The sequence below is a fragment of the Cyprinus carpio genome, chromosome B20 (assembly GCF_018340385.1).
Source record: "Cyprinus carpio isolate SPL01 chromosome B20, ASM1834038v1, whole genome shotgun sequence".
NCBI lineage: Eukaryota > Metazoa > Chordata > Actinopteri > Cypriniformes > Cyprinidae > Cyprinus > Cyprinus carpio.
In genome coordinates, this window is record NC_056616.1 from 18,759,528 (window position 1) to 19,047,885 (window position 288,358).

Sequence of the window (288,358 nt, forward strand, 5' to 3'; positions counted from 1 at the left end):
TTTTATTTTTTTGTCTTTCTTGGATCTTGGCATTTAAAATTACTTTGCACTTTCAGTGGATGTAAAATTGCCTATTCTACCCCAAGAAAGAAAATAATGATTGTTAATAACATTTAGATTTTAATGGAACCATTAATTAATAAATAACGAAAATATCGGTATTTAATTAAAAGAAAATTGTTCTTGTTTTACGTGCTCTGGGGCCACTGACAAACGTTGAGGCATGTCTTGTATTTGCCTTTCGCTGGCCCTTTAATCCCAGCGTGAGGTCGTTCTTCATGACACGCCCCCTGCTGCCAGCCTCGTTTTATTCAAACACATGACGTAATTCATAATCAAGAAATTTGCTCTGTCGTGGCGCTTCTCGAGTACGGCGACGTCTTATCAAAACACGAGCACACCTTTGTTCCTGCAGAGATGCGTATTTTCTCGTGCGCGGTGAAAGCGGCGATCTTTGTAAAGGAATGCGCTCTTCTTCCACCTGTACGTTACGACACATCGCATAAATCGAGATACAAGATTTCATTTATGCAGGTTCACAGTCAGAAATACCTGTAAAGAAAAACACACAGAACTAATATTACACAATTGCACGATTTGTGGTGCTATTCTGTGATGCTATTACATGGCCAACAAGTGTCACTGAAGACTGTTTTCTTATTCAGTCATTAAAGATGTAACATTATCATTGTTTGCTCCTCTATTCACTCCTTATCTTTTTAAAATCAGCCCTCCCCCTTTCGTCTCCCTTTCCTTTGTTCCTAACCCTGCATGGATGGAAAAGTCTGCAGGTGTCCTCTACAATAACCGTGTAGACACTAGGTCTTGTCAATGTCTAAAACTGTTCCTCAGTACCTGAAACACTACATTTGCAATGATGTCACTGTTGAATATATATATATAGTCACGTGGAAGCTGATAGGAGATATGATGTGTTGGTCCAAGGTCTCTTGTAAGACGTGTATTTATGATACTTGTTTTTCTTTAGCGTCTATGCGCATATGGTAATAGATGTATTGTTTGTAGGTTGCAGATTTGTTTGTAGGTGAGGTTGTCTAAGTCTAGTTCTCTCTGGGAGGAACAGATAGGGAGCTGCAGTATGCCTTGCTTGTGTCATGTAAAAACAATAACACAGAGCACGTGGGTGTGAATAAGCAACATAACCATCTTCTAAGGTACTGCCACCTTCAACCAGACACAAAATGAGAAATTACAGAAAATAGACCCCTTTAAATGTTAGGATTTTAAAGAAACTTGATTAATAACCGTTTTTGGAAGTTATGCTCATCATAGTTGATCAAAACAAAACAAATAAAAATAAAATACAAAAAGTAAAGTAAATTAAAATAAAGTAATAAGTCATAAAATAAAATGTGTTTGTTGAGATTCATTAACATTGCCACAACCATTACAACCAATGTTTAATGTTTTATCATAAACATTTTAATATTTAAGGAATGGAAGCCCAATTCCACCACATAAGAAAAAAACTGCTTTGGTAAATCTTGATAATTTATGATTTTAACTTTTATTTCATAATTATTACTTTCTATGTAAATTATTATATTGCTTTTTATAGCAATTATTACTCCTTAAATATGTAAATATGCTTTGATATTTAAGAAAGCATAACTGCATAAATTCACTTTAGACATCATTTATAAATATATTTTCCCTCTCCCACAGTAAGAGTGTATTTCAAAGTACATAATGTACTAAATACAACAGAATACACAATCCACTAGAGGGGGCTAGAAATCATCTTATTTTGCAACATATGCCTTGTCCTCCTGCAGTCCATGATATTTTGTTTTACATATTAATGGTGATGTGAGCATATGGACAGTTCCACTTGCTTTTAAAGTAATAAGATTAGGCTTAGAGTCTGTTTTTGCTAATGGAAATGTACCATCCCAAATGTTTTTGGAGGCGACAAAGACTCTCCTGTCGCCTCGATTAAGAAGCATTTGGTTACTGCAAGGGAGTTTCAGTTCATGTTCGACTCCGATCCCCACTTTTCCAGTACTGTTCTGTCTGCATCTCTGTGAGGCGGGATATTGTCCTCTGGAAGGCAAAGACCTCTTCATCTGCTGTGAACAATGTCAGCCTCTCACTGGCCTCCTAAGCAAAATAAATTAATGATTACAAATGTGTTTCTACAGGAATTAGCAAAGAACCAAGGCTCATTAAAATAAACCAGAAAGATTTTATCTATACATGACTAAGTATATTTATTTACATGCATGCAACATGAATGTGTGCTCTCAGTGTTTATGTATAGATTCAGAATTATAATGTAATGCCAATAGATGGCACTGTTAGGGTGTTGTCATTACATCGGTCAGGCCGAGTTCATCTATCATTAGGCGATCCCTTGCTTCCCCTCCAGTCATCGGTCCCTGATCAAGGAGGCGGTGTAATGGTGCATCAGCCAGTATCACCACTCTTACCTGAGAGTTTAAACACATAATTGAACCATGTCCATAGGTTGCTGGTGCTAACAGAGAATGGCAAAGTTATTATGAAACAAATGTATTTGAGGATTGCACATGAATAACAAGTGTTTTTGATTCTGCTGCAGATGGACATGTTTAAGGCCTGCATGAGCTTGAAGGATGTCAAAGTTACAGTAGTATGTGTTTTGAAGAGTCATTACCTTTTGGTCATAAAAGTTGTCAATGAGTGTGGTGAAGCGTCTAGCCTGGTCCTTCATTCCGACTCGAAAGTGAGGAACATTCCGTATGATGACCGTGTCAAACTGCCGTGCGATTTCTAAATAATCTCCTGCACCCAAAGGCTGCAATCAACAGATAAGCACATCAACACACTTGTAAAAATTTGGTAGCATTAATGATTAAACAGAGATGTTTAACCATATTAAGTGAGCTCTTCTGCTTAAAGGGATAGTTCATCAAAAAAAAAAAAACTACAGTTATCTTTATTCACTCATTCTCATGAGCTTTTGCTTAATTTTTGATTTCTATTCATTGTAGTTAAATGTTAAAAAAGACCACTACATTATTCAAAACAGAAGAATGAAAGTCATACAGATATGGAACGAAATGAGGGTGAGTAAATTATGATTTTAAAAAAGAAATGAATGCATGAAGGATGCATTAAATTTATCAGAAGTGACATTAAAGAGTGTATTACATTGTTACAAATAAAAAAATCTTTCAAATAAATGATGTTCTTATGAACTTATACTTTTCATCCTTGGAAGAAAAAAGTATCATGGTTTTTACAAAAATATTAAGCAGCACAGCTGTTTTAAAAACTGACATTACAATGAAGACTGGAGTAATGGCTGCTGAGAATTCAGCTTTGCATCACAGTAATAAATTAAATGATAAAATAGAAGTTATTTTAAATTTCAATAGATTTTCACAATTTTTACTGTATTTTTGATCAATTAAAATACAGCCTTGATGAGCATATGCTACTACTTTTAAAAACGTTAAAAACATCTTACCAACCCCAAACTTTTAAACAGTGTATATTATGTTTGAAAATATAATATAAAACACACATTCATCTGCTTTATCTTCAGGGGTCTCCCCACCATGACAGTGATTGAGAGGGAAACTTCACTGATGTCTCTGAAGCCTTAGCACATACCTTTTTATCCATCCATCTCTCATCTCATGTGCTTATTCCCTCTTGAATTTTTGTCTCTAATCTTCTATTTCATCCTATATCCTGTATCTTCTCTAGGCAGCATGTATCTCTGTGGTAACTAAGTGGAAAGGCACATTAACACATGCTGACATAGTCCCAACTGCATTAGCCTGACCATGAAGATGAAGAAGTTGAGGACTCTTCAGACAAATCCACACATGTACATGCACACCCACAAACGCACACACACTCGCTCGCCCTCTCAGTACACTGAAGTGAACAGCGCTCTCAAAAGCACTGAAGGACGCAGAGACAGTGTCTCGGCTCCATTAGAGAGCAGCATACCCATTCTTTCTTTCCTTCACAAACAAAAAAAGGGAGCATCATACTGGTAAACCAAGTCCAAGGCTACATACATAAACAAGCACACACACATACATACAAGCTGGCTTAGACTGGCCATACACAGGGCTGCAATGATGAATTAAATGTGTAGAGAGATGGATGGATGAAGTGGGATATGGTAGTGGTAGATGAACATGGAAAATAAAGAGGAAAATGCAGAGTGATACATAAGAGAGAATAAATCAGCAATCCTTAGCAGTAAGCAAAGGTTAAACAGGGATTTTGGTGGATTTTAAAAATGTGGTGATGATTTTGGAGCAAAGACAGGATTTCCTTTCCATCCCAAGAATAATAGCCTATGTTGAAATGCATGTGTGTTTGAGTAAGTTATTTTTTAAATAAATTAATTCTTTTATTCAGCAGTGATGCATTAAATTGATCAATAGTGGCAATAAATATACATTAATATTGTTGCAAAAAACTATTTTAAATGCTCTTCTTAAATTTTATTTTAGGTGTTTTATTAAATCAAAGAATCCTGAAAAAAGTGGTTTTCACAAAAATATTATTATATTATATTAAATATTACAACATTGTTAATACAAGAATGTTTCTTGAGCACCAAATCAGCATATTACAATAATGTAAAATTTATTGGAACTGAGAGTGGCCCACATTGGAAGATGGAAGTATAATGCTTAAATGCAATGAGCTTACTCCATTTATTCATTTTTTTTTTTTTACTAAGAGTGATTACACTGACTACATAAAGGTGGAATGGCAAGCTCCAAGATTTTAGTATTCCTTTCCTGAAGGTGCCAGAATGCTGTTCCTTTCCAGTTTAACCACTTCCCTCCTATATCTACATCTAAAATGTTTGGAAAAGACACCACAATCCAAATCCCAAACCAGAATTTTATGTCACACTCACTCGCTCACACAGCTCTTGGAAGGTGCAGTCTGCAATAGTTCCACAGGTTCTGCTCATGGTTACTTCTCTTCCTTGCATGTTCAGGACTCTTGGCCTGGTTACTATCAATGGTTAGAGGCAGAAATACAGTTATTGACTGCAATAGAAAGATCTAACACTTTAGCAATTAAACTATAAGGTCTACACATAAAATCAGCCAACACTACAAGATTAAACCTCACACACTAAGTCAAGAAACATCCACTCTTAACCTTAAAACCCCCATCTATGCAAAGGCAAATTAACTCGCTTACCATCATTTTGTCTGTACGCCAGTTCCTCAAACAGTGTATTGACAGCATTCTCTGCATCAGGCTCACTTGATCTATGGAAAGCGAGTGAAAGAGAAAGATAATTGAATATGAAATTAACCAGGTTTGAAGTGGTCACATCAAACAGTGCGTGCTGAAGGCTTGTGTTTGAATTTTCACAGTGCCTCAATAGAACAGGATGTTGGATTCAAAACGCAAACATTGAGAGAGTGTGAATAATAGGGAGCAGCAATCAGGTGTCAACAAACTCATGCATATTAACATCCTCTAAAAGAGCAGCTGTTGAGATAAAGGGTTTATAATAAGTCAGAAAAAGATGCTCAGTGTGTATTTATATTAATGTGCACTCATGATATGTAATTCTTTCCCTTGCGGTTTATTATCAGTTCTTTTTTCTCTTCTGAGTTGTTAGTTTTATTTTTGTCAGATTTATTACAACTGGCATCTTTTCATATGAGAAACATTTGTGTGGTAAAATAACTGTTCCATTACGTAAAGTAAGCATAAAATATATTATGTATAATTGTAATAAATACACTACCATTCAAAAGTTTAGGGTTAGTAAGAATTTTTAAATATTTTTGAAAGAGACTTATGCTCACTAAGCCTGCATATCAAAAGTTTAGGGTTAGTAATATATATATATATATATAATATATATATATATATAATATATATATATATATAAATAAATAAATACATACAGTAAAAAGCTGAATTTTCAAAAGCCATTACTACAGGTTCACACTCTATGTGCTCATTTGGTGCTCGGGAAACATTTTTTATTATTATCAATGTTGAGAACAGGTGTGTTGCTTAAAAATTTTTTTTTTTTTTTTTTTTTTTTTTGATGGATAGGATTGTTAAGAACAGAATTTATTTGAAATAGAAATCTTTATATTTTTTTTTTTTTTTTTCTTTTGACACTCTTTATTCAATGTGTTTCGACTCTTTATTCAATGTGCCCTTGAAAGTTTTAATTTCTTCAAACACTTTTGAAAGGTAGCGCATATGTATAATTTGTCAGGAATAATACAAGTTATATCTTATTATTATCAATATTAAAAGCAGTTCTGCTGATTAAAGCCATAAAGGTCTAAATACTGGACATCCAACAAACAAACAAATGTAGAAATAAATACTTCTAAAAATAAAAATTACAATTGCCCCAAATGACCTTGTAGCGGTTTAATTATTAATTTATTAATTAAATAAAAATAAATTATTAATTGAATGTTGCTAAATCACTCTTTCACAAAGAGAGAGAGTTGTCTTACATGTAGTATAGTTTTCCTGCTGCTTCCATTTCCCTTGTCCGGTAATCTATTCCAGTGTCAAGACTGACGGTATGACAGTGCTCCTGTACAGCAAAGGAGAAATGTGGTATAAGAGAATAGTTACAAATAAGAAGAGAGAAAGTGACAGCGTTTCATGAGCAAGTTTAAATGACAGTAGTTCTGTTTTGCCATGTAAATTTTGTATTGCAATACACAGCTCACCCCTAGGGGGTGACAATGCCACATGTACTGTGGGTTAATAAAACACGTTTTAATTGTTATAACAAAATAATACTGTGATCCATATTATCCTGTTGTAAGCCATATAATTAAGAAATACATTAAGTTTTACCTTTTCTAATGATTTTAATCTACTGTTAGCATCCAGGTATTCATAGTATTATCTATCTATCTAAAACAGTAAAAGATTGAGGGATAAACTTTATCAGGTTTCAAAATGCAAGTATAGAGAATTTATAATGGGATCTTTGCACTTGTTATTGTGTGATATGAAATTACTGCTAAAATAGCATCTGTGAAACAAAGTGATATGTAGTTACGGGTCAAATAAAATATGCGTATTAACTGTCAACACTGTTAAAGGTGTTAGTCGCTCACTTTTATGGAGTGTCTGTGTGGAACCACAGCATATCAAACTTATGTGCGAGTGAGAAAAAAACATTAAAAAGTAACAAAATGCTGGAGAAACGGTGACAAAAATGACTGATGAAAAGGAAGGGTGATTATTTTTAACAGGATGTGGATAATATGTGGTATTTAGGCGAGAGGCCTTTGCCTGAATCAGTCCTCAATGACAGCTCCAGCGAATTATGAAATCAGTGAATTTTCCGCCACCCTCCTCCTTGAACTAAAGATAATTAGCAATCACCACACAGAGCGAGAGAGGAGCGATCTATTCCTCTTCTTCCTGTATCCCTCGCCTCTTCCCCCCATTCTCCAGCACTGTCAACTTTTCTCTCTCGAGCGCAGAGTTCCACGTCCGAGCCAATTGGCTGAATCAGCCGTAATGACAGGCTGACAAACCACGAGCAGAAGAACACAAAAGGAAAAGTGTCACTTCATCAACCCCGCTCGACCTTGTCACCAGGCCGCCATGTAAACAGCCGCCACGGCCACGACAACCGCGCTTCCCCAGCAGCCATCAAAACGGGTTATTCCTCTGCGCACCCTATTCCATTTCTGCCTGTATATCTTAACGGTTGATGGGCCATCTCGCAGAAGAGTAATCGTGAGAAGGGAGAGGGGGAGAGAAATACAATCAGTAATGATTCCAGCACATGGTTCTTTATAATCAGTTGAAGACACGTCCTCTTGTGGATCATTGCATGATTATGGCCTTTGATGGGTTCATTAAGGACTCATAACTCCTCAAAGATCTTCATCGTCGGCTCTTCTCGACTCAGAATGCACACTGCCACGCAAATCTGATGCGCGTCCTCGGCCTTCAACAAGACCTGCCAGACCGCTCAAAATGTGCAGGATCTTCTAACTGACTGACCTTTTAATAAAAAACTAAAACCTGTTTCTATGAAATTAAAATGGCAACTAGAATGATATAATTTTAGGTTTAGCTCTAGCACTTGCTATTAGTAAGATTAATGGCTGTTGTTTAGTGGACAATTTCAGCCATGTTGATTACTTTTTTTATTTAGCCACTGAATTAGACCACCCCTACTTCAACAACACATCCTCTCTCTAAAATTTGCCCATGACCAATCCAACCCAAAGTTAGCAAAAGTTGTAAAATGATCCCTCTGTAAACAGCAAAAAAATAAATAAAAAATAAGTCAGATGAGCAGCCCACTATTTATTTATTTGTCTGTCTGTTTACAGAGGCAGGTATAATTTCTGAAGAAACCATTGATGCGTCAGGTCACATGGACATATATGCGTGGAAAAAAAGCAAAATAAATAAAATAAAAATATACAAATAAAATTGGATGAAGTTACCTGACAGACATTATAAAAAAAAAAAAAAAAAAAAAAAAAAAAATATAAACTTACTTTTTTCCTTCATCATCATCATCAATAATAATAATAATTTTAGTTTTTATTTATTATACGTGAATTAAAAATAATAAATGTTTTTTTCTTAATAATAATAATAGTATTTTTTTTTTTGTAATGCCCACCACGTCATTACAAAAAATAAAAATTTAAATAAATAAATACAAATAAAATAGATTATTTAGTTATCAATTTTAAAGTGAAAGTTTATTTTAAAGAGTTCTTATTGTTGCATGTGCTGGATGCCCACAGCTTCCCTGCACAACCATTTCGAATGAAACTGAAGTCTGTCTCTCTTTCTGTCCATCTTGCTCTTTCCCTCTCTCTTTCTATCTCTTCTCCACTCCTCAAAAAAGTTGCCTTTGAGTTTTTCAAAGCAAGGGTTGCCATTGAGCTCCAACAAAAGCCAAGGATAGCTGGCGATTGGACCCTGATGAGGTCCACTACCTCATTACTGACAGCCGAAAACATTTGATGCTTTTTTCCCTCCTGTTTGGGAGGAAGAGGGGTGGATTGACAGAGCCTGGCTTAAGGAGCGCGCGGTGGGAGAACTGAAAAAGAGAGGTGGCAGAGAGGGACAGGGGGGAAAGGTTGTAGTCCATTCATCTTTGTGTGTCTTACAGCCTCTGTGGGTAGGAGAAAAGAAAAGGGGGGGTGAAAGCGGGGGCGGGGTAAAAAGAGAACGAGAGACAGCTTAAAACACTGCCTTTATGCTTTTGAGTCCAGGACGACTCCTCTTACATCAAAGTGTTTTTACCACTGCGCTGTGTGATTTTGTCTCTCTCTATGTGTGTGTGTGTCTTGAGTGAATCTATTGAGAGATTAGGTGACTAGCGAGTGTGTGTGTGAGGGAGAGAAAGAGAGAGAGAGAGCTATGGGGGTGGTTAACGACGTGAACACACTAATTACGCCTAATGATCTATTCCCTTTACATGTAACCGGCTTTGTTAGTTAATCAGAACACTCTCAAAACATACTCAAAATGTTCTCACAACCTCTCCTTGCCCTGCCCAGGACTCTTAAAGAAACATCACACTTGGAACATCTGTCTCGCTTTGAAAGCGCAGACCCCCCAGACCTCCGCAGAGGCCACAGGCCATGGCCCTCATCCTCTCCATCACAATCACTCGCTCCTCAGTCTTTGCTAATCTGTGCCTGCTAAAAACATGACTGACCAACTTTAGTGGTGACTTGGCAAAACAACATCTTTTGAGTGACCGTTAACGAATGTCAAGGCACCTCAAATGTTGGTCTTACGGCTTATTCACACCAAAACCAGAAGTTCTGACAGAGGAAAAACATGACTAACATGATTTTAAGTCCAAAATATTGTAGTTATGGTCAATGTTTTGCTTAATTTAATAAACACTGCCATTCAGGTTTTATTATTTTCAGAGAACTTAGCAGTATAGTTAAAAAAAAAAAGAAAAAAGTTTTGTATTGGACTTGGTGTAAACAGGCTTTTAGACATCAGATCAAAAAAACAGCAGCAAGAAAAGAGAAAGCGACATTACTGACATACACATCTCTGTCCTTCCCTCTATGAATGGATTATGTTGTCTCGCATAGGTCTATCTTTATTAACTGCCTCTAATTATTCAGATCAAGGAGTCAGTCTGTCTAGTCAACTAACTACTTTAAGGTTTCCATTAAAGTTTGGATATTTTTATGATAAAATAGATCTGAAGGAAAGCAAAGATTAAAAAAAAAATATTAGAAATAGGAGGTTAACAAAAGGACAGTGGAACAATAGCAGCCATCCAACATAAATTGCCTCTTTTCATTTTTGCTCCATCTTCAAGTCATTCAATCATCATACACTCATCCTTACCCACCAGAGACCTTCACCATGAAAACACACACACACATAAGACCAAGACAACATAACCAAAGGAACACGGGGAACAGCAGAGAAAAACAATTAGCCAAAATGAAGACAGACATTTGAGCAAAAATAAGGCCATCACACCTCTATGATAATGTGTCTGTTGGAGCAAAAAAAAAAAGAAAAGAAAAAGAAAAGAACGCTAGGAACAAAAAAGATACTATGAAAGACAGATAAGTTACTTAAAACTTGAAAATCAATAGGGGTTCTGACCTTACTTAATATGTATAATTAGGGCTGCAAAATCAAAATTAATGAATCAGATTGATCACAAATATCAACATTCATTTAAAGACATTACATTAGACAAAAGCACTGAATAGACAACTTGTTTTAGAAAAAATATATTGTTTACATAAATATACATCACTGTTCAAAAGTTTGGAGTCCTTTTTTTTTTTGAAAGAAGTCTCTTGCTCATAAAGGCTGCATTTTATCTGATTAGAAATACAGTAAAACAGTATTAATATTATTAGAATGTGTAAGAAGTTTTTTTATTTTAATATATTTTTAAAATATATTTTGTTTATGCAATGGCAGTAAATTTCATCATATTATTATTAATAATGCTGAAAACATTTGCGCTGCTATATGTTTTTGTGGAAACCATGAAACCATTTTTTCAGGATTCTTTGATGAATAGAAAATAGATTTCATTTATATGAAATAGAAACATTTTGTAGCATTACTATAACTTTTGATCAATTTAATGAATCCTTGCTGAATAGATTTCTTAAAAAAAAACAAAAAAACAACGTAGCGTATAATTTAAAATAATTTTAATAGAAATATTTTTCAATATTATATTGTTTTTAAATCATTTTTACATGATTTACATGAACTGACAGCCCTAATAATAATAATAATAATAATAATAATTTGAATAATATTTTGTAGGCAAATAAACATTACCACCCTGAAGAGAGATTAAAATATATAGAAGGAGAACAGTCAAGAGCCAGTGAGTGCATTTCAGTGAGTCTGTCACACATTATTAGGGTTGACCAGGCATGAGAGGAGGCACTTGGGCCACCCTAGTTACCCTGAAGTGGGATCCTGGGTTGCCTCAAAACCAGATGGCCTAACAAAGAAGCTCAAACGTTAGAGGTGCAACGCAGGGCGAGATGTATTCAGCACTCTTACCAGGCAAGATTAACACAGGCCAGAATAGAGGGTGACTTTAAGGACCCCAGGGATTTGACAGAGATGGTCTGAACCAGAGTGACTGTGCTGGCCCACTGACCATAAAAGACCCAGGGGTCAAACTGAGAAAAATCACAACCTGAATGAAGCATCTAGCAGCTTTTATTTTTAGCACATTCTACAGAGGGGGGTCCTTTAACTATGAGGAATACTAGGATATAATGTGGATTAGAAAGACATTGTATTGCCAGTCATCAAAGCATCCTCCTATTATTTCGCTCTTCAAAATCACAGAGCGAAAAGAAACAAGTAAAGGATGACTGGTTTGTATTGCCATTAGCGCTCCCTGTACAACTGTGACCCAAAAAAGAAAATTTGCTGAAAATGTACTCAAACATCAGGCCATCCAAGATGTGGATGATTTTGTTTCTTCATTTGAACAGATTTGGATAAATTTAGCATTACATCACTTGCTAACCATTGGATCCTCTGCAGTGAATGGGTGCCGTCAGAATGAGAGTCTGAAAAACTGATAAAAACATCACAATAATCCACAAGCAAATTTAGACTTGTTTAGGCATTCTGACGGCACCCATTCATTGCAGAGAATCCATTGGTGAGCAAATTATGTAATGCTAAATTTATCCAAATCTGTTCTGATGAAGAAGAAGAAGAAAATTAATCGAGAGCGAGTACATTTTCAGCAAATTTTCTTTTTAGGGTAAACTATTTCTTGAACAGCATGCTCAATATTTAACTACAGAACAAGCCAATCAACGTTAAAAACACATTGAGCTCAGTGTGTTGATACCAATCAAATGTGCAAGAATGTGGCCTGCTGTAAAATGCCTGAAAATGATGGTCTGATTATTTATGATGGAAAGCTGTCGCAGGATGATGGTAATTAACCAGACAGCACACAGGATAATGCCAATACCTGCTTAAAATAATACAATTAACTTGCAAAGCAGATCAGAGCATTGCTGGCGTCCATGGCCGGGCGCACTTTGAAATGCAAGCAGCTTCACGCAATGCCGTCTCATTCCAGCCGACCCACGCCAGTCATTAAACGGCCTCCATGTCTGTCACACTCTCTCTCTGTCTGTTGCTCTCATCTCCAGGTATGATCAAAGCTGCCTTTTTTCTGTTTTGTGCGTTTTTGCAAACACATATGGGGTTGTGTATTTTTACCTGTGAATAAAATACATCAAAAACCAGACAGAGCAGAGGAGGAAACATGAAGAGAGAGAGAGAGAGAGAGAGAGAGAGAGATGGAGATAGAATGAAAGGATAAATAAATTAACTGAGAGAATGACTTTGTCTTTACCTTGAGTACGCCAATGAAAGGCACAAAAGCCGTCCTCTGAAGCCCGTTTTTGTACAGTTCTGAGAGAGAGAGAGCACGAGAGGGAGAGATGCTGGTTAGATTCACTCTTTAGCCTCCTAATAATGTCATTTTCCATCTATGATTGGCAAATAAAGTGTCTATTGATGAAGTGAGGGACGGGAAGGGAGGAGGGACAAAAGGGATGAGGAGAGGCAGAAATTGATTTCTGTGGGCAGCGCAGGAGAAAGGCAGTACATGAAATTCATTACATTCCCAAACAATGAGCTCAAGAGAAGAAGTCTCTCTCTTTCTGCACAGACAATAAACCTGCATCACGGTGAATGGAGACTTCAATTAGCCACACGGGCATGATAAACCACACACACACAGATGTAAAGAGACCATGATGAGTATATGCTTCTCTCTGTGCTGTAAAACTTGTTTAAAGCTGCCGCAAGCAAGAAAATATAAAGGAAACAGAACTGTCATAACAGAGGCATGTTGAGCTATAAACAGTCCAGTGAGACATGTTCAGCCAGTTCTCACCCAAGAAATGAAAGCATGCTATAAGGATCTTACTACGAAAGAACAGATAAAGCCTTTCCATAGGCATCTGGGTGGCCACTTATGAGAATCATACTGAGAGATATTTTAAAGGATCCTATATACTCTTTTTCCTTAACATCCACTTATAATATTTGTACCAAAACAGTAAGTCAACGTATAAGTGGTTTGTTTTTCATGGCCATCTTTGGTCGCTATTTTTATTTATTTTTATAAGGGCAATTTTTGCCCACTGTACATTTAGACTTAAATATACATGGTAATTGTTGGGCAGTCACTTAAGTGTCACTTATTAGACATCAGAAAGTAGCAAAAGTTCAAAACAATATTATCTTGCATCTTATTTTTAAATTAAAATTTTTTGAAAGTCTATATATATATATATATATATAAATTCTTTTACAATTGTTATTCTTAAGGTTTGTCCAGAAAATTATGAACAACTGGAAATATCGTGGAGTTTTTCCAATATTGGCCCTGAAATCAAAATGTTTAAGCACCACTAGTTTAAGATGAATCATTTTTATTTTCAAACATTTTACATTTTATTAAAATATTTCTAATTAAACTTTTCATAAGTTATATCTTTGATGATTCTCAATTATCTGCTGTAGGTCATTAAATAATCCATATACATTTATATTATTTAAAAAAAACCCAGACAGATACAGATTCTTCTGAATGAATTTGACACTTTTTTAAGCAGTTTAATAATTTTATCCTGGTGCATAACTACAAGGTCATTTAAAGATTAAGTTAGTGAAGTGCACCCTCTTTCACATTTGTCCATCCATTTCCCTTGCTTTACCTGAAGAAATGGTTTTGGGTGACGCCAAATATCTAAGTTCAAACACGCAAGCCTCTTTAGTGGCTCTTCAGTTCAGCATCTTTATATCAATAAGCGAGCAATCTCTTTCGATGCCATCTCTCTCCCTCCCATCTTTCATGTGTACCCGTCTATCCATTAGTCACCTAATTAAAATGGAATAAGATGGCTATTAAGTTTTACCGTAGGCTTTGTTCTCTGTGGCTGGTTAATGTTAGGAGAGGGTTTCTTTATGTAACTGGCGCTCACCGTTTTGTACTCGGCACACAAGGCCACTTCATACAACGAGACATTAGCAGCGCTCCAAGACAGAAACAGAGAAGAGAAAGGCAGAAGGAGTGTCTTATCTCTACCCTTATCACTCTCCCTCTCCAGTTTAATGTAACATCACAGCAATTGCAAAAAAATGGTGTCTGTTGAATCAACAATGAGGCAGAGGAAGAAAAGAGTGGGAACGGTGGAGAGAGATAAAAGACTAACTGCTCATGTTCAAGCGGGTATCAAATAAAGTTGCCTCGTTTTATGATGAACGGCGTATAGGCGAGAAATCTTTGATGGCGGCAAGGTTGAAGTTTCCAGATGATTTAAAGGGATAGTTCATCCAAATACGTCGCCCACATCATTTTAAACCTGTATGATTTTCTTACTTCTATGGAAAACAAATTGAGATATTTAAAAGAATGTCCAAGCTGCTTTTTTTCCTTTGATAGCTTTGGTCACCATTCACTTTCATTGTATGGAAAACAACAGCTTAGACATATTTCTAGATAACTGCCTTAGTGTTCCACAGAAGCAAAAAAAGTCATACAGGTAATTAATTAATGATCATTTTCATTTTGGGGTGAATCATTCCTCAAGCTACACCAAAAAGCACATAAGAAATGGTTTATTGAAGAACTAAGGGTTTAAAGTTCAGCTGGATGCAGTAATCATTGTATTTCAGGCCTAAATAACACTCTTCAGATTAGTTTCATGTAATCCACCACCACAGAGAAGCAGCCAATGGCAGGTGTTTAAGTGCATGCAAGAAAGGAAGGGAGCAATAAAAAGCAGAAAAGGAGTGAGAGACTTTACGCAGATTATCAATAGACCTCAAACATCATGGCATCAAAATACAGCGATTAACCAAAGAGTGACTTAAAGGGGAGGTGAACTTTAGAAAAGCGTGAAAAGGAAGAAATAAGATCCTGACACATGAGATGGTGCAGAACTGGATTAGAACACGAGACAGACGTGTAGTTTAGGAACATGTTTTACTTTCAGGCCACAGAAAAGAACGAGGAGAATGAGAAAGGTATGGTGGTCTATTGTTGGGAAGCTGGTAGCGAACAATACAAGGTGAAAATGTACAAGAGTCATGTGTGCTGTGTAGGTGACAGGTCAGGATCAGAAAGCACACACTTAACCCTGGAAATTGATGGAGGAAATGAAAGGAATAAATTGATTTAATTGTCAGATTTGTTTTTTTTTTTCCGCAAAAAGTGTAATAAATTATAAAAACCTAAATTTAAATATATATATTAACACGAATATTTACACCACAGTTTAAAACTTTTTAAAAATGTTTTTGAAGGACATCTCTTTCAAAGGGTGCATTTATTTGACCAAAATACAATAGAACGGTAATATTATGAAATATTACTACAATTTAAAAGAACTGATTTTTTTTTTTTTTTTTTTTTTGTTTGTGGTCAGATTTTTTGATTGTTTTGGTGATTTTTTAGGAATTTATTATTTTTTTTTTGTATTTTTTTTTTTATGTAATTTTGAGGATTTTTTTTTGTAACAATATAAAAGTATTCACTATCACTCTTGATCAGTTTAATGCATTCTTGCTGATTAAAAGTATTAATTCCTTTAAAAAACAAACAAAAAAATAATTTTTTTCTTTATGTTACAGATAAACTGTTGAACATTAGTGTTTCTTCTATTTTACAATTTTATAATTTGAATTTAATTAAAATAAATCAATTAATTAAAAGATTATTAATTTATTTAAATTTTAATTTTAAAAATTGAAAATATGAAGATTGTGTAGTAATGAAAGGCACATTTTTACTCAACTTTACTTAAAGTTTCAGTTTATTTCCAGGGTTAAATAATAAGATTGAAAAATCACAGATTTTCTGCATGGACCTGGACATTTAAACACCAGTTTCTGTTAATCACATAAATGGCTTCAACATTACCCAGACATCTCCCTACCTTCAGGTGGTCGATTTGAGGTTGCCACAACCACAACCCCACACTTGAACAAGCCCTCAAATAACTGCTTCAGGATCACAGCATCAGCTATATCCACCACCTGAAGAAAAAAAAGACTATTGTTAATCATTGTAATCTGACGAAAAATTTAATATAGCAACCCATATTCTGCATCAGCTATTTCCTTTTTCACGCACATGTAAAATACAGCATACCATCAGTTAATTTCATAGGAATAGATCAAATTCAACTGAATTTTTGGCAAACTGTAATGAAACAAATGAATGTGTATTAATGCATACAGGTTGGTTTTAATTTCATGTTGCCCATAAAGCAACCTTTAGCTTCCGTTGTTCCTGTTCTGTCCTCTAGGCAGGACAGTCAAGACACTATGGGAGCGAGCACAGGCGTATTAGCTAGAGATGAGTGAGGTACAACTCTCTCCCCTTTGGCCTTCCTCTGCCTTGAGCTAATTACCACAATTGTGTGCATGCATGTGCACTTGTGCATGCGTGTACATGTGAATGAATGAGCGAAAACCAGGTGTCGTTGCATTTTAAAACCAAAGCCTCGGCCAAGGTCCTTTGACATCACCCTCCCCAACACACTCACACACAGACGCAGCACAGACACAAAGCCACTCCACCTGACTGTAAAATGGCCACACAGAGCTGCGGCTTTCTGCTAGAGACAAGGACAAGTGGCCAAAGCGCTGAAAAAGGTAAATAATTGAATAAATAAATAAATAAATAGTAAAAATCAGTGGCACAATGAGAGCCAGATGGCCACACAGAGACAAATATGTATACACACACACACACAGATGCGCTCCCATTGTGCTCGAGGGCCTGGCATGGCTGTCCCTGAATCTCAGAAGCGAGAGGATGAGTGGTTCTTTCATTATTATCATTTTCATCATCATCATTCATTATTATCATTTAAACGTTGCCTTTTTCACAGCAGCGAGCTGTTGCCTCACACACATCTGCAGCAACGTTGGGGCTGCTGACCCTCCCCTGACAAAAGGAGCCCTTTAGTCAATAGTACACAATGAGATCAACCATGGTCCGCTCTCATCTTCTCCCACGTTTCTGCTACTTTTTCAGGGTTGAAATGCATTTAGTCAAAATGCATATAGAGTTTCAGCTTGCTTCGCATTAATACTTGATTAACCTTTGCATATCTGGCAACGAGGAGCCAAATAAGGGGCCGGAGATGTTTTTGTCATGTAGAAGATCTCCTCATTCACTGAGCTCTACTATTCTTAGAAGGACACACTTATGACTGCCATACCCCCAGCATATGTTGTTTTCTTATATTGAAGTGTTTCCCTTTTTTGCATATTAAACCTTCGGCCCCATCAAACCCAATTAGCGTCTTCTATAGCGGCCTTACGTGCGGCAAGGTGGAGGGTGTGCGTTTGTGTTGTCAGAAGGGTGGTCGGTTACAAAGATGAGGTGCTATGGCAGAAATTGGATCACATTTCCTTTAACCGTCCTCTTCTATTCTTCATTTCAAAGGAGTCATTTAATTATGACCTTTTCATCCGTCCTGTATTTGTTTTTTGTTTGTCGCACAGGCACTGCAACACTCATGCGTGAGTGTGTATACACACACACACACACACACACACACACACACTTTCAGTCTCTGGGTATTGATTGCCAGGTTGAGTGCAAGAAAGCCCTCTGTGTGGTGTTGTTGTGGACGACAGCGAAAACAACAGCACGGATATTCAAATGAGCATCCAATTACGCCAGCAAAGAGTCACTTTTGTGTGGCGCACACGGGTGCCAAATTGCACTCTTTTGATCTTAAACCTTTACTTACACAACTCTGTCGATGAGTAATTTCACCCGGCGACTGACAGGGGCCTGAGACAATGCCTCAAGCGGTTTCTACTCGCTCTTCCTCTTTCTATATCTCTCTTGGTCCTTCTCTCAATACCTTGCATTCATTAAGGGAGTGGAGAGGGACAAAAGGGGAAGGCTACAAATTACTGATAATGATGCCGGACTAATGAAGAGAATGGAGAAATTTCATTAGCATTTAAGAGGCATGGATGCATGCGACCCGCCATAGTCGCTCTCCATTACCCCTCACTCAAGGAAGCAAGAGGGGCTGACTGAAACTCGATGCCTCATTTGCATGCTTAAGTGGCAGTGGCTCCTGATTGGTAAGGGGCTGTCAGCTCCTCATTTATGCATCATAAACAAAATCTGTGTGCTTTCCATATAGCTGCGAGCAACAATTGGTGAGGTGAGCTTTCAGGGAATAATGAGAACCCATACTAAATAAATATATGAAAGCGATCAGGCCTAGGATAAACATTTCAATTTAAAAGCCATTAATAAAAAGAGCAGCCCTTCATCCTAAAGCAGTGATAGAATTAGCTCTTGATTATCAGAAATGAAGTCTACAGAGGTTATTTGAGTGCTGCATGTAATATTATTAAGATAACAGGACATTTTTAGAAATCAGTAAACACCACAATGATACTGAACCAGAGAACAAAAAACTAGATAATGATTAATAGATATCATTCCTTAAGGAAAATATTGATTATTAATTGAGAAATTTGCTGATTGATTGGTTTAAATCTGCAAACATGTATATGGCGTTTCATTTTTTATTCATCTTTTTTGGGTTTGAAAAGAATACAATTTTCGGTTTAATTCTAGCTTTTTTCTAATCTCGATTATCTGTGGCCTCAGCATGTTTTCAGATCTGTGTGAAGTTATCTGACTCCACTAGATGGCTCCAAAATGAACAAGGCTTATATCTCCTAAGAGCTATTCCACACTGTAGTCAGATGAACTACATCAATATAAACACATCATTAGCACATGCTGATTCTTACAATATTTCTGCAGCTTACATTATTCCCTTCACTCATGCACTCAGAAACACACAGCAAATATGCATCTTAGAAATCTTTCAACAATTTTACAAACTCTTCACCCTCCCAATTTCCCTACTCCTGCCCTCACCTGAAACTCATCAAAGCATAGGAGACAGGTTTCCTCTGCGATCTCCATGGCAACCGGAAAGATGGGGTCATACATTGTCATTTTACCGATCCGTCGCTTTGGCAGGCTCTGTTTCAGTTTGTGGATCCCTGAATGCAATGCACAAATTAAAGTCAATAGAAATAAATGAAAATGCTCTTAGAACCTAGACAAAATTAAATTTTGAACTGAGAGGAATCTATTCTACTTTATGCTGTTATTTTCCTTAATTGTTATTCATGCTTGATAAAAGGCATGTTTGTTTGCTATACTTGTACAAATACAAAATAATACTACCCTAAATTGATTAATATGGAATGAGGTAAATATACACTACTGTTATTAAAAAAAGTTTTGGATCAGTTTTTATTAATAATACTTTTATTTACCAAAGACATATTTAAGTTGATCACGTTAAAGACATTTATATATATTCATATTTATCTAAATTTAGCTTTGCTCTCAAAGGAATACATTACATGTTTAGCATATATTGAAAAACTTTTTCAATTGTAATGATATTTTAAAATATTACTCATATTACATATGGCCATTTATGTATCCACAATTACTCGAGAACAGGCTACCTTGGTTTATTTAGAACTTACTTCTATGTACGTCTAACATGAATGCATTGAAATGAACCCTCCTTTTTCTTCTGTTTTCCACAAATGAGTAAAAAAGATCCATCAGCATTGTTTTGCCAGTGCCTATTGATGATGAAACAAAACAAAACACAGAATAAGCATTAATTGGCCTCTCCAATGTAAAGTCCAGTCCAATCCCTCCAAACTCAAGATATGCATGCTTAAAATGATGAATCATTTTGCTGCCATAGCTAAAAAATTTTTTACTTAAGCTTACCAACATCACCATGGATATAGTAGCCGTGGGGAGGATGTGGCTTTGGGGACTCCTGTAAAATAAATTCAAACATTACCATCTTCTTGAACGCAGTAAAATGCTGGTTTGCTTCAGCACATTTTAGCCTATATGTAGCTTATATCATAAAGACATCTTATGGTTTGATTTTGTCACCAATATCCAGGAAACTCTTGGCATGCGATTAAGTGCCCCTGACTCAAAGTTTCAAATCAATGTCCACAACGCATTCAGCTTTCAGAGTACAAGGTGTTTGATGAGCCAGTCCAGAACTGTCTGTTGCTGCAGACAATTGATCATTCAGGAAAAGACAGAGCCGACATCCTTATGCCCTTATTTATCTTGTCAATGGGGTGAATGCTGTTTGAGCAGTGAGGCGCAGCGTTCTTGGATGACAGCGTGTGACTTCTCACTGACTTCCAGAACTCTCTGTAGCTCGTTATTGTGGCTGATGGCAGTGGTCCAGTCACGGTAGAGTGGACAAACACAGTGAAGAGACTGAGAGAGAGCGGACACAGGCCCTGTCAGGGACGGGTCCACAAGGTGGAGTCATGCTCTACACTTTCACAGGACGCAGCCAAGGGGAAAAAGTTCACATGCCAACACTCTTAGGCTCCGTTTTCCACTCTCTTTCACAAACGAACTGTTGTTTGCTCTGGTAATGCTTTAGATAAACAATGACTTTGGGATTTTAATACATTTTTTGGAAAGAATATCTTCTTTTTTTTGCTTATTATAATAAGTGATTCACTTTTAAATGAAAAGAATGCATTTATTAATTTACTCACTATACGCACAAAGTGTTTTGCTCTTTTTGCCCTAAATAATCAACAAAAGAACACGTCGCTATACATATTTCTGTTTATTTCCCCATATTAAAAGTGGAGCTGGGAATCTCTTTCCCAGACAATGGTGACCCCTCATTACTGAGGCGAGGGATAGGTGGGGTGTCCTGACTCAGTAGGGGGCCGTGCTGTGATCCAGCAAGTGCTTGGTCTGCTCTTTCCTCCCACTCTCCACCCCACAAACACAAACAGGCTGAAGCTGCTTTGACCTACAAACAACAGTCCCACAGCAAATTAGGCAATGGCACAGTGCAAGCACTGGGGTCTGACTGAAGGTTGTCCTGCTAAGCTTTTTCTTCCCTGTAAACATTCACAGACTGCTGCTCAGTTTGGCACATATAAACCCATACCTTTTGTATGTTGTCTACATCTCTGCCTTCTTTTTCATTCGACATCTTTTCTTCAGGACTGCAAAGGTTTACTTTACTTGTATTATTCTTCAGTTCTGGGGTGGGTTGCCTATGTAAACAGTCTTTAGGTTGAGGGAGAAGGATGGGGATGTTGGTATAGTCTGTCATCACTTTGTTTAACTGTTCTAACTGAAGAAGTGCAGCTCTTTGTTGATCATCCTCTTGCAGTGACCCGGAGCAGACAAGACTGTCATAGTGGCTGATGAGTCCGCCATGAGCAGCCCAAGGTGCTGACATAGATGCATGTCCTGAAAAAAATGATGAATACCATTAAGAAACAAGAACATGTTGTTAAACACATATTTGGAATCTATTTATTGAAGAAATTTTACAGTGCTTATATCACATAATACTTGATAATAATTCCTTAATATTTCACAAGACAATAATTGATGGATGAAGAATATTAGATCCACTAAACATCTATTAGATGTGACAACTTTTTTTCTTGATTATGAACAAATGTATATGTAAGAGATCCATTTTAACATGAGTAAATAATGACAATTTATATTTTACAGCTGTAAAAGATTGTTTAATATGAGACATTTAAACTTAAAAGAACTAAAAGTTGGGAAAGATTCAAGAAATGTCTTCCTATAAAATACTTATACAGCACAATAAAAAGTTAATCTTTTTAACAGCTTGGTTGCTAATATAAGAATACTTCTCTCTTTTATATATATATATATAATATAATAATAATATATATATATATATATCTATATATATATATATATATTATTATTTTTATTATATATATTTTTTTTTTTTTTTTCTCAATTTTTTTAAGTTTAAGCCTTAAAACTTGTTATTATTATTGTCATCAATTAGTTTAAGAGATTTAACAATAAGCAAAATCTCAGCAAGACAGACATCAAATCTAGGAAACATCTTGAGAAATCTGATTTTGTGAATAATTTATTATTATTATTTTTTTTTTCAAAAATACAATAAATTAACAACAAGATCAATAGCATGGTCACTGGCAGAAGTATACCTTACAGCGAAAGTTAAAAGAAGGCAAACTCCATCCAATAAAATTTTGGCCATAATTGTTTTTTCTCTCATTAAAGCAAAACTCCATCCAATAAACGCTTTTGATGTGTGTGTGTGTGTGTGTGTGTGTGTGTGTGTGTGTGTGTGTGTGTGTGTGTGTGTGTGTGTGTGTGTGTGTGTGTGTGTGTGTGACAAAGATGGATATAAAGAACTATGACGTAAGTGCTTTCCCGCAGTTATCACGTGTTATCAGCACTGACCATGACAGGAGAATATTCATGCTCACCTCTAACGGCCTTAAACAGTTCACACCAAACTCCTCTCGACAAACTTGTCTCTTTGAATGTAAGTCTTAAAAGACATCTCGTTGTCCACCACAACCTGTATGCCGCCATGTTGATTCAAAACCTAATAACTTTATTGAGCGCTGTACACTGACACCTTATATCCCTTAATGAAGACCAGACACTGCTCTGCATGTTGCTCTTTCACGTTTATACATGTCACAAACACGTTACAGTACATAAGAAAATAGCTTTTATAAACATAAACGGAGGCTAAATCAAAATCTCAGCTTATTCGTGAATAAATGCGAGATATTATTCTGCATATTATTCTAAACAATATTTGAGAAACTCATTTTTAACAATACAGATTTACAAAAAGTGCACTGTTCTTGCTTTGACAGAACTTATGTAATTACATTACAGAATGCGGTAGGAGGAATGCCAGAATGGAGCTTGAATAAATGACAAATTATACTCTACAACAGGTTCAGAATTTATAACCTGTAAAAGTTAAACATTACAGATGTCCAACAAAAAATGCACTTGCTTTGCTAGCATTTATCCAGCAGCTCAGAACAGTGGCACGTGACTGCATACACGCTAGTTACTACGGTTATAAATAGTCATTTATAGCCTATAACATTTTCGACTTTACATGTACACTGAAAAGTACACTCTAGTCACTATGACAGCTTTTATCCAATCAGAGCCCAGAGATATTACCACGTGACCCTGTTGGTATGTCACATGTCAGCTGTTCCTCAGCTGATCGGAAGTGCAATCGATACCTATTTGTTTGCTCAAACCTGTAACGGAAAGCCATGGCTGAGGCCATAGCAGACACGAGAAGGCTGTACACTAAACCACAAAACCTGAACGATGCGTATGGGCCACCGAGTAACTTTCTAGAGATTGATGTTTCAAACCCCGAGACGGTTGGCGTCGGTCGGAACAGGTTCACGACGTACGAGATCAGACTGAAGGTGAGCAGCCAGTGCTGGCCTGATCAGATATCATACTCTCGGACACACTGATCTGTCCTTACTGAAGCTTAAATACACTCTTAATGCGATTCAAACGAGTGCTAATAGTATGGTGTAGCCAAGCTCACGTTAGTTAATAATGCGTCCAGGTGTAACTTTGTAAAACTTGATGGCTTGCTAAATATTTCCATAACGGTGTCACTGTTCAGCTTTGTTTTGGTTTTGATTCAGCAACGCATTGAGCACACATTCATGTTTATCAAGCCCATATAACTTTCTTTCTTCAGTGGAACACAAAAGGAGATGTCACTGAAGCTGTCATTGTATGGAAATCAGATTCATTGAAAGGTGTTGTTAACATTCTGCCTAACATCTCCCTTCTTGTGTGTTGTCTTAATAAGAATGAATACAGGTTTGGAACAAAATGTGGAGGATGACAGATTAGAATGTTTTTGGTGAAATATCCCTTTAATTTTTCCTTTTGGTATTGACCTAAATATTAAGCGTGACTGTAATGGTCGACTAAAGTATGTTGTGCAGTCAAGAACACAGTTTAGTTGGTATGTGTCTAATTTGCATGAGAGAGTTTCAAGCTATTTCCATTTAGATCTCAAGCATGTAGTCTGTGTGACCACACCCCTTTGTGTAAGCCCAAGATAATGGTGCTTATAATGATAATGATGCACATCTTCTTTATCAAATGAGACCTTTTCAGTTTGCTAGTTAAAGTGCTTTATGTTAATTTTAATTTATATCCCTCGTTCTTGTCCTCATATGTACCCAAGTTAAGCAGAATTGATTTTACGCCTGTTTCAGTAAGTTGACTTATGATCAAATTCTTCTGAACTCGCTCTGTAGATTATGGTTATTGCATCAGTGAATTTCCCACACTTGCACACTCCTCATTCCTAAGACATGAGTCAGCTTTACCCATATTTGTGCTAACAAAATGCATACCCTCATGATTTGTTGGCAAAATTATTCTGAATGTTAGAGGAAGTTTTGAACAGTGAGACACACACGGCTGCCATCTGCTTTGCATATGTGTGTTTGTGCGCTGTTATGCATGGAATTGACCTTACATCTGATAAAATGACCGACAGGCCAAATAGCATGCAAACCTCCCAAATTCCCATGGTAAAAAGAAAAAGTCATGGTACATGTAATTAAGATTAGCTAGGTATCCAATGACAGCTAAACTTGCAAATGATGAATGTTTATTTGCCCCTCATTGAAATGAATGCAAAGACTACATACATGTCACCAAAGTTCACTTTATTAACCTTGTAAACCCTGACATAATAAACAATAATCCAAATATATATATATTTTGAAATGAAAAAGTTTATTTGTATGATAGTAGAACATGTACTAATAAAAGAGAAGATAGAGCTCATACTCAAGAAGGAAAAAAATGCCTCCTTTTTATTCAGATGCCCAGACTGAGCAATGATGCAATTGAATGCATTTGCTGATATTAATTAAGATGAAATTCGGATAGCGTTCAATGTCAAACAATGAGATTGCTATTAATGCTATAGCAAGCTACTTACAAGCTTCTAGATATATGGTTCAATTTAATGCATTTGCTGATATATTTATATATATAGACTTACCTCTTATTTTATATATATATATATCTTTATATATATATATATATATATATGCTATAGGACATTGGGACTGTTTTTAAAAATAAAAAACATGAACATTTCATAGAAACAAGAACATTTATTTTTTAAAATTTACATTTTTTAGTTAAATTCGCTTTCTGTTTTGCATTACTTCAATTTACTTGTATTATTTTTTTTCCCCTGAAAAGCAGTGGACATGGATACTTAATCTATTTTTTCTGGGATCAATGACTGAAAATTTTTAGTAGCACAAGCAGAAAATTTAGGGACACACCTTAAATCAGCCTGCAATGCAATTGTTCACATATTTTCTCCATTTTTTACTGTATTACTGACCAATGTTTTGATAAGACTTAACCTCTTAAACATTTTAGGAAAAAAATAGTATTTTTTCATGTCATTACATTGTATAGAGCATTAAAAAGATGATATTTCATTCATAAGTTATGCTACGTTCTTGGTAGAGGACATTGGGACTCAATTTTTTAAAAATAAAAAGACATGAACATTCATAGGCAAGAAAAATTTATTTTTTAAAATCCCCAATACATTTTTAGTTTTCAGGATTTTTTTTTTTTTTAACTAAACTTTGTATAAAGATAATTTTCTTTATGCAAAATGTGTGTAAAATGGCCATACACAGGTTTTCTCATTATATGTAATGTATCTATAAACTAAATCTAATTTGCATATTAATGTTTTTTTGGGGCAACATGTAATGAAAAAAGAAGTGTAATAATGGGAGTAATAATTGACAAGATTTTCATAATAATATATATTTCATAGGAATATTGAAATATAATTTCTTTCCCTGCTCATTTGTTGTGTCTCCCAAAATGCGTAATAAACATGCTTTTAGTCCCGGTGTCTTCATATGAGGACAACATGTATGAAATCAACGTCCTGTTTTGTAACAGAAAGTCATATTTTGTTTTCTTTATTTGCAGCCTTTTTGTGTGATGTTGATTTATTGTTTTGAGTTTAAAAAAAAATTGTCAGATTTAAATGATAATTACAAAATATTATCATATTTCCATAAGAATGTCTCTAAATTCAGTGGCATAGCGGAAAAACGCTGCGCCCCCCCGCACTACCTCAAGTCCTAGGACCCCTTTTCCAGGTAAATTTCTATAAATAAAAAAGATAAATAAATAAAGAAATATTTTTTGTTTTAAACCATGAATGTGAGCCCACAAGCAACATGCAATATTTGCGCAATATTATACAAGTCTTAACCTCAGTCAATTCACTATAGCCTAAAGAAAGTGAACGTAAAAAAATTGACGGAGATTTCTAACGCTGCATTAACGGCGCATATTCTCTCAGAGAGATGACAAAAGACTAATCTACTTCAATATATGCTGATAACAGTTGTATCATTGTATAAATTAATAGACCTGTTTTTAAAAAAACCTTTTAAAAAAACATTTTCAATTACCTAATCTTCTATTATCCTCACAGCACATCATGTGTGCTGTGAGGATAATACAGAATTATGCGGCACTATGAAATTATTGCAGTGTACATTAATTGTAATTTATTAATAGGCATAATAATAGGAAGAATGTGTAGGGCTAATTGGAAACACTAAATGAAATGCATCTTTAGGGATTTTATAATGAAAGAGTTTTTGTTTTTGATTTGAATTATTTAAGTTAAATTAAGTTTTCTATAGATATATTTAGCAAGTCAGTGAGGCAAGTATTCGCTGAGTTTTGGTTTATCAGAAGTACTCCTGCTCAAAATCGAAACTGCAGAAAGAATCCTGTTTTTTCTTCTTAATTTTATAAAAGCACACCATTTTGTTGATATTGTGAGTGCATACAAATAAAAGTAGACCCTTTACAGTTCTGAATGCTGTATTACTTTTACCTTTATGAGCAAAAATTATGGCGTATTTTAAAATGTTCCCAATGCAAGTGATTGCGCTGGCGCCTCCATGTCCTGTAAAGCGTGCTTCAGCTTCCACTCTCCGCACAAATGATTGGATATGCCTGAGCTGTTTTATATCTATAGATTTTGTTTTAGGCAAGTTGTGATGATTTGAGAAGGCTAAATTGATCAAATAGGATATGATCAACTCACTGTCTGCCGCTGGCGGCTTGTTTGATACTTTATAAAACAAAAACTTACATTTAATGAACAAAAATGTTCCAAATGTTTTTCTAAATGAACTTAATAAAATAATGAAACAAAATGTAATCACTTTGCCATTTCATACAAAACCGAACTATTTTAGTAGCTGAAACAGTATATAAGCTGTTTTGGCAGAAAGGGGAAAAAAAGACGGGCTCGGGTCAGACTCGGGCCGAGAATTCTGATGAGCTGTCGGACATGGGCCGGGATAGGGCCTAGATTGTGGCCCGTGTAGGGCTCTAATATCTCTGCCTTTCGTTGACACATGATATGACACAGATTAGCATGGGGAGGTTATCGCCGCAGTGTGTGCCCCGCGTGCCCGTCCGCTACACCACTGACTAAATTAACAAGGAAAGGGAGTGGTCATGTTGAAACATCCAAACATTTAGTATCTCTGAAAAGCCAGGAATATGCTCTGTACAGGACATTAAATCTGTGGCATGTATTGTCTCAGAGAAGTTCACTAAAATATAATGCCCTCATATGAGGATGCAGGGTCTCAGAGATTACAATGTGCAGTATTCTTTTAATTTCAGAGAGATATGACAAATATATATGATATGATTAAATTACTATTGTTTTGCATAAGTGCAGTTACTAATAATATTACATGTTAATTTCTTGTTTATTTCATGTTTATATACATTTAACAGTAAAGCACTAAGCTCGAGTTGGGAAACTTACAAAATGTATTTTATTAACAACAGTAACGTGTGCAAAATCACATTTTTATGTAGAAAAGATATATATTGTACTCTTATTAAATGTACAGTACCATTATTCTTTTATAGTCTAATGAAACTGACCAACAACTTGAGTGATTGTGTGATTTAGTCGCAAATTGAAGAAAAGTTTGTTTTTCAAAGCACTCTGACGTTTTTTACTTCATAAACAAAAAAAGAGCGAAACTGACAAAATCTGATATCTTCTTGATGATTCGATATTTTATAATAGTAATTTTATAATTTCAAAATATAAAGTAAAAAGTATAAATGAATAACTAATAGGCCAATAAGTGCTCCTCTGCTGCCATCTACAGGTTATAGTGGTAATTTGAGATTTTTTTTAATTTCACATAAGGGCCATTACATCGCTCCCTTTCATAGTCTAAACAGTGGACGCAAGTGTCACGGGCGATGCGTGTATGCAATACACCGCTCATGCAACAGGGGTAAGTAGAGTCGGGTCACGTGATATTCAGATCACAATGGCAACTGAAGAGGAGCGCATTCTATTGCTGATTTTACATCGGCGGCAACAAAGGCAGCGCAGAGATAGGCGATGGTATGTTATACTTATAAGCTCGCGTAAGTAACCTCTTCTTCTGTAAACATAATATACTTGAATTAATGTACAATACTTGCAATGTTGCCCCCACTGACAACGCATAGTGCATCGGCGCGTCACATATCAAAAACTAGGACGACACATTTGGCTACGCACCGACGCATAATGGCGGCCGAAGCGTAGCGATGCGTAGTCTTGGGGACACGTATGCGTACCGATGCCTTGACTATGAAACGGCCCTAAGTGTTGGTTCACCACAGTATATTTTGGTCATCCCATTGAAAATAAAATTCAAATTTGATCATTTAGGAGCTTTAAAGTGCTGGAAACAGTTGTGCGAAATGCTTGTAGTCATTGAAAATTGCTTGAATTTCTCTCTCAAAATGCTGCACAAACCCTGAAATGAATAATGTAATAACATTTGACTATTTCTGCCACAACACCATGATTACAGTTAGCGTTACTGCTTCTGGTTTTCTATGTCAGCGCTGTTTGATCTGTTTATAACTCAGAACTCTGTGCAGAATTCGAATGCTTCTCACTTGATCTCGTAGCGACCTTTATTCATTCTGATGTGAATTCAAACGCTTCTCACTGGATCTCGCAGCGCTGTGCAGTAACAGTGTCGTGAAATCAACTTTGGTTCCCGAGTAAAGCTGTTCTGAGCTCGGACTAGTTTGTTTGGGTCCCGGTCAAAGCTGTTAAACAGTCCGCGCTGTGCAGCTCAAACGAGAAGCGCTATTTTGTTATGCTTTTGTTTCATTTGCTGTTTGATGTTTCTCATGTGACAGAAATGGCAGCGTGACTTGAACAATGCGGTGGTCGCGCCAGTGCAACCGCACACAAAATTTACTTGCACCGGCAGAATTTGGTCGCAGTTTGGAGCCCTGCTTGTGTATGATTGGTTGGTGTAAGTTAATTCTTCCCTTTAGTTTTAGAAGATTTCTAGAACTAAGAAAAAAAATTGTTACAGCTCTCAGTTGTCCACAGTATTTGATTGGGACTCATATCTGTCCAGCCGCACTGTTGTTTTCGATCATGTTCTACTGATGTATCCAACTGTATCAGGAGCTGAATAACTCTCTGTACTTCCATTGGTAGTCACCACATTGCATTACTGCTTATTTGCGCGAAGTTGAGCTCATCTTTGAACTTATCGCAAATGATCGATGTTTCTCAAATTGCAGAAATCACTAGTTGCTGCAAATCAGTGTGAACGTCTCTGTAGCAAGAGTACATACATGGCCTAGATAGAGGTCATCTTAGTGGTTTAGGTTGGTAAACAAATTATTGCACTGACTATTGTACACTTGAGCAAGGTACTCGCTGTCCCTGCAGCTTAACATTGCAACATTACCTGAAAGTAGTGGAAACAAATTTCACAGTTGTTCTTTGGTCTGCAGTTCTATTCTGTTCTGTTCTATTCTATTCTATTCTTCTTGACACATTTGTAACAATACAGTCCCCTTTCCTTTAGAAGTTTTGATGAAAGACTAAATGTTCATCAGACTCAGGTTTTATTGTTGAAACTCTTTCCATCTAATTCACGTTTTCTTCCCTAAATAGCCCAAATTCTCCTTTGAAATTAAATAATTTTAAATTTAAAGTGCTCGCCTAAGGAGGCGGAGGCACAGATAAGACATTGTCAAAACCCCTTACTGTGTCCTAAGCAGTCATTTTCCACAACTGATGAGTTGTGACAGGTGCTGTTGTGTCTGCTAATAGGCCACTGTCTTCCCAGCTTTCCTATAGTATTTTTAGCTTTCTCCTGCCTACATAGTGAGCCACCGCCTGCCATTAGCCCAAATCTAAAGCTACTGTACTTGATCAGCGTATAATAATTAGCATATGCGTGTAATCAGTATTATTGTGTGTCTCGGAGTCGGCGGTGACCCTGCTTTGCATAAGGGAACACCCCACACATACCTCTCACGCTATCGCTCTCTTGCTCTAGCCCTCAAGACTGAGAGAAAGAGCAGAGCTGTCAACTTTTGATTTGCTTCTGAAGTAGCCCAATTGCAACAATGAGAGGAGATAAAGAGATTCTGTTTGTATTTGTCATAGTAACACTGCCTGTGTTGATTACATGCTTTTGCGTGCCAAGGGCAGCATCTTTCTTTGACGCTCTTCCGCACCATCCACGCACGCTTTCTCTCTTTTGCTCGGCGGCCAATCATTATCCTTTCCATCGTCATATCCCACATCCCATAGATGATCCTGGCATGGTAAGTGAGAGAAAGAAGCCAAGCCATATTTGTGTGTGTGTGTGTGTGTGTGTGTGTCTTGGAGAGGGAATGAGAAGCTTCTTAATCCCTTCTTTTAAAGTGGAACGTGTGAATGACTATGGGGGTGCAGACCTCGTCTTAACCCCCTGCCAAACCCACCCCCCACTGGATGGCACAAAACATGCCCATCCCCCACCACCTGCTCCTCTGGTCTCATCTTGGGACAAGCATATCTCTAGTGACGGATTCTTTTGTTCACCTGTAACTTAAAGGTAGAATTTATTTACACTCATGCCATTCCATACTGACAGAATGGAACAACAGGTGAATATTTTCAACATAATGAACTTGGAACATGGCATGTTCATGTGAGCAGAGTCCGATTTATGGACATACCTTGATGTGTGGGTACAATCTTTGTCATCAATCAATCAATTCAGTTCACAAAACCAAAACTGAGTGATTTGTTTGTGAACTGACTGACTCTCCAGTTGCAGAAGCTAGCTTAAATTTAGTCTGTTCTTATCAAGCTATCATATGACTTCAGAAGACATAAAAATGTACCACAAGAGTTGCATGCACCACGTTTATGATGCTTTCATTGTGCTTTTACATCCTCTTTGATGCCTGAAAGCCTCCGTTCCCATTCATTTTAGGTGTACTGGAAAATGCACAGTACATTTCTTCAGAATTCATTCTTTTGTGTTTTGCTAAAGAAAGAAAGTCAAACAGGATTGGATCGACATTAAGGTGAGTAAGTAATAACACAATATTTTTGGGGAGATTTGTCCCTTTAGTTTAAAGCAGGTATGCATCTGTTACTGTTCTCTAATCAGCTGTAAATTCCATCAGGTATGTGATTTCACATAGAGCAGCTGTTAATTCAGAGATATGTTGTTTGTTACTAAGCTGAGCTTATCAAAGCTGATAATGAATGTGGATTTGCGCAGCTTGTCAGTTAACAACAGCTCTGTGTAGTAACAGCTGCTCTATGTGAAATCACGCACCAGATGGAATTTACAGCTGATTAGAGAACCGGCTTTACTGACGTGATGCGCACTAATTATCGGCCGATATTTATAGTGCACCCCTATGTGAAACTGAAGACTGGAGTAAACAGTTATTTTTAAATTGAAATAATATTCCACAATATTATTTTTATTGCTTTTTTTCAAATAAAAGAAGCTTTGGTAAGCAATAGAGAAACCCAAAATTTGAAAAGGTAGTGTAGCTGTGCTGTTATGAATCAGTTTGGTTTCTGCCTGATTTTCCTATTGGTCATATTTTGCTCATGAGACAGTTCACTTGGAGAACAGATGCTTTAAATCATAAGTGGAAAGCAGGTTAAGTACGTAAGCAATAAGCAACTGCACTAATCTTTCATTTTATGGATTATGCAACTTTGTAACTCTGACACGTGGTCTTGGTCTTGAATAGGTCAGTTTTATTTGTCACAGATAGTTTGAACTCATATTCACATGACAGCAGAACATAAGCTTGTTGACTTCTGTTCATATAATTTAATATTATATACATATTGTGACAGTCTAACCATGGCATTAACTCTTGTTTTGTGGCCACCTTGTTTACAGTGTAAAAGTTGAGTGACATGAGACCACTGACTCTGCACAAAAGCCACCAGACGGAGGATTTGGGATTCAACGTTGTTTACAGACAGGAGAATCCTCAGCCCCCCTTCTGCGTTTTTGTATACAACACTCTCTTTCCCTACCCATCTTTCACTCCCTTTCTCCCCTGCTTACCTCCTCCTCCTCGTCATCCCCCTTTCATTCTCTTTTCCAATTTCCAAAAAGCGCTCTCTCTCGCTCTCCCTTTCTGCCATTACTAAAAATGGCTTGCTTGCCTGGTTGTCAGTCCCAGTCAAGTGTAATCCAAAGTCTACAGCATCCTCCCCGACAACTATTTTAATGGTAATGGGCAGCATATTGTATCAAGGCTACCATATCCTACTTGAGATGACAGTATCAAAAGTGGGAGTTGATGCTATGGGAACAAAGACAGGGGGCAGAGTGAGGGTGTTGGGCGGGTGTGTGAGAGAGCGACTTTGTGTGTAAAACGTGGAGGGGGATGATGGTGGGGTGCGAGTGCTCTCATTGTCCCTCTGTCCTCTTCTCTTTGGAGCTATGATGCGATGAGATGGCATTGTGGTTCCATTTTTGCTACTTTTATTTTGAAAAAGAGAGAGCAGGGCGGAGAGATGAAATGCTCGCTCTTAAACTTGACTTGATCCGACTCGCTAAAAGCTAATGCATAGCCAGCGCAGAGCCCTTACGCAGGGTGAGGTGACCTCTCTCGGCTGTTTTTTCACTGCCCTCTCTCTCCTCCTAATGAGGATACACTATTGTCCCCAGCACACACATGCATCTGAAAAAGAGAAGAGAGACCGGGATTCTGCCATCTCCTCATATCGGCATAAGCCATGTGGAAGCTTTTAACAGTGCGGAAGAGTGACTAAAAGAAAGAGCGCTTTTAGTGCAGCTTTCACACAATTGGCTATTTTTGGGTGTTGTGCATAAAATGGACCCGGTCTGTATAATGTCTCTCTACGACTTTTTCTTGTTCAGTCACTCTGTCCCATTCTTTTTGGGTGGTTTTGTTTTTGTGTTTGACATTTTTAGGGCGTTTTTGAACCTAGTTTCACTCGAGATGAATGTGCTGATAACATTGAGCCATATACCTGTTGAATCTTGAAGACAGAATCTCTGGGTCAACACGGCGCTGTAATTTCTGATCGAAACACACCTCTTCCTCTGGTTAATAGATATAATTCTGACCAGTGAAAGGACAGTTTGAAATTTTAAATTGAGCCAAACCGAGCCATGTTTCATGACAATTTAGTCCTGTTTATGTTGTTCTCATTTTATTTTAAACAGCCTTCTTGCTATGTTATGTCATAGACACAGAGCTCAAGATACTTTAATGCTTCACGAGTAACATTTATTATTATTATTATTAATGTTTACATATGTGTGTAAAATTTATCATTGTGATCCAGCCACAAGCTATTTGCCCGTTCACAATGAATGTGGAAATGCTGCATGATGTTTAATACAGCTATGTGCTGCTGTTTTTTTGGACCATAGAGGTTTCACTCTGGGCAGGGCTACGAAGTGCAACCAAATAGATACCAAGCGACCCACCAAATCTGTTTTCTCAGAGCAGCAACTGTCAAAAACATTGATTAACATGATTAACATCACATCACTCCTTGTTATCACAGTGTTATGCTTCATGTCAAGAAGGCTTTGTTTGTAGCAGGTCCTGTTAGTTGGTGTCTAGAGATAATTAAAAACAGACATCATTAAATATCCCACGGAGCTTATGGAATTAACATAAAAACCACCCAAGAGAGCATAGCTGACCATCAGAGAGTCTCTAAGCATTTGATCGTGTGACGCTGAGTCTCATTACCTGCCGGTTTAATCATGTCATACCATTCCCCTCTCACCAGTACGCTCACAGGTATTGATGGACCTCTTGAAAAGCCCCGTCTTAGCCGCAGCGCAAGGCTGCTGTCTTAATGAATTGGGCTGTTTTCATCTGCTCATTGAGTGTTTGATGTGTAAGGGCTTCCGTCTGTGTGGTTAACTTTGGTTGCCACGGTAATCAGGCCCTTTGTTGGGCTGTTTTGTTTGCTTGTCTCAGGTTTGATTGAGATCATTAGCAGTGAAGGGAGGACAGTCAAACTCTTCAGAGTTTACATCTGCAGCTGTATACAGTGGGACGCACCCCTCCTTTTCTCTTTATACGCGCACACACATCAGTACAACACTGCTCCCGTCACAGCATTTTTGTTGAAGTGTAATTAGTGGTGCTTGCAAGCATCACTATTACTATTGCTCATACTTAAGGTGAGGGATTTAAACAAAACCCTAAACCAAAGTAGTAAACCTCAGCTTTTCCTGTGGAGTTTGCACTACACACATGATTGATACCTCAGTCGTGCAGCTTGTTGTGGGATGTTACTTTGCTTAAAACAGACAAACAAATCACATTGACTTGCAATGAAACAGGGACTGGAGTTAGAACACCCTAGCAACTAAGCACAAGACCTTTCATCATGGTAGTGGTGACTTTTGAATGGCCAGCTACCACATTTTCTTCAGAAAATGTAAAATATTTGGTATTTGTCATTAATTTAAATTGTGCACTTCAAGTTCAAGTCTAGGGAACAGTAATTTTGTTTAAATGATTTTGAAAGAAGTCACAATATTAATCAAATTATTAGTCAAATTATCACAATTTTAAATGTATATTTTATAGCTGAATATGTAATTTATTACTGCGATTTCAAAGCTGAATTTTTAAGCAACCGTTATTCCAGTCTTCAGTGTTACATGATCCTTCATTCTTATGCTGTTTTTAGGTTTAAGAAATCTTTCTCATTATTATCATTTTTTTTATTGTTATTATCAAAGCAGTTGTGTTGCTTAATTATTTTAATGGAAACCATGATACATTTTTTTTGGTATTCTTTGATGAATAAAAAGTTCAAAAGAAAACCATTATTTCAAACTAAAGATTGTTGTAACAATGTAAAAGTGTTACATAAGGTACTTTTATTTATTTATTAAAAAATACTTTGTCCTAATCTTAATGTACAGACAGCTTTCTAAGTGATCTCCAAGTTAATTTTTTTTTATTTATTTATTTTTTATTTTTTTGGGCCCAACATGGCATCATTAATTTGACTAGTGGTATGAGCTGGTGGTGGAACTACCAGACAGGCAGCATTTTTAGGAAAGACTGTTCAGATACAATTATTATTTTTGCTGTTTTATTACTGGTACTGCTGGTACAGTGCCAAAGAAATGACACACTTTGGCCGGTGGCAGAATTGGCAAGCTTGTCCTTTGACCAAGTGCCACTGAAAAATGTAATATATAATAATAGTAATAATCATCATCATCCATGAGCTTTCTACTCTTGACCATTGATTTTCTGTTTTCATTGATGTCCCCTGCTCTGGCCTAAATGACTTCAAAATAGCCTCTATATTAGAAGGTGATGTAAAGCTGACAGGTTTTTTTTTTTTTGCAAATAAGAGAAGAGATCACTAACCAGCTTGGAGATAGATAGATATAGTAGGTCAGTAGGAAATATCAGTTTGCAAAGCTATCTGAAAAACTATGCACAAGTGCACCTAGGGCTAAAGCTGCTTTAAACGCTAAGGATGGTCACCCCAAATGTTATTTAATTTAGTTAATAGAAGTTAATCAATAAAGAAAATCTATTTATGCAATTATTTTTGACAGCATCCTCATTTTTCAGCATTTTTACACAAGTGCCTAAAACTTTTAACAGTACTTGAGCTTTGCAGGTAGGTTTCTTGAAGCATCTTGCATACGTTGCCAGAGTTCTTCTGGATTTAGTCTCTCACTTTGTTCTCTTTCTTTATGTGATTCCAGACAGACTGGATGATGATGAGATTAGATCTATGTGTGGAGCACTGGCTGTTGTCAGACTTCACAATTTTTTTCAATCTTGTCCCCTGCTTCACCTTGTAAACACATGACTGAAGACGTAGAGTGAAATAAGAAACAGAACCTGACCTGTTGACACTTTTGTAGGCCTTTATCATTTGTGTGTGTGTGTGTGTGTGTGTGTGTGTGTGTGTGTGTGTGTGTGTGTGTGTGTTTTAAGAAGTTTTCAATATAAATGGGCTTTCATCCTTGGCCTAAGAACTAATCCTGTTCAATAACTAACTAACTCTTCCTCCAGTGTGACCGTGTACCACATAATAGTCCTGAAACCATGATGTTATTGTCATGAGTGTGTGTATTAAATTACCTGTTACTGCGATCAATTGACATAGGGATTAACTTCTTTTGACCTCCTTACTTAGTGGGAACGTAAACCCAGTGGTTCAGCCATTCACAAAGTATTAGTCAGCACCTCTGCGAGGTTGCTACTAAACGCTTCCTCGGCACTAAAGTTACCCTGCTCTCAAAGCTATTGAGTTAATCCCCATCTTATATGACAGCGTGGGTTGAGGAAATGCCTAGATCAGAGTTTGCAGTTATAAAGATTGTAGTTGGTATTGCGGGATTAAAGTGGTAAAGTGGTGTGAGGAGGTTACGACAAAAAAAAAATTAATGTGAATGATTAGATTGGAAGTTATACAAAATATTCCTATGAATAATACACACACACACACACACACACACACATATATACATATATACATACATACATTTTTTTTTTTATTTGGGGGTCAAATATCTCTGAGTTTTGATAAATTTAAAAATTTACACTTCAAAAGTTTGGGGTCAGAAAGTCACTCTGATACTTTTTTTTTCAGGATTCTTTGATGAATAGAAAGTTAAAAGGAAAATTGTCATCATTTACTAACCATCATGCTGTTCCAAACCTGTATGAATTTTTTTTTCTTCTGTTGAACATAAAAGATTTTTTGACGAATGTGGGTAACCAAACATGCAGTTGCTGGTAGCCATTGACTTCAATAGTAAGGAAAAAAGTCAATGGCTACCGTCAACTATTTAATTCTACATGGACTGGGTCATCTTGTTGGGGTGGTCATTTTGAGATTGTATGACCAGCTGAATACTGCTCATATTATGTTGCTAACTTCTTTATTATTGGACATTTTCACTTCAGTCATTTAATTTATTAATTTAATACGTTAATATATATGGTTTACTGAGACATAAGAAGTAAAACAGAAATGAGTCAAGTTAATAGAGATGGGAAACAAGCAGAGTTGGATAAAGACTTAAAAAATAGAGGTGGGGGGAAGCTGAAGTGGTGGGTATTTCATCAATGTTCCTCATTGTGAGGAGAGATCTACACTTTCTGAAGAGACCCACTCAAGGCTAAAAACCTGACTTGGAGCAGCTGAAGAGATGGAGGGAGAGAATGAGCGATGGAAAAAGGAAGGGTCTTGGGGTAACTGAGGATCGATGAACATTTCAACTCTTCCTGTCCAATTAGGGCCCACATGAGACTTTGTCCCCAAAGCACATGTTCATTTATTCGTTTAACTTACAGTCTCTTCCACTGTGTATTCATCTGTTTGGACTCTGCGTTGAGTATTGATCTGTACTTTTATTCCCGTCTGTGTGTTTGTTACTTACGCTGCCTTTTGCCTCTTCAGCTTCTCCTTGAACGCTGTCATCAGGCTGTTCTTTTATTTCATAAACATCTGCCTCTCCAGTGCCCCTGTTGTAGTGTCTCTGTGGGCCTTTTTGTGGACTCTTCCTATTTATTTAATGCTTTACTCTAATACTGAACTTGGTTTTATTGAATTAATGATGCTGTTCAGCTACACCGTCAGTCTTAACGTGGTTTTCAAATTACTTTTACTTAAAAATGTGCATCTGTTTTGAAACGGTCTGCCTTAATCTAAGATGGACATGATGTTTCAGATGTTTAATTCTCACTCTTCGCAGACAAACCTCCCTATCTTCAAGCTGAAGGAGTCACGTGTCCGGAGGAGATACAGCGACTTTGAGTGGCTGAGAGGAGAGCTGGAGAGAGAAAGCAAGGTGAACTATTGGTGAAGAATAAAGTGTTGGTCCATTTCAACTAGAAACATTTAAGAGTAATGCTTTTTCAGTTATTGGATTGGAAATGATTCTGTAGTTCAGGTAATGATGTTTGAAGTGATTGTAAGAGACCAGTGATTGCATTCTGAGATGTATGTAACGTGAATGAAGTTTTTGCATTTCAAATAGGTGGTAGTTCCTCCTCTTCCTGGAAAGGCTCTGTTCAGGCAGCTCCCATTCCGTGGGGATGACGGTATATTTGACGACTCTTTTATCGAAGAACGGCGGCAAGGCCTAGAACAGTTCCTCAACAAGTGAGTCGCAAGTTCCTCCAGATACCTTGCATTTCTGTTCACCAGAAACATTAATCTTTGGTTTTTACCTTGAACCAAACGAGCAAATTTCACAAATAAGGACAGAATTAGCTCCAAATTTAACAATTAACGTATCTTTTTCCAAATTAAGTATTCTTTGTGAAGATTCTTTTATCCAAACTCAATTAGCACTGCATTACAGGTGTACATTTTATCAGTTCATGTATTTCTTGGCAGTCAAACTCATGACTTTGGAGTTGCTAGCGTCATGCTGTACTGTTTAAGTTGAAGGAAAATTACTGTGTTGCAGCATCTCTATGGCCAACATTCAGTTCACGATGCTAAATTAGTTTTCCACTAATATTCAGAACCTTAAAAAGCCAAAATATGAACAAAATAGCGTGTCAAAAAGAATATCTTTCCTGGTCATCCTAATAACTTTTCATTCAAAACTATGGAGGATGAGAAATTACTTAAGTATAAATAAATTAATGAATAAATACATAATTAAATGATAAAATAAAAAAATAAAAATAATTAATGAATTAAATAGTTGATTGCTGAAATAAATAAATATATGTAGAAATGCATAAATAAATAAATAAATAAATAAATGCTGATATGCATAAATGAATGAATAAATAAATCATTTTGTCAAAAGTGTCATTTTTAATTGTGCTATTTTTGTACCATTTGTGTTATACTACATTTATTTATTTTTACATTTATTTCTACATTTATTTATTTCTGTGTTCGTATGTTAATAAGGTAGGCAGTCCTAACCTCTCTCAATGCAGGATCGGTCAATTAGGCAAACCAGTCAGAACAGCCCAGAGCCGTTAAAAGAGAGAGAGTTGTGACAATGGAAATTCAAAATGCTTGATCATCACATGATTCACGTAGACTTCAAATAATTCCAGGATATTTATAGTGGGATATCCACTGCATTCCAGAAACGATAACGATCCTGTTTAACCAATTCTGCATTGAGAGAGGTTAGGACTGCCTACCTTATTAATGTAAAAATAAACAAATGTAGTATAACACACATGGTACAAAAATAACTATTAAAAATGACAATTTTGACAAAATTATGTGTATATATATATATATATAGACAGAGAGACAGAGAGAGAGAGACAGAGAGACACACACACAGTAGTCAACATCTGAAGTGGATCAGAAAAGTTCATCAAAGTTGTCCTAAGACAATAACACATTTTATATATAAATTGTATGATATGACAAAATGAACATAGTCCTCTACTGCGTGTCCTTTCTCTTAACTTCTTTAAGCCTTGGCACCTCTGAACTGTTTTTATAAAGAAGACTGAAGCGGTTATCATGATAAAGAATTACAATAGTTTTTCCTCTCTCTGTTAATTTTGAGTTTTTGGGTTAAGGTACTTCAGTAAAAGAGAAAAACAGACACTTGTCAGCCTTTTTGTCATTTGATGTCTTCCCTCACATTTATTTTTTCTTCTCTCATAATTACCTACAGAATGATCAAAACTGATGAGAGGCCGCAAGTGCACCAGCTTTACTTTTTACATTTGTTTTATTTTTGATGTGTAATTTATGATAATTGCGAGTGAAATTACAGGCGTGCATACCTTTTCCCTACAAGATGTTGTGTGCACTCCTGCTTATTTTTGATCCGAGGTACCGTTCCCCCGCCGACTGAGACAATAAAAGTTACAGTTCGATTGTAATTATTTGCTGTGATTGCACACTTTGCCATTATCTTTGTTTCATGTGCAAATGCGCCGGCTCTACCTGTTTGAATTTTAATACGAGACGAACAGCTTTTTTCTTTTACCAAAAATTCCTGAATTAAATGTCATTGTTCGCTACTAATAGCACCTGGAGAAGGGGGACGCATTCCCATCATACTTCTAGACTATGTGTGAGTGGATTTGTACAGCATGTCTTTACATTTGCCTGAATGATCCTCCGTCATCTTGACTTGTAACATCGTGAGCATCGTCTAATTTTAGAGGTGTGAGGGTCCTTTTTTTAATTCCACTGGAAGCTGGAATAGATTGAATGGTAAAATAATGAGTTTAATTAGCATGGCTCATTCTACTGTTTTTAAAGATATGCGTAATTAAATTTCGATATTATCACTCTGAAATTCATGCTGGATGATTTATGATCTGAAGAAGAATGCTGCAGAATGTCACAGCCTCCTAATAATATCTAAGAGTTGTATCTTGATTGGGGTCAAAGTTGATTCCGCCTCCTCTCCCTCTCTATCTCTCTCTCTCCCTCTCTCTCCCTTGCTTTACAGTGTGTGTCCTTGCATAATATTTTAATGGTGGCTAATATGCATTTTTTGGTCTGGTTTTTCCAGAGTGGCTGGTCATCCATTGGCCCAAAATGAGCGCTGCCTGCACATGTTTCTACAGGAGGAGTCAGTGGATAAAAACTACACCCCTTCCAAAATTAGACAAGCCTGAACCGGTCTGGACTCTACACACGCACACACACACACACAAACATGGCCCACAAGCAATAAGAAAGGTTTGAATCATTCTTAACAGCAACAGAATCTTAGCATGAACCATAGGGTGTCCAAAACATTTACAAAATAATTGAAAATGTTCTCTAGCGTTAGTTGTGTCCCTTCACTTCTCCAAAAGTACTTTTTTGATCTCTGCTTATAGATTGTTTCAGTCTTTCTGTTTTGATTCACAAATCCATAATGTTAATATTACCACTTTAAGTCAGATCAAATACGTTCTTATGTGTAATTCATTGTGGTTAATAATTATTTACGGTAGTTTTGTCTGAGAGCACCACTAACTACGATTAGTACAAGATCAAATGAAACAAACCAAATAACTATATCACAATTATGCAAGCACTATATTATCACACACATCGGCTTCCCTGTGTTATTGCTACAACCTACTTGTGTTGCTTTTAATGTTCAAGAACATGTACAGCAGCTCACCGTGCAGGATGCACTTAATTGGGAACCTCCTTTATACGTGGTGGTTAATCTTGTGCCGTGTGCCCCACTTAGCTGCAGACAAGTCTGTTTTTACTGTGTAATGGCGGAACACAGCGAGTGCTGCCTACAATGCATGTTTCCAGATTTGTATACTGCTGTGCCATTGTTTTGTTTATGAGAATTTTCCAATAAAATGGATCAAACACATGCATGTATGATGTGGTTTGCAAAACTAAAGCGTCTCTGTTTGCTTCCGCTGAAATATCTAAGAGACGATCCTAGCTTTAGTCGTTGTAGAAATTTAGTCTGCCTTAAAAGCTTTTTCTTCTTGACCATCAGGAGTTTAATTCAGAGGAAATCAGTTTTGTTAACTGGAGGGCAAGTATTAGTATTTTATGTGCAGGAATTATCAAAATTAATTTTGATAATTAAAAAGTGAAATTAATTATTCCCAGGTGTTGTTTATCCACAGCACATAAACAGTATTAAAAACTGTGTAAACTCATCTAGTTATCGCTCATTTGCTATCTGGTAGATGCTTTATTTAAGTGACTTTATTTAAATGTCATGCTACCAAGATAAGAAAATTAGGGTGATTTAATTTACTGATAAACAGACGCATCTAAATCAGAATGTATTTAGTCGGAGGGTTTTTATTGATCTGCTAAGTCTGAGGTAGGTGGCTCTGAAAGGGAGAAAATAGATTAATTAGGAATGGTTTCTCAGAATAGAAAAAGGACTGGAGGAAACAATATGAAGTCATAGGTCCTGGATGCTCAGATACAGAGGAATCTCAAAAAACACAGGCAATACTTGTTGTTAAGGTCAGTTCCTCCTCAAATGTCCTTCAGAAACAGTGGAGAAGAAGAAACTTTTTTTCGATGTAAGAATATTTTGGGGTCAAAATTGATTCGAAAATTAATTACAATAACTGGTTCTTCAAATAAGGGTCATTTGTTTTATGTGGGTATTTACAATGTATTTTTACTGAAACCAGGACAAAAGTGAGCACTCACTTAATTTATACTTCTTGGCAAGCATATATGAACTATATATTAAAAACATATAGGATGTGTTTGCTATTGGGAAACAGGTGTGTTTTTGTATTGTTTCTAAATTGCTATACAAGACACTGCAATTACAGGCCTACATGCAACCTTTTGTTATTAAGTCTAGCGTTGTCTCATATTTTTTGTTTGTTATTCTGTTTCCAGCATGACGGATCGTGCCTAAATTACTTTTGATGGAATTCAAATGTTGTTGAGTCAGTATGTGCAACAATGCTGTATATAAGGTAAAGAGAAGGGCACAGCCGCTTGGCTCATGTAACCTTGGAGTTCATTTCACGTCAGAGCAGCCCATTAAAAAGGAACTAGGATAAATTGGATTGAAAGTTGTCATCGCAATCATGTTTCTTTCTATTGTATCTTCTCTATCAAAAAATGAAGATAAAAAAAATGCAATTTGGGCAAAGCCCTTGATTTGTGAAAGAGTGCTTGAAACCCTGAGCCGTGCTAGGCACAGCAACTTCACTCAAGGTCTTAGGGTATTGTATCGGCAATGGTTCAATATGCACTTACGTGCAGACGTGAACCTCTCTGTCCCCGTTTATTACCCCGTTTAGGGTGCAATGGACCTTTTGCAGATTGTAGAAGGAAGCCTTAGAAACCCAGAAAGCAAAAGGAAACATGCATTTGACAGTCGTTGAAGGACCAGGTGATCAATATTCAATATTTATTCTAATATCTTAGAACAACTTTCACAAAAATTATCACTGTACAACGAGAAATGTATTTACAGACTACAAAAGCATATCCAAGTGCTGATCATGGTGACTCTTTTCCAGGGTTAGTAGCTAGTCAAACAAAGGTTTAAAATGGCGACCTCTGACATGGACCTCGGACTGAGCAGAAACAACTTTTTTAAACCTCAATAAAATTACATTTTCAGAGTGGGTGCGCAGAAAACTCACAATGCCGACAGATCTGTATCCAGAGGATTTCGAATGCCCTGCCTGTGAACCCTAATCCTCTGTTAAGGTCACAGGGTGTGGGTGCTGTGGCCTCCCAGTCACCTCAATGGGTAATTATGTGATGCATCAAGTCAGTAATGCTCAGTCCTGCTGCCTTCCTGCAGAGTTTAATTCCAACCTTTCAGCGTACATTTCAAGTAAACCTGATTAGCTGGTTCAAGTGTTTTGATTAAAGTTGGAGCTTCTGCTAGAAGGTAAAACAGGAATGAACTTGCTCTTCAGTTCTGACTCATGGGCCTTTGGTTTTCAGCACTATGTCAAAGGGACAGCGACCTACTTCCCTGCAACATACCTCATGGTTTCTTTTTTTTTTTTCTTTTTTGGTTTTCTTTAAAGTTCTTGTGGACAGCAAAACAGCATTGGTAGTATAAAGGTAGTTGGTCAATTGGACACAATAAAACATCCCGTTTTGAAATGAATGATTGTACATAACCTCACAGACACAAGACTATGAACTAAGATAATTTTGTATTTGAATCTTGATAGAACAGATTAAGCTTGTTAAGTTACTTCCATAAACGAACTTAAATAGATTAAAAGTAAATCAATTAGAAAATTACTGGTTAAACGTTCATTTTTCTTTCTAAGCAGTAAGCTCAACTTGTAGAGATTCAGTCTTTTGTTTGTTTTATAGTTTCCCTGCGTAATAATATCTTGACATTGGTAGAGCTTTGTTCTCCAAACAAGTGCGTGAAGTATCACGTTAGGGTATCTGGTATCATCCACAGCGTCCCAGCGTCCGTGCGAATGCCAAGTTCAAAGATACATCTTGATTTCTTTTCTCTGTCGCTCAGTAGCTCATATATCACTGGATTTGTACATGTCGGAGAGCAGTCGTGTAATGGGCACGTTTCCGATGGTCTTTTTGAAGAACACCTCTTCAATGGTGGATGGACCAACTGAACGTAGAGCAGGCAAGAGCAACAGCAGTTTCCCAAAGCGACACGGCTGAGTGGGGTACCTGGAACGCAACAATTCGTTTTTGTTTTTTAAATAAACCCCACACACACACACACAAAATTAAGTGTTCTAAATTTGCATAATACTCATTTAATGAGCTTTTATAGATTTACCCATGTTTCATTAAGTAATGGCTGTACCTGGTGTGGATGTAGCTGTTTAGAGTAAGCTGGGCTTCGTCCTGAAGCGCTGCAATGGCACTGGCGTTGCGAAAGCTCCTCAATTCCGAACCACTGTGCGTTGGAACTGCAAGGACGGAAAAAAGACCAGCATGTTTGTTCAGAGCTACCGTCTGGCCATGTAGAGAAGGTTTCTGTAGGCATCATTATTAATAATAGCTATATTTAGCTTTGATAGGTATGGTGTATTTTAATTTATTTTCTCGAACCCCACCTGCTTTAAAGGTGACGATGCACTTGAGGCACGCGAACTCCGTAGCGTCCAGTCTTAATTGTCTGAAGCGCGTCACGACCTCCTGCAGCGCCTGGATTTCTGCGATGATTTTGTTTAGCCTCTGGGAATCTGTGTTCTCGGTGTTCATTCCTATTCGCGAAAAACACAGAACATTTGACTTGTATGTTGGATGTTATTGTATTTTTACAAAACGTGGCGTCAAATACGTAAATCTTAGGAGTGGGTTACGTGTTGTATGGCCTAGGCTACCTGAAACAGCTAGGAGAGTGCTGGAGTCCACTGGAATGGCCCACTGCGCTATGCCCAACACGAACAGTTCCCTCCAAGCGTCTTCTAAAAGGATCAACTGCAAAAAAAAATGACTAATGAGTTAATGACTATAAATAAAACATCTAGCATTTCCGTTTGGTTTCATACTTAATGACATGTATATTTATCCTAATCTGTGTAAAATTAAACCTTATGATAATATTAACACTTGTTTACCTGGTCCGGTAGAGGGAGTGTGGAGAAGGCCGGAACACTCTTGGCCCATTTAATGCTCATGAAGAGCAGGCGCGCGGCTGATTCGCACACAGACTCAGTCGCCACTTCATACAGGAACATGGGATTGCCGCTAACTTCATGAGGATACTGAAAAGTGATTTACATTATCATAGAAAATAAGCGGGGTAATTCAGCGTATGTTTTAGTGAAGTTCATATAAATCTGCAATTCGTTCATTTAAACTAGGCTACACTGTTCTGAAGGAACATGTTTACCTTCGGTGTGGGTTGGGCGAGTCCCACGATGGCCTGTCGTTCCGGTGTGCTTGTGACCGTGTTTAACTCCAGATTGTGAGGTTCCAGCTGCGTGACTGTAGTGAAAAACGGCGGCCCAGGGATAGACGTGGATGGGAAATGTGTCGACGAACCGTTCACCTCTTTATGCCCTCGGAAATACAGTGCCACCTGCTTTCGAATGGTTGAAGTCCTCGGTCCTCTCTCGTGCTGCACGGCTGTAGTGATGTAAGGATCAGTGACGTGAGACATAAGCGTTCTCATATAAAGCAGAAATCGCTTAAAAATGTGTCTAGAAACGTGTCAAATTAATTATTTGTTCTCGTTGGATTCATACATTTTAGAAAAACGTTTGTAGCATTTTCTATATAGCATAATTTAATGATTTAATGAAACTGTAAATAATTTGGCTACTTGCATCTTGAAGACACAAAACACAAAAGTGCACAGCTACTATTTCTTTTCTACAAATATCTTGAATATAAATAAGCTACTTTAATTAGGATTAGCTACATTTGACCTTTTTTACAAAAAAAAGTTTTATTCAATGAAGTCTTGTGGTCCATGGGAATCTCTCTATCGTTCACTTTAAAATGTTAATAATATATATAGAGAGAGAGATAGAGAGAGCTTTAATCGTCTGCCTCTGTCAAAGGGGGTTATATGCATTGTAGAGGATAGAGACAAATATCTTTGTTATATCTAAAAAAAAAAAAATGTAAGTATAAAAACACAAATGTAGGCCTATTTACTACTTACCATCTTTATTCATATTCACTTCTAGACACTTTTTCAAGCGACAGGCGCGGCACTGATTTCTGTGTGTCTTGTCTACTGGACAGCCGCCCTGAGGAATAAAAAGAGGAAGGAATAAGGAAATGCAGTTCAGTTTCGTTTAGCTGCAATGGCAGAAAAACAGCGTCTTCTGCTATATGCTCCACTGGTCTCCACTCCACTGGTATGTGGGAATGGCAGAGTAATGACGGCTATTGACTCGCTCCCCCGCCGCACGGCCAATAGTCTCATTCCCGCCTACCGCTCTCCAAATCCACCCATTCCTGCCGGTGCGTTAGATTGGATTACACCTGTTACACTAGACGGGGCAAAGGGCCCTCAAAGGCACGGGAGGGGGCTCACTTCTGGGATAATCTTTCAATTATGAAAATCACTGGAGGTGTAATCTAGTCCTTAGACGCGCTTGCTTAGATCAAATTAGCTGAAGCTGTTATGGTTCACACACATCGCGGTAATTGATTAGTATAGCTCACCTGTGTGCCAGATTTGCAGACATACGTTCTGTTTCTCCTTATGCTCCTCTTGAAAAATCCCGAGCAGCCATCACACGCATAAACACCGTAGTGCTTCCCAGAACTTCGGTCTCCACACACTTTACATGGAATGTCCAGAATCCGACCTAACAGAGATAGAAAAAACAGAATTGATTTAAGGGGGAAAGCCACCCTGTTGGAGACTTCAGTTTTTTTTATATTAAATATTGACAAATGTTTTGTAAAATTAGATTATTCATAAGGTTTTGAAGATTTGTCTATGATAGGTTTTTTTTTATATAATATAATAGTTATGGTTTTAATATATAATATAGCTAAAAGTTTTTTTTATTAGGCTATTTGCAAAGGGTGGGAGCTGATCATCTTGATGGAAGGCTTGAACCTCCGAAAGGACGTCCGAACAAAAAGTTGGGGGATTTCAAATGTACTTAGTCTATTCTTTCCCTAATTTTGTATACGTTTAGTTAAGTTTATGATTACAAGTTAGGCCGAGCTCATATGTCCACCTGGCGATAAATAGACACTATAGCGAACAAAAATCGCTATGTGGAGGTAACCATGGCAACTGTAGACTTCTCGTGCGCTTTCGTTCAGGTTTAATTTCTTGCGGTTCACCAATAAAACAGAAGAAGACTACTTTTATTATTAATCATTTTACTTAACTGTGACCCGCAAAACGCATTCATTTTGTTTAAAACTATAATAGGACCCAAAATAAAAAAAATAGCGTAAGATGTACCCTAAAATTCCAACAGACTGCGCCTGGTAATTTTCTAGAGAAATTCCCGTGAAAGTCATTGTATAATTTGCACATTTGCCCTACAAATCGTGCTCAATGTTGTTAAAGGACACACCTTTAATGTGTCTGTCCATAGGAATGTGTAAACCATAGGCCTACGTTGAGAGCGCATTAGTGGGAAGCGTCATATCGCAGGTCCCGTAAAACAATGTTCAGTTGACGCGCACAATGGCGACATTAGGGAGAGTGTTAACTTAATGATTTCCCCATTGAGCCTCGTCTGACTGGCCTGGTCTCGACAAGCTGCCAACCCCGCTTCATAATGAAGCTCGACAACTGCTTTCTTCGCGCCGTCTATAGGCTCGCGGATTAGGGAGTGACACGGGAGAGGAGAATAATACGCACCAGCGCGTTTCAGCGACTCAAATGAAGTGTATGCAAATGAACTTGGAGTAAATGAAAATTGTGATTTTTCTTGTGTGTGCAGAACACTTTTTCTTCTGTATTTAAGTCTGTCAATAGAGGTATATTTGCATGTATATGAGGGAGTCGTTTAGAGAAACGGCTATGTAATTACACTGACATATGTCCACCTGCTCATTGATTTTCCAGTGACCCGTTAAAAAGGGTAGCATGGGAATTCGGATATAGACCGGTAACGACTGAGAAGGAAAACGACTTCATGCACTGTGACTTCTTAAAACAAGAAAAGGAAGAAAAAACGATGCTGCATTTTAATGTAAAAACACATTTCTGTTCTGTGCATGCCAGATGTTCCTCGTATAGGCTAGGTCCTTTCAGAAATTATAATGGTGTTTTGTTACAGGCTTTTGGTGTTGAAGATTTGCATGTGTGCGTAAATAGTCTTATTTTCAAATTTAAGAACAGTGCGAAACTTTCATTTAAAAGTCTTGACAACAGTGCAGATCAATTGAATATTTAATTTTTATATGCTTGTATTTTGCATGACTTAATAAAGAGAACATCTCTTGTGATAGAGGCAACTTGTTGCTTTTGTATCGGAGTCGTTTTGAAACTTGAAAAGTTCTCCACAATTACACTTTTTTTCCCCCCAGATGATAAAGTGCTTGAAGCTAGAACGCCTGCTTTTTCAAGTGCATTTACAAATTCTGTTTTGATTAAGAATTTTTGTTTCTGGGATTTTTATGCCTATTTATGTGGTTAATAAAGCCATTAAACCAGACAGCTTTTATTTCAATCATAGCATGATTTGACAACACTCACACTGGAACGCTGGTAAGAAACTCATATGAATTGAAGGCGGATTTGTTTTAGAGAAGGGAACACGTCTTTAACTTTCCACGGCGGGGGTCCCAGTCTGTTGCATTGTGCGCAGTAATTGTTTAAAGACATATGGCATATTTCATTACTGTAATCAGCATCAACCCTGGGACCTGCAGCACTGGATTACGTGCAGTTGTGAGAAAATCTAAACTTAATGGGCCTTCGACCACCCAAACAGTACCGCAATTTCACCCCTGTAAAACAAGAGAGTAAAACAAATATGTGTGTGTGTGTGTGTGTGTGTATAATACTCGTGTGAATATTAAATATTAACTGAGTTTTATTTTATTTTATTTTTTTTTTAGTTTACACCTGAGTCAAATAGTCTACATGTAAATTGTCGTCAAAAAGTTTTTTTGGGGTAGCCATTCAAAATAATGAACGAAAAGTTTAGGCCTCAACGGAATTAATTCACTTGTTCACCGGTGAAAATTTCATAGTTATAAAAAATTCATTATAAAATTCTAGGATAGATTTAAAAATTGTGTTAAATCTAAAAATGTTAATTTTTGTTATTTAGAAATCATTACTCAGTGTGCTTTAAAAACAGTGATTGGGTTACCTTATTTTCTTTGCCTTTCACTTGAATTAATTGTATTGCCTTTTTCACTTTTATTTGAAGTTACTTAAACTTTTAAAAACCTTTAACACTATTTGTGTTTTTCATTTTCAGTTAAGCCTAATGTAAAAAGTCTAATAGAGGCTCACTTTTTTTTTATCACCACAAGCGTATTACAGGCATATCACACTCAGTATTGCATATTTCAAGAAATGTTCCCAGTTAGACAATTCTGAGAATTTTATCTGCAAGTGTAAAATAACCAAATGACAGAAAACATTTATAATAGATGAATTTCAGGGCACTTACATTCTTGTTACCTTAAAATGAATTGAAAGTCAAAAGAATGCATAATAAGGAAAACTCAGCAGATCTGCTTTGATGACACATTATGGATAGTTAACGCATACCTTAGGACCACATTTTGATATTTTAGAACTGTACAGGCTTGTTTCTCATAATTATTATTCGATTTTTAGAGTCTCAATGTGCACGCACAACTTATTTGCAAAGCGTAAAGGGGGGATAAGGCTGTCAGAACATTCAGCCGCGTAACAGCATCACTAAATGCGAACTTATGTAAGATTTTATGCATTTATTTATTTTCTTGCATTTTCACAACTAAGATGTATACAAAGAATGATTTATAGAGTGTTTTGCCTTGTTTGTTTTGGGCTGTCTTGCTATCAGTCTAAGAGGTACAAGCAACAATTTGACAGCATGTAAACATTTCGATTTGCGTTTGACAGCTCTTTTGAGTTTACGTGATTTTTGTCATCTTAACCCACAGGCAATAATTTCACTTTCACTTATTTCGTAAACAAAAAGAGACTGCGTTTTTGCTTTGCCATCACGCTATTCTAACAACATGCATGTCTCGAAAGTAAAGAAAGACGATCTACTCACTGGATTTGACATTTAAAATATCCAGACAACCACTTGTTGAACCAGTAGGCTTGCTCATGTTGAAGACCTCTGCTCCAAGAAAACTGCGTTGAAAAGTTACACTTTTCAGGCCCAGGGGAGTCTTAACACTTTTGACGTGGTTTTAAAAATTACAAGCACGAATTTAACATCCGGTTTGCTGTGGACAACTGGTCCTCTGCTGTCTGTTGGAGTATTCTTTGGTTGAGTCCAAGTCGCTCCTCTTGTTTTTCAGCAAATAGAATCCAGATTTCCTTTGACTGTTGACTGATGCGATGGATGCAGCCCTACAGACAAAATATGCCCAAACCGGTCCCTGGTCTCTCAGCGCCACGGAAACTTGGTGCAACTAATGGAAACACCCTGGAGCTTAAGCCAGCACTGTACAACATGAGCTGGGAAATGTGTCTCAGCCCGGAGCCTTGGTGAGTGACTTTGTGATGTGTACCGTCAGATTAAAGGTTTGGTAATATGTATGAGATGTATTAGAGTAGGAGGGCGGGAGAGAGAGAGAGGGAGGAAGGGTAGGAGGAGAGCCCAACTTCCTTTGACCACTTAGCTTTTCCCTGCCTTCTGCTTCAACTCCTGCTCGCGCATGACGTCACGGGGACGGATGAAGTGATATTCCATACACAGTGAGTCAGACACTGTCACAGGCTAATGGTGCGCTCTATAGGAATTGATTAGGATCAGCAAGGCTGTTTAAATGGCCGAATCAAACGTTTGCCACTGATTAGAAACACATTTCCATCCTCAGAGAGTTCAGTGACCTAACTGCTCCCAGACCGAGAAAAACAGTTTAAAGCATTCTATTTAAATAACCCTTAGAAACATGATCACTTTTTCTTTTTGCAACGAACTAACTTTGTGTCGCGCTTCCCCGGATCCTTCCTTCGCGCGCGTGCACCTGTTGCTTTGGTAGAATGACTGCAGGAAAGAGATCGAGCCCAAAGTGTTTCACATCGCTCTCTCATCTTGCCAGGTTTTCACGCACGGCTTGAAAATTAGAGGATTTGTTTGTAAGTGTATATTTGTTGCATTTTAAGAGTGAATCAACAGGTAAATATGGCTTATGTTATGATTACTACTATATAAATGTTGCTGGCTTGTGATAAATGTGTATTTAACACTGTAATTTGTTCAAATGCACGTCGAAATCTAATTCAAAATCTAAATGTACACATCATCATTTGTTATATTTATAGATCTATACTTAAAATATTTATTTAGGTTTTAGATGGGCAACATTTTCTTTCTTTGTATAGCTTACTATTGTGTATGTAAAATAAAACTTTCAACTTTAGAAAAAAAAAATTAATTAGCCTTAAATGAATTGTATCTTTTGCACTGCTCATAATTTAAACAAACCTCTTGTATGCAACGTCTCTTTGTCGTGTGGGGCGCGAAGTTAATTTTTATTTATGAGACCCAGCCTAAATAAATAAACAGTTCTATAATGATTTTACGTCTATGTATTTAGATTTACCTATACTCTAATGAGCTCTATATGAAATATATATATATATATATATATATATATATATATATATATATATATATATATATATATATATATATATATATTGTACTAGCCTTAAATGCTGAATGCATTTCACCACAGACTCGGTTAAATAGCTTATAAGTGGAAACAAAACAGGAAAAAGCCGTAAAATCAAGTGCGCGCCGTGTTTTAGAGGGGACACATGCGTGCGATTTTCCCTCGTGGACTGGGAGAATCACAACTGTACCCCTTTGAGAGTGTGCGCAATGACATCTTGACCTTAACAGCGTGCCGTGTTGTGGCCGCCGCCAGCAGACACCCATATTTTAGGTTTAATTATGAACATTCCCACGGTAGCTCGGGGCCATATGAGCCCTAAATCTCGGTCTAAACGTGGCGAACGGGGGCGTATCTAATCGCAATTAGTGATTGTCATGTCCTCCTTTAAACGGTGTTCTCAGAGCACTGAAAAGAAATTAGGATTTTTGACAGGTGAATGACTGCACATTCAAATGTGCGTTTTTCAGGACCTTATGAGCCAGACTGAGAAAAACAGTGTCACAGTAAGACCTATATCTCTTTGGGCATCACCAGCAAACTCTAGGCCATGAGTGATTAAATCAAAATGATTCTGAGTGTAATAACTTTTAGATAGCCTATATGATATGTTAAGAGCATCATGTTCATTTTAAAAAATGCATGCATATGATTGTGGACAAATCAGACTTTTTTCTGTCCCGTCTCTCTTTTTCTTTCTCATTTCCCATTTTCTCTATCTGTGTGTTTATATGTGTGTGTATCTGTGTGTGTGTCTTAGGGGTGGGGTGGTCTGCTCGTAGTAATCTGCTTAACTCGCCCTAATCCTGTCATTCATAGATAGTCTTTACACAAACATAACCAACATCATGGTTGCCCCCGGCTGCTTGCTTTCACTTTTTGTGCTTGTGACTCTCCTCTCAATAACAGTCAATGAAAATCTCTGACAAAGAACCATCTGATTGTGTATCTAGTTGTTGGCTTGACAGAATCAGTATGCAACTGCTTACTTAGCCCTTAAAGTGGAGAGGGACAGCAACACCATCTCTTATCCTTAACCACTCCTGTAACAGCATGTTGGAGATGTTGCAAAAGACTTTTCTGTGTTGGCACTTTGGAGGAGGCAGAATCAAATCAGAAAAAAGTTGCGGATTGCTGATGACACTTTCAGTGCACTTCTGTTCCTGACTTATAGAGAAAGAAACTACTATCAAATGAAGATGGGAACATAAATTTTCAATTTTCAAAATTATGAATTAATATATTTTTTAAAAATGGAAGAAATAAATTGATATTACATACAAAAAAACACCTGAGTAGCCTCTTAGTCTCAACGACAACTTGTGTTTTCTTTCTAACCCTTAAATCACTGATGCAAATCGATCAAACCATACATTTCTTAATTCAAAACTGAAAATTAATTACTAAATTAAAGAATTAAAAACTGACCTCTTATTTTTGGGCCACTAAGAAAAAAGAAACAGTTTTATTTAATAATTTTAACTGAGGTATACACAAAACATGTTTTCTTAAAACCACGCATGTCCATCTATATGTGTATGGTCTATAGAATATTTGTTTCTGTACAAATCTTTTATTATTTTTTATTTATTTATTTATTTATTTATTTATTTATTTATTTATTTTTACCAGAAATCACTGATTGAATACTCAAAAAAAAAAAAATTATTTATAAATAGAAGAGGGTTTTTTTGTATTATTTTTAGATAATATCTGCAATTCAGATTTTTTTTAAAACTTTTTTTTTTTTCACTTTACAGCTAACAATCCATATCCATTAACTTTTCTAGAATTAGACAGCTAACGTTTCCCTGGTAATTGAATATATATCTTTAAATCTTTAAATGCTGAGTTTAGGATTGAATATAATAACATTAGCAATTTCAAAACTATTATTGCAGATTGGTATGCAATAATGTTTGTACAGAGAAATTCGGATTGGATAGTCCATATAGTATTTTAAGGAAAATTATATTTTAATAAATATAAATGTATATCTTCCCATAGCAAGTATGATGTATGGATAATCATCATCTTAATCATTTTCTTGTTCTTTCAGTTACTGTAAAATGAACCCCATATTTCACCCTTTGATAAACCTTTTGGATTCACATACACAGATGTTTTAATATTAAAGAGACCTGACAGCAAATTGAATTATATACATACAAACACACATTCCATGTGTTAGCGATAACCGTATTCATTTCATCTTGCACCTTACATGAGGTTAGACTGTCACACATACATTTCTCCACACACCTCTAGTATTTTCCCATTATGCTGCCTACATTTCCAAAATATAATAATAGTAATAAAGGCCGAATACAACCTTGCCCTGTCTAACTGGCAGGTCGATGGATGCTTTCTGACAAATCTATTTGGGGCAAATTGTCAGTGAGAAACTTCCGCCTGAGCTGGCCCGGACAAAACTGGCTGTTGGACGGACTAAATCCTACTGCAGGAGGGTCGGGACAATGGGCTCTGAATGTGTTGATGTGCTGGCAGTGGCTTGGGTCTGACAATGGCCGGATTAATTGGTCCCTTGGCTGACTGATTTGAGATGGCTTCACTCGGGTCCTCTCCATGGGGAGCCCCATTGTCCTTCTCCTGATTCCCACTTTTCACAAACTCCAAACAAAAGTCAATTTCTTTCTCAAGGGGGTTTGGGAGAAGAGGAGAAATATCGAGACCTCGTGGTTCGGCTTCGCGAGAGGTGACTTTAAAAGAGAGCTCCTTTCTCCCCTCATCGTCTAAGTTTTTAAATGGATGACTTAACTCATTCCGTTTCCCTTTCTGTCTGCCCTCCCTCTCTTTAAGACCCAGAGCTCCTCCCGAGACTTAGAGGTGTTATCGTCAGTGGGACAGGAGAGAGGCACCTGTTGCGAGTGCTAGCAGGCCGGGCTGAGGAGCTCGCTCTCATTAATATTAAAACGTCAGAGATGCCATCATGTTGCTGCGCTGAAATCGGTCTGATGTTGCCCCCCCCGACCCGGCTCCCTGGGGATCGACTCTCCGCTTCCACAGTCACTCATGAAGGGCACCCCCTCTACCCTCTCTCGCTGCCTGTCTCTTTTTTCTGTCCTCTCATTATCATTCTGCTTTTTTGAAAGGCCTCGTTAACAAATTATGACAGCTGGCTAAAGAGGCTTTAGCCGTTCACACCATTTCGGCAAACAGTTTAGGGGCACGAAATGACAAACATTATTCTGCTGTGACATCAACTTTCTTCTACTTGTTTGCGCTCTCTTATTTGTCTCTTCAGGTGACGGTTCATCAATGGCATATTTCATAGAAATGATTTGCTGCCAAAGCTCATCACATCAATTGATGGCTTTTATTTGATTTGATTTATTTTATATTTTTGACTTTTCTTTATATATTGATTTTGCTTTTTGTTGTCATATGTGCAGTAACAATGAAAGAATTGGTTATGCTTGTATGTTCCGTGTCCTGAATTCATTTTAATTGAAAAAAATTTAATAATACATTAAATTCTATAATATAAAATATATTATTAATATATTAAATAATATATTTTTAAATTGTTAAAATAATCCTCTGTCTCTCTCTCTCTCTCTCTCTCTCACTTACACACACACACACACAAACACACACACACTTTTTGTCACTTTTAATTCTGTAGTGATTTGTAGAATACAGATTGTGTCAATGCAGCCTGGTAACACTACAATAAGATCCCTATAGTTAATGTTAGTTAATGCATTAGCTAATGCAACTATGAATTAGCAATACATTTGTTATATTTACTATTCATATTTTTTAATATTAAATAAAAATACAGCTGTTCATTTTTTAGTTTAGCTTAATTAAATATGAACAAATGCAACTTTTTAATAAATTTTAATGAGTAAATCTTGTAATCATCTTTCAGAAATTTGTTTTTTTGTTAGATAATGTTAATGTAGTTAACCAATGCCGACAAATAAAACCTTATTGTAAGGTGTTACCAAAATCAAGTAAAAAGTATCTTTTTTTTCCTACTAACCATTATGTAAATATGTCCAGCAAAAATTATTTCATATAAAAAACAAATGAAATAAAAAATATTTTATAGACTTTGATCATTTGATACATTTGTCAAGCTCACTTGTGCACCTTTTGTTTTATTTTGACATACATGCAATACAGTAATTAGCTACTGAATGAATATAGAGAAGTAAAATAATAATTCAAAGGTAAATTCAGTTACAAAACATATGTATTTATCTATCTATTTTAAACTTTTAACTTGTCAAAACAAAATCATTATTAGCTGTCATAATCCTCTGGTCTTGTGAATTTCATATGTACATGTCCAATCAGTTATGGAAACGATTATTATGTAATAATACATTTTACAGACTTAACAACTAATTCAGTTAAAAATGTATTGAAGTAGCTTATTATTGTATTTTATTCATTTTAGACTAGCAAAGTTTGGTCTTTGGGCCACCCAATGACAGTAAAGGTCAGAGAGAGCTGAAATAGCTGATGTTTTGATGCTTAAGCTGTCCTCAGTGACTGTGGGAAGATCACACCCTACTCATTACAAGAGGAGGCTTGGATTTTGGGATCAGACAGAGGGTGTAGAGGGAGGGGAGGTGAGACGATATCGGAGCTGGAGCTGGGGTGGGGTGGAGGGGGGTCATTTTTAGGTGTAACTGATGGATTCATTGTTTTCCCAAAGAGTGATTTGTGTTGTTGTTTCTATTCATTCTCCACGATCAGCTTTATCTTCATTAAGCTCGATATTAATGTGTTACATTTACGTGAACTGCATCCTTCACCACGACTATCTCCATTGAAAGAGATAATAAAGCCAAATATGTCCATGTTTCAAACTTTGAATTTCTCGTCTTCCTAGTGAGAAATGCTAATCATACAGTTGCCAGACAGACCAGAAAGGTTTTTCCCCCAAACTCAGACTTTCTCAAAAGGTTCAAACACAAATGGTACACAGAAGACTGGCCCTTGCCCCTCACTCCTTAGACCCCAAACTATCATTCATAACCTTTCTGCGTCGCTCCGAAAAGGAAAAGAGGAGAGGAGAGAGGGAGGGGAGAGGAGGACTGTGGGGAGGACCATGAACGCTTATTTAAAAAGACTTCCTTTATTGGACCATGTGCAGGCAGTTCACTCACAAAGGCCTTAAATAGGATATTTTCTGTTCCCTATAGTTGCTTTCCCTTTTAAGTGCCGAGGCAAAAAAAAAAAGTAAGTTTACAACTCCTCTCACAATGAAGCTCTTCACTCCCAGGTTGCTGAGACCCGGGCTGACCTGGGAAAGTTAATTAGGAGGCCAACAATGAGCGAGCCCGAGCAAAATACCTCGCCTCTCCTCCAGCCAAAGATGTCATCCATTAATTAGGCAAATCTTTAAGGTGGGCTTATTGAATTTACAGAAAGGCCGCAGTTTGGGCGGGCCGCGCATGGCCGCAATCAGGCCCTCGCCCCAAACAATGCCTTCTCCTGGTTAAGGAAAAAGGGAGGGGATTGGTGGAAGCAGAGGAGGAAGAGAAAGAGAAGGAGGGGAAAAAGGAGAGGGAGAAAAAGAAACGTATGGCTTGCAGAGCCTCAATGGGAATAAGGACGGGGAGATTCACAGGGGCTTGGGGGGCATGCTTCAGCGATGATGTCATGCAAAGGCAACCTGGGGGCTTGGGAAGAGTGGGAAGGAGTGCGTTGGGGGGGCCACTCAAAGTTAACATGGCTGCATCTGGGCCAAAGCCTCCTCTCTAAAGGAGCAAAATGCATACGCACCCCTGCTGATCAGAGCCGGCTTTCACCTGGCATCTGCGTTCCACCACGGCTGGATTTGCCTCAATGCGTTACCGTGATCAATTCATGAGCGGTTATGCATTTCGTTTCAGATCAATATTAGTATCGGACTTTTTATTTGTGTATTGTTACATTCCAGAATGACTGTTGGCTTGGCAATCCATCATAGTTGAATAATTTCATCTATACTGGAATGGTTGCTCTGTTTACGCAATTATTTGTGACAATTGTCATGAAAATTTTAATATGCATTAAATATTAACGGAGACAGACTGTTTCCATTTGTCAAATATGTTTTCAGCAAATATTTTCAGTTGAAATAATTGCATAATATTACTCCTGATGCTTTTTTCTATTTTTACAGAAAAAGGCTAAAAATGCTACAGTAAAAACTGTGGTTAATATTTTCAGTGTAAATGGATTAACATTGCATTATATGTAATTACACTGTAAGATATTGTGAAAAGGACGCAACACATCACATGATTACGTTTTATATAAATAATTGGTAACACTTTAGGGACCAATTCTCACTATTAACTAATTGCTTATTAGCATGCTATTATTAACATACTGGTTGTTTATTAGTACTTATAAAGCACATAATCTTCATAACCATATTCGACATCCCTAATCCTACCAACTATACCTTACTAACTATTAATAAGCAGCAAATTAGGAGTTTATTGAGGCAAAAGTTATAGTTAATGGTTTGTTAATGGCAAAAATTAGAGCTTAAAATAAAGGCTGACAAAATAAATTAGTTTGCTCTCATTGTCATCAGTGTCGAAAAAAACATAAGTGTGTTTTGTGTTACATTTATATTATTCAGTTGTTTATTTTATTATTTTAGTATCATGTGTTACACCATCTATCTGTATTGGCCATTTTTATAAACCTCTATTATCCTGTTGGTTATAAGTACATTTTCAGGTAGGTCAAGTGCCTTGGTATATTAACATTACATAATTGAATGATTTATAAGATGTAGTAAATGCATCAATATGCCATTACATTATACACAAAACATACATTTTAACTGTGAATTTCTGGCAAACACAGCTGCCAATTTCTTTAGAGTGCTGTCATGCAGAAAATAATTTCTGTTGCAGAATTAGATAACAGTTGTCTAACAGTCTTTAAACTGTAAGTCAAGTCTTTGAGTGAAGGCTGAAAGTGCATTAGTAATTAGATCACTTAAGAAAACAGTAAGAATCTCACTAAGATTACACGTCACACAGAAGATAAATTCCATCAGGAACTATATTGTCCTGGCCACATAAAGCCAAGCTGCTCTTTTTATTTGATTAGGACTGATATAAATCACCAAGCAAAGCTTAACTTTGGATTTAATCTTTGTGGGATTTGGTCTGCGTGTTGAGATCTGGCTCTGTAGGAATTTCATTGATTCTGGAATTCCAGGCTTCTCAAACTGAGCCCTGGTGTGGTAAAAGCTAATGCTGACACTTGTACACAGACAAGCAGTATAGTGTGTATAAAGCTTGGTAGGGGGGAGGCTGGGTATCTTTCTGTCCTCCTCTTTGACATGACCGGTCTTTGAGAAAAAAACCCTTCCCTTGAAGGCCATACCCCTTCTCTCATAGTTCATGCTGCTTTAAGGGCACTGACTGGGCTGAGCACTACCTCCCTAAAATACACTCTCCCCCCGGCCGTCCTAATCGGAGGGGCAGATCTATGTGTTTTGTTGCTTGTCAAAAACAATCACTCTTCGGGCCATTACAGTTGCTGCACGTCCTCCTTTAATTGGTGTAACGCACGGAGGAATGAAAGAGAGGGCGGCCCACAAAAGCCGGCTAGTGAATAAGAACCAACTTGCACTGAACTGCTCTTCAGGGCAAAAAAAGTTCATAGTTGGCAACTAACAAGGAGTTGTGGGGGGGTCTTTCATTCAGCGATATCACTTGTAAAACTGCCAGCTCACCAAGCCTTAAAATGTTTTCATTTCTGTCAAGTGTAAATAAAAAATATGATAAATGATATTACATATTGCAGGGAAATTGACTAAGGCTCTTAAAGGTGCCCTTTTCCCTCTTTAAAGAAGTTTTACATAAAGAAATCCATTGCATTTGTAATCTTTATATGATTTATGTTTTTAAAGACTCTGTAAATGAGTAGCCTTATAAAAGCAGTTTTATTTTACATGAAGGGGGTCTCCTAATAGAGGTGGCCATTTTTAGATCACATGACCAGCTGAATGCCATTTGCTTCCATTATTGGACTCTTTGGCTTCATCAGGTAGGCACTTCTTTTGAATCAGTAATACTTTGTGACCATAAAAAAAGGATCCAGCATCAGTTGCCTCACTTCACAGTCATTCACGAATCCTTCCCTGAGGCCTCATGGTCACGGGATAGTAAAGTGTCCATCGGATGCACACCAAATGAATACTATGAATTCGGACATACTACTCTTTTCATATACTGTTTTTTTGCCTACAATATATAAGGGAAGTATGTGATTTCAGATTTCGGTTATAAAAACAATCATGGCTGACTTTTTTCGTTGGTGGACCCAGGCCTCTAGGTGTAACTATAAGCCCAAGATGATAACATAACACACAAAGTCCTAGTCGAAACAAAAAGTGACCTGTAAAATATTGTTAAAATGTTCATGCAGTTTAAGTCCACTTAGTAAACTCTAACTCTTTTTTTCCCAGAGAAAGCTAACTCTAACCACCCCCTTCTCCCTCTCTGATCGTCCTGTGCTGGAGGTTGTCAGCCGAGTTTTATGTCCAGTTCGCTGGAGCTGAAAGAAGTCAGCATCGTGTCTTGTTATGAAACAAGATGTCCTTGCCTTCCGTTCCGGGTGAACGATGCCTGGGGTGACTTGCGTGGAGCGATGGCCTCGCCGTGGCGCTCCACAGAGGCGACCAACAGTGAGGAAGTCAATGCGCCATTGTGTATCGAGTTCACCGGCTACATTTTTGGTAATTATCCCGACTGTTTGATGGAGACTTGGATCTGCAAGCCAAGCGGGCCGACAGTGGAGCACAACACCATCAACAAAGATTAACTTCTTCATGAATGGTCAACATGTCTAGTTGAGAGAGACAAGCTCAAGACATCATTGATTAGTGCTACCAATCAGTTCAAATGTGTATGTTTTCAATAGTAAAACAATTGATACAATCCACATTTTTTTCACAGGGTGAATAAAAACATCATAAGAGACTTGTGCATTTTGAGAAAACACCTATTTCTCTATTAGAGTAAGTTTAATAAAATCCACCAGCATATATGTAGTTGTAAAACTATATTTTTTGTAAAGGTCTAGCCAGAAGCAGAAGTTTAGCCTGTTAGCAGAAGTTGTTTTGCTAAAGCAGAACACAAACTTTCAGGATGTGTCAAACGGCTCTGACATATTATGTTCATTAATCACTATGCTTTTATCAGGTAACATGACATGGCATAATGTTCGGTACCCTTTCAAAAGGTATTAATAAGTACCATTTAGATATATGTCCATTTAAGGTATATGAACCCTTTAGGGGTAAATACGTAATTTGTTTTACTTTTAATGGGGCAACTGTACATCATCTCCCCTTTAAGAGTTGTCTCAGTTTTGTTCTGAATTTTATTGTATTTTATTATTATTATTTTATTTATATATATAATATATATATATATATATATATATATATATATATATATATATATATATATATATATATATATATATATATATATATATATATATAGGACCACCATTTATAGTATGCAAAATGGTGAGGTCCTGGGGCCTCGTGTTTAAAACTCTAGTAGATTTATAAAACCATGCGTAGCCTATGCCAGAACCTGCGCAAAAATCACTTTATAAATCCCAGTCAGCGGAAGATTGTGCGCACGTGCATCTCCACACTGTCTCCTCCCCGAAATAACCATATATGGAGCTTACAACCCCTCGTTTTACTATGCATAACCTCATCTGCATATCATTTCCATGCATATTCCCATTCCCGTGACACGTTTAACGTCAAAGGTACACGACTTAAAGGGATAGTAATCAAACAGTTGGTGGTTGCCATTGACTTCCATAGTAGGAAAAAAATACTATGGAAGTCAATGGGAACCACCAACTGTTTGATTACCAGCAATCTTCAAAATATCTTATTTTATGTTCAACATAAGAAATCAACTCATACAGGTTTGGAACGAGTTGAGGGTGAGTAAATGATGACAAAATTTTCATTTTTGGGTGAACTATCCCTTTAAGGACTAAATGCCATTTGTGCCACATTAATTTTTATTACCAAAATCATCCAGAATGTTTAAAAATATATCAAAATATCCATAAAAACAAAACTGTTTAGCTCTCAGATAAGCCTTTAGCTTACTTGACCTCATTCTTTTCCACTGGCCAAATAGTATTTCAATTGTTTTAAACAATTCAAATCAAATAAAATGTATGCAGTTTTGCGGAAAAGGTGAACATATTTTAGCTATTCTAGTGGAAACAGATAAGCCTATATGTATTGCAGTGTAAATAGGCCTACAATTGTATGACTTGACGCATCACTGACAAAGTATTTTACAAAGGAAACACGCAAATCTTACCGTTTTTTTTTTTTTTTTAGTTTTATCCTTCAAATAGGCTACAGTGTTTTTTCCCCATAATGTTGTGGAGATGCCTTCACACGGCATCAACACCTCCGTGCAGCTGCGGTTGTACTGTGGCTAGGCCTATTATTCGAACAGTACAATGGACCGTTCCACCGAACCCAGCAGTGTCCGCCATAATATTGAAGTGTGCATCATTGATCATTGTTCTCTCTAAAAAATGCAGTTTAGTTTAAATATGAATTATTATTATAGCACTCCTCGCTGTCATTAAAACATTACATGCCCCAGGAAAAAGTGATGAAGCAACAAATACCTATATGTCTAAATTAATATAGCCTAATTTTGGTTTATCTTCTGCGTAATGACTTTATGTAATTTCACTGCTTATCTCAATTAATGAGAGTGGAATATTTAATGTAAATGTGTATATCGAAATATGTTTATTTTTTATAAATCCAGATATGTGCGTGGAAAACAGCGTTTTAGCAACGTTTAGATATATATTAGGCCCCTGATATTCACGTTTTAACGAGAAAGTTAGGAGTGATTAATTAGGCTGCAGGGCTCTCTAAGCTATTTAGGGGCATCCGTTCATTGAACATTGAGAGCGCGTTTCTCCTGTCCAAGGGCTTTTCTCCTGTCCAGCTCTTCTCGGTTCACATTGCCTCTCAGAGGGCAGAATAGCCCAAGCCTTGATCCTCGTCAGTTGTCATCCCCAGTTCGGGCCACTTTGGCCGCTGCTAGTGGGGAAGTCAGGCCTAATCCCTGGAAGGAATCAGGGCAAAAGAAAAGCAACAATAACCAAGTCAAACGTAAAAAAATGAAAGCGAAATCTCTATTATCAGCCCCAGCATTTCCCAGCGATGCAGTGAAATCAGGCTGGTTTGTCATTCGAGTCAGACACCGGGGGGAGAATCTGGGGTCGCTCTGGGTTGGTAGACTCACACGACGTTTAGAGAGCAATATTTCGGCTAAAGGGGGCCTCGCATTTGCAAAATCCCCCTCACATCCCGCCATAAGCATTAAATGCAGTCTGACTTTATGTTGTATAGGCAGCGCAAAACAAGAAAAGAGGCACAGTTCTCACATAAAAGAACGCGGTTTTTGGGGATTAGGGACGTCCCAAAGGATGGAGAATAACTTCTGCATAACTTTACAGCTCCTCTCTCTCCAGGTTTAGATACGGCTTAAAGCGCACAGTCTTTAGTTAACCCTTAACTGGTCCCTATATAGTCAGAGTCATGAATTGCCAAGTCAAAGTTAAGGCACTGAGTGCGATACAGTCAAGCACTTGAGAAAAAAACGAGACCGAATCGCATTTATTTTTTTAATCTTAAAATTTTAATATGTAGCCTAGTATTTGTATTTTATCATACAGGTATATCAAAAAATTTATTAACTGTCAATCAATTTATTCACCGAGACAAACGATCAAAATAATCTACATTCAGTTGTGTAGCTGTTATTGGTATTTTAATCCAAAAGTTTTATTTGAAAGGCAGAATTTTGTTTTAAGATTTTAAACGCCTTAATTGGAAGCACAAAATAATTAATCTCGGGATAATGTCATCACGATCACATGCCTCATTTACCTCAGAAATCATTGTGAGGGTCAGATGACCCATGAAATCAATGTCTCTTGTAGTTCCTTGAAAACCTGCTTTTCGTTTTAAAAATTCATTAGGATAATCTTGAGCCACGCACATTGATAATTTTCAGAATTTAAGCCAAGTTATCCAGGCTCATCCCTTTGCTTAAGAGCTCTCCAGTCGATGAAGATACTTCACTTATGCAGCCTAATTAGTGATTTTTGTCCTTGTTCAATTGCCTCTGTCTGCGTTGTGCATTCAAATGAAGTCCTTAATGCACATGGTAATTGTAGGCCTACCTGTATAAAAACCTGACTAGTTTCACAATGATCAATAATCTTTATGTCTTCCAGGACATGCGAGGTAACGTAACACACACACACACACACACACACACACACACACACACACACACACACACACACACACACACACACACGTATGATTTTGTATACCTCGTTCATAAACTCCCTGCTTGCAAACCAATGAATTCAGCTGCCGGGGGGAGGAGTGGAGGGATGACTTGGATCATCCAATTTAAGGCTATCACAATAACAGAGCTGCAACACTGTAGTAGTGGAGAGCTAATGCCACAATCCACGACATAAAACCTGCGAATTTACCCTCAGACATCAGCGCACGCAGTAGAATAGCCCTTAATGCGAGGTATTCTCAGTCCCCCATTTCCATCAGGCTCTCATGACTGCAGAATTGCCGCGGACTGCAAGTTATCAAGAGGCACTAATTTCACATTAAAGACCATTGACTGCAGTGGCTTGATTCGAGGGTTTGCGACAATTAACACAATCAGAATCGGAGCCCAGATCGTTTACCTTGACTCCGTAATTATTTTTTGGCCGCGCGCTAGCCTACATTCGCAAAATTGCACGCGGTGTCAAAAACCGAGAAGAGAGAGGATGCAGCGCGTTTTCATAAAGACACTGTCTCCAAACACAAACAGAATAATAAAATACAAAAAGAATACAATGAGAAATATATTAGACTGCTTATCAATCCCGATTTTAAACGGTTTAAAATAGGTGTTTGCATTTATGTTGTACCTTTTAAATTTACATTGACTAATAGATTAATATTGATAGAGATAAATAAAATAAATAGACTATATTCTGTGTACATGATCAAAAACTAGAACGAAAATATACTAATTCTGCAACTTTTAAGAAGCTGTTAAATTTCTTATTAGACTAACTCCAATAAAACCATAACAGCACCATATATTTTCCTAACAAGTGAAAATTCATAACGTAATAAACTAGTAGTAAAATGTATATTTCATAAAAACAGGGCATCACATATATTTTACGTTAAATGGATGCCAGAGGCATCACTGACCCTATTTAGCTCTTTCTGTAATAATTCTGAGCAACATGCAGAAATACAACTCTGAAATAGAAACGTAGCCTAGTTAATTAAAGCAAAATAGTTTAAACAGTACATTGTATAGACACAAAACAACTGGAAATGGATGAAACGGGACTCAATATCCAGTTCTTTCAACTTCACTTTAGACATTACAGGTGCACCCATCAGTTGAAATCCCGTGCATCGCGAGATTACCCTAGTCATGTGACCGAGAAATAGGGAAAATAAAGAAAACTGGAAGCTGTGTAGAGTCACAAAACGCAGAGCGACAGCGTGTATGAGATATGGAATTGTTAACGAAATTTACATTTGTATCAGCATGCTTATGTGCAGAATGGGCTGTTACTTTCATTGCCGTTGCTAACTGCTCTATTTCCCCCTCAGAAATGAGTGGCGATAGTTCACTAAAGCTGCCATCAGCAGTCAGTACAGTCTGTCAGAACTGTTACACTGGCTTCAACAGTCTGGAGGACATTTATAAAAACATATCATTTGACAACGTAGGTGCTCATTCGAAGTCGAAATGACCATTTCTAATACCAAAGTGAAAAGTGATTTTGTGAGTTCACTGTGTTTCACCAAGCCCGACTCACATTGACTATGGAATATTTTAGAATGCTTAAACAGCTATTTTTAGTTATTTTAAAATAAACCAAGTCTATTAAAATAAAATAAAAAATAAAAAGCTAAAGATGTCAATATAGATACGCTGTTGTTATAAAATGTGACCCAGGACTACAAAACCAGTCATAAAGGTAAACTTTTTAAAATTGATATTTAGTATACGTAAAAAAAAAATAAAAAAAAAAGTTTTTTTCATTGATAAAAAAAAAAAAAAAAGTTTTTTTTTTATTTGGGTAAGATACAAAATATATATATATATATATATATATATATATATATATATATATATATATATATATATATATATATATAAAAAAAATCTAAATATTGAGAAAATCACCTTTAAAGTTTTCCAAATGAAGTTTTTAGCATTGCATATTACTAATCAAAAATTAAGTTTTGATATATTTAAGGTAGGAAATTTACAAAATATCTTAATGGAACATGATCTTAACTTAAAATCCTATTATTTTTGTCATAAAAGAAAAATAGATAATTTTGACCTGTACAATGTATTGTTTGCTATTGCTACAAATATACCCATGACTTAAGGCTGGTTTTGTGGTCCAGGGTCACAAATCAGTTATGGACTGCAGCTGTAGAAGTTAATTGCAAAATACTTTATGACTTGTGATTATGTGTAGTCTGGCCCTGGAAATGTCAGTTGCCATGACAGCCTGATGCGTTCTGATAGGTTGATGCTGCTCTATACCCTCTTCATCAAATTAGATGAGATCTGGACATCAGCAGAATGCAAGCGTAAGTAACATAGCCTGAAATTTTGTAGGTTCAATTAAAACTGGCATTAGACTGCATGATCCCTTAAGCATCTATTGTTCATTTTCACTCTTAACCACTTGTTGTAGTATGAAGAAATTGTATCTGTTTTATGATTTGTTTTTATTTAGTTATGATTATTTTGAGAATCATTCTAATCTTTTTTTGCTTGTTAGAATGTCTGATTGAAGATCAAGATGCTCTTTCCAATGATACTCTTTACTACGTGGCCACTCTGAATCAGTCCCTCTCCTGCTTTGAACAATATCTGGTAGAATCACATGGCTCAGATAGGTACAAGCTCAGTTAAAAGAGATTACTTGAATTTGAGAGTATCCTGTTCTCTTAATAGAGGAACCACACTGAACTGTGTAAAGGCTGCAAAACCTCATACAGAAGGTTGAACGAGGTCTATGGTACAATGGAGAGAAACCAAATGCTCTGCATTGATTTAGAAGATGCAGTGAGTATGCACTAATATACACAAACCCTGTTATTTGATTCAAACACAGTCCTAAGTTATTATCAAATTAAGTTTTAAAACAGCACTCTCTATAGTCCTACATCTGTGCAAACTAAAGGCTGGAATAAAGGATAAGACTTAAGACTGTAAAAAAATAAATAAATAATTGCTTCAGTTTGCCAGACAAGTTGACCATAGTTGCCAAAGTCAGAGCCAGTCTTCAGATTTTGGCCAGTGGAGTTATGAGGGGCATAACTTTTTTTAAGTCTTAGACTATGATTTTATCCAGATGGAGAATATCAGACATATTTTACAATCTGTTCTGATTTTAAATTGAGCAATGCATCGCTTTGCTCACCAGTGGATCCTCTTTAGTGAATGGGTGTCATCAGATGAGAGTTCAAACAGCTGATAAAACATCACAATAATCTACAAGAAATCCACATGACTCTGTCCTTCAATTAACTTCTCGTGACGCCAAAGGGTGCATGTCCATAATACATATTAACGCTTCCTCCAGTAAAAAAAAAGTCCATCCTTTGTTGTGCTCTTACATTAAAATCCAGCAACATATTTGTTTAGAACTGTTTATTATTATTATTATTATTATTATTATTATTATTATTATTATTATTATTATTATTATTTTTACTTGTGCTTGATTTGTGCATATTTCTCTTCAGATGAGATGACTTTTTCACTGGAGAAAGCAACATTATGGATAGAGGATTTATATTTTAGCCAGAAACAATAGTTTGAAGTTAATTAAGTCATGTTAGATGTGTTTCTTACAAAAATGCAGCTTTTCACAGGACATTAATTAGCGGGGCCTGGAGTCATGTGGATTTTTTGTGGTTAATAGTAATGCTTTTATTAGTTGTTATGACTCATTCTGACAGCACCCATTCACTGCTGAGGATCCACTGGTGATCAAGTGATGGCATTTATTTTTTATTTTTGGATGAACTATTCTATTAAAAGTGGTGTAGTGTATTCCAGACTTTACAGACAGTAGGAACACCACTTACTGGTTTTATTTCCAGGAAATGTATTATAATCCTTTATAAATTGTTTATCTAAAATGCATTTTCCTTTGGATAAAATCATAAAACCATCCGGTAAACATTGTTTTTTTATTTTGTTTGTTATTGTTGGTACAACATTTTAGATTATTTGTCCACTATTCATCTTAAATGGCTTATATAGCTTCTTGTTAATTGAATTACTTTTGTTATTTCTTCTGTTTTTGCTGGATGTTGGTGTTAAAATAAATAAATAAATAAATAAATAATTTTTGTTGGTATACAGTGTGAACCCGCCTTAATGGTAGCAGATTATGATAGAACTATCAGAATTGTGGTATCATTACCTTGCTTATTTTTCAGACAAATATGACACAGCCCCTGTGGAGTAAAAACTTTAGTTGCTTGTTACCTCGGGAGGAGACAGTGCCTGTCATCACAGTGTCCAGCTTCATGCTCTTCCTCCCCGTCATCTTTTACTTAAGCAGCTTCCTGCACTCAGAGCAAAAGAAGCACAAGTTTATACACCGTAAGTAAGTTGCCTAGCCTTGCAAATTGTCTCTTTATAAAGTTTAAGGAAAACGACAAAAGTGTTTGATAGTGTTAATCGTGCATGCTTGATCCTTACTGCTTTAGATTTCATGGTCAATCACTTTCAGACAGTATTTAACCAAGCGGTCTCAAAAACTACTAATTTTAGCATCTGTCAAAACATGTAGAAGACAAAGTGTGTTTTTAATGCTAAGCAAGTCTCTGACTTCAATGTTAAACTGTTCATTGAATATTCTGTTGCATCTCTTGCCAGTTTAGTTCTGATCTATTCTCTCATCCTGGTCCACAGCCAAAAGAGTCACGTCTAGCAGCAGCCTAATGAATATCCAAGACAAATTCAGCTGAGTGGAGATGAGGCAAGGAGGGGAAGAGAGGACAGTGAATCTTTGGTTCACCTCTCCTGCTAAACCAACAGGCACTTTCAGTATGGACGGGTAGGGTTCACATCTTCTTCTTCTGGTGATGATTTCAATAATTACACTGGATGCTAGTATTATATTATTGTATTTAAGGTATTAAGGAGATGTGATCCCGAAAGAGGGAAATTTATCTTGTACATTAGACTAGTTATGCTGCATTTTTACTGCACTAACAAACTATGTTACATATACATGTTCGCATTCTCTATTTTCCTGGGTGATAACAAATTCACAATCACACATAAATGCACACACACACACACACACACACACAGTACATGGCAATGGTACCACTTCTGGAAGCACTCCATGTGCATTAGAGAAAGATCTTGTAGCAAATACTTTATTCAGGGTCAAAGGTGTATGCAGTGAGTAGAGGAGAAAAGTAATGGTCCATGTGCCTGTTTACATCACTTTTTGTTTTACAATGGATTTGCCACAGTCTTCTCTCATTGTGTGGTTATATCCTAAACTGTCAGATATTTAATGAACACACCAATTACAGACATGGAATAGGAAAGCTTAATTAATAGTGATGCATCAGAGAGCTCTTTTTTTATTTTCTGTACTCAGAAGTTGACCATAGCATTAAGTAAAGTGTTATTTTGAATACTCTGAATGCTGTAAGGTTTATTCATAGGATATTTGCATACTTCTATAGTTGCAAAATAGTTTTCAATTCAAAAAGCTTCCTCATACCTCTATTTTAATTTTGCTTAACTCCTAAAGCCTTCCTTGGTGCGATTGACAGGCTTGTTGTTTTCAGGGTTACGTGGACTTTCCATGGATTCCAAAGCACCTGCTTCTCCAGTAATTAGCAGCTAATCTAAATGTAGGATAAAGTTACTTGGCCGATTAATCGTAACAACACATCCGTTAAGCTGCATTGGCTTTTTGGTCTTATGGAGCCAAGCCATTGCCTATCACACTGCCTGTTAAGCGCATTTCACTTGATTTATCCCATCATATGATCGTACAGGAAAATATGGGAAAAATAGCCTTTTCATTTGTGGCTCATGAGTGCAATGTCTAACAAGAATGACAGCTTTCATCCCTGCAATGCCAGATCTGTTGGTGAAAGTCATTACTCCTGACCTGACTGCCAAATTTAGCAACCAGGCTAATTTTATGGCCACGTGTTCGAGGAACTGATGCAAAATCTGAAATACTTTTTGAGATGTATGACCAAAGCCTTACTTTACCTGACAAGAACCTAAGAGAGGATGAGGGGGAACTGGTGGGGGATGTGAGATTATCCATCATCACGTTTTGCCTTAGTAAAATCGGAGCAGTGACTTTGGACCTTAAGCAGTGAGCCCATTATGAAATATCCCTGAGTCTGAAACTCAGCAGGGACTGATCCAAACAAACCTTCAAAGTGGGTGCTGCATTGTTTAAATGTTGCCATTGGGATTTTGGATGACTTGTTATTATAAATCATTTTTGTGTGTTGATTAATGATTTGTGCTTTGTGCTTTGTGCTCTTTTGGAAAAACTTACATACTAACAAAAGTCTGATTTTATTTTCACATTTTGTAAGGCTGTAATTTTATTATGAATGATAAACAGAACTAATTCTAAAAATGCTTCATTTTATTGTATTTTTTTTTATATATTATTATATATTATAAGTATTGTTTATTTAGTATATATTGTATATAGCATGTTTAGCAGTGAGTTCTAACCATGCTTTTTATAATAATCTCTCTGGTTTGTTTCCAAGCACCAAAATCTACCCAAAGGAGCTTTAATAGGAATTAACTAAGAAAATCATTGTTTATTTATTTACTTGGAAAATGTAATTTTGTAATTTGATTCAATGTCAGTCACCCTTTTTTAATATTGCTTGAATATTGTTTGTAAGGAAAAAATATAACATTGACAGTAGTATGTATAAGTCAGCATAAGTTTAGTTTCTTATGTGTTAAAATTAGTACAGGTTAGATAAATATTGCAAAACATGACATTTAATCCATCATATAAGATCAAGTAATATGTTGGGGGTAAAAAATCTCAAAGGACAAATAAACGTCTGATGTTTTAGACAGCAAAAAAAAAAAAGTATGCAGTGTTTGCCAACTAACTGGGATATAAATGAGATACTGTGAATTTATCACAACTCTCTCATTCATCCTTTCTTCCTTTATGTAATTTTTGTAATTTAAGGTTCCTCCATCTACTCTGTATAAATCTGCTCTGTCATCAATCACACATACTTTCTGCGTAACTTTGGTAGTTATGCAAACTTTTTAAAGCTGTCAATTAGCTAAAGTTGAATATGGTGCTTTGTTGAAGAAATATAGCTTTATAATTAGAGAGTTCTCACTTAAGAGCCAACATGTGTTGCTGAATGAAAGGGGCCATTATGATCTCATAAGGGTCAAAGTCTGAAGATCATGGGATTATGGTATTATGATTATAGAATCCCTCCATCACAGTGGTCACTTAGCACTGCTGATGGCTACAGAGCTCTCCATTCCAGCCTCTATTTGTTGCTGATCATTCGTAAATGTTCAACCCCATTACAAAGGTCGTATGAGAGGTCAGCTGGAGGAGACATCACAGATGCTGATTGGTGTGTCAGAAACCTAAGGTGGATGACTTCTGTGCTTCATTTAATAAGACAACAAGATCACAGTTGGCAAGGCTTACACAGACCCAGGGGGTCTAGCAGAATAAGAGCTTTTGAATAATGGGCCATGGCATAAGGGCAGAAACATCTGACCCTGTTGGGCACCCCTGCCCACTCATCTTTGAGTACAGTGCATAGCCCATCAGCTGGATAAGACGGCTATAAAGCCTCTTGAAGACAATAATAGAGAAGATTTGAGGTAGGCAATAGGTGGCCACTGTGGTGCTTCTGTCTTCATCAATGATGAGCTGCATTCAGGACTATTTCTAAAATTAGTTTGGCATCTGAATAGCTTATTACAAGAAAACAGAAAGCACTGGATAAAATAAACAATTTGCGTCACTAAAGGCCTATATATTAATGTCCATGATGTTACACATTCAACTCAAGATTCTAATATTTTTGACTCTCAATCGTTTACTAATGGTAATGTTTGTTTACTCTCTATTTCGTATTCATACTGAATAATTTTACAATTGTATATTATCTTAAACCATCAGGTAGCAAAGAAAATAAACAATATTACAGTAATATTAATACGTTTCATTCACCTGGACGAACGGTCTAACATCCAGCTTCGCCATGAAAGAAAATATTTGATCGCTTGACTCCGCGATCGACCAATCAGAATCAAGTATTCAGAGAGCCGCGTAATAAATTGCAAATATTCTACTTTTATATTTTAAAATGATTAGACTGCATGTCAAATGCATTATGACCATGAAAACAAATATTTCATATTTATGAAATTGACCTTTTTTGACAATTTCTATAACTGAATATCCACTGATAAGATGCTAACTGTAAGAGCAAGTTTTAAAATAACCATGTCACTCATTGTAAAAAGAACATTTACTTAATATATCTGAGCATGCAACAAAAGTAAATGTCACAGTCTTAATTTCCATGCATCTTGTTATAGTTGATTTTTAGATTTATGGCCTTATAGTGCATAACCTCCATGTAGTAATGTGTTAATTAAGATGAGGGGTTGTGACCTGCACAATTACTCACTGCATATTTAATTCTGTCTGATTAACGCAGGATGGTAAGAGCAGCTCTCAAGTCTGAAGTAAGCAGTCTCATCACTGTAGCTCTTATTTGTTATTTTGTGCTGCCATCATTCAGGTCAATGGGATTGAAGAGGAAACGATAAAGGTTATTGAGGAGGGTTTGAGCATGATCACTTTCTCTCATTTTAAGCAAATACACTTGATGTTTTCTCTCTCTTCTGTAAATGATATGGAATTTATTAACAGTTGATCCATTGATACTAGTATCTACATGGAGATAAAGCATACATGCGTCCCTGGTATTGCTCTGGCGCCATCTATCGATGGACCATGATTTTAAGCCACACTTTGCTTAATGAGTGAATAATAGACAGACCAGGGGGGTATTCCAGAAAGCAGGTTATGTGATATACCCGGGTATGTTTAAGAGTAAGTAAGTGGATAACCTCAACTTTCGGTTCCAAAAATGGAGGTAACTTTCAGGGTATGTTAGTAGTCATAGCAACTCACTCTCTGAACTTAACCTTCTCCGGAGCAGGTTATGTTCCAGGGTTAGTTCACTTCAGCGAGCCTTCAGTGGGCTTGACAGATAGCACACAACATTATATAATATTACAATATGTAATATAGCCTATTATATATATATATATATATAATATATATATATATATATATATATATATTTTTTTTTTTTTTTTTTTTGATATGTTAATGAGGAAGCACTAATATAAGTAATAAATAAGGTAACATTATTCTAATATGATTATTTCTTTTATTGCCATATATAAGAGTTATCTGTATAAATTATAAAACACTATGACAAGGTAATGTTTAACTTATAAATATTTATTTATTTTATTTATTACATGTTATATTATCTCACACATGGATTTTCTATAATGTCTAAATTCTAAATCAAAATACATATCTGATATGACTTAATATATAATTAGAATAAAACAAAAAATATAATTCATATTCTCAAGGATTAAAGATTACATGGAAAAAAAATCACGGTCATCAATTAGGTGGCGATATGCACTAAGCATGTAAACAACTAATGAATAAAAGAAGAAGAAAGAAACAGCTTGGCGCGCTTTTTCTTAGCGTCCGTTTCCATAGTGACTCGTCGATTCGTCGCTCTGTTGAGAATGTCTTGAGTCTTAACCTCGTCGCTCTGTTGAGTTGAATGAACTTACTCCCGGACGCATTTTTGGAACATACCTCGAGTAAGCAAGGTTTGGGGTTAATCAACCGAGAGTTCAGGGTTTAGTTCACGGTAAGTTAACCCTGCTTTCTGGAATACACCCCAGGTCACGCTGGGAGACCAGGATTATGACCAGCTAAACTAGTAGAATACCTGCTTGGCCAGAGACCAGCTAAAACCAGATAGGACCACCTAACTATCGTAGTTTGAAGATATGTTCTGCCTAAATTTGCCTGGTTTTAAAACAAGTTCCCAAACAATATATCCACTGAAGAAAATCAACCACATTTAGTGGGGAACTCCATCACATGTTATAAGATGGATTTGCCATAAGAGGGCGACATTGCAACAGTCTGAATCCGAAAAGCATGGCGCTGCAAACATGTATCGCGTTTTTGTTAGCAGACAGCTATGATGTTGAAGATTTCTTATTTTTCAAGAAAAATGCAACTCGCAAACGTCGGAAAGTAAGGTGAAGAAAACTGTATTCTATTCGTATCTAATGTTGCTTCATTTGGTAAACAAACAACACGGCGCCTCTTTTTAATGCGCCGTTTATTTACTACAGCTTGCAACTGTTTGGCTATTGAAAATATTCCGTCAGTTGTCCAGCCTGTTGAAAATCCATCTTAAACTGGTGATATTTTGAAACGTGGTTGCTGGTTGACTACCTACAATGTACCAAAAACAGCTCGATTAAATAAGTTACAGTAGCTATTAACTGAAGATCACAGCTAGCTAGAAACCAGCAATCAAAAAGCAGTTTTTATTTTCAGCTGTGAAAACCCAATAATGCAACTAATTCTTCTTTCTAAATCAATAGAATGAAGTTGAAAACTGAACCAAGTGATGATCTGCAAAGGTAAGATGATCCACATAGTATTTTATATAAGAAAGATGCTGTTTATAATGCACATTGGATATATGCTTTAACATTATTTTGTTTCACACATCAGAGAGGATGAAAAAAGAGATATTTTCAATGCCGTGCTGCAAAGCTTGACAATAAGTGATTTTAAGAGTCACTTCCAGCTGACGACATCTCAAACTGAGGTACTTTAGTTCATGCTGGTCCTATTTTCTGCTAATCTCGTTAGTGTTTTGTAAAAGAAAATTGTTCTTTTTGTGTTTGTAGGAGCTGGTACGGCTGTTGGCACCTTGTAAATGGACTGCTATTAGGCAAGAGGGATGGACAGTGTGGCATGCAGTGCTTGCTAGTCTGTGGGCTCTTTCTACCCAAGAGGCTTACCACAGTGTGGCAAACCGTTTCCACATCACAGAGTCACTCATTTGTGTTCAGCTGGATGAGTTCTGTACTTTTGTTACCAGTAACTTGGCTAATGAAATTCACTGGCCGCATGGGGAGGAAGCAGAAATGTCTGTGGTGGGGTTCCTTTCTACTGTGGGGTTACCAGATACCCTCTGTGTAGTAGGAACATGTTTCATTCCTGTTGAGAAGCCTACAGATGTGCCAGATCCAGAGGTATATAGAGACACAGAGGGGTCGTACTCTATTAAACTCATGGCTTTTTGCAACCACAAGGGTCGCTTTACCTACGTGTCTGCAGAGCACCCTAGAAATTGGCATAACTCAAGAGTCCTGTCCGCCACGGAGGTTGGCAAGGCATTGCGAGAAAACCCTGTGGCTCTGCTACATGGCAAACACATTATTGGCAATTCCACCTTTCCACTTTCAGAGCACTTCCTGACTCCATTCCCTGACTATGCAACACTAGGACAGAAAAAAGTATGTTATAACCAGAAAGTGCAGTCATCTCTTGCAGTGGCACAAGGCTCCATCCATACTCTGCGATCTTGTTTTCAGAGGCTCAGATGTCTGCAGAAGCATTCCGTTTGCCAAACCAGTTTAGCTGTGAAGACCTGCTGTATTTTATACAACATGTTCCTAGAGACGTATAATGTTCTAGTGGACTGCATTGGGGACGATGTAACCCAAAAGCCTTTCCATGAACTACGCTATGGACACTCTGGAAGTCTTGGTGGAATATCTAAAAGACAAGACATTGCAGCCTCACTTGGGCGAACCACTAAAAAAAGAAAATATATGTACAGTTAGTGTTGAAAAGTAATGTTGCGTATGATAATGAATACATGTTGACAAAATGTTCTAGTTTAATTTATAAGGTGACTGTTTTGTTAATCACTGTAGTATGTAAATGTTATGTACACTTATTTTGTCATAATGCAATGCAAAAGTGTTTGTATAATAAAACAATATCCTCCATAAGGATCTAAAGTTTTCACCTGCGAATGATTTAAAACCAGGGTTTTTCAGTTAGGGGTCTGTGAACCTGTAACCTGTAAGAAAAAAAAAAAAGGATTTTCTACTATGTTTTCTATGCATTATTAATGCAGCATGGAATCTATGTTAATTAAAGTTATAAATAACACAAGTGCTATTTTAAAAAGCTATATTGGAGTCCTTGGGTTGGCTAAGAGTCTGTGTGAGTGGTCCCTAAATCTGTAGAGGCTAAAAACCCCTCTTTATTTGGAAAAGAAATAAAAACTGCATCTTAAAGTACGAGTTGTGTGAAAACACGTACTCCAGAAGAGCGCATGCGTAGAACACGTACACTGCATGGCGCACAGATTTTTCGTATTTCAGAACTTCGACAGCAAGCGGTGAGGCGTTATTAACACGCCATAATAAAAGCCCAAGTCATGGTGAACTTGGAAATCCACTCATTTTTTTATACTATTGGCAACTTGATTGCAGTACAATAAAATAACATGCGTTTTTAAAAATACCCACCGATTTTTAAACGGCCAGGTTTGCCTTAATAAAATAATACGAAAAGCTTTTATTTTGAAAACAATCGCTATCGTGCCAGAAAGCGTGGATGCTGGCTTCCTTCTCCAACATATGTGCCTAGTCCTACTACAGTGGAGCGACTGATTGGGCGGCAAGGCGGCAGAAAAAAATCGGGGTTTAGAGCCGCTGCGAAATGGCTGGACAGCAGTTTCAGTACGATGACAGTGGCAACACCTTTTTCTATTTCCTCACGTCTTTTGTGGGACTAATAGTCATCCCAGCCACCTATTACCTCTGGCCCCGGGATCAGAATGCGGGTAAGGCCCCATATGCTAATACACTAACTTACCAGCTAAGCAGTTAACGTACATGTCGCTTGATGATCAGCACTTATAACCAGATTGCCACCTATGAGAGGAATGTTTTCTGACATTGCAGTAACGTTATTTAATAAAACGAACACCGAAGGTAACGTTAAATCTATTAATGGCATTAAGCGCTCGCCTGATTGTGGATACGTAGCATTAGCAGCTGACCCCTGCTCAGCTTAACTAAAACTAGGGCTATATTCGATATTTTTTAAATGTCTGTTATGGATCATAATACCAGTACTTATAAAGAATAAATGTAGGCTATATTTGATAATTGCTAGCATCAAACGCATGATACCTACGTTAAATGTACCGGTTAATATAAGCTTTTTTCGTATGTTTTCGTTTGTTTAGATTGACAAAAATATTGTTTTAAGATCAGCTAATCTGATCATATAATGGTCTTCATAGATAATTAATGTCTTTTCTGTCTTCATGGCATGCCACTCCCACTAATTTTTCAGCACGTGTTGTGAAATGTTGCAAAGTATCTGTTTATGTAGCTGCTCATGGTGGTATGTTCTCCTTGTTGTGAATTACACTCCCATGAACTGCACTTTTACATGCTGTTTGCATGCACTAGAACAACATGCTATTCAATTTTAACTCAATCGAAGTTGATCGAATAATATCACTATAAATAATGAACCCATATTTGCAGACAATGATTTCTAGATTCTGCAGGCTACAATAGAACAAAATGACAAATTTACTAATTTCATATCGACACAATACAAATGTTGCATTAAAATAAAACACTTAAGGAGAAATACAATATGTAAATAAATTAATATTGTATATAAAATGCAAATGTCTGTATTAGACAGTGCAGATTTGTGCAAAAAATATGCAGTGTGGGCAATAACACATTCACAAGAAAGGTTAATAGGTTCTTGGTTATAATATGCCTTTATGGAAAAACATAAAAGTAAAAACAAAATTGCATATATATATAAATTTGGTTGCACCAAATCCATGTCTTCTGTTTATTCTGTTATATAACAATAACATTTTGGCATACTTTGAGGCAGCTTTCGTAATCTAGCTCACAATGTAAGAGGGTCACATTCAGATAAAAATAAAAAGGTTTCCAGCACCTCACTAACTAAAAAGTAACAGTACTTCCATGCTTTTTATACATGTTAATGTTATTGCTTTGTATAATTTACTATCAAAAACTTTCTCTATACAGTGGTACAGTACTGTTTTGGCAGAATTTGTATGTTTTCATGGTGGTTGTGAATTAGATTTTTTTTTTTCTTATTGTCTGTAATGCAAATTAATTCACAGAGCAATTAAGGTTGAAGAGTTTACGACGAGTTCATGGAAGATGTCTGTGGTATCGCCTTCGGCTTATGAAATCACAGCAGAGCATTGTTCCAACACTTAAGTAAGTGATTATGTTTGTGCGTAATTAGTAAAAGGCGGTTTAGGGGAATAAACCTCATTTAGCTCATTGCACCTAATGTTATTATGACAAACTGCACTTGTGTTCTGTCAGTTTGCTGTTTGTGAGCATTTAGTTTTTAACATGAATAAATCGTTGTAATTTCAATAGGTTTCTGGAGTTGTGTGAACTGTATACAGTGAGCACTGTGGAACAAAATTAACTCCCACAGTCGTCGAAATTTATGAAATTATTAATTATTTCGGATGACACTGACTTCAGACACTTGTCAAATCTCTGCTCCAACTATTTAAAGAACAAAGCTTGCCTCAGATGTGTGAGGATTCAGAAATACCTTGTCTTTCATGGCTTAAATTTGCTCTTTTTGCTGTTTAGTCACCATGACATATAGCAGCTTCTGTCTATTTTAATGTAAATGTTGGTTACAAACTAAAAATGTACTTCTCTGTCATCTTAGAAAAGCAGCCCTGTTGTTTGGGTGGGCAGTATTTCTTTTCCTGGCCTATAAGGTGTCTAAATTAGATCGAGAGTACCAGGAGTATAACCCCTATGAGGTCCTCAAGTTGGAAGCAGTAAGGACGTCTTTCTTACTACTTTTTTGAGAATCTTGTTCTTTCTCATTTTAATCTTGAATCTGCTTCTTCTCAAGATTAAAATATCCATTATGTTTTTGTTTAGGGAGCATCTATTGCTGAGATTAAGAAGCAGTACAGAGTACTGTCTCTGAAACACCATCCTGATAAAGGCGGAGATGAGGCCATGTTCATGAAGCTTGCTAAAGCTTACTCGGCGTAAGACTGTTTCCACCACCCAACTCATTTATTGTTGCCTTTTACATTTAATCTTTTGTTATTTATAGCAGTTGCCAACTAATTTTTATGTGTGTGGGTTGGTGTTGGTATTGCAGTGTGTAATCATAGGTGCAGCACAATACAATTCGTAAAAGCTTTTTATAAAAATGTCATCCACTGTGCCAGAATTAAACACTTAATCTTCTTAAAATACCCATGCAGCACCTCTCTGTTACTTGTCAATATTGCACCACATATATATTCACCCGGGTTTTAAAATTGTTGTCCTCATGCTTTCTCACAGTTTAACTAATGAGGAATCACGGAACAACTGGGAGATGTATGGCAACCCTGATGGCCCAAGAGGTGACAGTTTCTTTAACTTGTTAACTTATTTCCAAAGAAGTGTTCTGCCTTATACTGAAAATTCATCATTATTCCTTATTTCTCTGTGTTTTATTTTACTCTTGATCAGTGACGAGTTTTGGAATCGCTCTTCCTGCATGGATTGTTGACCAGAAGAATTCCATGCTGGTATGTTCACCTACTCATTTTTTTCCAGCTGTCAGTTAAGTTTAGACCACATTTAAGTGTCAACTAATAATTACATAAATGCCCCAAGAATGCAATAACTTGCAAAACCTGTTGAATTGTGCTCTTCACAGGTGCTGCTGGTCTATGGGTTGGCTTTTATGGTTATTCTTCCTGTGGTTGTGGTAAGCTTGTCTTCTAATCAATAATTTTGACATTAAATATAATTAAAAACACGTTTGGGGTCAGTAAGATTTTTTTTTCAATGTTTTTGAACGTAGTCTCTTATGCTGACCCAGATAATTTTTCCAAAATACAGTAAAATAGTAAAATTGTGAAGTATTATTACAGATGAAAATGACTTGATATTCTGATAAACCCAATAGTAATGTGCATTTTTGTTTAGGGCACATGGTGGTACCGCTCCATCCGTTACAGTGGTGATCAGATCCTTATCAACACCACACAGCTTTTCATGCACTTTATGTATAAAACCCCTACAATGAACATGAAACGTAAGTTGAAGAAAAATATGCTATGACCCTTTGGATCCTTTAGATTCTGCAGACTAAGTCTCTTCTCTGTTTGACAGGATTGGTGATGGTGTTGACGGCAGCATTTGAATTTGATCCTCGTAGTAACAAAGAGGCCATAATAAGACCAACAGACAACATAGAAGTTCCCCAGGTAAAATGTTCGAACATATGTATTTTTGTGCCAAAGGTTTAGAGTGCTTAATGAAGTGGCTAGCGAATTATGATTCAAATTTAATGCTTGTGTTGTGTTCCTTTGTGCAGTTGATTCGGGAGCTGGGGAACATTAACGTGAAGAAGAAGGAGCCTCCATTCTGCTATCCCTATAGCCTGAAGGCTCGAGTCTTATTACTTACGCACCTTGCCAGGATGGATGTTTCTGAGAACGTAGAGGAGGGTATGCATTCACACATACCTTTCAAGTGTCAGTTCTGTAAGATAATAACACTCCAACTACCTGTCTAATGCAATTCATTACAATTCTGCATTTAGCAGACGGATTTATCCAAAAGCTTTCAAGCTGTACCTTGTAAGTGTGCGTGATCCCTGGGAATTAAATCCATGACATTGGTGCTGCTAATGCAATGCTCTGCCAGTTGAGCTACCCGAACACAATATTCATGATATTAATGTGAATTAATTTGCTGTTTTGTATCTTCTGCAGATCAAAGGTTTGTGATGAAGAAGTGCCCTGCTTTACTACAGGAAATAATCAATGTTGGCTGTCAACTTACTATGATGGCAACCAGTAGAGGAGGTAATTCATATAATTGTGTTATTAATAGAATTATTATGTTTTCATTACCGTTCAAAGGTTAGATTGGTATGATTTTTTCAATAATGAAATTGCATTGAGAATGCATTGAAACGGGCAAAAGTGACACTAAAGACTAAAAAAACAACAACAAATAAATGCTCTTCTTTTGAACTTACTATTTTTCAAAGAATTCTAAAAAAAAATAAAAATGCATCCCCAGAAATATTAAGCAGCACAACTGTTTTAAACATTGATAATAAGAAATATGTCTTGAGCACCAAATCAACATATGTGACCCTGGAGCACAAAACCAGTCACAAGTCGCACAAGTATATTTGAAGCAATAGCCAATAATACATGTATGGGTCCAAATTATTGATTTTTCTTATATGCCAAAAAAACTTTATGATATTAAAGATATTTTGTCAACTTCTTACAGTAATTATTATCAAAACTTAAGTTTTGATTAGTAATATGTATTGCTTAGCACTTAATTTGGACAGCTTTAAATATTCTCAATATTTTGATTATTTTTCAACCCTCAGATTGCAGATTTCCAAATAGTTATATCTCTGCTAAATATTGTCCTAACAAACAATACATCAATGGAAAGCTGATTTATTCAGCTTTCAGGTGATTTATAAATCTCAATTTAAAAAAAATGACCATTATGACCATTTTATGGTCCAATGTCATGTATTAGAATGATTGCTGAAAATTCAGCTTTTTCATCACTGGGAAAAATTCAATTTTATAATATATTAAAATGGAACAGTTATTTGAACTTGTAGTAATTAATTAGGGCTGTGTATTGGCAAGTATCTGGTGATATGATACACATCACGATACAGGGGTTGTGATGTGATATGTTGCAATTCTTTAAGCAAGGTGATATATTGGAATATTTATTTTAGGAATAGGATATATTTTTAGGAAATCTGTCATTAAGAACACACCACCATATGCAAAAAATAAATAAATAAATAAATAATTAAATAAATAAATAAAAATTATTTAACCACAACACAGTGGGATCTGCATTTGCAATAATCAGTCCCTGTAACATTCAACGTTATTGAAACACTTTTTGTGCAGTACGAGTAAAGGGGGAAAAATTTAAGAGCTTTAGTTAAAGTTAAAGTGCCCCTATTATGGGTTATGAAATGTTCATATTTTGGTTTTGGGAGTCCCCAACAACAGGTTGATATGCATGCAAGGTCAAAAACACTTTCATTGTCTTACAATATCCATTTATGTTTTCCTTCCCAAACGGTTTGCTCAACGATAAATTTTTCCAAACCCCTCCTTTGCGTGACGCTAAACTGCGGTGATTGGTCTGATGACCCAGTCTGTTGTGATTGGTCTACTGCTTGCAGAGCATGTCAGTAACAGAACGCCCATCACCATTACTTAGCCCACAGCTGGGTGACCCTTTTTCTGTTAGTAAACATTATGATGTTTTTCTATGGTTGGAGCTTATGTGGAGGTAGAAAGATTCCGCTGACCGCTTCACTAACGCTAGCTATAAAGTTTGTTAGCTAGCCGACACTACAAGCTAACTCAAAGCATGGATGATCTGACAGGATTACCTCCTTTTGCGGACGAAACCAGATAGGCTGAACTTATGATGTATCATTATATTGAAGATATGATAGGATTTGTATGTTTAGTTATGAAGATGCATATATATATATATATATTTTAATTTCAGCAGGCAACTATTTTTACAGCTACATTAAAGTGAACTGGGCCAAAATACAAAAAAAATTTAAACATTCAATGTGATTGATATATTATCTGATGATGTATGTGTCATGTAATGATACAAATAGTTAAAGTATATACCTCCTGTAAATTATGTAAGCTTACAGTGACATTATATACCTTTACTTTACATACAGTACATTTAAATTAAGATGTGAATATTTTCTAGAAATAAAAATTCCAGAAACTAATTTAGTACTTTCTGTATTTGATTATTTTTTTTTACCAAGTTCTTAAAAATTCCAGCAACAATCAATCACAAAAATGTATATACAATTTTTGATCATTAAGCATATTAATCATCAGTTTGTTGTTTTACACACATATACACAGACTTTATTTCATACGCGACATAGTCGTGAGATGCGTAAAAAAAATCTTGAGATGCGTAACACAAATCATAATACATAACAAAAGACAATACTTTATTTAACCTTTTCTCACAAGAAGTGTGCACTGCAAACGCAAGCATTTTTGACACGCTTCTGTCCAGTCCGCTCGTTTTATTGCATTTAACTTCAGGTTATGTTATGCTTATGTAGCTGAATCTGCACTGGTTGGAATTGGCCGGCTCCAGTTTCCCCTTTGTTTTGCCTCCAGCTAGCGCGGTGACGTAACTGTGACGTTGGCCCTAATAGAGTCTATATGCGTTAGCCCATTGCAGAAACGTATTGATAAAGCACTGCAGTTTGTACACCAACGTATTGCTCTATTCTTTATCAGAACTCCAAGTAATAACAACGACAAACATTCACTATTCATCAACACATTTCTAGACAATTGCGAGTGAACAGATATTGCTGTTAGCCGGTTAGACGGAGAACTAAAAGATGCGTGGTGTATGTGTTAGCTGTAGACCTACAAGCTGCGCGGAGCGAACACAACACACAGCTAAATACGTATTTTGCATAATAGAGTTAATAGTATTTCAGAATATAAATTTCCTGATAATTTACTCACCCCCATGTCATCCATGATGTTCATGTCTCTCTTTCTTCAGTCGCAAAAAAAAAAAAAAGGTTTTTGAGAAACACATTCCAGTATTTTTCTCCATATAGTGGACTTTAGTGGTGCACAATGGATTGAAAGTTAAAACGATCGGCCATTTTCTTAAAAACAAATATTTATACACTTTTTAACCACAAATGCTCATCTTGTCTAGTTCTGCGAGGCGCATGCGTACTGTGTTTGTGTACAATGGTTCAAGTCAGGGTATGTCTGAAAACTCCCAACACTTTTCTCCTCCAGCTTCAAAATCGTCCTACATCGTTGATTTACTTTTTTTTTTTTTTTTTTTTTTTTTTTTGTGTGTGAAGGGTATTTGACCCTCCTTGCACATTTACTTTGTAAACACTGGGTCGGTGCTTCTGCAGCGATGTAGGATGATTTTGAAGTTGGAGGAGAAAATGAGTTTTTCTACATACCCTAACTATGGTGGCCAAGAAAAGCAAAACAAATCATAATTCTGAAAACAAAATAACTTACAAACGCAAATGAAAATCTAAAAAACAAAATAACAATTCAGAAAACACAACGACAAATCCAAATATAGGTCTCTGTGGACCAAAAAGGGGGCGTTTCTCAAACATTCAATGTCATTTTCATCTCATCTAAATTATAATGCCTGAATACTGCTTGATAAAGTAGTGGTTTTGTGTACAAACTGTTCCAAAAGTGCCTTCTACTGGCAGAGAATCAATTTGCATGTTCAATAAGACCATTATCTACTTTTGAACTTTGTCTTAATGCTGTTGGATATAACTCAATTCATTTAAGTTTTCTAATAAAAAGACTGTTCAACTCTTAATATTTTGTATTTATATTCTCCCCTTTAAATTCTCTCCACCCCACATAAAAAAGTCCTAATTTATCACACCTCTGCCTGTTTTTTTTTGTTTGTTTTTTTTGCATTCCTATTTGCTCAAATAGCAAAAGAAAATCCCACGATAGTGTTTTCACAACTTATAAAAATAAGAAAAAAAATAAGAGAGATGCTGATAATGGCAGTCAGAAGAGAGAATTATATAGTTTACTTCACAACCAGACGCTATATTAGAAACACCCTCGCAATAGCGTTAACTAGTTTTTTGTATTCTGATTCAAAGGTAATACAATACAGAGTACAGTGTTGTAAATGCTTGCATATTTTTTTTATTCCATAGTAAAGGCAATTCATACAATACATTTAAACTGAGCTACTTTAATACCATCTCCAAACTTTCTACCGCTAGTCTGCTGTTCTTCCTGTATACCTTGAATGACAGATGTCTCGTCCAGTCAGCGGTAAGAAATCCATTCTCAAACCAATGGCGCTGTCTCAAACTATACCTACCACTTCCAGTTTTTCTATGATTTGCATTTGCGTTTGTAATTTGTTATTTTGTTTTCAGAATTGTGATTTGTTTTGCACTTCTCGGCCACCATACTGTACCCTAACGGATTTACCCTCACAGTACAGAGCACAGTGTCGTCTTCACAGGAATCCGCTACGGTGTTTGAGGGAGGGGAGGTTCAAGTTTTCCCGGGTCTGCGCGAGCAACAAGTGGGCGGGCATAAATATGCTAATGTTTCATGTTGACGTCAGCTTGAAACAGCTTAAGATTTGTTTTAAAAACGACTCGTTATCATGACTCGGAGTTGACTCTTTCTTTTGAAAGACAATAACTTTATACACAGTGCACTTTTAGATTTAAAACTTTGCAGGGTGTTTTCATTCACTTAGAGGTGTGTTACACACTGCATGAAAGGTCATTTAAAAAAATCCATAATAGGGACACTTTAAATGTATAACATGTTCCAAATGTATTTTATAAAAAGACCATATTTATTTTTAGACCCAGCTTTAAAAGTTCACAGTTTAAGTTTACAATTGTAACATACAATGTCATAATACATAACACAAAAGTATGACATCTGCTTAATAGTGCTTGCAGGATTCCTAAAGAAAACAAAACAATTTCAAAACAATAAAATAAATACAGATGTTGAACATTCTCAGAACCTTTCATCTTGGGTTTTACAGGTTTTTCAGTTTGTATTTCTGTTCCGCGTGGAATCACAAAGACAGCGACGCGAGCACCGTCCCAACTGCACAAAACGCTTGCGCCATGGTCCTGGGGCGGACCTTACCACAAAAGTCCAATTGAGGCCACACTTCAGCTTTATACACTGAAATGGGAACTGGAACAATTCTTTCATCCTCCATTACTAGCAGCGGACTAATAATTGACACTAACATAAGTGGTGTGCTCTAATGCTAGTATTTCCTGTCACTGTTTAAGTTCAGAGATGAACTCAAAACGAAACAACTGCCATGAATCTTGTATGATTTTTTTTTTTTTTTTTTACGTCGATATTCCATTTTTGAGAATCGATACAGTATCTCTGAATAAAAAAAATCACCATACTTGCATATATCGATATTTTCTTACACCCCTATTCTTAGTGTATTGTTCATCATGCGTCCTTGGTGAGCATAAGTGACTAATTTCAAAAACATTAAGAATCATTTGAGGGGTAGTATATATTATATTACACATGATTAAAAAATATTTTTGCTGATGTTGGATTGTGTAGGGCTTCGGGCTCCCAGGCTGTCGTCTATAGAGAACTGCATGAAGTTGTCTCAGATGGTGGTTCAAGGACTGCAGGAGGCCAAATCTCCTCTGCTGCAGCTGCCCCATTTTGAAGAGGAGCACCTCCGATATTGTATCTCTAAAAAGGTACATCTTTCTGAAAGGCGTTGCAGCACACAGAAGGATCCATTAAAACAATTGTGTTTGATACCCCAGTTATGTTTTCAAATCTTCTAAAAATGGCCCATCTCTCTTCAGTATAAGGTACGGACATTGCAGGATCTGGTCAGTCTGAAGGACTCTGACAGGAGAAATATGCTGAGATTCCTTGGGGAGGAGAAGTATGAGGAGGTCTTGGCAGTCCTCGGGAGCTTTCCTTATATCAACATGGAAACCAAACTTCAAGGTGAGATTGTTCAGCAGAGCTTGAACACTCATACATTCAATAAAAATCACATTACATGTGATTTTAAACTCTGTGTATGTTTCATTGCTCCATAGTGTTGGATGATGAAGATAGCAATAACATCACGGCAGGATCCATTGTCACAGTTACAGTCACCTTGACAAGGAAGAGAATGTCTGTAAGTAGTACATTTGTGAGAATATCTCATGAGTCTATCCAGATGTTTAGTTGAGGGGTGAGGGTGTAATGCTATTTTCAAATACAGCAGTTGATTTGTAAATAATGTATATATTATGCAAAGTAATCATAGTCATGGAATGGCGCATCTTGCAGTTGCAGCAGGCATCCACAAGAGGTCAATGCTGAGCTTCTTTGTTTTTTAGGATTAGATTTTCATTTCAGCAACAATGCATTGTGAAAACAGTCTGTATAATTTGACTTCGTTTTAATGCACAACAACATTGAACTAAATTGTGTTTGTGTTTAGGAGATGTTTGAGAAAGAGGAGGATGCACCACCATCTACTGAGGAAACTAATGCAGAGGAGGTAGTAATGCTTTTAAGCTACATGTTCATCAGAAGTAATTTTATAGGGATTTAAAAATGCGCATTTACATCTTGTTATTTGCTCATTATAATGTCTAAAAGTTTATGAATATTATTTTGTAATTTGCAGCAAGGAGATGCCAAAACAAACAAAACAAAAGTTTGGCAAAATAAGAATAAAGGAGCTAAAAAAGCTGCCAAGTCCAAAAAGAAGAAACTGACTAAGAAGAAACCAGTCACCCAACAGCAAGCAAAGGGAGACAAGGCCAAACAAGCCAACGGCAATGTGGCAGGAAATGTAAGGATTCTAGAACTGTATCTTCAGTGTTATACTTGTAAAGAAACAGCCTTCAATTTTATTCGATATACACTACCATTCAAAAAAATAGGTCAAAAAGTTTTTTTTTTTTTTTTTTTTTTTGAAAGAAATGAATACATTTATTCAGCAAGAATGCATCAAAAGTGTTAACGACATTTAAAATGTTTTTATAAATTGCCATTTCAAATAAATCCTGTTCTTTGGAACTTTGGGGAAAAAAAGTGTCAGTTTCCACGAAAATATGGAGCAACACAACTCATTTCAACTTTTTTTTTTTTCTTGATCACTAAATCAGCATATTAGAATGATTTCTGAAAAATCATGTGACACTGAAGACTGGAGTAATGGCTGCTGAAAAATTGTCTATTGGCTAATATTTTAAAATAGAAAACAGTTATTTTAAGTTTAAAAGATATTTCACAGTATTACTGTTTTACTCTATTTTTGATCGAATTCATGCATATAAAACAGAACAGAAGTGAATATTTCATATTCATTAATTTTAGTCAGTTTAACTTTGATGCACAATCTAAACCAAAAAATCTTTTGTCCAACTCCATGTGCTTTTATTTTCATTCACAGGACGTTGCTGCTGCATCAAAAGCGGAAGAGGACGATCTCTCTGATAAAGGCAGTGAATCAGACGAGGCAGAGGGAAATAAGGACTCACCCAGCGAGAGGGATGAGGAGAGTGACAAGCAGAGTGACACTGAGGTGGACGAGATTGCTGGAGATGACGAGGAGGTTTGTGTCTTATCTCTTGGATGACTGACTGCTGATTGTAGCCATTGCAATGCAGCTTTCCATAACCAGCATGTCTCTTCTGTAGGAATGGGAGGCACTACAACAGAGCATTCAGCGTCGCGAAAGGGCACTATTGGAGACCAAGTCTAAGGTCACACATCCTGTCTACAGCTTGTACTTCCCAGAGGAGAAGCAGGAGTGGTGGTGGCTCTACATTGCAGATAGGAAGGAACAGACGCTGGTGTCTATGCCCAACCATGTGTGCACACTCAAAGACACAGAGGAGGTGAGGCCACAACCACTTGTTTGTGCGGGAAAGTTAAAAGAGGGAATAGAAAGGGTGAAATTGTGTTACTCAGTGGTGTGAAATTTTAGTTTTTACAAGATTTCTGGGCCTAAAAGTGTCTTTTTATGCAAAAGTTGCTTAATATTTTTATTGGATATATAACCTTTTGTGTAAAGTAAATTGTGCTTGCAAATCAAAGTGATATTTAATTAGATTTTTTTTTATTTGCTATTACAGTTTTTTTTTTTATTAATGTTTTAATTTTTATATATATATATATATATATATATATATATATATATATATATATATATATATATATATATATATATATATATATATATATATATATATATATATAGTGTGTGTGTGTGTGTGTATACAGGTCCTTCTCAAAAAATTAGCATATTGTGAAAAAGTTCATTATTTTCCATAATGTAATGATAAAAATTTAACTTTCATATATTTTAGATTCATTGCACACCAACTGAAATATTTCAGGTCTTTTATTGTTTTAATACTGATGATTTTGGCATTCAGCTCATGAAAACCCAAAATTCCTATCTCGAAAAATTAGCATATTATGAAAAGGTTCTCTAAACGAGCTATTAACCTAATCATCTGAATCAACTAATTAACTCTAAACACCTGCAAAAGATTCCTGAGGCTTTTAAAAAAACTCCCAGCCTGGTTCATTACTCAAAACCGCAATCATGGGTAAGACTGCCGACCTGACTGCTGTCCAGAAGGCCATCATTGACACCCTCAAGCGAGAGGGTAAGACACAGAAAGAAATTTCTGAACGAATACGCTGTTCCCAGAGTGCTGTATCAAGGCACCTCAGTGGGAAGTCTGTGGTGTGGAAAAAGTGTGGCAAAAAATGCTGCACAACGAGAAGAGGTGACCGGACCCTGAGGAAGATTGTGGAGAAGGACCGATTCCAGACCTTGGGGGACCTGCGGAAGCAGTGGACTGAGTCTGGAGTAGAAACATCCAGAGCCACCGTGCACAGGCGTGTGCTTTTGAACCAGAAACAGCGGCAGAAGCGCCTGACCTGGGCTACAGAGAAGCAGCACTGGACTGTTGCTCAGTGGTCCAAAGTACTTTTTTCGGATGAAAGCAAATTTTGCATGTCATTCGGAAATCAAGGTGCCAGAGTCTAGAGGAAGACTGGGGAGAAGGAAATGCCAAAATGCCTGAAGTCCAGTGTCAAGTACCCACAGTCAGTGATGGTCTGGGGTGCCATGTCAGCTGCTGGTGTTGGTCCACTGTGTTTTATCAAGGGCAGGGTCAATGCAGCTAGCTATCAGGAGATTTTGAAAACACTTCATGCTTCCATCTGCTGAAAAGTTTTATGGAGATGAAGATTTAGTTTTTCAGCACGACCTGGCACCTGCTCACAGTGCCAAAACCACTGGTAAATGGTTTACTGACCATGGTATTACTGTGCTCAATTGGCCTTCCAACTCTCCTGACCTGAACCCCATAGAGAATCTGTGGGATATTGTGAAGAGAAAGTTGAGAGACGCAAGACCCAACACTCTGGATGAGCTTAAGGCCGCTATCGAAGCATCCTGGGCCTCCATAACACCTCAGCAGTGCCACAGGCTGATTGCCTCCATGCCACGCCGCATTGAAGCAGTCATTTCTGCAAAAGGATTCCCGACCAAGTATTGAGTGCATAACTGAACATAATTATTTTAAGGTTGACTTTTTTTGTATTAAAAACACTTTTCTTTTATTGGTCGGATGAAATATGCTAATTTTTTGAGATAGGAATTTTGGGTTTTCATGAGCTGTATGCCAAAATCATCAGTATTAAAACAATAAAAGACCTGAAATATTTCAGTTGGTGTGCAATGAATCTAAAATATATGAAAGTTAAATTTTTATCATTACATTATGGAAAATAATGAACTTTTTCACAATATGCTAATTTTTTGAGAAGGACCTGTATATATATATATATATATATATATATATATATATATATATATATATATATATATATATATATATATATATATATATATATATATATATATGTATATATGTATGTGTGTGTATATATTATTACTGTTTAGGTTTAATTTATCTAATTTTTAGTTTTAGATTTTTTCTTGAATTTCAGTTAGTAATTTTACTGCTTCAACTTAGACTTATTTCAGTTACTTGCCAAGGCAACCTTTCTAATTTTTATTTAATTTAAGTTTTAATTTAAGTTTTAGTTTTAGTATACCAATTTGTGAGTGATTTGAATATCAAATTGGTTCACAAAATATTAATTAGTAAATCGATTTGAATCAAGAAATATTTTCCAGTTATCATAAATGACTGGTCATGGTAAATAATAATTTTATTAATGTTTTGAATCTGCTTTTATTTTTATTTTTATATTTTCAGTTATCATTTTTATTATGAGTTTGTTTTTTAATACTATTATTTAGGTTTAATTTACTTTTATTTCACTTTTAATTTTAGCTTTCGGCTTATTTAGTTATTAATTTTTATTTACTAATTTTTTACGTAGTTTCAAATGCAGTCTTTGTAAGTTTTTCATGTTATATGTATTTTATTTAATTTCTGATTTATTTCAAATAGCCAAACAACCAAATGTTTTATAGTTGTGGTTAACAATTTGTGAATCAAATAATGAATTGAATTGAAATCAAATTAAAATCAAACTGGTTCAATCAGTCTGAATCAGAATGATAATCACAAATGACTGGTTATTAAAAATTATTAGTGAAAAGGAGTGGGAGCCCAAAGATCTCTTTATTGTTCTTATTAGTTCATATAATCACGACTGTAGTTTGTGCCATTGCAGGAATGGGAGTGTACATTTCTATTTGGAGAAATTTTCAGTCAATTAATTTGGTGTTTTTTTTTTTTTTGCTTTTTTTTTTTGGAAGTCTTACAAGAGAAATACCAAGGCATTTAGAACTCAAATACATAATGACAAACAAATTACTAGAATTAATTGCAATATGGTGTGCTGTCATTAAAATGTAGTAAATGGAAAGATAATAGAATGAGTGAGTGTTTTACTGTGTGTGTGTGTGTGTGTGCGAGACTGGCTGAATGGTACTAGCTACACAGTCTCCTGCGCAGCAGTTTTCCCCATAGCCTGTTGCCAGGCAACCTCCATACTGCAGTCTCTGTCTGGTTACAGAGCAGCCAGACGCCTGTCATAATTCTGTCTGACACAGTGAGTGCTTCCTCTCTGTGAGGAGCATGAGAATGCAAGGAGGTAAACAAAAGGGTCATAAATCACCCCATATCTCCCAATTACTCCTCCGTATTAGGTTTTGCTGAGTTGTGTAAAGTGATTAATGATTATCTAAACTTCCTGTTTGCTTCAGGTTGAACTGAAATTCCCCGCTCCATCCAAAACCGGAAACTATCAATATTCTGTGATTCTCAGATCAGATTCATTCATGGGATTAGATCAGATCAAGCCACTCAAGGTCAGTTTTTTTTTTTTTTTGGAAATGTTTTTTTTTTTTTTTCTGTGTCATATATTTATAAAATATTTATGGAGTATTTATGAAGTTTTTTTTTTAATAAAATATTGATTTTATTAAGTATTTATACATTTTTATAAAATATTTTAAGATGATGATGGTTAAAGGTTTGGAGTTGATTAGATTTTTTTTAAAAGAAGTCTCTTATGCAAATCAAGGCTGCATTTATTTGATAACAAATACAGTAAATTGTAATATTGTGAAATATTACAATTTAAAATAACTTTTCTATTTGAATGCATTTTCAAGTCTAATTTATTCCTGTGATGGAAACTGATTTTTCATCAGCCATTACTCTTCAGTTTCGCATGAGAAATTCTTGATTTGGTGATCAAGAAACAGTGCTGATATCTTTATAAAATAACGAAAAATGTGTATATTGGATACATCATATACATATATAATATTTGAATATAAATTTATTTACTGTAATCTTTTGTGTTTCAGCTGGAGGTTCATGAAGCGAAGGCCTTGATGGATAACCACCCTCAGTGGGATATCCCAGAAACCGAGGAAGAGGAGGATGACCAGGAGGATAGTGATGGCATTGAGGAATCCGAGGAAGATGAAGAAGATAACGACTAAACCAGTCATTTCATGCAGACTTGAGCACAGCTCATACACCCATGTGCCCACTCATGCACACACACACACACACAGCCACATAGCCCCAGACTATTGCCGTCTTCTGGGCCGCCACACACCGGAGGCAAACAGGAGGCAAGGACGTTGACGCCCCATGTTCCTGTTCAAAACACTCATTATTTCGCCAATCAAAGTAAGACTTAAGGAACTGTTGGTTATCTTTCCCTGTGTTCGTTATCAGTGGGCTGTCACAGTGGTTATTTGTGGGGTCCAGCAGTGTTTCAGATTCCTCTTCACTTGGTGAAAAAGATGTCTGACCAACCAATGCGTCGGAAAAATAAAAACCAGAGTACCACTGAAAAATCACACACCTCATGACTGTCATTTTTTAATGTCACTGTTTATGCTTCAAGGGTTCTTTCTACCTTATCATTTTGTAGTTTTATGTAGTTTATTAGATATCAAATTTACCAGGTGTTTCCACTTTTTACAAGGCTGTGTGACGTGTAATCTGGAGTGAGCATGAACCACAAGGACGTGGATGTGTGTTCTAAGCTTGAGCAGGACTGACGGGGTGAAGGGTGTACTGCACCGCACTGGGTTGCATCTCAATTTGTCTCCATGGTCATGAAGTGGAAGTCCAATACATATATAAATCTAACAACTTTCAGCTTCTCATCACAAGCGCAGGTTGTCTCAGCCTCACAAAAAAAAAGACTGCAGACATTCCAAAGCCAGGTCTATGGTTTAGTCCTGATTTAACTCCTAATGTCGCTGCTGTTCAACAAATAAGCAGGTCAATATCAGACTGATTTCTTGGCGCTATGTAATAACATGGCCCATATTTATTGAAACCCTAGGACAATTCAAGTTTTTTTTTTCTTTTTTCTTTTTCCTCCCTGATTTATTCATCCCACTGACTTTTTAAACTGTAAACTGGAAATTTCCCCATCGTTGCTGAGTACAGTTGTTACAAGGAGACCATGTTTATAGCCTGAACATGCACCAGTGCAAGCCTTTTCCAATCAGTTACACTAATCTGTTCTGCAAAACACAGTTGGGTTTTTTTAACCTAAAAATTATCAAACTTATCAAAACTTCACTTTAGGATAATGTTTTTTATCTGGTTTCTTTTGGAACTGAATGCCTCAATTGTATATCATAGTTTAGCCTGATTTTTTTGTTTTTGTTTTGTTTTTTGTATTTATATATAATTTTGTCTTACATTCCACTCTCATCAAATATGAACGCCTTATTCGATGTACAGATTTCCTTGTGGCCACAAATATTGCAAATGGTTTGATACTTTGAGTGATGGGAATAATTGAGGGTCAGTGTTTATTTCTGAAGGTTTTTCTTATGTTGGTTTTATGCAAGGAGGGATGACAACAAGGCTCAAAATTAAGGGTCGATTTTTTTTTTTTTTTTGTGGATCTGATTATTTTCGTCCCATTTAAATGTTATTTTGCACCAGTGGAAGGTCTGACAGCGTATTGGAAGTGCTGATTTAGTGGTTGTGAAAATATTAGTCTGTTCTGTTCATTTGTCAATTAGTGGGAGAGGTTAAGCTGACTGATATGAAATTATTTGAAATGTAGAAATGCATATGAAATGTAATCTCTGCATTTATGGTTAATTTTCTTCTTTTTTTTTTCTTTCTTTTTTTCCATCTTGAATTTATGACAGGAAATCAGATTTTCTTGTTTGTTCCCAATAGCTAATGTATGTATTTTATAGATACATTTTGAAAAACTGCAAATGTCATTCAAAATCTTTTACTTATTTTCCCCCCTTCTGTTCATTAGCATAAACACAATGCAATCTTTACTCACAGAGGGAAAGTGTCATTTTCTGGCTGCATGTAACACACATTCATTCACAACCAAGTTTATCAAAATTATTCATCAATTTTATCTAAGAGTTTTACAGATAAATAGACATTTTAGTATTATAGTTACAAAAAGATTGTAGCCACATAATTCATGCTGTGTACAGAAAGCTGTGACTGAAGTGCACAGATTATGAGAAATCATGTCTCGACATAAACACAGAGAAACTCACCGGCCAGAAAAAGTGTGAATTGCCTAGTAAACAGTACCTGCCACTTTTGTTTACAAGAAAACTGTCATTGTAAATGGAAAATATATATTATTTGTATTTAAATAATTTTAAATAAAATAACTTTTTAAAAGATTTTCTTTTTGATTACATGAATATTTCCCCCTGAAACTCCATTTTCTTTGCTAAATGCATGGTTTAATAGACCAAGAACTTACTAGACTATAAGCTTTCTTCTTCTGAAGGTACTCAGGTTCCCTTTAGAGTTTTTTTTACCCATGACATTTTCATAAACTATTTAAAGGAATATTTGCTAATGGCCTATTAAGTATTATACAAAGGAAAATTATCATTATGGCAAAGTGCTACAGAGAACTTCCTGACTTCTATAGTGAGGGTCCCTGGTTTATAAAATCTCAATTTTGCTTCTTGCATGTTTACTGTCAAACAACCTAGCTTCTGTCAGGGTAATATCTAATAGAAAGGTTTTTTTTTGTTTGTTTTTTTTTTTTTTTTTTTTTTTTGCGCAATTTGGACTTGAGTGATTTGATTTAAATAGGAATACCAAATGTTCCAAAAATATCAAAATGTTGTTGACAAGCTCTAAAAGCGTCTTATAATGTAGAATATTTTTCGTCCTCAGAGTTAATATGTTCCTGATTAATTCATATTCATCCACATTTTTTGCCACTTATAATTGTTGCCGTTATAAGGAAATTAATGTATTAAACCAACAAGTTAGAGTCAAGTCAAGTTAGAACACCACGCGACACGTCAATATGTTAAAAAGTGCAAAATAACTTCGATGTAGTTTAGATCAGATTTAGCCTATACAATAACTAGATTCGTTCCTTGATATGAAACTGATTTCGTGACAATATAGACTTTATGTGTGTCCATTTTAGCACATAACGCATTTACTGCAGGCTATGACGGACACGCTTTAGTGTATTTCTGTAGGGCGAAACCAATATCAGTTTTCGTCCCACTGACCTTGTGTGGCGTCCCGAACAGGTTGCGATACATATTCAACACCCAAATCCAACATATGCGAATCTTTCTCTTTTTTTCCCCACTTGTGATTTTCAATAGCTTTGAGGACATGACCACAAGGAAAGGTGACATATGTTTTCAAATAACTCAATAAATAAATCAAGACTTATTAATCATCTCAATGCATGAAACGACAAGAAAGGGAACGCTTTTTCATTTTAAAGAATCTATGTAAAATTCTTTAATCTGGAGAAAAAATAAAATAAAAATAAATCAGATAAAGGCTAACATTCAGCTTAACCAAATCATCGTGAATTTAGGTCTTAAACATACTGAGATCTTTTTGTTTGTTTGTTTGTTTTACAAAAAGACGGACTAATTAATTTAATTAATTTTTAATTCATATAGGCTATACGCACCTGTAGCTACAGCTGAAGACAACTGGTTGGTAAAATTTACAATAAAATTTGCATTGAATTTCATAAACAAGATCTATCTAGTAGCCTTTATTTAAAAAAAACTAAAAAGATGAGCCTATTTCTAGTGTCCTTGTTTTATGCAATGGGTTCTTACGAGTGTTAGAATAACACTGGGTCTTCTGTATTTTATTAGGCTACTTATGAGTCTGTGGACAATATAAAACAACAGTTTAAAATCCTAAATCCAGAAACGATGCACACTACTTTATTAGCGAGTATATAGCCGGTGTTTTGTCGATTTGTCGGATCGGAAACACTGTTTTAAATAGCCCGCAATCCTCCACGGAATATCACAAACAAGCTTTATTTGGCCTCAAGTAGGTTTGTTTTAAAACCCAAGAACCGAAGAGAGATTTCCCGCACCGTATACACACACGCAGTAGGCTATTTATGCAATAGATTTTTGGGATTCAGTCGGATATCCTGTGTGGGTGTTTTACTCTAACCTACATCGTTTTGCATACCTAGGCGAAATATATAAACGTTTCACCATACGCCCCCGTGGTTTGGCATTTAATTAGATCCCCGGGGTGCGGATCAGTTTGGCACCGTGTCTGCGTGCAAGCGAACCCGGCTGTTTTTTTGCTCCCGGAGCCCTGGCCGCGGTCCTCGGGCGACTTCACTTCTGCACCGGCGGCACGGGAGGAAAATCGAGCCCGCAGTCCAGCTGCTGCAGCTTGGCTAAACTGTTCTGCACGACTCCGACAGGCGACAATCTAAGCGCCGTAGCCGTCGAAAAGCAGAGGTAAATCATTTTGGCATTTGCTGCTTTTTCCAGGTGCATCTTTGCTGATGTCAGAGACGTCACGTTCGTCGATGCAAATATGAAATGTGGCCACTGCGATATTGTCTGACTGGTGATTAATCAACAGATATGCTGTATTAATTGTGATAACTTACTGTTCAGTACTCGTCTGTCTATTTTTAGACGATCTTGAGAAGAGATTTGCACTTCTTGATATCACTCTGAGATCTACGTTGGTGCACGTCTTTAATTAAAAAACAGATGATTTGAATGACATCTTCGAATTTTTTTTTTTTGGTACTTTTAGACACTGTGCAGCGTAGCTTGCGTATTTATGTATTTATTTATAGTACAGTTTCCTAATTTTATGAAATATTGTATTCATACAACATATTTTAGCTTAACGGATTATTTTAATGACATTACTTTGTTTTATACTTTTAAATACTCTGCAGCGTAGCTTGCTTAGGCTATTTATTTATTTATTTATGTCAGTACAGTTTCCTAATTTTATTGAATATTGTATCGTTAATTCTTATATTTTATCTGAAGATCAGTTTTTGATTACACCCACAGGAAATAAAAATCACAGATGGCTTATTTTTTAGGTCTAAATTGTTTACCCGAGACAGCAATGAGATTAAATGGCAAAAACACCTTATATCTCCTGCTTGGCCCCAGCAATCTCACATGTGAGATCTTAGCATTGTCTCTGATTTGCAGAGATTTTAATATGAATGCAAAGATTTATGATCAAATTATCTGAGCCATGTATCCACATGAATTTTAATGCTTTGTACTAAAAGTTGTACAATTTGTGACTATTTGTATTTCTTCTAATGATTTTTGGGAAAACTTTAAAGGCAAAGTTGATACTTGAAACATTGTTCTTATCTTCATTATGTAAGAATTCAGATTTATGAAGAATCAACCTCTGATCAATAAACATTTCTTATGGGTAGGGCTGTTTAGTCCGCTGGGACAACCTATCCGCCCCACCTGTGCTTGCTTTGTTTTGCTTGCAATTTCCCTTAAATACTAAAGGTCTGCAGTTCAGCCTGGGGGCGATAGTGATATTTGTGAATAAGAGAGCTGATAATAATTTTGCTTTATTGCTTTCAGCTAAGCAAACAGCTTTTTGCAGACACAAAAATATTCTCAGGGCCGTTTATGGGCCATAATTTCTAATTCTCCATTGCACTTTACATTACATGAAACTTGCGGTCCTGATTTCTAATAGCCATAATTATTAATCCTTAAGAAATGTTTTTGGAAAAGAACAACTTCAGGGATTAAGGATGCTTGAAATAACTCCTGTGAAGGTCCCTTCCCCTCTTGACACCTACACACACACACGCACAATAAAGTGTTGTGTGTGTATTAACAGACCCCCAGGCACTGTGTCAGAGTGAATAAGTGGATACACACATTCTTTATTATTGAACCAAATAAGCCACTAGAGATGGACTGTGTGGAAGTGTGTCTGGTTACAAGGTTAGAAAAACACTGCAGTCACAAAGCACTTCAGGGTCATGCAAAAACGGCCCTGCCCTTTTACAGTTTGTGGTGTGGTTCGTGTAAGGAAATACCGCTGAACGATAGATAAATAATTTTCTGTTGACCTTGTGCATAGGCATCAGAGATATCAGCAGGATGTTGTAGAGTGCCACACATGGTACATTAAAATTCACACTCGTTCCTGGTCTGAAAATGGGCCTGAAATAAGACTTGATTGTGGAGTAATTGGCCCAGAAGTGGCTAATCTTTTTTTATTTTTTGCCTTTCCAAGTGCCGATATGAGCTCTGCAATTTTCTGAAGTGTTTCTTGAGAACATGATTACGACTGAGATTTGGCTGGGTGAAACTTCATTGAACCTGAAGGTTATTTTGATGATCCTCATCATGAACTCCCCTGTTTCCATGTCTTTTAACAAGACCTTTCTCACCTGACCTCACCATTCACTATTCACACACCCTCCCTGTTTTTGATTGTGCTACTTTGAAAAAACATGAAATCGCCTCTAAGTGGCACTTTCTATCTTGCCGTTTACCCTTTGGCTCCACCTCTTACTTTTAACTGAGATATTCATATGTCTCCTGTTGTTGAAATACTACAGTAAAGCTATATTGTATCTGAATATCTCTCACTGAATGTCATCCAGAATGAAATTCAGTCTTCTTGTTTTGCTGACTCAACCTAGCACAGTGACATTGATAGGCAGAGCTCTGTGTTAGGTAAAGTTTTTTATACTAGATATAATGGGTTTTGTTAAATTAATCATAAGCTGTTTTTACTTTTTTTTTTCTTCTTTTTTTTGGTATTTTGTATTGAGCTCTTTGTAAATTTTGTTTATGTATAGATTGCACAAAACTTTGGGGTTGGAAATATTTTTATTTATATTGTTAAAATATATATTTTATGCTCCCCAATGCTGCATTGAATTAATCAGTAAAAACAGTAATATTGTGAAATATTGTGAAATATTTTTATAATTAAAAAACTGATCTATTTGAATATTTTTTACATTTATTCTAGTGATGGCCAAGCTGATAATTCTTTTTCTAAATAAATAAAAAATTTAATCTTCAAAACTAAAATCAATAATCTGTAAATACTATACATGAATTTATGAATCACAGCATTATAATTTACAGTATTAAAAATGGATGACATTTTTATGATTTGATTAAAATTACAATCAATGTTGTTATTAAATTAAGACATTTAAGTTTTTAAAAATCAACTTTAAGTTAACATATTGCATATTGGCATCTTAACCTTGATTACGTGACCCCTCAGTGTAAAATAAAATTGTTTTATTAGGCCATTGATAGAGTCTTCATCCTATGTCATGATTGTAAACAAATATTAACTAATAAAAAATAACTGAGTGCACTTTTATTCATTTCACCTTTCCAGAAAATGTATGTGTGTGTATAGTGAATGTGAACCAAGAGAGTCAGTTTGCATTTGTCTTGGGCACAAATGAATTTTAATGTTTAAATTCTGAATGTGTCTGTGTCTCCAATTCTGTCTTTTGCTTCTGAAGTAATTTCTCAAGGGAAGCCTAAGCCTCTCTGCGCCTACAGAGCACAAGGGCAAATACGAATAAATATGATAAAATATGGATGAATGCTAATAAAGCACTGGCCAAGTGTGGCCCTCACTAAAAGGATTATCTGGAAGGGCAGACATTATTACAGGGGCAGCTGCCGGTCTGCTGTGAGAGCAAAGCACACAAACTTCTGCATCCAGACTGCTCATCTCAGTTTTATTTATTATGTAATAACTAAAAAGAAGGAGGGTCCAGGTTTGATTTTGTGATACTAGTGAAACACAGCTCTCTTTTGCACAGATTTGTTGTGCTAAAGGCTAAGGAAGTTCAATTGTAAACTGGCTCTCAGGGTGTGATATGACTGGCTCATATCAGCTGGGTCCAATTACTCTCATTAAACTACAATGGTTCAGTTTTAGGGAGTACTCAAACCCCCTGGTGAAATGATTTCCATAGATCACTGTTTACAACCCTTTGTTAGACTACTACACAGTGTTTTCCTGGAGTTTACATTCAAAGACTAGCAGCCATTGATTCAGTTGAACTATCAAACATATATATATAGTAGGACTGTTTTGCAGTGCACTCTATATACATACTGTTAACTACTTTAAACATGCCTGACAGTGTAATGCTCTATCAAATGCTGCAGTACTTTTGAAATACCATACAAAATTAGCAGCAATTTGACTTTTTCCGTTAAGATGCACATTCTAATATTGAATGTTTCTCTGAGCAGGAAATCAGAACACTTTAAAGTGTAATTAAAACCATATCAGTGAGCTTTAGAAAAGGGCTAGGTAGTGAACTAGCTTGGAGTATGGTTCACTTTAAACTACATTTGGATGGAAAAAAGTTGTGCCGTGAAATTAAATGATTGAAATGCTTAGACTTCCTCTGAAGACTGTAAAGAAATGGCTTTAAGGATGCTTGAATTAGGATAGTTATTAAAAGAAAAGACTTTTTGTCTCGTGTGGTGAAAAGTCATCTATTCTCATCCCGTTCAATTTTCCTAACAATACCTCTACTGTTTGGCACACTAATTTGCATCTAATTTTTTATTATTAATTTTCTTTTGGTCAGTCAAATTCATTGCTTTTTTAAAACCAAAATTCAACATCCGATTTTCATGCTGCATATTTTTTTTTGCTGAAAGGAATGGAAATGGTTATTTGTGGTTAAAAGACTTAAATCTGAGAGACCTTAATATGCAGATTAGAAATAGTCAACAATAGTTTATAAACCTCTACAGGAAGTTTTTTGTAAAATAAGTGCAGATGATACAACAAGAGGTTGTTGCTACATTTGTGTATAGTAAAATTACAAACTTGAATTTAATGAAGGTTTCTTGTACTAAATTACTAGATTTCTAAATTGACTTCATTCCACAGGGACACATTTGCAGTGGAGAAAGTCATTTACATTAAATGTTTGGTTTGATAATTTTGAAATCAACAGTTGCCTGTAGTGGTGGTGTGTATGTGTGTGTGTGATGTCCTGACCACTTTGGGTCATCTTTACTTTGAAGATGCATTGCATCAACACTCGGCTGAATAACAAACATGCCTACCCAGTGGTTGGGTCAGGAATGGCTGCCAAGACGTATTCCTTTGCCAAATAAAGCATTGGTCTGATTGTTTATTGTGCTGACAAAGATGCCTGAGAAACTCTAATTCAGTAAATCCTTCAATAACCTGATTTAGGGTTAATGAAATCATCCCTTACACTTCAAAAGGTACTTGTAGTTGCTTTTATGTTTGAAACTGGAATTCTGGTGGGTATTTAAAGCTGCTGGAATTTGTTACCCAAGTCCAAATGTGGCTCAGATAAAGCTGTGTTACCCTACCTTACACATATGTCTATATGGATTATTTTAACTAGAAACACAAAGAATAATCAGTCCTAGACTGAATAGCTATTAAATTTTACAATTCTTGTGATAGCCATTGTTATAACATCCATTCAGGCCACTGTCCTAGCCACCTTGATGTATCTCTTGAAGCTTGATGTTGAACATTTCTTGGCATTATTTAGTATCATTGATAAATTATTTTGTTCATTTTAAATGAGATTTTAATATTTTTTTTTTCCATTTTAATTTTAGTTGAAGTTTAGTAATGTTGTTTTGTTAAGAAGTTTAGTAACTTTAAACAAAAATTAGAAATGTTGCTAAAATAAAAAAAAAATATTATTAAAAAACTGTGTGTGTATGTGTACATGCATGCATATATATTATATGCAACCCTCCCAATTTTTGCCCCCAAAGTATAAATGCATAATAAAATAATAATTTACATTTTGTCATCATAATAGAATATATAATAATTTACATTTTGTCATCATAATATATATATTTCTCAGAAACCACCTACAGTACTTTCTGGTTGAAAATATTTAGAATGTTTTATATCCATTAAAAAAATAGTTAGAATAGTAAGAATGTAATGATTCAACTGCAAATCTTGAAAGATTTGTGAATATAGATCCCTTTAAATTCCCAGTCCTAGTATTATAAATTTTAAAATTGATGATGACAATAAGAATCTGCAGTCTGTTTTTTCCACTTTTCTACTCAGGAAGTGGTGGAATTGAACATTCATTGGTAATTTTGTTTTAATCTGTTGTGAGACATCTTGTTACCTTAAAGAAATCATGTATGTCCCTCAGCGATGTAGTTGAGAATTGTATGATGCACACTGTTCTAATGTTCTCAATATGTGTGTGTTTGTGTCTCCCAGTGTAATGTTTTGGTCGATGTGTGAGTTGCTGTGGGAATGAGACTGCGTGGCAGGGATTTGGAGGATTCCACTGTCTCCTGGATACCAAGCGTCCTGGGTGTGCAGAGCGTCAGGCTCCGCCTTCGTCTCAATCGCCGTGACGACAGGGGGAGGGGCCTTTGGCAACTGGTTGACCTGGAAGAGGAAGCGCAGAGTGGGCGTCGGATACGAGACAGGACACCTCCTACTTGTTCTCAAAGTAAGACATAAATTCATAATAACTGCAATTCAACAGCTGAGTTCACAGAAATAAAATCCATGATTGCTCCTAAATTGCCAAAATGTTGTTTGATATTCTAAGAGCTTTATGTGGATGGCTAATAGTGTTGGGCGATTTGCTCCATAGTCCTATTGTCAGCCTATGAGATTGCGATACACGATATTATCATGCTATCATGCCCATTATAACCAGTGACGCTGTCTCTTATATTTACATTACACGTAGCCTACATCTGCACTTTTTTTATGAGGAGAGAATTCGCGAGAGAGCAGAATCCAGTCAGCGAGGCCCGCACTCAACAACAAAACACCTAATCTGAACGCCTGCAGGAACTCAACGGAATCCTGTGTGATTGATTATTTCCTTCCAGTTTTTTGCTTTTTGGGGGGAAATAGTATATAGCACTATAATGGTCTTACACATACATATACTAATTTTTGGTGCTATTTTTCATATTTTGATCACATGGTCTTTAGTATCAGGGTTCCCTTGTCTGTTGCTATGGCAACGTGCCATGTATGTAGTAAATAAATTCTTGCTGTTGTTTGTGAGGGGAAACACATAAATTTTTTTTCTTTCTTCACAAAACCCCTCCTCTATGCTAGGCGTTGGCTGGAGTTGCTTGCTTTTTTTTTCTTTTGTTATTTTGGTTTGAGTTAGTAGATATGTGTGTGTGGGTGCACATTGTATTGCATGTTTTGTGCATGTGTGCAATCAGTGGAAATGTTTTAGGTATAATTTCCACTCAGTGGCTGCAGGCAATTCCGGGCATGTGACTTTGAAACCAGAAAATTGATGATGGTTCTCTGTTTAGTTCACCTAGAGCTTTTGTTCCAGTCAAAGCAGCATTTTGTCAACATGTCAGATTGGTAGTTTAACATTAGTGTGTGTGAAGTGTGAACATTATAAAATGCTTGTTAAACAATTAGCTTTGAATCCAGTTATGCTTTAAATCTGAATGCAGTGAGGTATTTAGATTACTGTATGCTGTTCTTGTCAGAAAATAGTGACAATAATGATAGATACTGAAAATAATGATAGAAAATCGTTTACTTGACTCAACATGCCATTTTTTTTCTTGGTGAATTGAAAAATAAAAATCCAAAATGTTTTAAACTAAGGTAATGTAACATGTTTCAGGCTTTTGTCCATCTTCCTCTCTTTCTCATTCATTTACATAGACACATACATGAACACACACACACACACACACACACACACACACACACACACACACACACACACACACACACACACACACACACACACACACACACACACACACACACACAGTAGTTGTCCCTCATCTGCAGTGTTAATGGGTTTGAGATGATTGAGTTGCCACTAAAGATGAATCCATGACTTTAATTAACTTTTGATTTATTGGCTTCTGTATTCCAGGCATAATTAGAAATTAAATATAGCAATCAGCTGGATGGGTGAATGGTGGCCAGCTCTGCGTCAGACTGTCTAAATGTATTTCACAGAGTGCAGTGTCCAGGGAGACAGTATATTTCACTGGTTCACAGCTGATAGGTCATGTTCTATGCTTTTGTATTCTAAACCGTTTTGATGCTATGTTAGGTCACCACTTGGTTCTAGTGTTAAATCTGGGTCCTGAAGCTAAACTTGTAGAAGTGATTTGTATAGAGGCTTTGGTTTGGTGAATACTTGTGTCAGGCTAGCTGGGTTTCCATGAGTTTGCTCTTTGTTTGTGGTTTGTGTCCTCTTAGTGGCCAGCTCCCTAGAAACCACTGTCTCTCAGCCATGGGAGCGGATGTGATTTCTGTGATAGCAGCTAGTGCTCTGCCAGCAAGATTCTTCACAAGTCCCAAAGATAATAACCTTTCTTTCTTTCTTTCTTTCTTTCTTTCTTTTCTTTCTTTCTTTCTTTCTTCTTTCTTTCTTTCTTTTCTTTCTTTCTCTTCTTTCTTTCTTTCTTTCTTTCTTTCTTTCTTTCTTTCTTTCTTTCTTTCTTTCTTTCTTTCTTTCTATGCTGGCTTTTATTTCTGCATTGGCAAGTGCTGTTGTCATAGCAACCCATGTTGATTATTGATCTTGCTGATGACCCATTTGATTTTGTGTATGTTTGATGTAGTTTGAACTTTGCTTGTGCTTTGTGATTGTGGGTAAACAATTATGTGTCTCTGTGTGTGTGTGTATATATATATATATATATATATATATATATAATATTATATATATATATATATATATATATATATATACTATATATATATATATGTATATATATGTATATATATATACTGTACATATATGTATGTATGTATATGTACTGTGATTTTTGCATGTTTATTTATATAGAACATTTTATGCAATTTTGTGTATGTATGTATATGTTCTGTGATTTTTGCATGTTTATTTATATAGAAGATTTTATGCAATTTTGTATATTGTATATTTTGTATATATATATATATATATATATATATATATATATATATATATATATATAATATATATATATATATATATATTATATATATATATATTTTTTTTTTTTTTTTTTTTTTTTTCTACACATATAATTTATATAATATAATTTTTTTTGCAAATTATGGCATGATGATCCTGAAATTGAATCCTTTTGTTCCAGTTCTGTTTATTTGTATATATGAAGACATGCATTTATGTGTGTGTGTGTGTGTGTGTGTGTGGTTAGACTTGAAAGACAATTGGCTTGACCTTCAGTTGACCTGGAAGCAGTTTATCAGATGCAAGTATCCATGTGGGAGGTCAAGGACAGGTCCGTTTGATAGACGGTGTGTGTTTGTGTGTGTGAGGTGGGGGGAGGGGGGGGTCCTGGAATTCCTTGTGTTATGGGGACCAAATGTCCCCACAAGGTTATACCAGTACATTTTAACCTTGTGGGAACATTTTTTGCTCCCCATGAGGAAACAGGCTTATAAATCATTCAGAAGAATCTTTTTTGAAAATCTAAAATAGCAGAAAGTTTTGTGTAAGGGGTAGATTTAGGGGTAGGGTTAAGGATAGAAAATGTATAGAAAATACAGTTTGTACAGTATAAAAATCATTGCATCCATGGAATGTCCCCATAAAACATGGAAACATTGTGTGCATGCTTTGTGATGGTACTTTTATAGTACTTGGCTTAACCTTTTCATACAAAGACTTTTTCTGAATCTTATTTCACTGTCCAGCTTACATAGTGGTTAATCTTTCGCTTGTGTATCTAACAACATTATCCTGGACAGAGCAAGTCAGCAGATACATGACACTGTCTGTACACTCGCCAGCATGTGATAGTGTGTGAGTGTGGGTGGTACACGAGCCAGACCCCCGCCCCCCCCCAACACACACACCACCGACTCAGGGAGTGCTACACATTCCCAGCGTTCTTCTGAGAGGGGTCGGAAGGGAAGGAGGAAGCTTCTTTCACTCTGTACAGTGCTAGGACTCTTTCAGAGCAATGTTGAGATTATCCTGTAGTTCAATGAAAAGACCAAGAATGGGAGCTTTACTGCACCTTTTGAAATCATCTAGTTCTTTAGTTTGCCTTGAATGCATGTGACCTTCTCAGTGACCATATGACAAGTGACTAGCACCACCACTGATGAGTTATTGTTATAGCAAAGTGAAAACTGAAAACTGGCTTAGTGTTCAGAAGCATTTAAGCAGTGCTGATATGTGCTGATGGTTGAGTGTTTGTGTTGTTGAGAATAGATGAGTTCAATATTGAGTTCAATATGTGGCCTGTATGAGTTTTTGGACATGTGATCTTTCATTTGGTTGATTTCTTGGATTTTATTGTGCTGTTTGTAGCATTAAAATCACAGTGTTCCTGTTATTTAATCTATATGACATAGGTGTGTCAGTGCACATTAAACACTTTGTGATTGATTTAATAGTATTCTACTTACTAAAACATAAAGTGGTGGTGGACTTTCTATGATTCACAATAAAGCACCTGAATTTTAATAAAAAAGCGCATAATATATAGCTCGATAATACCCCAATTATTCAGAGATATTCTTAATGTTACACACATCAGTTAAACTATTGTTCTCCAAGTTTCTAGTTTCAGACAATGTGATTACATGCAAGCTAGGGTGTTTAAATATGGAGAGGTCCTTTTTATAAAATTTACCTAAATGAGAATAGTGTTTTCAAGAGCTGGGGACAGGCATTTATTTATATATTTATTTATGTGCTCTTAAAAAATTAATATTTTACATTATTAGTTGTTAATTACTACCCGTCAAGTGTCATTAAATTATATAACAACACCCTGTTTAAAACAAATGTTTTTTGTAAAAATTAAATATGTTAAATATGTCAATAATTATAAGGTATAATTCATACTTCTGTTTCGTTTTACAATATTTTACAGTACAATTACATGTTATCTTTTAAAAAAAAATTGTTTGTTTACGTTATATAAATGCAGTCTATACCAGTTTGTTTGTTTATTTATTTATTTAGCGGTGTAGTTGTCTGCAGTATTTGTTTACATTAATTAAACACAGAGAAAGAACTCGAAATCGAAAAAAAATCAAATAATGCTACAATACAATGTTTTTGTTTCTTTTTAAATACAATTTATTATTTATTAAATTTACAGTTTATTAATTATTACATGTCCAAAAAGGAAATCGAATAAAATGTGTCATAGAAAAACTGTTTACATCATGAGTAGTAGCCTATTTTTCAAATCAAGTAACTTAGCCTTAACAAAATTCAGCCCATTATCTTTAGGCAGTGGGCATAGCGTTTTGGGAGTCTCGGCTGGTCTAAACGCTGCTGTAGTGTAAATTATTCCGCAGGCTCTGCATCAGTTTATGACTATGGCAAAGGGAGGATGTTAGGCGCCTAGTTGCCATGACGACAGAAAGGGGACGAAGTAGCGGCTGCGGAGCGCGCGGTGGTATCGCGAGCGGCAGAAGCGGCCGGTCTGTGAGGCGACAGAGGCACGGAAGCGAGTTTGATACGCTATTCTTGACATTGCTGAAAACGATTCCGCTCCAGCGCTGAGAGCTCGGTGAGTGTTCATACATTTAAAATGTGTTTACGTGCCGCTGATTTTGCAGTGAGATTAGGAGATAAGGAAGGAAGAGCTCGCGCAATGCAACACTGCTCGTAAACATGAACACGCGCATGTGGAACGGTGCTCTATTTTTGACGCTCTATTTTTAATGGCGCGCTCTCTCTCAGGCTGCTTTCTGGACGTTTTGCTGGGCACTGGTTTTCTGTCATTGGAAGTAGGATAAAATCGTGTAGCTGTAGGAAAAACCATTGTGCGTGAGAAATAGATTAATGTAATTACGCATGGCCTGGCTGATGCATGGGATAGAGAGAGAGAGAGCGCGCGCAGGTGAGCGGAAATAATCTGATGTTTAGAAAGTGCATATGAATATAATTTGAAATTGGGGTCATCCCTGTTTATCTTGTAAACAAATAATAATACCTAAAATAGACAATTCCTTTATATTTCGTTTATAATATATTACATGGCATGTGACTTGATGTTTTGTGCAGATAACTTTTTGTATTCTTACTATTTGTCATTTAGTCTCATGAATGTTTATCTGGAAAATCAGAAAAGTAGATTCATGTAATTTTATTATCTCTGCTTGCACAGCTGAGCTTGAAAGTGTCTATTGTCTGTACAGACTATGCACAGCGAATGCACTTCCCATATTGCATGGCATATTCATTACCCACCCTTTAAAAATGAATATGAAAGTAGCGTATTCTGTGTATTTAGTCACAGAATCAATACAAATAATTAGAAGGTAGCAAAATAATAAAAATGATCAATAATTATCCCAATTTTATTATTGTTATTATTATTATTGTAACTGTAGTTATGAGAAGTAATTCATAATATGTATTACTAATTTCTTTGTCCAAGAAACATAATTAAATAATTATATCCTAAAATTCCACCTTAAAAGGTCCGAGTTCATCAGAGTCCCAGGCAATATTTATTTAAAGAGGAAGGATGAGAGAGGAGGAGAGCAGGGGAAGCCGTCTGTCAGGGCCGATCTTGAGGCCAGGCGCCACAGCTGGAGGGGGAGGGGATGAGAGTGAATGAGGACTGGGGGAGGGGGACTGACTGAGAGAGAGAGAGAGAGAGAGAGAGAGAGAGCTGGAAGAGCGGAGGATAGTGAAGATGCTTTTATGTGGCTCAGTGTCTGTTTCTTCCACAGTCTGCACAGTGTAGGCCACCTCACAGCTCCACCATCAAGCTTTTGTTCTTAAAATAATTCATACCAGTGAAGTTAGTGTTAGTGAAGGATGTTTTTCTGGTATTTACACAATAAATATGATTGTAATATGTAATTATGGATGCTCTGTATGTTATATTTTTTGTGCATTGTTTCTATTTTTTAACCGGACAGCATTGCTGTTGTACTACTAAGTACTCTTACCTTGTTTGTTTCACTGTGATGTTTCCAGGAACAGCTGCTAGTTTGCAGGTTGCATCAGTTGCAGTGTTGGAGCTGTGGTCATGTGTTTGAGTTGAAATCTCAGAATGAATATGTTAAAGCATTGACTTCAAACTGTTTTGGTTTTGATTAGGTTTGATGTTTGTTTTCTGTGAATTAAGGGAAAGGGAAATTCCAGGGTTCCCACTGTCATAGAAAACCTGGAAATATCAGGGAATCTTAAAACTGTGATTTCTAGGCCTGGAAAAGACATGGAAATGAAAATCCTAATAAATAAAATGCAAAATATAATTGAAAATTCAATAGATACTATCTTCCTTTCTAGTTAAGTTAATTTTTTTAATTATTTTATCAGCTACTATGTTATATATATATATATATATATATATATATATATATATATATATATATATATATATATATATATATATATATATATATATATATATATATATATATATATATATATATATAGAATAAATAAATAAATAAATAATATATATTACCCTTGACCACAAAACCGGTCTTTAAGTGATAGTTCACCCAAAAATGAAAATTTGATGCTTATCTGCTTACCCATCTTGGATGCCCTGGGGGTAAGCAGATAAACATCAAATTTTCATTTTTGGGTGAACTATCCCTTTAAGTAGCACGGGTATATTTGTAGCAATAGCCAACAATACATTGTATGGGTCAAAATGATAAATTTTTCTTTCATGCCAAAAATTATTAGGATATTAGGTAAAGTATGTTCCATTAAGATATTTTGTAAATATATCAAAACTTAATTTTTGATTAGTGATATGCATTTCAAAGGACTTAATCTGGACCACTTTAAAGGCGATTTTTTTATTATTTTTTTTTTTTTTTTTTGCACTCTGATTTTCCAGACATTCAAATAGTTGTATCTCCGGAATATTATTATATTATCATAAAAAAATACATCAATGGAAAGCTTATTTATGATGTATAAATCTCTCTCTCTCTCTCTCTCTCTCTTTTTTTTTTAAATGACCCTTATGACTGGTTTTGTGATCCAGGGTCATATATTTATATAAAATCTTTTCTTATACACTATTCTTATTTAATCATTTCTATACTTATGCTCAGTTATACATTTTCATCAGCTAAAATTGGTGTATTGTTTATTTATTTTTTTATTTTTTTCTTTCAGATTACTAAAATTATCCAGTAATCACGAATGACTGACGAATGAAAAATCATGGAAATTCATTGGTCTAAAGGTGTGGGAACCCAAAATTTCATACTTGACTACATATATTTCTGTGTATGCGTGTTTTGGTTGGTGGTGTGTTGAAAAGCCTTATGATGAATTAATGGTTGGATATTAAAAAGTTGTGGTTTTTGCCTTGGCTTTTGTCTATAACTTATAATTATCCAATTAATAGACGTGTACTCCTTATACAATTCAATGTATTTGTAAAGTAAAATCTCCAACACATGATGTAGAATGACAATTTTTACTATAAATAAAAAAAAACATGCTACCTAATGTATTAAAATGATTAAATATCAATGTTAATACAGTTTAACATTCTGTCATTGTGTTTTTCTCTCTCAGGTCTGATGAGTATTCCTGCTGCTGCATCAGTTCAGTCAGGGGGTGGAGAGATGCAATCACCTGGGGCCATTAGCCCCTCCTTCCTCCCGCCCCAAAGTGGAAAAGTTCCAGGTCGCAAGAGGGGTCGCCCACCCCTAAAGAGGCACCCGGAATATCAGAGTCGCTACCCAGAATCCCTCCCACCCATTAAAGTGCCTAAGAAGAGAGGGAGGAAGCCTGGCTTTAAGGTCAGTAAATAGAGTGTTTATGTGTCTGTTTAAATATGTGCATGCATGCGTAGGCCACAAAAAAGATAAGGCCTTTTCACTGTTCAAACATGTCTACCAAATGCATAAATGTCATCAAGTGGTGCATTTATGATGCTTTAGCTAGAGGAACAGAGTAATGCTTTGTAGGTTGGCCCATCTGATGTTGACTGTACAAGAGAAGGAGGTGATAAGGTGGTTGTTCTTTGACTGATGTATCTGCAGTCTACTGCTGCGGAGTTATTTTTAGCCGTGTGCCTGAGCACAGGCCTCATAATGTCGCTGCTGCTGATTTAAAGAGAAACACGCTACCACAATGTGTGTGCATGTTAGCAGATTTGCAGTAGACACAGTGCAACTACATTCTTGCATAACCTAAACCTGATGGTTATTGCTTTCTATAGCAATGTTAGGGACAGTTTATCTTCCAAAACATATTTTACATCCTTTTAAGGTTACTTAATAAGGTTATTTCCTGTCTATCAGGAAATTGTTAACACATTCTGTGTAAAAAGGGTTAAATAGGGCTTTTGGACATGGGGAACCCCAAAATTTGGTGCACTAGGCAAGATGTGGTCCAGTCTCATGTATTTTGCTTTTAAAGTGAGTCGTCCCGAGTTCAAAAACTTTTAAATAAACCAAGCAAATTTGCTACTTGACGTATAGTCAAACCAAAATTTATTCAGACACCTTCAACACTTCTCACATTATTACAGTTTATTTGCTATTGTTTAGAAAATGGTGATAAAATATGACAAGAACTCAGAATTAAACTGTGAGAACAAATTCATCTTGACAATGTCAGATAACATTGATAGAAAGGTATATAATGAATTAGGTTGAAAAGCTGTCAGCTGTTAAATTTAAGTACACAGTTAGATAATACCAATTTAGGTCAACCAATTACCAAGCAATGCTTAATTTTGTTCAGTCTATGGTGTAAAAGGATCACTCTAGCAATTAAAGAAAAAACACTTCAGCAAATCATGATCAGGTCAAAGTGTCTGAATAATTTTTGGCCCCAAATTTTTATCAATTTTACTGGTAGTCCACTGTATGAAGAATTTTTGTGTATAATATGTAACAGTTTAATTTATTTTGCTATCCTCATGAACTATTAATTAACTATAGTGTCCTGCAACCAAAAATAAAAAATTATATCAGGTGTATGAATAATTTTTGGTTTGACTGTATAGCAGAAACGGTGGTATTTGGCTGCACTTTAATTTGTGATTTTATTGTATTGTAGTGTTACTCACTAAATAGAGAGCAAATAGAGACGTCCGTCTGGATTGTTCCTGCTCAGTTTAACATAGCATGTCATTTTTAAAAAGGAAACATTAATATCTAGATATCTGAGGCTTGTGTTCTTTAACTCATAAAAGTATTTTGTGTGTTGCTTTAGATTTTGTATATTATGATTAGGACAATACATGTTTAAAAAATTTTTTACTACCTTTAAAGAAGTATTGTTGTATATTACTGTAATAATAATAACAATAATATGATATTAAATATACACTGGAATGTTTTTTATTATAATATAAAAATCTCAAAATATATTTTACATTTATGCTTTATAAATATCTAAATATTATCATATAAAATTTTATTATGAATAACAATAATAATAAATATGATGTGTGTGTGTGTGTGTTTTAACTGAAGTCTCGCTTGATGACACCCCTAGCCATCTCTCCTCCCAGCAGCACCCCGGAGCCAGACATGAGTTCAATTCCCCAAGACGCTGCTACTATCCCCCACTCAGCCACCCCACAGGTCCTCACAGGTAACAAACACACACAAATGTCCACAGACTGCCAGTTTTACTATTTTCAGTGTTGTTGTGCCAATCCCCGAAACTAGTTGCCTGCTCTTACTATTAAGGGAGTAATAAAATGTGAGCATTAGAGGAATCACTGTCCTCAGAGGAGTCACTTTATGACTCTGTGCCAATCTCATTCTCTTCTTCGGGGCCAGTAGGAACTGTAACTCTACCCATATATCGGAGAGAAGACCATCGTCTTAATAACATTCAGCCTAGATTTTTCCTTATTTGTAATTTAGGACAACAGTATCTATGAGGATGTATTGCCTCTTTTGTTTAATTTGTATTAATTGTCTGACCTAATCTAATTTTATAGAAAGTTCTTTACAATAAGCCACTCCCTTTGAATTTATTGTTGTAATGTATTTCCATAGTATACACTAATGGTCAAATCTTGTAAGAGGTTTGTAAGATTTTTTAATATTTTTGAAAGAGGTCTCTTATGCTTACCAAAGCTCAATTTTTTGATTGAAAACTATAAAAACAGCAATATTGTGAAATATTATTACAATTCAATAACTGATTTCTAATTTAAAATGTAATTTATTTAGGCAAAGCTAAATTTCCAGCTATTTCTCAAGTTTCCAGTGTCACATGACCCTTCAGAAATCATTTTAGTATGCTCATTTGATGCTCAAGAAACATTTTTTCATGATTCTTTGAAAAGTTCAAAAGAGCAGTATTTATTTGAATTAGAAATCTTTTGTAACAATTCAGCTTCTGTCATTTTTGATTAATTTAAAGCTGCAGTCTGTAACTTTTTTGTGTGCAAAATTTACAAAATGTATATAATAATCGAGTACACCATGAATCCATTTTTCAAACCATGTTTTTGGCTTGTCCTGAATCAATACGGTATAGTAGTGTAGTGTTTATCACACCTATAGTAGTGTTTATATTTGGATATATTTTAGACAGGTTCGGGGAAGGTACTGCTGCGGAGTAGCCCAGTACCTGTGTGATTCATCATAGACATAAACAGAGAGAAGTAGCTCCGGCTACAATGTTCTTCCGCAAGACGCACGCAGTTCTGTTTAAGTTACAGACTGCAGCTTTAATGAAAATATTGTGACCTGAAAATTGTGAACAGTAATGCATGTTTAATTAATTGTATAGTCCACTTAAGCTGTTGATCCATGCACCTGAATATTAGACATTCAGATATTGTTGAGACTTCAGTCCATTGGTCTGTCAATCCAAACTCAGTCTGTGTGAATGTAGCCAGTAATGATTTCATGGCACAGACACACTCAATCTTTGAGGTCAGGACCCAGTAGTCTACACGGGCTGCCCATCCAATTGGCAATAACATCCATCACTAGAAGGAGAGGGGACAGAGACAAAAGAGTAGTTACATCTCTTATTTTAAAGGTTAATAGATGTGAGAGTCTCAAGGGACATTATTGAGGGACCTGACTGCTCTTGCCTTGGAGGCATTATCATCCAATTTATCTCTTTATTAGGGTGGAGAGATCAATTCTGTTATGCTACATTGTTTTTATAGTGGAACAAAAAATCTTAGTATTTAAATAATAAAAGCTTAGAATAAATTCACATCCTAACTACAGCTTGTGTGATTTAAATTCTGCCTTTCAAAATGAGTGGAGGCTGCATCTCAATGCACCTGTCTGGTTCTCCATTAGGTCTACTTTAAACATGAGAAGATGTGACGGTACAGCTGAACTCAATCCTGAGTTCTCAAAGCTTAATCCCTTTGCTGAAGGGAGCAGTTGCCAAACAAGAGGCTTTTGTCTGCCCACCAGGTTTCTAGACTTTAATTCTTTGTACAGCGGAAGAGTCACGCTCTCTTTTAGTCCCTTTAGTATATTTCAAAAACCATGATCATTTTGTCCAGATTCATGCTGATGCTTTCATATGTTTGACATCAGCATATTGCCTTCAATTCTTTGCAGACAGAAATTTGACAAAACATCTCAATGCTCAGAAACCTGTGTTCCAGTATGTGTGTAAACTGTTGGACTGCTGTGGGGGTTGCCAAGGGACTTGTTGCAGCTGCTGATGGAGGTTATGACCTTGATGACCTGAGGTCATTGTTAATAGGTTTTGAGCTTGAAAACGTGTTTGCTTGTGCTTGTTAAATTATATTGCCTTTCCTATGTGAGCTACATTTTCAGTGTCTGTAAGTCTACTGTACATGTCTGGCATGTCAGTAATCTTGCTATCAGTTTTAAGGCTTTGTGTGTCATATCTGTCCTCCCACACTCAATGTTCATTGACTTTATCATGTTACACATTCTTAAACACACACACAGGCTACTTTTTGCGATTATTTTAGCCCATGTGTGGCCCGGGGAGTGTATGTGTGTGTGTGTGTGTGTGTGTGTGTGTGTGTCTGACTCCTGGTCATGGCGCTTCTAGATGACAGACGACGGAGGAAATCCCTCAGCATGGCAATCTGTCAGATTAAAGCATCCGCATGCTGCAGACGAGCGAGGGAAGTCAGTGGGGACAGATTGTGTGGGAGGATTTGGGAGGGGGGCAAGTGATTGGTGGATTCCTACACAGGCTGCTTTCTCTCTTTTTCTGGCTCTCTTTTTATTTCTGTGGTAATGCATACAGAACCTCTTGTTTTTTGTTAAGATTACTCGCTCATGCTTGTATTTTTCCTCAGTTGTAAGTCACTTGAGAGATAAATGAATACATGGAAATGGTTCCTATTGGTGGGGGGGGGGGGTTATTTAGGGTAATCAAAATGTATTGCTTGCGGTTGGCTCATAAAACCAAAGATGATTTTTGGGTATGATTTACAGTATGTGATATAGTTTAAAGACATTACCTCAAGAAGAGCAGCAAGATTTATTTGTATTATGCTTTGTATTTCTAAGTGTGCGAATTTAGTATTTTAATTGAATGGATTATTCCTTTTTCAGGTAAACAACTATTTAAATACACAGGATAAAACACTGTTCATGATACAAGAAACCTAAGCTGTCACAAGAGCTGAGATTTTATTTTCATGTCTTTTCTCCTTTGCCTCCCACCCTTTCTTTTATTGCTTGTCTCTTGGGTCCCATGATAAGGACGCGATATCTTCTTGTATATGAAATGCAGTTCTCCTTTCCTGACCTCTGGAAACGATCTATAAATATGGTCTCAAATATTTGAAGATTCCTTGATAAATGTTTGAGGCAAAGGATTTAAAAGTAAAATGACATGCACTGTGTATGTGTGTTGCACAATTACATAGGCATTGTCTATATACCTCATTAATTAATTTTGGATTATTGTGGTGACATGTTATTTATTTGTGCTATTCATTTACTGTGCTTTTAAAGTTACTTATTGCTACAATTACACAAACACTTAAGGATACATCACCAGCTAACCAAATGAACTAATTTTCAAAACTCTCAAAAGCAAGATCAAAGCTAATTACCCTGCATAGCATTGCAATTAACTGTGGTGTTTAACTTAGCTTTTTTTGTAATCAGATAATGGCTTGAATGTGAACTGATAAAAATATATGCCTTTACAGCAGTTTTATATCATGCTTATTCCAATTATAAATGCAGATATGAATAATTCTACAGAGTTACTATAAGAAATATCTTTCTTTCTGTTCATCTCTCTCTCTTTCTCCATCTCTAAAATCTCATCTTATCACAGTGTGCATCTATGTGAATAAGCATGTGAACACGGGTCCTAACCTGGACAGGCAGAAGGTGCTGCAACTGCCCGATCACCTGGGTCCTGCCAGGCCCTCTGTGGTGCTGCAGCAGGCGGTACAGGGCTGCATTGACAGTGCGTTTCAGCAGAAAGCCGTCTTCACCCTGCTTACTGAAGGCTACGGGGGAGAAAAGATCTCAGGTTCATTTGCATGCCAACACAAATGCTTGTCTCTATTCTGATTATCATTATGCATTCTGATGTTCTGTTCAAAAGCTTGAGGCTGGTAAGATAAAAAATAAAACAAAATTAATACTTTTATTCCACTAGGATGCATTAAATTGATCGAAAGTGATGGTAAAGACATTTTATAATGTTACAAAAGATTTCTATTTCAAATAAATTTGGTTAATTTGAACTTTCTAACCTGAAAAAATGTATCACAATTTCTACTAAAATATTGATCAGCACAAGAGTTTCCTACAACATTTCAACAATATTGAATTATATCAATTGATAATATCAAGAAATGTTTCTTGAGCATAAAATCCACATATTAGAATTATAATTGATTATGTGACACTGAAGTCTGGAGTAATGGAAAAATCAGCTTTGCCATCATAAGAATAAATTACTTTATTAAAATATGTTGTTTGCTTTTTTTTGTTTGTTTGTTTACTATATTTGTATCAAATAAATTGAGCCTTGGTGAGCATAGGATATTTATTTCAAAAACATTTTGTAACAAATTAATAATGTGATTGATAGGTATATTGTCCAGAGCAGATTAATCTGTCAGTGTTTGATAATAGCTACACCCACTTAAACGATTATCAGATAATATTACCATTATCTATATTAACTGATAATGCACAATTTCTGTTTTCATGCTTCAGAGTAAATATCTATAAATGTATTTGTATTTTATATTAAATTCAAAATGTAACAAACTTTCAGTATTACAAATCAATTTAAACAACTGTAGTACATGTTTAAAATGTTGCATATATTAAAAGATATTTGCATTTGCATCGGCCACTCTGATGTAATACTGAATGTAACGTCTAATATGTATAATGGAGACTCTGTGAAATAAAGTGGTGCTGCTTAAGTATTAACACAATTTCCAACAATGCGCAATTTACTTGAATTTAAACACTCTTGGTTCTCTTCCTCAGCCACCTTTGATGGTAAGCAGCATTTGTTGAGTTTGCCAGTGGTCAACAGCGTGGGCTACGTCCTACGCTTCCTCAAGAAGTTGTGCCGAAGCCTATTGTGTGAGAACCTCTTCAGTGACCAGCCCATCGCCCCTTCATCGTCTCCCTCCTCCTCTTCTTCATTCCATGCTGAAAAGCACTCAGATGGACAGCCCAAGTCAAGTGCGTGCTCATCAAGCTTTTACGTGACCTCTGTTCTTCTACCCTTTAATAGAGCTGTTTTTACATCCGTCCCCATACAATCGACACAGCATACATTTTATATTCTATATATTAGACTGTTTTTTAGTCTTTTTGGTTTTGGATGTTTTGTAATTTGGCCATTTTATTGCATTTGCACTCTTTTCTGTTGCTGTCAAATTTGCCCTTCTGAAAATGCAGAGGAGGCCTTTAGTGCAAGCTGAGCTTTTTAAGTGGCAGTGAAAGGTTGAGTGCCTCTGTGAGTGGCCTGTGGTTTGAGTGTTTAAATTCTGTTGGCTCCATCTCTCTCTTGTTGTTTGCATTCTGTTTGTTTCCTCTATTTCTTTTTTCCTGCCTGAATCTGCTTTTGGAGCTCTAGAGATTAGACTGTTAACTTCAGTATAACACACTGAATCTTGCCACACAGCTACACAGGCAAAGATTCTGTCATGACTCAATCCCATGTCAATGGTTAACGTGGTTAAGAGAGGAAAACCTACTCTCGAAGGTGCCTATATACACTATGTATATCAGTGATTACTGCAGACAGCTGTATTTGCACCAACTACCCCATAATTTGACCTACATAAACTACATAAAAATACTATTTTGGTTATATAGTAATTCTTTCTTTTATTTACTTTTTCATTTAATTGATTTTATATATTTGTTGAACACCCTGTCATTAATGATATTTATTGTTTTTAAAATGTTTGCTTTTGAGTGAAAAAAGAAATTGAAAAATGTGTTTTCTTAGCATTCATTGTGCATGCATGTATAAAATTTGGTTGCAGGGCAGTCTGCACTCAAGTAAGCAATAATTAGCCTTAGCCAAATAATGCCTTTGCATGCATTATTTTCCTAAATTGTATTTCTTTTTGTGCAGCAGACTCAATGGTGGACGATTACCATGGTGATTCAATGGACCCCAAGCGCTATTCGGTTGACCCCAGTGACTCTGCTTATGGTGCAATGTCCTCACCATACACAGCGAGTAAACCTGTGTATGGTTTTCGTTCTGGCACTGGCTACTCTGGAGGTGTGTGCAGGCAGGCAGCCAGTCCCAGCACATTCCAGGAAGGAAACAGAAGTGGTAAGAGAGGAAATGTCCACTTATTCAGAGAAGCAGCAATAGTGTTTACACACTACTTTAAAGCTATGTTTTTAGATGAGAAGATGCTCACTATATGTGAGAAGACATCAAGAAAGACTCAAAACACTGAAATCTAAATGGTATGTATAGACCCTATGATTTTGGTTCTTACAACAACCCATCAAAATAAAAGTTAGGTTTAAACTGTGACAGAAATATATTACAATAATGCAATGATACTAATACTACTACTACTAATATAATGCTTAAAACATTATTTTTAAGGAATATTTACCAGAAAAAATGCAAATACACAACAGAGTATTTCTGAAAAAAAAAATTTATGATATTTATTTTTCTTATTTAATTTTAATTTAAAATTTAATATGGAATAATTAATGTTAATGATAAACACAGAATTTGGCAAAAATGAAACTACATTTCAGAAAAAAATAAAACGTATTTCATAGGGCTTCAAAAATGTAATTTCTGTTAAACTTTTAATAAATTGCTGTTAAATTGTGTAAGTTTCATGATTTAAATTAATTAGACATGCTTTTTGATTAATAAAATTTAATTTAACCATTAAAACAGAGTCTAGAAAAAATTTAATGGAAAAAAACAGAACCCAGACAAATTAAAAACGGAATTTGGAAAAAATAAAATTGGAATTTATAAAAAAATACGGATTTCATAGGGCCCTATATATACACTGTACCAGTGGTTCTCAACCAATGATACTACTGGGAAACCTCAGCAAACTTCCAAGGGGAATTTTGTTTTTGCTCCAAATTCTGTGTTTAAAGATGACTTAAGAAAATATCAGATTTTTAGTGGTTTTATATAACCTAGTTATGGGGTCTTCCGTGGTGGACAATGGAGGGCCTTGGATTCAATACGGTTGGGAACCACTGGTATATTCAGATTAACAACTAACTAATCAGTATTTTTATCCTCTCAGCTTGGACATGAATTTGCCAAAGTTAGATGGCGACCAAGAATAAAATCCTTGCCATCTCTGAACCTGATTTCTCTTTGTTTAGCCTATAGTCCATCCCCAGAGGGAGGGGAGGCAAAGCCCCCACCCAGTAAGGATCCCTCCAGGTGGAGCGTGGATGAGGTGGTGTGGTTTATCAAGGATGCAGACCCTCAAGCGCTGGGCCCTCACGTGGATCTCTTCAGAAAACATGTGAGTTTGATTGACATTTATTTACTAGTGGCAAACAAACACCATGTGTTTAACATTTCGTCAGATAAGAAATCCCTGTGTGGGTAACATTAGTTCAGGTTCGAGTTAGACAACCCTGGATATGATCAACTGTGTGTTTTCACAACTCACGCTTTCAGAAGCAATTCAAGTTCACATCATTGTTAAAATAACCACCTGAGCTGAATGTTACATGAGACTTCTTTGCACATTGCTTATTTAGATTTAAACAAAAGCAAAGTACAATTTAACACTAACAAAATTGAATTCACTCTTCCATCCAGGGCTGCACACTTAGCCAAATTGAAATTGGAATCGTGTGCATTATTAAAGTGCAAAAGCCTGTGATTTAATTAAATGTGGAAATGAGTCCATCTCAGTAGGTGCTCTGAGTATGGTGGTTATGTGTGAATTGTAATTGGAAAGCACTGCAGCTTCACATTTATGTAATTCGCCACATCTTTGCTACAAGTGAAGAAATAGAGGGAGAGATGATTGTTATTATCCAGGTTGAATGTGCAGTTTACGTTGGATTATAAATATTGTAATAAGAATGTTGGCTTGACAGAGTAAATTGTCCTAGAGCTTTCAAGCCATGACCACCGCACTTAGATCAGATGCAACATGCTATCATTGTGCTAAATATGCTAGCCTTCAAGCGTTTAAAAGTTATTTTAAACTTTCAGACAAGGCTTTTTCAAGTCAGCATTAAAATTGGTCTTCAAACTTTACTTATCTAGTTAATATTTGCTATCAGCAAAGTTCTTTGCCAAGTTGTTTTTAAGCTCTGCTTCTACTCTCCACCGCTCACATAATTTAGTTTCTATTATCACAGTATTTGTTTTTTTGGACCAGATTTTTATGACATCTTCGCTAGCAGTATTGTAAAACATTCTGTTGTGCACATTGTGATTGCTTCTTCAGGAGATTGATGGGGATGCTCTTCTTCTCCTGAAGAGTGACATGATCATGAAGTACCTGGGACTCAAACTGGGCCCGGCTCTCAAGCTCTGCTACCACATCGACAAGCTAAAACAGAGCAAGTTCTGACCTGTCTCTGCACCCTACAAACACACAGATGGATTCACTCACAGTATTTACTGTCACTCTTATTTGTTGTAGTACAGGATTTTGCCCCCTCCTCCCTCCCTCCCCACTCCCTCCCCACTCTGGTCATTTAAGGACAAGTACCAGACCATTTTTTTTTACTTGCGTGGTTTGTCTGCCTGTATATTGGGGCATTTTACTGACCAGAACATTTCCTTGTTCTAATTTTAAGTGCACAAGCATTTTACTGATTACTTGATACTGAACACTGCTCTAATCAAATGGCAAGTCAGCTGCTATCTTGGATTTGAGTTATTTGCCTCAAGCGAGGTTATGCAGATGAGTTATAAGTGTAAATCATGCTTATTCAAATGGGCGTCATTACAAACATATTAAGTCACAGACAAACCAGCTCCAATTTTTTCAGAGCCATGGACTCTGTCTAAATCCCTGTGAACTTCAGTCACCTGCTGGTGAAGTGAAGTCACTGCAACTCACATATTTGCTACCATTGTAACCAGGAACCAATCAGCTTTTTTTTTTTTTTTTTTTTTTTTTTTTTTTTTTTGAGAGCTACTTCAAAGGCCGCTAACCTGGGAGATCAGTAACAAACAGAATTCAGCATTGTGCTTTTGACTGAACAGATACAGTACGCAGGCTACAACTATGAACAGTTCCACTTTGCAACCAGCAAACAACAGGCACAAATGCAACTTTACTCAATGGACCATTCACGTCATCTTTGGAAAACCTCCTTGGCAGCCTAAATCAGAACTAAACAGGATACACTACTAGGCAGTTAAAAATGGTGCATTACAAACATAGTAATGAATACCAGGTGCTGTTTCTCAACAAGCAAGTCAAGTTAATTAAAACAACTATACTGGTACAGTACATTTCTTACTGTGGACCAAATAGAGGTCTAATTAGTCCCTAATTTTCTTGTTTTTCCCTCTTTTTGTAGCAGATTGAAAAGCTGCTCTGATTCTACACAAATGTCAGCTTATGATTTTCTTAGAAAATGCGAAGCACTTTACAATAATGTTCAGTTCATTCAATGCATTGGGTATCATGAACTAACAATTAGATATACTTTTACAGCATTTATTAATCTAGGTTAATGATAATTACTACATACACTACTGTTTATATGTTTGGGGTCCTTTTTTTTTTCCGGCAAGGATGCATTTAATTGATCAAAACTAGCAGTAAAGACATGGTTTCCACAAAAATACTAAGTAGCACAACTTTTTCCTGCACTGATACAGAATCTTAATCATCATACTAAATTGATTTCTGAAGGATCATGTGACACTGAAGACAAATAATGATGCTGAAAATTCAGTTTTAACATCACAAGAATAATTTTAAAATGTATTAAAACAAAGCAGTTATTTAAAATTTTAATAATATTTCACAATATAACTGTTTTTACTGTATTTTTGATCAGATAAATGCAGCCTTGCTCAGCATGAGACTTTCAAAAACATTTAAAAATCTCACTCTTTAACGGCAACTTTTCAATAGTAGTTTACACTTTTTTTTTTATTTCAAGTTGCATGAATTAGTATTACTGTGTTATAAACAAATATAAATTAACAATGCACAATAGCATATTTATAAATTGCCATTAGCCCAGATTAATAAATGCTGTACAAATGTTAGTTTTCATATCTAATGAATTAACAAATGTAAACAAATTGAACTTTACTGTAGTGTTGCAACAAAATGTACAACGTTTCAACCCATTTTTTACATTTAACATTTTGACTTTGATGTGGGTAAGACATTAATTTTCTTTCATAAATGTACAGTGTATATGTGAACGGAAGCCGAGGAGCTTCTCTGACCATATGTTGCTGTCAAACCCCATGGAAATGTGCAAAAGAGTCATCCTTCAGGTAATAATTGTTATTATTATTTGTATTATTAGTATTTTTTTTTGAGCAAAAATGGCATTCAGAATCACTGTATTCCTATTCAGACAGGTGAACTTAAGGGATCGTTCATGCAAAATGAACATTTTGTCATTATTTATTAACCCTCATGTCGTTCCAAGACTTATAGTGAAATTCAGTTTTGTTCAACAGGAAAGCGTATGAATGATGTGAGGGTGAATAAATGATGACTGATTTGCCATTTTTAGGTGAACTAACCCTTTAAGTCGGCCTTGATGATGTCATACATATCCGAAAATGGATTACACCGAAGTGTACAACTTTTCTGTATCCGCAATCATGTGTAAATAGGATAATTTATGTGATAATCACAGATGAAATCTACCATTTCTTAAGTTAAAAAATGAATTTAATACAATTTAGATCCAATCATCCGATGAACACATCCAGCTTTAACATGTAATCAGCTTTGCTGTGCTAGACTTCATTGTTGAACAATCTGCCTCTTAAAGCCACTGCTATGCTAAACTGAGCATTTGTACAGAATCATTGTTTATAATTTTGCAACAGGGAGGCTTTTGAGTTGCTTTTTTCCCTTTTCATGTAGCATCAGCTGTCCTGGGTAATAGCTTTCTCAATGAAAAATTTAGGCACCAGTAAGAAATAAAGGGAAATAATCAGTGAGCTCTTAAATCTGGTGCCAAGAGGTCAGGGTTCTTTAGGAGTAAATCTACTGATTTGAAAAGTAGTGTTCATTTTTTCATAAACAGTCTTTGGAAAAAGTTGGAAGAATTAAAGCCCATGTTTTGGGCTTTAATCGTGATGTTTTTAACATAGAAATGAATTACCCATGTGTGATGTTCAAACTTGTATTAGCTTTAAAAGCATTTTTTTTTCCACTCATGTACTCAAACAGTGGGAATATCTTGTTAGTTTTAAAATACCTTTAACTGAGTAATAGCAGCACTGAGCTTTTAAATATGTTTCTAAGCACTTAAATATGTTTCTAACAATCTTAAATAATTTTTTTTTTTTTTTGTGCCGTTTATGACCTCACGCAAATATTCTGCTGACATTGACTGGCTTTGATGTTCCTGGCTAGGTATTGCCAACATTTGTGACAGGAATATGAGTGGGCTTTTAGGGATAATCTTTTCTTCAGTTCATCATTTTGTGTGTGCATATGTCAGGTTTGCGTTCGCCTCCGCACCATGTCATTCCTTGTCATTTTTTTATATAATGAAAAAATTAAGTGTACATTTATGAATGCTGCTCTTGATGATAGTCCCTTGTAAGGTTGTTTAAATTTGTCAGCTCACAAAAGAGTTTTAATGGAAGAAGGGGGACTACAACACGGACCATTCATGTTGGTGCTATAAAATGACTGTGTATTTAACAAATAATGATTTTATGCATCTGATTTTACGGTTGGTTTGCTTTATTTCTTCAGATAGGCTTCAGTCTTGTGAACTCTCGTGACTGACGACAGGCTCTGCATTGCGTGTCTGTTTGTGAGGTTAATATAGAGCATTATGAAAGAGTCAGAATAAAGCATTATGAACACCCTATACTGAACTCTAACTGTATTTGTAGTTCTATATATGGCTATATCACTATATCGCTGTTTGTATTTCCTGTATTTCAGCTCTTGTGCAGACAGACGCAACTCATTGCAAACCAGAACATGCATACAAAAGTTGCACCATGTTCACGGCCATTCTTCAACTTTTCAAATAAAGTATTTTCTGCACTTGTGAGAATGTAGAATGTTCTAACAACTCCCAAACTTCTGACTTCTAGTCTTGTTTTGCAGAATAGCATGGCTGTTGTGCCGATTTTACAAAAAAGTAATTCAATACAAGTGTAAAATAATAAATTCACCAATCAGACATGCATAAATAGATGTTTATAACTGTATGTATTTATTTTAATAATTGTTTTAAATATCTTTAAATAGATGTTGTAAAAATAGATATTGACATTGAAAACAAAAAGTTTAAAAAATTATCAATCAAACTGGTGTAAATTGATATTCAAAATGGTATAATTTGAAAAAGTATATTTATTGAATACACTGTGGCACTCCTAGTCCTGCATATGAAGACACTTAAGTTAAAAAATTGGGAATATACTGGGAAAAAAATTGGGAACCCTTTAAAATTGGGAATATTTATACTTTCTGTCTTGAGTTGTACTGACTGTCTTCTACATACAGGTGGCACTGTTGTGTCTTAAATGCGCTGCATGTAAAAACAGCCCCAACACAATATGGGCTAATAAATCATACTTCACTCTCTCGCCTCCATGTATAAATCAGCGAGTTAGACAAAACACCCCTGGTCTATTTAAAAACGAAACTTGTTACTAAAAAAAGTATCAGCCCATTGGTTAATATGAGTGGTGAACTGCAATTATTTTGCATTGAATTTAATTCCATTCAAACCTGATGATAAGCTTTCAGCCACATTGATTCATTGATTCATTGATTGAAAGGACAGTATATAGTAGATGGGACAGTTGATATTCAGCACTTGCTTTCATGGCAGGGAGTGGTTAACCTGAGTGCCAGTAATATAGAGGATGCACATCATGAGCGTGCTCTTGTTGTTATGTTTTCACTTTATTTTTTATTATTGTCTGTTTATTTTGAGGCTGTTATTTTGATGGCATCAAAGAACACCCATGCACATGAAAAAGATTAAGAAAAATCAGACAGGTTAGGCTCATGCTATTCCTTTTGAAACTGGAGTGTTCTCAGAATACAGATGCAACTGAAATGAATAGTGTATCGTGCTGAAGGGGAAGCACACAAAAGCATCTCTAGACTGAAGCAGCCCATTGAAGAGAACGTGCAACAGTAGAACACCACACAACATTATTGCGCCCCCCCAAAAAAAAAAAAAAACAACGCCTCTGGCCAAGTGTTTCTTAACAGAAAGACAAATATAGAGTCTGCAGATTCTGGAGAAGCTCTTAAATGAATGTTGAAATGATACAATATGTTACCCGAAGGCATGGAGGAAAATCCATTTTTATAGAAAAATGCAGGAAGAGTATATTGTAGAATATTGTGGAAATTATAAATATTCCCTCACATACAATAAAGTTCTGTGATGTCAAAATCTGGAATTGATGGAAATCTCATATATTAGTTATACGCCTGTTTGTGTACATAATAAGAAATAGTAATAGAAGGACTATGTGTGTTAAAGCTCTATCTATCTATCTATCTATCTATCTATCTGTCTGTCTGTCTATAAACATTCTGTCAATAGTTTTTATTCTATCAATAGTTTTGTCATTGTCAATCTATCATTCTGTCTGTCTACAAACTTTTCTAGTTAAAAGTTGGTTGAACTTTGAACATTATTTTAATTCCACTTAACATTCAAATTCAAACTCAAGTTCTGTTTCCTGTTTGGTGTCAAATTAAAAAAAAAAAAAAAAGATTTTATAAAGTGACCTCAATTCATTTCTGAATGCCAATCAGCATTTTATAAAGTCTAAACTTTAGACCATACGCATATTGCATCATCTTTTTTATAAATTATTATTTATGTCTTTCCTTTTTTGTCATTATTTTTTTCCCACCAAATTACATTGTCAGCATTGTTGAAGTTGAACACTAAAATGGGTGTGAATATCACAATTTGTTAACAAATTAACATTTCATCATTCATATTTTTTCGAAATCCTGGAAATGTTCTTTCCAGGTTTAAATACATTTTGAAATCCATATCTTCAATGTAGTCTCTCCACTGTATATCATAAGAAATGAAAGAAAGGCTTTAGGAGAACATGCTTACAGCAGTGCAGGCTTCTTTAGAAGAGTGCGCTAGTCTTATCTGTCGACTCAAATGAGCTCATCTCAGTGATGGCAGAGTGTCAGAAGACTGACTGAAGACAAGCCTCTCATGTACATACAGCTTATCGCTCTAGGACGAGAGAGATAAGATGTACTTTGGCACAAATATGTCACATAAAGATATTAAAACATCTCCGTCTGCCTTGAATACCATAACTCACTCTCATCTGCCTCCATCTCCCCCTGCACCATCCGTTTGGAGTTCATGTGGAATGCGTCTGGAGATGTTTTTAAATGAGGGGACAGCAGCAGATGAGAGAAGAGGAAGTAGCTTATTGGATTTAACAGACGGAGAGTGGGATATGTCGTGCCCTCCCTGTGGGTTTTCTTCTAAATCCTATTTGAGTAATCATTTTATTCTGAAATAGTTTGTAAGGCATCCCCTTTGCCTCAGGAAATAAAGATGAATAGATCACTTTTATTTGCTGCTGCTTCATCATGTCTCTCTATTTCTCTCTGATTTACTTTCTCTTGTGACAATTGCAAAAGGACATGCAACAATGTGACATGAAAAAAAGAAAGGTTCTGGGCGGAGGAATAAAGCTGAGATGTAAAAAAACAATGGTTGCGATTTGCCTAATTGCTTAGAGATCAGTCTGTATGTATGCACACACGTTTCCTCTCACCAGAGCTTGGCTTTTTGTTTTGGTGATTTCATGCATCAAGGAACAAATGACAGAAACATAACTGTATCGAGACGTGATTACAGAGAAGATGACAGGCGAGGCGAGTGAGGAGGGGGCAGGAGAACTTCTGTGTGTCAGTTCCTTCAGATTTGGCATGAAACTGTGCTGTCTGTTGGGCTGAAGTGAAGATGTTTTAGGGTTTGACTGGCAGACTGACGGCCGCATGGTTTGCGTCTTGAACGTTAACATTACATTACAGCTGCTTCAGGCCTGTCGGATGCATCAACTCCCACACATGCACATGTCTAGTCTGGTTGAGCATGAGAGCAAAATCTCTCACCGTTGGTACATATGACCAAAGAGCTGTGTCTGTTTTAGAAGGATAACATGGATATTTGATAGTGTTAAAGATACGTATGGCTTGATAAGGTACACTTTCAGAAAAAAGGGCTAAAAATGTATAGCTTGTCACTAGGGATGTATTCTCAAAGATAAACTTTGTACCAAATCTGCCACTAAAGGGTACATATGAATATCTAATGCACAACCTTAAATGGATAGTTCACCCATAAATTTTTAATTCTTCATTCTCATGTCATCCAAAACCTGTATTATTTTCCTTCTGCTTCTGTGGAAAGAATATAGTTCAAGTTTGTTATTAAACATTTACAGCTTTGCTAAGTGTCCAATTAAGGCAAACCCATTTCCTCCTGCATTTGTACTCGATCAGACTAGTCAAATACTAAGATAACTTTACAGCATACCTCAAAAATAATTTTTTAATCAGTATTTTTTTTTATTATTTTTTTGGTTTACCAGTAAAATATCTAAACATCCTTTAAAAAAGATAAATTTACTTTGTAGAAAGTTATAGAAATATATTCTTATATATCTAATATATTCTATATATCTAGTATATTTTATCCCTTATATTTTATGATTTATAACCCTTACTATATTTTGATAGATTGGCTTGAAATTTGCCAACCTTTTTAAAAGTTATAAAGATTTATTTTATTTTTTGTTTTGTTTTATTTTATTTCAAGTCTTAGTTTATTGTGCAACTTTGCCTCTCAAGTAAATGCATCTTTTTCTAAGAATTTTAATATGTTTTTTACTGGTAAGGCAAAAATAAGGATTAATGATTATGGCGCTTATAAAGGTTTCTGAAATTAAATTATGGTTGTAATTCCTGGCAATTTATTAATCATTACAAATTGTTAAATAGGATGTTTCACAGGGTTCAGTACAGACTGGACGGGCCCCGGTGCCTCTGGTCATCAGAGGTCTCCAAGTGGAAAAAAAGCCATTGCAGATGTAAAACATAATACAAATATTTAAAAAGTACTTTAAAGTTGGTGTTTAGAAATTATTGTAAAGGCAATAGAGGTATTTTGCTTTGTCACCAAGATTATTATACTGATAACACTCATAAATGCATGTTATAGTTTGGATAAGAATGTTTCAAATGTATTTGTATACAGAAGATATTGGCTACAATACGTTACGAAGATCATAGCAGTGTCTCACTAGCTGCAATGGGACTGAATCCATGTCTACCAGAGCAACAGTCATTAACATATGATTCAATTCAATTCAAGTTTATTTGTATAGCGCTTTTTACGATACAAATCGTTGCAAAGCAACTTTACAAAAAATTAAGTTTCTACAATATTTAGTAGTAGCTAATCAGTGGTGACTGTCAGTTTATGTACATATGGCAGAATTGACGGAAAAATCAATTTAAGATGTAATCAAACAGATGATGAACACTATATTAACAGCAATTATTATATGATGCAATCAAACTTATAGCAAAATTTGGTAGTTCTGTATGTTGTTTCAGGGTTGGCATCATTTGAAGTCCTCTGAGGTTTTGGCATCATCTCTTCTCATGTGTTCTGGATCCAGATAGAAGCTTGTGTTGATCCCGTGATGTTAATCCCGTGTCAAAAACAGAAACAAATAGAGACATAATTAGCGTAGCTGCTGTTCCAACCAAGTAAAATTTATTTGTTTAACCCAAGCTAAAGAGTAATAATGTGCATTTGATCAGATATAACTGCAGTACAAGATTATGAGATGCATTATTTGAATGCTTGGCCAAAGAGATGTGTCTTTATTCTAGATTTAAACAGAGAGAGTGTGTCTGAACCCTGAACTTTATCAGGAAGGCTATTCCAGAGTCTAGGAGCCAAATGCCAAAAAAACTCTACCTCCTTTAGTGGACTTTACTATCCTAGGTACTACCAAAAGTCCAGAATTTTCCAACCTTAGGGAGCGTGATGGATTGTAGCGTGGTAGGAGACTAGTAATGTATGCAGGAGCTAAACCATTAAGGGTCTTGTAGGTAAGTAATAATATTTTGTAACTGATATGGAACTTAATAGGTAGCCAGTGCAGAGACTGTTTGGTTGGTGTGATCATATTTTCTTGACCTGGTAAGGACTCTAGCCGCTGCATTTTGGACTACCTGTAGCTTGTTTATTGAAGGTGCAGGACAACCACCTAGCAGAGCATTACAATAGTCCAGTCTAGAGGTCATGAATGCATGAACTAGCTTCTGTGCATCAGAAACAGGTAACGTTTCATAACTTGGCAATGTTTCTAAGATGGAAGAATGCTGTTTTTGTAACATGGTAAATATGATTTCCAAAAGACAAGTTGCTGTCTAATATAACTGTAACTGACTGTAGAGGAAATAACAGTACATCCGTCTAGTTGCAAATTGTAATCCAAAGGATTCTGTGTACTGTTTTTTGGTCCAATAAGTAATATTGCTGTCTTATCCGTTTTAATAGGAGAAAATAATTGGTCATCCAATCACTTACATTTTTAACACACTCTGTTAGTTTAGATAATTTAGAAGTTTCATCTGGTCTTGTTGAGATATATAGATGAGTATCATCAGCATAACAGTGGAAGCTGATCCCATATTTTGTAATAATATTACCAAGAAGCAACATGCATATTGAAAATAACAGAGGACCTAGGACAGATCCTTGTGGCACTCCATATTTTACAGGTGATAATTGGGATGACTCCCCAATAAACAAAGTGGAAGTGATCGGACAGGTAGAATCTAAACCATCTTAAAGCCTGCCCTTGAATACTTGTATAGTTTTGTAATGGATCTATGAGCATGTCATGATCTATGATGTCGAACGCAGGACTAAGATCAAGCAAAACTAGCAATGAGATGCAGCCTTGGTCTGATGCAAGAAGCAAGTCATTTGTAATTTTAACAAGTGCCGTTTCTGTGCTATGGTGGGGCCTGAAACCTGTCTGAAATTCTTCATAGAGATCATTTTTGCAGGAAGGAGCACAATTGAACAGACACAACTTTTTCTAAAATTTAACACATAAATAAAAGATTTGAAATGCGTCTGTGATTTGCCAATACACTAGGACAGGGATCCTCAAATCTGGCCCACTAGATCCACTTTCCTGCAGAGTTTAGCTGTAACCCTAATCAAACACACCTGAGCATGCTAATCAATGTCTTCAGGATCATTAGAAAATCACAGGTAGGTGAGTTTGATCAGGGTTGGAGCTAAACACTGCAGTGCATTGGCCCTCCAGGGTAAGATTTGAGGAACCCTGAACTAGGATCTAGTTGTTGTTTCTTCATAAGATGCTTAATAACCGCCAGCTTGAATGGTTTTAGGTTGTGACCTGCGACAAGTTAATAATATTGAAAAGTGGTTCTTCTACAGGTAACAACTCTTTCAGTAATTTAGTGTGTACAGGATCTAACAGGCATGTTGTTGATTTAGATGCAGTGATAAGTTTATTTAGCTCTTCCTGTCCTATATATGACATTTTAATACCATCTCTATAGAGGGGAAAGATTCAGCTGTGGGTTGTCATTATGTAAACACTCAGACTGTAAGCCACAGAGCAGCAGTTCAATAATGAAGTCTGCTGAGGAATGTCCTACTACAGAGTGATAGTGCTGAAATCCTCCTGGAGACCGAGCAATGATCACACCGACAGCTTAGGTGAGATTCCCCATCTCCAGCTTAATTGAAATGCCAAAAAAAAGAGCTGTTCTACATGTGTGAGAATGACAGGTACAATTTTTCAGCCACCAATTCTTGCCTCTGCGCCTGTGGGAGCGATGCTCAGTGGTGGTGTGGCTGAGGTAGGCCTCGCTTTATTCCCAACAGCCGATCCCTGGTCTGGGAGTTTGGGATCTACGGATGAAATAACCCTTCTGAATTTCCAAGTCAAAGAATTAGTATTCTTGCTCTGTGGTCTGGGAGTTACTTAAAGGAAATTTAAATTTGAGCTTAAAACACTGTGTTGGCTGTCAGCTTTTCAGCTTCAGATTTACATATGAAAAAGAGGACATAATCAGAAAGGATGGTATGCACTGCTGGGAAATTGTGTTAGATGTGTGGTGCAGGGTAGTTTTCAGAAAGGTTGAGCCTGTCAGATTATTAGATAAATTGTGAATTAATCTGCATGTTACTTGGAGTTTAGTACAAAGATTTTGTGTGAATCTAGACTGGTTGTTCCTTGCACCACTGTCAGACGGTTTCGTTATTTATTTATTTTTTTTACATGGAATTATAAAATGTAAAGTCCTGATCTTGGATGCTTATTCCAGATGTGTTCGAATCCATTCCACAATGAAATCATTTGGGTCTTTTCATAGACATCTCAAGGTTACATTGTATTCTAAGTAATGCCAATATTTCAGCTAGACATTCATTTTATACCATCTTTCCTACTGCTCTTATATTTGTTCAACACAAAGTTTAAATAAAATATCAGACTTGACAAATAACAACATAAGAATCTTACAGTATACACTGCAAAAATATTTTTAATCAGTATTACTCTCATGTTTTCCAATAAAATAGTGAAACATTTACTTTGTGATAAATATTTTAGAATACATTGAATCTTTAATTTAAGGTTTATTTTTTATGAAAACAAGTCTTATTATCTTATGTAATTTTCCTTCTCAAGTAAATGTATTTTTTTCTAAGGATGTTAATATAAATTGATTGGAAATTGAGGCATTGATAATTACAATACGAAAGCTTCTTCATAATTAAATTATGAGTGTAATTCCTGCCTATTTATATTATTGATAAAATGATTACACAAATATTTAAAAAATTTAATTTCAGTTTGATTTACTTTACCCTTGTTTAAAAATTATGACACACACACACACACACACACACACACACACAACACACACATTGTATGCCAAGACCTCAACATCCTACTAGTTTGATATAAAACACACAATGAAAGTTAATTTCAAGTCTTTGACTTAAATGGTCTAACTTGTGCAAGTAGTTTCCAGATACACACTTTACCTTAATCAGAATTACAAGAAATATGATCCTATTGTTGAAAATCTCTCTGACTCCCGCACTGAGAGGCGGCAGGTTGGTGTGGGATTGCTCATAGCTCCCCAGCTCAGCCGTCGTGTGTTGGAGTTTACCCTGGTGAACGAATGGGTCGCTTCACCTGCGCCTTCGGGTCGGGGATAGGTCTCTCACTGTCATTTGTGCTTACGGGCCAAATGGCAATGTAGAGTACCATTGCTGGAAAGTGCTCCGACCGGGGACTCCGTCGTTCTACTGAGGGACTTCAAAACTCATGTGGGCAGTGACAGTGACACCTGGAGGGGCGTGATTGGGAGGAACGGCCCCCCTGATCTGAACCCGAGTGGTGGCTGAAATGAGCTTTCTCCGTAGGGTGGCTGGGTGCTCCCTTAGAGATAGGGTGAGGAGCTTGGCCACTCAGGTAGAGCTCAGAGTAGAGCCGCTGCTCCTCCACATCGAGAGGAGCCAGCTGAGGTGGCTCGGGCATCTGTTCTGGATGCCTTTCTGGGGAGGTGTTCCGGGCGCGTCCCACTGGGAGGAAGCCCTGGGGAAGACCAAGGACACGCTGGAGGGACTATGTCTCTCGGCTGACCTGGTAATGCCTCAGTATTCCCCCGGAAGAGCTGGAGAAAGTGTCTAGAGAGAGGGAAGTCTGGGCATCTCTGCTTAGACTGGATTAGCGGAAGAAGATGGATGGAATGATCCCATTGACCAAGTGATTTCCATTTTATGCATAATAAAACTTAAAAGGACAGTTTAGCCAATAACGGCCCTGTTTTTCAATTTAAGAGGTAAATGGTTTCCTAAAGTTCTAGCACTTTAATGCCAAGAGTCTTGTAACTTTATTCCATTTGTCTGTATGAAGAGGAAATTTGAAAAAATGTTATGAGGTGTAAAATAGGTTGGCATGGGAGAAAGTTACACTGCTGCTAGAGAACAAAATAATTGAACATTAATTTCCATTAATATAATTGATAATTTATGTTTGTACCCTTACAGAAACACTCTCCTGAGTAAACAACCATAAGCTGAGATGGAAATTGTAATATACTGCAATACATAGCCAAAAGAATGTAGACACCTGAATACCATACCCATATTTGCTTTTTGAATATTAAATGTCAAAACCATGGGCATGAAGAAGAAAGTTTGTCCTCCATTTGTTGCTATAATTGCTTCCGGTTTCACATGGCTTGGCATTTACTTCATTTCAGACACAATAGCATCTCTAAAGTCGGGCATTGTTCATTGATGGGGTCTGGTTCACAGTCACTGCTCAGTGAGGTTGTTCAGTGAGGTTTAGATGTGGTCTCCACCCCAGACCCAGTAAACCAGAGGTCGGCAACCTTTTCAGCCTGACGTGCCATTATTAATTTTTCTGGTTAACCACTGTGCCAAACACCACTGTGCTAAACTCGGCTTCATATTTTTGTAGAGAGAGACAGATGCAGACAATTTACACATCTCTTTCTCGCTCTCAAAATGGGCATATTTGAGAAAAAAAAATAGAGTAGTTTGCGCCACTGGATATAGCTGTCAGTCATTTAACATTTCTATCGTAAACGTATCTTTAAAAGTTGACTAATATTAAATGATTTGCAGCTTCATCTTACCTCACTAAACTGATGCTTCGTGCACTGCTTCTGTCAAAAGCAAACCCCGCCTACTTTGATTTGATTGACCATCTCAGTCAATTTGACATTGACGAGCACTGTTAGACCACTGAGGCTTTGATCTGAAGCTCCTAGTATGTGCAGCGGTCGAGCGCGCATCCGTAGACTAGCGCAAGTTAATTCTCACACTTTAATTTATATTTACTTTGTATTTATAGCTCCTATCAGGCTGTGTGACTATTAGAAGTTATTACCTCAAAATGTACATCAGTATGCAGTTTTCCTTATTGCACGCATGCCAGTGATTATCCCTCTGCGTGCCACTGTTGCCGACCCCTGCAGTAAACTATTTCTTTATGACCCCCGCTTTGTGCACAGAAAAATAGTAAAGGTCCCCATTCTACTATAAATGTTCAGCTGCATGGCTGTATGCCTGAATTTTTTTGCACCTGTTAGAGCAAAAAAGTGCCAAACCCATTAATTAGAAGGGGTGACCACTTTTGGACTTGTTGTGTATCTCATATCTTCTAAAGCCTGGTTTCATTTGAATAATGTGATGCTGATTGTTTGTGTGTGTGTGTGGATGCATGTGCAGCCAAGTCCATGAATTGCCGCAGTGTCTTGCCATGGCCCATTCACTCCAGCATCTCACGATTGGCTGCCAAGTGTCTCTCTTGAGCACCATTCCCTTTTACATATGACCCTGCTAAATATCTTCACCTCCTTCTAACACATCTTTCACAAAAATACATGACACTTCAAAAGAATGCACACACACACACCCAGTTGCTTGCAAGTGTGTTCGCACACACCTGAGAGGATCTGAGTAATCCCATGCTACCAAATAGCCATTTGATGAGAAAATGTCTGGAGGAAGAAAGAATGCAGGTATATTTGGCTGCTTGTGAAGTGTGCGCTTTTGTGTGCTTGAGAGAGAAGCCATAGGGCCAATAGGGCTTGTTTAAATGTATTTTAGCACAGTGGACGGTGGCATTCAGCCTTTCTGCAGATTTGTGCTGCTGGACAGAAAAAGTGCCTTGACAGCTTAAAAGGCCCTTGATACGCAAGCAGTGAAAAATGTGCTAGGCTGGCATACAGCGGCTAGTAATGTGTGTTGTCTAGTATGAGCACTCACCATAACATAACACCTTTCCCATTGCAGTGAGTCTAACCCTAAAGCTTTATTTAGCTATGAATGATAGTGGTATCATTTTTAAGACTGAAGCATTTAGAACAGACTGGTAAAACCGTTTAGAGCTAAAAACCAGTTTGGTCTAAAAGTGCAGGCCTTTAACTTCAGTTCAAAAGTTTGGGGTCTGTAAGATTTTTTTTTTCATTTTTTTTGAAAAAAGTCTTCCTTGCTCAACAAGGCTACTTCAAAAATAGAGTAAAAACAGTAATGATTAAAATAACTTTTCTATTTGAATACTTTTTTATTATTCCTGTGATATCAAAGCTGAAGTTTCAGCAGCCTCTACCTTCAGAAATCATTCTAATACGCTGCTGATTTGGTGTAGAATGTCTTAATATTATTTTTGTGGAAATCATGATACATTTTGTTCTGGATAATTTGATGAACAGAAAGTTTGTATTATGTTGAATATGTTGTAAAAATATATAAACCACTTTGCAGACTGCAGAATCTTTATTCATTCTTACCAATAATAAGATAAAAAACCTTCTTTTCTATTCAATGGTTGGACTTTCCTGTTGTTAAATGAAAAGGTTTCTCTTCATTTGTATTTGTTAAATCCTAGTGAAGACTTGGTGTGCCAAAACACATTGATTTAGTTTAAATCTAATCCCCCCAGCAACAAGTGTTGATCGATTTACCTTCTTCAAAAGTTTCTTACCTTTATCATTCACCTTGTTTGTTAGGTTGAACCTGAGTTATCAGTCCTGTTTCGCAGTCTGTATTGGCCTTTGCACACTGCAAATAACTGTGCTGGGCCTCTATCTCCTCAAACCCTGTCTGTTTGAGTCATATCAGCCCACCCAGCCCATTACAGATCAACATTCAGCTTGAAACAACTGCACTTCATCTAAGCAAGCATCAAACATTCTCTATCAACTGCCTAAAATCCATCCTGCTCAGCCACCTCTCGTAGACACTCATTCATCAACATCCTGCCTGACAGCCACATCTTATGAACACCAGTTAGCTCTCATCGCCCTCCCCAAATGGCCTATCTAACAGCGTCTCAGCTGTTAGACCCTCCAAACAGAGCAACTGCATTCTCATATCACATCTCTCCACACACCCACACATGCACGCAGTCTGTGTAATGGGCTTGAGGAAACATACTGGGAACACTATCAGTGTGTTTGGAGACAAAGAGAGATGACAGCTCTGATAGAAAGAGAGAGAGAGAGGACATGATGATGATGCAGAGCAAGGAAAAAGAATACGCAGAGCCAGAAAACAGCATGGAAAATTCAAATTAAGAGAGGTGGCGTGGTGTAGTGGGGAGATGGATAGCAACAAAGTGGTTGGGAGGAACGATATGAAAATGATAAATACAATTTCACAAAAGAGAGAGGGAGAAACGGCATGAGTCCAGGGCTAAGCAACATGCCAGCAGTGAGGTGTTTTTCAGATTGATTACCATGGGACACACAGAGCTCGCTTTCACACTGTGAAATGGCTGATTGGGCCTAATTGGAAGAGATTCATTGTTAACAAAAAAAACTAGCTTCAAATTGTACTAAACTCCTTCCCGGAACATTTTACATGGGGCAAAGGGACGTGCCACAGTGTGCTTTTGCACTGTGAGCCAAGCCAATCAGACTCATGAAGCTTTGCGAGCTGCGAGTGTCTAAAGGACCAAATAAGTCAGGCAGGGATATTCTACTTTAATCTGAGTGCTCTCACACAAATGTTTGCACTATTCACATCATGTGAGTCCAAAACAGCTATCAACCTTGGTTTTTCAGATAAAGCTTTGCTTTTTGGGCAGAGTCCTAATTAGAAACGGGCACTTCAGCCTAAGAGTGCATTAGATTAATAATCATTTACATATATTTTTTTATGAGTAATTAAATTCGCAAACAAATTCTCTGGATCAGGAGCATTAATTAGGATGCTCTGCATAGCAGAAAAACAACGTTTAATAAGAGAGGCTGGGGCGAAAGTGTATCTGCAACCAAATAAAGATCCAAGGAGAGGGAGAGTACGTCCTCTGTGAGGGGCGATTGATTTCAGGTCTTTATTGGAACAGGAGCGGATACTAAATCACTGCTAATTAATATGCTAAAACTTCCCTCTAGCACTTATCTCTCACCACAGCAGCTTGGGCTTAATTATTTAATTACTGAAAGGAAAAACCCACTCTGACGGGCATAGTCGAAAGAAAGACAAAATAACCTTTAAAGCAGAGTGACATATTTTAACACATACATATATCACCTCTCTTACTGATTAATTTAAACTTTTTAAGAGTTTTTGAGCATGTATGTATGTTTGTGTGTTGGAACTGTCAGAAAAATCTTTCTAGGTTCCTTGAAATCTGGTGCAAAATCAACTGGCAGTTGACTGTATTGACTCTACAATAGACAAAGATTGTTGTATTAACCTGATAACAGAGTATGTTTCATTGCGTCTACATTATTTACGTTTACTTCTTTTCTGAAAAAATTTACTGCATGCCTTCTGCTTACTTTTAGATGATCTATCTATGCTATTCGGGAAATAGGAGTTTTTTAAAATAATAAATTTTAACTCATTTAATTACATAATTACATTAAAAAGTCTGGTCATTCAGGTCACGCAGGTTAATGTGCAACTCTAAGGTATAGCGAATAATTGTCATGGACTATTCAGAAAACCTGTTTGAAAATAATCATTATTTTTGCAATTCAGTTTGGTCATACAAGTGATGTCATTGCACATTTTACCTTTACAACTTCCTGGACTAAAGATTGTGTTCATATGTAGGATGTTATTACCTGAAATTATGATGCAATATGTTGGAATACGATTGGTTTTGAGGTAATGTTTAGGTTTTTCTACAGTTCTTGCTCTTTATCGAGACCTCACATTCATGTTTCTGCATTCGCTTCATGCGAATGCTAAACATTTAATATGAACGCCCATGTTCAACAGGATGAAAGAAAGGAGGAACAACCTTCAGGGCACCTTTTAAAAGTGCTTTTCATATTGCTCTAGCACCATGCCAATCGCCTTATCTAACTGCAGCAGTAGCTAGAGAAAGCAAAATCTACAACTCAACCTTCAAGCATCTTAAACACCTCAGAACATCAGGCCTCTTTTCTCAGCCCATATCCGAATAAGTCCAAATAAATAAATAAATAATGTAAACCCTGAACACGCCTGTTTGTCTGTCAATGTCATTTGCACTTCAAAGTGTGAGGAATGAAACCGGAGAGCAGGCGTCTCGTTGTCAAACATGTCTGGGCGAATCGTTTGTTTGCCCTGCGGTTGTCTCGCTTTGGTTTGCATCTGGCTGTGGTTAAACCTGTAGCATTGATGCTGGCTTATCTCTGCCACTCAGAGACTCCACACACACTCTCTCTCTCTCCAGAGATTGCCCTAGAGGAGGATGTGGAAGGCACATGAAACTGACAGAATGTACGTCTCAAAGAAGGAGAGAGGGATGAAAAAAGAATCATCCTAGAAATATTGGAAAACAAACTTGTTGGAGGCCAAGAAAGGGCACTGAGATCTCACCTGTGATAGTAGTATGTGTAATAAGTCTGAGGTTTATGTTTTTAACTCTTCCAGTACTTAATGAACACAAAATACTGGGACCGTGTGCAGATTTTCTAAAAGGATAGTAAAAACCTTATTATGTTATTATATACTCTTTCATGCCATTTCATATGACTTTATTTATTTTACTGTGGAACACATTTTGAAGAATGTCTTGGTTGCTCTTTCCCATGATTATTTTGCATCCTTTTCGAAGCTTGAAAGCTCCACTACCCATTCATTGTAGTTACATGGAAAAAAAGTCTTCTAATTAAATGAAAACTTGACCCAATGTGAAAATTTAACTATTTTACCATGTGGGCGTTTCATAGGAATTCATATGCTGCCATTTGTACAAAAAGGCATGATTTTTAGACAAGAAGTATGAAGGTCTAACCCTAAACATAACCATCTCTATGTAAGCAGATCGGACGAAAAGGTTTCATATAATTTAGCCAACATTTCACCAAAACATGAAATAGTTAGGAATTGCTATGAGACTGTGTCAGAAAACAGAGACTGGTGCTATTCTTTAAAATGCCTCCATTTTTTATTGCACTGAAAAAAATAAAATAAAAAGCTATGCATTTCGAATGGCATGAGAGTGAATAATTATTGCTAACATGTCCACTTTTGGATTTGAAGGGATAGTTCACTCAAAAATTAAAATGCTGTCATCATTTACTCACCCTCAATTTATTCTATGCCTGTATGAAATTCTCTCTTTTGCTGAACAAACACAAAATAAGATATTTTAAGTAAGCAAAAAGTTGATGGTCTCCTGAGATCCATAATATGAGAAAAAAATAAACAACAATAACAACTGGTCCCCACTGAGTTTTCATTTTTGGGTGAACTATCCCTTTAACATCTCTTTATTTGGAAATCTTTCTACATTTTGGTTTCTGGATATTCTCAACAATCCTTTGATTATCCTCATTTTGTTGTTGTTTGACATTAATAATATGCGTCCTGTCACTTTACATCACATCATCCCTGGCTCCATTTTTGCATCATCTACTGTCATATTCTCATTTTTCTCTCCTCTCCATCTTCCCTCGGCTTGTGCCGTGTTGCCTCAATCCCAGTTGGTGCTGGCATTCCCTATTGAAACACATCCAACTCAGTTGGCAAACTCCTTCACTCTTCTACCAGCTCCACGCTTTCCTTTTCTTGGTCTGTCTCTTCTTGTCTCCTGCTACATTAGTGTGAAATGTTACTGTTACTGTTACGATGATAATAAATGTATTAATGTGTTTAACTGTTGCATATTTGTGGACAGCTGCACATCCTCAATACATTTGGAGTGCTATAATCCCAGGTCAGTTCACAATGTGTCTCCCTGGCCTCAGACCTCTTCTTTGTGTTATTTAGGGTATAATGTGAGAAGCAGTGATGGGTGAAGAAGGAAGATGGCTTAGAGAAAGAGAGAAAGAGATGAACAAGATAGTTTGCTGTCCATTATTCTGGCCTTTATGTCCTAAAAGATGAATCTCATTATTTCAAGGCTGCGCCTAATAAGCACTAATCCTGCATGCAGTTAGAGACACATACAGAAACACTGACAGATTCTCTCCCTCTTGTTGACAGTGAGAGGAGGCTTGGATTAGTATGAGATGAATTAATTTTTTCTTGTATTTGGGAAGATAATAAAGAAAAAATGTATATGTTGTTGGCATACACACTCTTAAAAACGACACTGAAGAACCATTTTTTTGGTTCTCCAAAGAACCTTTCAGGGAACAGCTCCCTTTCAGTCGGTCACTCTCAACGTCACGTTAGTGATCGACGAATTGGGATCTTGCTTTGAGAGACCAATCTACTTTGAGTGTAACTAAATGAACCAATGGACATTGGCATGCGATGATTGCTTTCAGATGCCGCTGATCACGGCATGAGCATAAAAAGGCAACAGGTGCAGTGCACACCAGCTTTTTGCTTCGGAGCCGAGCAACAACATTGTTCTACTCCTACCAGTCTTCATGTGTCTACGAGTTCAATGTGCTCTTGGAAGCTTTCTGTGTTGGCGGACAGTGCTTCAGCGGTGGTCATTCCTGTGTCGAGTGGGTAACGCAATTCAGGCTGCACTACCCCCTGTTGTGCTGCAAGCAGCCATCTCCCCTGTGTGCCTCAGCACATAAAAGAGCATTTCCCTGAAAGAGCCAATTTTCTCTAAAAGAGCTCACACGGCTGCGTCTTTGTAAAGACAATGGATCGTCTTTTTAAAGATGCCGTTTTACCTGTGCGTTTCTGGATGTGGTCATTATCTGACACTGGGTGATGGTTACAATCGCCGCCTCAAGTGTCTGGGCATTAAACACGCTGAGGTGGCTTTCGTGGATGAGTCATGTTTCCATTGCTGGAAGATGACCATCTTGGAGCTGCGGACCAGGCTTTGTTATCTCCAGAGGTGCGGAGCTACGTTGCCTCTGCCGCGATCTAGAGTTCGTCCTGGAGGCTGCCAGGCAAGGACTACTTCTGGCAGTAGCACGGCCGGTTTGAGGGTTACAGTGGTGGCAAACCCTTCAGGGAACCAACCTTCGATGACCGGATGTCGATCACTGCATCAGAGGGAGAGCTCTCTGGAGACGAGGATTCGGCTATGAAGGTCACCACGAGTTCACTGGGTTGTGCAGTATCCACGCTTGTGGTCCAGGAGCGCCATCTCTGGCTGTGTCTGGCTGACATGAGGAATGCTGACAAGGTACGGTTCCTCAGCTGCTCTCCGAGGCTGGCCCCCGGCGTCCACCCCCGCTCCTGCGCCACATCCACAGCAGCCTCCTGCCAAGCTCAGCCCTTTGAGCTGTCCCTGTCTCCCCATGTCTTCACAAAAGTTGTGGAGGGGGCTCTTGTTCCTATCTCGATGATTGGCTTATACTAGTCTCGGGATCAGTTGTGCAAACACAGGGACCTGGTGCTCCAGCACCTCAGCCAGTTGGGTCTTCGGGTCAACTGGGAAAAGAGCAAACTCTCCCCGACACAAAGGATCTTTTTTCTTGGTATGGAGTTAGATTCGTTTGAACAGACAGCACGCCTAACAGAGGAACATGCGCAGTCGGTGCTGAACTGCTTGAATTCATTCAAGGGCAGGATAGTTGTCCCACTGAAACTATTTCAGAGGCTCCTGGGGCATATGGCAGCTGCAGGGGCAGTTACGCCACTGAGGCTGCTTCATATGAGACCGCTTCAGCACTAGCTTCATGGCCGAGTCCCGAGGTGGGCGTGGCAGCGTGGCACTCACCGGGTCCAAGTTACACCGGCCTGTCACCTAACCTTCACCCCGTGGTCAGACCTTATGTTCCTCTGGGCAGGAGTGCCCCTAGAACAGGTTTCCAGGCATGCTGTGGCTTACACGGATGCCTCCACCACCGACTGGGGGGCCACTTACAATGGGTATGCAGTGTTGGGGGTGTGGACATGCCCCCAACAGCACTGGCATATCAATTGCCTAGAGTTATTAACGGTGCGCTTTGCCTTGCCTTTTGTCTTAATGTGAAGAACATTTTAATAATCTAAAGAACCTACTGTATTGTATATAGAAACTTTTGTGCAATAAAAAGTTTCCATTGGTGTTTAAAATGCTTATGGAACAATAGATGCCAATAAAGAACCTTTATTTTTTAAGAGTGTACAGTCAAAAACTTGTTTTATTATACTTTGAGGATTTTTATCAAACCTTTATGGGATAAGAGCCATAGATTAATTACTTTAAATGTCCATTTAAACAGACCCTGAGGGGGGAAGTCTGTAAATATTTTCTTCTTTTTTTTTTTTTTTTTTTTTTCTAAAAGAACAGTCCTATCGACCTTCAACTCAATGGAGGGATCAAACTTGAGTTACTGTAATTGAACTAAAACAGAAATAAAAGTATTTTTCACAACAATGCCGCTAGGTCGGTGTTGTTTCAATTAAATGAATCAAGAAATCCACTGTGTCTCTTTTCAGAAGAAAAAAAAGAAAATGAAGGGAAAGTGTAATATGAGAGGAAAAGAAAGAGATGGCTCATTTGATCAATATCTCCCTGCCTCGAATTCAATCAGCGGGGATAAAAAGCAATTCTCCATATCACCCAAAATAATACATCTCCATTACTCCACACGAACTCCCATCATATCTGACCCTTCATTCTATCCACACCTCAGATACTCACTTTTTTTCATCTTTTTAATCTGTGCAGAGATACTGGAGAGGAGGGGTAGAGATGATGGTTGATTGAGTCATGATAAATCAATCATCCCAAAATAACCAACATGCATTTCATTTTTCTGACCTCAGAGCTATTTGAGAGGATATCTGTTTGATAACGTTGCTTCAGAGTTACAAGAATTTTTATGGTAAAATATTAGATTAGATTAGATTCAACTTTATTGTCATTGCATATGTAAGGTACAAGGCAACGAAATGCAGTTTTGTTAAAATATGAAGGAAAGGATGTCATATTTCATTAAAATATGAAGGAAAGGATGTGCATCCAAACATGTGCTTGGTGATGTCTGTCTTATTGTTTCCCAAATGGAAGTTGCAGCAGTTGTCCATGACTCAAATGCATAATCAAGAAACCAACTGCAATAACAGCATGACATGTACAGTATTCCCTGCAGAGCGTGTCTCTGTCAAGAAACTCCCATGATTCACATACTCTCAAATACTGAATCATGTTGCAGAAACTTGCAGAAAATAACTGTGGGATATGAAAGCCCTGGGGGAGGGTTTCCTTATCTCTGCTTGTTTATAATTCATTCCATCCCAACACAAATTTGTAGCATTATCTGTTTTTCTTGCCTTTGGAGCCATTTTGATATGCATTAAAATTAGAACTTTGCACACTGCTGGTGTTAGAGGGCAACAGGACAGGTATACGTAAAAGCTGGCTATACTTGCATAATGGCTCAGCTTTGCCAAATGAATAATAATCAGGAAGTAATGTTCTTCAAATAGGGACCTAAGACTAAGAAGTAAAAACACCCTTCGGCATTTACATTAACAAGTACCAGGGAATAACTATCAAACGTAACTAATTTAACTCATGTGACGCTTGTATCAGCTGCTTTTACAACAATGTAGCTTTTCCAGTAACAGGCTGCTTCCCCAAGTGCAATTTTTCAAGAGTTTATTGTTACGTTGTATTGTGCATGCATCTTCACTTACTTCTCAAACTTCTGTGCTCTTTCTCTTATTTGTATCACTGCCAATATGTCAGATTCTTTCTAGTGAATCAATTCGTCCTAAACAGTTCTCTTTCATATGAAGCGCTGATTCATTCTAGTGAATGTAGGCAAGTCTGTTTCATTCTTGTGAATCAGTTCATCATCATCTTTGTCTAAAATAGGTTTCTTGCTCATTATGTAGCATTTGAAATATTTTAGTGAAACAATGTCTTTTAAAATCTTTTTACAGCAGTTAATTTCGTTTATCACAATGTCTGAATTAATTACAGCTACAAAGTAGTTGTAGTTATTGCATATATATATATATCTTATTGCATTGCAGTGTTGTATATATATATAACTGGATAGGTATGTTTTTAAAAACATAACTTGCGTAGTTAAAAAAAAGGGGGTTAACCTTGAACGTAGCATCCCCAACACTGCATTTAAGCCATATGGTAAGTGCTTTCCAAGAGATATACAAAAAGTTATAGTTATGCTTAAGTTATATTTTCATATACGGATTAAAAACAATCTCAACACCAATCAACCAGCGTGATATGATATCAGTAATATTCCATTTCAATTTCAAAGTGATTCATCTTGTATGGGTACAAAAGGCGCTAGCCTAGCATAGTCTCTAGATATCACATTTATCACTCACTGACAGATCTCTGGGATGTTGCAGAACAGCATTTTTTTTTTCTCACTGGTTCTTTTCCATCTGTCATGTTTATGTCTGGATATTACAAGAAATAAAGCTCTAAGTATGTCAGACCACCTTAGAAGCTTGTATTTAGATGAAGTATGTGATTTCATACTTTAGCGAAACTTAAAATAAAACATAGCATGTTTGCTTGTCAGTGTTGATTAAAATAATAACTCAGTGCTACTGGGCTATACGATAGTGCTATTTCTTTTTTTTTTCTTTTTTTTTTAAATGTATAATAACTGAACTGAAATTATTCATTTTCAGATGCATTTTACTCCTTAACAACTGCTCTAAAACAATTACCCTGCCCATGATACAGATGATGGCTCTCCAACTCCCACTAGCACTCCACGCTTATGAACAGAGGGGTGTGACAAACCCTTTTAATTAGATTCCCAACCCCAATCCTCCAATGCTTAGCTGAAGACAGGGAAAACAGACCATAATCTGACAGGCGTCTGGAGGCAGATGGAGAAATCCAGTCTTCCCTTTAGAGAAGCAGTGAGATGTGGTGCATTTCCCCTCTCTTCACACCCTATTACCCCTCTATCCCATCCAAATCTCCCTGATGAGAATGGAGAGGAATCCAGGACAGAATGAGACTTGTGGATACGCGTACTCCTGGTGGTCCACGAGCAGCAAGGCAAAACCACAGTGCGCTGAGAAGGTTCTAACTCAACAGGCAGGAGACAGGACAAAATATATACCTCCTGTCCACCTCACAAGGAAATGCCACATTTGGAATTCAATATAAACTCACATAACACTCACATCTATACTTATTAATAAAACATACAAATATATCCAGTTGGGTCCGACCTGTCGGAGAAAGTTTTTAAGGCACTTTGTCTGGGGGGTTGATAGGCTGTGCTTGAGGGGGTTCCTGCCATCTGGTGCTTGGGTATGTGAGCAATTGCTATAATGCACTCACTCCTTTACCTTGCCACAGTGGACAAACTGGTAATGGGTTTCTTAAAGGTAACCCCTCCTTCTTTACCCCTTACCTGCGAACTAAATCGAAAACAGTTAGTGTCTCTGACATTAGTAATTCAGATTCAGCCCATTCGTACTTTTCAGAAGGGCCGTCCTTAGAATAATAATAAAAGTTTTTTTGGTTAGTGTGACTTATTCTTCAGTGTATTGCTCTTTTTTCTTGTCTTAAAACTCACTAAATATTGCAGTGTGTTGTTCATGCTTAGAAAAATCCCTAAAAAATAAATAATTGAATAAATATTTATTGAAAACAAATCTTATGCAATATTGCTTCTCCAGTAAAAATTTTTTAATTCAGACATTTTACTTTTTTTTACATTTAAATAAAGAAAACTAATGACAACAAAATATGCATTTCTTTTTGTGAAAACATTTTCTCTTGTTTGTTTCTGTCACTTGTTGTTAAATGTTTAAATATCAGAGCATTTCTCACTGTCTTCTCTTTTTTTTTTGTTCCAGAATCTCTTGGATTTTTCTGTATCTCAAAGACTTTCAAGAGAATATCAAAAGTAGGAACACTAGGACCATTATATCTTTGTTCACACCTTTTCTTCTATATGCCAGCAAAGAATTCATTAATTCTTATCCAGTCTGGCTAGACATTCTGGCTTTTTATATTCTTTCTCTGAATGTCTTTATTATAAAGAAATGAAATCACTAATAGCTCCTATAAAGTCATATTTCTTCCTTTTATGCAAAAACGCTCTACACTGATAGCAAAATTAATATCTAAATTAAAAAGCAATGTAGCAATTATCATCCCTTTATATTTTTTTAGCATAAAACAGGTTTAGTTTTACTTGCAGAAATAGGATTGTGCATGTTTTGAAGTTACACTACTAAGTTTTTCCAGGATTCATCTCTAATTTAGCAGCAACTAAAATGAATGACCCTTAAACTCATGGTGAACAATTTAAATGAATTCCCTAAAAGTAGAACAGTGCCAACTCTTTCTGCAGTAATGAGCCTAATGGAAGTAATTAGAGTGTCAAACAATAAAATGCCATTGTAACAATTAACCACAAAGAGAAATTTAAAACTCAATATTCTACAAGTAATAAAAAGATTTATTAAAATTTGGCATGATAAACAGAGAACTAAGAAGAACTGTGTATTAGGAAATCACAGATATAGGGGTGCAGAGTGCACATTTTGCCTAGCAGATATGAATCCTGATTAAAATCTAATGGAACATTATTTTGAATAGAATCGTGTGATGTGGGTCAAGTTATTTTGCTGTCAAGTCTCAAGCCTTAACCTTCAAGATTTATTAATAAAATATAAATAATTCATTTTTTTTAAACTTTATAAAATGCTTTGGTCCACAAACATTTTGTTTCTCTAAGGTCAACCAAGTGAGATTCAGTATAGTGTGGTTTCCAGGATTGGATGTTGTGACACTGGAAAGCCTGTGGTATGCTGACTACAGCCAAACTGGAACAAACAAAAACACTAATTTTAGCTTTGAAGTGGAAAATTATTTTTTATAGCAGCAGGTGTAAGGTTTATGATTCACTGAGACAGGGTGCTATTCTCTTATCATCACTGGCAAGCACTTCTTTAAACGTTGTTAGATACTGAGTGTATAGTATATGTGAGGTGTGCTTTTGATCAAACGAAACATATTTAAATGATTTTCTTACTGATAGCATATCCGAGTTTCAATCAATGCTGATATTTTATGCTTTTGTTGTAAAATAGCTAAACAAGTTCACAGTTAAATCACAAATGTTAACACAATTTGTATACAGATACAATAGCATTGCAAAACCCAGCAATATTTTTAACAATAAAAGCATGCAGATGGAAGATTTTCCACTATAACTGTAAACCGATCTCTGCTTGATATCAGGGGGAAAAGAATTGAATGCATATTGACAACAAAAGGTCACATCTTATTTCTAGTCAGTTTCATTGTTTCCTTTGCAGGATAACACTTACTTTGATATTGCTATCAATTTGCCAAAAGTCTATTCATCTTCTTGTGTTGCACTGCAAATGTAAGATTTCAAGCTTGACGTCAAAGAGATATGAGTCATTTGACAAATAGTATTTCTCAGTGCAGTCAGCTATCATATAATCAACCAATGGGCTGAGTTTCCTGAAGCACTTTACCTATTATTATTATTATTATTATTATTATTGTTATTTAATTTTTTCAACAAATGGTCCTTGAAAGGAAGATTAAATAAACATGCAAATTAAATTTTATAATTTTTTTTTTTTTTAGCAAATACATTTTTATAATTAAAATAAATAAGTGCTGCATATTTAGCTTAAATTAGAAGGTGCTAACCTCTTCATATTCAATATAATCCATAAATAGTAGTATCTGGGAAACCTGGGGACCTCTGCTGACGACAGGAGAAACCACAGGGACTGACATTTAAAAAAAAAGTAAGTTATTTGTGGTTCTAGTTGATATAAGAGGTGCTCAAGGAAAAAAATGACAGTGTTGTTATTCATTTCCACTTGGATAGACAGATGAATTAACAGATAGAGGAGCAATTCCAGCACAAAAAAACCCAGATGTACCAAACATGAAGTGCAACAAATGCCACTATGCATCCAACATAAAAAAAATAAATAAAAATGACACAGCATTTGTGCAAAATACAAATGCATCTGAATTACAATTTAATGCAGAATGTGAATGCATTAGCTTGTAATGCCACTGTGTCCTGGAATGAGAACAGCTGTCAACGCAGTGCCATGTTATCACTCCTCATGGGGGTTTCTGTCAAGCATAATGTGTGGCCAAGGACTTTGGGGAGAGGAGGAGACAGGGTTGTATTGTCTGATAACAGCAGGCAGGAAGGATCACCAGTGGTGCTTCTTACAGCATAATGGTAGAATAAGCTGGTGGCTAAAGGTGTTCCAAGATTATTATAGTGCTCGTTATAGAGGTTGTGCAGACTTGTTCATTATGGACTCCAGTGTTGCCACCATCCTCTTCTCTGCCTCCGCCTCCAGTGGGTTCTGGGTAAAGCTAACGGAGTACAACCTTGCTGATCAATTAGTTCAGGCATTCTTAGATACTTGGAGTTGCCTCATCTGATATTGCAAGAAAAACAAACTGGACACATGGTGAAATACAATTCAGAAGCTACAGCTTCTTTTTCTGTTGAGTGTGGAGTTCAGAAATATATCAATGTAGATAAAAGCAGGGAATACATTTAGTGATAAAATATGTGTGCTGAATGTACTGTAAGTTGGTTTTGAGTGGCTGTCAAATGAATAAATGTAAAGGTAAGTAACACACTGTTTCTATTATAAGCATTGGAGAAAGCCATTTGTCTAGTGTAAAATGAGAATGATAAGGTGAGGACTCAATTACCTGCCAATGAGCCAATGAGGTCAAATACAAGGCAATCAATGAGCCAACACTAAGATCAGTGACAAGGTCATCACTGAGATAACTCATGAAGTCATTACTGAGAGTCTCACGGGGCTAAATACATGAGCCTGTGCTATTTGCAGAAATGTGATGATATGTTAATCAACAGAGCTTTCTGATTACATAAATGTAGTTGTAAATGCTGATTTTTGTGACCGCTAACCTTTTACATTTATGGAACCGTAAAATGTCAGAACATGTAAGAATGTTTTTTTATATAAAAAAGATTTGACAGTAAGAATAATATTTGAACATATTAAAATACACCAAGAGAGTTACATCACTTGCATTTGTTTGCATCAATTTAAGTAACAAAAAGTTTATTCTAAAATGTTTTTTTATAAAAAAGTTTCCTCCAATGAAAAACTATTTCTCTTTTGATTCAGATAAGATGGCTTTTTCACTGGCAAAAGTAATTATGGATAGATCCATATTTTAGCTGGAAGCAATGGTTTGAAGTTAAAATGACTTAGTGATGAACTTGTTTATTACAAACACACAGCGTTTTTGCTTCAAAGGACATTAACAGATGGACTGGGGTCATGTGAGTTACTTGTGGATCATTGTGATGCTTTTATCAGCCGTTTGGACTCTGCTTCTGACGGCATCCATTCACTGCAGAAGATCTACTGGCGAGCAAGTGATTTAATGCTAAATTTCTCCAAATCTGTTCCAATCATCTAGATCTCACATAGCCTGAGGCTGAGTAAATTTTCAGCAAATGAATGAAGCTTGCCAATGAAGTTAACAACTCATGCCAACATTTTGAAGACAACCTATAAGTTATACACCCTTGCTATGATCATACTGACTGACAATAGCAATATATCTTTACAGTACTGAGTGCTTTGAGACTTGCTTGAGAAAGAAAACCAATATACTATTGTAAAGCAGAGTCCTCTGCAAGGAGTCCTCAGTGGCTCCATTATTCTCCTTTGCCCTTTGATGACCCTTGCTCTCTGGGCTGGATTGACAGACAAGTCTCTCAGCTCACACCTTCTCTATTTCTAGGGGTCACATAGCTGCGGTTAACCCTCAGCTTATAAAGTCATATTGCAATGGGCCAAACATGCTCTGTATTTCAAAGCTGACATATTGGATGGATAGATCTAAATGGACAGTCTAATAAAAAAGAAAAATAATAAATCAAGGAAGACAAATACAACACATTCCCATATTATAAATTGTGTACAGCCTCTGGGTGACATTAGGCATGTGCTTCAGGATGTGTACAATCTTTTATTGGTTTTGTTCTTTTACTGTGGAACATGGATGGATCTCTGTATTATGAATTAAAAGGATATGGTGTTTGTCAGGTTGTACATACTGACCTTGGAGTATCACAGTGTTTCTATGGTTTTAAAACGATATTCTGCTAATGTGTATGTGTGGGGAAGATTCTAGTAATCCTTGAGACTCTCTTCAATGGACACGAAGTTCAAAAACATGCTTTTTCAAGTGTCACATTGATTGCTACATTATATTCTGTGCAAGACATCTTTCTTTGTTCCAGCATCTGTTATTTTGCTCTCTTTTATTACAGTGGAAATAATCCCTTTGTGTGTGTGTGTGTGTGTGTGTGTGTGTGTGTGTGTGTGTGTGTGTGTGTGTGTGTGTGTGTGCATGTTTGTGTTTTGCCTCATTTTGTTCTTTTAGATGATCCTGCTTGAATTCTATTTTGTGGTATTTGGAGAAAAAATGCAAGACAGTTTTACCCTTTGAAACCATGGGTGAAACTGCACAGATGAGTTATTGTAGCTAAACATTACAGTTAAAGGGCAGATCACAGAATAGAAATTAAACTTTTTTTTGAGTAGGTCAGTGGTTGAATGATGTGACAGGAACCACCTTAACAGCTTGTCTCATTTTCAAATGACTGTATTTTTTGTTGCATTAACACAAAATATTAATTTCAGGAAATTTTGCTCAGTTTCACTGAATAGTAAATAGCTATAGACAACTGAGAGAATTGCTTCCTTATATATGGAATATTAAAGAAATATATTTGCATGCCAGTGGTTATTGTGGTCTATATAACCTAAATTTAGGACATTTTCCTTCACATAATTATTCATAAAATGTACTGGAACTGCTCTCTTCAAGTTCACAGATCAAACAGATGGCAAACCCAGAACTGCTGAGAGCAGAAAATAAAAGTGACAAATATTAGACATTTCTGTTTGCATCTATAAATAAAAAATGTGCTGGTATCACAGTAACCACATCAAATTCTGTAAATTTTTTCCACTATTTCATAAGCGTCTGTATATGGTATTCCCATTAAAGGCACTACGTAAACAGTTAATTCAAATTTTAAATTTTGTTAATTTCATCCTTACTCAGATCCAGTATTTTTTGCATTAATGTAATGATATTTACTGTACCCTACCTTTAAACCTAACCATCTGACATTATTTGACTGAGCAAAACATTATTTGCTCAGTTCATAAGCATTCAAATAGTGAGGACCATGTCCTCACAAAGTTGTTTTTGACGTTTTAATATTTGTGAGGACGTTTTCAAAAATCTGGCCTTCAGAACTATAGCTAACCTGAACACACACAAGGTCCATAAGCAGGCTTATTCCTGAAGCTTTCTACAGTCACCATTACCCAGCACCCACTTCCTCTCCACTATACAGTATGGTCAAAAAGTTTGAATGCTGTTAGGCTCTTTGTTCAGTCCTTGGTGTGAGTCGTGTCCATGGCGAGTGAAGCACAGAGAAAGTGCTCTCATGGTTGCTGAATATTAGTCCATTTTTATAGAATAGAGCAGGCATCACACAGTGAAAAAGGTCCTGCAGAGGGCCACTTAAAAGTTCCAACTGTCATTTAGGAACTTTGGCCTCCTTTTTTAAAGCATTGAACTCTTACTCAGACTGTCTCATTTTTGCTCACATAATGTTCATTTCTCAGACAGGTAATGCTAAATTAATTCTCTCAGTAATATCAAGGACCTTTGGAGGAGCTGTGTAGAGATAGATCAATGGAACAAGAAAAAGAGTAGGGTTCTTTTGAATTTGTAGTGTCCCTGAAAAACAGAGAGCCCTCAAAATGAAATGTGGTCCTGAAAGGACAATAAAATGTTTTTTTTTTATGAATAAATCTAACTATTAATTGCTATGATTTATGATTTTTATTAGAGACATATTTTGTCACAAAACACCTGGCACAAACACAATGAGAGATTTTTGAAAAGGTACATTTATACTAAATACAGCAAAAACACTTTCATTTTGAAAGTCGAAAACATAGATTCAACACAGATTTGAGGAATCATTTCTTTCTAACACTACATTTAAAGAGATAGTTCACACAAAAATGAAAATTCTGTCATCATTGCTCACCCTGAAGCTGTTCCCAACCTGTAAGAGTTTATTTTTTCTTTAAAAAAAATAAAAAAAATAATATATATATATATATATATATATATATATATATATATATATATATATATATATATATATATATATATATATATATATATATATATATATTGAAGAATGCAAGTAACCATGCAGTTGACGGTAGCCACTGACTTCCATATTAAGAAAAAAATATATTAATAATAATAATAATACTCTGGCAGTCTATGGCTACCGTCAACTGTAGAAACAGAAGAAATTCATACAAGTTTGGAACAGCATGATAGTGAGTCAATGATGACAGAATTTTCATTTTTTGTGAACTATCCCTATAAATGAGAACTGTTTAGGACAAGCTGATTCTTTAGAAATTTGAGTTTCGGAATGTTTTTAATTTTAGCCTCTGTTAAGACATTAAAAACTCATTGTAGCACCAGCGACCTGTGTTTCCCAACCACTTCGTAAGCCTGTTGGCCCCAATAGGTTCTACCACCTACATATAGGTTTTTAACTACTGTAGTTGACCTGGAAGTGAATTTCCACATGAAATGCAAGCTGACATTTAAAAACAGTGATGCATTGTTATTCAGTGGAAAAAGTGTAGCTTGTTATTGTAAAAATATTACTGAACTAGTGTGAATCTACTTAAAATGCAGTTAAGTTAGAAACTTTGTAGCCTTTTAGCTAGTTATTCTCAGCACGAGTATGTAAATGCTTGGGAGTGTAAATGCATACAGTATATATTAAACCAGCGTAGATAGTCTGTGATGTGCCGCATCAAAATATTGAATCTAGAGCACAGTAACCACCGCCTTTCAAGTGTCTTTGGTCAGCCAGGCACACAAACTCAATTTAGAGGTAATGATTACTTTATTGACAAGCCTGTGGCTTGCTCACTGTGGTATTGGAAACCAAGCCTCTCTGCAGCTCCAGCTACAAAAGAAGAAGTTAAAGACAGGCAGAGATGAGTAGAAAGTGGAAAATAAATCATAGCACTATGGTGAATACAGACATAGCATTTGTCACTCATTTGTTTACAAAAAGCTATTTCTTGCATGTGCATGAGTGTCAGAACACACATTAAATAATAGCTACATCATGATTCATTACAGTGATTCATTATAAATGAGTGTAGAGTTGTATTTGAAAATTTACAAATAAAATTTTGGCAACACAGCACATATTTGGTAGGATTTGCAATAAAACAAACTGTACATTTGATAGAAAAATTAGTATGATAGCCAGTGAGGAACTTTAATAGTTGTTTCTGGTAGTGTATTGCTATTTAAATTATAACAATTATAATGTCTTTAGAGTATGAGGTATGAAGTGTATATACTTATGTGTGCAATATGAAAAGAAAAAAAAAAAAAACATTTAAAGTCTGTCAAGTTGAATTAGATGATCTATAATTCTTTATGTTTTTTTAGAGCGTGCAGAAGTAATTATTTAAGATTTATCATCAGCAATTCTCTAATGTTTATCTTTTGCATTGCTGTGCAGTCTGTCTATATTATTCATCCTCTCATGAAAATGAAATTGCTGACTACTGTTAGACATTCCACACATTAGACTCTTTTTTAATTCCTTCTGCTTATTCTCACTCCTTTCTTCTCTTTTATTTTTTCCTTGTCCCTTTGCTGGAGCAAGAGATCTGCCGAAGCATCCCAATGAAGATAATTACTAATTCTTCATTCTCAAGCTTTTGAGATTGCACTTTTTTAGCTTTGTTGTGTTTGCTTGACACCTTAGCAGCTGTAAATCCCAGATCAGTCTGGAGACAAAGAGAAAATTATTCACACCAAGGTCTTAGGAGAACCATATCTGAGCCTTAACAGAGAGCGTGAGAACATTAAATATAGAATACTGTGCATTTTTTAAACTTTTGTAAATGTCTAATGTATCTCTAGATTCATGGCATTTCACTCAAAGGGATAATTCAACCAAACTGTTGTTTGGACCCCAGCATTTTCTTTCAAATATCTTCTTTTGTGTTGCACAGAAGCCCATATAGAATTTGAATGGTGTGAGGGTGAGAAAAAGATGACAGAATTAGCCGATACCAAAAGAAAAAATTTTCCTTGCTGGAAAAAACTACAACCAGCCTAATGTGCTTTTACTGGTCAGGTTTAGTCAGTCTAACGATCTAATCCATATAAAAACACACCAATCTTACCTGACATGAGTGGCATGACCTAAGCTGGTTTAAGTCAATTTTTAGCATTGTTGATCAGTATTTTACAAGGCTATTGGAAAATAAGCCAAACCGTATAATTTGTCTTAATAATCAATTTATATTTTACAAATATCAACAAACTGAGGTAGATGATTTTGTGTAGCTGTCAAACAATGGCTTTAACACCTATTGAAGGTCAAAGGACCTTTTCCCACTCAGTAGCCACATTATCTCAGCATGCCAAAGCAAAGCAACATGCTAATGCTAATCAGGTGAAGCAGTGGGATCGATCCTGCCACAATGAATCTCAAATGAAAGAAAGATGAAAAACGACAAAGGCAAATAGAGGGAGGAGAGGGGAAAGTAAATGATGTTGTGTTCCCTCTTTGATAACATCTGTTTGTTGCATTTAAGTATGCTGTAGCTATTGTTCTCCTAGTCTAATCAGTATTGTAGGCGTCACAGGAAGGTAATTGTGATTGAGAGAGTCTGAGTGGGTTTGTGTCAGTAGGCTGCTCAGAGCTACATGGGCCGCTCACATCTGATTTGCATAACTGTGTTTTAATCAAGTTTATAATTGTCAGCTGCTTTTGCCCCCTGAACTGCAAAATAAATGCGATCTCTTGGAGAGCGACGGAGGGATATTTTTGGGGAGGGAAGGGAAATGGAGGGTAAAGTGTGTCATTGTGTGTTTGTAAATTTGTCTACATTTACTACACATTGTTTGGCACCGCAGGTAATGCAGGCAGCACACCTGTCTAAATGGAATAATAATGATGTGCATGATTGTGTGCTAAATGCAGCCACAGCTCCCACAAGGGCAGTAACAGGGAGGAAAAGATGACTGACGGCAGCCATGGTGGAGTTCTGCCTGCATTTTAACTGTCTTAGTTAAGGATTAGAGCACCACCCAAGGGCTGCCGCTACCTGATTAAGCTGGCAGAAAACAAAATAATCTTAAAATAGCTTGGTGAGAACATGGAATGAGATTTAGCATTAGTGTGTATGTTTTTCCAATCCTGGGTTGCCTTGAAGAATAAACTGTTCTGCCTTAATGTGTGTGCGAGTTCACATAAAGAGATATAAAGTAGTTAATCCATAATTTACAGGCATTAACATTATCTAATTTCATCAGCAGGCTTCATAGGGCTCAGAAAAGAAATTCAATTTTCGTATATACACTACCGTTCAGAATTTTGGGGGTGGTAATATTTAGTCTTGTATGCTCACCAAGGCTGCATTTTTGATCAAAATACAATAAAAATAGTGATAGAGTGAAATGTAATTACAATTTAAAATGACTGTTTTCTATTTTAATATACAAACCCGATTCCAAAAAAGTTGGGACACTGAACAAACGGTGAATAAAAACAGAATGCAATGATGTGGAAGTTTCAAATTTCAATATTTTATTCAGAATACAACATAGATGACATATCAAATGTATAAACTGAGAAAATGTATAATTTTAAGGGAAAAATAAGTTGATTTTAAATTTCATGGCATCAACACATCTCAAAAAAGTTGGGAGAAGGGCATGTTTACCACTGTGTGGCATCCCCTCTTCTTTTTATAACAGTCTGCAAACGTCTGGGGACTGAGGAGACAAGTTGCTCAAGTTTAGGAATAGGGATGTTGTCCCATTCTTGTCTAATACAGGCTTCTAGCTGCTCAACTGTCTTAGGTCTTCTTTGTCGCATCTTCCTCTTTATGATGCGCCAAATGTTTTCTATGGGTGAAAGATCTGGACTGCAGGCTGGCCATTTCAGTACCCGGATCCTTCTTCTATGCAGCCAAGATGTTGTAATTGATGCAGTATGTGGTCTGGCATTGTCATGTTGGAAAATGCAAGGTCTTGCCCGAAAGAGACGACGTCTGGATGGGAGCATATGTTGTTCTGGAACTTGGATATACCTTTCAGCATTGATGGTGCCTTTCCAGATGTGTAAGCCGACCATGCCACACGCACTCATGCAACCCCATACCATCAGAGATGCAGGCTTCTAAACTGAGCGCTGATAACAACTTGGGTTGTCCTTGTCCTCTTTAGTCCGGATGACATGGCATCCCAGTTTTCCAAAAAGAACTTCAAATTTTGATTCATCTGACCACAGATAAGTTTTCCATTTTGCCACAGTCCATTTTAAATGAGCCTTTGCCCAGAGAAATGCCTGCGCCTCTGGATCATGTTTAGATATGGCTTCTTTTTTGACCTATAGAGTTTTAGCCGGCAACGGCGAATGGTACGGTGGATTGTGTTCACCAGCAATGTTTTCTGGAAGTATTCCTGAGCCCATGTTGTGATTTCCATTACAGTAGCATTCCTGTATGTGATGCAGTGCCGTCTAAGGGCCCGAAGATCACGGGCATCCAGTATGGTTTTCTGGCCTTGACCCTTACGCACAGAGATTGTTCCAGATTCTCTGAATCTTTGGATGATATTTTGCACTGTAGATAATGATAACTTCAAACTTGCAATTTTTCTCTGAGAAACTCCTTTCTGATATTGCTTCACTATTTTTCGCCGCAGCATTGGGGGAATTGGTGATCCTCTGCCCATCTTGACTTCTGAGAGACACTGCCACTCTGAGAGGCTCTTTTTATACCCAATCATGTTGCCAATTGACCTAATAAGTTGCAAATTGGTCCTCTAGCTGTTCCTTTTATGTACATTTAACTTTTCCAGCCTCTTATTGCTACCTGTCCCAACTTTTTTGGAATGTGTAGCTCTCATGAAATCCAAAATGAGCCAATATTTGGTATGACATTTCAAAATGTCTCACTTTCATCATTTGATATGTTATCTATATTCTATTGTGAATAAAATATAAGTTTATGAGATTTGTAAATTATTCCATTCCTTTTTTACTCACAATTTGTACAGTGTCCCAACTTTTTTGGAATCGGGTTTGTATATTAAACTGTAAAGAGCAGCCTTGAGTGTCACATGATCCTTTAGATATAATTCTGATATGTTGATTTGGTGCTCGAGAAACATTTCTTATTTTCTGTTTTGTTTTGTTGAGACTGTGATACATTTTCAGGAATCGTCAATGAATGGAATGTTTAGAAGAACAACATTAAAAAAGATTAACACTATAAATGTTAAAACTCCCTTGCTTTTTTTGGAACATTCATTAAATCATACTTTTGAGTTGGTCCAGTTCAGCAAACCAGTCTCAATGATTTGTTCCCTTACTGACTCATCATGACTGTTAATGGCTCACTAGAGGGGATGATTATCAGTGAATAATGACTTAAATTTCAGTATGTTTCTCTCACACAACTAATGACTTCATAAAAGTTGAATGAACTACCTTTGTTATGTTCTTTTTGAAGCTTAAAAATTCCAGTCTCTGTTCATTGCAAATGCTTGGACAACACTGACAAGTACAAGATTCAAAATCCATTTGTATTCCACGGAGGAAAAGAAAGTTTTGGAACAACAGTTTGAGTGAATGGTGAAAGAATTTTCATTTCATTTTCATTTGAACTATCTGTCTTGCTGTACAGAGACGTTTGGCTTCAGGAAATGGTCAAATCCCACAAACATTAGCTTTGTGTGTCTGTGTAGATGCTGATGATAAATTCAGGGTCCATCTCCTGAAGAATTCTCTGAGCATGCTCTCTGTGATAGAATAAGCACCCCACAGCTTAAGCCCTGACCTTGTGATAACACAGACAATATATCTCTTTGCTCCTGTGTCTTTCTAAATTCATCTAAGCTTCCCATCATTTGTCATTAGCTCTCTGCCTTTTTATATCATTCTCTGTCTCTTTCTCACTCTGTTTTTCTATCTTACATGCTGTGTGCTTGCTGTTTCTCCTCTCTTTCCCATGTGAACTCGAAGCCAAGGCCTTGGTCAGACCTCTGCGCACAGCTATCTCTCTCTGACTGAACACATCACACGCTCGACAACCTCTCTAAGCTACTTTTTCATTCTGCAGCCCTGCTACATTTTAACTCATGTATGATATTAGCTATAAAGACCTAAAGGAAATGCAATTTTTATAATCATTGTGGGGCAGTGTTTTGCAGTGAACCCTACAATGTTTTGCTGGTGGGGTCAAAACTCTTTTAAGTGGAACAGACTGCAGCAAACTTCTGAACAGAATGTTTGAGCTGAATTTTAATCAGTATCATCCCACTGAAGGGCAGAGAACAATATAGACTCTTCGCTGTCCTAAGCCCGCTTCACATTGTACAATTTTTCAGTCTTTTAAAATGGTTGCTTTTCTGATTGAAGAGTTCGAGTAGAAGCCATGGCAAGACTGTGGCATATATGTCAGATTGTATGATATACAGGTTAGTAGAGACCTTAGTCACGATTGGTAGTGCTGACTGGGCATTTTACATCATCATATGCGTCACTTTGACCCTGAATAGTACAGCGCAAACCCAAGCATGCCCTTTGTCGAAGGCTATATTCACAAGGCAATTAAATGCCACTGTCGATTTTGACCTACAATGAAATCTTTTACAATTCCATTATTTTCAGGTGGAAAATGACTCATCCAGTGCAACACTAGTGAAAAATAGTGGATGAATCTCTAATCAGGGTAGGTCAATGCCACTGAAAAACAGCTAAATAAAGGGACGTAAACGATAAAATTATGTGACACGGTATTATTAATAGTCACACTATTATTTAGTCAGAAAAAATAAAAGGTAAGCAAAACTTAATTTCATGTTTCCTGATTTTTATATAAAGTCTATTTTAAAATATGAGATTCAAACAATGAATATTATTTTGATGCTCTTTAAAGTGATACGACACATTATGTTGTTGAGTACTCGTAAATCATCTCTTCATCTTTATGACTAAAACACGAAAAAACATTAATGAACATCAGAGGGTATGTTGAATGATATGGTAAAGCTTACTGAAATGTATCATCTCTCACTTAATTTCTGCAGCTTATTAGTCAGTTTAAAAAAAAGAACCCCAGCATCGCTAAAATTTCAAATATACTGTATACCATATAAATTCATTAACCTGTTATTCGTGTCTTAATTTTGTTATAATAAATCTCCAAATTCTGTCAACAATGCCTGGAAATGTATTTAAATTTTTAGAGAAAGTTTAATAAGTTGTTAGGCCAAATGCATGATGTTTATGATTAAGTTATTTTACTTAATTCAGATAGAAAATACTTGGTGATATTTTCAGTTTGCGACATTAATCAAAGTTGAAACATGTTTTCTATTTTGTCTAAGTTTCAGAGAACAAAGGCACTGAGAATATTCTCAAGGAGCACTCAAAGCATTGCACAATTGTTTAATGTCTCCAGGCACCAGATATAGAGAAGCAGCCAATGGAACAAAAAACAGGCAGTCCAATGACATTTCAGAGCATGACGAGGCACAGAATGTGCCAAAAGCACAAATAGCAGATGTCACGTCACTGATTTTTTAATGTGGCCAAGAAATATGCAACAAAGCCATACACATGCAAGCACAACCTGGCAACACAGGATATGAGACATCCCTCCTTATGCAGACCTGACACACAGGATGATGAGGCTCATCTTTTTTCATTTCGATTTTGTTTTTAGCTTCATAAATTGCAATAGACACCGCATTTCTCAGTACAGTGCGCTGCTCTTATTAATGACTCAAGCCAAGAGCAGGGACGCTGTCTTCTGATTCGCTGTGTCTCCTCGAGGCACGACGCCCAAAGAGCAGGCAAAGCAAATTAATTGGATGAGCAGAAATGCAGACAGTGGAAAATTGGAGCTCTCGATCTCGTAATGCATTCATCATTTCTTTTTCTTGTTTTTGTGCTCACTGTTTTTAAAAAGTACGCTCACTGCATTCTGCTCACAATTGCATTTCAATTCATCTTCATTTGGAGGTTGTTGCTTTTACATTCAAGATAGCCTTTAAACTATTGATGACAAAAGCACCCCACAGATATAAAACAGATAGCACTCATTTCAAGTATTCAGTAATGTGTAAAATACATATATACAGTTGTTTTGTGTAAATGCTTCTGTCTCTCAAAACTAAAAGATGCACAAAGCATATCAAAGTTTATCAAGAAAATGTAGTAATATTTAAATTATCTTTATAACATACAATAAAATATAAATGATACAAATTATTTTAATCATGAATTAATTTTTATTTTTGAATTTTTTATAATTTACCTCAGTAAAGTCAAAGAATGTTTATACTGTAGATACGTAGCAAGAAAATATGTCTTTGTTTGGATGATGATGTGCATGAAGATGCACATATGAATTATTCTTTTAAAATAATTAATTATTTGATATATTATAAATTATATATTTTTATTTAAAATAATTGTTATTATTTCACAATGAGAATGTTAATTTTTATCCTCAAGCTTTACTTTAGTAAGTTGTGCCATTTTGTATCTCTTTTTTCAGGTGCTCAGAATTCTTACGTAACATATCAAAGATTTTCATGAAAATATCTAATAATATTTAAATCATATTTAAAAATACAATAATAATATTAATAATGAAAATACACATATTAGAATAGTTATTTTAATTATTAATTTAATATTTTAAGGGATTTACATTTACATTAAAAATGTCTTCATTCACATGATGATATGAATTCATATGAATTATTATTTTTAAATATTTAATAGTTTTATTTGTTAAACATCTATTTAATTTTTAAATAATTGTAGTTATTATTTCACTATAATAATGTTATCTTTAATCCTTTAAGTTTTACTTTAGTCAGCTGCGTTTATATTTGTACCTGTGTCTGTGTGAAGGACTAAGTCTAAGCATCAGACAGAGTCTCTACTCTTCTACTACTCCTCATAAGATCATCAGGTTCTTGTACCAGCTGTGTACGGTTGTGTGTTATAACAACAGCACACCTGGGGCCTAATGGGGCAAATTATGTTTGGGATTCCAATAATGTGCAGTAACTCACTTCTGGCATTCTCCTTTAAGTTCTGCCACAGACATAGGTCATCTGTATCCAGCATGAGAACAGAGAACATTTAAAACACACTTGTGCTTGCCAGAGTATGATGGCAGATAAATGTGCCTACAGAGATAGTCAGAGGCTGCGGAGAAGTTTTGAATAGATTGAGCTGAAAATCACTGTGAGAAGAATAATGTGTGATTCTGCAGGTATATATGTTATCATCTTTTTGCTGGATAGCATGTAGCCACTGCATTTCTATTTTGGTGTAAAAATACAGATTTGCACTTGTTTTATTTGAAGTGCTAACACTCACATTGAATGTTAGGATTTTGTTCTTTCTAAAAATCCCCTATTGGAAAACTGCATTTGTTATCCTCAAAAAAAAAATAAAAAATAAAAAATGAATAGGGAACTTTGGTAAGTTGATTTTGTTTACCACTACACCGTAAAAAAAACACATCTGTTTGCCAGATTAATTCTGTTAAAGTGCAGCAAAAATATAAACATTTTATATTATACACTATATATTTTATATATACAAATTTATTTTACAAAAATTTTAAACCTTAAATCCAACAGTCCTTTTCTGCTCAGTTATGAAGACCACACTTCTACTAAAATCTGTTTTGTACCTTTAACATATACGTACTGACATATACGTACAGATGATGAATCAAACTCCATCATGGTGAGACGTGACACAAAAATTGTGCAATAAACATGAATAAAACAACTTGAGTTGTAACATAAAACCTAATATATATTACCTATATAACAAAAAAATCAAGAAACACATGTCACTAAAATAATGCTATAAACATGAATTAAACAACATGAGTTGTAACATTAAATCCTAATATACATAACAGATATATCAAAAAAATATCAAGAAACACACAACACTAAAACAATGCGATGAACATGAATTAAACAACATGGGTTGTAATATAAATCCCTAATATATCCATCAATACCATCAAATGTGAGCTGTCACACAAGGAATTCTGGCAATGTCAGTTTACATTTTTTCATGGTAAATTATAAGATAACATTCATTTTCACTTCCACAAACTGAACATCTAACATTATTTTACTTAAAAATGCATGAAATGATGTAAGGTTAAAACTATTAGTTTTTCACATTTTTCACAGTGTACACTAAACCACACCAGTATATGACACACACTGCTGAGTGTATCTGTCGTTTGCATCATCCGGCTTGACACACGCTTTTAGTAACTTGTCATGTCAACCGATGAGTTAGCAGAAGACTAATGATGCTCTTCCAGTAGCACTGCATTGCTCATGGTCTTTTTACCCTGCTTATGACAGATGCGTCCATCATGAACTATTATAATAGGTCTTTCTCCAGATCAGAAAACGAGACCAGCAGCAACAGTCTCCGTTGAAGCGCTGCAGATATCATTAGGCTACTTCAGTGTAATCATATAACCGCTAGAATTGAATCTCCTCTTTGATAGATACTATAGCTTAACAAGCTAAGCCTGATGGAGAACACAGCAATACAAATATAGAAATGCAAATTCATAACCCAATACAAATAAAGCAAATCTGCTAAATGAAATCAGTAAAGGGGAAGCGATCTGATCATTATCATTGGTAAATAAAGGGAACGTGAATGGCTGTGCATCTGAATAGCGAACAAGAGACAGATTGTGCCTCTATTTGAGTTGTTGTCAGGATAATTACAAACTTCCTTTTGCCCACTGAGGCTTAGCACAAGTTCTCCTGACGTGCATTTCTTTCTCCCCGTGCCTCTCTATGATCTCATCTCTCATTCTGTTTTCATTCTGCCCGCCCTCTTTTTCATCAGCAGCATCAATTTATTATCAGATAAACAAAAACAATCATTGCATTCCAAACCAGGATCTGCTGGGAGGATCATTCAATTGAAAGTTTAAATATTAATGTAATCAATGGCAATTCATTGAGGGATAATATAATCAAAAGCATTTTGAGAAGACAAGCAAAATTATTGTATTTACACGTTCTTTGTTCTTTCAGCAAATCACACAGCAGAGAGGAAAACGCCACTCCATGCTGCTTTTCTTGATTGATCAACACACACGCACACACATGGTAAGTTCAATTACACACTTTGACAAAGTTGGCAAGCTTACAACTGAAATTTTATGTTGCTTGGAAAGGCTCATCATCATATTAATGGTTGAACAGATAAAATGTGCCATATTCTTCTGGGGCCCAAATTCCCACTACTGAGTATTCAAACAGACAGAGAAAACAATCTCAAAGAAACAATCTCAGTTTTTCATTACATGTTTTTTTTCGGATTCTTTTCAAATTCACTATTCACTCCTCTCTTCTCCTGACACTCAGTAATATATCCAAGGCAAGTGCTGAATATAAATCAAGTGTTTCTTCGGTGAAATATGATAATCTGTAAATTAGTAATAATTGGAAGTGAGAAAATGTGGGCTGCTAAATGCCTTGTCTAAACCATATGTGCATTAACAGAGCGAAGCACATTGACTTCACCTTAACCCCACATGCACACACACATAAGGCCCATCTGTACAACAGTTAGGGTATTAAAAAATGAACATCTGCCAGAATATTTCATTTAGATATTTTAGGCATGCCTTAAAAATGAAGGAGATCCCATTCTTCCACTCTTGACTTAAAAGCAGAAGCCTTGCGTTAATATAATACAGTATGCTGTCTTAAATTCTGATGGACTTGGTATGCTTTTGCATTTTACGTGGGCTAAACTGTAAGCACTCTAACCAGAATAGGCAGTTCCTTCACATATATACACACACACGCTTTCTTTCTGTGCACTGTGACTGGTGATGAAAATCAGCACTTGCCTATTATCAGGACACTGTGCCATTTATGCATGAAATCTTCAGGATTTTTGAATCATTTCATATGAAAAGGTTACTGCTGAACTTCCAAGAAATGTTTTTTTTTTCCCACCTGAAGTCTAAAGTACCAGGACCGTAACAGCATATACATAGTGCGCTGTCATAACAAAACAAACCCTTAAAGGTAAAAAAAAAACTGGCCCTTACCCCTAAAAGTTGCATATTAGTACTTTATTAATATGGAACCTTAAGGTGCTAATCGTTCAGGGCTAAGGCACAAAGTAGGTTTTTTAATGTGCTGCTGCAGTGATAATGTCACAGTCATGGACTTCGATTCTTCTGTTTCTTTTGAGTTTTCCTTATTTGGTCATATTCCTTTTCTTGTTTAGTTAATTGATTACTCTCCACCTGTTTCTGTTCTCCTGATTACTTCCTTTGTGTTTATAAGCCCGGTCTGTTTAGTTCTAGTTGTCTCAGTCCTTAAAGTATCACAGCGTAAAGCAAAGTTGAGTTTTGTATGTGTTTGTTTTTCACCATTATCATCATTAAAACCTCCCTCTTTGGATTTTCATCTGATACATTTCATCTAATGATACGCACTTGTTACAGATACGATTTTGTGCCACTAAAAGTTTAATTTTTGCTCATTTTTGAGTGTATTGGAGGACCACCAAAGTTTTACTATATATTTTTAAAGATTGTTTTTTTTTCAAATATGTTTTTTGTTTTTTCTGTTTTTTTAGTGATGTTTGATTGAATGTCAAAGGCTGAAAGCATTGCAAAAAAAGGCTAATTAGCAAATCATTATATCAAGTCTTCTGTTTGAAGTCCGTATTTAAAAAAAATAAAAATCTTGGAGGTGCAAACTATTCTTATAGTAAAATGTCACAATAGATGATTCAGATGAATTTCAGAATTATTATTCTACAAAATTCATTAACATGTAATGGTGATGAATGGTGACATGCTGACAGTCAAATCAAATTATCTTTTGATTTTAACATTTCTTTTACATTTCATACTAAATCAGTTCAGAGTTAAATTTATCCAATAATGTGATTACTTTCACTAGACGTGATTTCTCCTGTTTAATATCTGAGTAGCATTGTTTCTATAAAATTAATGAAATAGCCTACTCCTACACTTTTTGAAAATATTAAATCTGACTGGAAATGTTACTAGTACTATTGTACGGAAATAAGAAAAAAAAAATTCTAGCTGACATAAAAGTGGTAATGATTACATGAAAAAAAGCACAACAGTTGTCCATGCAGGCATTTTAAATAGACTTTGTATTATAGTCACCTGTCCAGGGTGCTTCAGTTTCTTTGGCCCGAGAGACATATTGAGATGGGTTCCATCCCTTCCCTTCCGTGACCCTAAAAATAAAGCAAATTTAGAGAAGGATGGATGAGTGTATTATATTTTCATATGCTCATGCAAATGTTACAATACGTATCTCATACTCACTCAGGAGAAGCTAAACAAATGTTTGAATAATAAAGCTTTATGAGCAGTATAATGCAGTACTTTATGCTACAAATAATACAGCAGAAACATATTATCAAGCATCAGCTCAATATAAATTTTTGTTGCCAACATATAATTTAATATCAATTCATTCAAAGCAATATTCTGCTCATATAATCTTAAAATGATCAAATATGAGTTCCCATCTGAAACAGTGAGCTAATTTTACTAAACTGTAATCTTAGATTCATTCTGATAAATATCTCTTGCACTCAGCATGCAGTTGCAAGGCAGCTATAGATAGTTTTTTGACGGGCATCTTTTTGCAATTACAGAAATAGCTTCAATACCTGAGGCAACATATTCTTTGAAAAGGACTGATTAAATGTCAGCAATTTGAGTTAGCCATTTAACTGCATTGCTTTGTCTGTTTTGTCCCAGTTAATCATGTTTTCCATCCCAGAATGCACTACTAGCCTGCTTTAATACATAGGCTTATGAGTTACTGAGAAATAAGAATGGAAAAGGAATCAGAAAATATTTAAATGAAAATGTCCCTCTGCTATCGAGGGTTCAACAGGGCCATATCCAAACAAAGATGTTTTAATTACTATGACGTTTTAGTCTGTTATTGTTTTTCATGTTCCATCTCACAATGACTATAGTAGTGCTTTAGTGAATTAGAAGTTAAGAAATATGTGATTTCTGTTATCAGTAGATGTTCAAAGAGGATACTGGAGGAAAGTTACAGTATTTATTGACTGAGTGCATCAAATTTGCAAAACGCTTTGATTTGATTTGAACATGTGGAGTAGTGCTGGCATTGTGGATTAAGACTTAAAACTAAAGCTTGATTTAACTTCATGTTGTTCTCTTAATTAGAGCAGCATGTCACTGAACTGAAGCAGCTCCTTGCATTTAAGCAAAAAAAAAACTTAATTAAATTTTCATAAACAAACTGTGACACTAATTTGTGTTGCAGAGATTGTTCTTGTGATTTGTATTGTTCTGCATCACACATTAACTCAATAAAAGTGTGCTGAATGTTATCACACTTGGCATTCCAAGTCAATATGTTTTCTTCTTAATTAGTCATGTTTTAAAATCTGATTACAGTATTTAATTAATTGTGAGTGTGTCATCATACATACACTAGGAGACTTATTGAGGAATTCTTTTAGTTTGGAAAGCAGTGAAAACTGTTTTGTCATCTGTGATTATTGTAACAAGTTGTGGTGTGGGAACTGTATAGCTACGCTCAAGTGGTTTATCATTCACTGGCTATTCACTCTAAGGGTTTGCATTGCCTCTGTCTGTCAGGAGAACTTTGTGTGGTGCTGGGAAATTCATTTATTTTCTGATGTTTGAAAGTCATAAAGCATTCATTTTACATGTAGGCATATAAAGGGATTCTTCGTTTTCTTCACCACACTCAGTTTCAGATGAGGCACTTAAAGGGATACTCCATCCCAAAATGAAAATTTTGTCATTATTCACTTACCCCCATGTCGTTCCAAACCCGTAAAAGCTTTGTTCATCTTCGGAACAGAATTTAAGATATTTTGGATAAAAACAGGGAGGCTTGAGACTGTCCCATAGACTGCTGAATAAATAACAGTGTCAAGGTCCAGGAAAGTATGAAAAGCATCGTCAGAATAGTCCATCTGCCATCAGTGATTCAACCGTAATGTTATGAAGCTACGACAATACTTTTTGTACATGAAGAACACAAAAATAACAACTTTTTTCAACAATTCCTCTCCTCTGTCTCTCCCCAAATCAGCGTAGCGCCATTTTGACAAATCTCACTAGTACGCAAGCGGCTTATGCTCTTCTGTGTCAGCTGCGCCACAAGGATATGTTTTTTAGGTGTATTTACGCTTTGGTTTGAAAGTAAACAGCGCATCGACACAGCGCAGCTGACACAGAAGAGCGTACGCCATCTGCGTACTGCTCAGATTTGCCAAAATGGTGCTACACTGATTTGGGGAGAGACAGAGGAGAGGAATTATAGAATAAAGTTGTTATTTTTTTTTCTTCGTAAACAAAAAGTATTCTCGTCGCTTCATAACGTTACGGTCGAATCACTGATGGCAGATGGACTATTCTGATTATGCTTTTCATACTTTCCTGGACCTTGACACTGTTATTTATTTGGCAGTCTATGGGACAGTCTCAAGCCTCCCTGTTTTCATCCAAAATATCTTAAATTGTGTTCCGAAGACGAAAACAAAGCTTTTACGGTTTTGGAACGACATGGGGATAAGTGAATAATATCAGTTAATGTATTGTGAAATGAAAAGCTGCATGTTTGTAATAGACAAGCAAACCCATCATTAAGATTTTTAACTTCAAACCATTGTTTCCGGGTCCTCTATCCATAATATTACCTTCTTATGTCGAACTGTTGAACTGACGCAGTTTGGATCCTGCTGAATCTCTGTATTTATGTTCATTAATCAACATCATTATTCCATGTCATATATGAATGAAGAGCAGATTTCCCCTGGCAATTGTATGTTAATATATTAACTAAAAAGTGCTGAATGTATAACTTTTGCCAGCTGTCATGCATGCAGCTGGAGCTCTCTCTCCAACATACAAAGACCCTAATTTCCCTTCAAAACACGTTTACGAGAAATTAAACTGTTAATTTGCCGGCTCCACGGGAGGAAAAAAGCTGATTTCCTTTTCCAGGCCTGAACTTGCAGGATAGGGTATGAATTAACAGCACGACGACAAGCGGAATATGTTATGAGCCAACTTTAATGGGAATATGGGGTTACGGCGCTGTGAAATTGCGTAAGCTTCCAGTTTATAAAAATGTTCTCTGACTGGTAAAACCTTGCCAGAATTCAAAATAACATATTGGAGATTAACTGCTTTTAGAGACTGTGGACATTTTGACACATTATCCACTCTGGTGATAGTAGAAAATGCAGCATGACTAGATCAGATGTTTAAATTCATGTCTTGCCCAAAGTTGCTCAAGTCAGAGGCAAGACTTCTTGTCTCTTTTCAGAGACAGCAGATAACAATGTGAGTTTGAAATTTATAGTGAAAGCCTGGAGGTGAACCATGGGTTCAGTTTGTCTAATCTAATTTCCTGTCACACCAGAAAAGCATCTAAAGAGAAACAAAAAGTCTGAAAATCACAGTCTGAGAAATAGGGATGGAAAAATGTGATTATGAAGATGTGTTACTGTAAAAATGCCTGCAACTGAACTTGCTGGCACAACTGAAGGTTTTTTTTTTTTTTTTTTTAAGTTATTTACGCCTATGGAGCAGTGCTCATGTTCAAGAAAACTTTCCAAGTTTCCAGATTTTCCCTTGAGTATGATGTGCAGGGCTTACAAGGTAAACCTATAGTCCTACCTGCAATCTGTTTGCAAAGCTTTACTGCAACCCACTTTAATGCTCCTCTTCTATAGGTTCACCTGAATATTTTAAATTACAGTTTAATATTACATGCCACATGTACAAGAAATTGATCACACAGTAAACATTCAGAGTTTTTATAAAAGATAATGACAACTGCTATTTAAACTAAAGGCACCTTTATTCTGAGCCTGTGAATTTTATTTGTACAGCTCTGACGCTGCTTACATTCCCCTGGATCCCAGACAGCGTGACAACAACATACAAAAAAAACAACAGAGGCAAATGCTTTCTTTGGATGGAGAGAGTGTCAAAGCAACCAAAATACACTTTAACTGGTTAGTACTAACCTTTCCTTTTACCTACGCATACATTTTTTTAAAATCGCAGACTTTCTGATATTCAGTTCAACAGTACGATTGTGATTCAGATTTTATATACATGTAGCAGTTGCTACTGAGTAACATTTTTAACACAACTGCCAGAAAATTGTTTTAAACAAAGTCATTGCATTTGACATCTTCCACTCAGCTGCAGTTTTCTAACACAGCACAAGAAAATGCAGTAGTTGTAGATAATACCAACATTTGATCCTGTTTTGACTACTTTTTGAATTATTTTACTGACAGACCAAAAGTCAACAAAATACCTGACAAAAAAGTTTGAAATGTCAGCATTGATTGCCGTTACCTCAGTATCCACTTCACACTCATCAAACATGACAGAAGATTAGCAGTTTATTGAATATGCCTTAGCAATTTGGTTACACATCTGCAAATAGCCTGAGGCAGCATTTTAAAAAGGTCACAGTGGGTTACAGGTACATGTGTTTTCACATCATTTTTAACACTGTATGTTCAACACCATTGACTGTAGTACTAAGTGCATTCTTATGCATTTTACTTTCTGAATTTTTTAAGCTCTTCTTCTCATTTTTTGTCTCCAACCTTTCATTGTATCCTTCAACTTAAATAGTGCCATACCAAGTAAGCTTGCAAATGTTTAAATCTACTTTAAAAGGAAAATTAGCAAAGAGCGTGGTTCAACACTACAAGGAAAGAAGTACACTCTCAGAAAAAGAACAGCAAACTGTCACTGGGACACTATCCTTTCAAAAGATACTAATATGTATGTACACTTTAGGTACTAAGAAGTACCATTTAGGGGTAAATAAGGTTGAAAGATGTACCTTTTAGCTTTTGTACCTTACAGTACTAGCCCAGTGACAGCTTTGCACCTTTTTTTCTGAGAGTGTATGGGGACGCCTGGACGTGTCTGAAAATGAATAAGGATCTAGGAAACTACTGTGTTTCTCCTTTATTTCATATTTTGTCTGATTAAATGATGGTCCCTGAAGAAGGACTGCTCTCTTTCCTGGAGATATCTTGGCAGTCATGTTTGCAAACCCTTTTGAGGATTTTAAAGGTGTAAGCGAAGGGCAATTAGTGGTAATGTATAACAAATGCTTGACAACTAATACGCTCTCCCGTCCGTGTGGACTGGTCATATGATTTCAAACACAGATTTTATTATTATTATTTTTTTTACCACCTTTAATTGATAAATGATAATGGAACCATTGTGGACTTTAGGCTAGCCGAGGATGTACCGCATGAATTGTGATCTAGCATATAATGCCTCTGAGTTTTGTGGGCTATTTAATATAAGACTTAAATCATTTTCCCTTCTTTTGACACCATCATGCACTATCTGACAAAGAACAGACAAGCGTTTTATCCTTAGAGGTGACTGATTCATAAAAGAAATATTGTTTCCCTGCAGCTCCTGGTTCCTGTTTCAGCACTTAGCCAGTGGAGAAGTGAAAAGTCTTAAGTGTCCTACTGGCACTTTTATGAAATTATGAAAAAGTCAAATTATAGGGGTGAGATTAGCTTTAAATAAATAATTGGATTCTCAATTTGCAGAAGATGATGTTTAAATTTAAATGAAAAGATTCTTTATTCCCTTGGGGAGGGTATGGAATTCATTTGACATTTTCTTCACTGACAGAAAGACAGAAGTACCCTGCACAGTACATACTGCTGGTGTGACTCTTCTGCAGTGTAGTTTTTATGTGGTCAATCAGCCTTACAGGGACATTGAAAAAAGAAAAAAGACAAAAAAAAGTGTGTGTGTGTGTGGGGGGGGGGGGGGGGGGATTAATGAAAAATGCTGTTATTATTTTGTCAGCTGTATGTCATTCCAAACTCAAATCAGAGGTTGTCAAGCTCCAAAATTGACAAAAATACTATAAAATCAGTCTATATGACTCATGCGATATTCCAAGCCTCCTGAAACTTTGTTTGACAAACAGACAGATATTCCTGCACAAGGATTCTGTTTGATGCACTAAAAAACCTGACCTAAATCAACACTAATTTAAGTTTTGAAATCAACATCCCAGTTGCAATTTATTATATATAGCTTAATACTATTAGAAGCTGAACCAAAGATTGAACCAGCTTGCAATATGACAAAGCTGCATATAATAAGCAGCACAAAAGGCTGAAAAAGACCACAATTTAATGTGCTGATGGTGAGATAGCTGCCTGATACTGAGGGCTGAGGACAACCAACATGACACTCTCTCTGATTCAGCTTTAGTCATGTGGAAAATTAAACAAAGAAAGGAGCGGCAGTCAATGCAAATGCCGCTTGGGGATATTTCAACTTTAGAGGAGGCAGAATCATATTCTCATTTACTGCAGCATATTAATTCCACTGCACACTTTCTCCCATTTGATCTGGTTCGTCCTCACTTTTATCTTTCATAAATTTTGAAAAATAAATAAATCAATAAATAAAATAAATAAATAATGTATTTATGTTACTGGTACATTTGCACGTATATCGCATGGTTATTCAACCAAAGAAATACATAAACATGAAATATTCATCTGACTTCAAATTACTTTATAATTGTATCTCTATATTATCTTACAGCTTCTGCTAAGAAAAAAAAATCGTCCATTACAATATATGAAACTATCAGCATAGCAACAAGACAAACACTGCAACATTATTAATACAGAAGTCCTCCCTACAGCCCCTAACCAATCATAGGAAAATTTAACTATTTTATGAGATGGTAAAAACTTAAAGGGATGCTTCACCCAAAAATGAAAATTCTGTCATTAATTAATCACCCTCCTGTCGTTCCAAACCCTTAAGACCTTCGTTCATCTTTGGAACACAAATTAAGATTCTGTTGATGAAATCCGAGAGCTTTCTGATTAATGACATAATTTTCATTTTTGGGTGAACTATCTCTTTAAAGTTTTTAGAAAAAAAGCAGGAAGGCCTTCCTTTTAACCCATACTTATTTATTATTGTTATTTTAAATAGCCATGTTTATTCTGGGAAGAAATTTTATTACCCATGATTTTGCAAAGAAATCTCCACCAATAAAAGAATCAAAACAAGCAAATAGCCCAAGATCTATATAAAGATCAATATTTAATATATATCAGTCATTTATTGTCAGTTTCAATGCTTCATGGGATTGTGGTTACTTACCTCCTGAAAGCAAACAATGTACATACACAAGATTGTGTAATCTTGTATCATTGTCTTTTTATCCATTTTCCATACTTTTTAGCATTAAATCAAAGGTTATAAGGCTGTGATTCCCCTCATAGCTGGTTGGTTTAGTTCATGGCATAAAACTCTTAAACTAAGTCTTTTTAAAAAAATCCCTGTGTGAAAAATACTTCCAGAACCAAGGCAAAAAAAGGAAGAAGTGGATAGGTAATGTTGGACTATTTCAGGTTTCATTAAAGGATGCTTGGATTAAAAAGTTAGTATGTAAATACCAATGATATGAGAGACAGTCCTAAACTTGGACTCATTAATGCAGTCTTAAGTTATGTAAAAATAGGACAAGCGTTCCGGGAATGTAATGAGATGACGTCAGACAGGATGTGAATCTGCATACATGTATAAATACATATAAAACACACAGTCACTCACATGCTTAAGGGGCAACATGTAACATCTTCAAAGTGTCAAGCTATCAGTTTCTTTTTGTGTCCAATGTTCTCTTTCGTGCGATTAAGTGAAACCCTATAAAGTATGGATGCGGAGTGGGAGCTGATGGGTTTGTGTAATGATGCTGTATATGCTCATGTCTGCGTGTTTGTGAGTATGTCTGCAAGCGAGAGTCTGTGTTAAAGTTGTAGTAGTTGTTTGGATGCTCATTGGTCTGCATTTTCCCTGTCAGTGTGTGTGTGTGTGTGTGTGTGTGTGTGTGTAATGATGCTTCTCTTTAAATGGTCTTTTATGAGGAGAAGTAAAGCCTGCGCTGCACTGCTGCTTGGCATTCTGGGTAAATGAGGGGTTAAGGCCGGTAATGGTGGGGACACTCAGCATGGAGGCCAGAGCTCTGATGACAATCCTCCTCTTGTTTTTAAGCTCCACTTTCTCATAAGTCTTGTCATCCTTGGAAAACAATCTTTGTTGTTGACTGCTGTTGACTCACACTACAAAACAGTAGTTAAACAAGTGCATTTATATATTTTATACAGGCATCAGAATCCAGTCTAGTTAGAGAGTCATTTTAAATAATTATGTTTTGCATGTGTGAATGTGCTTAGCTGTGTGCTTAAAGGACAAAATCTATTTAAATAGCTTTATATTAAGGCAATAGAAGTCCTTTAGATAGACAAGTATGCGTGTGTGTGAAATGAAAGGGTATGAAATTATAAATTTAAAGCAGCTATTTAAAGGCCATTGACTTGTTTTACTGCTCAGATTCAATCACCAATACCAACCCAATACCACCATTACTAATATGTGTGTGTGCACACATATACCTCAACAGCAGCTAAAAGACAAATTCATTTCCCCACTGAATTGGGGCTGTGCAAAGTGCTAACTCTGCAAAACACAGTGAAGTGTAGGTATAGATGCTATAAATTAAACCGTAGGCATGGAAATCTCGTTTAAAACCAATTGGCTTTCCAACCACAGACATGCACACACACACACACACACACACAAACACACACACACACACACACACAAACACACACACACACCCTACACAAACTATCACACAAATCTTAACGTCTCTTGCACTTGTGCATTACACATACAGTAATCATCCAATCTCTGGTCAACAGTTTTGGCATAAGGCACAGGCCCACATGAGACACACAGTCCTAGCTATCTAAATTAAAACTTCAATCTCCATTAACTTCTACTGTTTTTAATCTAATTATAATTGCTATACATTAATCCTGACACTACAAAAAAAAAAAAAGAAAACTTTTGGTACAACTTTTCTTTTAATAAACCAATTTTCCTTTTGAGCAAATCCCTTAAAATAGGTTTTTAGCTATCTTCTGGAGATGTTTTGTCAGCAATTTTGTCTCCAGAAGTTTAGGATGGTGAGGAGAAAAGTGCATATATTCACTACCATTCAAAAGTTTGGGGTCAGTATGATTTATTTATTTATTTATTGAAAGAAAGTAATACTTGTATTCTAAAGGATGCTTTAAATTGATCAAAAGTGACAATAAAGACACTTATATTGTTACAAATGATGTATTTTTCAAATAAATAGTTATTTTGAACTTTCTTATCATCAAAACATTCTTAAATAATCATGATGTAACTTAAATATCAAGCAACACAACAGTTTTCAACAGTGGCAATAATAAGAAATGTGTTTTTAACAGAAAATAATGATTTCTGAATCATTTAAAAACATTTAACATCTTTTAAAAAATTTTTTTTTTTAAAACTCACCAACCCTGAAACATTTGAATAGTGTATATATGTAGGCAGTGAAGCAGCTCACCAGGATTTAGTAACAGAGCTACTGTATTTTGTCAGTTCAACAAGACTTCAATACATGAATGTATGCCTTTACAGTAGCCTGAAGATACACTGAACAGATTATAAATTATTTCGTGGTGTTTTTGACATTTTTTTTTTAACATATAAAATAATTTATGTAAGCATACACTGAGAACTGTACTTTTATTTATAACATGGTTTTATTTGTTTGTTGTCACTCTCAAAGCTTTAGAAAAACCTATCTGGTAGTTTCTATATACACAGTGGATGTCAGCAGTCCTCATACTATTCTCTAAGAAAATTCCAGCCATTAAAAAAAAATCCATCAAATATTGATTTTCTGCCTTTACAATACAGTTTTAAAAGGGTTATAAGTAAATCTGTATTAAGCTGTATTCAATTACACCATGTTATTAAGCCAGAGAGCAAAGCAATTGGCCTCTATAGGTAAACACACTATTCCGCAATGCATACCTAAAGAGTATTTTATCTGGCACAGTTTTGTTACAGTATCTATCCATCCATTTCTTTGCCTATATGCATCCAGATCCCATCAATCCATCAAATGCCAGCACGTGATTTCTGTCAGCAGACCTTTGATTACAGAACTCTCCCTCTTTTCTCCCCCTGCCTCTTTCTTCTCTTTCTACAGCACACAGTGGATTTATGTCATTGAAAATGCATTGGGTGAAGCAGAATCTGTTTCTGCATGTCTGCAGTCGCCTGAAGGAACGTGTGTTGCTTAGAGAAAGCAGAGAGATGCACAGACACACACACATGCATACTGCAAGAAGGATTCGAATCTGTAATCATACGTATAAGAAACTCACATACAGAGTATTGCAGTGGCAGAGCTTGCAGTAAATAGCTGGAATTGGACAACAGTATGATAGATTTTATAGAGGGCATGTCTGGTAACAGCCTTCATGCTCTAATGAAAAAGGCATACAGTGTGCCTTTATTTAGGTCTTGTAAAGGTTAAACTTTTGTACTCAATGCATTGAATCACACAGAATAAAACTAGTGGTGAAGGCCATTTAATCATCCAAACAGACTTGCTTTAGTTGCATCAAAACATGTCAGAAGGTTAAGTTTGGAACACAAGAAGTCAGTTTTATTATAAGTTTTATTATAATCTAGAACAGACTTTTTATTTCATTTTGATTAAAAAAAATTGAATTGGGGTTTTTGGCATTCCTGTGTTTTGCCTTGTTTTCTCCCAATGCATTGCTTTAGCCAGCTTATTAGCTAACTTGGCTGGCTAAATTGGTTTGATGCAAAGTACAATCAAAATAAATCAGTTGCAAAAAGCAATATTATTTATGCAAAAAACAATATTATTTTATGCTCCGTCATGATGTTTTTTTTTTTTTATTGTTTTCAACAGCAAGTGAATTAAAACTCTTTACTGGACATGTAAATATAATTTTTTATTCAAATAATGCATTTATTAAAAGGACTTTTTTATATATGTAATTAAATTACATCTATTTTTTTCATAGTGACAAACCTACATAATCAGAAATATAGGGTTTTTTTATGGCTCTTTCTAAAAGTGCATTATTTTGTTCTATTAATTTATTTTTGGTGGCTTAATGCAAAAACATTTCACATATGTGTTGCCACATGGAGTTGTGGGAAAAACTTTACACATTCTAGATACATTTGGAGCTCATTTGCAGCTTGGCAATGATTCATTTTGGATTTAATTTGGTTTTGGACTACATTTTTGGACTAATTTTGGTTAAAGTGTTTCTAATCTGTTACAAGTTGATCATTTCAATGGCTATAACGGCCTAGTGGACAAAATCTCAGTGCCAAAATCAGCAGTGAATGAAGACCTTGCTACATTGCATCAGATTGCACTTGTATGTTTTTATTCATCTTTATATTCTGCCTACAAAGGTATTTGTCCACTGAACGATTCTGCAAGTCACAAAAACTTTGAAATGTGTTCTGGGTTAGATGGTAAAACTGTCAGTCATTGATACAACAGTGTGATGTTATTAAGTTGCAAAGAAAATATACCAATTTGTACCCAAGTACAAATGGGTATATTTTTGTACAATTTTATTTTTTGTACAATTTTGTACAATTTTATTATCCATGGAAATGAAAATTAAAAGATTTTGTCAAAGACTGTATCATCTGTTTCACATAAAACCACCACTAATCAACATGTAAAAACAACACTTTCCATTCGGTCAAATGGTCTCTTCTTTTTCTAAGTAGGTGGTTCTTGGCGAGAACAAACTGCAATGATTAGTCTGGCTAGAAGAGACTTGCTGAAGACTTTGGTCTTTACCGGGACCTGCCACCAGCCCACAGTGATCCAGTCACACAGGAACATGCATCTGTTTGAAGCTTGGCAGCCAGTCAAACTGCTATCTATCCATCCTAAACCTAGTATGATTTTATGACTGAAAAAGTACTTCCTCTTCCCTTATGAGAGGAAGAGAAACAGAGACAGAGAGGGTGCAACACTAGCTTGGGGCAAATGAGATGTTGAGTCGTTTCCTGGCTAATTAAATCATTCTAATAAAATACCTCTGGACACAACACAAGAGAGGAGGCATTATTAAATCATAGCCCATGGTGTCAGCATGGAAACTTAAAAAGCAATGTCCTGCGGCTGGGATGAAGTTAGATTTCCAATATAACTAATATGAAAAATTAATTATGGCTTCAGTGTTATTGGTATCTCCTATTAAAATGTGAGCGGTGTCTTAAAAAGGGAAGCTCAAACTACCCTTATCATAGCCCAGCCTCACATGATCAATCAATCTGTGTTAAAAGCAACACTAATCATTACAAACCAGTTGTGTGGCCTCCACCAGTGTAAAAGGTCTGGAGGGCAAAGGGACACATTATGCTTTGCTAATCATAAAACTTCAGACCAAGTCAAACTATTTTCTGATAGACAGCCTTTTTTCATATGCATATTTATAAAGCATTACAGAAAGCAGTTTTGTTATTGATATCACATCCAGAGATGAATAAGATGAATTATGAGTAGCAGTGTTTTGTATCCTAATACTGGAGGGACACTCCAGCCAATATATTGGTACCATTGGTTGTCAGCCACTATTAGAGAATTACTGATTTTATTTGTATTATATATATATATATATATATATATATATATATATATATATATATATATATATATATATATATATATATAAAATGTAGTAATTTTAGTAATATAGTCATTTTGTCATTATCATAAATATGAGATATTAGAAAAATTAAACAAATTGAGAAATGTTGTCTTGGCAATTACATTAAAAATGAAGTACTAAAATTACTAAAACTAAAACTGAAATAATAATAATAAATTAAAGCTAAATAGAAATAATAATGAAAAACTAAAAATGACAAAATAACAAAATTACTAAAATTAAAAATGAAAACTTAATAAAAGCTAATTCAAAATATTAATAAATATTTTAACAGTATTCGGATAATCAGTGATTTAATTGTGCAGGCTCATTTTCTCTTTTTTACATTTAAATTACCTCAGGAGTCATCTAACTTGAAGTTAAAAACAATAATTTAATAAGACTGTTAAGTGCAATTTAAAATGTAATTTAATTTAATTAAAATAAAAAAAGTAATATTTTTTTTAAATTAATTTTCACACTGTACAATATTATAATGTTGTGATGCCTAAATAAATGAACAATCTCATGTTTGATTTATCTACAAGTGCTGAGTGCTTTTATAGACCTATTTTTCATTGTAGATCTGTAAGTTCTTGACTTCAAGGACAGCCTCGTGTTTATAATAGCTTGTCGATGGGCGCCTCAGCTTAGAATTATGTGCTCACAAAGTCCTTCTGCAGAGAAGCATTGCACCATCAGCAGTGATTTTCCCTACAATCTTCTGCTGCTGTGACCTCCCTTCCACACGAGGACAGAAAACGATCCCTATAACGACTATGTTTGACATCCACCTTTAACACACCCTGTACTTGTAATGTCCCTGTGCTACAGAGATTTCTTTCTTTTGTTTTACAGCTGTCTTTAATTATTTTGTTTCTTCGTGTCAAAGCAAATTCAGCATGAAGTGTGAACATATAGTGGGCAGACTGAGAGAGAGAGAGAGAGAGAGAGAGAGAGAGAGAGAGAGAGAGAGAGAGAGAGAGAGAGAGAGAGAGAGAGAGAGAGAGAGAGAGCACAAAGTCCCCAGATTCCCTTTCAGCTTCAGGCTTTGGCACACAGTGACAGACTCAACAAAGCAAAGGCTTGGAATGTGAAGATAAACCAGAGTCACTCTGCGATGTCCCCAAGAAAAACGAGACAGGAGGGGAGAGAAGAGGCGAGTGAGGGCAGAGCTGAGGAGGTGAGCGCTCGACTCGAGCTTAAGAAAGAAGGTGCTACACTTCCAAGAATTCAGCGCTGTTCGCTGAATGCAGCCTTAATGGCTTTTCAGTGTTGAGATATGAAAACAAGCTCTGTGTCTTTCCCTGAATATACATGGCAACACTACAGTGTTGGACCTGCAATAATTAGCACAACAAAAAGACCAGGATGCTACTAATGGAAAACCCTTTGCATGATCCTTCACATATCAGACAGTAATTAAAACCACTCTGTGTATTCTGTGGAGTCCTGAGATGGTACTGTATTGATCTGGGATTAAACATAATGCATGTCCTAATGAAACACCTACATTACTGTCATCAGCGCTATGATGGCTCATTAATATACTAATATCTGTCCTTCCGAGAGGTGTGAGGTTGTATATGAGAAAGAGAGAGACAGGGAGGGAATCAGACACTCCTCACAGGCCATTAATGCAGAACAATGGTAAAATACATTTCATATTCTGGGAGAGTAATTTCCATATGCTTCCTCATTTTATGTCTCACAGAGCATGAGGGAATTCTGCTGTACTTACAATGCACATGAAAATCACTGTTTTTTGTTTGTTTGTTGTTGTTTTTTTTTAGATTTATTTTATTTATTTGTTTTTATTAATTTTTCTTCTTCTCAGACTGTTAAATTATTGATAAGATGTCTATTGTTCCTCCTTTCCTGATTGTTTAAATTATGTTATCTTGTTATATCAGATTAAACAGATTAAAAAGTTAATTTAATTTAACATGGCATTCGTCAACTTTAGACTAGAAACTCTGGTTAATTCATCTATTGTCTGCAAACCGGGACACAGAATGATTAACAAGCAGAGAATGTTTCTGATTGGTTAATGGGTTATCAGCTTTTATTTAGCTGGTTATCAGTTATATATTCCAATTTCAATGTTAATTTTGTTTTAATAATTTTATGAGCTTTTGTCATTATCAGTTTTTTTTATATATTTTATTTTATTTTTATATCAGTTCTAGTTTTAGTAAGTTAAGCAACTTCTTTAAGTTAGATTCCAAGGCAGCCAGGTTTTTCAAATAATTATTTATGTTTTACATTGTTTCATCTTTATATCAATTAGTATAAACAAATTACCTAAAATAGTTTTAGGTTTAGTTAAGAATAACAACACTGTTGATGCCTATTAAAAGTTACTGTATACATGCTGTCTGATAAAGTCATATTTTATACATATAGCCTATATGTCAGAGATGTCATTATATTACAGTAGATGATGTACTGAAGTGCTCAATTTTTTTTTTATGAGTTCTTGAAAGTGTGAAATTATATCTATCAGGTATTAGGGATATTATAGGAACTTATATTATGCACAATTTAACACACACACACACACACACACACACACACACACACACACACACACACACACACACACACACACACACACACACACACACACACACACACACACACACACACACACACACAAATGACTGTCATTATGTACCTATTAGGATTAAGCCTTTTGTTTGCCCATGTTTTTCTTTCATTAAGATCATAAGCAGTGTTTAATGTGAGTTCTAAAGGAGTCCCATCACATCTCAAGCAAGGACTCTTAAGGAATCAATCAGCATGCGAGCAACATCACCATAACTGCACTATTACAACAAAATGATCAATGCTAATTGGTCTCTTTGGAAGGCGTTACATTCTAAAATGAGATGCGAGTCATCACAGAGCAGTAATGAAGAATTCATGCTGCGTCTTTGTGGCAAAAGGTCAGCTGCTAATGTTTGCGGCCACTCTCGCTCTCCTCCATTACCTCTGCCTGGGCTGGAACTGGGTTTTCCTCCATCTCTCATAAATACTTAACCTGCCCCCTCCCTGGATAGCTCAGCGCAGGACAGAGGCCTCGGATGGATGATGGCCATAAAGCCAGAGGACTTGGGGTCTGAATCTAAAATCTCTCTAGATGCAGGAGACAGTGTATATTTTAGTGTTAATTCACCTTTTGCGTCATCCAAGGCAGCTGCTCTGCAACACTAGAGCAGAGATAGCAAACTTAGCCTTGATCCGAGCCATCTTAGAGTAAAATGAATGTACTATTTCTGCATTCAAGTCAACTAGAACAAGGGCACTTATTTTGGATGCATCTTTAAAGGACAGAGAATGCCACAGAAAGCATTCAAGAGAAGCAATGACTCATGTGCTGCACATTAATACCTCAAATTGTTGGTAGCTAAGTGTTTTGGGGACCAAAAAAAAAAAGCACTTATAAGAGACTAGCACAAAGAGCGTGGTAGAATAACTCATCTCTCCCCCCAGAGACAAATGGATTTGCATTAAAGAACTCCCTTTGGAGATGGGAATGAAAATAGCAGACATTGAGCATTTTACAACCTTGAACCCAAAATGAAAATGTGAAGTAGGGTTGAAAAAGTTGCAATATTTGTTGAGCCTCTCTGGGGGGTTATTTGCAACACCAATTATTACAATGTATCCATTTTTCAATTTATCCATTTTGTTTATTAGTGCATTTTAAAATGGAACAATCTTAAATAGATGTAATGATTTTTTTTTTTTATTGATTAAAATATATTAATTATTATTTTATAAAATATTACTATTTTATATATTATAATACAAAACTGTACTTTACTGAAAACATTACACTGCTCACCCGAATATTAAAGAAAGTTGTGCCTCAAAATCTTGCAATATTTCTTGAGGCTTTCTGAGGGGTTATTGACAACACTAAATATTAAAATGTATAATTTTTTAAAAAAAATGTTATGAGATTTATTATATTAAAAATTCAAAAAATCTTTAAAAAATTTAATTACTTTAATTTTTTTTGCATTTAAATTGTATTTATTTATATTTTAATAAATACAAAATATTGCTGTTTTATCATTTAAATATTTCATATTGAATAACTGAAACAACATTAACATTTTTATATATACTGCAAAACTTTATTTGACAGAAAATATTACATTGTAGTAATATTAACATAACTGCATCTATGTCAAACAGTTTCATGCAGTAGCAGTCTTGGTCATTTAATCAAACTAACAGTGGGAAATATTATTAAGCAATAATTAAAAATATTATTAAGAAACTATTTTCCATTATATATATATATATATATATATATATATATATATATATATATATATATATATATATATTTGCCAAACTGAGAATGTAGTATTTTAAATATGCATTTATGTGTAATAAATAAATTTTCACCAGACCCCTGAACCCTATTGCCTCTTTCCTTATGCAGAGTAAACAAACAAACCAGAGCTATAGTACCTAAAGCAACTGAATAATGCAAAGAAAGATGTGTGTGCTCTCACTGTGGCATCATTCAAGATTTAGTTACTGTATGCTTAAAATAAGAAAAAAAAAAATTCTCACTCTGAACTTATATAAAACTACTTAGAATGTAGCTAAATCCAAACCATGTTTTGATAAACATATAAGGGTAAAACATAGTCATTTGAATTCATGAGGAATGTTGTACTTCAGGACACAATCAGTCACAGACATTTTGTAGATGATACTTGTGCCAGCTTCCTTGCACTTTCAGCTTCCAGCTCAATCATGTTCAAAAAGGTCATGAAAAGTATGAGGTAAAGTGAAATACTATCATATAGCGGGAAACTGAAGTAGTGTTGTACTCAGGGGTCCTAAGTGTGCTGTGTGTGCTTTTTGAAGACATCAGTCCGTTCCTTCATAATTATTTGTTGAAAAAAAATCAAATGAAATAACATTCCATCTCCCCAACAAAACTGCATCTGGGAATAACCTAAAAAAAACAGCCTTTGGATGCTTGACTGTGTGCTCTCTGTGAATTTGTTTATTTGGAACATTGCAATTGCGTCAGGAGTTGTTATTCATTAAAACTGATTTGATTCAGTAGTGATACAGTGAAGGGACATTGTTTTCTGAATGGGTGTTCAGAAAAAAAAAAGTGTTCATTTATTTTTTTCCATCCACCTATTTTTATGCGCATTTTGGATTATCGCATAAAAAAACGCTGAATGAAACGCAAGATGCGCATAAATTCAAAGAATTTGCATAAAAAACTTATGTGCACAACTGAGTAGGATAAACTTTTTATCGGATAAGATAAATTGTGTATATGTTATTTTGGAAAAAGTATGCGAGAATATGTTTCAGATTGAGGACTGAAAAAGTCATGTGACTTTGCCCTATGAGACGGGATAACTTGACTAACCAGCGGACCGATCTCGTTCACAGCATCTATATGTTGTTTTGGTCGTTCTGAAATGCCTGAGGAAAGTCTATCATCAATGTATTTCTGTATAATTACTGTCTTACGTGACTGCGTTCCCAAACAGCAGGCATCCACCTCCAAAAGCAATGACCACATATATTGTGTTACGTCTGCTCTATCTGAAACGCAAGTAATTTATTACATATGAAAATTATTATATTCAGTGGGTTCTATTAGTTTTCTTAGAGATATTTAGTGCAAGTTTATCAGGAAGTGAGAATTTTGTTCTCTTTGACTCGTTGGATGGAAACAGTGCTTTATTCGCAAATGTTTTATGTTATATTCCAGCTTGGCGCATAAGTTAAATTCTGATTTTGGATGGAAACACAGCAAACTGACTAATTTCAGGAAGCTGAGGAACACTCAGAGACAATGAGAAAGAGAGAGAAAACATTATACCAACCCCCCTTCCCCTGAGAATTTCTCGGACATACCGCTGCTCTCTATAAATCTTTCTCTCTCCCTATTTTCCTCTCCATCATTCTCCTTCTGTAAGCCACTGTTTCTGCCTCTTCATCTGTGAGTAATGAGTGAACACTCTTCCACACTACACCTCACTCATAATTAGTGCTAATAGGCTAACTCTGGCCAAATGAAAAAACTCTTTTTCTCTGATTAAGAGTGGTAAAGTGGAAAAACGAAGACCAGTTGGAGAAAACCAGAGTGTCAGACTGGAAATTACAGGGCTTTATGGTGATTTTAGGATTTCTTAAGGGAGGGCAATTAAGGAGAGGTTAAAAAGAGGCTTATTACAAACAGAAGCACTCCAGATGAATTTCCAACATAGAGTTTGATTAGATGTACAAACTTTAACATCAATAACAAAACATATGGGAAGTATTTTCTCCTGATTTAAAAGTTGATAATACTATATATTTTGCTGTCCTAACTACAATATGCGATACTATAACTAACTTCATTACTGCTGTCCTAAATACAATATGATTATATAGTTGCATTTATTATTTAGAGGTAGCATTGTTGATCCATGCAGTCTATGACCTTTTCAGAACAGGCCTACAACCCACTTTTGGTTCAAACTCAGGTAAAGCTAAATTAAATATTATAGATTTTAATGGATGAATGTGTAAAAACTGACAAATAAATAAATAAATAAAGGAAAATATTCCAGACTCTGAACTGTCTTCATGTTGTACATAACATGTTCAATAATGACATGGTGTACATAAGTAAAAAACAAACAAACAAAAAAGTTTTTTTTTATCCTAATTTTTACAATTTACTTTTTATGCATGCACATTTTTTTTATTATACATTTTTTATTAATTATTTAGAATATAAATCCTTTGTTACATGTAAATGTCTTTACTTTGACATTTGATCAGCCTTTTTTTGCTTTTTCTTTCCTTGCTAAATATACCTAGATACATACATACATACATACATGTACATACATACTGTATATATATGTGTGTGTGTGTGTGTGTGTGTGTGTGTGTGTGTGTGTTTAAAGAACAGCATTTAGAATATAAATCTTATATCTAAGATAGATAGATAGATAGATAGATAGTGTACTGCATAATTATTACATTAGCCTAATAAAAAAATAGATAAACGGATCTCAAAAAGAGTTTTAGAGGTTGAACTCACTTTGGAAACAATAATGGGATGAGAAAACAGGAGAGGAAAGACAGCAGGAAAAGATGTTGAATTTCCAATCCGAATCACCAACTCTCATATGACAAATTTCCTGTCAATGCAGAACATTGGATTGAAATGGATTACTAGAATACCTGCAAATCCCTTTTGGCTTCGACAAGAACTCTCACTCCCAACTCCATGAGAAGAGGCGGCTGAGGGATGGCAATGGTGGTGGAGGGGGTCTGTTTGAAGTGTTTAAAGCCTGTTTCTCAGCCCTGATCCTTCATTATACCTCTCCCATATATATTACTTCTGACAGAATCTATTTACATTTCAAAATGGTAAGACTGACTTTCGAATGCTTCAACACTGGCAACATCACCTCTACGGCATCATGTGCAAGCACCAAAAGTCCTACGGCACCGAGCAGAATGTGCTGTCAGTTATTTGATAGAGGAAATAAATAAATAAATATCACGGTACAAAGCAGCGTGTTGCAGTGCATGATTGAATAAGGCTGCTTTTGATACAAGCAAACGGATTCCTAAACCTTGCTAACTGCCGGGAGAGTTCTGAGAGGGAAGCCGAAGCACAGAGAAATATCTACATGCTCCAGACGCAATGCAATGCAGGCCTTGTGCAAGCCTTTAGACTGACGTTAAAAGCTTCAGAAACTGTTCCAAACTTTGCCTTCAGCTCCCACTCGCAGACACGCACTTCTGTGAGTCCTCTCTGTCTCATGCTTCTCTCACTCACTCTCGCTCGGAGAGCAGAAAATAAATAAATTAAACCATTTCAGAGTCAGAGATAGTCGTTTCGCTTCAGTGGATCATCTGTAATTGTCACAAATGACAGAATCATTCAGACATTTTCTTTTTTGCATGCATGAACAACTCAAAAATGAAAAAGAGAAGGGGAAATGGATACTGGTAATTGGCTGTAATTGTCTTGTTTTTGAGATGGGGAACGGTGCTTCTGCAGGTCAGATGGATTTAAATGCAAATGCGCACTGTTTTTCGCTTCACTTTAACTTTAAACCTGTCTCGCATAGCCACAGCCCATTGGTCTGGACTGGGAAGATTATTTCTCATTTCCTCTCTCTCGAAGAAATTGCCCTCTCTCTGAAGGAGAGAGAGAGAGTGACATAGGAAGACAACTTGTGCTCAAGGTATCTATAATTCTTATATGTCATGGAGTATTTCACAGGCCATTTTTTAAGTTTAACAGCTTCACATGTATGCATGCATGAATGAATGAACAATCTTTCTCTCTCACACACTCACATACATTTTTAATACATTTTAGTTGTTTAACAGCACTGTCTGGTTTAAGATAGACAAATAGGCCAAACATAATCCTTCAATATGTCAAACTCCTGAAGACTTCACAGGAAGCCACTTTATTTGCAATATATCTTGGTTTATACTTCGTCTTTGTCATCTTTTTTTCTTAGCCTCTTTATCCTGAATTTTAATCCTCTTGAATTTCTAAATCCCTTTCAAGTTAACATTATTGTATTCTAAAAGGTCTATGCCTCAAATTGTATGTTCATAATATAGCAAATATATTAATAGCAAACATCTCAAAATCAAAGTTTCCAATCTGATTTTCTGGCTTCTGTACAGCTTCTATCATAAACCCATCCTTAAAGGTAAGATGTCAGCCAGACTGACAGAGTTTTGTGACACGTCTTTAAAAGCTGTTTTAACTCAGCATTTTAAAAATGCAGTGCATGTACAGAAGTTTATTTCCCCCATGGAATAAAAAAATTAAGTAATTCTGACTTTTTTCTCATAATATGAGTGTTTATCTCACAGATTTTGATCTTTTCTTCTAAGAATTGAGTTTAGAAAAGAAAAGTTGCAATTATCTTTAGAATTTTTTTATTCCATGGCTGAAACAAGCTTCCATATGCATTACAACGGTAAAAAAATTCTATCCATAGAAAAACAATTAAAAGACAGAGCAGTGGAAAGATGCGTTCATTGAAAACCATAAAAACAGTATTGAGAAATAGGTACAGCATTGAGGAATAGTTGAGGAAAGTGCTGCACAGAACGCAGATGTCTCGAGACTCATATTTATGAGATGTGCCATTCTGGAAATAACAGAAATAGCTGAAAAATTATGCACAGTTGCTACTGTAAACACGTTAGGGATGCTTGACTTTTTACGGGTTTCCTTGTGGAAATTAAGGGATGTGTCATATAATATCTAATATTAAACTGCCACAGTCATTTTCTTCTCATTCATGTTTGATTTGCAATACACATGAAGAGTTGTTCTTCAGTCCAATGAGATTTCATTGTGGGCAGAGCTACTTGGCTTGATGCCGCAAAACAAGCAACAGTGTAAGTAGTATTTTTTATAGTCAAAATGCTGCAATGGGAGACCAGAATTTATACTGCAAGACTATATTCAGAATGGATGTGATGCTATAAAGAAATTTCAAAATGATTTCATTACATTATTAGCTGCAAATTGCTATTAACCAAACAACACAGACTTTATTAGTGTAACAACACTACATTCAGGATAAATCAAATTCAGAATACACAACTTCAATGCATTCATATATGGAAAGAGTTCAAGAACCTGATTTTTGTCTTTGTACTGTTGAATGGGCTTAGAAATTAAACTTTTCTGACTGCAAGCGTACTCTTCAGCCTAAAGGAACATTTTTCACATCACTTCCACCATATTTCTACAAATTAAAAGAGCAGAAAATAAGAAGAGAGGAGACAGCATGAGATACACTAGCAAGAGCAAGTTAGAAAATGTTTGACAGTGCTGATTTGTGATTCAAAGCACACCGTTATCTCTAGATTATTGACTGCAAATGTCAAAGGGGAAAAGAGGGATTTGTAAGCAAGTAAGACCCAGTGTGCTATTGTGCAGGTGGGCATGTATGTTGTATGTGCATCTATGTATAGAAAGGTTTCGTGTAGAAAATTGGCCCAAGGGCATTTTAAAGATATAACACAGATTACAGAACACATGCTGTGAGGTACGCACTCAGCGGCAAGTCTTCAACATACACTTTCAAACCATAATGTCACATCAAGGTCGGAGCACTAAATGTGTCAACATGCCATTTCGGCCAGCACTTACTCCCACAAACTGCCAATTCACTAAATGTCACAATGTGGCCTTAAATCCAAAGGACCATGCTTCTCGTCACCTTTGTTGTTTTGGCCAAGAATCTTGCCCTAGTCTAATTCAAAACCTCAAATAAAAGCTGAAGATTGCTCAGAACTTGACTTTCCCCTAGACCTCTGTGCGCTCTTGGTGGAGGACTTTTAGGGTGAGTGCTCACTTGTATAAGAGTGTTGCCAGGGGAAATCACTACGATTGTCATGCATTGAGAGCTGCTCTGGCATTTAAAAGGAGCTCCTGAGACCGACGACAGTAACTTGGAATTTTCAATCAGCTTCTGAAATAAACTCTCCTCATCCTGGCAACGGAGTCAAGAACTCAGCCTTCACCCTACGCCGACCTCACACTTACACGCACACACTCTGAATCTCTCTCTCCTGTTCTCCAGAGGAAAGTGCTATGATGACAATGGCCTATATTCAAACTCTCTGCTCCGAAATCTGAGACTTCAGAATAATAATGATTAATATACTAGTGCTTTGAAGATATCACCTTATTAAGTATTTTGTGATTTTTATTCAGGTAATCTAGTGAGCACTACAAAAACTATGTCAAATGATTTCATCATGTGAAATGCCACGATGATGGTTTTGCCAAATTCCCTTTTGAACATGATTTTGCATTATGATTCAGCATATGAATACTTGACCCGGAGTCCATAAATGGTTCATCCAACCCATTTTGTAATGGTTAAATCATTTGTTTTACATGTCTCATGCCCTGGTTTAATAATATGCCAAATGTATGTTAAAATTACACAGACATTGCATCAGTGTTGTCAATGCATACTGAAAATGGCCAGAAATTAACCAGGGGTTGAGGCTCTGCACAGAGAGTAACAAAACTGCCTCAAGAAAGTAAGTGATTTTGTTTTTATTTGGAAAATGTGATTGTTGATTAAATAATTGTTGACAGATTGATAGAATTGAAAATTTAGTTTTTCTGCTTTTTAGTAATCTGTCTAAACACTGGGGCTGAATACTTATGGCACGCTATTTGGATAAGAAGATTTCTTAAAATAAAGTTAAATCAAAACAGTTAACCTTGAATTCAGTGCACTGAACCAAACTCCCAGAGAACCAAATGCCAACAAGCAGCAGTGTTACCCTTGCTACCCTACAACTTGCAGTTGGTAAGGGTCTGAAAACATCAACAGGAAACCAAAGGCCATTTCTTTGCTGGTGCATCTTAAACTTTTAAACACTGGAAAGTTAAGAAAATTCCTATCATCTATTAGTAAGCAGCACAGGAAGCCTCATTCTCTGGGGTCAGGCTTTCAAAGTGGGTTTGTAGAGCCAAAGATCATCACCATCATAATGTAATATCCACCCTAGTACATCAACATAGCTAGGGAGTCTCATTGTAGTAAATAAACAGCTTACTTTTCAATCTTGCTGTTCTCAGATGATTTCTTTAAATAACAGGGTGGTTTCTCTATGACTCTAGCACCCCGCTGACAGCATAAAACTCCACAGTGGTGCTCTGCCCTATCCATGACCCCTCTACATCACCTCAAGGCCCTGACACCCTTTTAGAAAGCATTGGGGGCAGGAAGAAGGAATGAAATAATTCATAGACTTTGATACACAACTATACACTACCCTACACAACTACAGTACACTAGACAGGAGATGGAGAATTAGAGATTGCTAACACATTTGTAAAACTGATAGTTTAAGTTGTTGTATGACTAATTATCCTTCAAAACTATCACACAAAACTACCACACAAATTCAGAAGACTACAATGTACATTGCATTTTAGTGATAATTTTATGGCGCTTTTGTGTCCTACATATCATAGAGGTTTGGAACAACATCAGCAACCAGTGGATCCTCTGCAGTGAATGGGTGCTGTTAGAGTGAGAGTCCAAACAGCTGATAAAAGCATCACAAGTATCTACAAGTCACACCTCCAGTCCATCAGCTAGTATCTTGTGAAGTGAAAAGCTGTGTGTTTATAAAAAAATAATCTATCATTAAGTCATTTTAATGTTTACTTCAGATTCTGACCAAATTACCACTCCATAATAATGTTTGATCTGTGCATATTTCTCTCCTGATTCACACAAAACTACATTTTCTCTTAAGAAAGCAATAATATGGATTCATTTTTGGCTGAATTATTCCTTTAAAGAATAATTACAGACATTATCTCAAAAAAGCCCCCCAGGTACTCTGACTCGGAAATGCATGGCCACCTCTCAGCCCACTGTGGCAGAAACTGGAGAAGTTGCTGATTAGATCTTAGAGTTACTCACGCCAGAATGAGTCATTCAGACCACATGGCAAGAATGCCAACACGTCACATGCCTTTCACTCTCCACTGCCCCTAATCAAGAGCCCTGTTCAGCAGATGGGTGGAGGCAGGGGGCTTCCCACAAATAGAGAAGGGGAATTGCTTAAATGAGATAAGCAACAGTATGGAGGCCCTTGGCATCACTCTCTAATGAGGGAGAATTGAGTCCTGCAGGCTTTATGCGAAAACAGCTTGAGGAAGACTGAACAGAAAGGTTTTTCCAAGACCTTTCCAAATGAACTGAGGGGAGGTAATGCTAAAGGTGAATTAACCTTAAAACCGTAGTTTCAAAGACAATGGCTATGGTTTATTCCAAAAGAATGTAACAAAGAATACATTACTTAAACAGAAAGCTAAATAAGTAATTATTATTTACAATATCCAACCAGACAAGATGATCAGGTCCTTGACTCTGAACTTACACTCACTATATATAAGTTGACAATAAAATATTATTTTGTATATCAACCTACATCTTTCACTGTGAAAAAATAGTCCATTACAACTTAGGTCTCGAAACATGACAAACACAGCAACAATATTTCTAAAGTCATTTGAGGTCATTTCATCCAACACAGAATGGAAGCACCTGGTTTGTATGAAATGTGAGAGTGTGAGTCTGAGGTGTGATATTAAGACATTAAACGTAGCGGCAAGTTTATGAATGCATGTCTGGTGTGATATAAAGTATAGCTAAAAAAATATCTGACTGTGGGATAATGCAATTGACCAATCAGGATCAAGTATTTATCTGTAAAGAACTGAATTCAAGTGATCGTTATAAGCATTATGATTTAACTTGTGACAGTTTTGTAAGAAACACATTTAGTTGACAACAGCTATTAAAAGTTTGGAGTATTAATATCTGAACACTGCACAAAACAACATTTGTTGGAGCAGAAATGTCAGCTTAATTTAAATCTGCCAACAAATGAGCTGTATCAAGAAAAAGCAAAACAGGATGACTTTTCTCTATTTCAGTAATAGCATTATTTGTGCCTTAAACGACATAATTCTTACTCACTTTATATTTGTACAAGTTACTGACCCATGTCTTTGCAAATGTATTCGAAAATTCATGCATAATTTGCTTAGTGTATTTTAGCATTTACAAGTGTATAAATGGAAGAATATTTATAAATAAGTAAAAATAGCTGTTTTATTTTATTTTGTGGTTGTATTTGCTCTCGGTTTCATAAAATCCTGCCTTCAAGTAGATGGTAGATACTGGCAAAACTGTAATAAGGATTTATTTTTTTTATATAATGTTTTCAGTAGCACTGTGCCAGCTGCAAAATGAACTAGACATGATTGCTTTATATTCTAATTTATCTTCGTCGCAGAGACATAGGCCTGTTTACATAAAATGCAGACACTATTGCAGATTACAAGTTTTTTGCCACAGAAATGCGACCACATTAAGAATAAATCTACTAAGAAATGGTTCCTCGAAACACATTTATTGTCGCATCTAGACTTTTATTTAGCAGACAAGACATATCTGAGGGATTCTATACTCATTTATACATACAGCTAGTAGGCTTTAATTCATGGTTAGCCATTTTGAATATCAGCATTTTTAGTCTCCAACCCAATACACGTCTTTACTGTAAATCTGAATAAGCAGATTCGGTTTACTTGTAGATTATTTTTGTCATGTGCTTCCCAAGAGCACTTCAAGTGTGGAGCTTCTAAGAGCAAGCCTGGGGCAAAGAAAGCACTGGGAGATTTTTCGGAGGGTAAAAATCTGGGGAGCACACTGTTTTTTTCCACACTATAAGACTTTAGCAATCACAACAACACAGACAACCTACTAAGATAAAATCACAATACCCTCTAAGTTTGAAATATCAGCACAGATACTGTTGTAGGCTTCACAGTCTCAGCGCAATACATCTGCATTTATGACAAATGTGCCACAAGTATTTTCCAAAGCAGGTTTAATTAACCACCTGTGCAGGATATTCACAAAAAAAAAAAAACATCATAAAGAACTCTTACTTATCTTGCAGAGTTATTAATCATCAGCGTAAAACATATGGCACCTTTCATTGCATTCCATTGTAATTATGGTGCAGATTATTTTTCATTAGGCATCACTCCCATCACAGATGGAACAAGCACATATTTTGAGCGTCATGAAGCTAACAGTACTTTATATCACCACAAATAACTGAGGAGAAGGATTTACTATCTTTACAAATGGAATTACAAAGATCTAAAGCTACAAAATGCTTATCTTATGGAAGTTTAGTTTTAATCATATTTAATGGCTGGAGGTTTTTACCATGTACAAATCCATTTTTTTATGCTGTTCAGCCTAGTCTGTCTCAAGCATATACTGCAAGAAACCATGGATGAGCCATAGCTTTTTTCTGTGGTTTTATGGCTACAGCAAATGCTGGCTGCAATGAATTCAGAGTCACAGCGTGATACCTATTTTCTTGTTTGAGGTATGAGCCAATGTTCCTAGAGCTTAGTCTTCTGCCTGCACGACTGACCTCCACATGACCCTAGTTCCTTTCTATGCATCTTTTCTCCCATTTTTTAGTTAACCAGATTGGGATTGATGGCCAGACAGACAGACATACAGATAATGCTTTTCATACAACATTCTGGTAAACAGAGTAATCAATGAGGTGTATAGGAGCACGGGAAAAAGCAACGCTACTGATGCAACAGACCTTGAGAGATACTCAGGGACATACTGTAAATAGAGCATTAACAACAGCAACTTTATGTGGAGAAGGATGATTCACATCTCAAGGATCAAATTTATCAGAATAGTCAAAATATTTTCAATCTGAATGACATTTTCAATGTCCTGGTGTATTATACAAGTTGTTAAGAGATCTCTTAAGCCCTCATCAAAGAAATGGCCTACACATAATGACTTCCCTTAGGTACCGCATACACATTTAAAAGGGTCTAGAGGGTGTTGGAAGCACCAGAATCTACAACAATAAAACATGTCTTGCTGTGGGTAGGTATATATGATCTAAATTCTCAGGGCACATTTTTTTGCTGCAAAGCAGCAAAGCCATAAACAACGCTGATGTTAGACTGAGTGAAAAAACTCAGGCAGCTTTTTGTTTAACGATCCACAAGTTAAGCATTAACTTTGTGGAACATGAGAACGTGTTGCAAACAAACCCAGAATAACAAAAAACCACGCTCAACAGCATTTAATTGTTAACTTTGCTTGTCTCTGAGCATGTCACGAAGCTGACACTTTAACACACACTAACTGCTTCCCCTCCAGAGAGACAAAGACAGACGCTCTCTGATCTGAGAACAGGGGATCAGCGCGTCTGTCAGGAGCTGTGGAAGAATAAACAACAGGAGCAAACTGGTTTTGAATGATGAAGGGGGCAAAGGCTGTTATGTTGTCAGGGTAAATGGAATGTGCCGATCTGCCTGCATTTCCTCCTGCTTGTTCTGCTGACAACAAAATAGAACCTTAGACTGGGAAAAACCATGGTGTTCATTTTAAACATACAGATGGGCATAACCGTTAGGGTGAACATGGCCCCTTTTGCCTTTTATGAGGCTAGGAACTGTTAAATGCTAATTAAGATCGAGATATCAGGTTGTGCGAATTTCAGAATTGAAGAATCGACTCTCTTTTAATTTGTGAGGTAGAACTGGAATTGGCCACTCTCTGCAGAGCTTAACTAGAATTTGAATGAGGAAAAATCAACATTGATAATGTATTCTGGGAAATGAATATGTTTTTCTTGTTGGTGAAGATGTTGTTATTATTTGTTTTTTTTTTGTAGTTTTTTTTAAATTTTTTAAGACAATGATGTTCTTAAAAGCTTCAGACAAGCCAGCTTTCAAGCTAAATTACATTTAAATGAATTCCATATTAATTTGATATTTATATTGTATAAACAAATAGCAATTCTGCATCATGTTTTCTATATTAAATTGTATTAAAATTAAGGAATTGTTGAAATTCAAAAGGCTCGGAGTGGTGCACAGTCCTGCAAGATTTACTGAGGAAGATGCTGCTTCACAATCCACCTCGACCAGAGCTTGCATGTCAGCACGTTAAAAAGTCAAGACAGGTGTCAGAGAAAAACTCAGTACAGTGATTGAAGGTTAACAAGTGCATTGACCAACAACTGGCAATATAATTATTGCTGAAAAGCCAAACAGAAAAGACCAATTACCAGTTCCTGTCAGTGCTTAGTCAAGTTGTTCACTCTTCAACATCCAAAAAGCTACAGCTCAGCTGGATCGCCTAAAATGCCATCTTGATGTTTTTTTCCTCAGACACTTTCCATTTGGCAGATGATATGAAAATGTATTTAATCATTGGACCGGCCTCAACCCAAAGCTTATAATTTAACAGCCTCTGTTAGTCTGACATACTTTCTCAGAATAAAACGTCTATCTGCTAAACCTCCTTGCACCACCTCAGCCTCTGCATTAACCCTTCTGTCTGACAGCTAGTTATTAGCTCATTCTCTCCGATTGACCAGTCATTTTGAACTCTCGTTTTTCATTAGCTCCTCACCAGGCTTTCTAATGGGTCTGGTGGCAGATAAGCACACAACTCTGGGTTAGAAGCACAGCAGGACAGGATATGACAGTGCGGGCTGAAGTTTCAGTGATGGTAAGAAAAATCTCATATGAAATGCCATGGAAGCCAGCTGGCCCATAACAGGAAACCAGTCCTGATAATAGTTATTTGTGCAGTGATAGGGTGTAGGGCTGAGAGCACACTCCTCTCAGATAAAGGCTCAGGGAGCACGGCCTACTAATAGTATCGAAATGTGGAAAAAAGAGGGGGTGAGTAAAGATGGCAGTGCTGAAAGCAGAGAAGAGGAGAATGAACTGTCAGTGAGCTGCTCCATCAATAGCACAGTGTTGTGGGAGTTCTACAAAGGGGCCATAAGGGAAATGTGTGAAAGAACTGTCAATACCCTCTCTCCACCTGATGTGGGAACACAATCTATAACGCCATCTCAAAAACACAACTCTTTCTTGCAGGTTTAAAAAAAGGATCTGTGGTGTCCTGCGAGAGTGAGGATTAAATTGTCATTTTGGCATGGAAGCTGAACTCACTGTACGGTCTAAAGCAGGGTCAGGGCCCTTAAAGCACAGGCACAGTTTGCAATGCTACCCTGCTGCATTCAGAACCTGTGACTCACACTGACTGAAAGAGACTGACTGGCAGTGTTATTGTTGTGTGACTGTGACAGAGAATTTAAGAGCAGAGAATATTTTTAGGTCAAGCCAGATAAATCGTATACATTTCATCCTGGATGCCCAAAGTCGTTATTTTCTTGGAATTAACAGATAGTAACACCATTTCTAGTGTAATTATAATTAATATTCCCTCTTGAGAGCTTCTCAGAAACCACTTGAAGTATGAAAGAAATCTGTGATAGTCACTGAGCTGAGGTCATCTGCAGTCATACTGAAGCTACTTTTTTCTCTATTTGAATTGCATCAGTGGGATCTAAAAACCTGAGATCACTTGCAAAAACATAACTATTGGAAACATAACATAACCCTGGACCACAAAACTAGTCTTAAGTAGTGCAGGTATATTTGTAGCAATAGCCAACAATACATTGTATGGGTCAAAATAATAATTTTTTGCCAAAATGCCAAGAATAATTTGGATATTCAGAATCAGAATCAAAATTCGCTTTAGGTGTGCCAACACACAAGGAATTTGTTGTGTGTTTTTTTAAAGGTGCTCCTGGTACATACATACTCATCTGACACGAGAACAGAAAAAAAGAAAGAAAAACATTTAAATAGTAAGACTTAACAATAAATTATGTGTATGAATCTGGAACATTAGATTTATGTACAGATTTGTGTTTTATGTTTATGTACATTTTTACTCTATATAGAACTGTATGAATAAAGAGATATGCATATGTATTTACATAATACTTGAGAAAGAGGCATATCAAGTAAAGGCATATTAGGTAAAGATCATGTTCCATGAAGATATTTTGTTAACTTCCTACTATAAATACATCAAAACTTAATTTCTGATTAGTAATATACATTGCTAAGGACTTCATTTGGACAACTTTAAAGGAGATTTTCTCAATATTTCGATTTTTTTTTTTTGCACCCTCAGATTCCAAGACAATTAGTTGTATCTCGGCCAAATATTGTCCTATCCAAACCATACATCAAAGGAAAGCTTATTTATTCAGCTTTCAGATGATGTATTCAATTTTTTTTTCAAAAAAATTACAATTCAAAAAAGGGTGGATTTTTTTTCATTAACATTTGAGCAGCATTAGAGAACATATAGCCTACAACTGAATGGACGAATGTTTGTGGCTTACGAGCAAGTGGGAAAAGAACAGGCTACGGATTTGGATAGTACTCCTAACGTTTAAATTTACTTCCTGGAACTTTTAGTGTTTCGAGCCATTTACACAGAATGTATTTGTTTTTGCATTTAAATTGTAATAATAATAATAATAATAATAATAATAATTAAATAAAATAAAAAACTCAAGGTCTACAGGCACATTTAAAGCGCCAAGAACATGAGATGCTGTAAGGAGGCGTGAGACGTGACCAAAAACATTCATCTAGCGTATATTTACAAATTAGAACAATAATAATAATAAAAAAAACTGTGTATAACGTCTGCACTTAAAAACTCAGCAAGAGACATCATGTCTTGACAATGTTTCACATTGTTCACGGAAAAGACTACCCAGACTACCCCCAACCCAGCTGACTTTCTTTGGGCCTTGATGATGAATGCGGTGCACGAATCAACGGTAAGCTAAGTGAATTTTTTTTTTTTTTGTAGACAGCGCTCAAATTCCACAAGTTTAAGTAAAAACCGACAATCATGTGATCATTGTAACAATTTTGCTTATTTAATGAGCACCCTAGAAATAAAACAGAATCCAGTAGGTTTTGTATAACTTTAGGTTTTGAATAACTTTTGTTTTATTATTATTATTATTATTGTTGTTATTATTATTATTATTATTATAATTATTTTCAAAGTTTAAATGAAAAACAAATTCCCAGATTTTCAATACAGTCTAAAGCATTTGGACCCCACAGTATATATTACAATGCTCACACTTTTCTATGGAATAATAACAACAAAAGGAGCTCTTTTAGGTAAAAACTCTATACCTGCTACAGCAGAAGATAGATTCAAGTGTGTTTATCTGTATGCTTGCAAAAGGGGTTCACATACACCAACTGCTAAACTCATATAGAGGGAATGATTAGTTATCTTGGCAGCATTTTATATGAAGCCCATAAAATACTGCTTTCTCAAAGCCTAAGCCCTTCAGCTGGATATATTGAATGCAAGACTGCCACATGGTCATTGTTACCAAAAGCCATTTTTCTCCTGGTTTCTATTCCTCCGCTGCTCTCATCCCTCTTTCCTGCTCTTCTTTGTTTGTGCTTGACTTGTTTTCCCTGGTGTTCTTATATGATTACAGCGTGCTTGTTTACTGCGAATATACGGCCCATCTCTCCATTTCGAAGAAAAGTGCAGAAGTCCTGTGGATATTGTGTGTTGTCCCTTTATTTCCCTCACATCCTTCTCTTCCATTTCTTTTCTGTCACTCTCCTGCACACGCACTGCAAGTATTCCCACACTTGACACCTAGGTAGGTCTCCTGATGTACGCCGTGAGTGTGTGTGTATATGTATGTATATGTGTGCCAAAGCATCAGGATTCTTTCAGGGTCCTCTACATCTGCCTTTCAAATAGATTATCTCTCTCTCTCTCTCGCCGTCACACATAGGTAGAGCATCTATACATATTAAACATGCATGCAGACTACATAACCACAGAAGGGTGTATTACTGAGACACAAGGGCAATCCATTTCATAGGTGGATAATTGGATCTGTCTTTGCAGAATAATTATAATCTAAATCATTCCAACTTCAAGCCTGCCATTTGAGTGCCTTGTTTGTGTGGGAATATGTGTCTGTGTGTGGCATATTATGGTAGTGTCGATACCGTGTATGTGTGTGTGCATGCGTTATTGATGAATTTAATTTCGGCAAACTCTTGATTATGAATGGCTGGACGATGCCGCAAGGAATTACTCAGTCACTTGACTGTCCGAGTCTCATGACAGCTAGTGTGTGTGTTATATATGTCCCTGTGTGTGAGGGAGATAAATGGAGGATTCTGAGGACCACACCAGACCTGACAGAAAAACAGCTTCTATCCTATCATATAGATTCAGGTCATGTTAATGGAATATTCCAGGTTCAATGCAAGATAAGCTCAGTCCACAGCATTTATGACATAATGCGTATTACCATAAAAATAATTTTGATTTTGTCCCTCCTTTTATCTAAAAAGAGCCAAAAATATGGGTTACAGTGAGGCACTTACAATAGAACTGAATGGGGCCAACTTGTAAATAGGTAATCCTTTCCAATAAGGTTGCATCTATTAGTTAACAACATTAGTTAACATGAACTAACAGTGAAAAATACTTCTAAAGAATTTATCAATCGATGCTAATATTAATATTTGCTAATAAAGTATTAGAATAAAAAGTTGTATCTATTAATATTATTTCATTTTAATTAATTTTTAATTTTACATATTTAAATTAATTTTTAATTGTATTTTTTATTAAACAACATTAACAAAGATGAATAAATACAGAACCATGTACTGCTTATTAATGTTATTGCTTAATCTAATAAAACCTTATTGTAAAGTGTCGTAGATGAATAAAAAATGCTTACTAACCCTTTTGTGTTTAAGTTATACTGTGGTTTCATAACTTTATTGCCACGACAACATCAGACTTAAATAATTCAAGAAAGAGTGTGTTTATTAAATTGAAAGTTTCATTTTTTTTTAAATAGTTTACTTTCATTGTAAGTGTCTCAATTTTGCTCTTTGTTTAAAAAAAATGAGGGACAAGGATAAATTCCTTTTGTGGTTGTCGGTCATCAACATTATGCCCACATTATGTACTGAATCTGAATACTGCTTTAATAAAGTGTTCTCCCTGCAAACAAAAGCTCTAACTTGTTTTGACAGAGCTAATCAAGCATTCAGAAACCACATGTCCTTATAATGAATCTCTAACCTTTCCTGGCTCTATTTCAAGCCTAGATTTACTATCGTTATATTTGACAAATCTGCCAAACCCTTTGGGTCTTGAAGGCTGCGAACAACACAAACAGCTGTAATATTATAAGCCCTTGAGCAAAGGTCTAAGTTTTTCATGAGGGCTCTGAACCAATCGCCATGAGGAGGGCAGGTTCTGCTGGTCGGGGCGGAGTTTTCTAGACTATTTAAAGTCAGGCGGTGCAAAGTGTTAAGAGAATCCTTAGTACCTTGGAGGACACGTAGGGGGGGAGGCAAACGCGTTTTGTTTTGGAGACCTTGCGGGATACACACAGCGCAAGCACCGATGGAGAGAAAGGACCATTAGCCATAGTCCTGGGGAAATACGCAGGTACGCGTCCATTCGAGGTGTTGTGTTGTGAACTTATTAACAAGAGCTTCGTGAGCAGCTCAACACTGACTCGCCCTTTGCGTCTTTGTGCCGCGCTCTGCGCGACTGGCTTGGACTGGCCCAGGTGCGCGTGGTTTATTGTGTTGTGAGGTGACCTACTACGGCTGTGTACCTAGACAGCATTTTTGGGCGCGTCAGAATAATTCCAGTCCGCCTCTCTAGTATGACACTCACATAACCCTTTTGTATTTCAGAAGCAGTATTCCATGTCTCTTCTCTGCCCTGTTATTGATGGGAAACCAACTGGACCGGATCACCCACCTGAACTACAGCGAGCTACCCACCGGGGATCCGTCGGGCATCGAGAAGGACGAGTTACGTGTTGGCGTGGCGTATTTCTTTTCCGATGAGGAGGAAGAGCTGGACGATCGATCGCAGTCGGACAGCTTTAAAGACAACAACAGCCCGAGCAAAGACGGTCCGGTTGCGCTCAACGAGATCGAGTACTCGGCGTTCTGCTGCCAGGAATGTATATACTCCAAACTGCGAGAGAACGAGGACCTGAATGTTTATTCGGTGAAAACTTTATTGACCATGTGCAAACCCGGGGATCTACTGGAGCTAGTGGCCAACGCACAACCCCCGCACTGGGCGATCTTTGAAGGGGAGGACCAGGTTATTCATCTCTACAAGGGGGAGATCCGCAAGGACAGCTTGTTTGAGATCAGCTGCGGTCGGCAGGGGAGGATAGTGAACAATCGGTACCGCTACCGACCGCTGCCAGCTGATTTGGTGATGCAGAACGCGAGCGGGCACGTGGGGCTCAGCAGCGGCGAGATTTGCTGGACGAACTCGGAAAGTTTCGCAGCCTGGTGCCGTTTCGGAAAGCGGGAGTTTAAAGCGGGCGGGGAGGCGCACTCGGTCGAGCAGCGCTACTTTCTGAAGGTGCACCTGTCCGAGAGCACCGTGCACACGCTCATGTTCCGCAGCCTGGAGGAGATGATACGCGAGAGACGGCACGTGGATGCCAGCGGCATTCTCAAGGAGCTATCGCTGGTGACCGGCAAGGAATGAGCGCTTGGGACTCTCTGCATGCCTTGAGCAAGGGCTGCTTACCTTTATTTCAGGACTTTGGGAGGGTTGTGCGTATTTGTGTGAACATGTTTTGGCAAAGAAAACGCCCCTTTTGGTTGTGCTGTGAGAACCGATGGCCCTACTAAAGTCACCCTGTACCTTTAAAAAGGAAAAAGATAAAACATAAGGTGAGCCCTCATCACAGATCGCCCATGAACCGATACAGCCCCCTCAAAATCGCACCCGAGCACTGCTGGCAGATGGTGACCACGATGCGTTCATATGTCTGTGGCAAGCCGTTTTGACATTTATTCCTTAACACTAACAAGCATTTGTTTTTGGTTCTAATACTCCTTATTCATCAGGTAACTTTTCAAACCGTTTCTAGTATCTATTCTAGCTTGAATAGATACTAATGTGTATGCCAGTTGTTACAAGTAACATTTTAATCGCACTAGTAAGACTTCAGTTTGAACTATACGCCATTCTGACTAGGCTAGTCATTACATATAAGTGAAAATTCAAATGTTACTCGTGAGATGAAGAATGTTACTTGTAACAGTTGAGATCAATATCATTAGCTTCTAGTAGGGTACCTAATGAATGGTTACTAGTCAAGCTGGAGTTGAATAGTTTATATCTGAACCACAGATCCTAAATGTGTACCGTTGGATATTTGCTTGTCATTATTAAAATTGTGCCAGTTGAATGAATAATTAGGGTATAGTGAAATCAATAAATACACTAGTTGCTATTGGACTACTCTATGTAAAATAAGTACTGGTAAAGTTAAAGGAATTACGGAAAACAGCTTGCCACATGTCTCCTATTTGACTGAACTCCAGAGCTTTAATATTAAACGTGGAGCTCCGTTATGGCGCATCTGTCCAGCTGCATTAGTTCCTCTAAACCCCTACAGGCGACAACACACGAGCCTTTGTTTTCATTCTGTTATTAACAAATGCAGCGAACATTCTTCTGTTTTTGGAGTCCATATTTTTGTATTTCAGTTAGTACGTTAAAAAAACTGTTTTTATTTAAATAAACGTAGATTACCCTATGAAAATTGCGTTGGTCTCTAGCTCTTTTTTTTTTATACTCTTTTGCCTGGGTACAAATGCAATAAGCGAGCACGTGCCGGCTGAGGTAACCTCACGCGAGTGCGTAACTGAAGCATTATAATTCACACATCACCCTTCTGTAGTGTTCACAGTATCGATTATTCCTTCATTTGATTTTTGAAGGATTTATTTCCCGCCAGCAGGGCAGTAGTTTGTTATCATTGCTGCATTAGTATGCCTTATGGGCAGCTGTTGATGCATGGAGACACTGTCCTTTTGTTCCTGGCTTGTTATGGACGATGATCATCATCAGCGTGTTTCTAACTTTGACTCATAGGAGACACTTTTTATTCTATATTCCATCTGTTACTTTAATTATACATATCAAGTTTATGACTGCTCCGCTTGTGGTCCAGAAGCCATACATCCAAATTAACTGCAGTCTCCAGTTTTGGCTGCAAGGTTTGCATTAAATAATGGGATAGCTGTGTATAAGTGTGTGTCTGTGCGCATAGACGCTCTCTAGCACCAGTAAATATGGTCATGGTCTGTTTGTTTTCCTATTAGAGGCTGTAGGCTGCAGCTGGGATCATTTATGCTTTATGTTCAGTGGGGCTTGATTGGGCCACAGGTCTGTGTGGCTGGACCATTTACAGAGCTTGTGCTGGCCAACACTAACAAGTCATTCTGAAAATCAGTTTGTATAATGCAAGGCCGAAGTCCATTTTTAGAAGGTTTACCTTTTGTGCTGCAGGTTATGAGTTTGTCAAGCACAAATGCGTTTATGGATTTACACATTGAATGGATGATAATTTCTGCCTTTCCTGTTAATAATCTAGTTGAATATTTACTAGATTAGACTAGACTAGTTCCTGTTGTGTGTGTGTGTTCAGCATATTCATTTCACATACACCCTTTACTCCTCATTCTTTGTGTGATTATTCCAGGCCAGGCAGTTAATCATGAGTCTACATTATGCACAACATGTTGTGTCAGGTGTGTCAGTTTGAGCCGTTAATATGGAAAGCTGGGCGACTGTGTGAATAAAAACAAGTGGGACAGGTTTCTAACGGTTGGGAAAGACGTCAGTTGAGTTCATCATATATGTTATAGATTCAGGCGAATTCACTAAATGATTACAGCAAATTTTACATCCACAACCCAGTAAACTAGATGATTAATATAATGAAATAGTTTTGCATTCAGTGAACTGTTAAATGAATTATCACTCTTTTTAGTGCAAATTAACTAAATTTTCACAGAAAAGAGGCACATTGTGGTGTTTTTCTGGCACAATAAATAATGTGCTTTTACTGCCCATGGAAAACAGGCATTAATAATGATATTAAAAAAAATATTTATATACATTTTCTATTCATTATGGCATAAGTTAATCAAGTTACAGAGAAAAAATATTGTATGTATTTTATATACATACTGTAATCAAGCACATTCACATTGGTGAAAAAATTCTGTACGATTACAGTAAAGTATGTCAGATCTTGGTATTCTGAGCCCTTTTCCACCACATAAAAACTTAGTACTGACCTGCAAGCCTTATTAGTATGTACTTTGACACTGAATTGACAAGTATGGTTGAGAAACACCAGACATTAACACTCACACACTCATTTTCTTTGGCTCAGAACATTTTCACCATTGTCTCTCCAGTCTTGTCTCCACCACATTGTTGTTCACCAATCCCAGCAGCCCCAGTAACCCACTTTTTTGTGAGACGATTTGTGGGATCCCCTTTCTTGACATTACCCCACCCCCTCCTCATTTTCCCATTCTCTGAGCCTGACAGTCTGTCACCTGTACCAATCGCTTTTTTTCTGATGCTGGAAATTTAGGATAGTGGGGCAGCGGGCTATATGTGGAGAATGAGGACAGGAGTGAAGGAGCGATGGGCTGAGGGAGTAGATGTTGCCAACATGAGCTGAACAGAATATCTTTAGCCTGAAACAAAGTCTGCCTCTCGGTGATATGCCATATGTGTGCCGTCCTGTTTGTGTGTGTGTGTGTGTGTGTGTGTGTCTGTTACTGGGGAAACCTCAGCCAGTCATTTAGCTTGCGTCTACTGAATATTGTTTTACTTGAAGCCTGGAGAGAGAATGAGGAGTCTCTTTAACAGAAAGCTTGTTGTTTTTGCTTGATTAAAGAACTAACAATAATGCATTTGCTTCAGCTGAGGGTGAATTATACATAGCATCTGTGCTCCACAGAAATCCTGCCTCTCTTTCAGACTTGATCGGATATTCATTTATACCAGCAAGCTAGCTGGTAATCTGGCTTCAAGAGTAGAGGAGGAATTTAGAAATTCAGCAACATTTGTGTTTTTTCTCTTTCCCTTTGTCAATTAAATTTTACAGCAATTTTAAAGAATTTCTTGATCTAGAACTGCTGAAATGAATGTGCACTGAGATGAAACAACATTGGGTTTTTGGATGCAATATCCTGGTCCAAGGGTGTCGCTAGACCCTTTTTACTGTGGCACAAGACCTGCTGTGTCCTGGTAAAGATTCATCAATCCTTATTTGTCAATGGGATCGATGTATACCAACTTGAGAATAACTTTCTCTGATAATATTCCAGCAATCAATTCTTGTGTTTTCTAACAGCTGTTTAGAATCAGAAATAGCGTAGCCAGATTAGTGAACAACTCTCTTGGTCAAATAAGTCAAATGGATTGGTCTGAAATAGTTTGCTTCATTCAGACAGTTCATTCACATGCTATAGTAACCAGATATTTTTCTGCAGTATTCTGCCACTATTTAACCCTTAGGGGTCGACAAACGCAGATATGCGTTCAATGTTTATGGGGACAACATCCGGATACAGGACGCATGTTAATACCAAGTGTAAACGCAGCCTAATTCTGTCACACTTTTAGTTTCAATTCTCACTATTAACAAAACATTAACTATGACTTTTGCCTCAATAAAACAATATTTTTTTTAAGAGAGCGAACTAAAAGAGTGCTGGATAAGGTGGATCAATCTATTTAGAAAAACTTGCAAATTATTTCTATTGTTTGTTAACAATGAAGCAGCTCTTTGTTGTGAGTGCAGTTTAACTATTTAACTGAAGACAATTTATATAACTACCATATTGTTTTGGAACTTTGTTGAAGTACAATTCCACTTAAATATAAATATTTTATCATTCAGTACCATGGTAGACATCATAATGTCAAGAAAGGTCTGGAGTGGTACTATGTGGCATATCCACATAGCCTATATCTTCTGCATACAGATGAAGATAATCATCTTTAAATTTCTATAGCACATCCATAATGATTCTGTACTGCTAAGGGTTCACTGAGATGGACTCACTGTAACAGGACGTACTGAATCGGTCAGAGCTACAGTGTGTAGGGGATCCTTAGAGAGTAGATTAGACTCTAGGTCATATCATATTATAGGCTCTTTTAATAATGCCACAGCATAATGCGCCACATTGCAGAAGATCAGCAAATTCTGTTTCACGCTTCTAAGCGAGAGAGCACTGCTGGCTGTGAAAGAGCGCTGTCTGAAAAAAATTCAAGCAGAGTTCTAGAAAACATCTACAATGACTCAACAAAATCAACATATAGTGTGTGAGGCGAGCAGCCAGCTAAGACTTGCATTTTAAATTGCAGAAAATTGTTTTTTTTTTTCCGATTGATCATCATGTCAGAGCATGTGCAGACCTGTTTAGAATGAATACAGGCTCTCAGAAACGGCCGCTGGATTCGGTCGGAGATGTTGTGCCACCTGTAGAACAATGAGGTAGACTGTATACACAACCCCCAATAGCCTCATTATGTTAATACTTTGTGTTCTTGTGCGAGTCCCTGTGGACCCCGAAAGTCCTGCTCCCTTCTTTTTATGTTTACTCCACTCCTACTAGGCTCACATTGGCTTACGCTGGGCCACGCCAAAGTTCTTGGTCTGTACCCAATTACTGCAGAAGTGTTTGCTCCTCTTACTGTCTCCCTCTACACCGTACAGTGAACACGGACAGCGATGTCAGGGGAAAACAACCTGCCTCATGAAAAATGACAGCTCTCCTTTAAAAAAATGAAGCAATCTCTCACCAATCTCTCTAAGGTTTGGATCAGAAGAGGGCTGTTTCTTTTGTGAGGTGAACTGAGACTCTGTGTAGTTACGGCTGGGGAAAAATGGAGATTTCACAGCTGTTGGTGATGGTGGAGAGAAGGGTTCGTGTGAGACACTGTAGCATTGTAGATTCTGGTTCTATAAGAAAGAAAAGTCACAAATGAGATCTAATATATATATATATATATTTCTCTTATAGACATTAATGAGAATGAATGGAGAGCAAATGGAGACTTTTGCTTGTACTTATCAGATTTTTTTCTCTTGACAAAAAGTGTCAAGAGTCAAAAAGTTATTTTGGAATACACTGACTTTTATTGTATGGTGAAAAACAGTTGAAAGTGTGAAAGATTCTACAGAAGAAAGCAAGTCATACAGGTTGGAACAACTTGAGGGTAAGTAAATAATGATGAGAATATTCAGGTGAACTGTACCTTTAAGCATTTAATGCTATTATTGACGACAGTTACTAGAAAACTCTTGGTGTGTGACTTGTTTGCAGCACATGTAAAAAAAAAAAGAGAGCGAGAAAAAAGGTGAAACATATTTCTGGTGTTTCTTTAATTACACTGTTAACAATTAGTTTTGTACTGAAGCCAGTTCTTTAGAGATTTAAGAAAAGTAGTAGTTGTAACTACCTGAATTTTCAGGGGTCATAAATATTTTATATTCTTTTACTGCATTTTAATTTGTTTCCATTTGCATGTCATTTGCAAATTAAGGAACTGTTAAAAAAAAAAAAAAGAAAAAAAAAAGAAAGAAAAATATACTCACCCTCATGTTGTCCCTAACCTGTATGACTTTCTTATGCAGAATCCAAAAGGTGAATTTTTAAAAAGAATATCCAGCCACTCTTTCGGTATAATAAAGGTGAATGAGTAGTGAAGCTGTCAAGGTAGAAAATTACAACAAATGGAAGATCCAAAAAAATTTAAGAATTCAGTAGACTTCACATGAACCACTTTCATTTTTTTTGGTGCTTTTATAGTGCTTTTTGACAGCTTATGAAATAAAATGGCCAGGATCCTTTTTTTTTTTTAAATGACTTTTTGTGTTCCAATCAAGCTAATTTAGGATGACACAGGACTGAGTAATGACAGAATTTTTATTTTTGGATGAGCTTTCTTTTCATTTAAATCTCCTATGAAACAGCATGGTCCGAGTGCTTAAATGTTTCTCTGGAGAGTGCATCTGTGTTCCATCTACATATTGAGCATAGCACTGTAACTAATTTTATACAGTTTTAATTGGTTTTGTCACATTCAAATGTGGGCAAGACAAATCAACAGGAAACTTAATTTAGCAGTTGGGGCACACCAGTACTCACAGACACACGCAGTCGTGTCCATAACTTTCCATTCTTCCTCTCAAATTTCACCTGTTCTCTCTGTCAGTGAGTTAATGAGAGAGTCAGAGGTACAGGATTAGATGTTCTGCTCTTTCTGCTGGACCGAGCACAATGCCATACCTTTGTTTCCCATCTAGTATCTCACACTCTCCCATTTTTTCACAGGGTTTGTTACATTTCACACACTGGCACGCATTTGTTCTGCATTTATTAGCACGGATACATATTTACCCCCTTCTCTTTCACATCTTATATTTCTCCATGCTTGGGCTCGTTTGCTCTTTTTGCCAAAGCCAATCACATAGGTGACTGTTGTGGCTTTGATTTAACCCATATCTCATCTAATGCTTGCACAAACATCTACTCGTACTGCACATCAGAATCCTGTTCTCATTTTCCCCGTTTTAACTCTCCTCTTCTCTGCCTTTGCTTTTCACAGTCACATGTTCAGCTCAACCTTTCTCCCCCTCATTCAGTGTCTCGCTTCATTCTCTCTGTCCTCCTCCTCATCTAAGCATTGCATTTATTTCTCAGCTTGACCGTCCTTTGACCGGGAGAACTTCCCCCCTGCATTTTATCAGTTGCTCCTCCATAACAGCAATCACACACCCCATAGGTGTCCCCTGCCTCTATTTTTCTATCAGCACATAATTGTCAAAGTCACAGAGACAATGTCATGAGGATGACAGAGCTTGACTGGAGATGGACACAGCCAGAGAAAGATATATACATTCACAAACAAGTTTTTTTGACCTCTTAAACTCACACTAGCTGGACTAATGATTACCCCAGTAATTGTATTGACAAATGATGTTTGGTTCCATTAATGGTTCTTACACGTTTTTGCTATTGGAAAGTATAACATCGTAGTAAAATGCTAGTTCTCTGCAGTATTCTGTCACTATTTTATCTACAGCGACCAGTGCAGTCTAATTTGTTTCAATTCTTAGTATGTAGCTGTTAAGTTTAGGTATTGGGTAGGATTAGGGATGTAGAATATGGTCAAGTAGAATATGTGCTTTATAAGTACTAATCAACAGCCAATATGTTAATAAAAGGCATGCTAATAAGCAAGTAGTAAATTGTAATAATTTGTCCAGTGTTACCTCTAATTCTCACACAAATCTGGGACTTTTGGGACAGTTCATTTTAGTTAATAAAACTAATACAGCACAACCAGTTTAATCCGATTCTTGAATGAATGACTCTGAGTCAGCTCTTTTTAGGGAATCAAACACATACAGCACAACCAATGTAGACCCATTTTTATTTTTATTGAAATAATTTCAAATGCATTTATTACAGAAATAGTCAAATAATTTGGTAATTTAATGCTTTTTCCCCCAAAATATTTATTTTGTACCAATATAATATTCGTTAATGAAACATTAGGAATCAGGATTGTTAAACTTCACAATCCCTGTCCATACTTAGTAAGCATTTATTTTTATTATAAAGGCTGTCAACTGATTAAAAATTTAGGGGACATAATTAAATGCAATTTTGGGGTTATTTTTTTTTATAAATCAATCACATTAAATTGTGTTTAATTGACAGCCCTAATTTTCTATATTTTTAATCTGTTAATTAAAATTGTCTGAAAATGAACTCTGACAGAAAATGAATGGTTCATTACACAAGATTTTACATGAAGTTATAATGCAGGGTACACAAGTCATTTGAGGACAATATGTTTGCAAATGCAGTGTGTCCTGTAAGCGATAACATAATTTGAAACTAAACTGCCATTTTGCAAAGTGGACAAAAGAGGTGTAACATTAGCCAAGGACTTCAGGACCCCCTACTTTGTGACAGGCACAGTTCAAATCCTCCGTTATGGCAGTGTTCTCAATTACCATGGGCTGAATGGTTGGATGCCTCCCACTCTGAGCAACAAGTGTGATTCCGTAATATTGGGTCTGGCATTAAGTGTATGTACTCCGCTACGGTTGGTTATCAAAGGAAACTGTAGGGAGTCTGATTGCAGAGGTTTGGGATGAATGTACTGTATCTAGTGATGTAACCAAGAGCCTGGCTTTGAATTATACATGACTGAAAGACTGAAACCTTCACGAGAAGACTATAAACAGTCACACAAACAGTATATTAAACCTGTTTAACTATATTCTGCAAGAACATTCTGCACAAAAAAATACTTATTCTGAATTACAGCCAGATGTTCAGAAGGACAAAAAGAGTTTACCTAAAGAGAAAACAAACCTGGTTGTCTGGATCCTTTTATACGATACATGTCACAACAGAATGGAGAGTGACTTTCGAGAGTGTGGCTTTGCCACAAAGTCCAGAGAGTGTGTGAAATATTCATGCAGCACAAAATGAATCTAAAATAGAGCCCTCATACATTCTGTAAGCAATGAACTGCATGGAGAGACAACACTGCAAAGTCAAAATAAGGCTCTCTGGCCCTCTGCTCTGTAGTTGTGGCCTGCTGTATGTCGACCTCATTTTCCACAGTTCAATATTTCTCTCAACAGTCTGCTGCTGAATATTATAATAGCTGAATTTCAGGCAGCCTGATGCATCTGTGAACTAGCTACGAAATCAAATGTTGACCATGTGATGGAAGAATTATTCAATCAGATAGAAAATGACAACTCCCTGGCAGCTGTATCAGCATGCTAGTTTTCTTTTAAGATATATACACACCAAGGCATCCAGATTACTATGACACTTAGTGTGCATCTTATCATCATTAATAGTACACAGCTGTAAGTGGCATGTTGTTGTTTTTTCTCAAGCACATCTTTGTTCTTGAAAGCCATGCACAATGTTGTCTTTGTCAATGTACTCAGCTTTCATCCCTGCCTTTTACTTACAGTATGAACACAAGATCTTTCTATACACACAAAAACACACTCTCATGGTCACACACAGATCCAAACATACAGACACATTACACCAAGCATATTGAATTTCCTATGATAAAGACAAGAGCATCACCATGGCAACGTCACAGTACCTCTCCCTTCCACACTGCCTGTTTTAAAAGATGAGAGAATGGAAGAAAACAAGAGAGAAACAGAGTTTAAAGAAATGAGGGTGGTCAGCACATCATTTCACTGATAACTGCTGCTTGGAGTCTTCTGTGGATTAGGAGGAAAGGTAGATACATTTCAGGCACATGAAACCTACTAAAATATGTGCTACTCTGAAAAACAGCAAGCCAGAAGCATTTTGAATGCATACACATGCATATAGAGTTTAAAGGGATAGTTTACATCAAAAAATAAACATTCTGTCATCATTTACTCACATTGTTCCAAACCACTATGACATCCGCTTCCATTGTGTGTTATTTAAAATCACTCACACAGCTTGCACATTTTCCCCAACTATTTCTGTGTTCCAGAAGAAAGTAAGCCATACAGGTTTGGAACAGCATGAGGGTGAGTAAACGATGACAGAATCGTCATTTCTGGGTGAAGTGTTCTTCATAATGAATCGACAGGCTACATCCATCTTAAAAGTTAAATGTATCAATGAGGGAAAAGATTTCAGTAAACAATCATAAATGTGTGCACACAGGCTGTATTTGAATGCATAATGCTAGCTGGAGGGCAGAAGACAATGAAAGGGGTAGAGTAAAAAAGCTCTCGAGGCAAATGTCTGAGTGATTTTATCATGCCCAAAACAGACATTAAACATTCCAATGCACAGTAAGAGCAGGAATGTGTGGAATAGATGAACAAAAGTAATCTTCATTTTAGGAGATTAACATCTTTGATAACCTCAGTGTTATAATGAGAAGACAGTCACTTGTCGCCCCCAGTAGATGGCGATAAGTGACTGTCTTTACGAATGAGTCATTGACACTTACATTTAACTTACTTGTTAAGCAACACTGATTTATTTAGGAACGAAACAAGTGATTGGCTGCACCCGAGATTGCACACTTTCCTTCTATATTGTAAGAAAAAAACAGTATGTGAACAGAGTAGTATGTCCTCATTCACAGTATTCATAAAATCAGTGGTGGGCCGTGAAGGCCAGCAAGGTCTTCTCTGCTTGCCCAAATCAGAATCACGGACTTCCGTTTTAATATATTTTTTTACCATTAATATGTATTAAATTATTCCCAATAGTCTATTCCAGCGATTCTCAATTCCAGTCCTTGCTCCCCCCTGCTCTGCACATTTTGTATGTCTCTCTTATGGCTTCAGACGTTTGTTCTATTCAAACGTAAGTGCCCTGCGAAGTGGACATCACAGGATATTCCGCCATGATTCCAGTTCGAAGTGAATGTATATGTTCCATTCAAAGTCCATTGAAGTGTGCGAGACTTGAATTTAAATTGTATTTATTTACCAAGGTATATGATGTCAATTTCATAGCTTTTCTCTTGGTAGTGTTTATGTTACAGCTTTTATCCAACATATTTCAGCCAATGGCTGACATCATGTGTTACCAGGGTCGAAGAAATCTGCCTTGAAACCTTCAGAATCAACAGTGTGGGCACTTACATCTTAAAATAAATGGCAATGAAACTGTTGCTTTAACCAATCAGATTTTTGAGTTGGCGACACTGGGGGCATCTAGCAGGCATATAATAACGTCAGCATTTTCATGTCCTTTGATTGGATAATTGGATCCGGAGCTTGCAAACCATATCTGTAGCAAACTGCACAAGCTAAAATATATTCCTGTAGATTTAAAAGCTGTTTTTTAACCCACAGTGGCTGACAGGGGAGAATAAATTGATTTGGCTACAGATATAATTACAAAAGCCATTTTCAAGATGGACTGTTTCTGACTGTTTATTGTTTCATTCATACTCGTCGCTAGAGGGGGCCCTCTCGCAGAAACTCCACAAGTGAGACTCTTAGAAGTAATGGAACTTATGCCATTCCAGGAAATACCTTATATGGACAAAGGCAAGGCATCCAGCTGTCCTGTAGCTAAAAAAAAAAAAAAAAAAAAAAAAAATTCATTTAGAGATTCTTTACCTGATGAAACATCAATACAATAAGCCACTTCTGTATTTTTTTATAGGAATAAAGTCTATTTATAATGCAGTTTTAATTGAAAATAGCATGATTTCTGCCTCATTCTCTGATATGAAACCATGTCAGATCACAAAAGTAAGTTATTTTAAACACTTGATTTATGTTATTAAGTGAATTTGGACTAAAAACGTCATTAAATGTTCTTTTAGTTTGACAACAGGTTTCTAAACAGGTTCACACACACATTGCAAAACTCACACAAGTGCTGCTGTGGTAAATTTATTGATTGCACAGACTGATTTTTTTTCCGCAGCACGTATGTCACACTGTACATCCCTGCGTGGTGTCATGATGGTATTAAAAGGTGGATTAATTCAAGTAGGACTCCATTGAAGACCTAGGGGTGAAATGCACAGCCCACCACTGCATAAAACAGTAAAGAAAGTCCCTGGATGACCTACTATTTCTAACGAGATTCTGAAGTGTGCATCTGATGGAAACTTTACAATCCCATGAAGCCAGGAGAGGACATGTGAATGGCAGTAAACTGACACTGGTACAGTAGGTCACATAACAATGACAACATGACAAATGTAGAATGTCTGGATTACATTCATACTTTTTTAATCATTAATAAAGTAATTGCATATTTAAAAGAATACCTATTGAGTGATTTTAGATGCAGTCACTGTGAAACGTTACAGCATTTACTCAACCCATTTGTTCAACAACACTGATTCATTGAGAAACACCACTACTGTTTGTGACTCAAAGATTTAATTTTGATCAATATCTATATGTCAGTGTCAATATTGTGATTTGTCCATTATTAATTATTATTATTATTATTATTATTATTATTTTTACTTCTATAAAATGATTATCATGTTTGCAATCATACTGTTGGTCTGAATTTCTGCACAACTGTGATCAAAATCATTTTCAATACAACAGCACACCTGCTCATATGATATTGTTTAATTATAAAACATCACTTCTAAAACTACTATAGGCTATTATAAAAACAACATGCCAATCTAAATCTTCATAAAAGCAAGATCAAGAGCGCTTTGAATTACCAGTATGTGTGTGAAACTGTAGCCTAATACTGAACTGTTCTTTCAAAAATGTCTTCTTCAAAGATACAACATAACAGACTTTGAATTTGAGTATGCGTGTGTGTGTGTGTGTGTGTGTGTGTGTGTGTGTGTGTGTGTGTGAGTGTGTGTGTTTGAGGGAGAGGGAGAGAGTTTGGGGGTGAGAGGGGTAGAGAGAGAGAGAGAGAGAGTACAATGGCTGCCCAGAGACTGTGAAATCTTTTGGCGTTGTGTATTCCACCTTCTGTCTCTCTCTACACACAAACAGCTCACTTAAGCATTGATTACATCTCATTCTGCCTCTTTAAAGCAACTCCTTTACAAGCATAATTAACACTCTCAAAGGAGGACACTAAGATAAAACATCTGCTGTATACACGACCAGGAGAGTGAATGACCAGTTCATCTTCTCCATGCTGTCTGCCTGTCAGTAACATCCCCTAAATGCAGCCACTCAATAGACATAATAATCACCATGCCACCTTTTTCTGTTGGGTTTAAGAAAGACCTCAGAGAGCTCAAAGAGGAATTACAACTTCAATATCGGCATTGTTGAATATACCGTTTTTTTGCAAGCTTTTTTATCTTATTCATGGCCACAACCTCATCAGTACGGCTTTTCATCATCACCAAACCAGAAATGTGCTTTTACTTTTCATACTGTATTTAATGCTATCATTAATAGTATTTAAAAATAATCATTTAAACTAAAATCAATAGATACTACAAGTGAAAATCAGTCTCAACAGGAAGAGTCCTTTCCTTTTAATGAGACACCAGAGCAGATGTCTTTCACAGGGTTTAAGGGCAACTGTATTTGATATTATATTGGTGTGAAAAGGAGAGAAGTGAGAGATGAGTAAAAATATCTACACTATATAGAAAAAGATTTTTCAAATAAAAAGATTAGTGCAATACTTTTTACAAGAGAATGCTATTTCTGTCTTTCTACTTCATAATTTCATGTTTAATTCAATGTGTCTCTTTAATTTGTGAAATTTAGTAGCAATTTCCGAGTGAAAATAGTTTCAAAGTAAAGACTTAATTCATTATTTATTCATTAACTAATCATATATGCAATAGATGGATGGATGGATGGATGGATAGAGAATGAGGGAGAGAGACTGCATGCTTACATCACACGTGACTCATTTCCTTCCTCACAGACTGCAGTGATACACTTGCAGCTGAAATGGATTACGAAGAATTAAGATACACCAGGAGAAAACCATCTGTGGAAATATGAAAACATTGTAAATCATGGCCGTCTCATTGAATTATGTAGTATAAAGCAAATGTCTTATTACCATAGTGGAGTAGAGGCCAGAAGAGAAATATTGAAGTCGAAAAAAAAGCAAAAGGAGGGCTGGAAAAAAATCTGTGATAGAGGTGCCAGGAAGTGCGAAAGAATGAAAGGAGAGACCCCTCATCTGCCCTGACCTTGAGTAATTGTGTGTTTGGGTAAATAAGCCGTCCGGGACTAATCAGTGTGTAATTGTATTTGCAGCTGTGTATGTGGAAGGCTGGAAGGTGCCATGTGTGCAGCCCACTGCTCTGACCATGTCACTGTTTCCATTAGCAACCTGTCACTGAGGGTCCCTCATTGTGTGTTGCTGCTTCCGATGGGCAAGATGTAGAGAGTGTCTGGGTCGCTATGGCTACGAACGTCTGGCGCTGAATCATCAACCTCTCCCCTGCTGGAATGAATTTGCATACAGAACTGCCAACCTTCACTTTTTCCACAGCAATCAGAAATATTCACAAGTGCTGTAATCCCATCATTCAGCACGACTTTGACTGCTCCCAGCATCAAACAACATTCTGCACTATTTTGCCCGGGTGAGTCAATTTGGGCTGGGAAATGATGCAAAGACTGCTCAGTAACACATTTAGAGAGGGAGATTTAAGGGACAGAACATATTTGTAAACATGAAAAGCCAGAATATGAGCTCAAACATGTCACTAGTCTGATCTATGTTGAGAAAATGCATAACATTGACAAATGCAACAGCTGTCTCAGCACAGCAAGAGGGGTGCATGGACCTTACAAGAGCAATTCATTAATGAAAAATTTTAATTAGTCTAATCTATGCCCACACTGAGGGACAAGCTATGAAAAAGTGAAGGAGAGGAGAAGGTAGGAGCATTTATTAGTTAAAAGGAATGTTTGAAAAAATATCTGAACAATTTTTTTCATGAATGGCTTGATGGAGAGAATGAGGGACGAGTGCATGTGTGTATATTCATGACTATCATGTATTTAATGTATATATATTACATATACAGTGCCATTCAAAAGTGTGTGATAAGTAAGATTTTTAATGTTTTTTTTTAAAGAAGTTTCTTATGCTCATCAAGGCTGGATTTATTTGATCAAAAATACAGAACAAAAAGTAATTTTGTAAAATATTATCGCAATTTAAAATAACAGTTTTCTATTTTAATTTACTTGAAAATATATTTTATTACTTTGAAGCAAAGCTGAATTTTCAGCATGATTACTCCAGTCTTCAATTTCACATTAATCTTCAGAGACCATTCTAATATGCTGATTTATAATCAGTGTTGGAAACAGTTGCTTAATATTTTTTGGGACCTGTGATACTTTTTTCAGGATTCTTTGAAAAACAAAAAGTTAAAAAGAACAGTGTTTATTCAAAATATAAATTTTGTGTTACAATACACCTTACTATTCAAATGTTTTTTTTTTTTGTTTGTTTGTTTTTTATAGTGAAAGTAAAGACTTATATTGTTAGGGAAGATTTCTATTTTAAATAAATGCTGATCTTTATAATCGCAGATTCCAAAAAATAATAAGCAGCACAACTGCAGTTTCAAAACTGATAATAAATCAAAGTAACAGCTGATGAAAATTCAATGCTGTGTCACATAAATAAATTATATTTTAAAGTATATTAAAATAGGAAACCAATATTAGAAATTGCAATAATATTTCACAATATTACTGTTGTTGTTTTTTTCTGTATTTTTGATCAAATAAATACAGCCTTGGTAAGCATAAGAGACTCCATTTATACCAAAAAGAGGCTTGAGACCCTTTTCTGATCTTGTTCCCCTCTCCCCTCCCACTGCTTTCTATCTCCTCTCTCACTGAATCCTGTCAAAGGCAAAAATACAACAAAAATTGTAACCCCATAAATTAATTTAGCTGAAAAATTGCATACAAGGCAAAAACTGATTGGTTTGCAGTTTTCACATTTTTACTTCGTAGCCTATGTCACTGGCAAATCTGAAACCCAATGAAAAAGTTTCTCATCTGACTCATCGCATAATAATCTATCATTAAAATGTTACTAGGGCGCAGCAGAACTTTACTGGGGCAAAAAGAGTCTAGCCCTCATACTGCACTTCAGTTTCTGGCCTGACTAAGTAGAGAAGATCTAAGTTATATTCATAGATTGCACATACAAGACCTGCCTGTTACGAGTCAACACACAAACCATCCAGCTGTCTCTATAATTTAATCAATCACCACTCTTGGTCCTCAGATTCGAGTGTCATTGTTGGCGATAAAGTCACACAGGTGATTTTGAAGGTGGATTATCTTTTGAGTATTCCATGTTAAATACTATTACCGAGGTTAATACTATTTATCAAGTTCCTCACCACACACAAACACACGCACCTGGGGGGAAGCCAAGTGTGAAGTGTATGAACCAGGCTATATACTGATACTGGGCAAAGGTTCAATTATCCACTTGAAGCAAGGATTCAGTTGGGCTCTTGAAAAGGGAAACAATCCAAGCCTCAAATCTTCGTCTTTCTCCTTCTCCCCCGAGGCCAATCCATTGGCAAGGATTAAAACCCCTGCTTGTCTCTTCCCACTGGTCTGGACATCTGAGCAGTTTCTTGCCAGGATGCGACTGAATGTTAAGCTACCCAGATTAAGCCTCTCACAGCACTTGTTGGAGGAGGTTTGTTGGGACTATTTTGCCATCTTGCCGAAGCAGCTACTATACGCTAGGGGTGGAGTCGAAGTGGAGTCACCACAATCCAGTTTAACCCCTGGGCTAATTTCACTTCATTAGCTCGGTAAGTGCCTTCAGTGGCAGATCTCGAGCAGTAGTTTGAGAGTCCAAGGTCTAACTAAGCACATGTGTACTCCAAGGCATAAGAGGACAGCTGGATGCTTCTTTTTCGACAATTACTCGACTGGAATCACTAATTAAAAGTAAACATGCAATTGCATTAGCTAAACTTAATCGCCACATCTAATTAGCAGCTCGCTTCTGAACGAGGCACCGGGCATGTGGACGCTACTAGGCATGACGCCAAAGCAATATAGCTGGAGAAATGTCATAGCTTTGTGGCCATTCTTTACCCTGTACTTCTTCGGAAATATAATGGCAGTGTAATGCTCATCATTGCTCTACAATTACTTAATGTGCAATTAGACAGAAATGTCACAGGTCTCTGGTGGCTTTCTGCCATTATGTGTCTAATGCATGCTTTGATTAGATGCTTCCAGGCATGATTTTCTACAATCCTCAACAGGTCTTTAGCAGAAGGTCAACTCACAGCCAGCATCCATGGGCTAAACAATGGCTTTTTGCAAGAGCGGAGATTGACGCAACCTCAATGTTTATGTGCCCTCAGAAAGCATGAGGCAAGGTAATTTTCATAAAGCGCTGTAGTGCTCGATTTGCATGTTTCCTGGATTTGAAGAACTTTTGAGGCCTTATTCGACTCAATTTTGGGGCATCTTTGCTGCTTTACATTTCAGACGTGGATAATTATCTGCTCAGAGATTTTTCCTGCTGCAGTTTATTAAATAGCCAATTTGACCCAGAACACAGGCACTCTGCATGAAATCTGGATCGGAAGTTAGAAATAGCTTTTATATTAGTCTGTCAGTTTCCATACTCTGAAGCCAAGGCCCGCCTAATTCTGAGGTAAATATTGTCTCACAGAACATTAATAAAAGCAAACATGCAAAAAAGGAACATTTCTCAGAAACAAACACACATAAAGTGTTCACCAGTGCGTATCTGTTAGAAGCTGAGTGCTTTTACCTCATCAAGTGAGAAGAAGTGGCTGCTCTCTGCCTGATAAGAATTTAATTAATTCAATTTGTGAGGCCACTCTGAGTCAGTGCAAATTTCCAAATAACTTCTGAATGACAATAAAAACGCACAAATGGTGATTGAACACCTATAATTTGTGTTTGTTTATGAAAGCTTTCAGTGCAAGAGGGTAATGCAGTATCTGGGGTTTGACTCTGATTTGGAAGCTCACAGCGATAAGGAAAGAAAACAACACATTAGGGTCAACTTTACAGTATGATGGCATGCAGTTTTATTTAAACCTCAACTGCAAGCATTATGGAAGCAGTGTTTAAAAATTTTAGTTTTTTTTTTCTTGCATAAAATGGAACTCTAAAAAAGATTTCTACATATATATATATATATATATATATGTGTGTGTGTGTGTGTGTGTGTGTGTGTGTGCTTTTGCAGGTACCATGTGCTACCTGGATGAAAAAAAGTACAGAACATTTTTCCTTTATTCATCTTTGAAATTAAATGATCTTTGCTGATGTCAGAATACTGAAAAATGACTGAAGGATGACATATAATAATATAATTGGCCATTAGGTTAAGGTTTGCTTAAATTTACATTTTAAATTTAATAATGGATTATATGAATACATCTGTAGTGTCTCCATCATAATGCTTTTCTGATGGCAGTTTTGCAAGACATAAAAATTTGACCAAAAACCCTGCATGATTAATTTTATTGGCATTCTGTTTTTGAGAAGTAAAGAAAGTAGGGTTGTTATCTTGCGGCAACAATGTGCAGTTGAGTTTTTTTTTTTTTACTTTGTAAAGGCAGTCTAGAAGTACTTCAGTTAATTAAGCAACATCACAAGGCGTGTGCTGCAGTACTAAACATCAGTACGACTGTAGACACAAGGCTGTGGGTGTGCATCTAAAACACCTGGCTTGTTTTTGAAGAAGTGTTTTGATATAAACGGACAGGTGCAGAGCCTCGGGATAGTGATGTACAGGAGTTCACACAGTTCAAGGCTGAGACTTTGAGAAAGAGAGAGAGATGGTTGACTGGAGTGTGAAATCAGTCTCTGACTGTTTTAGGATTCATGGTTTTAGCAGTTAATTAGTGTAAGAACACAACCATACTCAGATTCACACCAATCCACACACCTCAAATACACCAATTATTGCACAAATATTCTACCACATCTCAAAACATAACACAACACAAAACCTCAGTCTGCCTCATCCACTCTTAATGCAGTAATTACTTTAGAACTTGCTAGATTTCTCTTAAAAACGCTTCTATTCTTGTTCTCCCTTTCTTTCTCAACTTGTTTAATGGTACCAGTTTTATATTCACACAAATACAAAATAAAAAAAAATATCTTCTGATGAGTGTTAAACAGTGTGATACTGCATTTCTTGCCATTGATAAACTTTCTTATCAGAATCAGACTTTATTAATTTTTTTAATGCTATGTCCTTGGTCACACAGAAAATCTGAAAATCCACATTGCATCTGCAGCCATAGACAGCATTACAGTATACATAAAATAATACAATATTCAGAGTATGTAGGATAGAAGAGAAATATTTAGTATGCAGAGTGTCTGTTGGTCATGTTCAGTAATCTTTGTGGCCTGGTTCACTGTCTTAGATGAGCAGACCTCAGCAAGGGATAGAAGCTTGCAGCCAATTACTTTTTCAGCACACTTGATAATGCGCTGTAGCAGTTTCATTAGCGCAGCCACATCAGATGATGACAGAAGACGTGATTACACTTTCACTTTAGATTAAACTTTTGATTAATCGCCTGTGTTTGTATTGTTCCTTGGATAAAAGCATCCGGAAAATTAATAAATAATGCAAATAAATGCAAAATGTAAATGTGTTCAGTTGTGATGCTATGAACGAGTGAATCTCATTCTTTCCAGTCTACCACCTATTACCATTCCGATGCTACATTTATCTACCCAAATCCCTGGGAGACACAGCAGCCAGTGGTTCGGCAGAAAGTGCTGTAACTAAACGAGCTCACCCCAGGGTCACTTACTCACACATTTAGAGATCCCCATCACACTCTTTCATGTCTCTGCCTTTCTCTCTCACAGCTGCTTTAATTACCCCTCCACTCTCATGACTCATTTCAAAACTTTGCTTACAGAAAGAAACCCAAACTCTAATAGCAACTGCTCTAAATTCACCAAGGTCCAGAATTTGCAAGTGCATTAGCTATATATATATATATAGCTAATGCACTTGCAAATTCTGGACCTTGGTGAATTTGCAAGTGCATTAGCTATATATATATATATATATATATATATATATATATATATATATATATATATATATATACACACACACATACAGGTGCGCGTCATATAATTAGAATATCATCAAAAAGTTGATTTCACTAATTCCATTCAAAAAGTGAAACTTGTATATTATATCCATTCATTACACACAGACTGATATATTTCAAATGTTTATTTCTTTTTTATTTTCTCTGCAAAGGCCTTTAAATGGTCTCTCAGTCTAGTTTTGTAGGCTACACAATCATGGGGAAGACTGCTGACTTGACAGTTGTCCAAAAGATGACCACTGACACCTTGCACAAGGAGGGCAAGACACAAAAGGTCATTGCAAAAGAGGCTGGCTGAGTGGCGAATGGAAGGTAAAGATGTGGTAGAAAAAAAGTGTACAAGCAATAGGGATAACCGCACCCTGGAGAGGATTGTGAAACAAAAACCATTCAAAAATGTGGGGGAGATTCACAAAGAGTGGACTGCAGCTGGAGTAGGTGCTTCAAGAATCACTACGCACAGACGTATGCAAGACATGGGTTTCAGCTGTCGCATTCCTTGTGTCAAGCCACTCTTGAACAACAGACAGCGTCAGAAGCGTCTCGCCTGGGCTAAAGACAAAAAGGACTGGACTACTGCTGAGTGGTCCAAAGTTATGTTCTCTGATGAAAGTAAATCAGGGTCCCAGAGTCTGGAGGAAGAGAGGAGAGGCACACAATCCACATTGCTTGAGGTCCAGTGTAAAGTTTCCACAGTCAGTGATGGTTTGGGGTGCCATGTCATCTGCTGGTGTTGGTCCACTGTGTTTTCTGAGGTCCAAGGTCAATGCAGCCGTATACCAGGAAGTTTTAGAGCACTTCATGCTTCCTGCTGCTGACCAACTTTATGGAGATGCAGATTTCATTTTCCAACAGGACTTGGCACCTGCACACAGTGCCAAAGCTACCAGTACCTGGTTTAAGGACCATGGTGTCCCTGTTCTTAATTGGCCAGCAAACTCGCCTGACCTTAACCCCATAGAAAATCTATGGGGTATTGTGAAGAGGAAGATGCGATATGCCAGACCCGAGAATGCAGAAGAGCTGAAGGCCACTATCAGAGCAACATGGGCTCTCATAACCCCTGAGCAGTGCCACAGACTGATCGACTCCATGCCACGCCGCATTGCTGCAGTAATTCAGGCAAAAGGAGCCCCAACTAAGTATTGAGTGCTGTACATGCTCATACTTTTCATGTTCATACTTTTCAGTTGGCCAAGATTTCTAAAAATCCTTTCTTTAGAAATAAAGAAAGAAACATTTAAAATATATCAGTCTGTGTGTAATGAATGAATATAATATACAAGTTTCCCTTTTGAATGGAATTAGTGAAATAAATCAACTTTTTGATGATATTCTAATTACATGACCAGCACCTGTATATATATATTCACGCATACATACACACATGCCACTTTATTAGGTACACCTGTTCAATTGCTTGGTAACACAAAATGCTAATCAGCCAATCACATAGCAGCAACTCAGTGCATTTAGGCATCTAGACATGGTGAAGACGACTTGCTGAAATTCAAACTGAGCATCAGAATGGGGAAAGGTGATTTAAGTGACTTTGAACGTGGAATGGTTGTTGGTGCCAAACGGGCTGGTCTGAATATTTCAAAAACTTTTGATCTACTGGGATTTTCACGCTCATTTCATCTATAGGGTTTACAGAGAATGGTCCGAAAAAGAGAAAATATCCAGTGAGCGGCAGTTGTGTGGAAGAAAATGCCTTGTTGATGTCAGAGGAGAATGGGCAGACTGGTTAGAGATGATAGAAAGGCAACAGTAACTCAAATAACCACTCGTTACAACCAAGGTATGCAGAATACCATCTCTGAATGCACAACACGTCAAACCCTGAAGCAGATGGGCTACAGAAGCAGAAGACCACACCGAGTTCCGCTCCTGTCAGTTAAGAACAGGAAGCAGAGGCTACAATTTCGCACAGGCTCACCAAAATTGGAAAATAGAAGATTGGAAAAACGTTGCCTGGTCCAATGAGTCTCGATTTCTGCTGTGACATTCAGATGGTGGGGTCAGAATTTGGTGGTTCAGGCTGGTGGTGGTGGTGTAATGGTGTGGGGGATATTTTCTTGGCACACTTTGGGCTCCTTGGTAACAATTGAGCATTGTTTAAACACCACAGCCTAGAAACCAGTCTGAGATGATTTGAGCTTTGTGACATGGTGCATTACCCTTCCTGGAAGTAGCCATCAGAAGATGGGTACACTGTAGTCATAAAGGGATGGACATGGTCAGCAATACTCGGGTAGGCTGTGGTGTTTAAACAATGCTCAATTGGTACTAAGGGCCCACACCATTACACCACCACCACCACCAGCCTGAACCACCAAATTCTGACCCTACTATCTGAATGTCGCAGCAGAAATCGAGACTCATCAGACCAGGCAACATATTTCCAATCTTCTATTATCCAATTTTGGTGAGCCTGTGCGAATTGTAGCCTCTGCTTCCTGTTCTTAGCTGACAGGAGTGGCACCCGGTGTGGTCTTCTGCTTCTGTAGCCCATCTGCTTCAGGGTTGTGCATTTAGAGATGGTATTCTGCATATTCTCTTTTTCGGACCATTCTCTGTAAACCCTAGAGAGGTTGTGCATGAAAATCCCAGTAGATCAGCAGTTTTTGAAATATTCAGACCAGCCCGTCTGGCACCAACAACCATTCCACGTTCAAAGTCACTTAAATCCCCTTTCTTCCCCATTCTGATGCTCAGTTTGAACTTCAACAGGTCATCTTCACCACGTCTAGATGCCTAAATGCATTGAGTTGCTGTTATGTGATTGGCTGATTAGCAATTTGTGTTACCAAGCAATTGAACAAGTGTACCTAATAAAATGGCTGGTGTGTTTGTGTATGTATGTGTGCGTGTGTGTGTATATATATGCACACACATAACATGCATGTTGCAACACTCTTATTTTTGTAAAATAATAAAAATTTTGCAGATACTACAAAGTGTGTAAAATTTTGACCACATACACGTACACATACACAATAAAATAAAATGTTCTGAAGAAAAGTTGAAAAAAAAATTCAAACATCCTAGACACACTTTTAATGGTAAATTTTCCAGTAACAATTCTTTGGAGGAATACTATTTTTGTGACAGGTGCTTGATGAGTGTTAAATCTACGGCACTCTTCTCATTTCCTCTTACAAATCTTCTCTTTCTTTGTGCTTTCTTTACATCGCTCACGTGGTTTTTCTTGAATTTATAACTTGTACCATTAAAGCGCATATCCTGCTGCTCGTACGATGGCAGACACTTCGTACATTCTGACAAGTGGATTTAGATTCCTCCGTGTTTCTCACAGTCTCTGGGTCATCAGGGAGATGGTCGAGCTGCAATAACGAGGTAACAAGATGACACCTGCTCTGGCAGCCATAGACACCTCATACACACAGACGCAAAGCATAATGCACACACACATGCGCACACATACCACAAGTCCAACTGGTCACTCTAATGGCAGCACTGGGAATCACTTCACATCTCTCAAACCAGTACTTACAGTAAAAAAATAAATAAAATAAAAAATAGTGTAGCCATGGCAACTGATCAGAGATTCAGCTATGGTTGTAAGTAACTGGATAGCTACAGTAGGAGAGTTCTATGAGGGAAAAAAAAAGTGTCTCGTAGAAATACACACGCAGTGCTGGGGTGAGAACAGGTCAAGGCTTACTGACAGAAAAGGCACTTTTGGGTCACTGGTGTGAATAAGACCAAATATATTCTATACATTCCCATATATCTCTGTCTTACACAACTGAAAACACATTTCAGCCTAGCTTTACACTACGTGTAGTGCTAGAGAAGAACAGACAGACAGAACGAGAGAGAGATAGACAGACAGACAGACAAACAGCAAAGGAGCACCTAGATGTTCCACAGTGCTACTGGCAAAATATTCTATGGACAGATAAAACCAAAGTTGAGGTGTTTGGGGAAAAACACAATGTGTGGAGAAAAAGACAGAGCACACTAACAGCTAAACCTCTAAAAGTGTGGAGGCGCCACTGTCACCCCAGGGCCTGAAAAGTTTGCTATCGTTGATGGAAAACAATGAATCCCCAAGTAGCTAATCAGGACAAATAGCAGGTCTGCCAATTTAAGGCCAACATAGTGACATTGTAGAACCACAGCACAGAAGTAAGACAACAACAGAAATCCTCCAACAGAAGAAAACTTGTTCTGACCTGAACCTGATTGAGATGCTTTAGCATGACTCCAAGAAAAGCGAGCCACTGCAGAAACTCAAGAACGATGGCATGCAGAATTCCTTCTGACCACTGTGCAGATCCAATCCGCAATTACAGGAAACATTTGTGCTTCCAAAGGAGGGTCAAACAGTCCAATGATTTACGTACTTATTTTCACTTGAATTGTACACAGTGTATCAGGACATGAACCTAGTCCAGACATTTTTATCAAATTCATATATAAAGAAAGACATCAACACAGTCAGAATGGACACCTGAAGGTTTCTGCCTCTCTCAATAACAAACATAAGGCAGAACAAGAGAGGATGCTTTAGTTTTGACTATAACTTTCCCATTATAGTCCAGCCGCTAGTCCATGCTCTTCCTGTAAATTATACTGGAAGACAAATCACATTTGCAATCATTGTAAACAATGAGTATATGCTGGAAGCTTATAGGATGTATTTCTGAACCACAGTTCCCCACCAGGGCTGCGGTACCACCGCTACAGCTACATAATGCATTAGAATCTCTGCTAAAAGAGAATAATCTCCTTTGCTAGAATAATCTCTGTAAAGCAACTATACTGAATGATACAATCTAAGGTGTCTCACCGAGTAGTGCTTGTGTAAAGTTGTGTGAAATGTGTGTATGTGTGTATTTGCTTCTGAAGACCTGCTGTGCTCTCTCTCAGCCTCTCTAATCTCCACTGTTTCATGTCTTGTCAAGTGGTTTCCCTCTCATCCCATGAGCCCTTTCTTGCTCTCTCTCACCCTTATCTTGGTCTCTCTCATCTCTCTACCCCTGTACTCTGGTGCAACGACGTCTCTCATCCTTTCATTCTCTTTCTTTGTCTCTGGAGGGGGTCAACAGTCTGACAGCAAATGCGTGTAGAAAGGGATGTAAACACACACCCTTGCAGAAAAAGACGTATTCCCTCAGAAACTCATGAGGGCATGGGGGTAAACTAACAGGATTTTCCAATATTCGCCAGCTTTTCGGGGAATTTACTTGCTGACATAAAACAATAAATAAACCAAAAAGGTTGGTGTGTTACGGGTTAACAAAGAAAAAATATATTTTCGTTGGAGCTTTTATCCAGCTGTTAGTTCCAAATTTTGTATTTTTGTTTTTTTTTCATTTTCAGTGACCCTTTCTACTTGGTAATCTTATGCCAGTAAGTGGTGACAAATTACACATTTTTACAAGATTTTCGCTGCATCCAAAATTTATTTCTTCCCTACTGACGCCGGTAGGTCACGTGATAGTAACAACATGGTAGAATAGTATTACTGAATTTCATTCATACTACACATATCTGTATTATATAGAACATACTTTTTTAATGGTTGCGAAGTAAGTTCAAATTCAAATGACAGTACATGTTTCAGATCCATTGTTTGACTCACCTACTTTCAAAAATTCATTCATTTAGTTGATTTGTTCTGCAGTGAGTCATTGAATCATTCCCTCAAATGATTCATTCAACAACACTGATTCAATAAGGAACAAAACGATACTATGGTGTTTGCTTAGAAAAGCACTTTGGTTGCTTATGTTTTTACTGTGTTTGGTATTTTTGTTGGTGGAGCAATAACTGGTTATATTTGGTCTAAAATATATGTGATTTATTATTAACTTATTGTTTTAAACTCTAGAAAAAATACTGTGAATATTATATATTAATATTCACAATTTTAGGCTATGAATACTTGGCACCCAACACTCGATTTAATGTGAATGGACTACAAATGAATATGACATGACAAAATATTCATTACATTTAATGACATTTTCATCAACAGATGAAAACTATCACTAAAACAAAACTATCAAATTACCACCGAGTCACTGTTTTTTCCAGTCCTTGTTGTCCCTTTCTGTTATTTCCTCTCACACTTGTTTCCCTTGTTAAGAGCACAGCAGCCCTGCAGAGAGGAGTTAAATGGCTTGTTTGAAAGAGAATGATAACCTTTCTACAGACCCACTACATTAGTAACATTCTTAGCTTTCTCTGGTTCTGCTCATCCCAGCACAGTGCTCACTGACTCATGCTGAAAACCTTTATTTATTCACCTTGCTCATCTCTGACATGACAATTAAACCTTTTTGTGTTCTTCCTGAATCCTGATGCTGGCTTTTGAGTGAATAATTTGACAAAGAAAGCAATTGCATAATAATTATTGAGTAGATGGAATGAGAGGCAATTCTAAACTAATCGTGCCGTCAAAGCCCACTCTCCACAGATAAAATGTGGAAGATCATACCTGAAAAGATGTCTGTTCCTCAAAATTCAGTATCAAAGGAAGAATCTGACACATTTTAAGATCAAAAGCAGAACACATCTGAAGTTAAAGGATTGTTCCGGGTTCAAAACAAGTTAAACTCTATCTACAGAATCTGTGGCATGGTGTCGATTAGCACAGACAATCATTTCATCCCTCAGTTTGTAAAAACAAACAATAAACATGGTTACAGAAATGCACTTAAGATGCAAGGGGTGGCTTAAAAAGCATATAAAAACATTTGTTTTTACTCAACAGTCTAATTATGTGATACAGATGCAGTTGGTGTGGGTGGAGTTTGATCCATTTACATACTTCTTTATGAATTATGTCACTTCCCTTCCTGGTATCCTTGTGCTTACTGTACAAAGGTTTACTGGAAATTTGGAAGTGACTCTTTGAGTAAGTGCTTCATGTATTGCTAAACTATTGATAAAGATAATTATTAGACTGTGAAATGTCCTCCAAGTTTTGCTAACGTGACCGTACCTTAAGTGTATTTCTATAAAGAAGATTGTGATCTTACCTAAGGGACAAGTCAAAATAGATTTCGAATCGACAGCATGTTATAGATACTTAATTTTGTGTAACTTAAAAATTCACTAGTAAAATTCACCTTCTGTATCTTCCACAGTCACGCTAACATCGATTGAGCCATATTACACCTGACAGTTAGTTAAACTGATTAAAACCCGCTTACCTTTTTGGATGGCTTCAACAGATACATCACACTTCAGAACTGATGGCAGGTAGTCTTTAACTGCAAGAAAAAACCCTGCTGAAATATGTGGCTAAGCTAAAAAACTGGCAGTCAGCGTAATAATTGTCTTCGCTAACCCTAATGAGGTTCCCAAATAAATAGTGGTTGTTTCCAGTGAGCTAATGCTTTCAATTGCAGCCCATTATTCAATCAACTCTGTTGGGACTGTAAGTCACACACAACCTCATATTTATGCAAAACATGGCTGTCAGCCTCATCGTCTCATAGGCTGTTATTATCATTATGCGTGGCATAAGTGTGCCAAATTAATGAACGCTGCCTCTCGCTGTCTAGAACGTTGACAGCCACCTAATGATGAGGTGCCGTCTACCTGTAAGGTATGGTGTAATTATTATCTCCTACAGAACACACACTCTCACACCGTGGAGAATGATGGTGTAAAAACCTATTCTCAAAAACACAATCACACGGCGTCTGTTCCCCCTCTCTGGTTTTATTTGCTGATGTGTAATCAGGTCCACAGGGCAACTCGTGTGCGTGTGCGTATCTGTCTGCATTTTATTCCGCATGGATCCACAGTGGAGCAGAGTTCAGAAGTTCACAGAAATGGGGACTCCTCAGGATTAGGCTTGCAAATATTGTACTAAACTCCTCAAACAGGATTTAGATGAGTATTGTGCAGTCTTGGCAGTTTCTCCAAAGCGCTCTGTCATAGTGGAGGGATATTTTCACATGGTTTATAGCTCTTTAGATAGAACGAACACAACGTTCTTGATGTCTTAGAAACATCGTAAAAAACACAAACAGTAGGTATACTGATAGCTAATTGCTTCTAGCCTGAACCTCTGAATATATTCAGCCAATGCCGTTTCGCTATCACACGCATTTGGTACAGGCAATTAATCTGTGCTATAACTCAAACAGTGGCAGAAACAACATCACTAACAATTATGAGTCATGATGAGGAGAGATAATGACTATGCGGGTGCTTATGCTACAATATATTTGCTAATCATAACATGCGTTATGTATCTTTCTCCCTTGACAAAGACTCTCATGGGGGGGAGGGGTGGGGGGTTTGTGGGAGAGATAACAATTTACAGTCTGCAAATAACGCGGAGCTCAAACAGGATGGCAGCATCAGCCTTTTGAGGGTTAGGATTCTGTGTAGAATTAGATTTCTAAATTGAATCAAAATCAATTTAGATGACGTTTTCTAAAGTCGATTTGAGTGGTGCTGGAATGAGTAAAAAGAGTACACATTCAACCACTCCAGACATGTTAACGCTTTCGCCATCTTAGAACGCTCAGTGTATCATCATCACTCACAGTAGAAATCAATGAGATTTCCAAGATGTCACAACATACTCTGGTTGTAAACACCAGAGAAATTTCAATTCCTAAAGAAACTGGACAACCTTTCACAGGTGAGAATGAGTTGGTATGTGGTTTTATATTAACTTAATATTACAGGTACTTTGTTTCCATTTTTAATGCCCTTTACGTTAACATCTTCTAAAATAATCTGCATCTGCTTAATCATCAACTTTATATTCCTACATACGTATAACTATGGTTGCGGATGTACAGTCAACTTGCTCTTGAGTGTTCACAGACCAGCTTTTATCATTCCAATATGGCAGACAGCTTACGTATTGCAGACTATAGAAAGAGCTACTAATGAGGCATCTATGGATATATATCTAAGTGTGTAAAAGCAAAACCCCCTTTAAAGAAAGTCAGTTCACTCTGCGACCATATTTGCAGTGCAGTCAGACAGCTATTTTAGGCATGCATATCTCCAACTACTATCTACTTGAATGGGTAAATATTAAAATCTCAAAACCTGCTTGCCAAACTCAGCAACAAAACCTAGCATATACTGCCCCATGCGCAAATTGTCCAGCCACTGCACTGCATGTGCAGTCCTAAGCATGCATCTCCAAGAACCAGAGCTTCAAATGGTATCTGCAGTGATGCAATGACTTTACCAATTGCTGATTTGCTGTTTTATTTATAAGGTGGGAAGATTCTAATACTTAGGGTTAGGAGTTTTCTTAACTCCTATGAGAAATAGTATGAGAAATAGTATTAGTGATACATGCCTTGGCAAGCACCACTAATAATAATACTGGTGTTCTAGGCTGTCTGGAAACACTTTCAATGCATTTTATCCCCCCACCCCCAAGAGATATTACAGCCAAGTACAATAATATATTAAAAACAGCTGCTGTATAATTTGTATTAAACCCATAAATGGGTGCTAGGATAATACCCGTTCATATTTATCTTTTTTTTGTTTTTTGTTACAGTTAATACTTCATTGCCCAAAATGTGCAGATCACCAAAACAGTTATAAACAAAACAGATAATTAAAGCAAAATGCAACTTTTAAAGTTTTAATGTTTTTATTGAGCATTACTGCTCAGTCAACATTACTGCTCAGCTACCCAACACAGGTTGTAGTGCGTCCGTGTGCGTTAAAACAATCACATGGCAAGAGTCAGCCTGAAGGCCTAATCTGTTTTCTTCAAAAATAATTAATAACCCTACAAAGGAAAAGAGCAAAAAGTTGTGTGTGGTAACGATCAACTGTGAAGTCGCACATACATACACGCGCAAAACACTCTGTCAGCACACATGCAGCGTTTTCAATTCCGACTCTGGCCTGTAATGATTATTAGCGCAGGCTAGCGTGACCAAACAGCCGAAGTAATGTAATTACACCCCGTGTCACCAAGCTTCAGTCAGGAGAGAGAAAACGACAGTGAGAGAGAGAGAGAAATGGGAAGTTGATTTGAGTCCTTTGCCAGTGGGAAGAAGTCCTGAACAAACACTGTCTGAATAGGCTAATTATAACTGATATTTGTAATCTGGATTTGGTGCCAGTGTCCACTTTATATTCAATTTTATTCAGATGAGATTGACTACTTTCCGTTATTGACTGATTGGCCTCCAAAAAATATCTTTACACAGACAGACAGGCACAATCTCTTTGTGTCAGTCTGTGCCCACATGTACTCCTCAAAGCCATTTTCTAATGACAGAGTGGGCACTGTTGAAGGTGAACTGCCCTGGCTGGGATCCTCTGTAGGACAGGAGCAAGGACCCGGCCTCAGCACTGTGGCTGGCCTGGTGGAGGTCACAGGCAGCCTTCTCCACATCTCATTCCCCATGAGCCAGCATGTGAGAGACCAGTGAAGAATACAGAGCTGTGTCCACACAACTGATCAACATCCCAGCATTCAACAGCAGAGACAGGAGCTCAGAGTCACACACATCCTCAGTCACCTACAGGGCGGAGAGAGAGAAAAAAAAATCAATTTCAATAAACACTCCAGTGCGACAATCAATCTGTACATGAGCAAACCTCAAACTTCACCCAACACACACCACACAACATATTACATTTTCCACCTTATATAAACAAGTAATTGTTATATCTACACTGTCTTAATATGGACACACATATTATATACACACACACACACACACACACACACACACACACACACACACACACACACACACACACACACACACACACAGCAAGAGGAAACCCTGTTACTATCATACATTACCCATTTTAAAGTCAAACTACATTCCACATGGGGAAAATATTGAAATGTTAACCCTGTAACCATAATTAAAATGTGAATAATTGTAGAAATTTAAGCATTTCATTATTTTTGCAATAAAACTGACATAGATCTTGAGTTTTGCACTGTAAAGCCAATATATATATAAATTTTCCGTCATTGACGGAATTTTTTTTGCAGTGATGGGAAAATCTGAAGGCTATCCGTCACTTTGACAGATTACACTGAGGGTGATCTTTTGTAATTTATAACTCTAATTCCTACCCCTGTCCAGTTGGTGGCAAGTTGGTGACGAGTGCGCTCCAGTGTGGCAGCAGAGTGTGGGATCATCAGCTCCAGAACAAAAATAAAACTTTGTTTGCTGCTTCGCTTGATCTGAGGTGTCTACAGCGATCTATCAAGCCACATTAAAGAATGCCAAAACGGTATTTATTGCTTTAATGCTAATTGGAAATCTGAGACTGTTTCATATCAAAAGTAACAAAGCACCAATTTTTATGAGGTGTATTTTGCTGTATGGGAGGCGCACTATTTGTATTGAAAGTAACAAAGCACCAATTAGGCTATTTTGGGATTTAAGAATAGATATTGGTTCATAAAAATGAGAATCTATTTTTTGTTTTAGCCCTAGAATATTTAGTTGTTTTTAGTGGCCTCCGCTGTCATTGCGGTGTGTGTTGAATGTGAAAAGTGACGTTCATCTATTCTCTTCATAAATAAACAAATAAATAAATAAATGCATAAGCCTATGTCAGGGGTAGGCAACGTCGGTCCTGGAGTGCCGATGTCCTGCAGAGTTTAGCTCCAACCCTGAAAAGAAAACCTCACTTGTCTGTAGCCTTAGTAATCCTGAAGATCTTGATTGGCTTGTTCAGGTGTGTTTGATTAGGGTTAGAGCTAAACTCTGTAGGACAGCAGCACTCCAGGACTGACGCTGCCTATCCCTGGACTATGTGCTCGTCCTGTAGGTTCATCGTTAAAAATAAAAAAAGTGAACAATAATAAAAAAAAATAAAATAAAAAAACCCCACACACAATAATAAAAACAAAAATAAAAGCAATTAAATGTGTTATAATTAAAATATGAAAATTAAAATGAGGGGTAATAATAGATTATGAATTTTTATGACCCTGTCCGTCAAAGTGAAAGTCTAAGGCAACTTCTGATATATATATATATATATATATATATATAAATATATATATATACACACACACACACACACACACACACACACACACACAGTATTTACCTGTTAATCGAACTTATTCTTTTATGAACATGTCTGATACTATATTTTAATCACTTAAATAAACCTGTTAAAAACGATCTTATCAAACCAATAAACCTGCCATAAAAGCCACTATAACACTAATAAACAGACTAAATCTTGCTGCCTCCACCTCTGAATAGAGCTCATAGACTCACGCCTGCCTTTCCCCTTGGTACACTATATTCTGTTTATCTGTGTTATCTGGTGGCCATGTTGCTCTTGCATGTCTGGAGGAGGTCACATGTGATATAAATGAGCTCAGAGAGAAATGTCCCACCCTTCTGTGACCCCCGGCCTGCTCAGAGAGACCAGGAGCACCTCTCTCGTCTTTTCAGCATAAATTATTCAACTGCCGGCTTTAGAGGTGGAGAACACAGAGGAGCGATACCGTAGGAGTCAGCACACTGGAAAATCAATTATGTGCTAAATTTGATTAAAGGCAAGTCCAAGCCAAGAGATATGATGCCCTTTGACTGCATGTGTGCGCGTCCACTATATTAAATGTGACGTGACATTAATAGTGGATATAAAATACTCAAATGCAGTTTATATATACTGTACTGACCTTTTCTAATGCCTATGGAATGAGTACAGATTTACAGTGATCTAAAAGACATACACATGCACATGCACAAACACTAAACTTGGGGTCACATTAGTGAAGCTTCATGGACAAAAAGGTCAATTTTCTATTGTCAATAGTGTAGCAATACACACAGATCAAGCAGCTTTCAATTGGTCAGTGCCAGGAATCCACATGACCAACTGGAACCCGTTGCAAAATCTTTCAACATTCCCGATCGTGTGGACTCCTTTTGAAATGACCGAATTTCACAATGATAAATAATGGTAAATGTGCCCACTACATTTCACATGTTAGATTGCATGTGAACATTTCAGATATTTTTTCATTTCGTCTTCTATATACACATTTATGTCTACAAATGAAAGGGGAAAGTAAAGTAATCGAGGGAGAAAGAGAGAAGGTAGGTAATCAAAGCTCTCTGAAGGATACAGACACTACAATTTGACATGATATCAGTGATCATGGCCACATTCATCCATTCACGCTTGCTTATCAATTTTATGTAATTCTGAGAGATTCTGAGAGAAACAAGATTATTAACTCTTAGAAACAAAGCACACTACACCAGGTCTTTAAAAGCTGTTTTTAACCATTCAGTGTGATGGAAGCAGCAAGACCTTTGACCCTGTCATCATATCAATCCAGTGTTGTAGTTGAGAACATTTCATTTAAGTCCAAGTGAAAAACAAGATGAAAAATGTCAAGACGGAGACCAAAAGTCGATCAAGTCAAATTGAGTCCATATGCCCCTGACTGCATTACAAGGCCAAGACTATACATAAAGAATCTTGGACTCATATTTTTCATGGTCATGGTTAGGCCTGGGTATCGAGTTTGATTCTTTTTAAGGCACCGGCCGAATTGCCTCAATGCCACTGAGTACTGAAAAATGTTGTCTTGTTCGATACCACATTTCGATAAGGGGATAATCTCATCAATGTCAGTGAGCCAATAAGCAGACAGTGTGCCTGGTGTGCCTAAATCAAGTGCTGGTGATTAGCTCTGGTAAGGCATCAAGGAAAAACACTAGCTTACGCCAGTTACACAAAGAGAAGTGGCTCACACATGAGGCTTTGGCGTGCAAGCGTCCAACCACCCACAGATGTAAGGCAATGTTTTAAAAAGAAAATAATCCTAGTCTATACTGGTGTTTCCACTGCATTTCAGAAAAGATCTCTGTCTGCACTTACATGACCAAAAACACATGTTACTTGACCATTCGTGCACACTGTAGTATCAAGCTACATAAGACAATTTATAACATTTATACTACACTTTTACTCAAAACTCACTTTAAACCACATAGTGTTTAAAATAATTCCTGATTGTGATCTAACATGCATTTAAGCCATATGATGTTGCCATATGATGCCGAAATATGTTTTTGTAGACTTTTATATCAAGCTAATCGGTACACATGCTTAGCATTTCTTATGTAAACACTCTGTATTTTTATGAAAATAGGCAGAATCTCATAAAAATCACATACAAATCATAGACTGTCGTAATCATGTGTTATTAGCCTAATGTTTCATCCGTACAAATGTTTTCCTGGGTTTCTGCTGAACAGAACTGAATGTGAAAGTGTAATGGGCATTCGTGATCAGAAGAGACGGGGCGGGTTATGAACACGTAATATGATTTACATATGAACAGCGAATGTGCTTCCTCTGAGTCAGAACAGCTATCTCGGAAAAGAAAACAGGCAGAAAGAGCTGGAAGCTGCTATTGCTCATCAGTAAATCAATACAAAATGAATAGAAATGATGAATCTGTCTGAGCTATGTGTTTTAAAAGAAAAAAGCACTAGTGTAAATGTAGCCTAAAAGATGTGGAAACTGAAAACTATTTGCACTGATTTATTGTGATGGTTACATTTTGTTCCTTTGTGCAGTGGCTCAGGAGAGAGAGAAAAAATAAAACCTTTGTTTTTTTGAGATATTATGTAATGTAATTGTGTTAAAACGGATTTCATAAAATTGAAATCAAGGTATCACATCGAAAATGTTTGACTTGGACTCGACCCTCTGGTCTGTCTTGACTACAATAATGTACCACTCTGCAGCCGCCGCCTTCTCTCATTTGTTGATGAGTTTCAGTTTGTGACAATGACTGATTATTTATTATTGCTTAGCTAGATATTCTAGCAGTAGAAAGATGTGTAACTCTATAAAACACACACACACACACACACACACACACACACACACACACACACACACACACACACACACACACACACACACACACACACACACACACACACACAAATAACTACTAAAAATCCACATAATCTATTAAAGCAAAAAATATGTTTTAATAGAGTCTGAAACAAAAACCGATTTGAAGGCCACACTTCAGCTACTATTAGTGTTCGTTTTATTAGCAGAAGTAAATGAGTTTGAAATTAGCAGCATCTGGAGGGAGTGAATTACACAGGCAGTTAATGTTGCTAAGCAAGTTTCAGTTTTGGACACATACAAAATAGTCCCTTTGACTTCCGCTACACAAAAGATCCACACTGGCTAGTCCCAGGAGTCACCATCAAAAACAAGACATCTCATCTATGGCTCTCTTCATTCAGGCCCATAGCTACATTTCACAAGTTGAGACCACAGCAATGACAGGAACCTTTTACTGTAGATTAATTTACATAGTTGCAATTAATTCTTTTTGAAATTAAAAATATTTACTTTTCTGTTGGCTCGTTTTTTTTCTCTCTTGTGTATGTGATGATGAATTTCTCCTCCCCTGCTCAAAGCCTTGTAGTAGTTTTGCACTCTTTTTTCTTTTTTCCAGCCAAGAAGTCTGTGGAGAGCCGTTAGAGACAGCACAGACGGACCTAAAAGGTCGAAGAACAGCAAGTGCAATGAAAGAGAGCAAGAGAGAGTGAAAAACAGAGAGAAAGAGTGTGTTAGAGAAATTGAGAGAGGAGGATGGAAGGAGGGAGGGAGAAAAATAAGAGGATGAAAGGGAAAAGGGAAGAGCATGGAGAGAGTAAGAGCTAAAATGTCGAGCGCTGAACTGTGAAGAAAGATCGGCCAGCTGTAGAAGCCACTTCATAAAGAGGGAGAGAAACAACGAGAAAGCGAATAACAGCATGGAGGAGGAGAGAGAGCTGGTACACGGCATTTAATGTCTCAAATGCATGCCGATGATAAAAAAGATGTGGCTTGTGAAAAATCATTAGAATTTTTCTTCTTTTGAAAGGAATGAAGATGTGAATATGAAAGAGCAGTAATGTGCTGTTAAGATATTCTACTCATCACCTCCTTCCAACAGACAGACAAGAACAATCCCTCGTTCTCCTTGATTGGAACTCCATTTGAAAGAGAAGAAATAAAATGAGAGAAAGAAGAGATGCAAATAGCACTTACTTATACAGTCGGCATATACTATATGTTTAGTCACACCAGTGGGTAAATTTGTAAAAAATAGGAGGGGAAAAATACAGATAAGTTGCATAGTGGTATGAGTCACATTTTAATATTAGCTACATTCAGAAAATATTTATGCAGGTTAAATACATTGACATAAAAGTATAAAATAAATTATAGTGGCATTCATTATTATCAACAAGCCTAAATGAATTTAAAGTGAAACTCAATTAACGGCATGTAGGAAATGAACTATACAAATAGAGTTCATGTGCCATAGTTTGTCTAACATGAACAAACTCTGTTAAAGTTAAATATGAGGAGAGATAAAAACCAAAACTTTTTTTTTTCGTTTACCACATTTATTTTACCACTTGCAATGTCAAGTTAGCAGTGCTAGAAGACTTTGATACATTAATAAATTGCAAGATGTTTGAGATTATTGAAAAAACTGCAACTTATTTTACTTATAGGCTACTTTTTAAGGGCATTATTTTGCATCAATCAATCCATCCATCCATCCATCCATCCATCCATCCATCCATCGCTATAATCTGTATATAGATGTATGAGAGAAAGAAAGAGCTGAGGTTGGCACATTAGAGAGTGAGGAAGGAATGAACTTAAAAAGAAAGCAAGAAAAGAAATGAAGAAAGTAATAAGGGATGGATAGATCAATTTAAGGATGGATGTATTGATGTATGGATGGCCAACCAGGAGTTTTGGCATGGCAGTAAGTGTGTGTCAGAGACGGAGAATGAGAAAGACAGTGGATCTGTGCAATCCTTCTCCTCTGGACAGACAAGCACAGAAAATTAACTGAATGAGGAGACGGCATACAGATGGCATCAAAGCATTTTACTATATTCAGCTACAGGTGTGTACACACAGTCATGTATCTCAACCCCCTTTTATGGTAATTCTACAAATATTTGGTGTTGTTTTATTAATGCATACTTGATGAGCAGGGCTTATTGATCCAACTGGCAACTCAGGGACAGCATTATACGCTGAATTTTTTTTCATAAAATTTATTTATCTAATACAATTTTACTGGAAAATTAAAAACAATCTAATTCTATATTATAATAATAATTCTATACATTATTATGATACATTTTTTGTAAAAAGTGTAAACGGTCACTAGAGACCAGAGTTGTGCAATAGTGTATGCATACTTTTCCTGCGCAACAATAATCAAATATCTGACTCAATACGTGCAATTCACCTTTATTCCTTGAAGCGTTTGATAGACAGTGATGACGTGATGTTTCACACATGTTTCACTTCACTGCGCGCTCAGCTGTAAATTCATTATACTGTAGGTAGGTCACAATGGTTTTATGCATTAGAGCTTATCTGAGGATAGTGTTAAGATGAATTCAACAGATCACGTGCACCTGCAGCACTTGTAAATGGAGAAAACAGAATAAAACTATTGGCTTACATAAAAAGGAATAGCCTATATTGGCTTATACACGAAATGTATTTCACTTAAATCACTGACAGATTAACAAAACGTAAGAAAAAAAAAATGTGCTGAGTTTTGGTTTATTGTGATACAATCCAAAGTTCACGGAAAGGAAAACGAGATGGCAGAAAATAGTTTTCTTTATTTTGCAAAAGCTTTACAGTTTTATTTATTTTACAGTTTTATTTATTTTGCAAATCTTGACAGTTTTTAATGATGTTATGCTTTTATCTGTATAACCAACCAGCGATGGTATGACCATATCGCACCAGCGTATCGCGCACACAGAAAACATATTTTGTGACATTGCAGCCTGTTCATTATTAAAATAAAATACAATTAAAGAAACATAAAAAGTTTCACTGCTCCATTGTACAATCTGTTACGTTCAGCGTGACCAGCGCCTCACTGTGCTGACAGCTGAAGTACAAAGCCTTTTACATAATTAATAATATTTTAGCATCTAGATATGTCGCGAATATGGAAACATTTCGATTCGTACCAATCGAGGTAGGCATCAGTTTCACCTTAAATTAAATTGTTTTGGGATTGATGTTTTTATAGCCTAAACTCATAGCCTTAACTTTAGAGGATTTGTAGTGGAGAGAAGGAAACTAATAACTGTGTTTATCATAGATAGCCTATGTTTACGTATATAAAGTGACGTGACATACAGCCAAGTATGGTGACCCATACTCAGAATTCGTGCTCTGCATTTAGCTCATCCAGAATGCACATACACAGCAGTGAACACACACCTGGAGCAGTATATATGGTATTATATATATGGTGTTTATAATGTTTGTAAACATTTTGCTTTACCGGCATTTTAGCACATTATTTCTGAATGTAGCCTAATAGTAAAATGCAACGTGAGCCTATGCAACTTATGCTTTTTTCGCCCTCTTAAATCGCAAATTAATATGAGTAGCATTTTTTTTAACAATGCAGCAAGCATTTTTAAATATCTTAAAAAGTACTTTAATGTCTTTAAAGCGTTAACAGATTGTTTTTATTTTGTTTAGTTGCCTATAATTTGGCCAAAATCTAGAAAATATGATGCTGTATTGGCTGTGACTAAGCGCAGTGGGTTAAGATAGGCTACCAGATCTCTTCCTGATTTTTTTTCTTAAAGAGAGAACGCTGTAATTTATTATTATTATTATTAGACTATTATTATTATTATAGGCAAAGAAAAAGTTTAAAAAATAATGTTATTAACCGGTATTTTTTCTAGGCAAACCGGTTTTGGAACGATAATAATACAGCAAAACGCAGGAATAGAAATGTTCAATTATAGATTCTGCTCGGAGTGAACCGATTGGATTTTTTTTTTTTTTTCATTTTCAAGCCCTGGTCAAAACAATATCTTCTTTTGTGTTCTGCAGAGGTTAAACAGGTTTGGACCAACATCATTATTTTGAACATACACCACTAGAAAAGACGAGAGAGTCAGTAAATTTACCTCTGCCTTTGAAAATGCCAAAAAACGAACTTGTCAAGCTGAACAAACAATATTTGATTGAGGCTGAGTATATTGCTTACAACTATCAGTGGTCCAAAACATCAATTGCTGCCAACAAATGAAAATAAAACGGCTTGATTTTTGTTATGGGGAAATGTCCTTTAAAGGCCCCAGCAGAGAGGTTAATGAAGCGACTTTGATCACACTGGAAGTCAGAAACATGAGCACACACAGCCATAAATATTTCAGACCATAATCTTATAAAATCCCAGATAAAGGTAAACCTATTGATCCAGAATAAAATGCCCCATACTGTCTAGGGTGGTTTTTCCTGTGTATGTGTGTGTAGGTCTGGTTGCATGTTTGTCAGTGGCACTGTATCTGTGGAAGATGAACTCATTAAAAGCATAAATGTTCACACAAACATGTTGGTTTGTCTATCATAGAAATCACTTCTATTGACAATGTTTTTTTTTTTTTTTTATAGTGAGCTAATGATATTTTCTATCCTCTAACCCAAGCCTCTTTTCATTAAGACATTATTTAGTTGTTTATTAAGCTATTTTATTGTGGGGACTGTTGGTAAGGGATTCAGGGTTTTTTTCTATCCCTGTGTGGACATTTTGTTCTCACACAAATAAAACAGAACATTAACACAAGCTATTTACAAATCCACATAATGTTCATTAATATCTGCTAATGCACACAAGGAATATGGAAAGAGCTCGTTAAAAATGTATGTTTTTGACTCAGTCGCATTTTGTTTTGTTTTGTGTTGGTTGCAATGCAGCTTTAATTGGAATGACGGAGGGTGTTTGCCGTCTCATAAATGATGCATGCTTGGCTTTTTTAAATCATTTAAATCATAAAGCTGGTTTGGATCAGGACAGAGTAGGATGAGGAGCAGGTCCAAAACACCACTGGGTCTCTGCAGTACCTGTTTCAGAGCAGCCCTCATGAAAACACCAAGCGGTTTTATTATTGCAGACGACAGCGGTAAAGGAGGGGGTGGATGAGAAATATATAACCACAAACTATTACCCGCATATTGGAGTTCAGCAACAATCTAATTAGATGTAAATCAGTGAAGGTAAAACCGAAGGGAGGTAGAAAAGAGATTCACAATCACAACGACTCATTGACTAGTCTGGTCCACACTGCAGTGTATTTGGCCAAGACTCTCCTACTCATGAAGAGACCATATGATTGAAACGTAAAGGGATCAACAGTTTATTCTGAGTTCACCTGCAGTTTAGGGACAGTTTCATCTTAAATAGATTCAGAGGCTGCGCTGCAAATAATCTTTTACTTTGACAGACAGCTTTGTAAATCTTCTGTCACACGCTATTTTTACCCATCAGATACTGTAACGCTTGATGTTTTAATGTGACATTAATCTAACAAGAACATGCATGTTTTTTTTTTGAAGGTCTAACATAGCATGTTGCAGCTTCTTTGCCTTATTCTGCTCTCTGTAAACTAACAACGATCAATACAGCATTTATTAATCTAGGATAATGATATTTCTGCATATACTAATACAATTTATTAACATCCGTTACTGCATTATAAACAAACATGAATTGAAAATTAACAACTGTTATATTATGAATTAACATTAACCTAGATTAATAAATTCTGCAAACATTTTATTTTTCATTATACCTAACTCATTAACATTCATTAAACTGTAAAGTGCAATCAATTTATTTTCCCTTTATTTCATACCTATATATGATATATATATATATATCATCACTGTGGGAAAATTTCTGAAGTAATACAACCATTCAAAAAAGATCAAATGTAAGATTTTTTATGTGTATGAAAGAAATCCCTTATGCTGCACTTATTTGATAAAAAATGCAGTACAAAATATGATTAGAATTTAATTTTTTTATTATTATTTATTGTAAAAACTGAATTTTCCGCAGCCATTAATCTAGCCATCCATTTTTTTCTTTTTCTCTCTCTCTCTATCTTTTTTTTTTTTTTTTTTGGAAACCATGGTACTTTTTTCAGGATTCTTTAATGAACAGAAAGTTCAAAAGAAAAACATTTATTTGAAATAGAAATCCTTTGCAACATTATAAATGATTTAACTGTCACTTTAAACCAATTTATTGCATTTTTGCTGAATAATTATATAAACATTTTATCTGTAAATATATATATATATAATTTTCTGTAAATTTATAAATGTATATTTTTTTTTTGTCTGTATTGGTTGGTTCTGTTTGATGAATGAAAGATTTGTTTGCCTCTGAAAAGATAGATAACACAAGACACCACAACAATAGATGTGAAAAGAAGAAAAAACAGGAACTGATAGAATTTCCCTGAATCAATAATGACAAAAACATTGTTTTTTTTTAAGTCAGGAATTGTTCTAAAGTAAAGGTAATAGACTGAGAACTAAAGATAAATAAAGGTGCAAGTGTTTAAGTGCCAACAATTTCCAAGTGAAATAGCTTCTGGGAGATTTTACTGAATGCTGGCATGCCTGGAGATGGAAAGAAAAAAGAATGACCCTTTAAAAAATGGCCTATACCAAAGACATTCAGCCGAACTGACACTACTGTCCTTTTCTTTCATGTCCTCTTTCTTCACATTACAGGCCCATTCATTCACATTTCCTGAACTGTGATTTCTTGGAAACACAATGGATCCAGTGAACTGCAGTGAAGAAAATAAAGGAGTGATTGTCTTAATGGTGGACTCCTTACATCTCTAGGGTCAAATCTTCACGGTCCGACAGATTCTGATATCCGGTGTTCTATTCCACATGCATTCTTAAATCAATTTGCTTTAAACTGTCTAATTGAAGCTTTTCTGTCAGTGAAACAGCGTCGCCTATACAAATGTTTTACAAGATAATTTCAACAGCAAGACTGACAAGGCTGTCACGTAAACAAATAGATACACGCAGCGCATGACTAGCAAAATTAATAACAGGCCACTTATAAATAGCAGAAAAAATATATAATAAAAGAACACAATAACCTACATAATCACTTCATAATTTCCCCTCTATTTTTGATTGTTGTTCTTAATTAAACAAAATAATCTCCACAAAAACAACCTCATCACAGAGAATTATAAAAGCCATGCTTATTCAACATGATTCATATTCTGGAGCAATAAGTCCATTATAAAACACAAGCTTATTATGAGCGGGAACAATGCACATCAGATCGCCCAATACAAACAGAGACGGGCCGAATGCTATGTAATTGCTCCCGGTACAGAAAGCCAATTGAATGGCACTGATGAGTCTATTCAAATATAATCGGAAGCACCGGGGCTGAGGTGTGACCGAATACATGTGGAGAAGACAGAGCTGAAGGAGTCAAAGATGAATGATAATTGATTACTTTTGTGAAGATGACGCATGCTTCCGCTCGACATCACCAGTTGGAAGTCCTTGCTCAAAAACGTACATAAAGAATTAAGATGTTGTCTGGAATGAATTATTTAGCGATGTTAATGTGGTTGAATGCCAGCAAAGGTTTAAAGCTTGCTAGATGAGTGTATTTATGCAAAACAATGATGATGATAAAAAAAAATCATAATGACAGCTGCAACTGCTCTTCTGAGAATGCAGCAAAATGTCAGGCTTTCAGTAAGCAACAGTTTAGAAGGGGAAATGAGGACACATTGTGTGTATGTGTGTGTGTGGAGGCTGGAGCATGGCAGAAGGGTTACTAAATAAATCAATGTCTTGAGCGTTCAGAGGGGAGTGCCCTTGTGAAGCAAACTCCCTCTACCACTGAAGATAGATTACAACATGATACACTTACCGAGAAGAACAAGAAACACAAACCACAAATCGCATTTTGTTTGATGAATTAATTGTCTTACAGCTAAATGCGATTAATGGTATAACAAAAATTTTATAATAATAATAAAATATATATATATACACACACACACACACACACACACACACACACACACACACACACACACACACACACACACATTTGTTCAGCTTGACAATATTAATATATAATTAAAGGATTTATAAACAAACAATGCACAGAAATAGTACAGATAGTAATAGTACAGAAATAATTTAAATACTTAATTTTTTTATTTACTCAGTAATATTTTTTATAATTAGTAGTATTTTAAATCTTTACAAATATTTTTAAAAAATTCTTAGAGGTCCACTTTAGTATTATTATTTTTACACAAGTGATATTTCAGATATTTACAAATGTTTAAATTATTTCTCTTGGGGGTCTATTTTAGTCTTAATAATATTTGAATAATAGGTAATGTTTTAAATATTTACAAATGCTTAAAATATTTCTTTGGGTTCTTTAATCTTGGTCTTTCCATTCAAATAAATTTTTATTTTAATTTTTGGGCAGAGACAACCTGAATATTACATTGTGGTAATATATTTTTTGTCAGTGAATATTAAAATATTATGTACTAGTAATATGTCTCAAATTCTTCCCTTTAATGTATTATTTTAAGGTGATCCATACCATAAGGGTCAAACTAAATATTACAATAAAGTCAAACCTGAGAGCTGAAACCTGTTTACATCATATGTTTGAGTTCATAATACACCACTGCACCATAAAAATGCACATTTCATGGCATTTGCAAAAAAATAAAAATAACAAAATATTACACAATGATTATTACAAACATCTACAGTTAGAGCAAATAATCATGATCAGGCATAATAATTTGGGACAGACCACCACAATTGAAGCCATAGACAAGCATGTGCACACACATGTGCCTCAAAACAAATCACTTGTTTAAAAAAAAGTCAACAACATACCCAAATGCACCCATTTCTTTCTTTCCTTCTGGCTTTCCTCCATCTCTCTGGCAGGTTTGGAGATGAAAGCACATCACCTTTGCCTCGAGAGAAGGAGATTACCCTCATTTTAAGTGAGCTCTTCTCAGTTTCATGGCTTTATCTGATCTAGAGTCAGTGAGAATGTGAGCTCTAATTGATCCTTCTGAGACGCAGCTTATCCAGTCAGTTCCCTAGTCAGTTTTTGGGCTATGATGAATTTTTAGGTGAACCCTAACAGCATCGCGGTGAGCTGTGTTTGTAGCGTAGCGGTTCAAGTTGTGCTCTATGATCAGGCTATGATAAGGGACCTTGTTAAAAACAAACTTCAGTCAGTCATTCTGAACGGTAGGATCCTTTGGAAGGATATGCAAGTGCAAGTTTTGTCAGACTTTCCCACATGTAACTCCTATTATCATTAGGTGTTTATGAATATTGTTTGGTTTTAATAACTGTCCTACTTGGTCTTACTTTGATTTCTCAATATCACCTCTTCAAAAGGTAAAAAAAAATAACTGTTTTCGGTTCTCTTGATAATGCTTCCAGTTGAAGAGTGCACTACATCCAACTTGTTTACCATATTTAATTCTGCAGATTTTCCTCATAATTACTGCAAAAAAAAGAAGAAATTAAAAGTATGCAGATCCATTGTGTCAAGACATGACCTGCTGAGACTTCCACCATTATGCAGCTGAGCAAGGCGTTTAACCCTTGGCTTATATCAGGGAATTGCAGCAGAAATTAGTGTAGAGTAAATTGCTTTAGATTAAAAGCATGTAGATTAATGCAAATTAATCAAATCATGTTTTCAAGGTCTCTAGGAAGAGTCAATGTGTGTGTTTTTTAAAAAAAAAATTATGTGTAGCCATTCCCACAACAGCCATTGCTTATCTAGCCCTCTAGCAGAGCAGAGAGGATAAATTAAGTGATGGCGCTGTGAGGGCTTGGCTTTTATCTGACCTGCAGTCAGTGAGAGATAGAGGTTACGGTCAAAGGCAAGCTTGCTCTGATAGCACATATCTGATTCACAGTCACTTCTGTTGTCAACAGTCAGTTTAGTTTAATTGAATCCACATTACTAGTGACAGTGGTGGCTAGCTGACAAGAATACCCTTGACCGTTAGATTTGTCCAGCAATAGGTTGTGAATGATATCCCTTTTTCTCATTATTGCTGTTAGCACAAATGACAGGAAGACTTCAATTATTTAACCTCGAGGCCACTTTCAGAAAATGCAGAATGAGCACAGGCCGATGAATAAAATGGCCTGGTTAGACTTTAAACGACCCTCTAATCAGTGACCTCATCAACTATGTTAACTTCACTAAAACCTTTTATAATTTAATCTGATTAATCTATAGATTACATGTGATTTTAAATATCTATAAAATAATTTGATTTCAATTCAATTTAGTATCACTAAGTTTGGATTTACATCAGTTAGATGTCAGTTTTTCTTAAGGAATACAATCTCTCAACTAATGCTGTAAACTATACAGGAAACCCATTTAGTTGGTATATTACTATAATATTAATGATTAAAATTAACACATTTAATTGCTATTTATTTCTAAATATAATAATTAAAACTCAAATTAGAAAATGAATTGTACAAAAAGATTTAAGGCATTTTTTTAAAATAAACTTTTTAATGATAACTATGTTTCTATTTCAATTCTTTGTTGAATCATGAAGATTTAATGCCAGGCATGCTACTAGTAATGTTTATCAACATTTTGTTCACACATCAACAGAAAACATCATAGACTAAAAGACTGACGTTGGAATTTAAGAATCAGTACTGGTTCTTCAACACGAAGGTTGATTAAAATTCATCAAAACTGTCAACCAAGCCATAATTAAAACATTGTTCCTGTACCTCAGTTGTTAAAGTGTTGAATTAGGAATGCCAAAGTCATGAATTAGATTCCCAGAAAACACATAATCAAGGGAAAAGCATGAAGCAGCTGAACTGAATTAAAAAAAAAGTCATTGTGGGGAAAAACAAACAAACATCAGATTTAGCCTGTGAGAGAAAACACAGTCAAAATGAAACTTACATCAGTGATGTTTTTGATTTACAGTTGCTCATCAGATGCTCATCCTTGCTCTCTGTCATCAACTTCAGAGCATTCAGCCTAATCCCAGGGTTCAACAGCAGAGAGCAAATGTACCCAGTGCACTAGAATTAACGGGAGTAAAGTGTGAATGTCATGCTATAATCAACATAGCAGAGTTGCACTCACTGTAACAAGTTACAGGAAAAGCACAGAAATCTATTACAAAGGTAGAAGCGTTTTTAGCATCTTTGCAGATTCTTTTTTTACTCTAAACACACTGTCAGTTCCCTTAGTGTGTAGTGATGATGACACACACACTCTTACCTGTGGGTTAAGTTTGTATTTGGTTGGGTAGAGCGAGCGGCACATAGACAGAATCTCATCCCTGATGTTGATTTGAGAAAGGCTTGAGGAGTGTGCAAGCAGAGCGGATGTACAGTAAGACCCACCCAGGGGTTCTGCTCCGTCTCCAACCTGTGTAGAGAGAAGACCAACACTCAAAACAGTGCTAAAGATGTAAATGACAAGAAATAAGAATCATGAAAGTTCTTGAGGCACCATCAAACTTTTAATAGGAAGGCTCTGTATAATGAAAAAGAAATCCAATCATAATTATCATGGCGTATTACATGCGTGCAGCTATAAAACAGCACATATGCTTATCTCCTGACTTCTACGAGAGATGAGAGAAGCTTTCTAACAAACTCCACTGCCAACTGTGATAAATACACTTAATTATAATCAAATGCAACCACACACACACACACACACTGATTCCTCTTATAACTGAAGTTGGTCTTTCATACACAGAACGTTTTACTGTAGATAATAACACAATCTACAGTTACAGAGACAAAGAGGAACCTGGAAAACTTAATTACATTCATTACAGCACTTAAAGGATACATAGATTGGCTATGAAAACTTCCTTAAAGGAAAGGTTCATTAAAAAATGCAAACACACCCTCATGTTTTTTTTTAAATCAATATGCTGCCAATTTAACAATCTTCACCTAGATCTTTTCTGCTGTATAAAAAAATGGTTTTAACTATAAAAGCACCATAAAAGGTGCCATAAAATGGTCTATATAATTCATGCACTGTATTCTTCTAAAGTCATAAAATGAAATTTAAGTTGATCTGCTACAGCTCTGAAATCACAGGTACTCGAGCAGGTTTGGCATTGTGGTGTTTGGTTACAAGAAATGCAAAAAACAATTATGTTTGATATTAGTGACACCCATTTATTCCATTAGCATATTTGATTTAGTTGACTCAATCGCACACAGCTATCATACGACTACAGAAGATTATAGCGTATGAGACATATATTTTACTTTTAAGAGTTCACAAAATTCTCATACTGTATTTCATTTTCTTTTTTTTTTCTTTTTACTGTCTACAGAGACTACATGAATATAAATTAAACGTACCACCAGAACTTCAATTTGAACTCATGTTAGGAGAATAATTTAATTTTAGTGGAAGAATACAGTGCATGAATGAACAGTCTTCCACATGACTGTACTTGTGGAAGAATTGATAATAAAGCAGACTTGACTTGACTTGATTGACATCTACTGTATTAACAACAGCAACAAAAAAATTATCTTTTATGTTCCACAGAAGATAGAAAGTCATACAGATTTGAAATGACATAAAGGTGAGCAAAGGATAACAGAACTATCCCTTTAAGGCTCTGCAAGCAAAGGTTCTGCTGAATGAAACCTGCTGAGCTCTAATGGGAAAAACACTAGAGATACTTTAAAAAGGATCATGTTGTGGCCAGTGTCATGTATCCTCTAAGAAAAGAATGCCACCCAGAGCCCTGCAGTGTGTCGATTTAAATTGATTTCCATTCGGATGGTCTTTTCTGGGACTTAGTAAAGCAAGACAGAATGAGGAGCAACAAGACAGGTGTTCAGGAGACAGCAAATGTGCCATCTGAATCTTAAGTGATGATACACACACCCGGTGCACTGTGTGATCACAAATGCCGCATATGGTCACATGTGAACTTCTGTGAATAAATGAATGTATAGTCAAGCTCTCCTTTATCCTCTCACATTTGGCTCCTTATCGTACTCACCTTTTGTTTAAATGCCAAAGAGCATAATGAGAAACACACACAAACTCACATGGACACATTAACACACACACAGACGCTGTTCTTCTCTATGAATGTTAATTCAAAACTCTTCATGAAAACAAAAAACCTCAAGCTATTTGAAAATGTGGCACAATGCATAATCAGCCATCTTATATTCTCTGTTTCTGTCTATTGATCCAAATACAGAACAGCTCTCCAATCATCAGCACTCATTCTGGCAACCTCTACTTTAGCCTCAAAAACTCATTCAGTTATATAATACACAACAATTTACCTAATCAAACCTACAATCATACTTAATGGTCTAATAGCACTACAAGTCAAAGACATCTAATGAGAAAACAGCTTGATATACAGTATATGTATATGTATATGTATATGTATATGTATATATATATATATATATATATATATATATATATATATGTATATATATATATATATATGCAGAGAACAACAGAGATTCATAAGGATATTGTTTGGGAAAAAATACAAAAATGATTGCATGTGTACTGGTCTCTTTAAAATACTTTTTTCTGATTGGTCAATCATTGCATTCTGCCTTCAAATATTTAGTATAATGACCATTAACTTTGACTGCTGTGTCTGCCAACCAGTCTCATTTTTCTTTTTTTTATTTATCTGTTAAGTAGTACATTATACATTATATAATACGTTTTTTTAAGTTAATATTTAAATTGGAAATTGAGTGTCAACACCAAAGTCTTACTTGCTCTTGTCAGTCACTGGTGGCCACGCCTGTAGGAGGAGCATAAGGTGTTGAAACTCCTCCCATTTATTGCTGGACTCCAAAAGTTCCAGGAACAAATAGTTTCGCTTTTCCTCATTCTTGACATCTTTCATCACACACTGAGAAAAAGGAGGGAAGCAGATAGAAATAGAGATAGAGAGAGAGAGAGAGAGAGAGAGAGAGTTACAAGTCTTTTGATTGTTCAGTCATGAAGTCTATTTGAAGGCCAATTCAGAATGCTAATTTGACAAGGGTTCCCTCAGGAATTACTAATGAGTCAAATCTGTGGTTAACAGTACTCGAAGAGACTTTCATATTTTTCATATTGTTTTTAAACATAAGTTATGCAAAACCATACTTCCAATGTTAATCTTAAAAATGCTATTTTAAAACAATGCTACATAAATACAAAATGTCTACTTAATTCAATAACTGGTGTAACCATTATGCAGCAGTTTGTTTGCACAGCAATTTTGAGGTGTGACTGTACTGTACATATGATCCTTCAGAAATCATCAAGAAACATTTCAAACAGTAGTATATGTTGTAGAATGAAACGGGGGGTTAACATTAACCATAGACTCAATAAACCTCCTGAGGGAATCCATGGCTTGAAAATGCTAATTCTCTCCCTTGTTTTTAGGACTGTGAACTGAACAGCTATACACCAAGCACAAGACTAAAATGCACGACCATACAGTAAATATGCAAATCTGAGACTGAAGGCAGAAGATAAAGTATTTGGCTTATCAGTTAATCAGAAGCCAAGACTAAATATGCGAGAGGTAGAACATCTTTCAGGCCACAGCACTAAATGGTAAAGACAGCATGTTTACAGATGGAGAGAGCTGGCAAGAGAACGCACGAATAGCAGAAGGGCTAAACATGAAAAGACAAAGCTAGCGAGATAGAAGAAGGAGAGAGGGCTTGAAACAGCTAGACTGGGACACACACACACACACACACACACACACACACACACACACACACAGAATGACTTCTATGGCAAAAGGAGTGAATTCTCCCCTGTGGTAACTCTTATTCTTGTTCTCCTCCAAAAGAGGGAGGCGGAGAGAGAAAGTAATTAATTTCCCTTCAGTGCAACGGGAGCACAATTTAACAGCTGAGAAAATGTCTGATTTCTGAGGGGAAAAGAAAAAAAAAAAAAAAAAAAGTCAAAGAGGCATTCCATGCCATGGTACCAGCATGCTCCAAGAAATGACAGAAAATAGCTGAAACCTCAAGGGGGCAAAATAACAGATCAAAATGACTGCGGGGAAAAAATTTAGTTGGAGTAAAACTAAAGGATATGACAACTGATGTGGTTTGCCATTGTGATGAAGGTCATAAAAAAATATGCAATATCTTTCCATATGTGCGCATACACAGGCCAGTAGCATCATGTCCGTTTGAACAAGCACTTTTTTGAATCCTTCTCAATTTTTTTTTTAGCCTAGTAGACTATGAATGCAAGTTAAAATGCAAAAACAAAACAGAACAAAAACACAACCATACAGGACAAGTGGTTTGGAGAATCGGTGCTAAAATGAAATAAAATAAAACACATTTCCAGTTTTGTAATAAAATGTATACATCAACGCAACTTTTATTTGTGTAAAAAATATATTTTAAGCATTTATGCATAAGCCATTATTTTCATTAACTATATTTAATAAAATTTCAAATAAATATATTATTTACTTTTTTATATATTAAATATATATAAAAAAATATATAGTACCTTTCTAATGCAACATTTTCTGAAACAAAATATATACATAGTTGCCACTTATGTGAAATTAATTTCAATCATTTAAGAATAAACCATACATGTATGCAATGAATGAAAATATTGCAACAATTTCATCATATTGGCATGAAAGTCTGTAATTCTCACACTTCCTTTCACTCTCTTGCTGGCTCCTGTCTCACCGTTGTTCACTGATGTGAAATCAATTAGGCTGACACCTCGGCCCGAGTATTTTCAACACCATAATTCCATTCAACCACCATACACATTCAGACGATTAAAGGGTTACTCCACCCCAAAAGAAAATATACTCACACTTATGTCATTCCGAAATCGTAAGACCTCCATTTATCTTCGGACCACAAATTAGATATTTTTGATGCATTCTGAGAGCTCTCTGACTCTGACAGCAATGTAAGTAACACGATCAACGTCCAGAAACATAGCAAGGAGATCGGTAAAATAATCCATGTGACATCAGGGGTTCAACCATAATTTCATATCCACACAGATACTTTGTTTTCGTTCAAATCAAAGCGTAAATAAACGTAGAAACCGTATCATTGTGGTGTGGCTGACACAGAACAGCATACGCTGTTTGCGTTCAGTGGATACTCTCCAAAACAGTGCTATGCAGGAGCGATTCTAGGATTTTCATTTTTGGGGGGCTCGGCCCCCAATGAGGGTATAATAAACAGTATATGAAAAAAAAAATGTTTGACTAAAAGGGGTGGTATACTAAACGTATTGCAGTATTCCACTGTATTGGTTAGATAGGTAGGCCTATACATTTGAGTACTGAATAAGCCAAATACAAGTCTTGATCTTTCTCTCTCTCTCTCTCTCTCTCTCTCTCTCTCTCTCACACACACACATACGTACAAAATTTTTCTAGTACAACCCTCTTTCCTTAGCTCAAGTATGCAAGCCTCTATGCCACATGCACTGGAATATGTATTACATTGAAAATTAGATTTTCAATTGAAAATGGCAACATGATCGATTAATAAAGTATGCGTTCACATGTGCTTCATTTTCACTGGAGGAAACAGCTGTGGTGTGATGAGGGGTGAACGCAGTGAAAACTTAGGCTACAGTTGATGGGGAACAGATTACTCCCCCATGATATTTTGTAAAAGGTATTTATGACAAAGAACTGCACAGATGCAGATATTATAACAATCTATCAATAAACACACACCTTGTCCTCTGTTTCTCGCTCTGCAGATTGAAAAAGGATGCACTGAAAGACGGGGAGGAGCTGATCGAAGTCTGCCGCTGTTTTCTTATGAAATTTAAAGAATTCATGAATTCGTGTACAGTTTATGGAGCTAATTGCAAAATTTTAGCCCCCCTAAAAATGGCCTAGCGATGCCCATGGTGCTACGGTGACACGGAGGAGACAAATTGTTGAATAAAGTCTTTATTTTGTTTTTTTTGAGTACAAAATATATTCTCGTAGCTTCGTAAAATTAAGTTTGAACCCCTGATGTCACATGGATTATTTGACCAATCTCCTTGCTACGTTTCTGGATGTTGATCGTGTTACTTACATTGCTGACTATGGGAGGGCCAGAGAGCTCTTAGAATGCATCAAAAATATCTTAATTTGTGTTCCAAAGATGGGGTTTACAGGTTTGGAATGACATGAGAGTGAGTAATTAATGACAAAATGTTCATTTTGGAGTGGAGTAACCCTTTAATAACCTGCCTATTTTAACCCATTACACCCAATCATCTTTGAAATATGATCTAAGAATAACCATTGAGGCAACACCTAAACGCAGCATGCATTCCAGAGACATATCAATCTCTCTCCCAATTGGAGTAGGCAAACCGAGGCCCTGCAGTCCACGGGTCTCTGAGGCTCTTCAGTTTTCTATTAAAATGTTTTGGTTAGAACATAAAAACAAACACATATTAATTGGCCTGATTGGTGTTCCTCATTCATATGAAATACTAGCAGCAACAGAGATAGCAGGCTTGGGTTTTAGCAGAGAACACTGCACTTCTCTGAGATTAAATGAGGTTATATGTCTAATACTCTATCAGGCTTTATCGATGTCCCTGACAATGTTCTCAGTGCAGATGGTGGGTTGAAAAACATAAAAGCTAATCAGTGACAAAGTAATACAACAGGTTAAAGGGTTCCATTGGCCTTATGGAATTCCCCTAGGAAGACTAGTCAGTGCACACTGAGTAGAAACAGCACTCAAGACGGCATGTGCTCAAAAGTAATGCCAGACAATAAATAAATAAATAACTGCAACCCTGCATAAGACAAGTTTTTTTTTTTTTAAATGGAAAAACAAAACAAAACTAAACTAAACAAAACACAAAATGAAACAAGAACAAAGCAAAGCAAAACAAAAACACACACACACACACACACACACACAAAAAAAAAAAAACACACACAAAAAAAACACAAAAAAAAAAAGCAAAAGCAAAGAAAAAGAAAAACTAAACAAAAATAAAAACAAAAAAAACAAAACAAAAAAGAAGAAGAAAAAAATTACTATATTGAATTCAATTCAAATGAAAAGTAATTGGAAACTTTCTGCAGAGTACGATATTTCAGTAGAGAAAGCAGGCTGGGGATTTAGCAGAGAACTTTGCACTTCTCTGAGGTGCTACTTTAAATGCCTAACCCTCTGCCAAGCTTCATCGATGTCCTTGACAGCATTCTCAAGTGTAGATGGCGGGTCGAAAAACCCATAAGCTAATCAGTGACAAAGTCGAAGGGTTCCTGTGACCATCTTCACCTTCACTCAAATGCGGAATTCCCCTAGAGAGACTAGTCAGTGCGCACACTTAGTAGATTACATGCCTAAACCAGAAGCAATGACAGCGTGTGCTAAAAGCAAAGCCAGACAGATCCACACTATAATCACCCACACACACCTCTGAGAGAAAGAATGACAGAGACAGGGAGGTTAGAAGAGGACAAAACACAGAATAAAGTGGGTCTGTTTTGCTGAACTACGTCCACGCACATCAGCGCGAGGGCAGGAGGGAAAGATGAGAATAAAATAATATGACATATTCTCCGCCCTCCCGTATCCCATCATCCTTTAAAACAGACCCCAGGGGAGACGATGAGAGCCCGTGCTGGTGCAACCATTCTCCCTGCTTCAGAGCATCTGCCCACGCCGCCAAAAGACAATTTGTGTGTGTGCGTGCGGAGGGGGATCCTTAGACAAATTGAATGAGTCTGCGGAGGTGCCATCAAGCTACGCCACACTTCAAGGCATCCACCCACTCCAACGCTCCCCACCTGCAGGAAATCTCCTACCACATGCAGACACACAACAACTGCACATTTATGGGTTAGTTTGGTATGTGCGTGTCCGTGTATTTGCGCTCAAGTCAGTCAGTGTGGAAATTCTCATATACAGTGATTTGCGGTGTTGGAGCAAGTTGCTCCTTTTAACTCGGCTGGGCTCCATCTCAGCCTGTGACAGCTAATGGTTGCCTACCCACACACATAAACATACCACTCCAACCGTGAGGAGCTTTTAGTTAAATAGCACCAAATAGTAAAAGGCTGCCTGTCTGTGGAAAGAAAAATAATCTTGAAGGAAATATAAAGGACTTCTTCAGTTGTTTTGCTTTGTCTATCTAAACGCAAAAAGAGCAGAAGGTTAGCAAGACGGCATTAACAGTTGAGGCTCTCTGGATGCTGTAAACATCAGAAATGTCAGGCTGGTAATTACCAGCCTTTAACTGGACAGAACAAGAGTGGGTCCCTTTTGTTTTACGGCACGCTTGTACTTCAATGGCTACAAAGCTTCTAATCTGTCAGGCTGGCACTGGGAAGGAGACAGGAAGTAGTGTTGGTTAGGAGGAGATGGATCTCTATTGATCACTGCAGTATTTAGGCACAATAAGTGCACAGTGACAAGCCAAATCCGCTTGTACTTGTGATTGTAGTTATATTTAGACATGCTAGCTAGCCCAAATGCACTTGCATGCTTATGAATAGGTTTACACATCAATGCATAGGGATAAAAAAATGGACATGCACGTGCGCACACACACATTCACAAACTGTCTAAGCTTCCCATGTTGCTGAGTGGCGAATTGATCTGAGAGGCAACAGACAGCCACTCATCAGGGGGAGGAGCAAAAGAGAAGTAAAAAAGGTGGGTGTAAAGAGAATTCCAGGGCATCAACACCAGCTCTCTTTTTCTGAAAGGAAGAGTACAGAGCAGATCTCTCCATCAAAAAGAAAACAGCTGAAGACGGGCAGCTGCACAGAACTCCCACGTCAGCCTGTGCCGGTTAGTTCAGGTCCTGGATTCTGATTGGTTAATAGAGCTTCAGTTATGATAAAATACACTTAGCTATGATGAGTTTAAATGACATATGGAACGATAAATAGAATGATATATGGACAGAAAGAACTAGTACAATTGATACTACAAGATAGAAAGAATGATTTAAAGAACAATAGAACAATTCAAGAAACAACACAGTATGATTGACTGATTAAAGGAGCATTATTTTACTGAAGAAAATATTTAGAATGGATGAAAAATCATTTTTGACACTGCACTGACACCGTTTCCATGGACACTGCAAGTCAGTGGAGTCAAGACTAAAACAACATTGGAATCATCAATTTTTTGGTAAACAATCCATTTAGGTTCTTTCCAACTAGGTTCTGTGTGTTTAATTCATCTCCAGGCTCAACATGTCCATGTACACTAGTAAACCTGCATATGCAAATCATCAGTAGAGTACAGAGTCAGTGTGTATTTGGGCAGCTTACACTGGTAAAATACAGGCCGGCCCTGGTGGGATTTGATCATAAGTCTTTTCAAGGCATAACTACAGACGCACAGCACCTCTGGCCTCCAACCTGGCCAAAGTCAATTACAACGCTCAGCAATTTTCTGAGGCTGATCTCCGGTCCATGCCATCAGGCAAGAAAACAGCTGAGAAAGAAAGCTAGAGAGAGAACGGATATCTAAGAGCTCGACCAAACCAGGCAGATGTGGCTCATATAAAAACAGACATTTCATCTTCCTCTGATTTCCTCTCCATAACACCACTCTGAAGAGTATGTGCAGACAGAGTACGAGCAAATGAATAATAAATAGCTTATGCATAATGAATAAATTAAGGCCATCCTGAACACAGAGCAAGGAGGAGATGCAGGAGATAAGCCCTTAAAAGGGATCACTCCATAATTAACATCTTGTTTTTCTATTTATCAAACGAAAGGGATTCGTGGTGGAACTGAGTAAACTTCAGACTCCGCCGGGTCATGGACTGAGGATGAAACAGTCAGGAAGAGGACAGACTCAGTTGGGCCTGAACATCAGAGGAAGGGTGAACCATGTGGTTACTGCAAACTCATCATACAGGTTCAGTTTGAGGTCTACAAACCTCTTTCAGTCAAAAACAGAGAGAAATCCTGATGCACCTTTCAAGGGCTTTGCAACACATCTGCACATTACCTGCAGAAATCATTAGACCAGTATGAATGAAACACTAGGCTTATAATGATTAATGTTTTTTTTAAGTATTAATGATATATTAATTTTGATTGATATTTGTTTTTGGTGGTATTTTATATTATATATTTATATATAAATAATTATTTATAATGTATGGCTGTCATTTATTATTTAAATTGCATAATTAAATGAATAAATATTTGATATTTTATTTTAATATTTTAATTTTGTATTTATTTATCACATTCCAAAATTTTTAAGGGTTGCTGACAATGTAGAACAATAGTTTAGGGATTGGTTTTCACTAATAACTACTTGCTTATTAACATGCATTTTAACAGCATATTGGCTGTTAATTAGCACTTATATATGCACATATTAATGCATTATTTTGCATAATCCTATCCCATACCTAAATGTAACAATTTCCTTACTATTAATAAGCATCAAATTAGTAGTTTATTGAGGCAAATGTCATAAGTAATAGTTAAAAGTGAGAATTTGTCCAAAAACTAAAGTGTGACCAAATAATGAAAAAATATAAGAAAACTAAATGTTTATACAGGTGAGGTCCAGTGTCTGACTGAAAAGTGCTTTTTTTTTTTTTTTTTTTTATACATTGCTATTAGGCAAGAACCCCATCTTGGTTCTGAGGCTCAAGGGGCCTATAAGGTCAGCGCTGAGTACAACTCATTCTTTTCATTCACTGAAGATGGAGTGACTTCGCAGGAGGGATGAACGACACTGTGGAAATGGAGAGCAGGTGAAAAGAAGGCAAGAACGGGGACTGGGAGTGGGGGAGGAGTGTTGGTACGTGTTGTGCCTGGCCTTTGGAAGGAGTATAAAATGTCTTATTAATATTCATTGACCTACTGCCTAACTTCCACGGTTTCCCCTGTGCCCTGCCTAAGAAGTGATAGAGGTCATTCGGTTTAAAAAGACAGGAGAGGAAGGGATGGGGAGGAAAGAATCAAGAGACATAAAAGTAGGAGCCAATCAAGAATACCCAGTGCATAAGAACAACTGAACCTCTGTATCCATAAGAGGGAGATTTTCAGGTAATGCCGACAGACACCCACACACACCAACACCTTTTTGCTCCGTACAAAGACGGCGGCTCCCGGCTGTAGGGCCTTTGAGTTTCCAAAGAATGATACTCCAGGGCGTAATCTCCGTACCTCTTCAGCGGCCTGTGATGTGCACTCTAGCATGGCGCTGCATGCTTATGTCAGTGAATGCATGATGTGTGTGTCGGTGCAGAAGTGTGTGTCAGCATGACTGCACACAAAAGCCGAAGGGATCTGATGTCTGTGGATCTGTTTGGAGCTTTGGTTCTGAGACTTTACAAAGATGATGCAGCAAGAATATATATAAAAAAAAGGTCTGGCAGCTGCAATCTTTGGGCTGGATCTGGTGATACAGGATATACAGGAATTTTCCTGCACTGAAAATAAATATAGAGTTTACATAAATGGCCACTGTATATGAAATACTGATAGCTATTTCTATAAACATAAACTAGCTTTGTATATTTAGCTTAATCTCAGTGCATTGGGTTACACAAACTATGTAATGTGAACCACACTTCACAAAACCAGGCGATACCAATCAGATTAAAGCAACCATGAAATGTGAGCTAGCTTTTAGCTTAATTTAAATGGTTATGACAGAAACTAGCTAACAATATCAATCAGAAATAATGTTTTTTCCAATATATTTGAAGGGAAATGTGCATGGTGAACCGGACACTTGCTTGCAACAACAATGCAGTCAACCAATCAGATCAGAAAGGTCAGACATCATTTGGACTAACCTGAAAAACTTGTTGGAACTTTTAGTAAGCTTTTAAATCTTGTCAGTTATTTAAGTTTTCTGTGCAATATTAAGATTTACATTAACTAAGCTCCAGACACTTAGATGATTAACTATAACTTATATTTCTTATATAGACTACAGTTTAAAAATTTGGTGTCAGTAATTTTTTGTTTTATTTTTTGAAAGAGGTCTCTTATGTTCACCCATGCTGCATTTATTAGATCAAAGTAAAAACCTTTCACTCCTGATGTTTAAGTGGAGTCTGTGGATTGATTGAGTAACTATAATCACCTGATGTACTGTATGCCATTTGTTATATAACCACTGAGAGACAAAGAATTGTCACACTGATGAAGGCAGATAGCCGAAACTGAAACATTTGTCTTTTTTTAGCTCCTGCTTTGAACCCAATCAGATTTAAAGAGTCAAAAACAAAAAGTGGATTCCCACTGCAAAAAAAAAAAAAAAAACAACAACAACAGAACAATCCACATCCAGGCACTCACATAGCAAGCAAAGAAAAAAGCCTTTAATTATAAGACAGGGCTACATATTAAAAAACACCAACACCCTGATCAAGGCCTGCTTGGGCTGATACATGTCAGTGTTCTTTTATTATGTAGCCTTGTCTTATAATTAAAGGCTTTTTACTTTGCTTGCTATGCGAGTGCCTGGATGTGGATTTTTTTTTTTTTTTTTCCAATGGGATCCAACTTTGTTTTTGACAATTTGTTCCCTCTCTGGAGCACCCATAGTCTTGCTTGTGATTACCTGATGCGCCCTTGGTCAAGAATTTCTTCTAAGATTTAAAGAATGCAGACCAATCTTTGTAAAGTTTAAAGTAAAAAAAAAAAAAAAAAAACCTTTCTATTTTAATGCATTTTAAAATGTAATTTATTCTTGCGATGGCAAAGGTGAATTTTCAGCAGCCATTACTCCTGTCTTCAGTGTCACATGATCTTTCAGAAATCATTCTATTAATCTATTATTCATTATTATCAACTCTGAAAATAGCTGCTTAATATTTTTTTGTGAAAACCATGATATAGTTTTTCAAGATTCTTTGACAAATAGAAAACTGAAAGTAACAGCATTTACTGAAAATTTTATTTTACTGACACCAAACTTTTGAACACAAGTGTTTATTTTTTGAATTTCAGGGTGCTGGTCATATAATTAGAATATCATCAAAAAGTTGATTTATTTCACTAATTCCATTCAAAAAGTGAAACTTGTATATTATATTTATTCTTTACACACAGACTTATATATTTCAAATGTTTATTTCTTTTAATTTTCATGTTTATAACTGACAACTAAGGAAAATCCCAAATTCAGTATCTCAGAAAATTAGAATATTGTGAAAAGGTTCAATAATGAAGACACCTGGTGCCACACTCTAATCAGTTAATTAACTCAAAACACCTGCAAAGCCTTTAAATGGTCTCTCAGTCTAGTTCTGTGGGCTACACAATCATGGGGAAGACTGCTGACTTGACAGTTGTCCAAAAGACGACCACTGACACCTTGCACAAGGAAGGCAAGACACAAAAGGTCACTGCAAAAGAGGCTGGCTGTTCACAGAGCTCTGTGTCCAAGCACATTAATAGAGAGGTGAAGGGAAGGAAAAGATGTGGTAGAAAAAAGTGTACAAGCAATAGGGATAACTGCACCCTGTAGAGGATTGTGAAACAAAACCCATTCAAAAATGTGGGGGAGATTCACAAAGAGTGGACTGCAGCTGGAGTCAGTGCTTCAAGAACCACTACGCACAGACGTATGCAAGACATGGGTTTCAGCTGTCGCATTCCTTGTGTCAAGCCACTCTTGAACAACAGACAGCGTCAGAAGCATCTCGCTTCAAAAAGGACTGGACTGCTGCTGAGTAGTCCAAAGTTATGTGCTCTGATGAAAGTAAATTTTGCATTTCCTTTTGATATCAGGGTCCCAGAGTCTGGAGGAAGAGAGGAGAGGCACACAATCCACGTTGCTTGAGGTCCAGTATAAAGTTTCCAACATCAGTGATGGTTTGCGGTGCCATGTCATCCGCTGGTGTTGGTCCACTGTGTTTTCTGAGGTCCAAGGTCAACACAGCCGTATACCAGGAAGTTTTAGAGCACTTCATGCTTCCTGCTGCTGACCAACTTTATGGAGATGCAGATTTCATTTTCCAACAGGACTTGGCACCTGCACACAGTGCCAAAGCTACCAGTACCTGGTTTAAGGACCATGGTATCCCTGTTCTTAATTGGCCAGCAAAACCTGCCTGACCTTAACCCCATAGAAAATCTGTGGGGTATTGGCAAGAGGAAGATGCGATATGCCAGACCCAACAATGCAGAAGAGCTGAAGTCCACTATCAGAGCAATCTGGGCTCTCATAACACCTGAGCAGTGCCACAGACTGATCAACTCCATGCCACGCCGCATTGCTGCAGTAATTCAGGCAAAAGGAGCCCCAACTAAGTTTTGAGTGCTGTCCATGCTCATACTTTTCATTTTTATACTTTTTAGTTGGCCAAGATTTCTAAAAATCCTTTCTTTGTATTGGTCGTAAGTTATATTCTAATTTTCTGAGATACTGAATTTGGGATTTTCCTTAGTTGTCAGTTATAATCATCAATATTAAAAGAAATAAAGATTTGAAATATATCAGTCTGTGTGTAATGAATGAATATAATATACAAGTTTCACTTTTTGAATGGAATTAATGAAATAAATCAACTTTTTGATGATATTCTAATTATATGACCAGCACCTGTATATAAACTATTACATAATCAACAAACACTATGATAACTGTATTGGAACACTACCAACACAGACCTGCTCAAATATTGATGTTTTTTGTTGTAAAGGCACGGCAGGGGTTGTATCCACTAAAAAAACTCACAAGCTTTGCCTGTCTCTCACCTGATCCACGTTCACTGTAGCTATAATATGAAACATCAATATCTATATCACACTGTGAGAGTCCAAGCATTTGAAACTACACTTTAACCTCGTATCCAAAGAGAAATGCAAGCTTTACTCCTAAGTATTATTGACATGCTGCCACCTGGAAAACATGCATAATGGCATTTAATATTTCAATATTTGAATAATAAAAGCCATTTGTGTTGATATTTCAGACTCTACCACATATTTAATTAATTATGCATACGTATGGGAGGGGCTCATGAATATTCAGAGAAGGGTTGAGGAGGTGTACCACTTGAGTGCACTACAAGGTTGAGTGTTTCTGTGAAAAAACATTTGTTCTTCAGCAAACCAACAGTCATTACATTACCAAAGAACACAGCAGAGGCTCAATCACCACATCTATGATAATCCCATCCTTTATTCCCAGAACAGCCTGAATTTTGGGTTATAAGGCTATTAGGCCAAATGCGAGACAAAATGACAAGTCACAAATGACTCCTTTGCAAATATGACAACAAAGAGGACATTTTAGTGGTTACTTTTTCTGCACCATCATGCCAGGCAGCCTGTTCTCCTGAAACTCTTTAAAATTTCTTTCCACATATCGATCAAATGGGTTTTGATTAGGGATACACACAACTAAATGGACACAACTGAACGTTGAAGGTCCAAATTGCAGTTTCAGTGCAGCTTCAAAGGCCTCCAGATGATCCCAGCTGAGGAATAAGGGTCTTATCTAGCGAAATGATTGCTCATTTTCTAAAAAAAAAAAAAAGGACATACTTTTTAACCACAAAATGCTCATCTTGCACTAGCTCAACCTCGCGCAGGCAGAAGTACTGACCCAGGGTTTACAAAGCGAATGTCCTTTACAAAAAAAAAAAGGTAAAACAATGATGTCGGACGATATTTAAGTTGGAGGAGAAAATGAGATGGAGTTTTTCGCCCTACCCTACCTTTTTGAACCGAAGTACACATCCGAAAAACCAACCATGCTTTCCAACATTTTTACATAATGCATGAAGTCAGGCATCACAGAGCTAGTGCAAAACAAGCACTTGTAGGTAAAATTATATACATTTTTTATTTTTTTTTAGAAAATGACAGATGGTTTATTCCTTATGATAGATCCTTATTCCTCAGCTGGGTAGAGTGCTTTAAAGCTGCATTGAAACTGCAGTTTGGCCCTTCAACCCACTGACTCCCATTGAAGTCCACTATATGGAGAAAAATTTCTTTTAGACTGAAGAAAGAAAGACATCAACATCTTGGATGACACTGGGGCAAGTAAATTATCAGGAAATTTATATTCTGGAAGTGAACTAATCCATAAAATAGGCCCTGATCATCATTATTGGTCGACACATTGTGTGGTCATCCTGTTGAATGTAGACATTAGAAGATGGGTAGACCGACTATAGTGCAGATTGTGAGCAACACCAATTAAATATTTCCATTTACACCATTACACCACCAATGCCAGCCAAAAATCACTGAAACAAGACAGGATGAATACATGAATTCATGTTGCATATGCAAAATTTTGTGTCACAGCACAAATTGAGATTTGTCAAAAAAGGCACTGGGCAGTGTTTTTTTTTTTTTTTTTTTTTTTTTTTGCAATCTGTCCAGATTTAGTGAGCCTCTTTCCAATGTTGCCTCTGAAAGAAGCTGAACCTGGTGTGGTCTACTGCTGCTGTTTCTGTGCATTCAGAGACAATGTTATTGAAGACACTGTCGTAACGGGTGGTTGTTTTCCAGTTACCGCAGAGCTGCCAATGTTTTTGTTTTTCGCACCATTGTCTGTAAACTCTGGAGACTGTTGCGCATGAAAATCCCCCGAGATTAGCAGGTTCTGAGACACTCAAACCAGCCCGAGGAGAAGAGGCGGAAATGGAATCTGGAAATGATGCGAGACAGACTAAAACTCACCTCGACTTCATGGGCATCATGGCTTTACCTATTTAAACGTGTTTAATAACCGATAGTCCACACTTCCAACAATATCTAGAATGTACAATCTGAGGTAGGAAGGATATTGTGCAACTTATGTGTTATAAAGCACAAATTGTGTATTGTGTAATTGTGTAAATTTGTGTATTGTTTATATATACAGTACAGACCAAAAGTTTGGAAACATTACTATTTTTAATGTTTTTGAAAGAAGTTTCTTCTGCTCATCAAGCCTGAATTTATTTGATCAAAAATACAGAAAAAAATGTAATATTGTGATATATTATTACAATTTAAAATAATTGTTTTTAAATTTATTATACTTTAAATTATCATTTATTTCTGTGATGCAAAGCTGATTTTTTAGGATCATTATCACATGATCCTTTAGAAATCATTTTAATATGATGATTCATTATCAAAGTTGGAAACAGTTCTGCTGCTTAATATTTTTTCAGAACATGTGATACTTTTTTAGGATACTTTGATGAATAAAAAGTAAAAAAAAACAAACAAAAAAAGAAGAAGCTATGTTTTTAAAATATAAATATTTTGTAATAACAATATACACTACTGGTCAGTAATTTGGGGTCAGTAATATTTTTTCTTTCTTTCCTTTTTTTTTAAATAAAATCAATACTTTTATTCAGCAAGGATTTGTTAAATTGATAAAAAGTGATAGTAAAGAAAATATATTATTAGAATATATATTATTAGATTTTTTTTCTATTTTGAATAAATGCAGTTCTTTTTAATTTTTTATTTTTAATATTTTTTAGTCATTAGAAGTGTTTCCAACACTCATAATAAATCAGAATATTAGAATGATTTCTAAATGATCATGTGATAGACTGGATGTTACATGTGACACTGAAGGCTGGATTAATGAAGCTGAAAATTCAGGTTTGCATCACATGAATAAATTATTTTTTTAAAGTATATTCAAATATAAAACTATTATTTTAAGTTGTAATAATATTTCACAATATTACTGTTTTTTCTGTATTTTTGATCAAATAAATGCAGGCTTGATGAGCAGAAGAAACTTCTTTCAAAAACATTAAAAATAGTAATGTTTCCAAACTTTTGGTCTGTACTGTATATATATATATATATATATATATATATATATATATATATATATATGATATATATATATATATATATACAATATCTTGGTATTGTGTAATTGTGTAAATTTGTGTATTGTTAATAAACATTAAAACTTGTCAAAAAAAAAAAAAAAAAACGATTATGAAAGACAATGGAATAACACCACTCATTCTCTTCCTTTCTCAGCGTCTCATAAGAATGCCTGCATTTCAGCTCAGTGAAGCAGATTACGGCAATTAAGCAAAGATTAAAATAATTCAAATGCTCTTCAATGATGATGAAGAATGTATCACAGCTTCATAGTTTTCTTTTCGACACACAAAAAACCCCCGACATACAAGAACGATTAGTAAAGCACCGATTAAAGGCTGAATATTGAAAACTTGTGTCAAGAGTTCTCACTTCAATATCTGTAGGTTTCAGCTTATGTCCAATTTAGGAGTAATGCACTGTACGGTTCAGTGGAGTGAGAAACCATTCTGCAATGTTGTTAAAACCCATCCTCAAATGTTATTAAGAGCAGTCAAACAGTCATTCACGCACTGTTGGAACATATCGACGGGAAACTCAATGTACTCACCCTCAAGGCAGCAAAGGTCATTTGAGATTGTGGCAGTGTGATAGAGAGGTGAAAAGTGCCCTGATCACACACCAAAAACAATAGTCTATTCAAAGCACTGCAGTGTACAGTCATTGCAGTGCTCTGAAATCAACCCATACACATACAATTACTTTCACACACACTTATCATTTCCCAATGGTCTAGACAGATCAATGCTCAAAATTGCCAACTATGTTTCTCTATCAGCAGAAATGCTTTGAGGTTTTAAGTCTTAAAGTCAACGCTAGAAAAAAGAAGAGAGCCAAATTAAAAGAAAATGCCCCAGTTTCACCTCACCCACTGCAACGCATTGCAATCCTCTTTCTTTCTTGCATGTTTTTTTTTTTCTGATTCTTGTGGAGTCGACAGATCAGACTCTTGACCCTTATTTGTTATGCACCGCTTAGCTAGAAAATTATACATAGGAAAGCCCATAAGACTATATGAGAGGAAGAGAGAGAGCTTGACCTAATCAGAAAATGGACAACCTCTTTTACATATGTTCTACATAAGACTGACTTACAGAAATATTCAACAGCTGTTCACTTTTTCACCTTCCTAAGAACTCCTGTGTTTGTTTTTAAACAGCATTTATTTCCACAAAAATATATACATTTTTATAATTAATACTCAAACACTAACAGACCAAATGTTAATTGAACAATGAAACATTCAGAGAAAGATACAAAAATGTAATATAATTAATCATAAAATATATATTAAATAAAAAAAGTACATAATTTTCAATAAGTAAATAATACACAAATAAAGAAGGTTTAGTTTTATTCTTTCAAATGTGCAATCCTCAACATGCTATGGTGTTAATTTTGCTGGTGTAATATAATATAATATAATATAATATAATATAATATAATATAATATAATATAATATAATATAATATAATATAATATAATATAATATAATATAATATAATATAATATAATATAATAATATAATATCGGTTCAGTAGTAGAATCAAGATACTTTTGTCAGGTATCGAATCAAAGTCAAAATTATGGCATTGTGACAACACTAATATAATATAATATAATAAATATAATATAATATAGCAATTAATACTTTCCATTGTCATTGTTGACAATACATGAAAGTGACACTAAAGAAATATGTAACAATAAATACGCCACTACTAGTTAGGTGACTTCTTCAGACCACAACGCATCATGCCGCTGCACAAACTTGAACTTGCGTCACCACAGCTCCAACAAATCCATAGCGCATGCGCCAACAGCTGCACCACAGCTCCAACAAGACCCACACCTGTTCATATCCAGTGATGTTGATTTTTTTTAATTTCTCTTTGTTTGATGAAACACCACTTGACTCTGTTAAGCTGTGAGACCTCACTGCTGTTAGCATGATTGTATGTGATTAGCTGTTCAGGCAGACCCTTACAAAGGCGGAATATGCTCCTCTTAGCTTCAGAGGAAGAGAGAGAGAGCAGAATGAAGAACACAGACAGAAGTACCTGGAGCATAATTAAATATTAAGTCGGCTCTTTGATTTATGCAGAGCCAGAAGCCAGAGATTACCCTGTGCTCTCAATGTACAGCTGATCCAAATCCCAGCGCTGGGGGACTGGAGTTTGATATTCTGATCCTGTCTTAAAAGGACAGACATTGAGATGAAGGGACACGCACACACACTTACAGCATAGAGGAGAAAACGGAGATCTACCTTGATCAAAGAAGGTAGAAAACCAAATGAGCTGTCTAGTCTGTCCAGAGTTAGTAAATTAAGTTGTAAACTCCGCTTAGACAGGACCAATCATAAAATCTATTACTTTTGCCTTGGCTTTTCACATGGCGTAGCAGTCACAGATACTTTGAAACTGTAGATCTCCAAACTACTTAAAGCTATTTACAATTTAAAATAGTTAAACTACAATGAAGCTACCCTTTTAAATGTTTCCAAACTGCAAGTGGTTTAAGTCCAATAATTAAATCCTAAAAGTGTCAAATTAAGATAAATATATTATGAAATAAATACGATTTAAATTATAAATAAAATAAACTTTTTTTTCCTATATTTTATTTGTTTTCCTTTGTTTATTGAAATATTAAACACAGGTGCAAGGACTTAATTGAATCTGTCAATCACCTGTTGATCAGATTGATTTAAATCAGGGGTCTCCAACCCTGCTCCTGGAGAGCTACTGTCCTGCAGATTTCAGCTCCAACCCCAATCAAACACACCTGAACCAGCTAATCAAGCTGTTTAGTGATACTTGATAATTACAGAAAGGTGTGTTGGAGCAGGGTTGGAACTGAAGTCTGCAGGATGGTAGCTCTCCAGGAGCAGGGTTGGAGATCCCTGATTTAAATGAACAGTCTGAACAAAGTAATTCACTAAGGTCATTCAGATGTTACAAATGATTCACTGTTTTGAATCAAGCAAACAGATTCATAAAAGACGATAAGTCTTGATTATAGCCTTGAGCCAGCTCCATTTACAATTGTTCTGCAAATTCTCCCAATTGAAATTGGGTCTTAGGAGTATGTGCAATCAGGAACTTTGCTTGGGGGCGAACTGGTTCAAATTTGTCATTAAAATTCGCCACAACGACTAACAGACAGCAGCTTGGTTTGAAAGTAACTGAAAGTGACTGTGTGAGCTATGCTTTTTTTTACATTTATTTATGCACTGTTGACAAGGAAACTATTTTATACACAAAATTTGGCAGAAATTTCTCAATAGTTGTGATGTCTTAGTCATCATAATTTCTAAATGATTCTTGCAGTATAGTTTTCATAAACAGTCTATGTGAACTGGGGGGTGTTTTGAACTCTTTGAACTACCAGTATGTCATAGTACGCTGAATATCCACTTTCCATGATTTCTATGATTTCCCCCCACTTAAAGGGGTCCTATTGTGCTTTTTCACTTTTTTAACGTTAATTAGTCTGTAATGTTGCTGTTTGAGCATAAAAAAGATCTGCAAAGTTACAGAGTTCAAAGTCCACTTCAAAAGGAGATATTTTATTTAACAGAAATCACTTTTCAACTACAACGCATATTTTCCGGGATTTGTGATATCACAAATATCGACGAATGGAACGAGACCTGGTTGAGCTGCACTAGAGAAGGCAACGAGTGTTATCACTATGTCGGAGACACGCTAGCTTTCCCAAGGCAGACGAACTTAAAGTGGTTACAATCATCCGGGTTTATATCGCGCTCAAATTTATTTGATTTTGACACAATATTTACACTGAAGCTCACAGACGGCTATGATAAGGGGCATGACATTTCCCGACCAGGCGACGAGTGGTGCCAATCACAACACACACTGGCCCAGCTAACCAATCACAGCACATTTCGTATTTCAGAAGGTGGGCCTTCATTTGATGCAGGAACTATTCGAGCCTTTCATGCCAGACTGGGGAGAGAGGTGTTGTAATAATGTAAAATGTGAAAAAAATAATGTGTTTTTCGAACAATGTAGTAGGAGAGTCTGTTTTAGTACACCCCCAAAACAAAATCAAGACTTTGTAAAAGAGCATAATAGGACACCTTTAACCCTTATGATTCTAGCCACCCTTGCAACCACATACTGTACAGTATGAGCCCATGCTAATGGAGCTTCAGGCCACGGATGGAGGTTGTTGATGGATCACGGCTGTCTGTGTGTGATGAGGTGCACATAAAACACACTGTTTCTTCTCAGCGCTGGCATAAATCTGTCACAGGTAAAGCAGTTTCCATATATAGCCCAGGTTCAGTGTGCTCTCGATTCCTGAGAACATTACGTCAAAGCTGAGTCACTTTTAAGACACTGAACACCTGAACTCGAACCTCTGGAAACCTGAACTCAGACCTGCTTAATGTCATGTACACAAGTAGGACATGCTCCTGGATCACAAGCCTTTGTCAGTCCTGAAACAACCACCAACTAGTGCTCTATGATTTTAAGAGTAAGGTAAGAACCTGGAACAACACTTTTTCCAGTCCAAAATGCCCTCAGACCTTGTGTTCCTGCTGAGTTTTGGTGACGTAATGCTGCATAGACTGCGGGGAGAAAGACTGCACCAATGTAGACTCGGCAAGGTGGAAATGACAAATACTGTAGTACACCCTCTGGTCTTGTTAAACTTCCCGATTGACAGGAATGTTGTTGCAGGCCCTGAATCACATTGTACCATCTCCTGAAAGCTCCTCGTGTAACCTTTTTCAACGCACCGTGATTGCCTCCATCACACTTTCTTCAACACCCTCCTCTGAACTCTTATCTATTCCCCTGACTGCAGTTTCCCTTCTAGAAGCTTTGTTTCTGTAAAAATGTCAAAATTAAAATTCACTTCCATAAAACTATGGCTGAACTCTGAATAGCATAATAGCATACTATTATTTTCCATCACTTAATATGGTAGAAACAGTAAAAGACCAATTGTAATCCATTCCTGATTCCAAATTACACAACATAAATTGCAGTTAGCAACATATTTCATTACATTACACATTTCTGGATAATATAATCAGACTACTATTTGATTACTTTTAGATTACTACTTTAGACATAACCTGTCTATCATATTAATTAAAATAGAATAATCTTGTACCATATTGATATAAAAATGCAAAGAAAAAGAATTCCATTTATTGTTATTGACAACTTGAATTGCATTAGAACATTACATTACATCAAGGGTTCCTAAATTGGGTTCCGTAAAGTAACTGCAGGGGGGTTGTGAGTTTAAAGAAAATATAAGCAGCAGGCTATTTTAGAAAGGAACATTTAAAAGATGAATTAGAAAAAAAATCAATAAATAATGAATAATTTATTGCTATTTGGTAAATAATATTTAATTATGTAATCAATAAAAAAGTAACTGTAGTCTGATTCCAAGCATTTTAAAATCTAATTTCATCTAATTACAAGTACTTCATTTTTGGAATCTGGTTACTTAATCCAGATTACATGCAATCAGTTACTACCCAGTTCTGATATTATATCTTCCTTCATCAATACAATCATAGACTCTTCTATAATTATATACCAGGACATTTCATATTACTATTATGAGAAGAAACTGTGGCACACAGTGAGTCCCATCTACTAATTAAAACAGCCAATCACAAAAATTGTCTGGACAAATCTGAAATAAACTTTTTAATGATATTTGAGGATAAGAAAAAACATTTATGAAAGTGTTCATGTCAAATTTTATTGCTGGTTTGAAATATGTTATTTCAATGTGAATTTGGCAAGTAGTTTTTGAGATTTATTTAAATAGAAGGGAATAGGTTATGCAAAGGGATTTTTGATATAAAGTCAACAAAAATAGAATGCTAGAAATTAGAGGAATTTCAAGGAATTAGAATCAGAGGAACTCTCACTAAGACCTTGGGAAGTTAATGCAGGAGAGTACAGCAAGTGAAACTTACTGACACTTGAAGCCTGTGAAGCGGGAGATGATGTAAGCCTGGCCCCGGGCTGTGCCGGAGAGGCGGGGCTAATGACAGAGGAGAGTGACATCTGTGAAAGACAAGAGCACTCGTGACAGACCCGAGCTGACACACTGCCAGTGGGTCTGATGTCACATCACGCTGACATTTTGAAGACACACAAATGTGTGTGTGTGTGAGATATTTTTCAGTCAAAAAATATAATAAACATTAAGCAGCACAACTGTTTTCAACATTGATGACAAGAAATGTTTCTTAAGCACCAAATCAGCATATTTGAATGATTTCTGAAGGATCATGTGACACTGAAGACTGGAGTAATGATGCTAAAAATTCAGCTTTGCCATGACAGGAATCAATACATCAAAATAGAAACATGTTGTTTTAAAATTTGCAACAATACTTCACAATATTATTGTTTTGTGATTCGGATTAAATAAATGCAGCATTGGTGACCATAAGAGATTTCTTTAAAAAAAAAACATTACTATATAATATAATCTGAAAAAATCTAGGAAAACTAGGCAAACCTCACTAATTGACGAACTAAAAGGAAGGTTTCAATGTGGGGCATTTAGCTCTTTCTCTGTAATCAACAAACAAGCAAATACACAACCATGCAAGCACACACACACACACACACACACACACACTGGATAAAGACATTAAAACAGCACTGCTAAACATGGGCATATTAAAGCATGCACTCCGGGGGAAATGAAGACCTTGTTTTAATGACCACATTAACCCTAGTCATTAAGCTTGTCTACGATTAAACACACACAAACACACACACACCCTCCCCATTTAACCTAAACACTGATGGCTTCTTAACATGACAAATGAGTCCAGATTATCAAGTCAAGGGACAATGGCAATGATAACATTCCATGTCTGATCCCAAACACATGTGTGTACATGCACGCCAGCATCCTCAAATTCAATTGCACTCATTACATCAATAACTACTTCAGAATACAAGTAAACAAGGGAGTCTGGGACATGGATAGCTGCCAAATAAAGATTCTCAATTCAGACTGACAAAGCTCCTGTCCTTTGCCAAGCGAACAGTAAGCACTCATAGGGATTGTGACATTTTGTTGCCGTTAGGCTAAGATGGATGGCTAAAATTAAGAGAGAAAAAATCCACGGCCGTGTGCCACCGGGATGAGGATCTAAACAAGTCATTGCGATGCCAAAGGGGTAGAGATAGTTTTTCATAATGCAGGCAGAAATTGCCAGGGAAATGCAGATAATTCAGGTCATTTCAATCAAATTTCTTTTAGAAAAACATTTGGTGAAGTAAAATACATTTATTTATGACAGAATTTGCAACATTAATAAGTTGTTTTGGATAAGTTCTTGATTCGTCAAACAAGGCATTTAAAAGCAGCTTATTAAACAACACAAATCACTATCGTCAGTGCTAGAGTAAGAACTTAATCCGTGAGAGGCCTTGACCGCTTGGCAGCATCTGTAATATCTAACTCACCGCAAATTGGGTGCCACTTTTTAGATGGGAAAATCAATAATAGAACAATCAATGATAGAAAAAGCAACAGACAAATGCAACAATCAATCTCTTTGCTATCACATATAATTCTTTGGTAACACTTTTACAATGTTTTGTTTCAATGAGTTTATATATTACTGGTATCATAATCTAACAATAAACATTTTAACAGGGGTCAACCGATATGTGTTTTTCAGGGCCAATGCCGACACAGATTATTACAGAACAAGTAGAGCAATAAACTATATTTTGAATCAATGAACATGTCTGGTGTAAAAATGTAACAAACTTTTATTAAATGCTTTTAATTATTTTATAATCGAAAATTACCTAAACCGATAACCATAAAAATGCTAAATATCGGCAAGGCAGATAATTGGTCAACCCCTAATTTTTGTTCATTTAAAAGACATAAACTAATGTTGATTTATACAACTTTAAATAATAAAACGTGTTGGTATATGCAGAAATTAAAATTAATTTTGTTAAATAAATACTAACTATAAGTACATTAATTGTTGCTCATGATACTATTTATTTATAATTAATTTTAAATTCTATAATTAATAATTAGTACAATATTCATCATTCACAATATGGTTTTAATTTGGCACTCACAATAAAGAGTAGCAGCAGTTTTAATCAAACAAAATTCACATTTGTGTCTGTGTCATGTTGCTTACATTTATTTTGATTGCTTGGGGGAAAACATGTTTAGATATATAGAAAATCTATACCTGCATATTTGGAATCCTAAAGTTTAGAGTTAATCTAGCAGTTCACTAGAATAAATTCAGAGATCCTATGTATAGAAGTGGCCTGGTTTGAGCGTAGAGGGGGGACAAGCCATCGAGTTGACTGTCAAGGCAATATGTAAAAATGAAGGAAAAAGTGCAACCTCAACAAGGCAGCAAAAAAACACACAGTTCTACAAAATTACTCTACACCTTCAATGATTTCTGCTGAGGGTCAGTATGTGTCATTTTATAGGGAAACCCATCTGCAATTAAACCTGATGAATGTAATTGAAAGAGTTATCACATTCCAATGACAGTCAGTGAATGAAACAAAAAAGTCCAACCACTCTCATTCTGTCTGCGATCAAAGTCATTTCCTCAATCAGACAACCATGCAATAACCGTCCCAGAGCTTTTCATTGCTCACACACTGCTTCTTTCTCTTACTATGAGCTTTGACGTTTCCTCTTGGTGATTTTCAAAGGACAGTCCCTATTACGCTTTGATAAAGTTCAACAATGCTACCTCATACATCAGGGACAAGTAAACAACAACAGAGAATATACAGCTCAGCAAAACATGCAACAGAACAAACAGATGCGAGACCTGAAATGCAGCTCCTGCTTGGCAGAAGTAAAGTCGCGGTTGCTATGGTGCTGGGTAGGATGGGCCGGTGTGCAAGTGAGAAGATGATTAGTTTGGGATACAGGGGGTAGAAGTGTTATATTAACAGACAAACATGCACACAATCCTGTGGGCATGAACGAACACTCAGGAAAATACCCAGGTGTCGACATAAATGAAGACACACGTACACCTGGGGCTAACCAGATTCCGTGGCTCATGATGTAAACCAACGTCCGCTTCTCACCAGACATGCACAACGCCAGCGTTCCGTGGGCTGATGCCCATCGCTCAGGGCGCACAGGCCCGGCTCAGCGCTCCCAATCAGGATTTAGGCATCTGAGTACGTGGCCTCCACGTCTCGGTGAAATGGAGCCAATCCTCTTTCCCTTCCTTCAATCTGTTCATTTTAATTACTCCTCCTCCTTCAGGGCATGACTTCTCATTACAACTCCCCTCATTTCCCTTCCTTTTCAGATCACAAAAAAGACACAATTAATTCATTTCATTGAAGAAAACAAAGCTATTGCCAACACTGGAGACCAAATGTAGGGATAAAGCCAACCAAAAGGAAAGAAAGCTACAACTGAAACTCTTTTAAAGAGAAGTGAAGTGATAAACTGTGGAATTAAAGGTTAGACTTCATCCTTAATGTTCTAAACTAGTCAATTCCAAATCTGTGACATGCCAAAAATGGCTCTTTCCAACCATAAGCTTGGTATTCTGTTGTTTTCTAGTAAATAATGCTAATCAAGGACTGATAGGAAACTGAAACTACTGACAGAAATCTTGAGGGGCTCTTTTGCTTTAAACCCCTGAAGTTTGAAAGTTGCATTTAATTATTCTATTTAACAATTGGTGGAGTAATCCTCTTAAAGTGAAACCAAACATCTGATAGCATCTGCTTATATAAATATTCATCTGCATGATTAAAGTTTAGTGAAAGAATGGATTATGTAATTTGGTGGAAAATGGATTAACAGCAGTGTTGAGTAAGATGAGGTGACTTTTCACTTTTTGTCAGAAAACTAACTAAAGAACTATTATGGAGTTATATTAATGAGCAAAGTCTTTGATTCTGTCTATTCATCCATGCGTCTGTTCATGCATGCATCCATCCATCCACTCTTTTAGAGATTAGTTTCTTTGTTACACAAACGACGCCTCATTTCTTCTTTTAAACATTAAGAAAATCTGTTTTAATAATTTCTTTTTGGAAAATGTATAAACAAGCTCCCACAGCTATAGGCGGATCTGAGTGGCAATAAACATTCTAATTCAATTATGTTAAGCTAGTATATTTATCTGATCTCTTTGACTTTTGTAAACCAAAAGTTTAGCAAGGAAAATCAGGAGGTCATTCTCCTGCAAAAACACTGACAGATATGGACAGAAGAGTTTCTTAGTTCTTCTATATATTTATTTCTTGAATTTACTCCAGCTTCTCTGGTACGTACGGAGAGACAGAGAACACCACATAAAACGGCAGAATGACATGCTCGCACCCCCAAAGCAACATGAGGGGAGGCCAAAGAGCATGGTTAAGCAGGCAATTGGTAATCCCTGGACCAAATACATCTCATTCCTTCACCTACAAACACACACACAGCACTACATGTGTGAAAAATATTTAAGCTATTCCTATAAGCACATGCTAACTCGCAAAGGGCTGCGCTGTAAAATGAGATTACATTCACAGTGCCTTACAGAGGAAATAAGCTAATACTGAGTCAGAGATGTGGGAATGTAATAATATTTACGTGTGAAGTGTAAATCGTGTTTTGTGCCAGTGTGGGTATATGCATATTTTTCACTTTTCTGTTTGGCCAGCAGGCTTACTGAACGGCTTGGCTCCTGAAGAACACCAGTAGGTGGATGTCTTGATCGCTGAAGCTGAATGAATGTTCAAGGATCTGCAGGACCTCAATTCTGGGTCGTACAGGTTTAGAATCGTCACCACAAAAGGGTTGTAACCATGCCAACATGTCCTCAGATGTTACCATATTCCCACTGAAATAAGTGAATATTAGCATTACATAAAATCAGGGGGGAAAAAAAAAAAAAATTATGTACAGATATATTACAGATCATACATACACAACAATTTAAATGTCTGTTTTTTTTTCCTTAAGGATTTTTTTTTTTAATAAAATCACTTTTATTCAATAAGGATGCATTAAATTGATGGTAAAGATATCTATAGTTACAAATAATTTAAAATAAATGCTGTTCTTTTGATCAAGAATCATCAAAAAAATGTTTATTGTATTGTGTTATGGTTATCTCAAAAATATTATGCAGCACAACATAATATTAGTAATAATAAATGCTTATTTAAGCACCAAATCATCATATTAGAATAATTCCTGAAGGATAATATGACATTGAAGGCTGAAAATCCACACACACACACACACACACACACACACACACACACACACACACACACACACACACACAAACAAACGTATATTCTTTTTCTATATTTTTTTCCCCTATTTTTATTTTGAAATACAATGATATTACTAAGCGTTTTTCAAGACAATCCACAAAGTAAATCACAAATTAGGTACATGTAATTTACAAAATTTTACAAAAACTGTACAAAATGTGCATACATTTGATTATTTACTCAGAAATAGTGCTCAAATATTTCATGTTAGGATGGCTAACAAACCATTTTCACATGTCAAAACAATTGCTTACTGTAGTCTTTACTATTATTAAAAAAACTTTCTTTTGTCATGCTAATACTGCTTTTGCTGTATGCCGTGCCATACAATCCCATTTAGTAGCAGAAACATCCCTGTAATTCATACCCAACATAAAATTTATTCTTTACTGTGCTACACTAAAGCGTACCTCATATGACTGTAAACTACAACTACCAACTTATCCCTTGCTCTGAGGTCAAACGTACAACACTATGTTTCTATAATAGTAAACGGGAACACTGCACCAAAGGAAACACCTACCCGCTCTGAACATCAGTGTGCACTGCTGCAACAATTCCTTCCAGCACCTTCAAGGGGTCTGCATAATCTTTCAACGCGTCCTTGTCACCGCTGAAAACAAACACACACACATACACACAGCTTGAGTTTTGAGTCAATGTCTTGAGGCTTTTAAGTGGCTTTATGGGTGCAAACTTTATGTGTGTGTGTGTGTGTGTGTGTGTGTGTGTGTGTGTGTGTGTGTGCGTATGCTGAAGGATGGGATTTTCACACTGAGCAATCTTAATGCTCTTCTGCTGATGTTCTAGCTGCAGGGCTCCTCCCTTCTCCTCTGGCCTTGTCTGTCTCCCTCCATTAAAGGTGTTTGTGTTATGCTTTTATGCATGAGGCTGCATCGCCTAATTATGTTTCTATTAATAATTGTTTCGTATTTTTTATACCTGCATTCTCTTATTTCATTCCTACTGCTGCAGTGAACACTTTGTCAGTCTGGTGTTAAATAATCTGTGGTCTCCAGAGGCTGTTCTTCAGAGGCATCTTCATCAACAAATGCACTATTTGGCAGTTTCCTTCAGTGCTGTAGTTGTAAGTTAGATTTCATCTTCTCTCTTTGGTTAGGAGATATCACAGGTGAATATAACATGAGAATGACAAATTTCTGTTGTGTTGCTTCCAAAACATTCATGTTTCAATATCTTTTGTATGATATATAATATTATTTACTTCAGCTGGATTCCTACAACTGTATCAAATCACAGTCAGTGGATGTGCTGTATAAAACAGTAAGTGATTAAGTTTCAGACCTTAATTAGCAGAGCGCTATAGATGAGACACATTTTTCTGCTTTGCCCTTGTTGTAATCTGCACAGCAGCCCGTTTTATTGCTACAGCATCATTAAAATGTTCATGTAGTGTTAAATTCAAAGAATTGCTCTGGTATTCCTGTTATAATAAGTTTAGAGGGTTTGTTTTTAATTCCAACATGAATTAGTTCTCTTTGAATCATCTAAAATATTACATTCTGATCGTAATGCTATTACAACAATCATACAAAGATTACAAAGACGTCAATGACTTTTCTATGATACTAATACTTAAAATTTTCCGCATACAGAACTATCATAGCATTCAAATGTTTGGGGGTCAGTAAGATTTTTTTTTTAAAGAATTAAATGTAAAAAAATAGATTTAAAATTTATGCTGTTATTTTGAACTTTATACTCATCAAATAGTACAAATATATATCTATATATTTATCTCTATCTATCTATCTATCTATCTATCTATCTATCTATCTATCTATCTATCTATCTATCTATCTATATATTTATCTCTATCTATCTATCTATCTATCTATCTATACATATCACCTTTTCCACAATATTATTAAGCAAGGACAACTGTTTTCAACATTGATGATAATAACAAAATGTTTCTTAAGCACCCAATGTGCAAATGTGACACTGAAGACTGGATTAATGGCTGCTGAAAATTCAGCTTTGCCATCACAGGAATAAAATACATTTAAAAAATATCAAAATAGGAAACAGTTATTTTAAACTGTAATAATATTTCACAATATTACTGTTTTTACTGTATTTTTGATCAAATAAATGCAGCCTTGGTGAGAATAAGAGACTATAAAATAAAAAAAGTTTAAAATCTAAAAAACTTTTGAAAAGTGGTTTCTACAAGCCACATCATCATAAAACTGATTTAAAGGGTTACTCCACCCCAAAATGACAAAAATAACTAATGATAAAATAACTAATGACAAAATTTTCATTTTGGGGTGGAGTAACCCTTTAAAGGGGTCATCGGATGCCCATTTTCCACAAGTTGATATGATTCTTTAGGGTCTTAATGAAAAGGTTATAACATACTTTGTTGAAAAAAATTCTCAGTGGTAGTGTAAAAAATACCCTTTTTACCGTCAAAATCAGCTCTGTTCTTAGAAAGCAGTTTCCTTGCATGTTGCTTTAAATGCTAATGGGCTCTGCTGACCCCACCCCTCTCTTCTGTGGGGTGACGAGTAGACTGTAAACTTTAGCCGCAAAACTTGCTAACTAGCACATTATTAGGTTTCATAAAAAAAAAAAAAAAAAAAAAAAAAAAACCTTCTTCTGTACGTGAGGCTGGATCACGAATGGTTTGCACATTCGGGGATTTTAATATAGGGATTTAAAATGGGATTTATGTTCAAACAACATGGAATGGAAAGTGAATTTTGAATCTGATAACCCCATTAAATTTTTTAAAAAGCAGATCAACTACAAGCCATTTTTTTTTTATATATTAGCACCCATTCAGTATGCAAGCATTTTAGCATCATACATATGACGCAGACTGCAAAAACTTAAAACCTTCCTTTAAAATTCACTAAACGAAACCGCACACACATATATACACCGGTGTCCTTGGAGGAACACTGTGTTTCTTAAGGATTATTTATACATGAAACGTAATCTTTTACTCCCCAGATATAAACATCAATCATGAGCAGCTTTGTAGACCACAGATTCCACCTCCTTTTAAAAAAAGATTTTTCAAAAAAAAAAACAGGTCGCAAGAAAGCAGAGTAAAGACGAGAATACAGTTTGATGAAATAAACTTTGCAAAATAGTTTGACAATTCCCTGTGCCCAAATCATTTCTTTGTTAATGATTCATTTGCCCACCTCTGCAAACCAGTAATTAGCAGCAGAAGACAGGAACATGCTTTAGTTTTAAGCAGTTACCTAGAATATGAATCATTCCAGCAGAGAGAAAAGGGGGAGGCTGCGTTTGAATAAAAGCAAACTGTAATCAATCTTAATTTTTCTGACCATCATTTTCTCTGATTCAGGAGACCTTCACTATTCCTGCGTGATTATGGATTGAGCAGAAACGTCTGATCAGCACAGACTCACGAAGCAGGATGACTAATCAGGAGGTGCAGAAAGACGGGGTCCCACTCTTTGATGGTCTTGGAGATTTGCAAAAAAAAAAAAAAGAAGAAGAGAAGAATAGAAAAGAAAAAGTAAAATCTTTCAGAAGTATTAGGTTGGTGTGGCCTATTCAGAGCGCATGAAAAATGAAAGAAAAAAATATAATACAAATAAGTGATGAAAAGTAGGGATGTGTCAATAATAAAATTCTGTTTGAATCTGATAAGATGACAATTATTTCATGGTCGATAATGGAAAATACTAATTTATATACTACTATACTATAATGTAACTTAGATATAAATTTTACATTATATGTACATTCATATGTTTTGAATGCTTCAAGTGAATTTAGGCACAACATTACAAAGTACAATGCAAAAAATTTTTTTTTTTAAATATTTCCTACCAATTAAGTACATTGGTCATTTATAAAATCCGAGGGTGTAAAAAATCTAAATATTGAGAAAATCACCTTTAAAAGTTGTCCAAAAGTCCTTAGCAATGAATATTACTAATAAAAAAAGAAGTTTTGATATATTTACGGTAGGAAATTTACAAAATATCTTCATGGAACCTGATCTTTACTAAATATTCTAATGATTTTTGGCATAAAAGAAAAATCAACAATTTTGACCCATGCAATGTATTGTTGGCTATTTCTATGAATATACCCATGTGACTTAAGGCTCGTTTTGTGGTCCAATGTCACATATATGATCCAATACTGGCTGATATAGTCCTTCTCCATTATGCTACTGACTAATGAAAGTTTTTCTCACTTATAGATCTAAACGGAAATCCTCTGAGAAATATTTGGCTGCATAGCTGCAAGATTCAATACTTGAAACCTGCTGAATGAGACACTAAGTAGGGGTGGGAATCTATGGGTATCTCACGATTCGATTACGATTCAGAGGTCCACGATTCCATTCGATTATGATTAACGATGCATCGATGCATCACAATGTTGTCATACATCCTGTACATCTATTAGGGGTGGGAATCTTCAGGCACTTTACGATCCAATCCAATTCCGATTCCGGGAGTCACGATCCCATTCCAAAATGATTCTTGATCTACATTTTTTCCCCAATTATTTCTTCTGCTGTACAAATACATCTTTAAAACTTAACATCATAAACAAAATTGCAGTTATATATATATATATATTTTTTATAGTTGGAATCTATGTATGTCTGTACTTCCATCTTAAAAACAGGGGTGTGAATCTTCACTGGTTTCACAATTCAATTACGATTATTATTATCAACTCAATATCACAATGCATCACATTCTCAGTTTTCAATATTACTGCACATGGCTACATTTTCATATAAATTTTATATCAAATTTATTTTGTGTAAAATTAACTTTATTTTTTTTTAAATATATAAGCACAGCAGGCTATTTTTTAAAACAATTACTTATTTAAAATAAGTGTTCTTTAAGTGTCCGAAAGTTTACAGACAATAGTTGAGGATTTTTCTTTTTTTCCTCAGCACTATAGCCGTTTGATTATTACTGATGAGATCATAGACGGTGGCAGCTTTAACAGGCTGCATTCACACAAATGCACAGATCTATTTCGATATCAGATGTTTTATCCCTGCTCTGAAAACATAACTGACTGTGTGTACATCAATTTCGTATAAAAGTATTCGAAAATGCAAGTGCATTTAACCGCAGCCGCAACTGAACTTCAGGACAACAAACACAAAGCGCATGTGAAAGTCTGTCAGTGCGCAAGTTTCATGCATCTGATAGTACTGCATTCCAAACGGCATAAATGAAAGCATATCTAAAGTAAAACATTGCGGGTGGAAGCATAGACTGTCAAGCAATGTGCACGTGTTTCACAGCGCAAATTCTGTGCAGTGAAGCCCGCCGCGCCTCTAGCACGCATGCGGGAAAAATAAACAAGCTCAGAATTGATTCTGAAATGTTCAGAATCGATTCAGAATCGTTGAAGAGAGAATCGCGATGCATCGGAAAATCGATTTTTCCTCCCACCTCTAACACCAAGTCAGATTATTAATCACTGTAACAGTTTGTCCACACCTCTGGGCTCTTAAAAGTAGGCAGTTGGTCTGAAACCTTAAAAAGTTTCAGAAGTTGTAGTGGAAAATCAGAGATTGGTTCAAGAAATCTAAGCTAGCACTACCTGCTCTCTCTGAATGGCTAGTATTACTAAGGACACAGTGTTATTAAGAACCAGCCAGCAGGGAAGGTGGTGACCTCCTAAAAGCAGGAGATGAAAGGTAAGAAAAAGAGAGAAAGCAAGCTGTAAAGGAGAGAGATTAGAGGCCAGGGCAGAGGCCAATGCTGTGTTTAACTCAATCAAGCAAAAACACAACCAGCCTGACACAGGTTAATAGAGGTATAGGCCATAAAGACACAGACTGAGAGAGGGAAAGCAGTACTAGCGAGGATATAAAACTGACAGAGAGGAAATGAGGGTGATATTAAGAAAACGACATCGGCAAAGAGAAATCGGCCAAGTGCAGCTCATTGTACCTGAGAGCAGTTATGATTCGCTCCACTGCGTCCTGGACTGTGGTCTTCGGCGACAGGTCGCTCGTTCCCACGCTGACTGTGAGCAGCTGCTGGATTTGTTCGAGGGGCTGTCCGTCCATGGCCATTGTGACGGCCAGATGGTGCACCTTAGATTCCTCGGATCTGGATAGGTCATAAATGCGACTGTACTTCTGCAAGAGCTCCTAAAAAAAGACAAGAATAGAAAGACATAAACTTCAAATCATGCCGGGGAAACATTACTCTCTTTATGTTCCCCATCCTCTGGCAGTAATCAATGAGTAATATGTGCTGAGACAAAAACAAAGCCTTACGAAATACAGAGAGACATACAGTAGCGGTACACCTGAAGACAAGGAACAAAACAATTTGTCTGGTTGCTGAGAATCGTGAGGCAAAAGCTCATCACACACACAAAATTCCAAACCTAGTGCGCTCCCTACCGAGGCAGCTTTTTAAGGCGTCATAAGCACATTCCTGGCTCAAAAGATGTTCCTAAACATTATTATGTTTCCTAGCATTCCAGCCAGACATACACTGCCATTCAAAAATTTGGGATCAGTAAGATATTTTGTTAAAAATTTTAATTAATGTATTAAGCAAGGATGCATTTAATCAAAAATCAACATTTAACATTATTAATAAGAAATGTTTCTTAAGCCCCAAAAAGCCCCAGCATATTAGAATGATTTATGACGGATCATGTCACACTAAAGACTGGAGTAATTATGCTGAAAAATAAGTTTTGCCAAAGGAATACATTACATTATGAAAAATATTAAAATAGAAGTTAAGATTTAGAATTATTATTAATGCTGTCAAACGATTAATCACATCCAAAATAAAAGTTTTTTTTTAACATAATATGTGTGTGTGCTGTGTATATGTAATATGTATATATAAATACACACACACACATACACAGTATATTAGGGATGCTCCGATCAGGATTTTTGAGGCCGATCACTGATCGCCGAATACAGAAAGCAGTATCTGCTGATCCGATCACCGATACAGATCTTTTTAAAGTCTTCTTTTTATCATGTAGAATAATTTATAGTGATGATCCAATCGAGATTTTTAGTTCAGGTCTTTTATTTATTTTTTGAGGGTTAGTTTTTCTTTTAGTTTATTCTTGTGAGAGGATTTTTTCATTTGAGGGGTGGAGGGGGCCATTTTTTCAAAAATATATATTTATCTCGCCTAAATGTTTGATCATGTACTGTATTTTTGTTTTTACAATCGTGTAATTGTTGCACAATAGCTTACACAGCGCAAGCCTTATTTTGTGAGCTGTATGTGAGGTTCACACATAATCTGTTTGCAGTGTGTATGTAGTCCATGTGTGGTACGGAAGCAGCACGGACTGTGCTTTCACACAGGAGTCTGCTCCTGATCCATTGTTGTTAACCACAAACACAACATTTATCCATTATTTTGATTTTAAATCCAAACATTGTTACTTAAATTGCTTTTTCAACATTGTGATTCTTTTTTTTTTGCACAGTACAGTAATACAATCTTTCATCAATTATTTAATGTTTTTTACTTTTGCCTTTACTTCTAGAGATATGTATTAAGTTGCTCAAGCAAAACATTTAAAATACTTTTCTTACGTTATCACAAACATTCTAAATTAAAACTTACCATTGACAGAAACTCATCTTTACTGCCTTTTCTTTTGCATTTAAATCTTTACTACAAGCAATCCTGCAGTTCATAAAGAACTTCAATTAAGAAGTTTAAAATTATTGCCTTGTTTATCTATAAGTGCTCTTTTCCTTTAAACCTAGCCAAAAAAAAACTATAGCCTATGTGTTGGCTGTGAAACACAGTAGACTTTAATTATATGCATTTATGGTGCAATTAGAAAATTTTTGTGTCAATGCATGTTCATATTTACCACAAACAATGCACTGCTACTTTAATTCAGCGCAGCAAAAAATAGATTCAGTGCGGAAACTATCTCTGCACTGCTGCAGATGCACTGCTCCTAAACGCACTGCTAGACCGCAATCGTGTCTGCAGTGTGAACGCTTCAATCTGTTATGCAAACAGAGTAATTTGAACCTGGCATTATTATGTGTGTGCACTGCAAGTGTGTATGAGTGCAAGGTCTTCAGGTAAGCGTGTGATCGTTGAATGATTAAAACACTGGCAAGAATTGAAAAGAAAAAATGCAATTTATAAACTTTAGTGATGATACGACACTGCCTCGATAGTGCATGTTACAATTCCTGTGTTGACTGTGCAGCATGCAGCTCGCTTATAGTGCAGACGCGATGTGATTTGAAGCCATTTGCATTTTGACAATGAAAGAGAGAGCATGGTGATTCATTCACGCTGTTTGTGAAATTGTCTCACAGAAACTTTTTCAAATTACTTTATCAGTTATTTAATGAAGAAATATGAATTGTACCTCACCTAAAGCATTACAATTATTTCACCCGCGCTGGACTAAGATGGTGCCACTGCATGTCATGCCAAACCGATCGGTTTTAGAAAATGGGCTTTTTTTATAGACCACTGATCAATTATCCCAAAGCGATTACTGGATGACTGTGATCAGTAGCCGATCAATCGGAGCACCCCTACAGTATATATTTTGAAAATATTTATGTTAGGTCTGGGCAATTTTCCCAATTTTATCAATTAATTTGAATTTTATGTTTTGCCACTATTTTATTTTTTAGAAATCGAGGAATCAAGATTTTGAATAGAAATATTACCAACATTAGAATTAGACACTTTGACAATATGCCGGTGAAAACAGTAAAGAGAATAGAATGATCCAACAGTATTTTGGCACGTTATTAACCACCAGTGTTGGGGAGTAACTAGTTACATGTAACAGCGTTACGTAATTTAATTACAAAATAAATGTAACTATAATCAGTTACAAAGAAAAAATATGTAATTAAATTACAGTTACTTATGAAAATGTTAACGATTACAAAGGGGATTACATTTGAATATTTACACACATCCACATACAGATTTAATAGATTTCTTTCCCAAATTGCACTGACTACTCTGAGACATACGGCCCTATAATTTCCACGATACGGAAAACACAGTCTGGTTCGTAGAATCCAGTCATAAAAATGGAATTCCTATGGCCTAACGTGGACGGAATATGCCACATTTTGGACGAAAAAATCTAAAGTAGGTCAGTAGACTTAAGCCGCAATTCCCGGTGGCCTTGCAGCCAATTTTAACTAATTGTAACAAGTAGGCAATTTAGAACGTATAATTTTGTTACATTTTGAGTATTAAAGTCATGAGAGAGATAATATAAAGAGGTAAAATAAAGAAACTGAAAAGAAAAATGGAAGTGAAGGTGCAATTCAGGACTTTTAATTATATTGCATGTCCCCAACCTAAGGATTAAAACCTTTTTTTATGCGAGGTCCATACAAAAAATAGAGTTGTCCATGTTTCAGAATTTGTTTGTATATCATTTACTATACATAGGCCTACTGAAGCTAGCAGTGTTTTCAGCCTCTGCCACCTCAATATATGAGTACATGAACACATAAACATAATCTCTAGAACTGCTCTGAGTCACTTCATGAGCATTTTACTTATTGTGAGAAAACTATCTTCATATCACATACAAAGAGACACCAATGATTCAAAAAGACACCTATGTTTACGGAGTTTAGTACACAGAATAGGACACATGCTTATTAGACAACCATATTAAGATACTGTCGCACTACTGAAAAGGTAGTTTTTTTCGACGGCATGAAAAAAAAATCTGTTTTGTGAATGCATGTTATAGATTCATCCAACCATATTTTTGTTCCTAAAAAAATTTACTTGGTATGCAGGACTTCAATCATTTTTAGTCTACATAAACCCGCATTCATCTGCATCCAATTTTGAGTACAACGCCCACATCTCAAAATCTAATCACCAACCCATGGATAAGACCAAGTCCAAGTTTTTCTTTTTCGATAATCCATTACACTCAGATGTACATTGAAATACGGAAGAAAAGATCTGCCACTAGTTTCATATCATTGTTAATTTAAGTTAGTAGCATTGCTACTTTAATTTAGTGACTCTCCTACATTGGTAGGTTGCAGCCAGCAAGGCAACTGGAACAGAGATTTACACTGCAGTTTCTGCGATCGTGCACATTCCTATGGGAGAACGTCGTGTGACACGGTGAGGTTGTGTCGGTAATGAGATGCGGCAGTATCTGCTCGATAAGTGTGCACTGTAAAAATGAATCCATATATTTCCATATACAAATGGCTCCATGTGTGCATTTAAGAAACCACAGGCTGACACGGACTGCCTGCTACTATCCTGCAGACAGGACACCAGCTACAAACCTGCCAATCAATCACAGCCACTGTCACACAGGTCAGGAAAGTTAGAAATTGTGAAGGGAGAGGAAAACAGCATGAAAGAAAGAAAAAGGACAAGCAACATGGGCACTTACATAATATTTAAGGCCCTGCTTACAGTTATCATCCATCTCAGATGATCAAATCACAAGCGCACAGTAAAATTTAGTACATTTTGTATGTATGTGTTGAGAAATTACCTCTTGGCTTGTCTTGAGTGACAGAAGGAAGGAGTGGCTCATAGTCTCTAGATGGGCAAGTG

At 36.4% G+C, this 288,358-nt stretch overlaps 8 protein-coding genes, 1 long non-coding RNA gene and 1 pseudogene across 16 annotated transcripts; 7 read left to right on the top strand and 3 right to left on the bottom strand.

Moving 5' to 3' along the window:
- Window positions 1-1,458: 1,458 nt before the first annotated feature.
- afg1lb (AFG1 like ATPase b) lies at window positions 1,459-23,041 on the bottom strand. 2 transcript variants are annotated; one of them, XM_042746826.1, is made up of 14 exons: window positions 22,891-23,041; window positions 21,546-21,853; window positions 20,333-20,384; window positions 20,077-20,178; window positions 19,451-19,578; window positions 16,461-16,560; window positions 12,866-12,924; window positions 6,483-6,565; window positions 5,188-5,258; window positions 4,895-4,995; window positions 2,754-2,797; window positions 2,657-2,690; window positions 2,337-2,450; window positions 1,459-2,121 (listed from the first exon to the last, which is right to left on the bottom strand). In XM_042746826.1, exons 1-14 carry the CDS (start codon window positions 22,997-22,999, stop codon window positions 1,993-1,995), a joined length of 1,434 nt encoding a protein of 477 aa, XP_042602760.1. In that variant the 5' UTR covers window positions 23,000-23,041; the 3' UTR covers window positions 1,459-1,992. The 2 variants fall into 2 exon arrangements, with proteins under 2 accessions (XP_042602760.1, XP_042602759.1); XM_042746825.1 differs by having other exon boundaries at window positions 1,462-2,121; window positions 2,657-2,797.
- A 595-nt stretch (window positions 23,042-23,636) lies between these two features.
- LOC109071463 (sorting nexin-3) lies at window positions 23,637-42,162 on the top strand. 2 transcript variants are annotated; one of them, XM_019087904.2, is made up of 5 exons: window positions 23,637-23,874; window positions 38,590-38,685; window positions 38,875-38,999; window positions 40,860-40,905; window positions 41,353-42,162. In XM_019087904.2, exons 1-5 carry the CDS (start codon window positions 23,713-23,715, stop codon window positions 41,380-41,382), a joined length of 459 nt encoding a protein of 152 aa, XP_018943449.1. In that variant the 5' UTR covers window positions 23,637-23,712; the 3' UTR covers window positions 41,383-42,162. The 2 variants fall into 2 exon arrangements, with proteins under 2 accessions (XP_018943449.1, XP_018943448.1); XM_019087903.2 differs by lacking the exon at window positions 40,860-40,905 and having other exon boundaries at window positions 23,642-23,874.
- Window positions 42,163-43,638: 1,476 nt separating this feature from the next.
- On the bottom strand, window positions 43,639-51,710 carry LOC109071454 (nuclear receptor subfamily 2, group E, member 1). The gene is made up of 9 exons (XM_042746225.1): window positions 50,939-51,710; window positions 47,409-47,554; window positions 46,900-46,987; window positions 46,123-46,358; window positions 45,848-45,994; window positions 45,611-45,707; window positions 45,341-45,490; window positions 45,088-45,193; window positions 43,639-44,948 (listed from the first exon to the last, which is right to left on the bottom strand). The coding sequence occupies exons 1-9, from the start codon at window positions 50,994-50,996 to the stop codon at window positions 44,786-44,788; spliced, it is 1,191 nt and encodes a 396-aa protein (XP_042602159.1). The 5' UTR covers window positions 50,997-51,710; the 3' UTR covers window positions 43,639-44,785.
- Window positions 51,711-62,583: 10,873 nt separating this feature from the next.
- Window positions 62,584-70,087, top strand: LOC122141110 (osteopetrosis-associated transmembrane protein 1-like). Of its 2 annotated transcripts, XM_042747275.1 has the most exons (7): window positions 62,584-66,122; window positions 66,232-66,347; window positions 67,116-67,230; window positions 67,425-67,519; window positions 67,601-67,711; window positions 69,097-69,262; window positions 69,575-70,087. In XM_042747275.1, the coding sequence occupies exons 2-7, from the start codon at window positions 66,234-66,236 to the stop codon at window positions 69,628-69,630; spliced, it is 657 nt and encodes a 218-aa protein (XP_042603209.1). In that variant the 5' UTR covers window positions 62,584-66,122; window positions 66,232-66,233; the 3' UTR covers window positions 69,631-70,087. The 2 variants fall into 2 exon arrangements, with proteins under 2 accessions (XP_042603209.1, XP_042603208.1); XM_042747274.1 differs by having other exon boundaries at window positions 62,590-66,347.
- Window positions 70,088-74,875: 4,788 nt separating this feature from the next.
- On the top strand, window positions 74,876-76,807 carry si:ch73-257c13.2. Its single transcript, XM_019065348.2, has 4 exons — window positions 74,876-75,028; window positions 75,380-75,418; window positions 75,513-75,609; window positions 75,692-76,807. The coding sequence occupies exons 1-4, from the start codon at window positions 74,925-74,927 to the stop codon at window positions 76,631-76,633; spliced, it is 1,182 nt and encodes a 393-aa protein (XP_018920893.1). The 5' UTR covers window positions 74,876-74,924; the 3' UTR covers window positions 76,634-76,807.
- A 573-nt stretch (window positions 76,808-77,380) lies between these two features.
- LOC109069916 (translocation protein SEC63 homolog) lies at window positions 77,381-93,835 on the top strand. Its single transcript, XM_042746114.1, has 20 exons — window positions 77,381-77,646; window positions 78,991-79,090; window positions 79,566-79,680; window positions 79,787-79,899; window positions 80,204-80,265; window positions 80,375-80,433; window positions 80,565-80,615; window positions 80,837-80,945; window positions 81,023-81,117; window positions 81,228-81,360; window positions 81,628-81,720; window positions 87,061-87,206; window positions 87,318-87,465; window positions 87,561-87,643; window positions 87,953-88,012; window positions 88,142-88,309; window positions 88,913-89,074; window positions 89,160-89,360; window positions 92,723-92,827; window positions 93,332-93,835. Exons 1-20 carry the CDS (start codon window positions 77,523-77,525, stop codon window positions 93,467-93,469), a joined length of 2,265 nt encoding a protein of 754 aa, XP_042602048.1. The 5' UTR covers window positions 77,381-77,522; the 3' UTR covers window positions 93,470-93,835.
- Window positions 93,836-97,151: 3,316 nt separating this feature from the next.
- Window positions 97,152-125,938, top strand: LOC109113577 (sex comb on midleg-like protein 4). 5 transcript variants are annotated; one of them, XM_019126385.2, is made up of 9 exons: window positions 97,152-97,744; window positions 103,539-103,776; window positions 111,811-112,037; window positions 113,718-113,844; window positions 117,511-117,711; window positions 118,689-118,889; window positions 119,794-120,000; window positions 121,044-121,189; window positions 122,132-125,938. In XM_019126385.2, the coding sequence occupies exons 2-9, from the start codon at window positions 103,575-103,577 to the stop codon at window positions 122,255-122,257; spliced, it is 1,437 nt and encodes a 478-aa protein (XP_018981930.2). In that variant the 5' UTR covers window positions 97,152-97,744; window positions 103,539-103,574; the 3' UTR covers window positions 122,258-125,938. The 5 variants fall into 5 exon arrangements, with proteins under 5 accessions (XP_018981930.2, XP_042602410.1, XP_042602412.1 ...); XM_042746476.1 differs by having other exon boundaries at window positions 119,797-120,000; XM_042746478.1 differs by lacking the exon at window positions 97,152-97,744 and adding an exon at window positions 111,403-111,472 and having other exon boundaries at window positions 103,638-103,776.
- Window positions 125,939-132,307: 6,369 nt separating this feature from the next.
- On the top strand, window positions 132,308-133,823 carry LOC122141066. Its single transcript, XR_006157523.1, has 3 exons — window positions 132,308-132,359; window positions 132,485-132,644; window positions 132,731-133,823. It is a non-coding gene; the product is annotated as an uncharacterized LOC122141066 (long non-coding RNA).
- Window positions 133,824-201,500: 67,677 nt separating this feature from the next.
- On the top strand, window positions 201,501-203,797 carry LOC109113264 (protein LRATD1-like). Its single transcript, XM_019126056.2, has 2 exons — window positions 201,501-201,657; window positions 201,912-203,797. Exon 2 carries the CDS (start codon window positions 201,949-201,951, stop codon window positions 202,729-202,731), a length of 783 nt encoding a protein of 260 aa, XP_018981601.1. The 5' UTR covers window positions 201,501-201,657; window positions 201,912-201,948; the 3' UTR covers window positions 202,732-203,797.
- Window positions 203,798-228,578: 24,781 nt separating this feature from the next.
- Window positions 228,579-288,358, bottom strand: part of LOC109113147 — a 169,151-nt pseudogene continuing 109,371 nt past the window's right edge.

Excerpts from the sequence above, each read along its gene's own strand:
- afg1lb (XM_042746825.1), bottom strand. The coding sequence starts at position 22,999 with ATGGCGGCATACAGGTTGTGGTGGACAACGAGATGTCTTTTAAGACTT. Across the intron at positions 20,385-21,545 it reads ATGTAGACAACATACAAAAG|GAGTCCCCAAAGCCACATCC; the intron begins GTATGGGTTTAT and ends TTTATTTTACAG. Across the intron at positions 12,925-16,460 it reads CTCAAATCGACCACCTGAAG|AACTGTACAAAAACGGGCTT; the intron begins GTAGGGAGATGT and ends TCTCTCTCTCAG.
- LOC109071463 (XM_019087903.2), top strand. The coding sequence starts at position 23,713 with ATGGCTGAGGCCATAGCAGACACGAGAAGGCTGTACACTAAACCACAA. Across the intron at positions 23,875-38,589 it reads CGTACGAGATCAGACTGAAG|ACAAACCTCCCTATCTTCAA; the intron begins GTGAGCAGCCAG and ends CACTCTTCGCAG. Across the intron at positions 39,000-41,352 it reads CTAGAACAGTTCCTCAACAA|AGTGGCTGGTCATCCATTGG; the intron begins GTGAGTCGCAAG and ends TGGTTTTTCCAG.
- LOC109071454 (XM_042746225.1), bottom strand. The coding sequence starts at position 50,996 with ATGAGCAAGCCTACTGGTTCAACAAGTGGTTGTCTGGATATTTTAAAT. Across the intron at positions 46,359-46,899 it reads AGTGAATATGAATAAAGATG|CCGTGCAGCACGAGAGAGGA; the intron begins GTAAGTAGTAAA and ends ACATCACTACAG. Across the intron at positions 45,491-45,610 it reads CACTCTCCTAGCTGTTTCAG|GAATGAACACCGAGAACACA; the intron begins GTAGCCTAGGCC and ends TTTCGCGAATAG.
- LOC122141110 (XM_042747274.1), top strand. The coding sequence starts at position 66,132 with ATGGAATTGTTAACGAAATTTACATTTGTATCAGCATGCTTATGTGCA. Across the intron at positions 67,520-67,600 it reads CCTGCTTTGAACAATATCTG|AGGAACCACACTGAACTGTG; the intron begins GTAGAATCACAT and ends TTCTCTTAATAG. Across the intron at positions 69,263-69,574 it reads GAAGCACAAGTTTATACACC|CCAAAAGAGTCACGTCTAGC; the intron begins GTAAGTAAGTTG and ends CCTGGTCCACAG.
- si:ch73-257c13.2 (XM_019065348.2), top strand. The coding sequence starts at position 74,925 with ATGGCGCTGCAAACATGTATCGCGTTTTTGTTAGCAGACAGCTATGAT. Across the intron at positions 75,029-75,379 it reads CGCAAACGTCGGAAAGTAAG|AATGAAGTTGAAAACTGAAC; the intron begins GTGAAGAAAACT and ends CTAAATCAATAG. Across the intron at positions 75,419-75,512 it reads CCAAGTGATGATCTGCAAAG|AGAGGATGAAAAAAGAGATA; the intron begins GTAAGATGATCC and ends TTCACACATCAG.
- LOC109069916 (XM_042746114.1), top strand. The coding sequence starts at position 77,523 with ATGGCTGGACAGCAGTTTCAGTACGATGACAGTGGCAACACCTTTTTC. Across the intron at positions 80,266-80,374 it reads CAACCCTGATGGCCCAAGAG|TGACGAGTTTTGGAATCGCT; the intron begins GTGACAGTTTCT and ends ACTCTTGATCAG. Across the intron at positions 81,721-87,060 it reads GATGGCAACCAGTAGAGGAG|GGCTTCGGGCTCCCAGGCTG; the intron begins GTAATTCATATA and ends TGGATTGTGTAG.
- LOC109113577 (XM_019126385.2), top strand. The coding sequence starts at position 103,575 with ATGAGACTGCGTGGCAGGGATTTGGAGGATTCCACTGTCTCCTGGATA. Across the intron at positions 103,777-111,810 it reads ACCTCCTACTTGTTCTCAAA|GTCTGATGAGTATTCCTGCT; the intron begins GTAAGACATAAA and ends TTTCTCTCTCAG. Across the intron at positions 118,890-119,793 it reads AGATGGACAGCCCAAGTCAA|CAGACTCAATGGTGGACGAT; the intron begins GTGCGTGCTCAT and ends CTTTTTGTGCAG.
- LOC109113264 (XM_019126056.2), top strand. The coding sequence starts at position 201,949 with ATGGGAAACCAACTGGACCGGATCACCCACCTGAACTACAGCGAGCTA.